General features: G+C 43.9%; 1 protein-coding gene across 2 annotated transcripts; it reads left to right on the top strand.

Moving 5' to 3' along the window:
• Positions 1-68356: 68356 nt before the first annotated feature.
• Positions 68357-287721, top strand: PAH (phenylalanine hydroxylase). Of its 2 annotated transcripts, XM_085653235.1 has the most exons (14): positions 68357-68557; positions 103640-103825; positions 105367-105483; positions 137752-137935; positions 208889-208977; positions 230704-230771; positions 236839-237035; positions 249733-249868; positions 254771-254840; positions 266242-266298; positions 274328-274423; positions 276217-276350; positions 279043-279158; positions 283015-287721. In XM_085653235.1, exons 1-14 carry the CDS (start codon positions 68528-68530, stop codon positions 283056-283058), a joined length of 1524 nt encoding a protein of 507 aa, XP_085509361.1. In that variant the 5' UTR covers positions 68357-68527; the 3' UTR covers positions 283059-287721. The 2 variants fall into 2 exon arrangements, with proteins under 2 accessions (XP_085509361.1, XP_085509362.1); XM_085653236.1 differs by lacking the exon at positions 103640-103825.
• Positions 287722-288358: the final 637 nt, after the last annotated feature.

Raw genomic sequence — 288358 nt, 5'->3', positions numbered from 1 at the left:
GAGATAAAAGGGGGGTCCCAAAACGCGTTTTTCCCATGCATTTTTCCATAGGACCTTTAGACAGGGCTACAGCCCGAACGGCTGAACAGAATTACTAGAAATTTGGCAGAGAGGTAGTCCTCAGGTCAAGGAAGTGCCTTTTGTAGGTTTGGTGTAAATCTGTTCAGTAGATTCTGAGAAAATAGCCTTTAAATCAATATATATATCTGAGCCAGCTTACGGTACGCTTACCGTAAGCTTACCGTACGCGTACGGTGGCGTGCGCGAGCGCGATTCTGATTGGCTGTTACATCTAAGTAAACATTCGAATCGGTCGAAACCAGGAAGCGGCGGCCGCCATTTTCTCTCTCGCACTCTGAGGGGGGGGCTGTAAACAAAGGCAAAAAACATATAAAGGGGCTGTTTAGACAGCGCCCATGCACATAGCCATGTTAGTTGAGTCCTCAAAGATCCCCCAAGGCCAAAAACGGTAAATTTTTATTTTTTGAAAATTTCGCCGATTACGCTTACCGTACGCGTACGGTGCGCTTACGCTAAAAATTTTAATAAAAAAAAAAACACTCTCTGTGGATGGCGTATTATTGTCATCACTTACAAATTAAATTTAACAGATTACCTATCACAAGGAAGCGCATAATATGTCCTCCATGTGCGCACGGTGCGCTACGCGCACCGCGTGCCCACCTTGCGTGTACGGCACTAACTGCGTAAAGTGGGCGTGCGGTGCGCGAAGCGCACCGCGTGCTCACTGTGCGCGCACGGTGCGCGAAGCGCACCGTGCGTGCACGGAACGAACTGCGTTAAGTGGGCGTGCATGCCACGAATGGCGTAAAGTAACTTAGCATTTAAAAAACCGTACAAATTCACTGAAAAAACCATAGGTTTCACACACGTTATAGTTAGGAATTAGCATTTAAAAAACCTTGCAAATTCACTGAAAAAACCATAGGTTTCACACATGTTATAGTTAGCGGAAATTTTACTGATAAAAAACCAATGAAATTCCCTCGTTATAGTTAGTGCAGGCAACTATAACTCACGCGACCGCAATCTTCTGCTGATGACATATGTGTCTTTATGAAAAAAAAATATTTGTAATATATGTATAGCTAAAAATGTATGGAAGAAGACATGGGCAAATAAGTGTCTAAATACAGTATTAGCATCAGCAGAGGATTGCGGTCGCGTGAGTTATAGTTGCCTGCACTAACTATAACGGGGGAATTTCATTGGTTTTTTATCAGTAAAATTTCCGCTAACTATAACATGTGTGAAACCTATGGTTTTTTCAGTGAATAACCATAGGTTTCACACATGTTATAGTTAGCGGAAATTTTACTGATAAAAAACCAATGAAATTCCCCCGTTATAGTTAGTGCAGGCAACTATAACTCACGCGACCGCAATCCTCTGCTGATGCTAATACTGTATTTAGACACTTATTTGCCCATGTCTTCTTCCATACATTTTTAGCTATACATATATTACAAATATTTTTTTTTCATAAAGACACATATGTCATCAGCAGAAGATTTCGGTCGCGTGAGTTATAGTTGCCTGCACTAACTATAACGGGGGAATTTCATTGGTTTTTTATCAGTAAAATTTCCGCTAACTATAACATGTGTGAAACCTATGGTTTTTTCAGTGAATTTGCAAGGTTTTTTAAATGCTAATTCCTAACTATAACGTGTGTGAAACCTATGGTTTTTTCAGTGAATTTGTACGTTTTTTTAAATGCTAAGTTACTTTACGCCATTCGTGGCGTGCGCGCCCACTTAACGCAGTTCGTTCCGTGCGCGCACAGTGAGCACGCGGTGCGCTTTGCGCACCGCGCGCACACTTTACGCAGTTAATGCCGTGCACGCACGGTGGGCACGCGGTACGCTATGCGCACCGCGTGCCCACGTTACGCTAGATGGGCCATGTACGCACGATGCGCTTCGCGCACCGTGCGCACATGGAGGACATATGATGCACTTCGTTTTGAAAGGTAATATTTAAATTTTTCGTATATTGTAAAAAAAATGCACAAATGGTGCCCTTCGGGCACCATTTGCACACGGGGTGGAGAGAGTGTGGATCATTTTTTTTTTTATTATTTTTTTTTTAAATATTTTAGTCTATCTCTAAAGTAATAAGCCATGCACAATTGGTGCCCTGCAGGCACCAATTGCACACGGGGAGGGGAGAGTATGGATACATTTTTTTTTTATTAAATTTTTTACGGTACGAGTACGGTAAGCGTAATCGGCGAAATTGCCGAAAAAATTAAAATTCCGTTTTTGGCCTTGGGGGATCTTTGGGGACTCCCTCAACATGGCTATGTGTGTGGGAGCTGTCTAAACAGCCCCTTTACATGTTTTTGGGCTTTATATTTTAAAAATCACTCTCAGTGCGAGAGAGAAAATGGCGGCCGCCGCTTCCTGGTTTCGGCCGATTCGAATGTTTACTAAGATCTAAGAGCCAATCAGAATCGCGCTCGCGCACGCCACCGTACGCGTACGGTAAGCGTACCGTAAGCGCACCGTAAGCTGGCTCAGATATATATATTGATTTAAAGGCTATTTTCTCAGAATCTACTGAACAGATTTACACCAAACCTACAAAAGGCACTTCCTTGACCTGAGGACTACCTCTCTGCCAAATTTCTAGTAATTCTGTTCAGCCGTTCGGGCTGTAGCCCTGTCTAAAGGTCCTATGGAAAAATGCATGGGAAAAACGCGTTTTGGGACCCCCCTTTTATCTCAGCCCCCGCTTGACGAATCCCCCCGAGACTTTCAGGGTAGGAGCGGAGCGTAGCGCCCCACCTATTTTGAAAAATTCGCGAGGATTCGTCGACCGGCGCCAAAGTTATTCAAAATAGAATGTTGCGGATTTCCTATGGAAACGTGGTCCTAACTATAACTACCTACTGGCGACCGCCAGTAGGTAATATATATATATATATATATATATATATATATATATATATATATATATATATATATATATATATATATATATATTTGTACTTACCACCAACAGCTCCGCATCAGCAGATCACCATTTAGTTTCCTAAAGATAAAAGGAAAAAAAGAGAACGTAATACTTTCAACAAATTTCAACTTGCGCAAAATCTTATTTACATAAGAGAGCAGCTATTCCATTGCTAAATCCAGGTAACAGCAATCGCTTAGTTAGTGAGTGGGAAACAGCATAGGTGGGAGGAGGGACTTAATGTTAAGTAGTAATCCTTTTTTTTGTGTTTTCAGATGCTCTAGAAGACCCTCGCTCGATATCTGTGAGGAAGAAGCATAGCAGTGGCAGTCTCTCTCTATCTTTCCCAAACCCCTTTCCCCCTCTCTATTGAAGGTGGACTGTAGTAGTTAGCTTGCAGTGGAGTTGGGGATTTGGGAATAGTTAATCTGCTCCTGTGGAAGCCAAGTTTCAGGTTCTTGGTACTTGACAACACTGAAGTACGTAGACAGCAAATTCAGTTCTGTTGGTTAGTATAATGGGTTGTGTGCGGATTTTAGCAGTTACTTGAGTGGTGTTAATACCGAGCCGGCAAGCCCTGCAGGTGTTGAATTGTGGAAACCCTTAATGTAAGTGAGCCAGTTGGTCTTAGTGATGATTTCCGGACTGCTCTTGACAAGGGTGTCCCTCATAGAGAAAGCCCGACGATAAGTAATGGTGGGATGTTTGGAGACCAATGGACCCAGGACAGAGTCACTAAGAATGATGCGCCATTGTCTGTTCACTATAGATCTAATGGCTCGCTCTTCCTTGCTATAGGTGATGATAAGGCGGCTTTCCACTGTCCCAGTGGCTGCAGTGTTGGAATTAGTTGAAACGTCGTTGGTTAAATCACTGTGTGTGCCTGTCAACAGCATCTCTCTAGGTATGGCATTGGCTCATTCTATGGCTACGTTAATAGATGTGTCAGCTGAAACGCGTCTCTCTTTGCTTCCCGGGCTGAGGAAGGCTGATGTAAATAATAAAGCTGCAAATCTTGTGGTGTGGGAGATGTTTCATTATTTATATATATATATTATCTACTGGCGGTCGCCAGTAGACAGTTATAGTTAGGACCGTGTTTCCATAGGAAATCCGCAACATTCTATTTGGAATAACTTTGGCGCCGACTGACGAATCCTCGCAAAATTTTCAAAATAGGTGGGGCGCTCCGCTCCTACCGTAAAAGATTCGGGGTGATTCGTCAAGCGGGGGCCGAGAAAAAAGGGGGGTCCCAAAACACGTTTTCCCCATGCATTTTTCCATAGGGACCTTTAGTCCAAGGTACAGCCCGAACGGCTGAACAGAATTACTTGAAATTTGGCAGAGAGGTAGTCCTCAGGTCATGGAAGTGCCTTTTGCAGGTCTGGTGTCAATCTGTTCAGTAGTTCCTGAGAAAATCCAAAGTAAAATCATATATATATGTGGGCGGAGCCTAACCACACATCTCATCCTGAGATCTGATTGGCTGTCAGCACTTCATCCAAGAAGTGTTGGCAGCCATCTTGGGACCAATATACATGATAGCACCTCATTAAAAAGCATTGCAGTTAATAGAAGGTTTTAAGACTTTAGTTGCATTATAAATCATTTGTTGATGGTACCATACTCATTTTAGGAAATGTGGTATGTTCTAAGGTGATTTCACCATGTGAAAAAGCCTTCTGCTGGGATATCATGATTGAGAGAAAAATATTTTCTCATGCTTTTCCCACAGAGGTTTGGAAGGTGATCTATAAGCTAAACTGAGAGCATATTTTCTGTAAATTCACATTATCTTTCTCAGTCATGTGAGAATGAAGTCTGACATTCTCAGTAAAACATGTACATCCAACAAGGGCAGAGACTGGCAGTTGATTACTTTGTGTTCTACTGCAGCTTCCCAGAGTGTTCCAAAGAACAACTAGAGCGCTAACAGTCCTACTTATGATAAACGTATGGCACACATGAAGCCATCTTGCTTGGATTAAAGTGGTAACTCTTAAAAAATTTAATTTAAAAAGGAACAAAATGAGGGGGTTCATTTTTCCAAAAAAAGTATGATTAGTGCTGCGGAAAGAAAAATTTGGGCACATTTTGAGGGACTTCTCAAATCCTCTTCTATTTCATTAAACAATTCTGACATGCAGACTGAAACATGCACTTTCAATACCAGCAGTTTTCCGTGGTGAGCAGTAGCTTTACTACAGTGATCTAATGAGCAAAAAGAGTGCTAACATTCTGAATTTATGGCAAATGTGTGACACATCTGAATGCCTTCTTGATGGAATCAAAGTAAAAAACTGAAAGTATTTCCTACTGAGGAGACTGGTCAAATCACTTAGTCTCCCCATGTCTACAACCAAAAAGAATTTGTTCTTGTGTGATGTAACCAATGCTCATGTAAAGCACTCCAATACCTGACAAGTCTGCACCATATAACACTGCAAAAACACAAAATAATAAGTGTTTTGCACACTTCTGTCATTGGGCTATATTTGGGCTACATCTGGGTGATTTTGGGCTACATTTGGGCTCTTTTGTCTCCGGTGGCCAGCACAACAGACTATGGAGGGCAGTGGAAAGGGGGGCAGGGGCAACAAACCAACAATACAGGACTTGCAAGAGAGGCTGTGGCAATGTAATAGACCATTGTGGGCAGAAGGAAGAGGCAATGGTAGTACAACCATACATGCCAACAGACCCGATTCAGCCAGGAAACGTCCAATGTTTTTAAGCTCAAATGGGCTTTATTTGATCTGTCTCCTGTCTACAATCAAAGCTTTATTTCGACACGTGATGTCAAAAAAGCACAAAATACATAAAAACAATTGCAAATTCATTTTTTAAGACATGTCGTAAGAAAAAGAATCAGGTTAGGTAATATACAATAAATATCTAAAAAATGTATTAAATTTTTCAGTTTTGGGAGTTAAGAAAGAAGGTTAAAAGAATTTAACTGGAGCTGATAAATCTCTGCCTAATTAACCATGCCCAACCTAAAAATTTGGCCACCCCGCAAACTAAAGTGGTGTTAGTAGAGGTTTTAAGGATTCTCATGGCATCAATGTGATCCCTTGTTCCCTTGATCCCTTGTTCCTAGGAGTAAACAAACAGGCCTAAGCCATTTCATCCTAGGTAATAAATAGGCTGGGCATGCAAAGAAAAAATGAGAAATATTTTCAGTGGCGCCAGAACAGAATGGACAATCTGGAAGAGTCTTGTGGGGCGGTTTCCACTTGCTAGTATGATCACGTAATGGGAGTGTCCCGAATCTAAACTGAATAAAAAGAGATCTATCCTTGGGCTTAGTGATAAAATCAAGGTAAGGTTCTAAAAGAAGAGTGGGTTTATGTTGGTAAAAAACCTCTGTCAACCTTCCAATATTGGGATCTCTTTGTTCCGAGGCGTCCACCCATTCCCAAAAGGCTCGTTTGACTTCCTCCTTTGATATTGGTGCCCCCACGGGCCGATCAGATGTAAGGCCAGTTGCGACCAAAAGTTTTTTGGTGTTTGTGAGCCGCTCGATTTTATGGGCTCCTTGCATATTCATAACCTCCCTAAGCCCGTCAGCATAGTTAGAGAGCTCAGGGGTGCGCCACAACCGCGCCCAATATAACAAAGGGCGAAGGGTGGCTAGATCTCTAATTGAACGCCTACCAAAGTCACTAAAGAGTGTTTGGTTGGGGTACCCCTGGGGAGAGATACAAGTTCTCTGAAGAACTTGTTTTCATTGGTCACAAGTGAATCAACACAGCTGAAGCCCCATAGTTCCGCACCATAAAGTGCACTACCCACCGCCTTTGCGGCATAGATGTTTAATACTGGGGCAATGGGTTTAGAGGTAGAGGCCCGGAATTCCTTTCCCAAGGCACCAGTTACCCGTTTGAGATTAAGTGCCATTTTATCTATGTGGGGCTGCCATCTGAGCCTGTCGGAGATTCTGATTCCCAAGTAATCAAACTCCCCGACACGCTCCAGTGGTTTCCCATCTAGGGTCAGAATAGATCCGGAGGATCTTGAAGGATTGAAATAGAGGAGTTTAGTTTTGGCAGTGTTGATGACGAGACCTCTCTGCTCGCAGAACAAAGAGAAGCGCTGTAAAAGCTTCTGTAGTCCGGACGGTGTTTTTGAAATTAAAAGAGTGTCGTCCGCAAAAAGAAGGGCGGGGACTTTGTCACTCCTGTCTACAATCTCCTCTTTTTCAATGTAACTCAAAGGGGAAAATCAATACCCCAGTTTTTTTTCAAAATCTCCCTCTTACCAAGTTCAAAATGTTCGCAAGTATGGTACATTGTATCATGGAAGGAAATGGGGTAGGGACATGGACTTGGATAACAGAGGACAGGAGGGACATGGAGAGGTGCACCAAACTGACCCTGCAGGGCAGGCATCAGGGTTTGCAGCAGCACAATACACCACACAGGGCATGCGGGACGGGAGTGCAGCACAACAATCCATAGAAAGCAGGAGGGAGGGGACAGGACCATGCACATGGACAACAGAGAACAGAGGGGCAAGCGGCAATGGTAGCTAGCTGACCATAATGGACAGACAGGAGAGAAAGCTGCAGCATAACAGACCATAAAGGGCAGGAGGGACGGATCAGGGGCATTTCAATGGAACAGACAAGCCAGGAGGGAGGGAGTAGGGGTCTGCACATGTAAACAGAGGGCTGGGGGCAAGGAGGCAGGGCAGGAGCAGCAAGATAGCCATGGAGGTCAGGCAGGATGGGCACTAGAAGCAAGACACACCATGAAGAGCAACAGGGAGACTGTGATGGCATACACACAGACCATGGAGGGAAGGTGGGAGGGGGTCAGGGGCAGCTAACTGACCACACAGGGAAGGTGGGAGGGGCCATGGCAGAACAGAAGACCATGAATGGCAAGTGGGAGGGTTAGTGGCAGCACAATGGCTATGATGGGCAAGAAGGAGGGTGCAGGGGCATGCACAAAGGACGATGGAGGATAGAAGGGAGGGTCAGGACCTGTGCACAGACAAGAAAGTTCAGGGGAAGGGGCCTCACAACAGACCACACGGGGCACTCAGGAGGAGCAGTTGCAGCACAACAGACCAGGGAGGGTAGAAGGGTGTGGCAGTACAATGGACCATGTGGACAGGAGGAAGAGGATAGGGGCATTGCATGTGGACAGGCAGGGTGGAGGTGGCAGGGACAGGTTACAGTCATCTGACAATGCTATTCAGGTGGGAGGGGAGTGGCAGCTCAACAGAACAAAGCAAAAACCAAAGGAAATGATGGACGGAGTGTTGAACATTGCAAGCACTCACCCCCAGTCAACTGATCTGGGTTTAATCCATCACCATTCTTTAGCCCACTCTGCCACCCCAGTTCAGACATGGCCATATGCAAATCAGTCTGACCCTGTGCCTCATGGGAACAGTCCGGCCCAAACTGCCAAGCCATGTCTTTCCTGGACCGGAAACAAGCTTCCTAGGACCGGTTTCTGGCATTTCAGCTCTCTTCAGCCAGGCTTGCTTGAATCCAGTGGCAAAGTGAGCAAGGGACTCACGTCTGAGCATACCCTGCCAACTTATGGCGAACAAAGCAAAAACCAAAGTAAATGATGGATGGAGTGTTGAACATTGCAAGCACTCACCCCCAGTCAACTGATCTGGGTTTAATCCATCACCATTCTTTAGCCCACTCTGCCACCCCAGTTCAGATATGGCCATATGCAAATCAGTCTGACCCTGTGCCTCATGGGAACAGTCCGGCCCAAACTGCCAAGCCATGTCTTTCCTGGACCGGAAACAAGCTTCCTAGGACCGGTTTTTGGCATTTCAGCTCTCTTCAGCCAGGCTTGCTTGAATCCAGTGGCAAAGTGAGCAAGGGACTCACGTCTGAGCATACCCTGCCAACTTATGGCGAACAAAGCAAAAACCAAAGGAAATGATGGACGGAGTGTTGAACATTGCAATAACTCACCCCCAGTCAACTGATCTGGGTTTAATCCATCACCATTCTTTAGCCCACTCTGCCACCCCAGTTCAGACATGGCCATATGCAAATCAGTCTGACCCTGTGCCTCATGGGAACAGTCCGGCCCAAACTGCCAAGCCATGTCTTTCCTGGACCGGAAACAAGCTTCCTAGGACCGGTTTCTGGCATTTCAGCCGTCTTCAGCCAGGCTTGCTGCTTGAATCCAGTGGCAAAGTGAGCAAGGGACTCACGTCTGAGCATACCCTGCCAACTTATGGCGAACAAAGCAAAAACCAAAGGAAATGATGGACGGAGTGTTGAACATTGCAAGCACTCACCCCCAGTCAACTGATCTGGGTTTAATCCATCACCATTCTTTAGCCCACTCTGCCACCCCAGTTCAGACATGGCCATATGCAAATCATCTGACCCTGTGCCTCATGGGAACAGTCCGGCCCAAACTGCCAAGCCATGTCTTTCCTGGACCGAAACAAGCTTCCTAGGACCGGTTTCTGGCATTTCAGCTCTCTTCAGCCAGGCTTGCTTGAATCCAGTGGCAAAGTGAGCAAGGGACTCACGTCTGAGCATACCCTGCCAACTTATGGCGAACAAAGCAAAAACCAAAGGAAATGATGGACGGAGTGTTGAACAGTGCAAGCACTCACCCCCAGTCAACTGATCTGGGTTTAATCCATCACCATTCTTTAGCCCACTCTGCCACCCCAGTTCAGACATGGCCATATGCAAACCAGTCTGACCCTGTGCCTCATGGGAACAGTCCGGCCCAAACTGCCATGCCATGTCTTTCCTGGACCGGAAACAAGCTTCCTAGGACCGGTTTCTGGCATTTCAGCTCTCTTCAGCCAGGCTTGCTTGAATCCAGTGGCAAAGTGAGCAAGGGACTCACGTCTGAGCATACCCTGCCAACTTATGGCGAACAAAGCAAAAACCAAAGGAAATGATGGACGGAGTGTTGAACATTGCAAGCACTCACCCCCAGTCAACTGAGCTGGGTTTAATCCATCACCATTCTTTAGCTCAACAGAACACTCAGGGTAGATAGGAGTGGCAGGTCCATGGAACATGGTGGGCAAAAAGGATGGAGCAGGGGCATGCACAAAGACATCGGAGGGCAGGGGGAAGGAGAATAGGGGCAGCAAGCTAAGCACAGAGTTTAAGCAGGAGGTCAATGATGGGACATAGAATTGGGCAATGGAGGGCAGGAGGAGTGGACTGGTACATCATACTAAATTGAGGGCAGTGGCAGCACATCAGACCATGCATGGCAGGAGGGAGGAGGCTAGTCCATGGATTCACACAACAGAGGATAGGGAGGAGGAGGCTGGGGCAGCAAGCTAACTGTTCAGAGAAGGCGGGTATTATGAACTTTATTGTTTTTAAAATGTGTGTCTGTGCGAACTACTTAAAATATGAACAAGTATGCAGCATAATCTCACTTTTATTCAGGAAGAAGAGGAAGTTTGTGACTGTGACTCCGGGCTCACTTGGCAGAAACACCCCCTGACCCTCCACCCCCTATCGCAAAATGAAATGCCTGTGAAAAGGGTAGGTGAACACAGTGTTATATAGAACATAGTCCTGAGAGCACGATTGAAAATGAAAACTAGATATAGTGTATGGTATAAACTATGCACCAAAAAGTGTGATATAAGATGAACCGGGCGTGAAATATAATATGCAATACATTGGGCGCAATGACAGATTCATTGGAGAGCGCGAGATAGCACAGGCACTAGCGCGTGCTATGCGATATGCGCCGTGTTGTGTAACCTAACTAGTCTCTAAAGTTGTAATATAAAATATGTGCTGGGGAGTGTAACGTTGCATATGCACTGTGAGAAAGATATGGATCCCAGATTGTAATATGTATGGCATAGCACTGTGCGTTATAACATAGGCATCGAGGAAGGCACGTTAGATGGGGCAATATAACCCGTGCGAAGACAAGTGTGGCATGACAAATTCACGGGGTGGTGTTACAGTGCACATGGGCTAGAGAGTGTCATAGCATATGCACTAGCTAGTGGAATACAACACAGAGGTGTGTGGCACTCAGCAGGCAATGGTGGGTGTAACACAGCATTGGGCTCTGCCAGGATCGCGCTGTGACTCTCAAGTTATGTTCGTCCCCTTTCCACAGAGTAAAATAAAAAGTATTACACATCCGGCAGTGGATGTGTGTTTTATTAATCGTGAGGGGGGTATCTTGCATAGTTTTGGTCGAATTTTTGTTGAATCCCCCTTGAATGGCTTGGTGTGCATGTGTATTAAATGTGCCCGTCAATAGCTACCCATGTTTGTATAAATAAACGACAAGGGTATCTACCGGGATTAGGCACGGTAGGGCATCAGGCATGTCAGAGCTTCACTAGTGGTGTAAATACATTCCACGTGGATTCATTGTATGCATAGTCGCCTTTTAATGAATATCACGCAAATCGTCATGGTGATAGGTACGTACGGTTTGTCCAGCATGTCCTAGGTGTGTCTATAAATATATATTTTTTTTAAATAATAAAAAACAGTGGCCGGCCCTGGGGATTGGGGTCAAACAAATATAATTAGGAGACAGGCCCTGGGGGATGGGGTCATCAGGGCCAATAAATTAGAATAAGAAGGGGAACCACACAGCCCCCCTTCTTAAAAAATTAAAATAAATAAAAGACTGGCATCGTGCCGGAGGCGATGCCCCCTCCTTGCAGCACTCTGCAAACGCGCCCACTGGCGAGTTGTAAGTTGGGGAATTAATTCCTCTTCAATACTGAGGGTCCCTGAGGGCCAACTAGCCCAACAGGCATCTCCAGTATGCGCCAGGGAGCTGCGCTGCAGACAGGTGTTCTGAGGCCAAGCCCCTTTTTACACCTCTCTGCAACGCAGCTCTGTGGCGCTTACTGGAGGTACCTAGTGGTCTAGTTTGACCCTAGGGACCCTTAGGATTCAAGGGGACTTAATCTCTCAACTTAGAACAGCCACAGGGCGCGTTTACACAGTGGTGAAGGGAGGGGACGGGGCCTGAGGTGACGTGTGCAAACACGCACTATGGCACGTTTTAAATTGGGGATATAATTTCCATTCAATACTGAGGGCCCCTGGGGGCTAACTAGCCCACCAAGTGCTTCCAGTAAGCGCCACTGAGCTGCATTGCAGAGAGGTGGTCCAGGCCGTGCCACTTTTTACACCTCTCTGCAACGCAGCTCTGTGGCACTTACTGGAGGTACCTAGTGGGCTAGTTGGACCCTAGGGACCCTCAGGATTCAAATGAACTTAATCTCCCAACTAAAAACGGACACAGGGCGTGTTTACACAGTGGTGAAGGGAGGGGACGGGGCCTGAGTTAACGTGTGCAAAAACGCCCTGTTTTAAGAGGTAGTTTTAATCCCCCTACCCTATTATATACTAGGGGCTTACAGAGGAGGTCATGCTAATCACAGGGGGACCCCAACGCATAATGTTCCCTAGTGTATGTAGGTGTTTTCACTGTATTCTAAGTATCTTTTAACATAGCACTGGCTTTAGGACTGGTTAGTCAGACTCAGTTACCACCAGTATCCGTCTGAAAAAGTTGAGGGTACAGGATGATTTTGTAACAAGGCTTCTTTCTGCTCTTCTTTTTGTTCTTTCTGCACGTTATCCTTCTTCCTGCACTTTCCTTCGTCTTTGAAGACTTCTGTTGCTTCTTTCTGCACTTCTTTTTTTTCTTTCTGTGCATTTTTTCTTCTTTCTTCACGTCCTATCTCTGTAGGCATAGTTAGAAATTAGCATTTAAAAAACCTTTGAAATTCACAGAAAAAACTTTAGGTTTCAGGCACGTTATAGTTAGGAATTAGCATTTAAAAAACCTCAGAAATTCACTGAATAAACCATAGGTTTCAGGGATTATAGTTAGCTGGACTTTTCACTTGTACAAAACCATTGAAATTCCCCCGTTATAGTTAGTTCAGCTAACTATAACTCGCGCGCCCGCAATGCACTGCTGATGACATCACATATTACATCACTCATGACATGGTCAGTGACATCACTCATGACATCACTCATGACATCTCAAATGACATCACTGATGACATCACTGATGACATCATCCTTGTGATAGAGTGGCAGACCTCCTCTCACCCTAATATAACCTTTGATACACACATTCAAAAATAGAGACTACAATTTTAAAAACAATGGACATACCAATACCAGTTACAACAACCTCATCAGTAATTCTAAGATCCACATACACATCCACTCATTCACCAACAGTCCTATACAGTCACTCATACATGTACTCACTCATCATATGTACTCATACACCTATACATCCTGTTACACAATGCCACTCATCCATAGAGTTACTCACACACATAGTCACTCATGCTAATAAAGAATCAAACATACATTTACTTGCATATACAGTTATACACACACCACCACACTTACTTCTACGGAAACTTACACATACTTAGTCTTTTAAACAATCACTTATAGTAACACATACTTATTCATACAGGAACTCTTTCAATCTCTCACTCTCACATATACTCACTTATATACACCAATAGTCACATATACTAGTTTAAAACATATGTAGTTACTCATAAAGACACTATTGAGACAGTCATTCACTCACTAACACACCCATGCACACACTCATCCACCCATACAGTCCTGCACACATGCTGTCTTCAACACATACAAACAGTGAGTCACTCATTCATGCAACTATGCACTACGTAATACCCCCACCGAACCATGCAGACACTCAGACTGATACTCAAAAAACCAACTAATAACCTATATAGACACCCATGTAGCTACTCACCAACCCATGCAGCCACTTATACACAAAGTGAGAGACTGATACAGATATTTACATATTTAAACATTACTCACTAAGCCATGTATTCACTATGATACACTTAATCAGTCAGTTACACAATCAATTTTTCAAAAACAAATCATCCATTTAGACACTTATATACCCATTTATTCTTCCATCGACCTTGAGATATACATATATAAAACATATTTAATTTTCAGAAAAACACACATTCACTGGATGATGTCATCAGTGATGTCATCAGTGATGTCATTTGAGATGTCATCAGTGATGTCATGAGTGATGCCACTGACCATGTCATGAGTGATGTAATATGTGACGTCATCAGCAGTGCATTGCGGGCGCGCGAGTTATAGTTAGCTGAACTAAGTACAACGGGGGAATTTCAATGGTTTTGTACAAGTGAAAAGTCCAGCTAACTATAACACCCCTGAAACCTATGTTTTTTTCAGTGTATATATATATATATATATATATATATATATATATATATATATATATATATATATATATATATATATATATATATTATCTACTGGCTGTCCCCAGTAGATAGTTATAGTTAGGACCGAGTTTCCATAGGAAATATCAAAATTCTATTTTGAATAACTTTGGCGCCGGTTGATGAATCCTCGCGAAATTTTCAAAACTAATGGGGCGCTCCGCTCCGCTCCGCTCCTTCACTGAAAGTCTCGGGGGGATTCGTCAAGCGGGGGCCGAGAAAAAGGGGGGGTCCCAAAACACGTTTTCCCCATGGATTTTTCCATAGGGACTTTAGTCGCAGCTACAGCCCGAACGGCTGAACAGAATTACGTGAAATTTGGCAGAGAGGTAGCCATAAGGTCAAAGAAGTGCCTTTTGCAGGTCTGGTGTAAATCTGTTCAGTATTTCCTGAGAAAATAGCATTTAAAAACATATATATATCTATACGCGCGCACCGTGCGCGCTGGGTGCGCGCACCCTGCCGTGCACGAGCGCAATTCTGATTGGTTGTTAGATCTTAGTAAACATTCGAATCGGTCGAAACCAAGAAGTGTCGGCCGCCATTTTGTCTCTCGCACTCTGAGGGGGTGAAAAACAAAGGTTGAGAACGTGAAAAGGGGGCAGGCTGGACAGTTCCTGACCCCCTTAAATTTTTCAGGGGGTCCCAGAAGGACCCCCAAGGGCCAAAAAAAGTTTGAATTTTTTTCGCGAAAAATCGCGGAGTGCGATTAACGTGCGCGCACGGTGGAAACGGAAAAAATTCTGCGAACGTTGCGCACGGTGCGCGCACGGTCCGAACTGCGTAAAGTGGGCGCGCAGTGCGCTAAGCGCACCGCGTGCCCACAGCGCGCGCACGGTGCGCGAAGCGCACGGTGCGCGCACGGTAACATTTTTTACAAAAAAAAATATATATTAATAACTTAGCATTTTAAACACCGTACAAATTCACTGAAAAAAAACACAGGTTTCACACACGTTATAGTTAGGAATTAGCATTTTAAAAACCTTGCAAATTCACTTAAAAAACCATAGGTTTCACACATGTTATAGTTAGCTGGACATTTCACTCGTGAAAAACCAATGAAATTCCCCCGTTATTGTTAGTGCAGGCAACTATAACTCACGCGACCGCAATCCTCTGCTGATGACATATGTGTCTTTCTGAAAAATAAATATTTGTAATATATGTATAGCTAAAGATTAATGGAAGAAGACATGGGTGAATAAGTGACTAAATACAGTGATGTAATATCATCAGCAGAGGATTGCGGTCGCGTGAGTTATAGTTGCCTGCACTAACTATAACGGGGGAATTTCATTGGTTTTTCACGAGTGAAATGTCCAGCTAACTATAACATGTGTGAAACCTTTGGTTTTTTAAGTGAATTTGCAAGGTTTTGCTAATTCCTAACTATAACGTGTGTGAAACCTGTGGTTTTTTCAGTGAATATATATATATATATATATATATATATATATATATATATATATATATATATATATATTACCTACTGGCGGGGGGATTCGTCAAGCGGGGGCTGAGAAAAAAGGGGGATCCCAAAACGCGTTTTTCCCATGCATTTTTCCATAGGACCTTTAGACACAGCTACAGCCCGAACGGCTGAACAGAGTTACTTGAAATTTGGCAGAGAGGTAGTCCTCAGGTCAAGGAAGTGCCTTTTGTAGGTCTGGTGTAAATCTGTTCAGTAGTTCCTGAGAAAATAGCATTTAAATCAATATATATATCTGTGGCAGCTTACGGTGCGCTTACCGTGCGCTTACGGTAAGCTTACCGTACGCGTACGGTGCCGTGCGCGAGCGCGAATCTGATTGGCTGTTAGATCTTAGTAAACATTCGAATCGGTCGAAACCAGGAAGCGGCGGCCGCCATTTTCTCTCTAGCACTCTGAGGGGGGCTGGAAAAACAAAGGCCAAAAACATGTAAAGGGGCTGTTTAGACAGCTCCTAACCACCTAGCCTTAATGAAGGTGTCCCCAAAGATCCCCCAAGGCCAAAAAGTCAATTATATATTTTTTTTAAAATTCGCCGATTACGCTTACCGTACGCGTACGGTAAAAAAATGTTTTAAAATAAAAAAATTACCATACTCTCCCCACCCCGTATGCAAATGGTGCCCGAAGTGCACCATTAGTGCATGGCTTATATTCAATTCTAAAAAATTAAATGATTACCTTTCACCATGAAGCGCATAATATGTCCTCCATGTGCGCACGGTGTGCGAAGCGCATCGTGCGTACATGGCCCATCTAGCGTAACGTGGGCACGGCACTAACTGCGTAAAGTGGGCGCGCGGTGCGCGAAGCGCACCGTGCGCGCACGGAACGAACTGCGTTAAGTGGGCGTGCATGCCACGAATGGCGTAAAGTAACTTAGCATTTAAAAAACCGTACAAATTCACTGAAAAGTCCATAGGTTTCACACACGTTATAGTTAGGAATTAGCATTTAAAAAACCTTGCAAATTCACTGAAAAAACCATAGGTTTCACACATGTTATAGTTAGCTGGACATTTTACTGATAAAAAACCATTGAAATTCCCCCGTTATAGTTAGTGCAGGCAACTATAACTCACGCGACCGCAATCCTCTGCTGATGACATATGTGTCTTTATGAAAAAAAAATATTTGTAATATATGTATAGCTAAAATTTAATGGAAGAAGACATGGGCAAATAAGTGTCTAAATACAGTATTAGCATCAGCAGAGGATTGCGGTCGCGTCAGTTATAGTTGCCTGCACTAACTATAACGGGGGAATTTCAATGGTTTTTTATCAGTAAAATGTCCAGCTAACTATAACATGTGTGAAACCTATGGTTTTTTCAGTGAATATATATATATATATATATATATATATCTTCTATAAGTCTGCCCGCTTCATCCATCTATCTGCTTGCATGTTGGCTGTCATTCACATTTGGCTTCCTCCTACCACTACCTACAGTGTGAGACACTCACCCCCAGTCACAGATCTGGGTTGAATCCATCATCATTCTTTAGTTTACTTTGCCATCCCAGTTCAGACACAGCTATATGCAAATCAGTCTAGACCCTGTGCCTTATGGGAACAGTCCAGCCCGCACTGCCAAGCCATGTCTTCCCTTGACCGGAAACAAGCATTCTGGGACCGGTTTCGGGCTAACAGCCCTCTTCAGCCAGGCTAGCTTGAATCCAAAGTGAGGAAGTGGCAAAGTGAGCAAGGGACCCACGTCTGGTCATACTCTGCCAACTTAGGGCAAACAAAGCAAACACAAGGAGATGATGGACGGAGTGCTGAAACTTTTCAAACACTCACCTCCAGTCACAGATCTGGGTTGAATCCATAATCATTCTTTAGCTCACTTTACCACCTCAGTTCAGACACAGATATATGCAAATCAGTCTTGACCCTGTGCCTCATGAGAACAGTCCAGCCCAAACTGCCAAGCCATGTCTTCCCTGGACCGGAACCAAGGGAACGGTTTCGGGCTAACAGCCTTTATCAGCCAGGCTAGCTTGAATCAAGTGACAAAGTGAGCAAGTGACCCACATCTTATAAGCATATCTCCCCACTGGGACAAGATAAGGAAATGGGGTTTAGTATGCCTGAACTCAGAATATAAAAATGCGCCTTTTAGTAAGGATGGTTTTTGTGTTCTGTTTTTGAAAATACCCCTTTTAGAAAGAAGGTATTTTCTTGCTTAGCCATTGTGTGTCCCTCTGCTGGGTTTGTGGCTTGACTGTCTGGCTTTGGAGTGACAGGGGCTGGGGATGTGCATTCTCTTCAAACAGCCACTGGGGGGGTTGGGAAGTGTCCTGACTTTTCTGGATGAGTGCGGGCTGGGTTGAATAGACCTGGGCTGCATTTAGAGCAGTGGGATGAGAATTCCTTACGCCTGATTGGGCCTGGTCTGCCTTGGACAATGCTGTCTCCACCTCCTACCAGGAAGCCAGGCCAGAGAGAACAGAGCTGGTTTGGGCTGGACGCAGGCACTCTCTGCCCAAAAGAACATAGAGAAACTGAGTATAAATATTGGGACCCAGATCCCAGAATTTTAGAGCTCACTGGAATCAAGGAACCTGCCAAGAAGAAGGGCTGGAAGAACTGCTAGGAGGAGTACTGCCCCTTTGCTGTAATGTTGCTTTGCTAGGTTGGCCTGCAGTTGCTGCTTCTGCCTTGGTCAGTGAAAGGACTGGACTGAACTTTCTCAACTTGTTACTGAGTATCTCCAAGGCCTTGAAGTAGAGCTTTCCTCCTGTTCTGAAGTGTCAGGGACCGCAAAGACTTCACTGACCCTTGGGTACCACCTCTGGAACTGTGGTTTTAGTTGCCACAGAGGGGGGAAAGCAACCGACTCCGTCGCTGGCTCTGTGTCCTGAAGGCACCGCAGAGGGCACCACCACATCTCACACCGCAACCTTGGTCTCACTGACGATGACAACTGCTGCCACTGCCACCGAGCTGCTGCATGCATCGTGACCTGTGGACACCACACTCTGCACCCCCTCGCTTCACTTCACTGCCCTGGTCTTACTGATGCAATCACTTCCCGCTGACTTCAACACCTGTGACTGCACTGTGGCTTGGGGTCACCGCTCGCAGGTCTCACGATGCACTGTCCCGTCCCACACCACCGTCTGGATCGACCAACGCCAGCTATCTGCAACCAGCTCTGTTACCTGCATCATGATCTCTCAGCACAACAACAAGCACTGCCTCACTCTGCACTGCAACACTGGTCTCATTGATGCCGCTGGATGACCATCACTGAGCCGTTGCCTGCACCGTGCCTTGAGAGCACCCCACGCCACACTGCTATGCTTGACACCGCAACCACGACGTTGCTGTGACTGGCCCACAGCAACGTGATTAGCCACATTGAAAAGCTACTGTTTACGCTGCTGCCGACACCACGAACAATGCGGACGGACGGAACTAGTGGATTCTGTTCTTTTCAGCACCACGGTAGCACCGGACGGAGCTACCGACTTCAAGGAACTGCATTTTAAGGGTATTCTTGCAAAGTGCATATTTTTTAAGTACTGTATGGTGGATTTTTATCATTTTGATCTTGTTTTGAAATAATAAAGTATTGGATATTTTTCTAAACTGGAGTGTTGTTCTTTTGTAGTGTTTTCACTGTGTTACTGTTGGTTGTGTGCAAATTCTTTACACACTGCCTCTGAGATAATCCTGACTGCTTGTGCCAAGCTACCAAGGGGGTGAGCAGGGGTTATTTTAGGAGTGTATCCCCCTTATCCTGACTAGAAGGAAGTGCCCCTTTTTGGACAATGGGGCAAACCCTTGCCAACTAGAGACTCCCATTTCTAACAACCACCATACCTACAATGAGTACTACCACCACCAATGGAACACTACCAAGCATTTGGAAAGCCATAAAATCTGGTTTTAATATGCAACCGCATGGAGACATCTTTTCAGCATGCTTGTGTTTGCATGTGTTGTTTCATTAAACCGAAGCCTAAAAGTTCTGCCATTGTTTTTTATTATTTTTCATTTGAGTCATGTTTTGAAAGTGAAGCCCAGATTTCAAATCAAAGACCATGATCCAACCTTTACTGGACTCACTCTCTTACCACATATCTTCATACAATTAACCTTTTTTATCCACACTGATGTGTGAGTAGAGTTAGTATTTCATCAATCAATATGAATTAACAGTGTAACCCATTTGGCTACACAATAAGGACCGGGAATCAGGAGCTATGGTTAAGAAGGTTTACTACAAATTCAAAATCAAGTTAAGATACAATACTCTAAACACCATGCTATAAAGCTACAGAATAAAAAAAGGCAAGCACAACCTGCAGACGAAATTGAGCTGGATCAATATTAGGCAAACAAGAAATTCAGTCAGTGCAATACAAAAGATCAAGAGGAGTATCCGATGCTCAGAGAAATGCTGCAAGTTGTGTTGTCTATACACGGATACATCTAAATCACCTAAAGTAGAGTTCCAGCTGAAGGGATGTTCTAAAAAATCTGAAGGATCTCAATAATCAGGAATTTCCATGAAGTAACTTAGACCTAGGCAAGGGTAAAATAAGTATGAACGATGTCAGCATTTCAGAAGCTTCCTTAAGTGTCTTCTTGGGTCATGCAAGTGAGTGTTAACCTAAGCCACACTCGGCAACGAATCAAAGCAAAGTGTAGAGGTCCAAAGCTCAGGAAAGCTGTGATAAGTGAACCTAAAGGGCTCTGGAAAGCATCTATAGGGCATCTGCAAAAGCATCTGAATCTCCAACGGTGTGAACACTGAGTTATAACACACAAAAGTTTACTTGGGCCCCTCTTTCACAAATGTCATCAGGGGTCTATTTTCTTTCTCCACTTCTCACATTGTAGACTGCAACAATTTCCAAATATCCCACACCAAACGTGGGAACAACATTGTCCTCTCATGCACATACCAGGTTGAAACACTGCTGAATAGGGTTTTCATTTAACCCTCTGGTCCTCCATGTTCTTTTCGTCAAGGTCATCTCAGGCTCTTTCACTCTCTATCTTTAGTGCATTAATGTATCTATTCTACAACTAACAATGCGTGTGAACACCTGCAAGAAATGCCACATTAGCAGAAAATAAAAACCAGCATTTATGTAGCATGAAGAACTATAGGCCTAAACTGTCAACTTAAGGTATTAGCAAGAGTGCACATTTAATATATGTGTGAACATTTCAACATCATTGTATATGAATGATCAGTGCATTAGGTTTAGGTTACATGAAGCATAGAGTAAATGCTTTTGACTATTCATGTGTAAGTATGGCTAAGAACTACATTTAAATGAAATATGTGAAATATTAGGGCACACATTACACAAACTCTTTAGCATTTCATGTGTAATCATATTTTACATATATGAGGATGATTTATATTTAAATATCTGCTCAGTAAATGTTATTCAGTATACGAAGGCACCCATTATAAAAAGTTGAATTTCATTTTTATAGTGAGTACATATCTACTAAGTACGGATGGTTTACTAATTTCTCATGCAATACGGTTAAAAACATAGTTTGAGTAAGTTCACTAATCCTACAGTAAATGCACTTTAGTAAAAATGGCAAATGCAACACTAATTGTAATATCTCTAGATCATATAAGAATTGAGAGCCAAATGCATATTCATGTCGTGGATCTGCTCTGAAGTTGTGAAGTATTTGTGATGTGTAAACAATGGGCAACGTTTGCTTTGCACACATCTTCCCTTTGATAGTGAATCAAGCCAACATATCAATATCTTATCGGATGGACAAATCATAATCTGGTTGTTTTCATATCTTTCTTCGGGAATCTTCTGGAAATTTCATGTCATCATAGAATTTGCTATGTCTGTCTTCTATTTCTATATCTGCTCACTTTTTCTTTATTCCTTCCTTCACTTGTGCACATTTGTGTCCCTCTCAGATTACAAACAAGAATAATCCACAAACAGCAATTATCACTAAGGGTTTCAAAATGCATACAACAATTCCCCTACCTAGGTTTCCAAACCATATGCCTATAGCAGAAAATGCATTTCCTATTGCTTCCCAAGTACCTGTTGCTGTCAACCCTTTCAAAAATTTATTTACCTCAGTAATGTTCTGTATGTATTTCTACAAGCCCTTACTCTCATCTGGGATGTAAGTGGTACATTGTTGAACTTTTAGCATTTGGAGACTCTGCCCTCTTTTGCAATAAAGACATCTAATTCAAGTCGATTCTGCAAAAACATAGATCTGATTGCAACCACTTCTGTATCTCCAACTAAAAATCCTCCGGTTCTACCAAAGGATAACTTATCAACTTCAGTAGAAACTTTCTAAACTTGTGTGAGTTGCATATAATTTCACCTGCATTAGGACCCCTTTTTGTCCTCACATGTTGTTCCCTCATTGAATCATCAAGTTGTCCCCCACGATAAATATTTGTAAAAACTATCCCATGTAACATGTTCCATGCCATTTCTTGGGTAACCTGTAAAATACTTTTTACCCATGATCTGCTCCATCTAGGTATAATCCCCATTTCCCACAAACTTCAAAAGTATAATCACATTCCCTATTACCTGTGAAATTTGTGTCAGTTGTGGATTTGCTAATGAATATAAATATTCTCCCTTAATGTTGCCAATCTAAAGCCAACACTGTCATACACTGCCATATTAACCACTAATCTAGGCTCACTGGCATCTTTAGCCCATTGTGGCACTTTTGAATGATTTGTTGCTTTAGCTAATATGTCTCTTCATATGTCTTCTTCTGAATATACAAATTTCGTTTCTACACCTGTTAAGTAACAAGTTATGTCTATGTGCATAAGCTATATCTAATGTCATGATGGGTCTAAAGTAATGTCCCACTATCTCAGAGTTTTTAGCATCAGGTTGTGGATTCAGGTGCTTCAGCACAGGAATATCTGAAAAAACGAGTTATGATTCAAGTAATAGTATTACCCTTGCCATACAATTACCTCAGTAATAAGCTGCAATTAGCTCCAAATGTCAAGGGTAGATGATGATATGTAATCCCCTCAGTAACTGATTCAGGCAATTGCATACCAACGGAGCAATCCCTAGCATTCACAGTGTTAACATATTCATAAAGCAATTTTAAGTAAATATTCAACTAATACTATCCTCCAGTGGCATTCTTTCTCATCTATGGCAGGAAACCTGTTGTAAGTAGGAAGTGGTGTTTGAGAAGCATGTGTAGACCTAAGCTTCTTTACCTGTGATGGATGGGACAAAATCAAAACTACAAGCAAAGCGATTAGTACTAATGTCAAAACAAACAAATACTCCTACACAGTGGGGCAGCCCTCAATCTGCTTGATCTCTCTGCAGGTTTTAACACTCTTAATTATGAGCTTCTGCTGCTGTATCGACTGACAGAAATTTGTGTCACCAGATCCCACCTGGGACCTGTTGAAGTCCTTCCTTTGAGGCCAAGAACAGTTGGTCTGGCTTGGTGAGTTCGTCTCGCATCCCACTCTTTCCCATGCTGAGTCCCTCAGAGGTCCTGGCTTAGTCCAACACTTTTTAATGTCTATATAACTCCCTAGGCCTACATAACAATAAGCTTTGGCTTTTCCTCAACCTCCTACATGCACAATACCCAAATTGTCATCTCCATGGTAAACCTGGGTGGTGAACTCCGCTCCATTTGTGAAGTTTGCAGAGTTTTTCGCATTTCGCCCTTTGCAGAGCTCGCAGAGTTCCGATAACCTGCATGTGGAAGAGCAGAGTGATTTCCTCACTCGAGCTCACCAATAGTAAGTTGCCAAGCATGAGCCAATTAAATCCATCACTAGACGACTTCCCAGCAGGTAAACTGCCGCTCAAGTTAAACTTCTACTCGAGCAGCTAAAAGATGAAGCACCCTCTTGCACTGTGCGAGAAGTAGATCACGCTGATTTTACAGCACAAGACAAACACCCGGCACTAAAAATCAGTACGAACGGTGTGAGGTAACCCACTCTGCTACTTGTGGAAGTCCGTGTAACTTTGTGGAGTTCCACGCGCCACACAGGCTCACTCCCTGGCCAAGGATGACTCAGGCATGAGCTCCAAATTCTGCCACTGTATGCAGGCAGTTAGCAAATGGATGGAAATGAACTGTTTAAAACTGAACGCAGGAAAGACAGAAGTGATGCTCTTTGGGGCTCAAACTTTCTTGTGGACCCCATCCTTTCTTGCCAGAGGATATGTGCCCTCTACCATTACCTGTCACGAAGACTCAGAAACTGGGTGTTCTGATCATCAATAAATTGAACTGTATAAACCATGTGAACTCAGTGTCCTCTTCTGCTCTTTTCACACTCAAAATGCTAATGAGGATTCTATCGTTCATTCCAACACACCTCCAAAAAGCTTTTAAGGCTAAATTGGATTACTGAAACATTTTACTTCTCACTGTGAATAAATACACCCTGAATAAACGGAAAATTCAGCTAAATGCCATTGCCAGACTCCTCCTAAAAATCCTTAAGTATCACTCAGTGTCCAAAGCTGTCAGGAATCTGCACTGGCTCCCGGTTAGACAGAGGATTACTTTTAAAGCACTTTGTATTGCTTACAAAGCACTTCACGGCTTAGCCCCTGGCTTTCTAGAACATCGTTTTTCTTGGTACACCCCAGATAGGATCCTACGCTCTGCCACTGCCCAATGTGCCATTGTCCCCAGGTTTAAACATTCTACCTGGGGTGGCAGGAGTTTATTCCTGGGAGCCACAAAAACTTGGAATGCTCTACAATTGCACATCAAAAGAACACCCAAATTTTGACTTTAAGGAAGCTCTTGAAGAACGATTCATGAGTGTTTGTGCTCTTTAAAAAACTTAACATGACATACCATAAGCACCTACGTCTACTAGTGTTTGGGTTAGGCCCCATGAGTTCTGCTGATCTCAGGCCTTTAAACTAGAAGATTGCAGCAGAGCCCTTTCAGTTAGTTTCTACTTGCACAGAGCAAAGCACATTTCAAATCTCTTTTCCAGTAAAATTGGTCCAATGATCTTCATGAGGCTTCTGTAGCCCTACTCAGTGTTCTTCTCAGGGGCAACTTCACGATGCTTTAGCAGACTCGGATCTTTGTACTCTTCTTTGTAGTATGGGCAAATATTTTATGTTTTGTCCTCTAATAAATCCTCAGTTCAAACTCACTAATGATCCATTCCATAATAAATCTATTTAGTGGCAATACAATTTCAAGACTGAGTTGAGCCACAAATTCCAGTTCAAGGAGACTCAATTGGTTGCAAATTGTTATGGCAAAAGGTACAACATGCTCCCTCCTGGTCATTGACATCTAGATATGTCCATTCAGATGAGGAATACCTCTGGCAAGGTATTCTAGCTCTCTTTGATCTCCATACAGTTGGCCCTTCTTCATCGCTGTCACTTAGGCCAGTTCCGTCAATATCTTCTGGGACAGTGTGTGGCACATGCACTTCAGGCAAACAGTATCTCTCTCTTTCCTGTCTTCTTGGTCACCGGTGTCTAGGTACAACACGCGTTACTAATGCACTAGACTTTGAGCAAGGGTCTGTATCTGGCTCAGTAAACACTGCAGGATGGGACCCTTCTGTACCTACTTCAACTGTTGACTCTGCCAGACCCACTCATCCCGAACAAGCACTATCCCAGTTTCTTGCTGATCCCAACACTTTGACTAACCTGCTCCCTCATTCTCACTGTAACTGCTGGCACATCAGGAACAAGTGGTGGTATCATCAAGGGGACAAGGGACTCTGCAAGTGTGAGCAGCTAGTACACAGTTAGGGAGACCTCTGCACTTCACAGATGTTATGGTGACCAGAATCACCTGGTAGGGGCCACACCACCTAGGCTCCAAGCACCAACTTGCATGTGTGCTTCCTCACAATTACCAGTCATCAGGACTGAGGTAATGGTGCTGCTCATGTTGAGGCAGGGCTGTAGCCTCTCCAAAATGGTGAGACACAGAACACACCACATCAGCCAGACCTTTGCAGTAATCAAGAATCATGTCACCATTAATGTTCACAGGCTCATTCAGAAACACAACTGGTAGTCTCATGGTCCTTCCCATGATGATTTCATGGTGGGACAATCCTTTCCTTCTATCAGGAGTACTGCGTAGACTCATCAACACAAGAGGCAATGCTTCAGGCCATTTCAGGGAAGATAAAACACACCTTAGCCAATCTGGAGTTAAAAGTGGCATTACTTGTTCTACAACTCAAGAAGCCTCTGGTTGGTAACTGCAGTGGAGTGACTGTTCGACTTGCAATGCTGCACACAACATCTTCAGGACCTCATTATTAAAATGAGTTACTCGGTATGACTCCAGAGAAGTCAGAAAACTGAACCGCAGAATTAACTCCCTCAACAACAATTTAGCCACTGTGGGACTATCATTTCTCCTGGTCGGGTAATCTTCAACCCAATACGAGGAAATACATACAGTCACCAGGAAATATCTCAACCCATTGCACAGAGGCATCTTGATAAAGTCCAGTTGCATTCTATTGAAGGGACCTTCTGATCGCCCTATGTGACTCAGTGTTACTGCTGTCTTTCTGCCTGCATTCTGCTGTTGGCACACAACACATTTTTGACACAATCTTTAAGCCATCAGTCTAAATCATGGGTTTAAACCATGTTCGCCTAAACTGGTGCACTATGGTGTCTCCCCCTGCATGTGCAGGTTCATGATAATGTCTCATTATTAGAGACAGCAAGCTATTTGGCAACACAGATCTTCCATCTCATTAAACCCAAATGTCATCCTCATTTCTTATGCCACAACCTGCTCTAACCCAGCTTTGCTGTTCTGCTTCTGACACTTCTTCCTGTAATCTCTTAACCTATTTCCAAGGATTAACTGCGGTCAACAACAGGTTGCAATTTGTGTCATCCAATTTCTCACTGTGATTCTCCTAGTTAAAGGTGCAAGCATTTAGAGAGTAATTTCTTGCTGTCTAATAAGTGTACCTATTGCCCACTGTCACACAGTCAATGACGTTTCGATGGGCGGCATATTTCACAACTGCAATCTGGGCTGGTAACTGGAAAGCCAGCACGAGGTTATGAACACTCTTGCCATTGCAAATGAGTGACCCCAAAGACGTCATAAGTCTGCTTTGGGACCATAACTGTCTAAAGTCGTGAACTACACCAAAGCCATACTGACTATCATTGAAAACTGCCACTCTTAGCTGGTCTGAAACACAGCATGCTCTAGTAACAGCAATTAAGTCAGCCACTTTTGCTGAAAATACTCCTTGAAGCCAGGAGGCTTCAACCACACCTGAGACAATACAGACTGCATAGTCAGCTCTCAGGTTTCCATTAGGTCTCGTATGCGGGAGCCATCAACAAACATGACATAATCGGATACCGGTAGTGACGCATCTTGTATGTCAGGTATACACTTGGTGCATAGTTCAGTAACATCAAAACAGTCATGCTCAACTTTACCTTCAACATTTTCATTCCCAGGGATGGGTAATAAGGTAGCATAATTTAGTATTGCACATCTCCTAAACATGACGTTGTGTAAACAAAATATGACTTGCTCATATTTGGTGAGCCAACTATTAGTTAAGTATTTGGTTCTGGTATGAGTTAAAAGGACTTCTACAGAGTGAGAGACAAAAACCGTCAATGGATGACCTATGACAATGCTCTTGTACTGCTCGATGCCAACACCTGCGGAGGCCACAGCTTTGAGAAAGCCGGGCAACATAGCAGCTACGGGATCAAGTGTGGCAGAAAAATTTGTTATGGGTCTGTGAACATTCCGGTGCATCTGGATTAGCACTGAGAGAGCGCAGCCCTCCCTTTCACTGCAAAACAAAGCAAAACCTTTTATTATAATCAGGCATTCTCAGTGCCAGGGCAAGGCAGAGACATTCTCTCAGCTCTGAGAAGGCACACATGCAGCTGTCATCCCATGGTTCCAGATCTGAGACATCTTCCTGTGTCAGCTTGAGTAAGGCTTGGTGTCAGTTTTGGCATTGTTAGTTTTGGCATCTTTGGCGTGGTATCCCCAGACATTGTTCCTCTGCATCCTGCATTTTATGACTATGGGCTGGATTTCGTTTTTGCTGGCTTAGATGCTTTGGGCACCTTGCCCCTGCTGATCAGTGTCAAAGTGCAAGTGCTCCCTGTGTAAATTGTAATTTTGATTAGTTATCCATGACTTTTTGCAAAAACAATGGTCCTTGATAAGGCTCAGTATAAATAGAAATAAATATAGAATGAAATATCTTCTATATAACCTCTGTCCAGCCGGACAGTGAGATTTAATCAGTGAATATGTACAAAGAATTTTAAGCGGCACATGAGTAAAGTGGGACACAGTCCTGTATCCTACACAAAAAAGTGAAAACAATGAACATAACAGGACAAACAGTCAGGCAAAACAAAGGAAGCTTGTTGGTAAATATTCAAGGTTAGACAAGCGTGATAAACAACCAAAACCGTTACACATTACATTTGAATACGTTTGTGTGCACGGTTTAAAAAGTCGATGACGTTTCGATCCCTTCTAAACAAATAATGGGATCATCATCGGGATAAAATTAAATAAATGCCTGAAAGACATACATCTACATAATCACATACATTATTGGGAATAAAGAGGAAAAAAAGGGTTTGAGAAATAAGTTAAAAGGAAGCAGAAAACTTTTTACGCAAAATGCCACGTACAAGACCCACACGAGACTAGAGATAGAACTGACGCGCTTAATGACTCTGCTAGTGGAACTAAAAGCAAGTAAATATGGTAAATAATCCATGTGAAAGATTCAATGAAAGTCACACACCTGTCAGTACAAAAGAAATCAGTATTGACAAGGCTGGGCTGCAGTGTGGGGATAGTAGGTTCAGCCTCGGTACTTAATTGCTACCGGAATTCACACGCTGCACTCATTCGAGCCATTGCGCGCCGCTGAGACGGTCATTGAGCCGCCCTGACACCCCAGCTTCTAGCACCGCGCGGTATTTACCGCTTCGAGGTAAGCACTGTAACAGCTCACTTAGGGGCATATGCATCAACATTAGCATTTGCGATTCCTTATTAGCGAAAAATAAGGAATCGCTAATAAGGAATAGCAAAAGGCTATGCATGTAGGAATCGCTATTCAAATAGCGATTCCTTAACATTCCTTATTACCGAATCGGTAATACCGAATCGGTAATAAGGAATACCTACCCATTCATTCCTATGGGCTTGGAGGCCCATAGGAATGAATGTAAAGCCATTCTGTATTAGCGATTCGGTATTACCGAATCGCTAATAGCTGGAGCACTTTCAAGGGTGCCAGGGTGTCAAAAGGACACCCTGTTGCACCCCTGAAAATGATATGTGCACATATGTTGCACACACACATGCTCTAAGGGCATGTGTGTGCGCAACATGACACTTTGAAAAATGCACAAAAGTGCATTTTTCAAAGTTTTTGCAAATTACCATGCAGTTCATCTTCATGGTAATTTGCTCCCCTTATTAGCGAAATCGCTAATTTTTTAACTTTGATGCATTGCATTTAAGGAATCTCACTTTGGGATTCCTTAAATGCAATCGCTATTTAAGGAATCGGTATTTAAGGAATCCCTATTTAAAGAATCGCTATTTAAGGATTCCTTAAATACCGATTTCTGCTTTTGGGTTGATGCATTGGGATTGGGTATTTTTTACTTAATACCGGGAGCTAATAAGGAATCGGTATTTTACCGACTGGATTTTGGCTTGATGCATAAGGGTGTTAGTGTTTACACAGCGGATAATTCTCTAGCAAAGAGTAATTTCTCCTTCCATTCTGTTTTTTCCCCCCGCTCCCTTCTACTGGTTTCCCAGACGGACAAGCTGCTTGTTGGCTTGGAATTCCTAAATGTCTCCCTCCGAATTTGCCGAAATAGACTCCTTGCTTCATAGCGCCGCCAAGTAATTAATTTACTAAGGTAAGCCCCCGCACACTCGCCGCCGCTTATTCCAATTTACCCGCTACCACAGCCCTAACTAACTCCCTTCTGACCCCCAGAGCATCGCACCCATCCCCATGGATTGCTCTCAGACCCCTTGCTTAGTAGCACTACCCGACCGCTGCCTAATTAAGATTCGCTCCTGCCGCCACAGCGAGAGCACGTTACATATTCCCTTAAAACGCGACCTAAAATCACGCCTTTCGTCTGTCTTAGAAACCTGCACTGTTACAGGCTTGTAGCACTGAACGCACGAGAAACTTTCGTTACTCTCTTATGAGGTAAGCTTCACACGTTGGCGTCCTCATTCACCTACTATCCCCACACCGGCACTCCTGCAGCTCAGCCTTGTCAATACTGATTTATTTTGTACTGACAGGTGTGTGACTTTCATTGAATCTTTCACATGGATTATTTACCATATTTACTCGACTGCTATTAGTTCCACTTGCACAGTCGTTAAGTGCGTCAGTTCCATCTCTAGTCTTGTGTGGGTCTTGTGCGTGGCATTTTGCGTAAAAAGGTTTCTGCTTCCTTTTAACTTATTTTTCAAACCCTTTTTTTCCTCTTTATTCCCAATAATGTATGTGATTATGGAGATGTATGTCTTTCAGGCATTTATTTAAGTTTATCCTGGTGATGATCCCATTATTTGTCTAGAAGGGATCGAAACGTTGTCGACTTTTTAAACCGTGCACACAAACTTATTCAAATGTAATGTGTAATGGTTTTGGTTGTTTATCACGCTTGTCTAACCTTGAATATTTACCAACAAGCTTCCTTCGTATTGCCTGACAGTTTGTCCTTTTATGTCCATCGTTTTCACTTTTTTGTGTAGGATAGAGGACTGTGTCCCACTTTATTCATGTGCCGCTTAAAATTCTTTGTAAATATTCACTGATTAAATCTCACTGTCCGGCTGGACAGTGGTTATATAGAAGATATTTCATTCTATATTTATTTCTATTTATACTGAGCCTTATCAAGGACCATTGTTTTTGTAAACTATCACTACCCAAGGTCCTTGATTACCTATTGGGTTCCCTTGTTTTGTATAAACATAGTTATCCATAATTGGCATAATTGATTTACTGGTATGTACCTAGTAAAGTGCACTAAGTGTGCCAGGGCCTGTAAATCAAATGCTACTAGTGGGCTTGCAGCACAGGTTGTGCCAACTACACGAGTAGCCCTGTAAAAGTGTCTCATTTCAAGTGCACTCTCTTGAAATGAATATGAATGTGGATTTCAATGGTGCAGTGCGCGGTTAATCTCAATCTTTTAAATAAAACTGTTTAAACCAGGCTAAATTGAGACTATTTAGCATGCTTCACAGTATCTGGAGGCTGCCAATACCCCATTGTGAATATTAAACTAGGGTTCAAGTAAACGTACTTGAGGAACTGTGTGCACAGCGGGGTGTGTTTAGAACAAAGTTTGTAACAATTTTTTCATGCTAACAAAAACAATTCTGGCTACGTAATCATTCAATTTTTCTTATTATTTGCACTGTTAGACATTTATGTAAGTGATTACATTAAATCATTCATTACATTTGAAATTCACTTCAATATATTCATGCAACTGCCAAAGTCTTACAAAATACAAAATACAAAATCATATGCTTGAAGAAAAACATTCTTCATAGACGTGACTCTGTCCTATTCGTGTGGTGCCCTATGTATTTCGGGACTCTTGGTCTCTTCTTCAGGGGCCTTTAAAACAAAGTTAAATGACAACCCCAAATGTCAGTACCTCTATTTACATATTATGAAACTACCAATAGCTTCCCCCAACCTCCCGGGTCAATTGTAAAACCAGGGTGCCTACTATGCCACATGGTAGAGTAACTTGCCCCTATGGTGTTCATACATCATGTCCTTATAACAATCACATCATCACAAATAGAAATACCAGAACATGCCAACAATCTGGCTTCCCATGCTCCTGCTTTGTGCAATCAACATTTGAAATCACTTCTCTTTAGTAACAAAAGTGTGCTTCCGACATGCGATCTGCAAAGTGGAATTAAACTAATTCAAAATTCTCACTGCCACAAACGGAGTTTCTTTCACAAGTCTACTCCACATAGAAAACTCGGTTGCTAGAATCTAAGACACACAAGTGTCACCAATATCAAGATATCCGTTCTGTTAAGCCCGCGTGTTAACGTTATGTGCACCCCATACTATCATGCCTGAAGCACTCACTAAAAGTTTGAAGAGTGAAGACACCAATGCTGGACCTGCAACAATGACAGACCGACATCTATTACACAAGGTTATTCTAAGCCACATTCAATCCTGCAATGTGACTGTCCGTCAGAACGAACCATGGCGGGTCCATTTTAGCTGTAAACCATACCAATTACGTACCCTGTTATACACGACAAGGTGTAATTGATACTCCAGCCCTCTTCTTGATCTGGACTTACTGCCGGCAATAGGCTGTTACTTCGAGCTGTGAATTTAAAGACGGACTAACTCCGCCCCCTTGTATACTCATTAATCAAACCTACAAAATTTACTGTGGCCATCGTATCACTGTGTTGTGCCTATATAACGTTCTTTAACAACAATATGTTCTCCAATATTTACCGAACTATGAGCTCAACATACTTAGCTATAGTGCGGTTCTACCACGGTCGGGCTATGTTCTAGGAAACCTTCACCATAGCGAGTTTCTATCACACTCTTCAAGATTACTATTCTCCCTCCAGTCGGACTGTTGCTACATCTGAACAAATAGCTCGTGTTTAAGGTGGCCATCTTAAAGTTGGGTGATACTACCCATCAGCACCTCTATTTTAACCTACGTGTGGAATGAAAGATTCTCCCCCGACCAACGGTCATTAGATACAACGTTTGAAATATACAACAATCATCTTGTACATATGAATGTTAATACTTCATAGTAACTAATACCATCTCTTGATAATGAAAACAAACAAATGCAGCAGTAGGTACAACAGTCATTCGATGCAAAATTTCAAATATACAGTGACATCTTTTACATGTAGATGTTAATCCTTCATAGTAACTGATAATATATGTTGCTAATGACAGCTTACGAATGCAGCAGGAGGAACATATATCATCAGTGTATATCATGCAGGAGCACAGGAAGCCAGATTGTTGGTGTGTGATGGCATTTTTATTTGTGATGATGTGATTGTTAAATCACATGATGCATGAACACCATTGGGGCGAGTTACCCTACCATGTGGCATAGGATGCACACTGGTTTTACAACTGACCCGGGAGGTTGGGGGAAGCTATTTGTAGTTTTATAATATGTAAATAGAGGTACTGACATTTGCGGTTGTCATTTAGTTTTGCTTAGGGGGCCCCTGAAGAAGGGACCAAGTGTCCCGAAATGCATAGGGCACCGCATGAATAGGACAGAGTCATGTCTAAGAAGAATGTGTTCTTCAAGCATATGATTTTGTATTTTGTAATACTTTGACAGTTGTATGCATATATTGAAGCAAATTTCAATGTAATGGACGATTTAATGTAATCATTTACATGAATGTCTAACAATGCAAATAATAATGAAAAATGTTATGATTACGTAGCCAGAATTGTTTTTGTTAGCATGAAATAATTGTTACAAACTTTGTTTTAAACACACCCTGCTGTGCACACAGTTTCTCAAGTACATGTTTACTTGAACACTAGTTAAGTGCAACCACTTGTAAGGCACCCCTCAGGTAGACCCAAGGTACCCCCATGGGCAGGGTGCTGGTTTGTTTAAATTGTCCTGATAGTGAAATACTGTGCATTTCATTTTACACTATTGAAAGGGTGTCTGTACCATAGGCTAACATGGGAGCTGCTTTGTAACATCTTACAAGTGTAAGTTTCTATTGGCACAAGATAGAGGAATGGAGTTTAGGCTCTCTGAACTCAGAACCTAATAACACATGTTTTAGTAAAGGTGGTTTTTAAATTGTATGTTTGAAAATTCCCGTTTTAGAAAGTGGGCATTTTCGTGTTTAACCATCCTTTGTACCTCTGCCTGTTTGTGTATCCAACATCTGGTTTGGGAGTGACGGGAGCTGGGGATGTGCATTCACTCTAGACAGTCACAAGGAGGGTTGAGGTGAGTGCTGCCTTTCCTGAGTGACTCATAGCTAAGCTGAATAGACCTTCCTTCATTTAGAGTGGTGGGAGGAGATTTCACTAGAACCTGAATAGGCTATGTCTACACTGCACAATGCAGTCTCCACCTTCTGTAGTGAATCTGAGACAGAGAGGACAGAACTGGTTTTTACTAAGCTCTGAGTCTCTTGCAACAAAGACTACATAGAGAAAATGGGGTGTAAATATTAGACCTAAAACCCCAGAACGTTTGATTACTTTTTGAATCAAGAGGAACATCTGCCAAGGAAGAAGAGTGGAAGAGCTGTGAGGCGGAGACTGCCCCTTTGCTGAGTTGGCCTGCAGTTGTTGCTTCTGTCAAGGAGAAGCCAAAGACTGAAACTTTACTGTGAACCTGCTTGTTAAGAATCTCCAAGGACTTCTGTGTGCTTGCCTTTTCTTCTGAAGTCTCAGGGTCACAAAAAGACTAGCTTCCCTGAACTCCACTGCTAGGCGTTCTGACCTGCCAGGAGGACCCTGTTCCAATTCTGGGCCTCTGGAGGTTGTTCCTGTTGCTGAGCTGAAAAAGCTTGAAGAAACTAAGGAAATTGACCCATCGCCCTTTGAACACCTGTATTTCTGATGTCTCACTGACAAGCGGGAAAAATTTCCATGCACTTCTGCTATGCAGCCAAAGAATCGACGCAGTGCCTGCAAGCAGCTGAAAAATCTGCTGCACGCCGAGTCCAGTGCACCGACCTCTAAAGTCCGAAATCACTGCACCAACTCCAATGCAGGCCCTGTGGTGCACTTGAAAGAATCGATGCCGCGCCTGTTTGCCAGAGAACCACTGAGCTTCACATGGAATCTGAAACAAAATCACAGCTGAATTCAGGACCACAGGACAACAAGGAACAACAATGGAGTTAATCGTTTGCAGGTCTTGGGCAATGCAATACTTACCGCTGGGTTTCTGTAAACCCATGATGGGTGTGTTACATGGATTCCATATAATCTCTTTCAGAATGCCTTGCTCAATCATTGAGTCAATCACAGGGGGTAATCCCAGCAATGGATGATGGGGTGAGATTACATTGTGGGATTCTTGAATACTCAGAATTAGGCTTCACGGTGATGCGGACTGCTTCAACACCCCTGATGAGACCAAGTCTTAACCTGGAAAGTCCCAGGCTTTAGGTAACACTGTGTCTCTCAGCTCTTGGGTAGATCGTCCTTTGTCACCTTTGGGTACAGTCCAATTTCTGATCTCTTTCTAACAAGTTTAAAGGCAATGTCCTCATCATGAGTCTTAAACTCTATCCCGTTTGGGGTACAGTAAATGGAACAATTCAGCTTGCACAAGAGATCTCGTCCAAGCAGATTGACAGGACTCAAATTATACAACACAAATCGGCAATTCTCTTCAAAGAACCCTACTTTGAAAGGTTCCGCTTCTGAAACTGGAGTAGTCATTTGCCTATTTGCAACTCCTACAACTTGGATTTTTTGCCCTGAGATGGGTAGGATGGGAACCTCTGCTGTTCTCACAGTAGAGCGGGTAGCACCACTGTCAATGAGGAATGAGACAGGATTTCCTTTCACATCACAGGAATGGACCCCTCTGTTCTACAGCTAAGTTTGCACCAAGTACCCAATCCTCCTCCTCCTCCTCTCTCAGGCCTCGTCATTGTGACAGGCCTGAGCTGTAATCATCTTCTGTTTGTAAAATAGAGCACTGTTAAGAGGTTCCCTGATTCACAAAAGGATTGGGGTTTACATTGGGAATTTGATTCACATTGTGTCTCTGGACATTTGCGTTTTGTTGTGGCATTGTGGCTTGTGGAATCTGCATCGCCTGAGCTTGGGGTACATTGGGAATATGAAGTCTCTGTACTTGCTGTGTCTGAACTATATTATTTCCTTTGGATTGCACAAATCCACCATTCTGAACCTGATTCCTATTAGCCACGTTACCAGTATTAATTTGACATTCGCGCTTCCAATGCCCAATGCAGATGTGGCAGGGATTTGTCTTCTTCAAAGTTGGCACATAAACACCTATACTCGGAGCAATTGGGACACCTCATCCTCTACCTTGCTGTTGAAACCCTTGCTACATTGCATCATTGGGTACTCCCTGCTGATACACTCATTTCATGGGACCAGCATTCCCAACAAACTGTTGATTCTGACCTCGCTGTGCAGCTTTTATGTGCTTTATCATTAATTTTTCCTTCAATTTCTTGTGTTTCATTTCTAATTCATCACTGCAATATTTGGCATATCTCTGTATCTCACAGGCTTACTCTGTGAACAAATCAAATACTGATGAATCATAGAACTAACCTCTGGATCCAATCCATACACAATTCTGTAAACAAAATGTCCCATATACTTTGCCTCACTGGTCTCTGTGACTCTCTGGACTCTAGGGTCATTCTGTCAAACTGGTCCACATCAATCTCTTCAGGAGAGATTTTTGATTACAGAAATATAATCACCTAAACATACTTTTTCATTACTAGTAGGGACAGAGCATATGATACAGGATGTTTTGTCTGCTCCACTTCAGGCCAATCCACAGCAGCTTTGCATTCAACTCACAAATCACCTGGAAGCGCAAAGTCAAACAAGGTGTCCAAACCTTTCCATAGACTTTTTATATTTTTATAAATTGATCCACCTGTCTGTTCTATTTCACTGGGTTCTCTCTCAATTTCAGAAAATCATTTGTGAATGACTCAAGATTAATCCTGCTCAACGGTATATGGACAAACCCTCCACCTACAACTTCTCTCATGTGAAGCATGTGTACATGCTTGTCTTCCTCCTCTGTTCCAGACGGAGGCATTTGTAACCTGACTTTCTTCTGTTCCTTTTTCTTTTACCAGCTCCCTTCCCATGTATCTAACTCTCTCCACTTTCGAACATAGGCAATTAGTTCTTTAATCTGTAATTTCATTCCTAATGGTCTCATGTTTGTGAAATCTCTGTCACTAGTGCTTAACCTGTAACTTGTTCGTAAGGCTTTACATTTCTGCAAATCAATTCCGTATCGATCAGCCAATTCAGATAATTTCTCATATGTCTGTCCTGCACATCTGGTAATATCTTTACAAAGAAACAACATCTTCCTGGTAAGCATTCAATTGCCACATGGCACGAGTTCTAATTATCATTTCTTCTAATTTTACTTTCAATTTAGCCACATCCCTTACCCTTTCTGGGACCTGAATATTCTCTCCACTAGTTCCAGGATTTCCTCTTAAAGTTGGAATGCCTATGCCTCTCAGCCATTCATCAAATTCTCGAGCAGTAAGACCTGGTTGGATTGTTCTGCTGGGGTATTAAGAATTATTTCTCCACTGTAGGTACCACTACTTATATTTAAAGGGAAGTTCAAAAGGGATGTCAGAAGTTGGCATTCCCATAGGCATCTCTGTCCTAGGGGTACTGTAATTCACATTTGGAAGCTCATGTGTTCTAGGCAGGAAAAAAGGTGATGATCTCTGAAAGAATCTTTTAGTTGGGTCAAGCTGTGTCTGATCTAATGTAGGGTCTACAGTTGCAGCACATGGAGTATTCCCTTTTGTCTGTGCCATAGGAGTCTCAGGAATCGGTCACATTGTCAAGCCCACTGAATTGCTAGCTACAGTGTTCGTGCCAGTAGAAACAGCCAAAATGTGTGTAGCATTTCCTACTGATCCAGGCTTATACAAATGAACTATTGGACCAATAGTGACAGGAACAGTCAATGCATCTGGAGCATTTAGGGCATGTGAAGTTGAAGGGGCTGTCATTACTGAATTCTCACCCATTAGATTTAGATACATAGTTACGGGTGCCATAGGCACATCAAAAGGTACATTACATAGGTACATTACTTGGTCCACCAGTCTTTGTTACATTGTATGGAGGTGGACGGTTTAACAATAATTCAGTTATAAAATCCTCATTTGAATTGCTGTCACCGCCCTCAGCTATATTCTCTGTGTCTTCTGTCTCTTTCTTCTTTTTTCCTATCCTTGCTTTTACCTTTCACTTCTTCCTCACTTGTTGGCGCAGGGCAGAGAAACGTATGATCAGACCATGGTCTCAGGTGACTGCTGAGAAACTACTCCATATACTGGCCGGGTCACGCCCCGTCTACACTAATGATATCTCTGTGGCATCGATGCGCTTTAAGGATTGGTTGGTGGCGGCGGTGGAGAGGGTAGCCCCTCAGAAGCTGCTTGGATCCAGGAGAACCAAACCAAGCGCACCTTGGTACAACATCGAGCTTAAGACCTTGAAGGCCACATGTAGAAGGGTGGAGCGGCTGTGGAGAAGGGACTACAGTGCTGAGGGCAAAGCACATTATAACTGCACCCTTGCAGCCTACAAGCATGCAATAGTGGCAGCCAAGAGTGCTTATTTTTCAACCAAAATTAGGGAGGCTGGCAACTCGGCCAAGGAGCTGTTTAGGACTATAACAGTTCTGGCTAAACCGACGCAGGATAACACCTACTGACCGGACCAAGAAACCTGCCAAAAGTTGGCGGTATATTTCCAAGAGAAGGTTCAGGTTATCTACGATGAGTTTAGTAGTATGTCCTCCAGCTCAGAGGGGGGAGAGCTAGGGCCGGAACCTGGCCCTAGGGACAACATGGGACTTAGTGAGTTTGCCCCAATTACGGTGGAGGAAACCCGTAGGTTGATCATTTCAACCAACTCAGGATCACCTCTAGATCCTTGTCCTCCATCAGTTTTTCACCTGGCTGCCGAGGTGATTGCGGAAGAGCTGTCCCAGGTAATTAACATAGCAATGCAATCCGGCTGCTACCCGTCTAGCTGGAAGAGGGCAATAATCAAACCTCTGCTAAAAAAAGCCACACTAGACCCCCTTGTCTTAAAAAACTATCGGCCAATTGCCGCCCTGCCCATGGGGGCCAAGATTCTGGAGAAAGAGCTAAACCGCGCCCTTACGGCATATTTGGTGGCCCACGATCTGCTTGACTCTTCTCAGCACGGTTTTCGTGCCCAGCACTCTACAGAGTCAGCACTGTTGATCGCAGCAGAAAATGTTCGCGCTATAGTAGACGGGGGAGGTCGGGCAGTCCTGGTGATGTTGGATCTCTTGGCTGCCTTCGATACCGTTAATCATAAGGTGTTGCTTCGAAGGCTCCAGGAGTTTGGGGTACAGGGAATGGCATTGGCCCTACTAGCTTCTTTCTTGGAGGGTAGAGACCACAGCTTGTCATGGGATGGTCTACAGTCGGACCCTTTTCACCTACCATGTGGAGTGCCACAGGGCTCCTCTTTATCTCCTACGCTTTTTAACATCTACGTAGCCCCTTTGGCCAAGCTCATTAGGGCTCAGGGCTTTACTATAATCTCCTATGCTGATGACTCCCAGCTTATAGTCTCTGCTGGTGAAGAAGCGAACGACACGGCTATTAAGTTCCATAGCTGTATGTCAGAAATTATGAGATGGATGCGAGAAAATTTCCTCAAAATTAATACGGAGGAACGGAGATAATAGAATTTGGCCCGGGAAGTCCCGTGTGGAATAGCTCCTGGTGGCCGGCCGAGGCTGGTGAATGTCCCTGTCCTGTGCTCAAGGTCAGAAACCTGGGAGTGGTGTTTGACAACCAGCTCAATTTCTCTGCGCATGTCAATAACCTTGCCTCTTCCTGCTCTTATTTAATCAGGATATTGCGGAAGATTTTCCCTTTTATCAATCCTGATCTTCACAGGAATGTGGTGGTGGCCTTAGTGCTGTCCAAAATGGACTACTGTAACGCATTATTGTTAGGATTAAACAAGACCTTGTTGAAGAGACTGCAGGTTCTGCAGAACGCGGCAGCCAGACTCTTGTTAGACGTCCCTAGGGATCAGTCTGTCGCTGAGGGAATTAAGGCATTGCACTGGCTCCCAGTCCAGCAGCGGATAGATTTCAAGGCGTTATGCCTAGTCCACAAGGCTCTGTTTGGGGGGGGAGCTAAGGAAGTTGAGAAGCTCTTTACTCCCTACCTCCCGGGTCGGACACTCAGGTCATCTACTCAAAGCCTGCTTAAACTAAACCGTGTCAAAAAAGCTAGATGGGGCGGCAGAGCTTTTTCGTTTCATGCGGCCAGCCGGTGGAATGAGCTCCCTCGCTTTGTTAAACTAACTGACAGTCATCAAGTTTTTAGAAAATTGATAAAAACACGGCTTTTTGATGTGACACGGTGTTAGACGGGGTGGTTTCTTTCTACGGACTAGCGCCAAGACGCCTCGGCATTTGTTCGCGCTTTATAAATGGTTATCCTATCCTATCCTATCCTATCCTATAATGTAGCTCTCTCAATTATGTCAGTTCGCCAGGATTTCTACTCTGCATCCCATCTTGCATCCACACAAGTGAGTATGGCTTTCTTAACCCTTCCATGAAATCTCTCTTTGTCTAAGATGGGCTATATGTTCCCAAGCATTAAGTGCTTCGTATTGTGTGGGTCTGGTGTGGTTTCATTTCATACAATATCTTCCTTAAAAGTTCAATGATTCTCAAATTAATTGTCTCATAATGAGGAACTTTCAATTGACTATCTTTCTCAGTGATCATGTCATTTAGCGAACCAAACACATGTGTGAAGACCTGTGTCTATCACCATAATATCACCTGGTATACCTTCGGGTGGTGCCTCTTCCCCCAGGCACAGTCACATCTCCCTTCATTAGGCTTTGTAATGCTTCAGCAAATTTCATCTTCAGTCAACAACATGCAGTATTCACAAATTACTTTTTTTTTAACCAGGAAATGATTTTCACCCACAATTCCCTGTTCACTGATTTCAACCAATACCAGTGCTGCTCTCTATGACTTATTCAACCAATACCAGCACACATTTACACCAACTGAGCTTTACCAACACAGCACACTGTGACGTCAATCTCCCTCCTTGCAGCAGCTCACCCTTCTTTACAATTTTTCATGAGCGTTTTCTCTAAGCAATTTACAAACAACAGAAGCTATCAATTTCAACAACTAACTTTGTCTGCTCTTCTAAAGAAACAGAAGATTTTCACACACAGAAGAAACAGTCCGGAGCAACACTTTCTGACTTATCATGATACTCACTTCAATTGAAACCTCATCCAGCAGGATCTCACTCGGATTGATACAGTTCGTCCCTGTGCACGGAGATCAACAATCCCAACCACATCTCACAATCACTCAAAGATAAAGTCCCTATCTCAATAATGCTGTTTATGATGTCTCACGATCAGCACCACACCATAACAGACAACTACACCCAGTGTCTTCTATGCTAAAACTTGACTTTCGTCTGTTTATTCCGCATCTTAGGCCATGACTGACCCGATAACGAATTCAACTTGTCTGCATTAAGCGCCACATTCACACATCAACTTAGTTTGTCTCTGCAGAACACCACAAAGTCACTGCAAAACACTTGCAATCCAAGCATAGCAATTACAATGCATAACCATATTAATACTCACACTAAACCGCTTCTACAATTCATTTCCAAATTGCCAGAGCTCCATCAATCCTTCAACTGAACCACAGGTCTTTGGGGTTTAGACTGGGCTTGGGCAATTTTTATATAGGACACTCAAACTCCCTCACGTCAGTGGATCAACCCTCTGACGTGCTACCAAATTGATACAGCATTTTCTGTGCTCACTTTCTTACCACATATCTTCATCTGATGAACCTTTCTTATCCACACTGAGAGGTGAGGAGAATTAGTATTTCATCAATCAATATCAATTAACCTTGCAACCCATTTGGCTACACAACGAGGACCATGAATCTATAGCTAAGGTTAAGAAGGTTTATTACAAATTTAAGATCAAGTTCAGATACACTACTCTTAACACCATGCAATAAAGGTACAGAATGACAACAGACAAGCACAACCTATGAAGGAAATTAAGGCGGACCAATATTGGGCAAAAAAGTACTCCAGTCACAGCGGTACAAAAGATCAAGAGGAGTATCTGATGCTCCGAGAAGAGTTGTACATTTTGTTGTCTATTTAAAGGGATAAATCTAAATCACATCAAGTAGAGTTCCAACTAAAGAGATGGTTCTAAAAATCAAAAAGATCTCAATAATCAGGAATTTGCATAAAGGAACTTAGACCTAGGCAAGGCAAAATAAGTAGGAAAGGTGTTAACATTTCAGAAGCTGTCAAGAGTCATCTTGGGTCATGCAAGTGAGTGTTAATCTAAGCCATACTTAGCAAAGAATCAAAGGAAGGACTAGTGGTCTACCCCTCTAAAAGTTCAGTGAAACTGTGGTGAAAGAACCTAAAGGGCTCTGGAAAGCATCTAAAGGGCATATACAAAGGCATCTGAATCTCCAACATTGTGAACACTAAGTTATAACACGCAAGAGTCTTCTTGGGCAACACCCCTTTACACACATCATCAGGGGGCTTCTGTATTTCTCCACTTCTCACGCTGCATTTCCAAATATCCCACACCAAACATGGGAACAGCATTGTCTTACAGCACACATACCAGGCTGAAAGATTGCTGAAAAAGCCTTTCAGTTAACGCTCTGGAGCTCCACATTCTCTTCGTCAAGGTCTTCTTCTCTAGCTCGTTCTCTGTCTCATAACAGTAATATACCTATTCTACAATTAACAACGAGTGTGAATACCTGCAAGAAATTTTAAATTAGCAGAAAATAAAAAACAGCATTTATGGAGCATGAAGAATATAGGACTAAATTGTCAACTTCAGGTATTAGCAAAAGTTCACATTTAATATAAGTATGCACATTTAAACACCAACGAATATGAATGATCAGTGCATTAGGTTCATGTCACTTGAAACATACAGTAAATCCATTTGAATAATCATGTGTAAGCATGGCTAAGACCTACATTTAAATGAATTATGTGAAACATTAGCGCCGACATTGCATAAATTCTTTATCGTTTCAGGTGTAATCACATTCTACATATATGACTATTAGGCCTGGGCATGAAATTCCACTCTGCTTGTGGAGTTTGTGGAGTTTTTCCCACTCCACGCTCCGTGCAGAACGCGGAGTTCTGAAAAACAATGTTAAATTGGGGAGCCCGAGCGAGAAAAATATTTCTCCACACCACCTCTTGGCGACATTTCTCAACGCTGGTGGTTACAGATGGCTACTACAGCTCACGTTGAGAAACCTTCTGTTTGCATCGAGTAGAACATCTATTCGAGCAACAGAAAGAAGCAGCTCCCTCTTGTGCTACACATGGTGCCGTTTGTGACACTTTTCCAATGCAGGACAAACACCCAGCGCTAAAAATCAGCACAAACTGTGTGACGTCAAGCACTCCACCACTTGCATAATTCAGCGTGGCACCGCAGAGTTTTTTGGTCACTTTGCCTCCCCCCAAGGCCTAATAAGGATGATTTCTATTTGATTATGTAATCAGTAAATGTTATTCAGTGTATTAAAGCTAGACCTCGGTGTGAAATTCCATTCAGCTCACGGAGTTTGCTGGTTTTTTCCCACTCCACACTCTATAAGGTGTGCATAGAGAGACCTTCCGTTCGCCTTGAGGAAACTGCTGCTTGAGTAAAGCATCTACTCGAGCGGCAGAAAGAAACTGTGCCCTCTTACTCTGCGCATGTTGCTGTTCGCACTGAACAAACCCCAAAAATCAATGAGAGTGGCGCAACGTAACGCACTCTGCCAGTTGCAGAACTCCACGTAGCGAGGTCGTCATCTGATCACTACTTAGAGTTCCGCATAGCGGAACTCCATGATCTCCGCCCAGGCCTAACTAAGGCACACATTATGAAAGTCGAATTATATCTTTCTAGTGAGTACATATCTACTAAGTATAGATGGTTTATTAATTACTGATGTCATATGGATAAAAACACATAGTTTGAGTACATTCATTAAATTACAGTAAATGCGCTTTATTAATAATCTCAAATGCAACACTGATTTTAATGTCATTACACCATATAAGAAACGAGTGCCTAATGCACATTCATGTCATGTATCTGTTATGAAGTTGTGACACATTTGTGACATGTAAAGGATGGGCAAAGTTTACCCTGCACCAATGGGCAGATGTTTAGTGTGAGAGGTATTGCAGGGAAGGCAAATGCTACCTTAGAGAAAGGATGTTGGGATAATGGTGTTGGGGAGTACACACTTGGGAATTTAGTATGTTTTGTTCCTTGGTCCAAGTAGTATATAAAGATGATGGCCAATAACGTAGGGTCAGAGTTCGGCGGATTAATTGATCCATCACAAAACGGTGATGGATATCCCATTCACCAAAATATAAATCCCATAATATCCCGTGGGATTTATATTTCGGCGGATGGGAAATCCGTTACCATTGTGACGGAGTAACCCGTCTGCTGCAATCAAAATCAGGCCCTTATTCTTTTAGACTCTCTTCTGTTTGCCTTTCTGCTGTTCAACATCTCAGAAAACTTGCATTGAGGCCCAACCTTTTCTCTGATGCTGTGTAAGGACTGACATAACCTTCCTCTTTTTGACTTGAGCGTCTCTGAAAGACATCTTTGTTTTTGTATGACACTTAAAACATTATTTACTCTTCTCTTGCTTAGACAGCAGCTACTTAAGTCGACTACCACCCTTCTGTTATTTTCTGTTTGTAAACATGAGGCCAGAGATGATACAGAGATCTCTGCCAAGCAAGTGAAGATCTCTAAATATGATATGCTGATAGTCTGTTTAACCTTAAATAACCCCAAAGTCTTCAGCAGGCAGAACATGGTTATCTAATAAGAAATACTCATTAGAATGCAACCTATAAAAACGTTTCAGTTTTTTGTTTTATTTATTATGCGTTTATCTATAACCAATAATGAGAATAAAATACAAGAATCGTGATTCATATAATAGAACAAGTGTTGGCAAAGCTGATATTTCTGATTTACATGTGCTATTGCATTCAAACTGCCGTTGTTGATTCCTCTGTTTCCATGCGTTAGTACACTAAAGGTAGATCTACTGGTTTTGCCAATTCCTGTTATTAGCTTGGATATACGAAGGAAATTTGAAGTTGTTTTGCAGCATTATTATTTATTTGCACTCTGGTCACATTAATTCCTCAGCTCCATGGCACCCAGGCATCCAGATAGCAACTTCTCCAGCAGGTAGGATTATGTGCACATGCAGTTCAACTGTACCAAAGTAAAGAAACTGACGTGAACAACTCCAAGTAATGGAATCAGAAATTGAAGTCGGGATGAGGAACAAGCCACAGGGTTTCCGCCTTTTTCTTCTGGATCCGAATGCCTGTGAGCCTGGCACAATTTTAAAAAGGTGAACTAGAATGCCATTAGTAGGTGATCCTACGCCAATCAAAACAAATTATCAACAGTGCACCTCCCACTGTCAATACAGTGTGAAGCAGTGGGGGCTTCTTATCATGGGCTTCACGGGACAGCCCTGCCTCCTAGGTTCTGCCCTATGCCTCTCCCGGCACTGCACATTATTTAATTTAACAGTGTTCATGAAAACACAACTTTCATGTTCTCATGAGCACTGCCAATGCACAGGTCAGCCTTCTTAGCCTCTTCTCCAGCATCCTGGAGACAGAAGGAGGAGGAGGGAGTTAAGGGCTAAAAACGCTGAGTGACGACCCATCTACAGAGTGTGACAGTGGATGTCTGGATTGTGAATTGAGGGGCATAGTTAAACTATGTTTTACTTACACAAGCACAATCCATTTTATTTAGCAGACATGCTGCACATGCCTCAGGCAGCAGAGTATGTCTGCTAAAATGTGGCTGTCAGGGTGCACATCAGTTCAGGCTCCCCAGTACTGTCTCAGCTCTGATAGGGCTGTACTTCCAGTCCTACCAAGGAGCTGGGAAAGAGATTGAAGTGTGTCTTCTCCTTTTCAAACCTGGCTTTACTGTTCTATCTGGCTTCTCACTGGAATCATGGCTTGCTGGTTCCAATGTTTAGAACCATATTGCTTTGCTGCTGCCATACGTCCTCCTCGTTGCCAGCGAAGGGTGCAAGGTAAGTAAAAAAAAATGTGGATTCTCTGTGCATGTTTGTATGTGTTTGTGGGCCTGTATTCGAGAGATTAGGAAGGACTGAGATTAATTCAAAGTGTGTTTGTTAATGTGTTTGAGAATGTCAATGAGAGTGAAAGTGAGTATCTGATGTTGAGAGTGAGCACGAATAAGTGAAAGTGAGTGTGAGGGAGTGAGTGAGTTAGGAATGTGGATGTGTTAGAAGGAGTGAGTGATTGGAGATTGAGAGAGAGTGGAAGCAAGTCAAGGGTCATCTTTCAGTGGTGCCGCTAGTGTAGTTGCACCAGGGTTCAGGGTCAGTGAGTGTAAAAGGGTGAGTGTGTGTGTTTGTAAGTGAGAGTGAAAGCAAGTGACTATGAATATGTTTGTGTGTGAGAAATAGTGAGTGGGAGTGAGTTTGAATGTGAATGGGTAAGTGAGAGAGTGTGTTAGAGTTAGTGAAGGGGAGGAGAGTGAAGGTGAGGTAGCAGGTGAGGAATTGTGAGCAAGTAAGGGTGTACTTGTTGGTGTGTTTTATGATTGTGAGTTTTACGTTGGCCATTCAGGAAATAATTATGGGCTTATGGCAGCACCCAAGGTAGCATATTGCCCCTGGCATACAGTGAATATTTCTTGCCGTATGGAAGGGCAACCATGACAAATTACAGGACCTGGCATACTAGAAGTAATTCTAGGCATAGGGGGTACCAGTGAAAAATGCCGGCACTTGCACACTGGGGGAAAGTCTTGGCACTGGGCACCCGTGGCAAAATTCTAGTGCTGAGAAACGTAATTCCTGACACAAGGGTGGGCACCCAAGATAAAATGCAGAACCTGAAACACTGGAAGTAATACAGGACATAAAGGGACACCAGTGGCAAAATGCTTGAGTCCATAGATTATGTTGTTTGTCTCAATGTCTCAAATAATAATAGTGGTTTTAATTTAAATTCATAGCTACCCCTGATGAAGGGCTGTCCAGCCCAAAATGCATTGGAGTGAAGTGAACATAGCTGCCCAAGATGAATTGTGTATACCCACGTGCTACAGAAAAAGGCCAGGATAGGCAGATCTGTAGCATTTGAAAAAATTGGGAAATATGCAGCCGTTTATATGAATTGAGAAAGCAATGAGAAATTGATGAGTTGGAATATAATATGGATCAATACGGATTAAAATGGATGATCAAACTGACAATGGAGTCTTTTGAATACTTCTTGAATTGGCTGTGCGACAGGTGGATAGAGCATAACGTTTCTCCACATATGTTGAAGTATTTCATTTCCACTGTTGGGGCAGGGCACGCCAACCGTCTGCACGCACACAGTGTTGCCTTAGAGCATTTAGTAAAAACAGATTACTAATTATAAAGGTGTGCATTGTGTCACCATACTGAAGGGAATTCTTTGCCTCAAAGAAGACAGCCATGGTATACTGGAGCTGAGGGGCGGGTTAGGGGAAGCAAACCATGATAAAATGCTGGCTCTGAAATACTGGAGGTCATTTTTGACATGTGGGCTACCCATGACATATGGAAAGAATATATTTAAAATTCTGGTCCTGCACTATTGTATGCAATTCTTGCCACAAGGGGGTACCCATAATAAAATGCAGACATTGGCCCAATGAAGGTAATTCTTAAAGTATGAGAAATTCCCATGGTAAATTTTGAAAGAAAATGGGGTGAACTCCTGGCAGGTATTACAACCCACCACTTTCACAGATGACCAGCCACTATTGATGTCAAGATGTTTTCAGTCCTCGGAAAGAGTTTTGAAATTTTTCAAATCCAAATCCTTTGAAATTAAATGGAAAAGTCATCATGGTGAAGAACACCCTTGTGGTTAGGAGCGCCCGCTTGCTATTCAGTGCATCCCCCTACTGACCAGTTTAACCTAGTTCACTTCAAATGCATTTCACAATATTTTAGCATTATGCGTTTTTGCACAATATACATACCAAACGTTGGCTTGGTTCTGGCTCAAAGACGCCCCTCAAATGCATTCTGGGTTTAACAGTTGGGTCTGGGGGACTTGAGACGGGTCTTCTATGTCTGTGTCGGTTTTTCTCATTGTTCTTATTCCACTAAGAGATTTTAAAATGTTCATTTTCTAGGAACAGAATTTTAAATGTATATTGTGGCAGTTAGTAACTCTGCACCGATATGAGTGCTCCTTGAATGAGTGCTGCTTTTTGGAATTCACAATCATTAGTAGTAGTAGGCTTGGAAAGCTGTACCAGTTGGCAATCAAACACCCAAAAGGTGATGGGATGAATGCTTACAATGGGTCTAACCAGCGGCTATCGATCAGGGTTGCACTCCAACCCATCTTCTTTTCACCGACTGTGCCAATTTAGACACAGGCCCACCTAATGCAAATCAGTACATTACCTATTCCTCCTGGAAACAGACCATGCCGAACCTTGGTAATCTCACCCCTCTGCCCTGCAGTCCACTGCATTTTTAGTTGGAAAATTTGTGACACACACCACTGAATCTCACTAATTAAGCTACACCCTTGAGCAGCCACGGCCCATATAGGGTGTGTTAGCGGGGCGGTGACGTGGGTCTGGGGAGTTGCAGGGTGGGTGGTTGTAAAATGCGGCATACGGCCACTCTGCCCCTCCCCCGCCCCACGTCACAGCACCGCTAACACGCCCTGTACGGGCCGTGGTTGCCCTCAAGCAAATCATTGCTCATAACTGATACTTTATAGAGGCAGCCATGTAGCTTAGTAAACACATATTTGTCTATTAAGCTAAGTTACATAAAGGCTGTAATATTTTTGTTGATTGCATTAACAAAACTCTAAATCCAAACTAATAATTAAGTTGCATTTATCTGAAGTAAGTATTCTTTATGTAGCAAAGTCTTCAGAGGTCAGCACAGCCTCTTAACTGGATCATGCACACTTTTGAATTGAATTATCTTGTTTTATGGTTCCATAAACACACTCCAGTACTATTACCATTGTCCTATAAGGAACTAAGTATTAATAATTAGAAAGCTGTCATTAATAGCTGAGTGCCCAGAAATGGAATCAAGCCAGAGCTACAGTGGTTGAACTCTGCATTTCCAGTCTCTGAAATTGACATACATGAGGCATATTATTTTGCATAAAAACCTTTGAATAACTTGGAGATTACTGGGTAGGTACATGTATCTCTATTTTTGAACCTGTCTAACAGGTTTGTTATGGAGGCCCACACAGAGAGTCTGGTAGTTTTCCAGGTATTTTATAAAAATAAATCTAAGCCCTTATTATAAAAATCTGTGCTTAGTGGCACCCCACATATGTGCATGTGACTGCCCTAAAATGGGCATTGCACGCTATAAAAGAGTCTAACCCTCCACTCTCCCGTAGTTTGTTGCAGACCGTACCCAATATTTGAGGGAGGCTTGAGAATCCACAAACCCATACTTGGTGCAATCACAGACTTTTGCGAAGCTGACAGGTGCCACTAATCCCAGAGACTCCCCCTAAAGGGAATGGTGGAGACGTCACTGGCACAGAGCTAGACTGCACTGCCAAGCGACAATACTGACTCTGTCTCAGATAAACCCTACTAAAGTCTGTGAAGACACATGGTCTGCCTAGTGAGATGCAATATGTAACAACACAGGGCAATCTTTATGTGCCTTTTTGTCTGATTCTGAAGTCCCCTCCTAAGTACTGAGGGAACCATTTTAGATCATCTGGGTGATGTTGTTCCCTTCTGCCCTCTTGATGAAAATGGGCCCACTGCATATTCCATGATGAAAAGGTGTGCAAGGGCAATTGTGAATACTCTGCATACAAAGGATGCATCTCTATACAAAGCACGTTTCTTTCCATTTTGAATGTACAAGCACTAAAGCAGCTCCCATACATTTGATATCACATCAACTAAAATGCTTCCCATGCTACACCAATGTCAAGAAGTATTGATAAAGCCAATTGGTCTAGCCTTTGAGCCCTATTGGCTTTATCAATGGTTTTTAGACTTTAGAGCACTGGCCTGTTTCCCTGGGGACCACTCACTAAGCACTCTCTCCCCAAAAACATCTGGGCGTGCTCTTGGAGCCAGGTGGATGTGTCCGCCCTTTCCGCCACACTCTCCGCATCCAGTCCGGATCTACACGGTCTGTCATCTTCCGCACAAGCCGACTCTATTAACTCCTGGCTCCTGTCAGGCTGCGACTCGGTCGCCCCCCTCATGCGGGTGTCCTCCAGACGTCTGAACGACGCAAACCGTTGGTTCAATGAGGAACTCAAAGCCCTTAAACTCATTGTGCGCCATGCCGAGCGGGCCTGGAGGCGAGACTACTGCCCTAACCTCAAAACCCAGTATACCACCCTCCTGTCCCAATACAAAAAATCTATTTTGGCTACAAAGACTGTCTACTTATCTTCAAAAATTCTGGCTGCCGAAAATCAGACCAGAGAAATTTTCTCCATTGTTCACGACCTTGCCTACTCCGACAGAGCCCCCCTTAAACCCTCTCCCTCCCAGGACTTATGCGACTCTCTTAACACTTATTTCCTGGATAAAATCTCAAACATCAAAGCAAACATCGCTCCCCCCTCCCCTTCCTTTGTCGACCCCCAGTGTCCGTCAGTCGGGGCACGCCTTGACTCCTTCCCCCTTTTGACAGAGGAGGCTTTTCTCTCCCTCCTCCCTATGGTCAAATCAGGCTCACCTCTGGACCCCTGCCCTGCCCACATCCTTAGGCACATCTACTCTGTTTGTGTGCAGCCCCCTCTCAAACTTCTCAACAGTTCACTGTCCCAGGGCATTGTTATTCAATCTCTAAAAACGGCCACCATTGTTCCTATCCTTAAAAAACCGGGCGCTGACCCCTCCGCTCTTGTCAACTACCGCTCCATCTCATTATTGCCCTTTCTGGGGAAGGTACTGGAGCGCCATATTACCAGAACGCTCAGTACCTTTGTGGAGGAGAACGGGATATTAGCCCTCCGCCAGGCTGGATTCCGCCCCGCACACTCCACGGAGTCCGTGGTGCTATCGGTCCTTGACAACCTCACAGAAGGCATGGACACCAACCACCCCCAGGCCTTGGTCCTCCTCGACCTCTCCGCCGCTTTTAACATGGTTGATTATTCCATCCTACTCTCTCGTGCCAGAGTGGCGGGGATTGGAGGCTCGGCCTTGGTCTGGCTGTCCTTCTTCCTGAGGGACTGCACCCAGGCAGTACGCCTGGGCGACTTCTCGGCGGACTTCCGGAAAGTACAATGCGGGGTCCCCCAGGGCTCCTCCCTCTCCCCCCTTTTATTTAATTTGTACATCGCCCTTCTCATTTTTGCCCTCCAGCAAATGGAGGTCTCCGTATACAACTACGCGGATGACCTGCAGCTTATTTTTACCTTGTCCCCATCCCCAGAGTCTATGGTGAAGTTCCAGTCTGTTATGATCTTTATCCGGGACTGGATGAATTACAACCACCTGAGGTTAAATCCAGACAAAACCGAGCTGGTTCTGACAGGTGGTTGCTCCAGTCCCTGGACCTCTCTCTTCTGGCCCCCTTCCCTAGGTTCCCCCCCTTCTTCTTCCTCCTCTGTGAGAACTCTGGGGATCAAGCTGAATGGCCAACTCACCCTGCACTCCCAGGTTAGTTCTGTGGTGTCCTCCTCCTTTCTTTCACTTCGCACCATCCGTAAAGTTTCCTGTTTCTTGTCTTTTTCTGCCCTAAAACTCATTGTCCTGGCGATGGTAATCTCCCGCATAGACTACGGCAACGCTCTATATTGTGGCATGCCCGCCTACAGTATGCGACGACTACAGCTGGTCCAAAACCAGGCCGCCCGCCTAGTCTACAACCTGGCCAAATTCCACCATGTCACGCCGCTTCTCAAGTCCTTGCACTGGCTCCCTATTCGAGAACGAGCCCAGTTCAAGATGGGATGTATCACCTTTCAGGCTCGGGTCGGCGCAGCCCCTGCCTTCATCTCCTCTGAAATCAAAGCCTATGCCCCCGTCAGGGAACTACGTTCATCCTCCCAACATCTATTGACAGTTCCCCGCTTTAGGCGCAAAAAGTGGGGGGGCACGAAATTCTCCACACTTGCCCCTGCCTTCTGGAACTCTCTTCCCGTCCACCTTAGATCTTCCACTCAATACTCGCATTTCCGAAAGGCGCTCAAAACCTTCCTTTTTTCAAAAGCCTTCTCATTATAACTATCATATTCTCCCCCTCCTCCCGGATCTCCTTATCCTCCCGGGTCCAGTACCTCAAAGCGCCATGAAACCGCCAGGTGTACGTGCGCTCTACAAATGTTTTAAACTCAAACTCAAACTCATACTCTATCCCCTAAAGTTAAAAGCTTAGGCTTCTGGTTAGAAGTACACGTTATCTATGCATCCACAAGCTGCCAAAGTTGCATCCACCTGCTTTGCAGTAATTATATGGCTGAGGAAAACTATCTGGATTATTCCCTACTCGACACCGAGAACTTGATTCAGGCACTCCTTCTCTCAAGAATGGACTACAGTAACGTTCTCTATCTGCTAGCTGACAAGCCTTGCATCCACCGCCTTCAGATCGTGCAGAATTCTGCTGCTAGACTTCTTGCTCGACTCCTGAGACATACTCCAGCCTCTCCTTTTCTCTGTGGATTGCATTGGCTGCCAATTGGAAAGGGAGTACAATTTAAAGCTCTTTGTTTCATGTTTAAAAGTAGGACTGGACTCGGCCCCAGATATGTACAAGTGATGGAGCAATGTTTCATAAAGAAGAAACTTGCTCGGATGCCATCCTCTCAAATAACGTATAACACTATAATCAACCTGTTTGTGAATACTAAAAATTGCATTACACACCTTAATCAGTATCTAGGGGACGCTTGCCTATGTGTATTACTAACCAGTAACCCGAGTGTCATTACAATGGCCGACAAAAAGCGTGAATTTCACTACTCATGCGTCTACTGCATCTAAGTAGTATGACGTTTTCTATGCTTGGAGGGAATCTTTTGCAGCTGCACAATAGCTTTTAAAATGGCCGCTTGAAACTCACGTTAATGCACATGTTGCTGCTTAAACTAAACTTACAAGTTCCACTAATTGCTAATGCGAAAGATTATTATAAGTAAATGGGATTAGAGTAGAGGTAGATGGTATACAGTGAATTCATTTATTTTTGTATTCTAACATGTCTTTCTCTGACTTTATTATGAGTTCGTATTTGGGCCTTGGAGGGTGACTGAAATCCCCACCCCACCTGATCTGTGCGCACGCTAACTAAACCCTGCCCGGAACTATGATGACACCATTGAAACCCAGCCAAGGTCAAGCTGGCAAGAAGCAAATGAGAACTTAATCCATTGACCCGGACAAGAGCAACATATATTACAAATTGTATAAATTGTATTAAGCATAATGTGAAATGCGGGTGGGAATAAAGCTTTGGGAAAATAAATTAAGGGGCGGAAACATAGAACAAAGAGCCTAAAGTAGAATATTACATTTAATATGGTGTGATGAACTCACCTCCTTGCCCTGTCCAATCAGAAATAGGGGAAAACACGATATTGAAACATTTGAGTGTGGTACACGAATACAGAATAGTATAATTGAGGTAGGTTAGTTAGTTTGATGTCTGGAATCTGACCCGACACGTATGCTGCCACAGACACTGTCCGAGACGCTGTCTCAGACCTTGCAGATGCCAGAGACACTGCTCGAGAGACCAAAATACTGATCGATAATCCAATCATCTAGAAGGGGAATCACAGAAGAAAGATCGAGGAGAGTAGTGCCAGAGAGGGGTGAGATGCTGGCGTTGCACTTAGAAGAGGTCACCTTCCCGGGTTCTGAACCTGTCCTGATCCCCTGTCTTCCACCTGTCCTGGTGGATTCCATCTGGCCCATCTTCAAGGAGTTGGGTTCATCTATTACCTTAGGTAAATATAATTCTGTGAAATCTGTCCTTGTACCTGCACTCTATTTTCTCCCTTTTCAGATACTGTCATCACCATATTTTAATAAGACTTATATTGAACTAAAACTTGAATTTCGTTCTTGAAAGAAGCCGATGTATACATGTATTTGATCTTTGACTCACAAAATTATTGATTAGATAAAGCTTTTGAAACTCATTGAGTCTGTGATTATTGGAGAAAGCGTAAATGTTATTTTTCTGCCTATACTACTAGCTACTAGAATCATTGACCAGAGGAAATTTATTGTCAAGGAGATTGGAATGGTAAGATTTGGGTAAAGATAACAAAATCTTGCAGGTAAAACAAAATTGACTCCGGCGGTATTACTAGCTTATTGTATGAATGGTTATGGGCCCAGGTGAGTATATAGTGTGTGTGTAACCCCAAGCTGGTAATCCGCTGGATCAGTTTTCCTTGGTAGCAGAGCTATGGTTAGAGTTCCAGTTAGTTAGCTAGAGAATTTTGTGGATTGAATTATTGATTTATGCATTAACACCATTATTCGTTTGTATTCTGTTCTATGTTGTCTGGAAATTCTCTGGAATATTGAATAGCGGTTGGCGAATGGAAGCCACACTGCAGTGAGGTTACTTGTCTGGATCAGGTAGGTGCTGAAAAGTTATGCAGGACTAGAAGCACTGATTTAGGGATTATTTTCTTTCGTATATAAGTGAGAGTAATTGGTAGCAAAAGAGTTCGCTGGTGAAACTTTGGTCTTATATCACCTAGAAAGTGTAATACTGAAGGAGTAGCAGGTTCTCTGATGCTTGAGTCAAGAGTAAGCAGAAAGGTTTTACTCGCAGTGTGTGAAGAGTAAGAGGAAAGGTTTTACTTGCAGCAAAAGAAATAAACTATTCTTTGAATTTAGAGGATCAGACAAAGTAGTGAATGTTTCTATGTTGTTAATTAATGAAAATTGCACGTAAATTGAATAAAATAAGTTTTCGCATTACCTTGTAAAGGAGGGGTCAGTTGCAAGTGCTGCACTGACGTCACAGAGGGCCGCGATGGGATTGGTTGGAACAGCGGGCGTGTGACTGACGCAAATAATTGTAAAGGAGGGGTCAGTAGGAAGGAGTGATACTGACGTCACTAAGTGCTGCGCTAGTATTGGCTAAACACGTAGCAGAACAGAATACGATTGGGGAGAAGAATAAGAAGCCGCCCTGGTATTGGTCATATGTTAAAGTAAAAGCGAACATTTGATTGAAAATAGAAGCATTAATAATATTTGATAGTGGGTCTTGCATGTGGAGACACGATCCTACTTTGATAGGGAATCGTCCAGATAGAAGGTACTTAGGATTTGCCCACAAACAGTACATAAAAGGAATATCTCGAAAAATGTACGGGGAGAATAAGAAAGTGTCATTTATGCAGAAAATTAAAAATTATTTTAAAAAGGATAAATCCATTAAAACTAGAGAAGGGATTCTTATCCCTCCCCCGAAAACGCCTGCATCCTACATGATGATAGAGAGAGGCTATCATATATTGTTAGAAAATTGGATAGAATATACAAAGGATGATGGAATACTAGCTTTTCCAAAGTTTGGAACCTTTATTGGAAGAATCCTACATAATTTACGCACACGAATAAACTAATTAGAACCCAGACCCAGATTAACACAGTATGAGAAGAATCAGAAGATGATTATTTAGAAGATATTTTAATGAAAAATCCTCCGCCTTATCAAGAAAGATCTAAACGCACTACCCTGAGCGCCCCAATTCTAGATATACCTTTAGTTCCACAGGTAGTATATAAAAAAACAATGGAGAGGGTATTACAAGAAAGAGAAAGGGAAGCGGTAACTAAGAACAGAAGTGAATTAATACAGAAAATTACTCAGTTAAACACGCATCCTGAAGCTTTGATTATACCAGTGACCATAGTTCCTTTTGTCCCATTGTATGGGGATAAATCAAATTGTCCTGAAACACCCGTCATGACTACACCCATCATTGAACCGAGAAAAGAGAAAATAATAATTGATGACCAAACTAGTGAACGTGAGTCAGTGATTTCATTAGTGGACTTACCGATAAGAGGGCAAATAAATGACACACCCAGAAGAGTTACACCAGGTTGCTCTAAAGAAGTACGACTAGACACATCCACAGGGATGAAGAGTGCCACTATAGTAACCCCAGAAGAAATAGAAAGATGGGCACAAGAAATAGAAAAACCAAACCCACCACCAAAAATATTAGACATTTTCAAATTAAAAGTTGAATTAGAAGAAATGATAACTGGAAATGTAGGGCTGGATAGGTTGAATACCTATAGTGAAGAAGAGTCACTAATTATTTGCAGAAGCATCACCAGAAATACAAAAATATTTCATGAAAAATTGAAAAATGTGGCCTCTGAAATGGGAATTGAAATAGGGAGATCCAAAGTGTTGCAGAAACCCTATAGAGTAGAATTTTCTGAAAGAGATTTGGAAAATATGAATATGTCTGGAAGAAAATTGCAGATAAAGGAGTTGATGACAATATTGCAAAAATGGGGAGAATTAGATAGATAGAAAGTTAGATGGACAAAGAAAAAGGAAGAAGCACAGACAAATCGATCAACGTCTGAATATTTGATGAAAGAAACAGAGAAGGCTGAAAGATTGTACCCAATGAGAGAGGTTCCAGGAGGGGAGGGGGATATGTACATGTCCCATGGACCCGACAGTATATTTTATCATTTACTAATGATTTACCTAAATTGGGAGAAAAGCCAAGGGAATGGTACAGGCAAGGTGAGAGGTTTGTGAAGGTCTCGAAGGTTTAGTTGAATGATTTGGATGGTTTATTTGACATAGTGTTGCCTGCTGATTTGTGAACCGAATGTAAAATTACAGTTGATTGGCCTAGTGATGAGTATCCGAGAGATGAGAAAACAGGAGCGCCGTCAGAGGAGGTTATGAAGAAATATAATCAAGTAGTCACTTTCTTAAAAGGGAAAATTCCCCCAAAAGAAACAGATTGGATAAAGATAGATAGAACAACTCAAGAAAAGGATGAGTCTGTACATGCTTACTATGAACGCCTTTTACAGGTATTCAAGCAGTATAGTGGATTTGAAAATATCGGAGACAAGGACATGACTCATTTTGTGTCTGGGTTAAGACAAGAAATATCCCAAATGATTAAGCAGCACAATTTGTGCCGGCAAGTGAAGCCCATAGATGAGATCCTAAAATAAGTAAAGTATTGTGGAGATGAAATTGACAATAGAAGAAAGAATTTAGAGGAGAAAGTGATGTGGGCTCAAGTGAAATTAGCAGAACAGCAAGAACTCCCGCTACAGAATCAGGCAGGAAATACAGGAGGGGGGCAAGGTCATGGTGAGAATAACGGGGGTAAACCAAAAGGGTGATTGAGCAGAGAGGGGCAAAGAAAAAGTTTCCCTGTCATGGGTGCAGAAAATTAGGGCATTGGAAAAACGAGTGAAAAAATATACAGAATAATAATGGCCCAAATCAAAATTTAAATCCACAGACACCGAATGAGGTGATAATGAATCAACCGCAGCAGTTTGTAAACCTACAGTCAATTACCACCTGCCGCTATGCCAAATTTTGTGAGTCAAGCTAAGTACAGTACAGACACAGGATTTCAAGAAGGAAGTGGTAAGAACATTTTTGTAACATCGCAGTTTCTTTTGCAGGATTCTTATTTTGATGACAGCACCTTATGACGGTGCCTGAGGGGGGAGGAAGAGGAGTGCATACTTGGCGCATCCTTGCCGGTAGATCAGTCAGGTCCATATATCGATGGTAAGGTGGAAGGAAATGACATTACCTTCTTGTTGGATACTGGTGCTACCCGTTCTACTGTAAGAACAGCAGGCATCCCAAACCTACCCCTCTCGGGAGAAGCGATCCAAGTAGTAGGCATCTCTAATAAAGAAATTAGGACACCAATTTCAAAACCAATGGAGGTATGTATTGGCAAATTCAAAGAGATGCATAGGTTTGTAGTGTGTGACTCCAGTCCTGTGAACTTATTATGCAGAGATCTATTGTGCAAGATGAATTGCACTGTAATTTGCACACTGGATGGTGTTGCTATTTAGACTCCAGACGAAGATGGAGTGTACAAAATCATGCTAGCAAAACAAGGAACAGAAGTAGATAAATTATATTCTGTAATGACCAAAGAAGATTTACCAAATGAGGTTAAAACAACAGTGAATCCTGAAGTGTGGCGTTTTACAGGAAAAGAGGTGGGATTAATGAAAAATGTAGATCCTGTAAAAGTGACTGTAAAAGAAGGTGCAGTTTATCCAAATACACGACAATACAAAATGAGTCCTGAAATAAAAACTGGTGTTTCCGCAGAAATTGATCGAATGGTCGAACAAGGCATTTTAAAAGAAATAATGAGTAGTCCTTGCAATACACCTATAATTGGCATCAGGAAACCTAATGGAAAGTATAGGGTAGTACAAGATTTATGAAAGATAAACAAGATTTTTGTGCCCTGTTGCCCTATAGTACCTAACCCTGCAGTGGATTTGTACCAGATACCATGGAAGGCAGGATGGTTTACCGTAATTGATTTGTGCCATGCCTTTTTCTCCATTCCATTGCATCCTGATAATCAGTTTTTATTTTCTTTCAAATTTGAGGATCGTATTTATGTTTGGAATCGCGTTCCTCAAGGGTATACTGAAAGTCCTTTGATTTTTAACCAAATATTGAAAAAGTGTTTCGAAACATTAGTGTTGCCTAGAGAGTTAGTCCTGGTACATTATATTGATGACCTGTTGGTCGCATCGAAAACAAGGAACAACTGTGTAACTGATTCCAGTGCTTTATTGAACCATCTGGCAAAAGGTGGACATAAAGTGTCCCCAGAGAAATTACAGTTTTGCCAAACAACAGTTAAATATTTGGGAAATCAGATACAACAAGGACTAAGAAAAGTGACCTCTGAGAGAATAAAAATAATAAGTCAAACGAAATTGCCACAATTCCCAAAAAGAAATAGGCATGTTTCTTGGGGTTGTAGGATATTGCCGACAATGGATTGTAGGGTTTCCCCTATTGGCAAAACCCCTAATACAAATGACAAAGAAGCGAGCAAAGAACCTAATAGAGTGGGGTGATCAAAGCATGGAAGCGTTTGTAAAATGACTAAAATGTTTGTGTGAAGCACCTGCTTTAGGTATGCCTGAGATAATTGTGCACTCTGAGTATTAACACAGAGACATGGTCTAAAGCGACGTCCGGTGGCATATTTTTCTGCTACCTTGGACCCTGTGGCATCTGCATTGCCTGGTTGCCTAAAGGCTGTGGCTGCAACGTGCATGAGTTTGGAGCAGAGTGAGTCCACTGTGATGGGACACCCTGTATAAGTGTACGTCCCACATGCAGTTGTAATTCTTTTAAAAAAAAACCAAACTCAGTATCTTACCCTAAGTAGAATGACAAAGTACGAAAGAATTATCTTAGGGGCTGAAAACTTGACCATAGTCAGATGTACTGTTCTTAACCCAGCTACCTTGTTACCAGATCCATACAATGAAGAAGTGAAGGATGAAGTCGAACATGAATGTCTTGATGTGACAGAACTCAGTACCAAACCCCGTCCTGACATACAGGAGAAACCCTTGGAGAATGCTGAACATGAGCTCTTTGTAGATGGCTCATGTATGCGCCATGAGAAAGGTGGACTAAGTGCTGCTTATACTGTGTGTACATTACCAGGAATAGTCGAAGCATCCTATTTACCAGGAGTCAAGTCTGAACAAGTAGCCGAATTGATAGCTTTAATTAAAGCGTGCAAAAATGGGAATAATTGGAGAGTAACCATTTAAACTGATAGTCAATATGGCTACGGAGTTGTGCATGACTTTGGCCAGCTTTGGATGCAGCGAGATTTCCTGACTTCTTCAGGGTCTCCCATTAAAAATAGACATTTTGTGAAAGAATTGCTTGAGGCAATATAATTGCCAAAAGAAGTGGCAGTGGTCAAGTGTGCTGCACATCAGTCAGGAAATGACCATGTGACGGCAGGTAACCGATATGCTGACCAGGTTGCCCAACACTGCGCAAAATTTAAAATAGCAGTGAACAAGAAAATTGAAACATGTGGATTCAGCTGCCAACTTATGTTACTTTCAGGATTAGAAACATGAAAAGAAGTAAGAGTATTACAAGATGAGGTGGAAGCAAGAGAAAGAGAAGAGTGGGAGAAAGTTGGTTGTTAGAGAAGGGCAGAAGATGGTGTATGGGTCTATTTGGATGGCAGACCAGTAATGCCAGACTGTATGCTTGCACCAATGGCTAGGATGTATGATGGAGACACCCACATAGGCAGAGATGCAATGATAAGACTTTTCAGACAAGATTGGTTTAATACAAAATTCAGGACTGTTGCAGAGAGTCTTTGCCAGAGATGCTTAACATGCCAACAAATGAATCCAGGCAAGGAAACCATAGTCAGTATGGGGAGAATTGGAAAGGCAGAAGGTCCAATTTGTAAGGTTTCAAATAGATTTCATTCAGTTGCCTGTTTGTCGAGGATTGAAATATGTAGTTGTCATAGTCTGTTTATTTTCAAAATGGGTGGAAGCATACCCAACCCAAAGAATCGACAGCCTGACGGTGGCCAAACTCCTATTGAGAGAACTTAATCCTCGATTCGGTTTTCCAGTAACTATTGAATCAGATAGAGGATCACATTTTAATAATGAAATAATTTGGTTAATTTGTGAAGCATTCAAAATTGAACAAAAGCTGCACCGCGCATACCGCCCAGAGGCTTCTGGAGTGGTAGAACAAGTAAATGGCACAATTAAGTCAAGATTGGGAAAAGTGTGTGCATACACACCACTGGACTGGCCTGATGCTTTACCTCTTGTTCAGATGGGACTCAGAAGTATTCCAGACAGGAATTCCGGATTGATTCCCCATGAAATACTCATGGGAAGAGCAATGAGACAAGCATGCATACCAGGACACAAGCTGTTGAATATATCTGATGATTTGGTGCTAGAGTATTGCAAAGAGTTGGCTGACCAAGTGTGTTCTATCTCTCACCAGGATGGAGAAGACGCAGTCGCCAGGCAGCTGAACCAAGCACATGATCTGAACCCCGGCGACTGGGTAGTTGTGAAGAATCGCACTCGAGAATCGTGCCTAGCACCAAGGTGGGAAAACCCACATCAGGTTATATTGGTTACACAACAGCAGTAAAATGTGTGGGCTTGCCTAATTGGATTCATGCAAGCCATACTAAAAGAGTACCAGCACCTGACGAAGACAGACCTTAACTGACCCAAACAGTTGGGAACGTTGAAGGTTGTACAGCTGAAGGATCCAAAGTAACAGATCCTGAAGTAGTTGATCAAGTACAACCGAGCACCAGTCAGGATGATTGGATTCCAATAGTAGAGATACCTGAAGTAATTGTGAGAACAAGAAATCAGAAAAAGAGTGAGGACCAGATAGGAGCAGAAGAACGTGCTCAGGAGAGTGAAAATCCAACAGTTAGGGAACCTGAGCAGGACCAGACAAAGAGAGAAAAATATACTCAGACAGAAGAAACTGAAACCACAGCTCCTGAGTCTGAGGAGGGACAGATAGGATTAGAAGAACGCGTTCAGGTGGCAGAAATCCAAAGTGCAGTAAGACCTGATCAGGACCAGACAGGAAAAGAGAACCAAGTTCAGGTTGAAGAAGAAGAAAGGCAAATTGAAATAAAACCTGAACAGGGTCAGATTAAGGAAGAAGAACGCATCCAGGCAGGTGACACTAAAGAAATAAGCCCTGGACAAGGTCAGATAGAGAGAGATTCCGAAAACAAAATTAACCAAGTTGTGCCACAAACTAATGAAAACAAAAGAACACTTGAAGAAAGTGAAAGTGCAGTGCAAGCCAAAAGAGTCCGAAAAGGCGATAATCGGCCTAGTGTTATCAAGAGAGTGAGATACCGCCTCAAAACAATAAATGAGGAACCGGATCAAGTAAACGAGGTATCCAGTCAGACTGAAAAATAAAATGAAAATTCCAAACGAAGAATCACAAGATTGAAATTATTGAACAATAAATTCAAAGGTCCTGAATGGACATATGTTATTATTGAAGACTTCAAGAATTTGGAAATAAATGAAGAAGATGATGAAGAACTAAATGCAGAGCAAATTGACGAAGAAGTGAGACCAACCTGAAAAGAGATTGTGTACCCAAAGATACCATCACAGATTAATATTTTAAAGTAAAGAAGAGAAATCTTCTTATTCAAAAGAAAATGGCTGACAATATAACTGCTTGAAAACCGAAACGAAATTGTGTAAAGCAATGTTGTAGAATATGGATATATAGCAAATTTTTAGTACTTGTAATTTGGTTAGCACTAACAGTTGCCATTCTTTATATAATAGATACAGTAGAAAAGAATAACACGCACACACATGAGAGAGTAGCTAACACTAAAAGAAATAGGGTAGCCTTAGAAGGAACAGATGAGAATAAGACAAGATGAGACAAAGTAGATTTAGAAGCACCAGATGAGTTAGACATATCACACACTGTGACAAATAATGACACTGCTTTAAATGTATTTACAAAATTACTAGTGCAATACGTGGACACTATGGAAGTTAGTGATTGTTATGTGTGTATGAAGTTACCGGCATCAGTAGCAGAAGGTGTAACATATCATCATATTCCATTAACATATGGCATTTCTTCTAGTGTGTTAGCAAGTTTATTTTATAGAACAGGAAAACTGCAATATTATTATTCTAATGTAGATGTGATTTTTTCCGAGGTTCCTATGCGAAAGAGCATAAACCCAGTTCTTAGTACTAGAGACTCACAGTTTATGGGAGAATATTTTCTGACAATGAAGACAATAGATATAGCTGAAGCACACAAACACAATTTAACATGTAGATTACATGAAGAAGAAAGGGTATTTTTGAACTTAGTTGAACAAAGGAGACAGGACTTCCAGAGAAAGGCTTCTGAACCGAAGCCACAGATACCTCAGTGGGCTGAGAAAGATGAAATTTATAAAACTGGCGAGACTCATGCTGCTATGTCCTTGGACTTTGAAAAGAAAGGGAAGATCTGCCTTCATAGATTAAAGACTGAATATAACAACGTGTTTAGTGTTTCCAGTGAATGCGAACATAATTTCTCAGTAATTGGGGAATAGGGACTAAAAGGTGGAACAGATTCAGTATTTCCTGGAATTTATTATGTATGTGGCAATAAAGCTTATTTCAGATTGCCTGATCATTGGTACGGGAGTTGCTATTTTGGAATAGAATTCCCAAAAGTATACCTTGTAAAAAGAATCACTGGAAGCAATGAAGACAATAACGGACTAACACGTATAAAAAGTGCTAGTTTTTCTGAAATATTAGGTAACATATTTGGTGCATTGATACCTTCAGTGGGAGTTCTTCTAAATTGACGAAAAATGTGTCAATTGTCTACAGTAGTTGATCGGTTATCCACTGACACTGCTGGAGGATTCTTGATGATCAACACAGAATTGGTTGCGATCAGATCTATGGTTTTGCAAAATCGACTTACTCTTGATATATTATTGGCAAATGAGGGCGGAGTCTGTAAAATGTTTAAAGCGCAACATTGTTGCACTTATATTCCTGATAAAAGTGTTGAAATTGGAGGATATATTAAGAATATTACGAAATTGGAAGAAGATTTGAAACCACTGGAAGTTGACAGTGTATGGAAGAAATTGACAAATAGCATTTCTACTATAGGTAGTTGGTTTTCAAATGTAGGTAAAGGAATCTTAGGTCAAATAATAATGCCACTAATGGGAATAACTTTATTAGTTTTAGCAATTATGTTTTGGCACAAATGTTGCAAGAAAAGACAGGAGTATGGATTGAGTGAAACGGGAAAGAAGAGAAAATACGGAGAAATACAACTGGAAGAAATGAAGGGAGATTTTTACAAAAGAATAAAGGGTTTACAGCATAAAAAGGAAAAAAGGAAGAATTGATAGAGTTGAAGAAGAAATACAAATGGAAAAGTGCTAAAGTTGGCATCTGAATTAGTAATAGAAAATTGGTGATGGCATAAAATGCCATCTGAGAGGGGATTGATAGAGCAAAGTTTCGTAAAGAAGAAACTTGCTTGGATGCAATCCTCTCAAATAACGTTCAACACTGCAATCAACCTGTTTGTGAATACTAATAATTCCATTACAAATGTTATACAGTATCTAGGGGACGCTTGCCTGTGTGTATTACTAACCAGTAACCCGAGCGTCATTAAAATGGCCGACAAAACGTGGGAATTTCACTAAGCATGCGTCTACTGCATCTACGTAGTATGACGTTTTCTATGCTTGGAGGGAATATTTTGCAGCTGCGCAATAGCTTTTAAAATGGCCGCTTGAAACGCACATGTTAATGCGCATGTTGCTGCTTAAACTAAACTTACAAGTTCTACTAATTGCTAATGCGAAAGATTATTAAAAGTAAATGGGATTAGAGTAGACATAGGTAGCATACAGTGAATTCATTTATTTTTGTATTCTAACATGTCTTTCTCTGACTTTATTATTAGTTTGTATTTGCGCCTTGGAGGGTGACTGAAATCCCTACCCCACCTGAAGTGTGCGTACACACACTAAACCCTGCCCGGAACTATGATGACACCATTGAAACCCAGCCAAGGTCAAGCTGGCAAGAAGCACATGAGAACTTAACCCATTGACCCGGACAGGAGCAATATATATTACAAATTGTATAAATTGTATTAAGAATAATGTGAAATGCGGGTGGGAATAAAGCTTTGGGAAAAACAATTAAGGGGCGGAAACATAGAACAAAGAGCCTAAAGTAAAATATTACATTTAATATGGTGTGATGAACTCACCTCCTTGCCCTGTCCAATCAGAAATAGGGGAAAACATGATATTGAAACATTTGGGGGTGGTAATAGGGGTGGGCGGAATTTGCGTAGTCGCGCTACGCATAGCTCCGCAAAACGGTACAAAATCTTCTCGAGCACGCAGAGTTCCGCGAACACGCGGAATTGCTTGTTCCACCCACTCGCAATGCTTTTTTCCTGTCCGCCAACACTGTTTGCATGCTCGGGGGGAAATATCTTGTGAACACGCATTTTGAAAGCGCGAACAAGCAAAACATTCCGCGAAGCCACAGATCACAGAATTTTTGGCAATTCCGTATTCTCAGCGGAATGCAAAATTACCCAAATTCCGCAAATTCTGTGAGCGGAACGAAATTTACCGCCCAGGCCTAGGTGGTACACGAACACAGAATAGTATGATTGAGGTAGGTTAGTTAGTTAGATGTCTGGAATCAGACCCGACACGTATGCTGCCACAGACGCTGTCCGAGACGCTGTCTCAGACCTTGCAGATGCCAGAGACCCTGCTCGAGAGACCGAAATACTGATCGATAATCCAATCATCTAGAAGGGGAATCGCGGAAGAAACATCGAGGCGAGTAGTGCCAGAATGGGGTGCGATGCTGGCGTTGCACTTAGAAGAGGTCACCTTCCCGGTTCTGAACCTGTCTTGATCCCCTGTCTTCCACCTGACCTGGTGGATTCCATCTGGCCCATCTTCAAGGAGTTGGGTTCATCTATCACCTTAGGTAAATATAATTCTGTGAAATCTGTCCTTGTACCTGCACTCTATGTTCTCCCTTTTCAGGTACTGTCATCACCATATTTTAATTAGGCCTGGTCGGTAAATTCCGTTCCGCTCGCGGAATTTGCGGAATTTCGGTAATTTCGCGTTCCGCGGAGAACGCGAAATTGCCCAAAATTCTGCTTTCCGCAACTTCGCGAAATTTTTTCTTGTTCGCGTTCTCAAAATGCGTGTTCGCGAGATATTTCTCCCCGAGCACGCAAACAGCAACTGTGAACAGGAAAAAAGCATCGCGAACAAGCAATTCCGCGTGTTCGCGGAATTTCTGCATGTTCGCGGAGATTTTTACCGTTTCGCGGAGATTTGCGTAATGCTTGAACTAAAACTTGAATTTCTTTCTCGAAAGAACCCGATGTATACATGTATTTGATCTTTGACTGACAAGATTATTGATTAGATAAAACTTTTAAAACTCATTGAGTCTGTGATTATTGGAGAAAACTTAAATGTTATTTTTCTGCCTATACTACTAGCTACTAGATTCATTGACCAGAGGAAATGTATTGTCAAGGAGATTGTAATGATAAGATTTGGGTAAAGATAACAAATTCTTGCAGGTAAAACAAAATTGACTCCGGCAGTATTACTAGCTGATTGTATGAATGGTTATGGGCTCACGTGAGTATAATAGTGTGTGTGTAACCCCAAGCTGGTAATCCACTGGATCACAGGGCCTGGTCTCCCCTTACCTACGCCCCCGGAAAGTGAGATTTGTTAGTCAGAATTTATATTGTGTGCTAGAATCCGCAGGACTCGGTCCAGTGGATGCTCATTTGCAGTGCAGTCCGTGCAGGTAAGAGAGGTGGGGCAGTGGGGCCAGGTGGGGGGGGATTCGGACGGACGATGACGAGGGAAATTAAATAAATAAGTAATTTTCCCACATCATTGTCCATGGAAATCCCCCCCACCTTCGACCTCACCACTCTTACCTGGATGGGCTGCGGCTGCTCATTTACATATCCAGGTCCTAAGCTTTGGAACGCCTTACCACACTCCCTAAGGCACTGCACCTCTCTAATGCTGTTCCGAAAATGTTCAAAAACATGGCTATTCTAAGTCCGGTGTCATCAGTAGCCTATGCCTATGCTTAGCACCAGGAAACCCGATCATTAGCCGCGCACTCTAGAAATGAAAAAAATGAATGCTGTACTGCAGCCCTGATGCTGTGCAGCAGGCTAAATAAGCAAATAGAGTATTAGAAGCAGTTGCTTTTTTTTCTTTTTATTTGCAGATCTAGGTTGGATCTGCAAATTTAAAAAACACAATGATCCAAAGGATTTTTTGAAGTCTGGGTGGGGGTGGAGCAACACAGAGGGCGCAGGTGGGGCAACACAGAGGGCATGAGTGGGTGAAACAAGAGGTGGGAAGGAGAAGCAATGGGGGGCAAAGAAGGAGGGCGCGAATAGGGAGCCAATACACAGGGCAGGGAGGAGAAGTAACAGGTGAGTCAGCAATTTGGACTGGGCACGGGAGAAGCCACAGTTGAACAAGCAATTGGGGAGGACACAATAGTGGTTGTAACATGGAAAGGGTAGGAGAGAAGCACATGGGCGACCTAAACCAACACGGAGTGCAAGGGGAGAGAAGTACACCATGAGGCAGACATCTGAGAAACACATGCCCGCTTATGAAATGCTTAACCCAAAAGAAAAATTAGTACTTGAAAAACAAGCAGTGAAAGAATAAAAGCCAGCCAATCAAAAGAGATTGGAAGGAAGCTATGATCCATGGGAGGAACAAACACAAGATTGACAAGCTGGGATGCGAATAAGAAGCAGCTAAGTGAGAATGACGGGAAAAGCAAGCAATGGTAAGCAACTAGAGGCCTCTAAGCCCCTGTATGTTTTTAGCAAGGCCATAATATGTTTTATAACAGGCAGTGCATGCGCTGTCTAGTAGGCACGACCTAAAAAGGATGGTTTGCATGTGGACGACAGTTTTAATGCTGTATTCGGTGTACTGGGAAAAAGACACTTTTTAAGTACTATCATTTCCAAGTTTGTTCCCTCGGGCAACTGTATTTATTTGAATAAATAAATAGGTTCTATTCAATTGTATTTTCAGCCACTATTTTCTTGCGTGACACGGGGCTGCCCTCATAGGAAGAGGCGGGAGGAATGTTGAAGGGCTTCACGTGCACTGCCCAGCAACAATACCTTTGCTTCCTATATGGTGGGACAGGGATGTCTTTCCTTCTTCCTATGAAACGTGATTCAGACATTCCATAATACCAGCCTGTTTTCCAGATCAATCCTTTAATTGTATGTGTATCTCGACTTTTTTTATCGTAAAAGACCACTTGTAATAACCTCAGCAAGTCACGTTATTTTATCACCCTAGGTAGGAAAGAGGACAAAATATACTTAACAAAAAAATGTGACTACCATAACTTAATACACATTGATACTATAGTGCGAAGACAAACACATACGTGCGACTGGTTTCAGCTACTGTACACAACAACAGCATGACCAAGATTGTCGATCAGTTTTCAGAGGATGTTAAAATGATAAATATTAAATTTGGAAAAACAATTAAACAAAATGTACCTTTCTGTTGTTTTACCTTAACTATTGGACTAATTCATTAAAAAAGAAACACTGGTATTAGAGGAGTACTGTAAACAAACGAGTTGTAGCTAAAGAATGGCATTCACTTTACTAGCCAACAAACACAAATGGTTGCCACATGTTTGTTCTGTCGTTTGTAAAGGATGAAAGGACCGCCCGCCGCCTGTGTGCAGTGTTGATGGGAAGCATGTGTGCTTCTCGTGACAGTGGGTGAAGGTGGAAAGGGGCGGCAGGGGGGAGAGGCAGGGGTGGTAGCCCATGTGATGACAACGCCCCTCTCCAGCCCAGTGGTGGTGCCAGTAACAGGAGGCAGGGGAGGGTGTTGTGGCTCACTGAATGAACTTTAAATACCCCTGCGTGAAGTGCAGCCCCAGGCAAACACACACTAGAGCAGGTCAGTTTCAGGCGGCCCTCTCACAACTCCAGACCCTCTGCAACGACCACCAGAGCCGGGAGCTTTCGACAGCTCGCGCCACAACTATCACCACTGACAGGACCTCTCATCAGCCGCCACCACAGCCAGGCTCTCTCACTGGCAACAGAATGGACGCTGACACTGCCAAAACATCCCAGGTAAGGTGCCCAGTATATGAGATTGGCTACTACAAATAGAACCCAGTCTGTCGGAGCTGCATGGAATTGTTTCAAGGAATGACACTTGTTTCAACTCATTCCTTGATCTCTGTATAATAAGTCACTTGACATGGAAACACTTTATGAAGTCTATGTTTGTGTATCTTTAGTGAACTGCAGTGAGACCACATTTATTCTCAAGTAAATGTACTAAATATTTCATTTTCAGTTAAAGAGAATAAGTACTTCTCCACTTCACTTTATTTCTTTTATAATGCCACTAAAATTCAAAGAAAGGTGTTTGCTGGGCACAAAGAAGCAACAACGTTATCTTTTTTGGAAAAGGTTTGGGGTAAAAAGTAAAAACCTTTAGATTTTAAGACTATGCTTTCCAGAAAAGAGGTCATTTAAATGTTCCTGTTTCCGTAGACGTGGATTGGACTTCCATTCCCGTAGTTCTTTCGCAATGGCAACATTTCACCACTCGGCCGCCGTTGCAAACTTGTAGAACTTTGGAATATATGATATATCATTCTTAAGCACATGAGCAAAAAAACTGCAGCTGAAACTGATCAGTGTTTGAAAATATGTGCTTGGATTTGGCAGAGAAAAAATGTAATCCATTCCCAAATAATGTATGGCCTTTTGTGGAAATGTGCTATTCATTTTCCGAAAATATCTCTTCTGTATGGATTTTCATCTCATCTCAAGATGATTTATACTTCTTTGTCTTCGAAGGGCGTCCAAACAGCCATTGTAGAGGTTTTGATCGAAACAGCACTTCTCAATTATAATGCTGGGCTCTGATTGGTGGCACCAAACCCCAGAGAAGACAGCTATGCCACTGGATGGTATAGATAAAGCAGTTTAAGAGAGTTCAAGCAGCTTCAAGTGCAGGTCCCGTGGTACCCCAGCTCTCCCTGGAGACCACACTCCCCTAAACTCTGTAGGCTCCTACTTTTTATTAATTTGCCCGGACAAACTTACGTTTTTATCCTAAATTTCCAACTTTGCTCACTAACAATGAAGACATCACATTTTCAGCCAGGGGCATCTATTTATATTGTGTCCCACTTTTTGAGTCAGGATATCTTCCCATTCCAATGAGACACAATAGCACGTATTCACTTATTTTTCATGCTGAGTGTTACCTTCTTGTATTATAGCCACTAAAGTGCACTAATACAGGCCGCTGTATTGGCTGAAGCTAATAAATCTTCCTAGCGTGTCCTACAGAAATCCCATGCAAGGTCTTCTGATCCCAATAGTTGACTTCCCATTGCACAAAGTGTAAAGGTTAGCTTTGTGAAGCTTGGGTGTGTAAGTCATCTGGGTGGGCTGGTGGCTAGCAAGCATCCAAGGGGCATAACTATCAAAATCCGTTATTGCGATTCTCAAATAGCGATTTTTTGAGAATCGCTATTTGAGAATCGCAAAACGGGATGTATTTAAAAATTCGCAAATATTTTGCGATTTCTTGTTATTCCTTAATTACGATTAGCAAATTGCGAAATCGCAATTAAGGAATACCTTCCCATTCATTCCTATGGGCCAGGAGGCCCATAGGAATGAATAGAAAGTCATTCTCAATTTGCGATTCGCAAATAGAGAATCGCAAATTATGAATAATTTCAAGGGTGCAAGGGTGTCATAAGAACACCCTGATGCACCCCTCAAATGAGCATGTGCGCGCATATGGTGCACATACATGCTCTAAGGGCATGTATGAGCGCCACATGGCACTTTGAAAAATGCCAAAAAGTGCATTTTTCAAAGAAATCGCAAATTACCACCAACTTCAAGTTGGTAGTAATTTGCGATTTCTTAAGGAGAAATCGCACAACTTGGGTGCTTGTTACATAGCATTTAAGGAATCGCAATTTGCGATTCCATAAATGCTTACGCAAAATTAAGGAATCGCAAAATTAGCAATTCCTTAATAATGCGATGCGAAAATGGCTCATACATCGCGTTTTGCGATTTTGTATTCACAAACGCTGTTTTTTTGTGAATCGCAGCGTTTGCAAATACAAAATCATTTGATACATATGCCCCCAAGTTTCTTGCACATAATTGAGCGCCAGATCCTACTTCAAGAAGGCAGAGGGTAGCTCCAAACAACTCCCTATTCTTTAGCTGCAAATAGCAGGAAGTAGGCGGTTGAAGATAGGAAGATGCCACAATCAAACCACTAGCACATTTCTAGGAGCCAACATTCAGTTTAGCTGTGACCAACACTGACCTAGATCCAGGACCTGCCACACCCACCTTTAACTTCTATTTTGTACCTCGAACCTGTTTATGGCTATTGAAAAACAAATACAGATGGAGTGTCCTTTGCTCTGAGGGGCATAACAGTCCTCAATTATAATGTGGACCATCAGGCAAAAATAAAAAAAAGTGGATCAAACACATATTTTAACATACTTTTTGTGAAATTTCTGCAAGTATTAATTTTTGGAACAGTTGAGTATATTTCAGGAAATATTTGTCAGTCATTCATTGGAATCTAAATTGTTGGACATTTTCTCAGACTGTAGTAACCCTAACGAGAAAGATTTCCATCTTTGACACTTGGCCATTTCCGAAGTAGTCCCGCCAACTGGGAACAAGGCAGGAATATGAATAATGCGCGCAGGGAGCCTACGAACCAGCAACTGGACAAGGGCAAATAGGGAAGGAGGCAAGATGTCAGAGACGTCCTAGGGGCAAGCAAAGCAGTTCACTGCCTCAAGCGCCCAGCCAAGGACTTTAAAGGCCCTCGGGCACCCACATGACTACAATTGACTCACTCATAATGGCGCACCATCAGGCCCCCCCAACTCCAATCAGATGTTCTGCAGGGGGAAAAAAACACTTACACACGAGAGCAGAGTGAGCTGGATGTTTAAATCATACACACCCAGTGTTGCACTTCTGCGTACACAGGGACCCATCCATGCCCAGTCTAATCCCCCCTCCCATTCTTTTTGGGATTTGGAGGTTGTTTTATCCATTCTACGGGAGAAGAGTTCCATCTGTCTCAAAGCTGTCTATTATATTTAAAGAAGGAAACATATTATGATATCTCTCAACTGCATCCATTTTTCATGCATCTAATTGCGCAATTTTTATCTTATATCAACTTAAACCTTTATTATGTTTTTTTAAAATCGTCATGCAGCCAGTAACAGGTAGAGTGAGTGAGAAAGGCCCTTCTTGGTTACGGGGTAGGAGGGGGCCGTCTCACCTATGATTTCAGCTAAAAAGCTAGTAAACCATGTATTTTCTAAAAACATTAGATGAACATTCATAGGTTTTACATCTTCTTATGAGGGTGAACTTATTAATTACTAATACTCCCTGGCTTTCCTCACTAATGAGGAGCATCATTTCAGTAGGACAACAAAACATGAACGTACCCATCAGAAAATGAAACTGACAGAAACTTGATTGTATAACCAGCATGCTGATATTTAATCCACTGGAGCTGTTCATTATACAGTGGGCCCTCTCCACCCCTCCAGAGAAAATATAAATCCTGTAGCATTTAATTTGTCTACAGTGTATGTCAGGAGATATAATTTCTATTATTGCCCTTCTTCAGTAATTAGTGCATCATCATCCAGGTAATAAAATATCAGAATTGCAGCTCTAAAACTAGAGTATTATCACATGCCATGCAAATCTAAACCTACGTGGGTATCTATTGTTCCACCATTCTCTCTACCATAAAAGTTACCGCCGATAGTCACCTTGCCATTTATGCCATTTTATGTCTTATACAAACCAGCTTTATATAAACAATACTAATCCTTACAGTGGGTGTTGGGTAATCCCATTGCTTATCATTGGTTGACTTGATTGTCAATCTCATTTGCTATCTTCTTATTTGATGACTTTCCTTCCTCTTGTGTTTGTCCTTTCCCGAAGAACAGTTCCTTCACCGTTAACTTGCATCCGTCCACTGCTTTCATTCAGCAAATTACTTTCTTTTTGGGCCTTCAATATGGCAGAGCATGTGTGTTTTGTGCCCTGGTCTTTGTGCTGCTTCCCGTCATATCCCCTCCCCCACAGCTAGTCCATTGCTTCCCTCTACCTGTCGCGCTTGATTTATTTTTATACACCCAGGCTCTTCCAATGCCGCCCCTGCTCATTTCCACTCGTCTGTACCACCGTTGCTCCTCCACCCTCCCTGCCTTGGATACTACTATAGCCCAAGCTTTGATGATTCTGTTATGCATGTCAGTGTTTGGGTTTCTCTATGGTGAGAGACATGCTTGATGGTAATGTTTAGAGCTTCAACCTATGATGATCAACCAGGAACAAAGGTGTAGATGGTTTTCTAAAGTTGCACTGTCCCCCTATCCACCCTCACACCTTTCAGGAGCATTTTGGAAACGTATTGTCTTGGTTTCCTAAAAGTGCTGGAAAAGCTTTCATTTGGAATTCTAGTCATATGTTCCTTCTACATTATTTTTCTACCTCATCAAATATTCATATAGTGATCTTAGCAACATTATGATAATTGAACATTGGCCAATGTGCATTTTTTTTCTTCTCAATTTGAGACTCTCTAACTAGTGATACAATAGCACCTCATTTCCCCTGATCCAAACCCTGACCATAGAGCTGCAGATTGTCTACTTATCCACCTGGCCTACAGTAAGGGGGAGTATAGCATTTATTGTGATATCTACAGGGAAGTGTGTACATGTAGATGAAAAATGAAGCATTACAAACCCATTTTGGAATTAAAGTAACATGAGTATAATGAGGTGGCAAGCTGTCTCTTTACCTCTACCGCCTCAAGCAGTGCCCATGGACGTCATTGGTTCTTCAGCAAAACAAGTCTTTGAGGAGACAGTATAAAGATCTGTTGCGATATAAAGATCTGTTGTGAGATTGGGTAAAATAAAAGCTTTTTGTATCATCCAACAAACACATTTCATTTCTATTCTGGGTTGAACCTGTTTAGCCAACCTCTATTCGAATGTGATGAACAAGAATGGTAGACTAGATTGTAGACAAAAGTTAACTAGTTCCTCATATTTAGCCTACGCCTTCCTAAGCAAGAGTGCCATACATCCCTGATTCAGTGACTTGGTCACCTATTTCTTTGCATGCCACTGGGCTGCTCTTTTCAGTGCGTCAACAGCTAATCTAGGGGTGATATCTTAAAATGACATAACAGGGAGTGAGTCCAAGCAAGAAGGCGACTAAAAACATTAAATATTGTGCTAAATTAGCAGTAGCACTCGGCATATACATATGTGCTTGCAGCTTATTCAGAGAGGATGTTTATGAATCTAGGTTAATTCCACAGATAAGAATAGTCATTAGAAGTCATTGAACTTAACCTTCCTAAACCACTAAAATGCTACTGACTCCCAGACTGTCAACACCAGGCACCGCCAGTTCAATTGTTACGTTTATACAAATCCCTGGCCCAGATTTAACCTTTACATACTTCTTCCCAAGTTTTTTGCTCAGTCTTGCTACTCATCTCCAGTTCCCTTTCTACTCATCTCCAGCTCTCACACCAAATTTGACTTTGAGAATTTGAGCAGTACTTTTAATCGAACAAAGATACTGCAGATATGAGCTCTACCAATGTCCTAGCAGCACTTATCCCCAAACACAATTCACCCTACCCTGCCTATTGAAAGTCATGCACTGAACCAGAATTTAATACGTCACCCCCCTCAATGTAGCATAAATATATTCCTTCAAGTAGATGAACATCTACCTGCCTATCCCCATGTGCATTCTATAGTAGGACCCCAGACCAAAATTAAAAATAAAGTTGCTGACCCCTTTCCCCTTTCTTCATAACCATCATACTTCGATAAGCTGCCCTTCTCATTAAAGATCTCCCCAGAGGAACAGGTTGAGCAATATACCCGTAACGTATACCAAATAATTGCCCCACTTAAACTACTGATGTAAACCAGGGAGAAGCACCAAAGATTGTTTTTATGGTAGTCAACAAAAACCAAGACATTTAAAGAAAAAGTCAACAAAGTCAACAGAACTGACTAAGAAACACCTAGCAACCAACAAAAAGGTTGTCAGATGATGGTCCAGTTCATAGCATCTCTTCTTCTCAAATAGAGTAAAAGGGGCCTACAGCTCTCATTAGACTGTAACACTAACCATGGATTCTTTAACCTCTATCCTAATGTGGACAATCTCCTTTTCACAAAAAAAAGACAATTAACACTTTACTCTACCATGATTACTGGTGTGAATTCAACAACCCACTTCGCTTCCATCTCCAGGCTGTATTTTGTAGTTATGCCTTTAAGATAGTAAACAAAATAGTATTTATGTTCCTATTTCTAGACCCTTGTCTCTTTTTATGTTCTTCACCACCCTACACTTCTCTTTTTCCCAAATCATCATTAGTGTCTACTCTGCATCTTGTTTCTTTGCTACAGGGAGTCCACCATGTTGCTGAGAGATTAGAAGCTAGGTTGAAGTGATGATTCCAAATCACACTTCCTCTTAACCATCTTCATTGCCACACCCTCAGTCTTATAATTCAAATATATCCATATCCTGAAAGGGTTTTATAGAAACAAAGAAGCTTGCTCAAATCAATAACAAAACAGCAACCAGAAACAATGTATATTAATGCCAATATGTCCCAAACAACGCTGGCCTGCAATAGTAGATGGTTATTATTAATAGCAACTTCTAGCAATCCGAAGCATATTGACTCACTATCTCAAACATTTAAAGCCTCTCACTAGCCTTCAGGTTCACAAAATAACTCCATGGCAAGCTACATCGTATTTGATTTGTTTTGATTGTGTCATTTATTCTGTTCAAAGCCCATACATATTCTACAAAGAAAAAACATATAATAATAAATAGTAAAACATTTATAATAAACATTAGAAAAAAAAAACATACAACTACAAATGAAAATAATAAGTGTTGGCACTATTTCATCATGATAAATATGCCAACAATTTATTGAGGTAATAATCGTAATATATAAAATCTTTTAAAATTGAGTTTCTTCTAAATTCTGAATGCAGTAACTTAATTTCTATTGCCCATTCTGCCACCGACCTCAACTTGCTTTTTTCAACTTACTGTTTTCCCCTGAATTTAGTCTTACTACCAGAGAATACCAGATGACCTGTGGTGCCTCTCATTACCTCTTTGTAGCATGGCTATAACATGTCTAAAATGCCCATTTGGGATTCAGGCATACACCAAAAACAAATTAAAAGAAAGTGAAGACAATTTGTCAAACTGTTAACAGAATAGTAGATCTTCCAACTGGGGACACAAGAAAATGAGACGTCCAATCTTATTCTGTCTGATATTGGGTACACAATGAATAAAGCAACAGTTGAGAATGGATATGATTTTCTATAGCATTATTGGTGGTGTTAGATGTAAGTGGATTACTCGTATGAGACATTCTTTATTGAACGACACTGGACTGGTTAGTGACGTGGGCATCATAGAAAGATTTCTATGTTCAAGCTTTAATTGCTATGGCCTTTTCATAATGGACTTATTAAACTCCAAACTTATTTCACAACTCACCAGGAGGCAATTAAACCCTTAGTCTCTGTGTTACAGAAGAGTAGGTCTTCACAATACTAATTGAACAATAATTTTAAAGTTTCAACCTTCCGTATAGGTTCAACTTCCATTTCTTAAAAAAGTGCCAGAAAAGCAATTGTTCTGATGCAACATACACAGGAAGTCTTTCTAGTGTTGGATGGGAATTGCATCAGGACACTGACCCCTGGAATGGATAGAAAAGGAATGGGCAATTTGGACAGAGACATGTCCAATGCCCCCTTTTCCTTGGGGTTGACACTTTTCCTTGCTTGTTTCACACCCAACCACAGTGCTTAATTCAGGGGCTGTAGAAAATGTCAATTTAGTGTGGACATAGAGAACCTATTAAAGTTCTTGAGAACATTCTGGACCTTTTTCACTGTCTAACTGTTCTTAGTGAGGATTTCAGTAAACAATTCTACAGATTAATACACTTAGGGCCTCATTACGGTGTCGGTCGGAAACTAAACGGAAACCTTGTCGGATTCGGTTCCAACCGACTCGGGGTCGGCAGCTCTGCCTGACCGATTATGATGCTTCCGAACACCAATCTGAAGGACTCCTATTGACTTCAATGGGAGCCTGTGTTCTGACCGACAACACAGGCTCCTATGGTGAAAATCTGTCTCTGTGTAAAACCTTGCATCCTGTCATGGGCATCCCATGGTGCCTGCGACACTGTGCCTGGTTTTACAGGGGAGTCCCTTGGGTACACCCTCAATCCCAAACCGGAGGACTCAGGATGAAGGGGGGCAAGCCTGGGGCCCCCAAAGTCAGTTTCTGACAGCCTTTTCGTGTCGGACAGACCGAGTCGGAAGGACTTTCGGAATCCAACATTGTAATCGGTTGGTTGGAAACATTGTCTGTTGAGCTGTACGAATCGGCTCCGACTGACTCGGATTCGCTAAATACTGGTCAGAACCGATTCAGAATGACCGAACGGTTTCCCTTCCAACAGCGAGCCTCGTAATCAGTCTGTCGGAATTGTTTCCGACCGAGTCGGGCGGATGGGTACCGACACAGTCTAGGGGAATCTGACTGTCGGTCGGAGGCTTTTCAACCGACATCGTAATCAGCCCCTGAGTGTCTGTTCAACATTCTTTATAGATTTTATTGGTGTCTTCAATTGGACATTGATAACCCATACTGATAGCAATTGAATGATTTAAATTGCCATGTTGTTAAAGGATCAGAGAAGTGTAACTGCAACAAATGAAGGATCAGAAACATATCTGGAAACGAAATGGATATTGGATAATTTTGAATATCACGCTCCCTATTATTTTTATCACATGGATCTGATTCATCATCAGTTACCTTTGAACGCATACTGTTGCACTAAGCTCGCTAACTCAGAAACAGGTGTGGCACTAAAGCCTGCTTACCTCTGAACCATTCCCGAAATTACAGCTAACACTTGCTTTATTCATGAATAGAATACCTGTATCACCTATCCTACTGTTATGTTTGCAGGAAAAAAGCAAATCATATCACTAATAATTGACTGCACAGGCGTGAAAATTCAACTAAAATTATTAGTTGCCCACCCTCCAAAACAGGCACTAGAAAATGGAAAGACAATCTGTGATGCATCCAACTTTACGAATTTAATATAAAGGTAAACAACTGTGTTTCCCAGCAGTAGTCTGCCTTTACCCGTCACTCTTGTTCTAGTCGGGTCCCTACATTTCCTGCTTTGCCTGATTGTACCCTTCTAACCACCTTCTCAAACAGACTCTGCTGTCAAAGCCATGGTGTGTGACAGCCAGACCTAAAATGGGTGAAACATTAAATTACATTTTAAAGTCAACCATGACAGGTCGTAAAATTAGGTGACAGATTGAAACACAAAATGAGAAAAAAATATGGATGCAATTGAAGCACTAAGACAGCGGATACAACTGTGATTAAACAGTAAAAAAACGAATGCCTATTTCTCTTAAGTGCATGCCCATAAAGTTGAAATATATAGTACTTTACACGTGACATAAAGCAACATACTAAGTAGTGCATAATGCCCTCAAATCTCAAACAAGTACCTAGTATTGTCCTCATATAAGGGTTGCTTGTTAGACCTGAAATCTTTGGTGTGCTCTTCCCCCAAACGTTTTGCCTTCATCACTCCTGTTTTGCTGAATTTGTTTTTGTTGGCTTTAATACTCTGTTCACGTTACCACTGCTAACCAGTGCTGAAGTGCATGTGCTCTCTCCTCCAAACATGGTACAATTGTCTTACTCTTATTTGGCACATTTAATTTACTTGTAAGTCCATACTAGATAACACTACATCTACCAGAGTTTGTAAATAAAATTCTAATAGTGGGCCTACAGAACTCATTGTGTCACTCACTAAAGCAGCCTTTTACAACATCTCAGCCCTGCCATTGCAGCCTGTGGTGCAGTTTTCAATTGCTATTTCAACATGAAATATTAAACCTTTGGCCAGGCCTTAACCTTCCTTTTTAGGTCGAGCATCAGAGACCTCTTGAATATACTTTAGTATATACTTATATGTGTATGTACTTTGTGGGCTCTGGAGATCAGACCTAGGACTTGTCTGCTTCCGCTTAGGGACTTTTCTTTCTGTTCAACTCCCTCTAGTTAACTATCTTGATAGAACACAACCAGTAGAGGTCAGCAAAATACCAGAATTGCTTTCTGCTTGTTCAACTGCCTCTATTTAGCTGTTTTGATAGAAAACGACCAGTAGAGGTCAGTAAAATACCAGAATCGTTTCTGGTTAGGGACTTTCTTTTTTTCCCTCCAACTGCCTCTATTTAACTTTCTCGATAGAAAATGACCAGCAGAGGTCAGTAAAATACCAGAATCACTTTAGCATTCTCTAGATTCCAGTCCATAGAAATTGTCTTCCATGAGCACCCGTAGACATTCATTTTTTTTTCAAATTTTGTATTTTCAGTGATATGACCACCGAAGGTCCTGATTTTATATTAAAACAGAGCTTTGGACTATACCATTTCCCGCTGAGAGGCAATATTTCTCTCCATGTGTTCCCATACCTGGCGTGTCACGCAGTTTGGTGCTTACTTTCCCTCCATGTTAAAGAACAGTAGATGTTTCAGCACCAGGCTAATGTGCTGCATAGCTAAATACATATAAGGTCCCAAAGGCGAGACAGATTTCATTCCAAATACTTGTTAATACTGATAGGTCACCCCTAAGGAAGGCCCTAAACACCCAGAGGGCAGGGTGCATTGTATTTAGAAAGTAGGACAGTTGTACTTACATTTTACATGTCCTTGCAATGAAAAACTTCTGAAATTGTTTGTTTCACTATTGTAGTGCCTACCTTGTCCATTGACTAATACTGGCTTAACTGATTACTCTTCATAAGTGATGACTTTAGACTAGGAGCAGGTAGAATAAAACCGTTTACACTCAAATGATTTGTAATTTAAAATCCCCTTTAATGGTGAAAATGGATTTTAGGTCACAATTCTGAAAATACTACTTTGGAAAGTTTTCATTTTCTTGTCGCAGTCATTTATGTGTTCTGCCAGTGTCCTAGGGCACATTACTGTGAACAGTTCTGCTGTTGGGGCTTGTGCATTTCTCTCAGACATTGACACTAAGGGGCTAAGGTGAGAAAAGGTTGGATAATCCTGGCAGGATGAATGGGGAAGTTCTTTACCCAACCCCACTTTCAAAGGGTTTTACCACATGCATACAGTACAAACAAATAAATGTAACACTAGTCCTGCCCTGCCTTTTGTTAACTGAAGGCAGTTTGGAGCCTTGACAAGGGAAGGGGAAGAACTTTGCAGAATCACATTTGGGGAGTCCTCCACTCCCCCACACATAGGCTAGCACCAAGTATAAATATTGGATCCCCAGATCTCTCATCAGAACATTCCTGGACCTGTGGAAGTTGCAGAAGAAGGACTACCCTGCTGCCAGAGGACTGCTCCACTGCTTGAAGAACTGCATTGCTGTCTGAGGAGGAAGACTGTCTCTCCCTGCCTTCAACCCAGGCTAACCAGAGTGACTCCTAGTGTCAGCTGACAGACCTCTTGTGTGTGCTACAGGGGCACAACAAGCTTCAGAAGACTCTTTGCAACTGCCCATCTGACGTGCTGTAACCAGATTTTCTTGAACCTGAGTTAATCCTGCAGGCCTCTGCTGGAGTGAGTCCTTGATCCCTGATAGGTGCATCCCCAGGCTCTGAACACTTGATGGCATGATAAATATTCTTTTTACACTCATATTAATAGTAATTTAAAATCATTTTTAATGAGAAAGTCAGATTTTAGGTCACAATTCTGAAAATGCCACTTTAGAAAGTTGCCATTTTATTTCTTGTTCCAGCCGTTTATGCCCTCTGCCAGTATCCTAAGGCACATGCCTGTGAAAAAGCTCTGCTGTTGGGGTTTTTGTATTTCTCTGAGACAGTGACATAAAGGGGGCTTAGGTGAGAACAGGATGGAACATCATGGCAGGATGACTGGGGAAGGGCTGCACCAGCCCCACTCACACTTCACAGGGTTTTACTTCATGCACGCAACACACACAAAGGAATGTAACACCAGCCCTGTTCAGGCAATTTGGAGCCTTTGTCAAGGTAAGAGAGAAGAACTTTGCAGAACCATCTGTGGGAAGTCCCCCCACACACAGGCTGCCACGAGGTATAAATATCGGAATCCCAGAGGCACTCATCAGAACACTCCTGGACCTGTGAAAGTTGCAGCAGAAGGACTGCCCTGCTGCCAGAGGACTGTCCTTGCTGTCTAAGGAGGAAGACTGGACCTTGTTGCCTTCTTCCGAGGTTAACCAGAGTGACTCCAAGTGTCAGTTAGCTGATCTGCTTTGTGTGCAACAGGAACACAATAAGCTCCAGAGGCCTCCCTCCATCTGCCCAGTTGATCTGCTGCAACTGAACCTGATTGGACCTGCCTAAACCCTGCTGGTCTCTGCTGGAGTGAGCCCCTTGTCCCCTAGCTAGGCCTCCCCAGGTTACGAACTTTTGGCTGGCATAAGAGTTAACTCCTCTTGAAAAAACATTTGAGTTCCTCATGACTGGGAATGGCCGGTTCTCGGCAAATGTCTTCCACCTGCAACAACCACCGTGAAGCTCCGGTGAGACTAGGTCTTTGTGTTGACAGACACCATCTGCAATGACCGGCAACACAAAACCCATCTGTGTGACGCCCGACCGGCTCTTTGCACAACAGCAACAACCATCCACAACGTTAAGCCTGCTCATCGCGTCCTCCTCCAGCATGAACGAAACTCTTCATGACAGACTCTGAAGGTAAGTTTCAGTGGGACTAACCTGGTCACTGGATCTGACCCACACTCATTCACAGTTGACGTGAACTTGCCCCTTGACAAGTTAAACAAGATGACTACGAGTGACGCTTCATGCTTTTTGGATAAGGGAAAATTACGTTGTATAGGTGGAGAGGATAATGGGAGGGGGCAGGAGGTACTATGATCCCTATGCAGAACCTGAGACTACTCTAAGGCATTTGACCAGCAGAACAAGGGTTAAACAAGAGAGCAATACAACAAAGGGAAATCAAGTTGTGATGTGGAAATGTGTGTAAGAAAAGTGGGATCATCTTCTAGTCATTTATACATATAATCAAAGAGGTTAGCTGTGAGATTTTTGTGGAATTTGAGCAGGTCTCCCTTAAGTTTGAGCTGATTTGAAGCATCTAGGAGAACACTGCAGCCAAGCAAGGCCTAATTATGTCAGGGGCACTATCTTCACCATTATTAAAGGAAAAGAGTATCTGAGTGTCATCCACATAAGATTTAATCTTGGCTCCAAATGATTCAAACATGAAGGCAAGAGGGGTAGGGTAAAATAGATATTAGACAAAGTGGGACTAATAGTGAAACCTTGAGGGACCCCAACTGTTATGGTCTTATTGCCTGATGCAGAAGGGGGAAATCTCTTGCTTTCTATTCCCTAGAAAAGAGTCCTTCCACTTTAATGCCAGCCCCTTTACTCTGATCTTCTGAAGGCGACACACGAGGATAGAGGGAGGTACAGTATCAAAGGTAGCTGATAGATCCTACAGATTCAGCATCACCTTGCCTCCTGTGTCCAAGTGAATTTGATTTGCTTGGATACCTCAAGCAGGGCCATTTCGGTACTCAGATTCTGCCTAAAACGTGACTGACTGGGGTATTATGGATCATTCGTCTCCAGGTAACAGGAGAGTTTCCTATTCACAAATTTCTCTAACAGCTTTGACCATGCTGGAAGTCAGGAAATAGGCCTATAATGGGCAGGTAAGTTGAGGCCTCACTGTTAAGCCCACCTCAAAGGTATTCCTTTCCCCATCTCACCTGTGGATTATATTCCTTTACCTTTCTCCCTAGTCCCTCTTCTTATTGAATTTCCCATGCCTCTCCTGACCATCTTCTGCAACATCTTAAAGAACGTCAACATCGTGATTCAATGTACAACCATTTCCCCCTGCTTATATGCAGACCCCTTCCATAGAAATTAAACTCCCCACCAATGTATCCCTTCCTTTTCTATTTCTAAACCTTAGGTGCCATGCCCAATAGTGCTCGCTCTTCATGCACCTCAATTATAAACCCTTTTCTTGTACTGTGCCCAACTGACTTGTAGCCATGTGTGTACTACCACACACTTACATTCTATGTTCTTGGCTTGACAGATTGCCAGTATATTCTGGAAGATTGATTTTATCTGTATTAGAAATGGGGGTCACTAGTTGGCAGAGGTAGGTACATTTGTCCAAATAGGGACCCTTGCTTCTAGTCAGGGTAAGGGGGATACACACTTTAGATGACCCTGCTCACCCCCTGGGTAGCTTGCCACAAGCAGACAGACTTATCCCAAAGGCAATGTGTAAAGTATTTGTACTCAAAACACACAGTAATACAGTTATAACACCACAAATGGACACCACACCAGTTTAGAAAAATAAAGTATCTTTATCTAAACTCAACAAGACCAAAACGACACAAATCCAGCATACAGGTAATGAAATACGACTTTAAATCAGGTATTGCAAAAAAAAGCAGGTAGAAAACAAATAGCTCCACCTGGGGCTATTGCGACGTCGTGACAGAATTAATTCCAAAGTACTGCTCCAAACGCAAGGAACGCAGCATTGGGCACGGAGTCACATGGACCCCCAAACAAACAGTACCTTGGAAGCAAAGTCTATGATGATGCACGGCATCGGTGAAGTGAGGCATTGGTGCCGAGGTAGAGGCCGGCTTCTTGGCTGCCACAGAGGAGGCAAGGCGTTGTGTCCGTGAGGAGGCGATGTGTCTAGTCCAGGACAGGGGAAGACGGTTGCGTTGGCTGTGAGGTGTTGGTTCCAGTGACGATGCGAAGTCGGCAAGTTCGTGGAGTCACCCTCAGCGATTATTGGTGCAGTAATAACAGGAGACAGTGCGAGCGCTGTCAACGGGCACGGCCGATAACTGCAGGGGTCGGTGGGCATCAGAGCTGCGGTGCAGGACAGGCGCTGCGTCGTTCACTTTACGAGTGGGGCCCTGGGCCCTGGTGCAGGTCGCGGCATCACAGCGGCGTCACTGATGGCATTGGAAACAGGTTTTCTTGCTTCTTTTAGGTTTTTTTCAGCTCCCAACAGCAGGAACGACCTTCCCAAAACTGGAATAGGCACCTCCTGGCAGGTCAGAACTCTCAGCATGAGGGTTTCAGGGAAGCTGGGGATGAATTCGTTGTGTCCCCGAGACTTTAGAATAGGAAACCAGCACACTTCAGGCCCTTGGAGATCTTCTTCAAGCAGGTTCAAATCAAAGTTCCAGTCTTTGTCCTCTCCTTGACAGAAACAGCAACTGCAGGCCAACTCCACACAGCACACAGCAAAGGGGCAGTACTCCGCCTCACAGCTCTTTAGCTTTTCTCCTTGGCAAAGGTTCCTTTTGAGTCCAGAAGTAATCTAAAGTTCAGGGGTTTTAGGTCTAATACTTATACCCCAAAATGTCTTTGTTCTCTTTGTGCAAGGGTCTCTGAGCCCAGTCCAAACCAACTCTGTCCTTACTGGTGTAGGTTGACCACAGGGGGTGGAGACAGCATTGTGCAAGGGAGACAGGCCCTATTCAGGTGCAAGGAAAAGCTCTGCCTACCACTCTAAATGCAGACCAGGCCTATTCAGGTGCTTGTGAAAACTCCTCCCATCACTCAGAATGCAGCCCTGGTCTATTCAGCCCAGCCCAGACTCATTCAGGAAAGGCAGGACACACATCAACCTCCCCACCCCCTTGGGCGCTGGCTGAGACAATAAGCATCCCCAGCCCCCGTCACTCCAAAACCACACAGTCAATACACAAACAGGTAAAGGCACACAGAATGGTTAAACAAGAAAATGCCTATTTTCTAAAAGTGGTATTTTCAAACACACAATTTAAAAACCATGTTTACTACAAGATGTGTTATTAAATTCTTTGTTTAGAGAGCCTAAACTTTATTTCTCCATCTTGTCCCAATTGGAATTTATATTTATAAGATGTTATAAATAAATTCCCATGCAATCCTGTGTGGCAAGTTAGCCTTTCAACAGTGAAAAACGAAATTGGCAGTATTTCACTATCAGGACGTGTTACACACATCAGTACATGTCCTATCTTTCACACACACTGCATCCTGCAGAGGGAGGTACCTTGGGCCTACCATAGGAGTGCCTTACATGTAAGAAAAGGGAAGGTTAGGGCCTGGCAAGTGGGTGCACTTGCAAGTCGACATGGCAGTTAACAACTGCGCACAGACAATGCAGTGGCAGGTCTGAGTTACCTTTTCAGAGCTACTCATGTGGGTGGTGCAATCAGTGCTGCAGGCCCACTAGTAGCATTTGATTTACATGCCCTGGCACACTTCAGTGCACTTTACTAGGGACTTACCGGTAAATCAAAAATGCCAATCAGGGAGAACCAATTGTAACAACAATTTACACAGAGAGCAAATGCACTTTAGCACTGATTAGCAGTGGTAAAGTGACCAGAGTCCTATAGCCAACAACAACAGGTCAGGAAAAAATTGCAGGAAGAAGCAAAACATGTGGGGATAACCCTGCAAAAAAGGACAAGTCCAACAATCTACCTGACTTGTTAGAAAGCCTTAAGTACATATCTTAACATTCAAGTCTGATTGTGTATGTACCTTCAATGTGTCCTTGAGACATATAATTGAATTGTGTTCTGACAATGGAGTTGAGTACAAATCCCTGCCGTAGTTTTCATACAAAGCTTGCTCCTTTGTATAGCAACCAAATTTTGCCTCCTTGTTTATTTTTGGCGAAAGTCCAGGAATCCAGAAACACTTAATTTGAGATGGAATATGAGAAAAGAAGAATTTATTATTTCCGACTACAAACAATTGCAAACAGAGAGCAAGTTCCTAAGCAAGTTTTGCCTTTTTGGACTATTTAGGCAATGTTTCCTTATTTTACCCTTGCAGACTTTTCTTCAAGTCTATTTTCCTATTCAAACAACTCTCGCAGGAGACAAATGTGTACAAATGAGGGAAGAGCATGTTTGCTTTGCCCATTCTGCAGGAGCCCAGATAGACAAGCCATATTTTTAAAGCAAGACAAAAATGTGTCTATAGAACTGTTGTACACATTGCACAACAGACTGGAGTTACACATTCCATATCTGTGATCAGACTAAAATTACTAGTGGTTTTTAATAATCATGCAGTTATTGTGTTTTCCCCTAGTTTATCAATATTGGACTGAATTTGCTAGGGACTATTGCATTCTGAAAACAGCATATCTGTTGTCAGATTCATTTTAAAGATTTTATTGTTATGTGTCCTACTTATTGTATTGTACTGTATTGAAATTGCATTTAAATAGCACTTACTACACCTGAGGAGGTGCTGAAGTGCACTCTACTTCGAAATTCAGAAGTTAATGGCTCATCCAGTGGTAATTGCTGTGTATTGGGATTAGTCTTGTTGCTTTCAAGGGAACTATTCCACCAATTACTCCAATTTCGTTGTGGTAGATTAAGTGTGTGTTCAAGTACTTGGTTGGTGGGATGAGTAGATAGGCTAGAGGGCTTAGTTATTGTTAGATTGCAAGCATATTTTTTCAAACAAGGAGAGACTGATCTATGGGTGAGGCCCGGGTAGTTTGCAGAAATACAATAATAGAGAGTAAGAAAGAAAGGCTTGCAAAAGGCTAGGCTACACTTAGAGAAGCTTAGGCATTTATGAGATGGAGTATGTGAAGAGAAAGGGTCATTTAATAGAAAGGAGGATAGGGAACATTTAGTTTTAAGTCAAGGAGCATTTTTTCATTCAGATATTATGAATATAATGGACGTCTTTTTGGACAGCATGCAATCTCCAGATCCAAAAACTGTAGAAGAAGGATACATGGTTTTCACATGTAGATGTGTGCCATCTGTTGTATCATCTATAGTGTTTCCTTTAGCTGTCTGTGGTATTGAAATGTTGTCCTTTGCTTATTTTCATCAATAGCAAAGGTTATTCCAATTAACTTTTACTATGTATTCTTGCTAATATGATTTGCTGTATTATGTGGTAAGTATGGATAGCTGGTCCTCTGGGTTTGGCAAGTAAGACTTGGAGGCATTTGTATCTATTGTTCCTTCATGGACGGATTCTCACATGATGTTAATAAGGAAATAATGTAAGGGAAATGTGCTGATTTGGTTCTTGCTTGATATTAGACTGTATGTACTGCATGGCATCTGTCTGTAGTCAGAAAGGATAGAAGTTGCGTTGGGCTTTGTCTTTGTGAACCAGATTACAAGCTACTCTGATGAATCTCATCAAGAACAATCAACTCTTAATCATTCTTATGAACTCCAAGTGATTCTTAGTGTTCCTAATCTTTGCAGTGAGGGAATTCAATAATTTGATGGTCTGAGATGCGTGTCCATATGTTTCTATTTGGAAGTGGACTTGCTGCGGAATTTGAAATTCTCTGCAGCCTTCTCATGGTAAAAAGTGGAATGACATGGACAGCCCGTTAGCAAATTCCTTTTTAGGGAGGAGGACTGATGAAGATGCTTGCATCTTTTGAGGAAATTGAGGATGGAGAAAGATGCATCAAAGTATTTTCATTGAGCAGAAAGTTGATCTAGATTGCTTGTCCACTTGAGAATTTATGGAGAGTGCAGAACCAAAAACAATCCAAGATTTTGTACCTCTTCCAATATTTTTTTATCTGAGGTGCAAGTTAATCCGACAAACGGTCATAAGTTTTCCATTGACCGCAAGTCAGTATGTCGATTTTTTTACTTAATTAAGGCAATTCCTCATCATCATCTGTGGTTATGAGGCACCTGTCGATTTTTGATGTTCCTTTGCCATGAGGGATTTTCCCTAGAGAAAGTTTTCTGTGTGTCATTTGCATAGCTGTAGCAGATGAGTTCACAATTGTTGATAAGGTTTAGTAGTGGTTTTATGTATATATTGAAAAGAAGAGGTAAGATGAAAGGTCCTTAATGATAGATGCTGTTTTATGCTGTAAGGATTTTATGAAAAGGGGTTATATGAATCAAATAGGTCAAGTTGTTTAGGTAAGAAGAAATCCAAGTAAGAACAATGCCATCTATAATGACATCTGTGAGTCTTAGACTTAAGATAGCATGGCATACTATGTCAAAAGGTAATGAAATTGCCAGAATAAGTAAAATAGCAATACTATTCTTGTTGACTTGTTTTTTCTAGGTCATCTCAAAATGTATTTAGGGCTGATTTGTTCCCTCTTCCTAGGTAGCCTCCTGTTTACCAATCTGAGAGTAGTTTATTTTCTTCAATGAATTCCAATATCTGGGAAAATACTACTCTCCCCAGATTAAATGAAAGGACCATCGGAGATTGGTCTGTAATTGTAATAGTCTTGTCAGTCCAAGTTCTTTTTCTTAATTAATGGGTATATGTATGATTCTTCAATCCCTTTTGGAAAAATCCTGTGTTTACTGAGTTATTGATAATATTTCTGACTGGGATAGCTGCTGATGTGGACAATGATGTGACAGTAGGCAGCTCCACTGCTATCTTTTGCCAGGTCGTCCAATTTTTTTAAAGGGTCAAATAGATAGAGAATGTTTTTCTGTTGTGATGGTCTTTCATTGTACACTGGGGTTCCGTTGTTGTTCTTGATTGCTCTTGATTGCTCTATATGAATCCAGTGTTTCCACTTTGGTTAAATAATGAGTTACTAACTTATTGCGGAAGTGCTGTGAAGGTAGTGTGGAGGTTTGACTGCTTTCTGGACAGTGAAATTCTGAAAGAATCTTGTTACGTTTTTTGGTTCAGCTTTTGGGATTGTCAAACCGACTTGAGGGTTTTTTTGTGCCTTTTTTCATATGATTTATACATGTTGTAGTGCCTATGTGGAAGCATTTTGTCTTGAGATTTCTTGGATTTTACAGTTTCTCCATTGAAGTGCTGAAATCTGTCCTTCTTTTTTTTTTTTTAACTCTTCACTCACCCCATGAACTTCTAATTAGGATTACTTTATCAAAGGCTGTGGTCATCTATTCATTGAGTTTCTCTTATCAGTTTATTTCCTCCAATTGTGTGTTTATGGTTTTGTGAGATTTCAATTTTTGTATATTTAATTTGTTACATCTTTTGTAGTTTGTTGAGGAATAGAGGGATTCAGTTGTTATTATATTTGGGATCTGATGTGATTGTCAGACCATGTGACTAGTAAATCTTGTTGAATTTTGTGAAGTCTGCTCTGAAGAAGATGGCATAAAACTCCTGACCTGCAATATGGGTTGGTCCAGAGAGAATCTGTAGTAAGTTGTGCATGTTAAACATATGGTTGAGCAATATTTACGTTATCAAACTAGAGGTTTAGGTCACAGAGTAAACAAAAATGTTGGTTGACAGATCTGATATTGCACCTAAAAAGCATCAATGAAAAGTTTTTAGTCTGGTGTGGGTCTATAAATCAATAAGAAGTTGCAAGTAAATGTAGTGCTGGTTTGTCATCTAGTAGAAAGGGCTACACAACCTTGTATTCTCAGATTTCCGTCTTGGTGACTGTCATAGTATCCTTAAGGACAGTATCTAGCGTACCTCTTTTCTTTCATTGTCCATTGTGTGACATGGCTCTAAATCCGGATTGAATAGCTTCAAGAAATATTGGAGCAATATCTTTTCATAATCATTTTGGTGAAGAATAATATGTTTGGTTCTATATTCGTCAGTAGATCAAAGATGCTGTTTTTGATCATTGATCAGGCATTCGTCAGCAAACCTTTTAGAAGAAGTAGCTTTTGTTTGCAGAAGGAAGGGTTTGTGACTGGGTTGCTGTTGGAGTCATCCACTGAGCTCTTCATTGATCTATCAATGTTGTTGGATGAGATTTGTTTATCATGCATATGAGAATGTGAGACAGGAGGTGGCACGGATAGATTGATAGTGTTAGGATTTTGGCTTCCCTTGTAATCATTGTCGTGCTGAACTAGGTTTATTAGAGAGCTGATGGGTCTTTCAGGGAGGGTAAGTATGATTCAAAGAGTCGTTGTGAAATTGGTGATCCTCTAAGATTGTGTTTTGGTGTCGTGTTGAGAATGAGATGAATGCTGTAGCATGAATAGCGTAAAATGAGTGATTGGTGATCATTGTATTGCGTAATTGTATTGATATACCACTTACTGATGAGGCCTCGAAGCAAAGTTTGCCGGGCAGCACGCTTCTCCAGAACCAACGGTTAATGGTTAGTCCAGATTTATTGGTTATTGGTATTATCATTCTGTGCTCAAGCAGACCATTCCCAGTGCATTTACTGCAGTTTCTTAGGGGGTAGATTAAATTAATAGGCGTTAAGTATGATCATCAGTGGGTGAAGTGTAGGGAAGTTCATGTGAATGGTTGATGAGGTTCATAGATGGAAAGGAGATGATTAGGTATTGTTAGATTGAAGCAGTATGACTTCTAAAGAAGGAGAGGTTGCGATCTTTGAAATTAGTTTTAGGCAAACTGAAGAAATACAATGAAAGAGATTAGGGCAAACATGCGTGTGAAGGCTGTGCTCAGAGAGAGCTAGCATTCAGAAAATAAAAGAAATATACAGGATCATTTGAGGGAAAAAAGGAGAGGCAACAATCAGTTGTTTAAAAAAAAAGTAGTGTTTCATGCAGGATTTTAGGAACATAGAGGATACTTTTTGAGATAGCATGCAATTTAAGGATGCAAAACTTTAGAAATAAACTGTATTGTTTTCATGTGAGCTAGTGCTATAACCAGGATACCACTACTGAGTTTCTTTAACGTTTGTTGAGAGGGAATGGTGTAAGAGAAAAGGGTGGTTGAGGGGCCTAATGATCTAATTTTAGTCCTCTAAATTCAGCAATTAGAGCACTTTTAGTGAAGGCAGGAAGAAAATATTATTAGATATCTATGTTTTTAATGGAATTAGGATATTACACATTGATTAGTTTTATAGGCACTAGAATGGTTTGATTTTACTATGCTGCATCATACGACTGGACATTGTGCAAGATTGGACTTAACCAGCCCTTCCAACTCTGTCCCTGTTTCCTTAAGGATTAACAAAAATACACGTAAAAAGTAAACAAGAATTTGATTTTCTTCGTTATAGTTATTCATGCCGTTTAATTTGCGAAGAAAAACCCTCCCTTAGAGTTTGCTATTGTGCTGCCAAATACCAAAGTTCCCAAACTCCAAGACTGCCTAGGCTGGATTCCACCTCAGGTATCTTTCTTCCACCACCCTGCACTTTCTGTCTATTTGCCTTACTCTTGCACTTTCTTTTTAGGTTAAGCTTACCAAACAGCTTGTTGCTGAATACTTATTGTCAGCTTACAAGATCATACAGTGGTCTTAAAGCACACCTGCTCCTTGCCATTATCATCACTCTGATTTGCTTGCTTCTAGTTTGATGGCTTGACTTGTCAATCTTGTGTCTGTCCTTCCCCTGGAGCAAAGCTTCTTTACATGTGTCCTCCCACTGCTTACTTCTGGGAACCATATATTTATTTTTGCTTAGACACCCCACAATATTATCTGGTGAGACAAACAATGCATTAAATGGAGAAGAGGAATTAGCCTTAAATTTAGGTGAATAGGAAATTGAATGAGACCTGGAGACTTGTGTCCCCTTTAGAGAAAAACACAATTCATCACAGAATATCTCCCTTGAAGACAAACATGCCACAGCAAGTATAATGAGTATCCATCTGCACAGCCTAATTATCATGTATAAGGCCACCTATATTCATTTGCCCATACAGGGCACAATTATGTTAAATATTAAATATCGATACAGGGACACTGAATTAATGAGATGTCATGAAACTGCTTAATAATTAGAGTATTTACCCCATAAAATATGTCTGTCATTGAGAAGTGTCCAACAAACATGCCGATTTTTGTATAAGTGTGAATTTATGTACATGAAGAATAGAACACAAGAATACCAAGATGGTCGCCATATATAATGAATTCTTGGGCTGTGATGTGAGGGCATATTTATGACACAATGGGGACATGTGCATGGGAACTCAGAGAAACCTTGACCAGCAAGATTATTAGATTGCAGATTTGAGCCATATATTTAAATTTGAAGAACTGACCAGACCCACTTTATAATCAAGCAGTTTTGAAGCTTTGAAGAAAAGAATTACTTAATAATAATTATGCATCGGTAGAAGCCATGATTAATTAATGGTACTGAAGAAGATTATGTTTTGTGATCGATAGATTATAATTTTGAAATGTTTCAAAATGGCTGTTGCCAGAAACGTACAAAGTGAGGTTAATGTTGCAATATTCCTTCTTTGATTTTTTAGTGTGAGTGCCTACCCAATGAAATGAAAGTATAATGCGATAATAGTTTGTTGAAAAAATTAACACGTTAAAATTGACAAAGGCGGCAAGTCAAAACGCGGATGTTGAGGAATCCATGAATAAAGTGATAAAGTGTCAAACGTATATGTTATGTGTGCTGCCCGTTTTCTTGAGGAGTGTGGATAATAAATACGTGACTCCACTATGGGAGTGGCACCCGTCCTTAAGAACAGGCGGCTTTAGTAGACTGGAGTGCATGATATATATATATGATGAGAGTAGTATGTTGTATGTTGTTATTAACGCTTGATATTACCACTCTTTATACGAGCATACGACACACTGATGGTCTAAAGGCGACTGAATTTTATCTAAATAGAAGATCTTTGAGGTTTTTTAAACAGAATGAAATGATTTTAGAGATGATGCGATGGTGTTTAACCAGAAATATATTTTTGTTTGGAGAAGAAATGTTCCAACAAGAACAGGGGAGGGCGATGGGCACCTGCTTCGCCCCCAGTTATGCCAGTTTACATCTTGGCTGGTGGTAGGAGCAGGTGCTCAGGGGCCCGTCATTGGAACATTGGAATGACAATATACTCTTATGGGTACGATTTATTGATGATGTTTTCGTGCTGTGGCAGGCCACGGAAGCATCAATTGAATTGTTTATTAATGAGATAAATTGAAATACACTAAATTTGAGATTCACTGGACAATATAGCAAATCCTGTATAGACTTTTTGGATGTAAGAGTAAAAGCAGCCAATGGGAAACTAGAAACAACTGTTTTTAGGAAACCCACCTCAGGGAATACGATTTTACATGCTGGGAGCGCTCATCCTGCCCCTTTAATTAGAAGTATCCCCTTTGGTGAGTTTTTTAGAGCTAGGAGGACATGTAGTAGCTTTGAAGAATATCTAAAGGTTGAAGAGGAAATGAGTCAAAGATTCTTACAAAGAGGTTACTCACAGGATGTGATAAAGGGGGCAGCCCTAAAGGCAAGAAAACTTGATAGGAAAAAAGTTTTATTTGAACCCTCAAAGTCAGAACAAAGGAAAAAGAGAAACTTCAAACAAGGATAAGGTGATTGCAGGTTCATTACAACATTCAATACAAATCACAAAGAAGTCAGAACTATTTTAAATAAACACTGGCATTTGGTGAAAAATGATGCAATACTTGGCCCAAAAATGAAAAAACATCCTGAGATCAGTTTTCGTAAGTCTAAATCATTAAAGGATCGTATTGTGAGCAGTGAATTTATTGAAAGTAAGAAATCAGGACCACCCACATGGTTGACACGGAAAATGGGTTTTAAGAAGTGTTTTAAATGTAAGGCGTGCCAGCATGGAGTGAACCGGACGCATTTTAAAACATCTTTTAATAAAACCATCAACATTAGAGGCTTTTTAACGTGTAGATCTAGTTTTGTGGTCTACGCCCTACAATGCCCCTGCCAAAAAATGTACATAGGGAGTACCACCTTACCAGTGTTCCAACGAGTTTTGCAACATAGAAGAGCAATTGTGAATAAAGATAGAATGTATACAATCGCAAGACACTTTGAAACATTCCATCAAAGTGATCCAATAGGCCTACAATACAGTTGTATTGCAGAGATCCCGAAGAAAAGACGGGGAGGGGATAGAGAGAGGGAACTCCGTAAACTAGAAACCTATTATATCTTGGAGTTCGACTGTAGGAACCACAAGGCTTGAATGTAGATGAAGACCTACATACTTGTCTGTATTAAGGAATGTTTAGGTTGCCAAAGAAATAGAATTTAGAAATGAAAACAGTCAAAGTAACTGAAAGAAGTAGGGAAGAGGGAAATAAAAGATAACAATGAGAAAACCCCTCCCGAAAAATATTGAAGTAAAAAGTTGCCGTACATTAAATGGACTATTTGTTTAAAGAGGAAATTAAATTGTTTTTAAATGTAAAGAGGGACTCAGATATTTTGCGGTAGTTGGGTTAGGAGCATATATATAATGAAAAAATCTTTTACATTTATAGGTTTAGAGAATATAACTTTCCCATAAAAGAATGTTTTGAAGTGATTTCTTATTTGAAAAAATAGAATTTTTCTATTTTTTAAGTAACGTAGGTATGTATTTTACATAAGCATTTTTTAATGTTATGCAGTACTGTATGTAAAAATCAATATTAATGTGGTAATTGTTTACGTTGATTTACTTGAAGCACTAGCACTTTATTGAGAGAGATCTGAACCAAGAGTATATGTTTACATTAAATAAGCACTAGCACTTTGTAAACAGATGAATAATTAAAATAGGAAATGGTATATATATGCACTTTAATGAAATAGCATGGTTCCCAACTAACAGTAGAAAGATGGGAGAAGAAAAACAAGAAATATAATAAAAAGCACTTGCTGTTTATCTTGTAAATATGATGAAAGATCAAATGTACTAATATTTGATTTTTACATAAAGTTATATGTGATTATTAAGTAATTACATGTAAAAACACTCATGATAAAATAATATGTGTCCATGATGTTGAAAATACTGTGTTAAAACAGTTTTTTAGAGTGACAATGGAGGAAACATGCAGAATGTAATGAAGTGAAAAACATTACAAAATGGTGGCAGCATTTCCCTACCTTTTACCATGTTGATGAAATTTGGTAGTCCCTCGTCTATGTTATGTGTGTCAAACGTTTTCTTTAAAAAAGAGAAACAAATGGTTGTTCACTATCGTGACTAAGGTGGCAAGAGGCCATCGAAACGCGTTGATGTGAACTCATCAATAAAGAAAGCCGTATAAAAAAAAACCTTGGAGTGCAGTGTGGTTGCTGTTGAGCTGTTCGCAACCCTATGCTGAATATATATATATTGTGATCAAGCTCCCTGCGTGGAGTGAAAAGCGTCATGGAGGACACTGGTCCTATGATTAATTGACATTTAAATTCTTTGGGAGAAATAAATACCTGCTTCATCCATTTTTTGCTGATTTTTTTCGGAGGAAAGAGGCCCGTACCTTTATGTTTCTGCTAAAGTGAAGAGCAGAGAAGGACTGTTTCTATCTATCTATCTATCTATCTATATATATATATATATATATATATATATATATATATATATATATATATATATATATCAACAAAAGGTTCCTTTTGGAAAAAAGGAAAGTCGACGCCTTGTCTGTTGCGCACAGTAGATTTATTGTCAGCACAAACGTTAGACGCGTTTCGCCTGTAAAACAGGCTTGTTCACTAACGATTCGCATAAAGTTATCGGCCATTTTTAAACAAAACAGTGATTACGTGATACGTGACGAACTACAAAATCATAAACAGTGAAAACAGACTGGTAGTTCTTTACGAAATTATCTCGTGTGTCGGCTCTCATGGTTACATTTATGGACAGTTAATGTATTATCCTGACAGTTTCATGCCACAAAAACACCTATAAATTATATAAGGTCATTAATGTACCAATTTCGAAATTTAAGGCATACAAATCACAATTTTAAATAAAATTGATGAAATTACAGGATTCGAACCATGGACAGTATATTGATATCATTGTAAGGACAGCCCCAGTGGGCTAAACCATTGCCACAATAGACTGATTGATATAAATGATTTCAAATAAACCACGGTTGCGAAAAGATCAAGCCCAAGTGGGCAGACTTGGCACTGTTCTGAAAACATGAGCAAATTCATTAAAACCACCTCTGATTTACATTAGTCTGTATAAAGTGCTTGTGCTAAAATTTAAATAGGTTTTAAAGTTCAACAGATTGAATCTTTACAATAAATTAAAAATCAGGCTAGGGAAAGAGGCGGGGATGAGTTTATAGGTGTGTGTGGAAGTCTTCTTCAATATTGAGACCTTCAGGAATTTTTGTATTGAGACGAATGATGTAACTTGACTCTAATTGTCTCAATCTTTTCACTCGATCACCTCCCCTTACGCTCATAGGAACTGCATCAATTACAGAGTACTCAAAACCCACAGTGTTTCTATTGTGGTATTGATCAAAGTGCCTTGCCACGGGGTAAGTTTTATCTCCATTCTTGATGGCCCTTAGGTGCTGAAGGATACGCTTGTGAACAGGCAGGATTGTGCTGCCCACGTACTGCAGGCCACATGGGCACCGCGGCACATAGACAGCAAAATCGGTCCTACAGGAGTATTGGCCCCTAATCTTATTTTCATGGGGCGATAGGCCTCCTGAAAAAGTAGATGTGTTCTTACCGTGGATACAGGCCTTACATTTTGCACATTTTACAAAACCATCCTTTCTTTTTAGCCAAGTTTTGGGTGCCTGCGCCTGTGTTGTTGGTAACATATTGGAGACCAATGATTGTTTCAGAGATTTGGTTTTCTGAAAGTTATTAGAGGTTTACGCCCCACTAGTTTCTTTAGTATAGGGTCATTTGCAATGATGTGCCAGTGCTTTTGTAGAATCTTACGCAAGCTGCCCTCTTGGATGTTATAATTAGTGATTAATCTACACTGGTCTTCATTCACAGTGGCTCGCATGTCTGGCTGCTGCTCCCGGCTAAAGAGTATTTCTTCCCTTGATTTCTTTTGTGCTTTCACAATTGCTGTATCAACCCATGCCCGGGGATATCCTCTTGCTGAAAAGCGTTCCCTCAAACATCCCAATTCTACATTTAAATCTTGAGTGTTGCTGCAGTTCCTCATAGCCCTAAGGCATTCGCCATAGGGAATGCTTCTCACCAAGTTCTTCGGGTGGAAGCTAGAGGCATGCAGCAAGGTGTTGCCATCTGTGGCTTTACGATAAAGTTTTGTCTCCAACTTGCCATTCGCAATAAAGACAGTCACGTCCAGGAAATTAACGCTGATCTTACTGATGTCATATGTTAATTTTAGGTTCAAATCATTAACCTGTAGACCATTAACAAAATTTCTGGCACTCTCTTGACATCCCTTCCAAACAACAAATAAATCGTCGATGTAACGACACCAAAAAATCACATTGTCTTGCCATTCTTTGGAAAACTGCGTTTGGACCACCTGCTCCTCCCACCAGCCCATATGCAAATTTGCATAGCTGGGGGCGAAGCAGGTGCCCATCGCAGTCCCGCATATCTGGTGAAACAATTCACCATTAAAAAGAAAATAGTTGTTACTTAGGCAAGTAGAGATCATTGTTAGCAGCATCTGGGTGTGGTGCCGTAGCTGTAATGGCCTTTCTCCGAAATAGTGTTTCACGGCATTGAGGCCGTCTACAAGCCTAATGCTCGTGTAGAGAGTTGTAGCATCAATTGTCATCAATAGGTAGTCTGGTTCCCACAGTATGTCATAGATTTTGCGCAGGAAGCCGCCCGTGTCCTGGATAAAGGACGGAAGCTTCTTCACCATGGGGGCTAAGAAGAAATCAACATACTTGGAGGTATTTTCAAGGGCACTGGCAATTGCCGAAATAATCGGCCTGCCAGGGGGGTTTTCCATGTTCTTATGCACTTTGGGTATTAGGTACAATACCGGTGTTGTTGGGTTATTGATTTTTAAAAATAACATTTCATCATTGCTGATCAAGCCATGCTTAAACCAATCCAACAATAGATCATTGTATTTTTCATGGCTGGCATTCATCGTACTTTTGCTAACTCTTACATAATTTGATTTATTGTTTAGTTGCTTGTACGCTTCTTTAAGGTATTGATCTTTTCCCCATAGGAACACATTGCCCCCTTTGTCCGCATCACGGACAATACATGCGTCGTTATTAGTTAGTCTTTTCACTAAAGCATGGTAGTCTTTGTCACGTTGGGTAAATGCATGTTTTACAAGAACACTAAAGCTTAAAAAATTCTTTGCAGTGGCACCTAAACGCCCGGCTGGGCAAAAGGATGGATCACTAGCGGAGGTATCCGCCAAATTAGCAGTGGATGATATGAATCTGATGATGGTAATGGCAGACTTGGGCAATAATACTGGTCAGGATGCACCTATAGCGCAAGAAGTGCCCAGTACACTGCAGCAGGCACTTAACCTAGCACATAATGAAAATCTGGACATTGAGCAAAGGGCACCTACTAGTTTTAAGCTAAAATCCAAACTCTGTAGATGTGTACAATGATCTAGTGGTCAATGATGTCAAAAACCTATGTTGCACATTAAAAGCAAAAAAACATGCATTTACCCAACGTGACAAAGAGTACCATGCTTTAGTGAAAAGACTAACTAATAATGACGCATGTATTGTCCGTGATGCGGACAAAGGGGGCAATGTGGTCCTATGGGGAAAAGATCAATACCTTAAAGAAGCGTACAAGCAACTAAACAATAAATCAAATTATGTAAGAGTTAGCAAAAGTACGATGAATGCCAGCCATGAAAAATACAATGATCTATTGTTGGATTGGTTTAAGCATGGCTTGATCAGCAATGATGAAATGTTATTTTTAGAAATCAATAACCCAACAACACCGGTATTGTACCTAATACCCAAAGTGCATAAGAACATGGAAAACCCCCCTGGCAGGCCGATTATTTCGGCAATTGCCAGTGCCCTTGAAAATACCTCCAAGTATGTTGATTTTTTCTTAGCCCCCATGGTGAAGAAGCTCCCGTCCTTTATCCAGGACACGGGGACTTCCTGCGCAAAATCTATGACATACCGTGGGAACCGGACTACCTATTGATGACAATTGATGCTACAACTCTCTACACGAGCATTAGGCTTGTAGACGGCCTCAATGCCGTGAAACACTATTTCGGAGAAAGGCCATTACAGCTATGGCACCACACCCAGATGCTGCTAACAATGATCTCTACTTGCCTAAGTAACAACTATTTTCTTTTTAATGGTGAATTGTTTCACCAGATATGTGGGACTGCGATGGGCACCTGCTTCGCCCCCAGCTATGCGAATTTGCATATGGGCTGGTGGGAGGAGCAGGTGGTCCAAACGCAATTTTCCAAAGAATGGCAAGACAATGTGATTTTTTGGTGTCGTTACATCGACGATTTATTTGTTGTTTGGAAGGGATGTCAAGAGAGTGCCAGAAATTTTGTTAATGGTCTACAGGTTAATGATTTGAACCTAAAATTAACATATGACATCAGTAAGATCAGCGTTAATTTCCTGGACGTGACTGTCTTTATTGCGAATGACAAGTTGGAGACAAAACTTTATCGTAAAGCCACAGATGGCAACACCTTGCTGCATGCCTCTAGCTTCCACCCGAAGAACTTGGTGAGAAGCATTCCCTATGGCGAATGCCTTAGGGCAATGAGGAACTGCAGCAACACTCAAGATTTAAATGTAGAATTGGGATGTTTGAGGGAACGCTTTTCAGCAAGAGGATATCCCCGGGCATGGGTTGATACAGCAATTGTGAAAGCACAAAAGAAATCAAGGGAAGAAATACTCTTTAGCCGGGAGCAGCAGCCAGACATGCGAGCCACTGTGAATGAAGACCAGTGTAGATTAATCACTAATTATAACATCCAGGAGGGCAGCTTGCGTAAGATTCTACAAAAGCATTGGCACATCATTGCAAATGACCCTATACTAAAGAAACTAGTGGGGCGTAAACCTCTAATAACTTTCAGAAAAGCCAAATCCCTGAAACAATCACTGGTCTCCAATATGTTACCAACAACACAGGCGCAGGCACCCAAAACTTGGCTAAAAAGAAAGGATGGTTTTGTAAAATGTGCAAAATGTAAGGCCTGTATCCACGGTAAGAACACATCTACTTTTTCAGGAGGCCTATCACCCCATGAAAATAAGATTAGGGGCCAATACTCCTGTAGGACCGATTTTGCTGTCTATGTGCTGCGGTGCCCATGTGGCCTGCAGTACGTGGGCAGCACAATCCTACCTGTTCACAAGCGTATCCTTCAGCACCTAAGGGCCATCAAGAATGGAGATAAAACTTACCCCGTGGCAAGGAACTTTGATCAATACCACAATAGAAACACTGTGGGTTTTGAGTACTCTGTAATTGATGCAGTTCCTATGAGCGTAAGGGGAGGTGATCGAGTGAAAAGATTGAGACAATTAGAGTCAAGTTACATCATTCGTCTCAATACAAAAATTCCTGAAGGTCTCAATATTGAAGAAGACTTCCACACACACCTATAAACTCATCCCCGCCTCTTTCCCTAGCCTGATTTTTAATTTATTGTAAAGATTCAATCTGTTGAACTTTAAAACCTATTTAAATTTTAGCACAAGCACTTTATACAGACTAATGTAAATCAGAGGTGGTTTTAATGAATTTGCTCATGTTTTCAGAACAGTGCCAAGTCTGCCCACTTGGGCTTGATCTTTTCGCAACCGTGGTTTATTTGAAATCATTTATATCAATCAGTCTATTGTGGAAATGGTTTAGCCCACTGGGGCTGTTCTTACAATGATATCAATATACTGTCCATGGTTCGAATCCTGTCATTTCATCAATTTTATTTAAAATTGTGATTTGTATGCCTTAAATTTCGAAATTGGTACATTAATGACCTTATATAATTTATAGGTGTTTTTGTGGCATGAAACTGTCAGGATAATACATTAACTGTCTATAAATGTAACCATGAGAGCCGACACACAAGATAATTTCGTAAAGAACTACCAGTCTGTTTTCACTGTTTATGATTTTGTAGTTCGTCACGTATCACGTAATCACTGTTTTGTTTAAAAATGGCCGATAACTTTATGCGAATCGTTAGTGAACAAGCCTGTTTTACAGGCGAAACGCGTCTAACGTTTGTGCTGACAATAAATCTACTGTGCGCAACAGACAAGGCGTCGACTTTCCTTTTTTCCAAAAGGAACCTTTTGTTGAGATTTTCGGGCCGGGCTTTGGCGGTCCGCTCGTCGACGCGCCCTCTGTTCTGGAGGTGGTGGGCATGCCGGAGCACCTGGGAAAGAAATATATATATATATATATATATATATATATATATATATATATATATATATATTATCTACTGGCGGTCGCCAGTAGATAGTTATAGTTAGGACCGTGTTTCCATAGGAAATCCGCAACATTCTATTTGGAATAACTTTGGTGCCGATTGACGAATCCTCGCGAAATTTTCAAAATAGGTGGGGCGCTCTGCTCCGCTCCTTCCCCGAAAGTCTCGGGGGGATTCGTCAAGCGGGGGCTGAGAAAAAGGGGGGGTCCCAAAACACGTTTTCCCCATGCATTTTTCCTAAGGACCTTTAGTCCAAGCTACAGCCCGAACGGCTGAACAGAATTACTTGAAATTTGGCAGAGAGGTAGTCCTCAGTTCAGGGATGTGCCTTTTGCAGGTCTGGTGTAAATCTGTTCATTAGTTCCTGAGAAAATTGCAGTTAAAAGCATATATATATATCTTTAAGCGCGCACCGTGCGTGTACGGTAAGCATACCGTACGCGCACGGTGACGTGCGCGAGCGCAATTCTGATTGGTTGTTAGATGTCAGTAAACATTCGAATTGGTCGAAATCAGGAAGTGTCGGCCGCCATTTTGTCTCTCGCAGTCTGAGGCAATGAAAAACAAAGGGGGAAAACGTGAGAAGGGGGCAGGATGGACAGGTCCTGACCCCCTAGCCTTTGTCAGGGGGTCACTGAAGGACCCCCAAGGGTAAAAAACAAATATTTTTTTTTGCGGAAAATTGCGGGGTGCGCGCACCGTATGCGCACAGCACGAACAACGCATCGTGGGCGCTTGGTGCGCGAAGCGCACCGTGCGCGTACGGTACGCGCACGGTGAAAAAATTTAAAAAATAAAATAAAAATACATAACTTAGCATTTAAAAAAACGTACAAATTCACTGAAAAAACCATAGGTTTCACACACGTTATAGTTAGGAATTAGAATTTAAAAAACCTTGCAAATTCACTTAAAAAACCATAGGTTTCACACATGTTATAGTTAGCTGGACATTTCACTCGTGAAAAACCATTGAAATTCCCCCGTTATAGTTAGTGCAGGCAACTATAACTCACGTGACCGCATCCTCTGCTGATGATGTCAGATATTACATCACTGATGACATATGTGTCTTTCTGAAAAAAAAATATTTGTAATATATGTATAGCTAAAAATTAATGGAAGATGACATGGGTAAATAAGTGTCTAAATACAGTGATGTAATATCTGACATCATCAGCAGAGGATTGCGGTCGCGTGAGTTATAGTTGCCTGCACTAACTATAACGGGGGAATTTCAATGGTTTTTCACGAGTGAAATGTCCAGCTAACTATAACATGTGTGAAACCTATGGTTTTTTAAGTAAATATATATATACACACTGTTTTATCTGAGGCCCAATTTTTGCCCCGCTCCTAAAATTCACATCTAGAGACGCCACTAAATCTGTGCCTATAAATGAAGCAGCTTTAAAATAGTCTAAAGTTATAGCACCTTTGATCAGATTCAGTTTTGGAAAGATAATTTATTTCTCTTCTTCTTTTGATTCTGACTAAAAGTCTTCACCGTCCAAAAGATTTTTAAGGAGTGATCTATCTGTATGTGAGACAGTACTGAATACATTTTTCAGGAGCAATCCAACTTGCTTTTAAGAAAGGAGTCCACAGTGCTGCAGTGTAGCAGATTGAATCCACTCAGACATGGTCTAGACTGTACAATACTGATGCTATGCTCTATGCTGGGTCTTTCAAAAGACCCATGATCCTGAGTCAGTGTCAGAGGCATCTTAGGTGGTCCTGACATTTGACATGTCGCTGCCCAAATTAAAAACACAACCAGGCTATAAAGTGTTCTACGGTGTTGGGAATCGTATCATTTTCCTATGTGCCTGTCAGCCTTAGACTTGAACCCCAAAGAAACAACTTATGGCTTTTTCACAACTTAAAGGCTTGTTTGCTTAGCTGCTAAAACTAAATATATTAAAACGTTCTTTCATAAAGATACTCATTTTATAATAGCAAGTTAAACGAATAGCAGGTTATGTTGAGTCTAACAGTTGTCCTGCATTCATGCACATGGCAATGTATTAACTCATCGGACTACATTACCAGCTTTCAGAGCTGGTTCATGCAGCAGATGTCCTAGTGGTAGTGCACCGGCTTCTGAGTTTAAATGATCAATACTTAGAGATGAAGAGATGAGCTGATTACAATGTAGACCAGTGGTTCTTAACATTTTGACTGCAATGGACCCCCCACACAGTCATTACTGGAATCTGAGGGGCACCAGTGAGTCATTACTGGAAGCTGGGGACACGACCTAGGTATTTTCGATGATTTGATTTACAAAACAAGCATTCATCAAATAAATGCACAAATGCTAAAATACTGTATTTAATTCACAAACAAATATAAAATATTTATGAAAGTATGGAGCTTTTATAAATTCAATTGAGGCCTCTCCTTGTCCATACAATATTCTGTTTGATGCACTTTCAAATTGATCTGACAATACTAACTTAATTTTTAGCTTCCGATTTCAAATTCCTTTACTAACTTTTTTAAAATTTCAATTTTACATTTTGCTTCTTTATTTATATACAATTCATTATTCTGATAATATAATTTCATTTCAAATAGTCGCGGACCCCATGAATAGGCTTCGTGCACCTCCAGGAGTCCCCAGATCACAGGTTAAGGACCACTGATGTAGACCATTGTCTCAAAGAGGATCTTGGATTTCTATTTTTGTAATGTGGGTGCTTGCTTGAATACCTTATCAAACGCAATTCGCTCTAAAAAAGGGCATGTTGCATGCAGTTGTATAAGGTTATAAAACATAACATTAGCATAAACATTTGGCTTTCTATTTAGATCAAACTTGACATGAATCTGGAAAGATCGCATGAGAAGGAGGCCGACGACGGATATCCGCTTTATGCAAAGGGAAACCGCTTCATTTCAAACTGGGGAATGGGCCAGAAGGGTCATTCTATCTGGGAAGGGGAGAAATCAGACAATGAAGACAAGATAGGCGATTTGGAAGATGCCGTCAATGCTGTGAGAATGATACTGGCAATTATGGTGTTCCTCTTGCATGCCATTAATTCCTCTATTATTAATTAATATTTACAAATTATTTGTTCTTGAAAACTCTAGATACTTCTTTTCTTTCTACTAAACCTCCATTTTTCTGACTGTCCTACTTTACAATGTCTATCAGTCACAGTTGTAGTTCAATATCCTGTTGTATGTTTGTTTATATTTAACTTTTCATTCTGTCATTGTGGTGATTGGATATGTTTTGTGATTGCCTCATCATGTCAATTTACATTAGAAATCTGAATGTTCTAAATGTTAAAGTACTGTTGAAGTTCCTTTGCAAAACACCAACAATAAGGAAGTGACATAGAATTAAGGCATAGCATGTATACAAAACCCACCTGAGGGTTTCAACCCAAAATAAATTTCCAGAAATGCATTTCTCATTTCAGTAAAGTAACTTGGTTGACACAGTTAAGTACTGAACACTGTGACGTATTAAAACACACCGTTATTGATTTTTATTGTTATGTGAGTGCGATATCCTCTGGATTCATGTTACTCTTACTTGTGAGCACTCATCTATATATTTATAGATTTACACTTAGTTAATTCCATGTTGTTCTTCATTCTTTTCACATCCGTGGTGTACCTTTTCTACTCAAGTTTCATAGGTGTTTCCGCTTTTGATTCTGAAATAGTTGCCACAGTTGCCCAGTCTTCTGGGCAGACACCATGTTTCTGCAGTATGCTTTCCCCATTCCTGTGGCCTAGGGGGGATGCCCTACGGTTACATGCATATATTTTTCCAGATATTCCATTTTTCCTTTGTTTTCTCCTAATTGCCGAGACTAAGTCATGTAGGACTTGACGTGGTTGGATTTCCTTATTCGTGATGCTTTGAGTTTGATTCAATTACCTAAAGAACCATTTTAGCTCACCTCTTGAGCCCTCATCTGCTTCCCCACACTGGCCTAACTTCAGAGTAAATCACTGTCGGCACTGTACAAGGGCGGATATGTAAAGTTCCAAAAGAACACAGAAGGATGCACTCAGCCACATGATATCGCTTCGCCAATGCGCGCGTGTGTAAATGTTGCAATGTATAAGGCTAGCACCAGAAGGAGGTTGTTGGGAGCATCAAAGCCAGAGGTGCAAGAGTGCCATTGAATTTCTGCTCACATATAAATGTTAGCAAAGTAACAGCAATATTAGTGTACCTGACTTTTGTGTTCCTTTGGATGCGTAGGATAACAGAGGTAAATCACAGCAGTACGTATATCATTTCACGGTACAGTCATGCCTTCTTTCCTACTATACGCTCGCTCATACTCTCTGACGGCTGCATTGCTCAGGCCTGAATATCACTGACTGTAACTAATCTGCATGCACTTTATCACTGATATGCAGAACACTTTACTCATAGTCACCTATCGCTTTTGCTACAGACTTTGCAGCACTTTTCTTCCGAAATGACGAAGCATGGACCCAACACAAAGGTCTTCACGAGGTGCCCACAGTTCATGCAGGGATGTCTAACCTGCCTCTCTTGTTTTCAGGAAACCAGGTACATCGAAGAAATCACCAAGAAGAACGGCACCAATAGCGCCTTATCCTTGATCTTCTCTTTGAAGGAGGAAGTTGGCGCTTTAGCCAAAGTGCTGCGTATATTTGAGGTAACTGACCCCATGTGTAGATGCTGATTCAAGCTGAATTACACTTTCCATAGTCATGTCATATCATTTGAACCATTGCCTCGCTTGTCTGAGTATATCAGCAAGGTTCTGAGAATAAACTATGACATTTGCACTTAAAGGTTCCTACTGCCTCGCTTAGGAATAAAATAATGTGTTATTTAAGAAGATATAAATGCTGTTTTAACAGCTTTCTTCATTTGGCAGACTGTAATTGCCTTTAGGAATAGCATGAAGAGAATGAGAAGGTATCCCTTTCTACCTTGTGTAAATATTTGTTTTTATATTTATTCAGTACTGAGAACTTCTCTATAAAATATTTTGTTGATTAATGATGCATTAGAACCCAAAACGGCTAGATGAATACATAAATCAAAATATTTTTGGGGTGGCATATGAAAATATGATTGACACAATAGATACCAAGCCTTGATCGCAAAAATATTAAAGGCTGACAGAAAGTCATTATATTGTGGTCGGACGTTTTGGTAACTTGTTGCTGCTCATTACTCTGTCAATACCTCAGACAATTATCTCTGTTGCAGACTAAGCAGGAGTCCATAAATATTGTCTTTGTACATCTCCAAGAAAGGATGAGGCCGAACTCATTTAGTTAGCTGTGCAAAATGTTCAAGTTCCACTCTTAAATTTAGGAATATTCTTGTTTGACTCAGTTTGCTAACTCGTAATTTTCCAAGGTGTCCAAATTAACCAAGCTGTATGAAAACTTTTGTGTATGATAACATTTCTTGGAAGAAAAGTCTCTGGCAAAATCGTTTTTGAGAGAGATTTTTCCCACTACACATTTTTTATACGTTTTTGTAACAAAACCTAGATTTAGAGGGAGGTTTCTCCTTCTGGTTGTTGTTTTTTATGCTTTGCATGCATCAGGAAGTTCATTAATATTGTGAAGATTAAAGAAAACGTGTAATGTTGCAGGGTTAGTCCTTGCAAATTTTCAACCTCTACTTTTAAGGCACATCTGAAAATGCAGTGACCAGCTGTGAACTCAGAGGTTATAAGATAGGGTTGAAGTGAGGTGGAGATTAAAGAACACGAAAATGCGCAATCCCATTTCTCATTCAATGAGTAAACATAAATAATCTGGATAAGAGGAAAATCTTAAAACTAAGAAATATGTGGGTTTAGAATTCTAATGTCATGGATTGAGGGTCGGAAGATGGGATATCTCCGGAACAGCAATATTTACACAGACGCCTATGTAATCACATTACTTCCATAGGAGGACACTTATGCACAATTTTATCAAGAGTACTTTTGTAAGGCTACTTTTAGCTAGGCGCTGTTTCTTCTTTCTAATTACGAGTAGCAAAGGTGCAGCCTCTTTCTAATTATGGGTGGCAATGTTACCACCTTATCCACTTAGGTGCCGATTCCGATCCGGGTCGGAAAGCACTCTGACCGAGCCGGATCCGGAGTGTTTTCCGACCGAGCCGGAGTCCTGCAGTCTGACCGAGCGAGTACGATGCGGCCGTATGCTGCCAGACTCGGTTTGGTCGGACTCCCATAGAAGTCAATGGGAGCCGGTCGTACGACGTGTACATGGGCTCCCATTGACTGAATGGGTACGTCTCGCGCAAGGATTGCCTGTGTTGGAGGGACCCTTGGGTCTCCCCCTGTGTCCAAGTCGTAGGGCTGTGGGTGACAGGGGTCCGACGCGGACCCCCAAAGGCAACCACCCGGATGTTTGGCGAGCCGGACACTCTGGCTCGCACAGGTTGTCCGATGCGTGCATCGTACTGGCTCGGTCGTAAATCGCATCCATTGCACGCCACGGTTGGCTTACGACCGAGACACACGGAGCAGCTCGGACCTGGAAACGACTCGGTCGGTGAATTTCACGTAGCTCGCATCGTACTTGCTCGCTCGTACAACTGTACGAGTCGGGCGGAAAACACGCGTACGGCTCATAGTTTTTCCGGCCGGACCGTGTTTGGTGCCCTTCTGACCCGAATCGGAATTGGCCCCTAAGTCTACTGATTTAAGGAACTGTGCCTCAGAAAAGGTGGCTGACATTTTTTAAGTTGCCTGACTTTGCCAAGGCTTACTTTCTCTGAATGGAGTGGATAATTGGCTGTTTTTCAGCTTCAAGGTGCCCAACATTTAAGGGCAAGGCATGCCGTATCTGGGAAACTGCTGCAAAGGTATACAAGGTATGGCGGGGATGATGAAGGCAAAAAGGGCTGGGATTAAAATTTGAGGGAGTCTGAGACTCTCAGGACAGTGTGTGTGGTGAGTTCCAGATCTTAAAAACATGATCATCTCAGAGAAGAGTTGGGCCCTCAGGGCAGAGATTGCTATAAATGGTCAGACTGGGGCAGATAATGTGCCTGAGTGGGGGCTCTGGCAGGGATAATTTCAAACAACACCAGCCCACCAGCTGCCTGTTATGGTCCATCTTGCAGCAGGATCGGCTTGCCACTGTTGTCAATAGTCACTGAAGCTGCCACTCTTTTTTCTTTTGAATTTGTCAAGTTTTTACATTTATGAAGTTTAAAAAAAAGATATTTTCGAAGTTTGGAATCAACAATCAGTTTTGTTCAATTAGCAACATTTGTCATAATTAGGATGGCGGTGAGTCAGACCGCCGGCCGCCATTATATCGAGCAGTATACCATCCGACAAAGAGTTGTCCCTATTGCAATGAGATCGCCAGCACTGTGGTAAAATAAGTGCTATTTTCTACTACGGCTTGTGCTGCAGCCCCGGAAAAGGGCCGCAGCACAAGCCGCAGTAGAAAATAGCACTTTGTGCACATCCATGCACCGAGTGCCAGGCACCATGTAGTGCTTGGCACATGGTGGGTGGATGTGTGGGGGGCCACTACATGTGTCCCCAGTGTCACTTAACAGTTGCCTACAGGGGATGGGCCCGATTTGAGGTCCCCAAAGTCCTTTTCCATTTGCCTTTTCATGGCAGTAGGACCGCCATGAAAAGGCAGTAGGAAAGGGACATCCTAATACCTAAGGTGGCGCCTGCACAGGCAGCACCTACATTGTAGAAATAGGATTCTATCCCGACGGGATCTTGGATGCTGTCGGAGGCAGCAGTCTTTCCCCTCGACCTCTGCGGTCAGACCGCATGTATTAAACTACGGCTGTCAGACCGATGGCCTTGGATGTCAGATAGACCGCCACCAACGAGCTGTCAGTGGCTGCCCGCCCGACATCATAATGAGGCCCTTTGTCTTGCAAGGAAACAAATGAACACCATTTTATTAGCAATGTCCTTTCTACCACCTGGTGTCGACTGTGCAAAATGTATACATCTTTGCACTCACCAGAAAACAAACTTACATATTCCCACTTCTTGTAATAAAAGGTATGCTTTATTTATTTGGCACATACTAGGTATGTTTTGAAACCTAACTTCAGTTTATGTTTAACTAGTGTTTACATTATAGAGCTTCTGGATGCATCCTTATTAATTAGACAGACATTCTAGAATGCTTGATGACGTCGGCTGGGGTTTTGAGATCGATTGTGACATCATACACTCGATGCCGTGTTTAAAATAGATGCAATATGTTTGGGGTTCTTCTGTGGTCTGAGCGCCATCTTGAAACAGTGGATACCTTGAAAAAAGTGCCATGTGTGAACAGTAAAACAAAACATTTTTATGATAAAGATTAAACCTGACTTCCCACTAAGATTGAGTTACGTTCATGAATTTAAGTGATGATTACGATATTACAATGCAATCAGCATCTGAAAGACGAACTTTTAACTATCACGAAGTGTCTGGTACATAGTATCCCCAGGGGCACCCCGCTGTCCCCCCTCCCCCATAGTAGGTTACCCAAATTACACACACAAGACAGTTGGTGTTGGGTAACAATGCTGCAGGTTTATTACATAATTCCAGAATATGTAATGGGTGGGTTATCTTACGGGCGATCCAAGGGCAGGCAACCAACTGGGTCGCCTGCCCGCCTGATGAGCCGGGCAGCGCGGGAGCGATGCCCGCTGATGCTGCCATCCATGTGATTCTTTCTACGATCACGTGCCGTTGGTAACTTCAACTCACGCCCCCCTATCGGGGCGGAGCGTCGCTTAGCAAGCCCCCGGTTGTTCAGGCCCACAACCGCCCGCAGGACTAGCGGGGCGCCGACAAGGCTTCCGGGACCTCCCCTGAGGCTCCTCGGTTTTGGCTCAGGCACCCCTTATGGTGCCGCGCAGAGGTACCCTTTGTACCGGCCAGCTTCCAGATCGCCCTGTAACTCCGCCACAGCCCTGGAGGCGGCTCACCGTCCAAGCCAGGGCCCCCCACCAAACCGCTATAGTCTTACCTGCAATCCTAACTAGGGCTTCCTGCAACTAGCTGGAAGGGAACCATCCTAGCAGAAAGAAGAGTTTGAAATTCTGCCACCTCCTGACAGTGTGACAGCGCTAGCGGGACTCAAACCCTGTGAGATCCCTTATATCCACAGGCCCAAGACTTACCAGTGAGCTATAGCTCCTGGTGTTATAGATGGCCCCATCTATGTCCCCAAAGCCCGAGACGCCATCCCAATAGGATAGGGTCTGCTGAAATAAAGGACCCGTTGGGCCTGGGAAGATGTGCCAAGAACTATTCGCCCCCCTGCGGGAAGTTTACACTAAGGGTGGGCGTAGTGGGCGTAGTGGGGCTACGTGAAGCAGCACGTAGTGTGCCCAAATCTACGCACACTACGTGCTTTGCGTAGCCCCACTACGCACCACCCGCCTCCCGCCCGCCCTCCTTTTAAATCAAACCCCCGCATTTACAATAAATACTAAATTAAAGAAACTTACCTGAAACGCGGCGTCTCCGGGGCTCCCTCTTCCATTTCAAACTTCTTCTGACAAATGCGCATGCACGGAAGCCCGCGCATGCGCATTTCTTGCCCTGGGTGTGCGTAGCGCTAGCCTGCTTCGCCTACTTCGAAAACTGCGAAGCAGGCAGCGCTACGTACACTACGTGGGCGAAGCGTAGTGTCTCGCCCAGGGTTAGTTTACACCTCTTCACAATTCTGGGCCGGCCCTTTTTGGCTATTAAGGCGAGAAGGGTTTTACTTAACCTTTGGCCAGTCCCCTCTGATTGCTAAACCTGGAGCACAGGAGTGCTCCTAGCTGCCCACGCGTGACCATGGGCAAGGGGCGACTCTTGCCCCTGCCCACCATCCCTTATTCCTTATGGGAGTTATGCCCCTACAGATCCCTCAGTGATGAAACCCCCTAGGCATACCAGCTTTGGAAATCTGTCTGGCATAAGCATTGCGCTAGGCATAACAGCTGCGGGAATCTGTCTGACTTAAGCATTGCGCGCTGTCTGTAAAGTTCAAGCATTGAGGGTTAACTAAGTCCTACTTCGCCCCTCCCATCATGCTCCCTAGTACTAGGGTGGCAGGGGGGGGTGCCACCCCCACAAACCCAGAGCATCCCCAGCGGAGCCAAATTCCTGCTCCGTTGAAGTAGAGATTTAATGCACCCTGGGCGTGACAAGTGTTCTATTGACATAATGTCCCCTTGTGTTTGCCCCGCTGACACCCCAGTTATTGGGACAGCAGCACCATATGTAGGCTGGCAGCACTCCCTGAGCACGGTAAAATTGTCCGTAAACCAGGATCCCAGTCTCCTGCAGCTGCAGTACGCGACCAGTGATTCCGTTGGGGGATATCCCCAACCGCAATGGTCCTCTAGACATGAAGAAACCCTATTTTACCTGGGCCTATCTCCAAATGATGGTGGTTTCACCCAGCTATGGAACCTATTTACTTGTTTTGCTATTCTGCCCCCCTATGGGTGGGCCTCAGAGTTAGGGCAACGCGCGTGCTCCCAGGGCACGGTGCTGCTGGAAAGCAGATATCTGATATCCACACGCTGATACTTTATCTGTTGCTAAATGCCCTACCGCTGGAAGCTTCCCAGGAACCTGAGACTTCATGGTCCCACCTAAATTGATCCCATCACCTGGGGGGAACCCAGTGGTGGCAGGACCTGCATGGTAACTCCATCCCAGCGTAGGTATCGCTTATTTGTGCCACCAAAGCAGGAAATGCCCCCTTAGTCTCATGTTCTACCCCTAGAGGATAACCTTGGGGGCAGACAAGTCTGTGGGAACCAACCGGACACTTTGGTACAAATACCGGCCCTATTCTGAATGTTGCAAATGCTGCATGGTCAATAATGCCCTGACGCCTTGGGGCTCTACGTGGTCTTTACCAAACTTTTGAACGACCGCACACTTGCTACATAACAACCACCCACAAGCTGCCCTGGCTAAAGCGCGGGTGGAAGGTCTTTATTGAAGCAACCCGAAATCTGTCTTCGATTGCAGGGGAATGCCCCCCAAAGTACATCTGTACCTATTCCTATATGGTTCCTTCAGCTACTCCTCCTGCAGGCCTAACTCTTGGTTATGGTGCCCAGCTCAGTATGTTGCAGGCTAATCGGCTTAACCATGAACTATCGGTCGATTTGAGACAGAGGTAAACCGCGGGTTGCAATCCGCTCGCGAGCAACCACTTGGTCAATCACACCGGTAACCTTGTGCCGTGATTATGGCCCTAGTGATGCGCTATGTGGTGACCACTTATTCTTTTGCCGCTATGTCAGTGCGTCCCCGTATTCAATGCGATTGGGGCACTGAGCTACACGCATATCTACACCCATCTAGTGGCTCAATCCAGACTTCCCTTAGCATTAGATAATAACTACCATTCTATCTCGGTTGCGTTGCCCTGCCCGACTAGGCACCCACCTGGGTGTCTAGGTTACAGTTAGATATGTGTGATTTCCCCCATATCAGTGACCGTTGAAGGCGGCCCACATAAGCATGTTGGCGGGGCAGAGTTGTGGGCTTAAGCATACCTCTTTTAGACTGTCGGCAGCGACCCGTGTTTAACTGTTACTTAACATGGCAATGACCGTTCTACGTTAGGACTATCCCCACTCTGGTCCGCCCTGCCCAAGGACTGATGCACTTGGGAGCGCAAGGCCGTAAGCAATGGGGGTGGGTGTCAAGGCAACAACAACAGTGACAAACGACCCAAGCCCCCTTTCAGCACAAGGTTGGAGGCGAGCGACACGTGGTCACGTGTGGTCAGGATCGGGCTGCGCGACCCTTGCTGTAATTAGCACTTTTATGTCGCGCGAACTCGACCCGAAGGTATGGCATCTCAGTGCATGAGCAACATATTTACACACATATTCGGTCACGGGAGTGAGATCCTGAGCCGCCAGGTCCGCGACCCTCGGGAACCCAGGCATACCAAGTCCAGCAGCTCGCATACATCTTCGGGCATGGCGATATTCATTGATTTACCCAGCGTCACAAAACCAGCGCAAACCCGATCCGAAGGTATAGGCACGCAGTACATGAGCACCGTATTTAAATACATAATCGGGCACGGGGAGATTAAGTGATCTGCCCGCAGACACAGCGCGACGGTATATGGAGCGCAGTCCATGCGCCCCGTATCTACATACATATTCCGGCACAGAAGTGGGATCATGAGCCGCCGAGATTCGCGACCCTCGGTGGCCCAAACAGACCAGGCCCCGCAGCACGCGTGCATATTCGCGACCCTCAGGGGTCCAGGTGGACCAGGCCCAGCAGCACGCCTGCATATCTGGGCATGGGGTGATCGGTGATTTGCCCGGAGGACATTGGGCACGTGGATAATAATTATCTGCCCCGAGTCACAGCGAGACCCGCCCGAAGGTGTTGGAGTGCAGTATATGAGCCCCGTATTTACATACCTATTCGGGCATGGTTGATTAGTGATTAGCTCAAAACGTCCTGCGCGCGAAATTATTAGAGCGCCGGACACAAGCACCGACCAAATAACCCATTCAGGTGCAGGGGGAGTCATACTGCCCGGAATCACCTAATGCACGCGAATGTGGGCACGAGCAAATTCTTGTGAGTAATACATGCACTTGTATCATGTGTCTGCATTATAGGAAGCCAGCCACTACATGTTGCATATTTATCTAGCGTGAACACGACCGGAAGGTACTGGAGCAAAATCTTGTGAACAATGCCTGCACTTGTATCAAGTATCTGCCTTATAGGAAGCCAGCACATACATGTTGCATATTTGTATAGCGCGAACTCGACGCCAAAGGTATTGCACCGCTTTAAATGAGCACCGTATTTACGTTACACATACAGGCAAGGGGAGCGTGAGGGATTCGTACCATAGAACACGAACCCCGTGCCAGGTCACGCGAGCACCGCACCAGATTAACCCTTGAGGTGCGGGGGGGGATTAGTAATACCCGTAATTGCGTGATGTGAACAGTGCATGTACTGGTATCATGTATCTGCCTTATAGGAAGCCTGCAATTACATGATGCATATTTATATAGCGCGAACTCGACCGGAAGGCATTGGAGCATTTTACATGAGCACCGTAATTACATTACATTTTCACGCAGGTGGGGGGCTTAAGAAATTCGTACCATATTACCCGCTCCCCGAACCGGATCACGCGAGTACCGCATCAGATTATCCATTGCGGTGCGGGGGGTTTATTAATGCCCGTAATCGCGTATGTGAACAATGCATGCAGTTGTATCATTTATCTGCCTTATAGGAAGCCAGCAATACATGTTGCATAATTATATAGCGCGAACGCGACCTGAAGGTGTTGGAGCGCTTTACATGAGCACCTTATTTACATTACACATTCAAGCACGGGGAGCTTACAAGATTCGTACCATACTACACGATCCCCGAGCCAGGTCCATTGCGCCTGCCGCACGCAGCCCACTGCATGCCCCCCCCGCCCTCAACGGCAGCGTAGCCGACGGGAGGGGGGGGGCGATAACCTTAACCAGGAAGCGCCACAGGTGTTGCACTGCCTGCGATCAGCGGGGACCCAGGCAGCTCCCAGCCTTGCAGTGCTGGTGTATTGGGGCCGTGAACCCACGCTAATCTCCTACCGGCTCCCACGGCACAGGGTATGCAGCTTCTTAGCCGGCCGCACCCCCCTTCCTTTACTTTGCTCGCGAGGCCGACCGCCATTGCGAAGTATGCCCTGCGGGCGAAAGGCCGACGGACACACGATCACTAAATGTGTGCTCTGCCGGACGGTAATTGATCACCTTACACCGCACTATAGCTCACCGCGTGCGACGCGTGAGCAGGGGGTGACTTAAACCGTGCCCACGAGACCCCCGAAACCTAGGATGCACGGGGGGGTAAAAGGTACGCCAACGGAAAACCGAATCAATGTAAATTGAACCTGCGACCATGCGAGCAAGCGTCCCAGGGCCGAGGACCCACGCACGCTCATGACAGCTCCCACCGTGCGCCAGCTGCGCGGCTTATTGGCCAGCCGCTCCCATACCAACTAACGTGCGCCAGGTCCACCGCCATCAAGCAATGCCCCCCAGGACCTTAATGGAGCTTTCAAGAATCAATGGGACTTAAACCGGTAACCTTGAGAGCAAAAGTCTCCGACCTTAACCGAATACGAACTATTCCCCCCTTACGGGTCTCAAGGCGCCGGGGGCCACTGTGGAAATGGAGGCCTTGTCCAAAGCCACATGGGGCTGAGGGTGTCACCGGGGCTCGAACCGTGAGCTTTGGGCTCCAAAGTCGGGTGCCAAGGCCGCCGCACCACACCGCTCAACATTAGGCCACAGTGACTGTCAGCATCACGCTGCGGCGACGCTTGGGCAGGGGATAGTTTAATTGAGCCCGCGAAACCCCCCCCCCCCGAGGCCCAGTTCAATGTGGCAGGGGTGGGACGAAGGGATGGCCCCGGCTGGCAAGAGTTCCATTCCCACATTCAAAACCGGGAATAAAACACACATATCACAGGCAAATTGGGGAGAGCACGCCTAGGGTTCCCGCCTAGCTCCAACCCGTGAAGATACATAGTTCAAATCCTGCCCTTCCCTGTGACAAGCTAACAGAAGGGTTCTTATTGTGCATGTTTATATAGCTCGAACGCAACCCGAAGGTATAGGTAATTTGCCCAGAATCACATCCTGCGGCCCGGCCTCGAGGCTCGAACCCTGGTCTTCTGCATCAGAAGCGGCAGCGCGGCTGACAGATCACATCCTCTCCCCTCATTGAGAACACATGTATATCACAGGAAGGTTAGGGAGAGCGCGCCTACTGTTCACGCCTAGCACCAAACCCGTGAAGACACATAGTTCAAATCCTGCCATTTTCTTTGACAAGATAACAGAAAGGGTCTTAATGCGCGTGTTTATATAGCGCAAAATCGACCCGAAGGTATTGGAGCGCTCTACCTATCACCGTATTTGCATCCCGTTCCGGCGCGGGGCGATTAAGTAATTTGCCCAGCATCACGTAATGTGTAAACGACCTCAAGACTCGAGCACTGGTTACCGGCACCCGAGGCGGCAGCGCAGCCGACGGAACACCACCTCTCGCCTCATTACGAATAGGTGCCAGTCTGGTCAGCTCCAGAGAAGCACCTCGGGCTGTCTAACGGAACGGCTTCATAATTGCAGTTGCCCTAAGTGTGCCTGCCTTCGCGTGTGTAGCACACAGCCACCTCCATGTTCCCGCATTCGATCTCGTGCATCGATTCCCCGGGAGGGGGGGGGGTGAAAGCTTCCCTTATGGTGACCCGGCCCCCAGGGCCCGCGCGCGCATCCCCGCACATTGGCGGCAGCAGAGGAGCAAGCGGCCCACACCGCAGCCTGCCCCCCCCTCCCCTCAGTGGCAGCGTAGCCGACAGGGGGGGCAATTGCCATCTACATCGCTCGGGCATGCGGGGGCGACCACGAGGGTGGCATCCCCTGAGACGGCCATGCTCACGGAGCAGCATCCCCCGCCCTCAGCCAGCCTGAGGGCCCCCCCCCTTACTCAGCGCTCATAGGGACCTTTCCCCCAGATCTACCCGCACCCCGGCAATGGGAATTGACACCCGTGGGCCTGCGAGTAGAATCGCAGACCTTAACCATTCATCCGCCGAGACTCTGGAAGTGCAGGCCCCGCTGCCTCGATTCCCCCCCCCCAGCCTCGCTCGAAGGGCGGGGGGGGCGAATGGACGGAAAAAACGGACGGTTGGCCCCATCAGGGAGCACACACCCGTGATTTCCTATCGAAACCAGGGGTGCGGGCATTGAAACCGCTACTTGTGCGGGGGGAGTTAAGGAACAGAGACTCCTGAAAATGCCAGGAATTGAACCCGGGACCTCGTCCACACGAAATATGTGCTCTACCACTGAGCTACCTCCCCACGGAACGCAGGGGCCCCGGCTACCAGGCCGGCCCCATCGAGGGGGGGTCTGCGCCCGCAAACCCAGGTAAGGCGCAGGGGGTGTGATATTAGAATTGCGCACAGCTCATGCCGCCCCACCTCGGCAGCGCCGGCCACGAGCCCGGCAACCACCCTATAGACAAATCGCCACCAAGCCTAAATCTTGCGCCCCCTCCGCCCGTGGCTATCCGAGCCACAGGGCCCTGTCAACCTGGTACTGTACAGGGACAGGGCCGGGGCGGATTGGGGGCAGCAAGACTCACCGTCACTCGACGAGGCAGGACAACGACCGATGCTGCTGGAGACGATGACCGATCCAAATGGCGAGGTGGGCGACAAAGAGGTCGCCAGGAGGGTGGGGGAAGGCTAAATAGCCTCCCCCTCACACCAGGGCCAGGAAGTGACACGCATTGCGCGTCACTTCCGGCCAGCCCGAGGTGGGGGCTCCGGTCTGCGTCCCTGCCCCCCCCCTTGTGGGAGGGGGTGGGGAGGGGTGACCGGTGCCCCGGGGGCACTACGGTGCCGACCGCCAATTGGCCCCCTGCGGGGGCCACGGTCAGCGGCATTGTTGCACACACGTGTAGTGATTTTGATGTACTTAAACTGGATTAAAAGCATCACAAACATGGATGAAGAATCGGAGGGATTGCTTCGTAGGAGTATGTAGTGTGCAGTGCAAGATGAACCCACTGTAGGTCTGGATTGAACAGATGCAACTGTGTACTAAATGACCGATGCAGTGGGGCGTGGCCAACTATCATGGCCGCGAAGACGTGACTTTGCTCGGCTCCACGGTAGAGCCCCACGAGAGAGCTGGACGGTAGGAATAGCCCCCCCCCACAGCGCGATCGGACTGCAGAGGTGCAAATGAGGGGCTGAGCCTGTGGCTCGGGGGAAGGAAAGCAGGCGAGACACCCAGGCTGGTCCCTCCGGGCAGTTCTGTGTACACCAGAACACTCCAGAGTCAATGTCCAACATAGAACTCTCACGGGGCTCTGGGATCGGGAATAGTCTTGCCCCAGTAGCGACCGGAAGATGATGTCCAACGGGACTCTGTGTACTCCTGAACTGTTCAAGTTTTTTGTTTGTTTAACTTTTTGGTTCATGTTCCACCTGAGGTGTTCAACTCGAAGGCAAGCTGGAGGTGGGGTGGGATGCTGTGGGAGGTTCCTGATGGAGCGCAGAACAGGGGATCTGGGTAGATGGGGGTTAAACTAATATCGTGGAAAGTTAGGGGCCTCAACTCCCCTAACAAAAGGCCAAGCTTATGGAAATTTTTGGCAGATCATTGGGCACAGGTGGTGGCCGTGCAGGAGACGCACCTCAAGAAGGGGGAGTAATTGAGGTTGAAGCAGAAGCACTATCCCATGAAATCTTGAGCAGCTAGCACCAGAAAACAGAATGGGGTTGCACTGTTGTTTCACTCCTCCTTACAGTTTCACCCAGAGACCTCCAAAAGTAACACAGAGGGGAGATTCCTCATGGTCAAGGGGATGAGGATCTGTCGCCCCTGCACGTTCGCCACAGTGTATGCAGTGTATGCACCTGAAACAGGACAGGCTGAGTTTATCTCTACCTTTCCCAAAACCGTGGCGGGATTTGCATTAGGGGAAATCATTGCAATGTCGTGTGGGATGCACAGCTAGACACCACACACCTACAGAGGGCTATAGGGGGAGTGTTTAGCAAAGCATTAAAAGTGTCCCTGCAACAAATGGGACTGCTGGATGTCTGGAGGCTACTTAACCCTACCACGCAGGACTATTCCTTTTTCTCACACGCCCACAGAACATGCTCGAGTATAGACCACACCTGCATTAGTCGATCACTCCTACATGCATGCACGGACTCCCTCTTCCTCCCCATTACTCTCTCAGACCATGCTCCGCTGATTTTATTATTAAATTGGCCAGCCCCGCGTTCCAAATTGAGTAGATGGTATTTCCCCAACGTACTGTGCAGGGACAGACTACACAGAGACGATATTTGTAAGTCAATTGGAGATTTCTTTTCGTTCAACGACCCCGTGGATACATCTCCAGCAAACAACTGGGATGCCTTCAAGGAATTCATAAGGGGACACTGCATTGCACTCGCCACCTCCCTGAAAAAACTCCAGATGACAGAAAGATTTGCATTGGAACAAGAGCTGCTTAAGGCAGAAAAAACACACAAAGACTCGCCTTCGGTCCCAACGCTTAGGAAAGTCACGGCCCTGAGGGGGTAACTGAACGCCATCTACACTAATAGAGCAGAAAAAACAATCTTGAGACTCCAGGCCTACGGGTATGAAGGGAAGTATAAGGTAGGCTCATTGCTGGCATGACAATTGAGGGCTAAACAAGAAAAGGAATATGTGAGGCAAATCATCGTTGGGAAAGGGGTCACTCATACAAGCGAGAAGGAGAAGGCAGGAGTGTTCCACGATTTTTATAGCACTCTGTACACGGCTGAACCACCCCTGGAGAGAGGCCAGATGCAATACATAGACTCCCTTGAGCTCCCTCAGGTATCGGCAGCAGCCAATGAGGATCTAGCCCGCCCCATATCCCAAGACAAAGTCCAGGCAGCAATTGACTGCCTCAAACAACATAATGCCCCGAGCCCAGATGGGTTTACGGCGCAGTGCTACCGAAGCTTTGCCGTCGAGCTGGCCGCCCAGTTTACTACGCTGTTTGATACCATTGCGTCAACCCAGGAGGTGTCCCCCTCCATGGGGTAAGCCCTGTTCTCGATAATACCGAAAGCAGGAAAGGATCCTCAGGAGTGCACCTCTTATAGACACCTATCGCTTAGTTAAACCTGGACGTGAAAATGTATTCCAAGATCTTGGCTACTAGACTGGAGAGAGTCCTACCCAATCTCATTCACCCCAACCAGTCGGGGTTTATCAAAGGGCTGCAGATCCACGACAACCTCCGCAGGGTGTTTCACCTTTTAAACAAGGTCCAGAAGAAATGGATTCCCACGGCCCTCCTGTCACTAGACATGGAGAAAGCCTTTGACCGAATTGATTGGGCCTTCCTTCAGCTCTTGCTGTGTCGATTTGGGTCTGTGAGACCTTCCTGGGGATGGTGAGGGCCAACTACAGTTCCCTGAGATACAGAGTTTTGGTAAATGGGGTGGTGTATTACTTTTTTTAACTTGTCTCGGGGCACTAGACAGGGCTGCCCCCTTTCCCCGATGCTCTTTGTCCTCAGTATCAAACCGGTCGCAGCAAAAGTAACAGCAAATCCGAGGATTGGTGGCATTAGGTTCGGGACCGATGAACACAAAACCTCATTGTTTGCAGACGACGTCCTCCTGCTGATAACCAATCTGGCTGCTTCCCTGATGGAGAAACAGCAGGAAATAGCTCAGTTTAAAAAGGTATCGGGGTTCAAGGTCAACCTCTCTAAGTCCTTCCTGTTGAATCTGATGCTGTACCCTGAGGTACAAAGAATTGTTGAGGAAGTCCCCCTTCCAGTGTGTGTGTAAGGCAATCACATACCTGGGCATCCAAATCACTTCCAAACTGAGCGATATATCTAGGGCCAACTTTCCCCCGCTACTTAGGCAACTTCAATCCGACTTCAATAGATGGAGTGCTGCATACCTCTCCTGGATAGGGTGAATCAACGCTGTAAAGATGAATGTGCTCCCCCGCCCTCTCTATCTCTTCCAGGGATTGCATATCCCATCTGAGAAGGGGTTATTCAAAGAGTTGAGATCCATGATCACCAAATGTATCTGGCAGGGCCAAAGGGCACGTATTCCCCACTGCCTCCAGACGAGGCCGAGATCGGAGGGGGTGCCTAGCTCTCCCGGACTTTCTGCTGTATTATAGAGCCACTCAGCTGCGGGTCGTGGGCAAATGGTCGCTGAGGGAATCGGAGAAGCTGTGGCTTCAAATGGATGGACAGGTGACGGGCAGAACCATTTGGGACTTACCCTGGAGACAGAGGACTGACAGGCTGGCTAACGCTTATCTGAGCACACCCACAGCAACTACCCTCCAAGTAAGGGACACAGTAAACAAGACCCTAACACTGACCACGTTCCCGTCCCTCTACACCTCCATCCACTTTAGCACCGCCTTCCCCCTTGCGCTTAGTGAGGGGCTTTTTGATAAATGGAGGGCAGTAGGGTGTCTCATGGTTTCGACCCTCTTCCTCAATGAGGAGGTAACAAACTTTTGCCGACTGCGTAACCCGCTTCCGCCTCCCACGCACTGAAGAATTCCATTATGTGCAGCTTGTACATTGGGTCCGGCAACCACAGATGCGACAGGCGGCCACTAGAGAATTGCTCCCGATAGAAAGATACGTCCAAACTGGCAACACAGCCAAGGGTTGCATCTCATCCCTATACACACTTCTGCTCTCACTCAGCCCGCGTCAGACACCGCGTCACAAAAGATTTTGGAAGGGTGTCCTGCCGCCCCCCCCCCCCCGAGAAGCAATGGAAGTCCCTCTGTAAAGATATCGCAAAACACAACCACTCCATTTTCATGAGGGAGGCCTGCTATAAAACTATGTATGACTGGTATCTTCACCCTCAAAAGCTCCATACAATTTTCCCTCACACTTCTGACCACTGCTGTTGGGGATGCGGCCTACTGGGGGATTTTAAACATATATGGTGGGACTGCCCTGTTATCCAACCCTTCTGGAAGGAAATCCTATCCCGAATCAAGCTAATTTTGGGATCTCCGATTGCAGACTCTATGGAACAAGTGTTCCTGGGTATCCGCAATTACAATCTCAAATACCAGACCCAAGGGGACTGCTCCATCATGTGGCTTTGTCTGGGAGCGGCCAAGATGGCTCTGGCAGGAGCATATATATATATATATCTTCCTGATATAGTGGATGCGGCTCTCCGTGAGGCTCTGTGGCTCACGGGCTTTACTCCCTCCCCCACGTGGTCCCTCTCGTGCAGGTCATGGGGGGACCCACTCCTCGACCCCACTCCCCACGCTAGAACTAAGGCTTCGGTGACTCCCTGGGAATGTTTGGTTCTTTCTTTTCTTAGTGTTATGGTTGTATTTCTTTATTTTCCTTTGCTAGTGTTCAAGTATATAGATACTAGGCTCTGGGGGCATGCACCCCTCTTGAAAGGAGGTTAACATCTCTGCATTTCTAGCCAGCACAAGGCTCCCCCTTAGTTGATGCCCGCAGGGGTAGTCCGGAACTTGTGATTAAACTGTACATATCCTATAGCTATCTAATGCATGGACAACTCTCCTGTGATGAAGAATTGAACACAATGTGGTTTATATAAACTGTTTGTAACCTTTGCAAAAAAAAATCAATAAACAGATTTTTGACATAAATGACAGAAGCAAAACGACGTGCACGGCCAACTTTTCCACAGCCTGATTAGCGCAAAAACATCTCCAGTAATAAGTAGGGAAAGGTAATTTGCACCAAATGGCCAAGCAAAACCTTTTTTGGGAGTACTCTGGTTAAGACCGGTGAAACATTGCTCAATCCCTTGTTCAAAAATATTCAGTCAGATGTAGCCATCAGTCTGATAACGTGCTCCTGCCACTTCCTTGCAGTGGTGAGAGGGCTGCCCAGATTCTATTCTTGCTATCACCATGGATAGAGTAAAATTGTGGCAAGGGTACTGGGCCTCTGCCAAAAGTAGGCCGGCAGAGCCCATAAACTCATTTCACAGAGACTACAAAGCAAACCACCACCAGAGGGAAGAAGGTTTGACTGCTAGGGTACTGGGTCAGATTCGAACCCATGATCTCCAGATCAGAGGCTTTGCCAACCTTTGCTACAAGCAGCCAATCACAGTCCCGTCCTTCCTACTTCGGGGCAATGGAGGCCAAAGTGGTGCACACAGCCCAGGGTGACAGACACAGTCATCTGCTTCGATTATGCAAGTTACTTGAGAAGGGAAAGATTGGTATTGTGCTAAAAAAAAGTGTAACCTCTGATCCTCACGTATTGCGACATCGTGACCTGAGTGAAGAATCAATTTCACCTCTGCAAAGTCCGCTACATAGCGTTCTCGTCTGCAAATCTGTGTTTGTTCTTCAAATAATACACAAGGTCGGCTTATAATGCCTGCGCGGAGTCACGTCCAGGCTTGAACTGGCCGACAGGGCAATCGGGTAGTACCAGACCAGCCGCTCTGAAAGGTCAGTGTGTTCTGTGGACTGTTGAGCCGATGTTTACTGTTGATTTCCTTCATTATAAAATAAGCATTGGCTGCAGCAAGCACAGTATCCATACCTTGCAAAACACGTATTCAGCATGACTTTATATGTTCCACACTGCCCCAATTTGCAAACATGGGCCCTTTTTTTTTTAGCTATTTAATTCACTAATGGGGTCAGTTGGTGCCCGGGCCTGTTTTCAGTTCTAGTCCTACCCTAGTCACATCTCCTTTTAATGAAGCAGAATTTCTTTGATAAATAATGGGCAACTTTTATCTGTGGTCAGAAATACTATTCACAAATACTGCCCCTCTTTTTTTTTCTCCTTTTTTTCTTTTATTTGGAGAGGGTATACAAGATAAGAAGAGTTGTTCATAGATACAAATAGAGTCCTTTCTAATATCTGGTTTCAAAATGTCGTACAATTCCATATATATACAACACCTAAAATCTACAAACAGTCCTTACAAGCAATATGAGACAAATAAAGCAATAAAAAAGAGAATAGAAAGTATAAGAGACAAGGGAGAAGGAAGAGTAATACCCTATTCAGTGACTTCTCCAACCTAGGCCAACCAATCCCTCCCTGCGTTGTACCTTGTAAGCCATTTGTTCATTTGATGCCAGATTTTTCTGCCTCTCCTGCTAGCAAGCCAGCCTTTACAATTATACAGTGATCTTTCAAGATTATACATGGATAACAAACGGTCCAGCCAGGCGTGATACCTAGGCGGGTTAGCATCCTTACATTGTGTAGCAATAAGTAGCCAAGCTACAGTGACTGTGATAAAAACAAACGTATTCTGCCTTACATCATGATATTCCTTCTCGTCGTATCCTAGTAGCATCAATGTAGGGGTTATACGAGCTATGCCCACTAGTGCTGCTAGTAGACAATTCTCTATTCCCTCTTTTAGTGGCCCTAGTCTCTCACACCCAAAAAACATATGTATTGTGTCCGCCGGTCCTTGATCGCATCGAGGACATTTGTCATCCCCTCTTTTACCTCAGTGAAAAAGCTTTGCAGGAGTAAAATAGAGATCGAAGATGGTCTAGTAATGTTGGGCTTTTAAATTGGCTGAAATAAATGTTCCCTTACCTAATGCAACTGACTGGTAAAGATCAGGTCAGGGTTTCCTAATTTGGTGGCCCATTTGGTTTCTACTGTTTCCAGATCATCGGGAAGTGTATCTATTAATATTTTATATCTATGTTTAATTCTTATCTGGGAGTGAGACATAGCCTCCATTAGGGGGATTGTAATTGTGGAGATCTTTTCCCTGCTTATTTGATTTAAAAAGCTGGTGATCTGCTTATACTTAAAATATGTCCCAACTATTATTCCATATCTTTGCTGCAGATCTATAAATGAGAGCCTCTGATCAGTTGAAAAAAGATCCCCAATCTTAGTGATACCCTTTTCCTCCCATTGCCTACCTAAATTATCATACATTGTTCCGGGAAATAGAGAAGATCGCCACAAGGGTGTGTATCTATCATACTTCTGAATTTGCATAAGTCCTACCATTTTGCTCCAAATTTTCCAGATTGCTATTATCACCTTAAACCACGTCTTCTTGTAATAACTGGCCTCCACTTGTCAAAGGATTACTCCCTGCACTGTCTTCTCTATGGCCAACTCATATATGGAGGGATGGCCATGTTCACTTCTTGGTTCCTGGTTGTCATATTTCAATTTCCTAATGAGACTACTAATGTCATCTGTTGAAAGAAAGTGGCGTAATAGTATAATCTAAGATTAGGGGCCGACCAGCCTCCGCGATCTTGTGGTAGAGTTAAAAATGTAAGGGATTGACAAATTTTCTTGTATCTCCAGATAAAGTTACTAAAAATGGAATCCAAGTTCTTTAAAAGTTAGTCTTCAATTTCTAATAGGATAGATCTAAACATATATAAGATCTTGGGAAAGATCCCCATTTTAAGTACATTATATCTTCCTATAACTGAAAGATGAAGTCTATCCATGTATCTTAGATCCGTTCTGATCTTGTTTATCATGGATGACAGATTTATTTTCCAAATGGAGTCTACATTGCTACTGATCTTTATCCCAAGGTAAACTACTACATCCTGCCTTTGGGGGTCATTACAGGGAGTTGTAGAGTTACCTATGATCTGCGTTTACCCCGTGTTCAATAGGTAGCCTGATTTCCAGCCATATTCGCTGGCCAATTTTTGTATTTGAATTATTGCTGTTTCTGGATCTGTTGTCACTACTGCTATATCGTCGGCGTAGGCCATTATGTTGGTTTCAAAACCGTTGCAACACACTGGTTTAATTATCTGATCTTGAAGAATTTGTTGGATGAATACAACAATATATATGGCAAATAAGATAGGAGAGCATGGACAGCCCTGTCTTGTCCCCCTGGCGACCTCGATACGACTTGACTCTTGGCCCATTATTTGTAGTGTCGCATAAGGTCTAAAATATATTGCCATTATAAAACCTGGAACAAACCCTTTCTGTGACATAATAGCCCATAGATAATGCCATGAGACTCGGTCGAATGCCTTCTCTGCGTCCAGGAGGAAAATAGCCATCCTCTCTCCTGTTACCTCAGTTATATCGAAAAAGGCTTTGGAGCTGGAGAACCAGGTTGGAGTTGGTGTGGGCTCAGCATCCTATGATTCTGGGCAAATCCATTAATCTCTCCAATGCCTACCAAAACTTAATGTGCCCTTGTGTAACATAACTGGTGCTCATGTAAAGTGCTCCAATACCTTCGGGTCAAGTTTGCGCTATATAAATCTGCAAAAACAACTAAGAGGTCAGTCCTGAAAATCACTCACAGTTTCAGGTTCTTGGCAGAAAGAGTGACTTCCTTGAAGAGCCAGGGGAAAGCTAGATCTTTTGACTGGCGGTAAATGTTTGATTTTCTCTGCATTCCGTCCATCATCTGTGTGTCTGTTGCTTTCTCACCCTATGTGCGCCTGGTATGACCAGACGTGGGTCCCGGGCTCATTGTGTCACTGGAATCAAGCTAGCCTGGCTGATATGGGGTGATGCCCCGAAACTTGTCCCAGGATGCTTGTTTCCGGTCCAGGGACAGCCTGGCTTGGCAGTTCAGGCTGGGCTGTTTCCATGAGGCACAGGGGCAAGACTGGTTTGCATGTGGCTGGGTCTAAACTTGGGTGGCATGGTGCGCAAGAGAACGATGGATTTAACCCAGATCTATTGACTGCGGTGAATTTATGATTTGCTCTGCATTCCGTCCATCATCTGTGTGTCTTTTGAGAAGTGAAAGGCCCTTTGGCAAGGTTCCTTGGTCACCTTTCTGTTGCTAATTGCTGTATAGTGTATTAAACTGGTACTAATGAGGTGAATGCGTTTTCCAGACAATGCTAGTATGTGCAAAAATTACAAAATAATAAAGTATTGCGATCACAAAATGTCGTGCCTCCACGCCGCATAATGTGCCTTCTCGCTGATAATTTAGCCAACCTTGCCACATAATGTGGTCCTCTTCCACCACTCAATCGCAGTGACTCTAATTATCAATAATCACCAAAGATAAATACGAATGATCAATTACAATAAAATCATCAGTAACACATACTGATCATTGGCCCGTTGACCTTATAAATCATACGACATTAGAAATGTTTTTGTGCACAGCATAGCTCCTTGTTTTCTTCTGTTTAGATAAAACTCTACCGGCGCAACATGTTTAGCGTCACATTGGTTACTTTTCTGAAGTAGTGTAAGCCTGGAGACTGGAACGGAGCAGAACAGAACAGCAGTAAAACTGGAAGCACACCACCCTTGTTTACACAATCACAGCTTGTGCTTCGGTATTAAATTATTTTTCGAAATGCGTGATCTTTTTTGTACCAAAACGTTCGCTCGATTCACTTGCGCAATGTTCCCCCATGAGTTCCAATTGTTGTAATTGAAAGTGCGTGTGCGCAGTTCAGCAACAGAGGGGCCGACGCGTGTGCAACCTATTAGGGGATAACAAACATCAGATGTTTCTCATTCTGCCTCTGTTTTGGAGCAACCATGTGAGAGTGCACGAAGCACGCAACACGTCTGATTATGGGCACACCTGGCAGCCCCCGTACACAGCCAATAGACTGAGGGCAATGCCTCCCGCCCCCAGACTGCACACGGTTCTTGCATAACATGTTAGAGGGAACTTGGAAATGGCGTAAACTCCTATTCCGGTCACCTACACGCCCCTTTTTGTCAACAGATCTCTACGCACGCGGCCTCTTTCTTCTGGGATTATTGATCAGGACTATTGTGAAATAAATCAATTCATTCTACGAAAGTAAAAAATAATGTTGAACTGGAGCTTGGGGACAATAAACACAACTTTGTGCTGCTGGCATCAAACCTGCTGGTGTGTGCCAGCACAGTCAACAGGTTAAGCCAAGGATGTCTTGTGCCTAGGGGCGTTACTTGGGTGGTGGTGGGAGGTGGGGTGCTTGGGGTGCTACCTGCCCGTACACGTATTTTATGGTAAATAGCTGAATACAGGTGCTTTCAGTCGGGAATGGTGAGAAGTGTCTGGCAGGTTCCAAAAGGAATGTTTGCATACACAGACTAAAACGCACACACTCTCTCCCTCTCTATTTTGGAAGTCTTAAAAAATGTTGGTAATTCTAGAACAGAGAGGTGGACCTCCTATTTCCTATTTGCGAAGCTATTTGCAAGTTCATGCATTGAATACCCCAGTGTTCCAAATGTTCATTAAAACACCATGATACCCTGTGGTGCCAGAGCAGAAGATAAGACGTTTAAATGCATACATTGAATGGATAAGATATATAATATGCGCATTCATGGTGGTCATAATTCATATATTCTGAATCAGAGCAACGAGTTTGGCCTCTACTCCTGAAGGTAACATGCTATTCCTCATGAAACATGCATGTATCATGCTGTTCCAGAACGCAGTTGATTAAACTGCTATGAAAGGTTGCTATCACTCAGCTGTTGGGTGCGTGCCTAGAGTAGCCCACCCAAATAAAAGCTGTAAATCTGATGGGCCATTGAAGGAAGCCAAAAGTACGTTTATAACAACCCACACACTTTTTGTGAAATTCAGAAGGGTGTAGAAGGACTCACTGAGAACTGGTGCACGACGCAGAGTAGGTTTCATATGGATAGGTTTTAAATATTGTCTCTAATTGAGTCTACCGAGGAAAGACCAACTCAGGTCACCATTTAAAAATACAAACTGGAGCAACCCATGAAAAACAGCAGACAGGTGGGAAATGCATGCTTGTCATTTCTGTATTTTGTGGATTATTGGAAACCTTTTCTGAGCTACTCATTGAAATGAGGCGCGAGAACCCCCGTTGGAAGGCTCCCCACCTGTAATGATGCCTTCATGACCATGTTTCCTGTTTTGCAAATTCATGTGATGTTTGGTTAAAAATCTGTTTATAGGATTTAATGAGAGAACTCCCAGACAATGTATTAATAAAGAGAACACATGACTGGCTGTGGCGTAAATTGGTTTGCACCAATCAAGCGCTGCAGGATTGAGCAATATCCTCGCCGTTGCACTCAACAGAATCCCCAAAGTACTATGTTACTGATAAAAGCTCTCTCACAAGTACGAGCAGCACACCATGTTGAAATAATAGACACATTATAGGCTGCCATTCACAAAAAAAGTAACAATGTGTAAAAAAGAAAAAAAACATGGCCCGAGGGCAGGGCAGAGGTCATTCATCTTCCACTCTTATGCACTGTTACAGTGAACTGGGCTGCAACCGGCGGCACCATATGCTAAATGTCAGCCACCATCCCACTCTCTTGGCCTCCACAACCAACTGAACCATGTCCTGTAAGGTCAACTATGGAGCTTATGAATGAATCAGACTTCCGCTCAGTTTCCCTGGACTGCAAGAGGACATTGTTACAGATTGTTGGGGACCTTAATTTCAGTTCCATTACAAAAGGACAGGTTATTTTCAGATGCATTGTTCTCGGGACAAGAACTACTTGGGATATGAAACAAAAGCCAAGGATGAATTTTACCAAACGATTTACAAAGCAATTGATGGTTTCTTCTGGTTCTTCCCCAGTTGATATTTGGATACTGGTAAAACCAGGTGCAAAGCTTCCTTGCTTCCTTTGATTTACACGGGTGTGTCCACAGGACCCATCACCCACAGCTTCATTGCTTCCTTTGATTTACACGGGTGTGTCCACAGGAACCATCACCCACAGCTTCATTGCTTCCTTTGATTGACACGGGTGTGTCCACAGGAACCATCACCCAACGCTTCATTGCTTCTTTTGATTTACACGGGTGTGTCCACAGGAACCATCACCCAAAGCTTCATTGCTTCCTTTGATTGACACGGGTGTGTCCACAGGAACCATCACCCAAAGCTTCATTGCTTCCTTTGATTGACACGGGTGTGTCCACAGGAACCATCACCCAAAGCTTCATTGCTTCCTTTGATTGACACGGGTGTGTCCACAGGAACCATCACCCACAGCTTCATTGCTTCCTTTGATTTACACGGGTGTGTCCACAGGAACCATCACCCGAAGCTTCATTGCTTCCTTTTATTGACACGGGTGTGTCCACAGGAACCATCACCCAACGCTTCATTGCATCCTTTGATTGACACGGGTGTGTCCACAGGAACCATCACCCGAAGCTTCATTGCTTCCTTTGATTGACATGGGTGTGTCCACAGGAACCATCACCCAACGCTTCATTGCTTCCTTTGATTGACACGGGTGTGTCCACAGGAACCATCACCCAACGCTTCATTGCTTCCTTTGATTGACACGGGTGTGTCCACAGGAACCATCACCCAAAGCTTCATTGCTTCCTTTGATTGACACGGGTGTGTCCACAGGAACCATCACCCAAAGCTTCATTCCTTCCTTTGATTGACACGGGTGTGTCCACAGGAACCATCACCCAAAGCGTCATTGCTTCCTTTGATTAACACGGGTGTGTCCACAGGGACCATCACCCAAAGCGTCATTGCTTCCTTTGATTGACACGGGTGTGTCCACAGGAACCATCACCCACAGCTTCATTGCGTCCTTTGATTGACACGGGTGTGTCCACAGTAACCATCACCCAAAGCGTCCTTGCTTCCTTTGATTTACACGGGTGTGTCCACAGGAACCATCACCCAAAGCTTCATTGCTTCCTTTGATTGACACGGGTGTGTCCACAGGAACCATCACCCAAAGCTTCATTGCTTCCTTTGATTGACAAGGGTGTGTCCACAGGAACCATCACCCAAAGCTTCATTGCTTCCTTTGATTGACACGGGTGTGTCCACAGGAACCATCACCCAAAGCTTCATTGCTTCCTTTGATTGACACGGGTGTGCCCACAGGAACCATCACCCAAAGCTTCATTGCTTCCTTTGATTGACACGGGTGTGTCCACAGGAACCATCACCCACAGCTTCATTGCTTCCTTTGATTTACACGGGTGTGTCCACAGGAACCATCACCCACAGCTTCATTGCGTCCTTTGATTAACACGGGTGTGTCCACAGGAACCATCACCCGAAGCTTCATTGCTTCCTTTGATTGACACGGGTGTGTCCACAGGAACCATCACCCAATGCTTCATTGCGTCCTTTGATTGACACGGGTGTGTCCACAGGAACCATCACCCGAAGCTTCATTGCTTCCTTTGATTGACACGGGTGTGTCCACAGGAACCATCACCCAATGCTTCATTGCGTCCTTTGATTGACACGGGTGTGTCCACAGGAACCATCATCACCATCATCCTTGAAGAATTAATCTCAAGCTGTAAACTATGCCCAGCTAAATTTTCCTCATGCAGGAGTAATCTCATGTTATTTTTGCCATTCTATGCTACAGTTGCTACGTAAAATTCCTGAAATGCCTGCAGTATGCTTTATTGCGTACTTTCAAGTGCATTTGGTTAAAAATCTTATTGGATCATGCGACATAACAGAACAGTAGCAGATGTTATTCATGACACTTTTGCAAATCTTTTCGTCATGAAATTCCATCCTAGCATCCAAAATGGCACGACGGTGCATTTCACACTTTAACATTATAACTCGAAATGCCAGATTTGAATTTTGGGTAATTTCACATAATTTCACAGAAATTTCGTGTCATTGTGCACACGGAAATTGCACAAGTGCACCCCTGCTAAAAACTCGGTCAGGGAAACCAAGCATTAAAATTCTACTATGATGACTGTGATTAGAAAAATGATGTTTCATCACGTGTAACAGAAGGGAGAAGAGACACTGAAACTTGTTTAAACTATGGTGGCGCAGCAGTTCCCTTTACAGTTCTGGAGGTCTGCCACCCAGGTGCCATGTTTAAAGTGCCCATTCACAAAACATTTTTGTTCAGAGAAAAGAAAACCCTAAAGTAGGAGTTTGCTTTCTCTGAACAAAAATAATATGGTACTGAAACACTGGAAACTTTCTCCCTGCACATAGGGAACATCCTGGAATTCCCTGTCTGTTTTAGTTATTCCTTGCATGGCTGCCACTGGGATGGTGAATGATTGGCAGTAGTCCTACCCTCGACAGGATGGGGCGATTGCCACTGCTATCCAGCAGCCCCATGGCGGATAGGTCACCAGGTCAAAGGTTTACACCTGTGGAGTCAGAGGAGGCCCTGCCAGTGTCCCCCAACTCTAAAGAGAGTGGAGGAACCATTCGTTTAGTGTGGCAGGAGCACAGCCAACATACCGCAGTGCTCCCGCCCTGCCAACCATTAAATGAGGGCCTCTGTCTCCCAATTGAAAAGATGTTATTAAATCCGCCAAGCACAGCTTATAGCTTTACACCTTTGGTTAGAGAGAAACAAATATTCTAATCAAGTCACATGAAGCTGTTTAACCCACAAACACAATCAGTCACGACATTCAAACACCAATGATGTTCATTGGAGGCCTGAATGAGGGACAGGGAGTAGAGATGTCGGAGGAAAGAGAATCAAAGAGAATTATGATGGTTATCAGTGAGAGGTGAACAGGGAATGGTGTCAATAATAAAAGGGAAGAGTGGACAAATAGGACCTGGAACATGAAGAGTAAAAGTGAGACGAAGGGATAAAAAGAATGAGTTATGAAGCATTAATGGGAATGATTGCAAGATAGAGGGAAAAGAGGAGGGTTGAGAGTTGGAAGCGAGAGAGGGAAAGATTAAAGGAGATGGGAGCCATTATTAGGAGGAAAGAGAGAATCCTAGACATATGCATACAGGTAAAGAATTAGGTACTAAGAGAGGGAGCAAGATCAAAACCGGTGGGGGTGATAGAGAAAGAGAGAAACAGATAAAAGAAAGCGAGTGAAACAATGGCGAGAAAGAAGATGTCAGAGGAAGATTTGTGCGGGCAGGAGAGCATATCGAGCACAGCCTTACAGCAACTACATTCTATGTTATTCTTCATTGAGCCTCTTACTTGGCCCGAAAACCACTAAATAAGCATAGGTTACATCACTCCTACTTGGGAGATGGAGTGTCATTGGGACCTCCATCTTTGGTTCAACGTCTTTTGAGTAGCTACATCTTACTAGAAAAGATTGTGGAAAGTATGTGTCAAACTAGGAACAATGACAAGGAAAGGTTAGTGATCTAACCATTATAAGTCACTAATGAAACCATTAACCAAAAGCAAAATCAATTACCTATATGACAAAAAGCTAAATTATGAATTACACCTTATTCTATATGAAAGTTGTCACGCTGAACACAAATCTTGTCCGTGCTCTGAATGTCAGAGAGGTTCAGTTTAAAAGATGGAGTTTCACATTTGGAAATGAAAGTCACACGCAATACATCACCCTTGATTTCTCTTTGGCAGTGTGAAATAATTTGCAAACCGTATCTAAAGCAGGCTGACTCCTGAACCCAGCCTTATTGCATCATCTTTCACTGCTAACAGCATTGAAGGAACATTATCTCATTGTACTCTGCTCCTCTCTTGCTGCAGCACTGCTAACACCATTGAAGGGACATTATCTAATTGTACTCTGCTCCTCTCTTGCTGCAGCACTGCTAACAGCATTGAAGGGACATTATCTTATTGTACTCTGCTCCTCTCTTGCTGCAGCACTGCTAACAAAATTGAAGGAACATTATCTCATTGTACTCTGCTCCTCTCTTGCTGCAGCACTGCTAACACCATTGAAGGAACATTATCTAATTGTACTCTGCTCCTCTCTTGCTGCAGCACTGCTAACACCATTGAAGGAACATTATCTAATTGTACTCTGCTCCTCTCTTGCTGCAGCACTGCTAACAGCATTGAAGGGACATGATCTCATTGTACTCTGCTCCTCTCTTGCTGCAGCACTGCTAACAGCATTGAAGGGACATTATCTCATTGTACTCTGCTCCTCTCTTGCTGTAGCACTGCTAACACCATTGAAGGAACATTATCTAATTGTACTCTGCTCCTCTCTTGCTGTAGCACTGCTAACACCATTGAAGGAACATTATCTAATTGTACTCTGCTCCTCTCTTGCTGTAGCACTGCTAACAGCATTGAAGGGACATGATCTCATTGTACTCTGCTCCTCTCTTGCTGCAGCACTGCTAACAGCATTGAAGGGACATTATCTCATTGTACTCTGCTCCTCTCTTGCTGCAGCACTGCTAACAGCATTGAAGGAACATTATCTCATTGTACTCTGCTCCTCTCTTGCTGCAGCACTGCTAACACCATTGAAGGGACATTATCTCATTGTACTCTGCTCCTCTCTTGCTGCAGCACTGCTAACAGCGTTGAAGGAACATTATCTCATTGTACTCTGCTCCTCTCTTGCTGTAGCACTGCTAACAGCGTTGAAGGGACATTATCTCGTTGTACTTTGCTCCTCTCTTGCTGCAGCACTGCTAACAGCATTGAAGGGACATTATCTCATTGTACACTGCTCCTCTCTTGCTGCAGCACTGCTAACAGCATTGAAGGGACATTATCTCATTGTACACTGCTCCTCTCTTGCTGCAGCACTGCTAACAGCGTTGAAGGAACATTATCTCATTGTACTCTGCTCCTCTCTTGCTGCAGCACTGCTAACACCGTTGAAGGAACATTATCTCATTGTACTCTGCTCCTCTCTTGCTGCAGCACTGCTAACAGCATTGAAGGAACATTATCTCATTGTACTCTGCTCCTCTCTTGCTGTAGCACTGCTAACACCATTGAAGGAACATTATCTAATTGTACTCTGCTCCTCTCTTGCTGCAGCACTGCTAACAGCATTGAAGGGACATGATCTCATTGTACTCTGCTCCTCTCTTGCTGCAGCACTGCTAACAGCATTGAAGGGACATTATCTCATTGTACTCTGCTCCTCTCTTGCTGCAGCACTGCTAACAGCATTGAAGGAACATTATCTCATTGTACTCTGCTCCTCTCTTGCTGCAGCACTGCTAACACCATTGAAGGGACATTATCTCATTGTACTCTGCTCCTCTCTTGCTGTAGCACTGCTAACAGCGTTGAAGGAACATTATCTCATTGTACTCTGCTCCTCTCTTGCTGTAGCACTGCTAACAGCGTTGAAGGGACATTATCTCGTTGTACTTTGCTCCTCTCTTGCTGCAGCACTGCTAACAGCATTGAAGGGACATTATCTCATTGTACACTGCTCCTCTCTTGCTGCAGCACTGCTAACAGCATTGAAGGGACATTATCTCATTGTACACTGCTCCTCTCTTGCTGCAGCACTGCTAACAGCGTTGAAGGAACATTATCTCATTGTACTCTGCTCCTCTCTTGCTGCAGCACTGCTAACACCGTTGAAGGAACATTATCTCATTGTACTCTGCTCCTCTCTTGCTGCAGCACTGCTAACAGCATTGAAGGGACATTATCTCATTGTACACTGCTCCTCTCTTGCTGCAGCACTGCTAACAGCATTGAAGGGACATTATCTCATTGTACACTGCTCCTCTCTTGCTGCAGCACTGCTAACAGCGTTGAAGGAACATTATCTCATTGTACTCTGCTCCTCTCTTGCTGCAGCACTGCTAACACCGTTGAAGGAACATTATCTCATTGTACTCTGCTCCTCTCTTGCTGCAGCACTGCTAACACCATTGAAGGTGGTGCAGATTGGGGTGTACAAATTCTTCCTACTTCCACGGATAGAGTAAATTCACAGATACACGCACATACACTCATCATACGCTTGGGCCCATTTTACTAACATACACTCAGATTACTCTATTAGCACTGAACCTGTGGAAAGAAACCTTCTAAACACCCTGCATCTACACACATGGTCGATAAGACCTAATTGTGATCGTCCTGAGTCATGATCTAAACAATCTATACAAAAATAATCAAATAGAGTACTCAATAATTGACAAGAAATAACCACCAACACTGTATTTAAAATGATGGTACTTTATCTAAAATTAGTCAAAGGGAAAATCAATCAATCAAAATAAATCATTATTCTGATAATTACCTATTCTAGCTAAATGTCAGAATGGGTCAGGACAGGTCTCTCAGTAAAAGTCTCCCGAGTCGCCGTCCTCACAGCATCGATCCTCACCAACGCAAGTTTGGGAAGAAGTGGCAAAGTGGCAAAAACCCTCTCTAGGCTAACAATATTTATAATAATTCTAACAATAGAAGGCAACATAAAATATTTTCGATATCCGCTGAACCGCTGAGCAGAGCGAGCAGGAAAGGATGTAGCATCGCTACATTTGGAAAATCTCCGCTCAGGAAAAATCACAAAAATAAAAAGACGGAAGTATAAACTCAAATTTGAAAAAGTATCTTTTAAAATGTTCTTCCTCAATATCTCAGCAAAGTCACCGCAGACTGGACAATGTTCATTGTATTTTATCCTTGTCCAAGGGCAACTGGCAATTCTCCCAGAACTGCTGTCCTCACGGAAGATTTTCTACCAGGCGAAGACTGTGGTCAGATGACTCTCGACCATGTTCAGCAAGGCCTTCTCATCACAAAATTCACTCGAATACAGGCTTTAAACGGTAGCCATTTTCCCACCAGGCCAAAATGTACCATCTTAATTAAAAGAGACAAAACAACGTTACCACAGCATAGTGATTAAACAGTGTTAACCCCACTAATACCCTTATGTGTATGTAATTATCTAGCCTTTGCAACACAAGAAAAGCATTAGTACATAACATTTAAAAAGCATTTTCGTGCTTTAAATAAACAGCACTCAGCAACACTTATTAATAAAACATGCACATTTATTAAATAGCAACGCAAAAGCATCCCCACGTATAATTTTCTCCTGTTAGTTTATATTGATTAGTCAGAACATTTACACAAAACAAATAATTAGTAATTATGAATTAATATTTTATTAATCAACAAATAGACAAACCAGAGCTTTTAAAAAACCCAATAGATTTTCAACAGAAAACTCTGCTCCAGCAAAGGAACATTATATCATTGTACTCTGCTCCTCTCTTGCTGCAGCACTGCTAACAGCATTGAAGGGATAATATCTCATTGTACTCTGCTCCTCTCTTGCTGTAGCACTGCTAACACCGTTGAAGGAACATTATCAAATTGTACTCTGCTCCTCTCTTGCTGCAGCACTGCTAACACCGTTGAAGGAACATTATCTAATTGTACTCTGCTCCTCTCTTGCTGTAGCACTGCTAACACCGTTGAAGGAACATTATCTAATTGTACTCTGCTCCTCTCTTGCTGCAGCACTGCTAACAGCATTGAAGGAACATTATCTCATTGTACTCTGCTCCTCTCTTGCTGCAGCACTGCTAACAGCATTGAAGGGACATTATCTCATTGTACTCTGCTCCTCTCTTGCTGCAGCACTGCTAACAGCATTGAAGGGACATGATCTCATTGTACTCTGCTCCTCTCTTGTTGCAGCACTGCTAACAGCATTGAAGGAACATTATCTCATTGTACTCTGCTCGTCTCTTGTTGCAGCACTGCTAACAGCATTGAAGGAACATTATCTCATTGTACTCTGCTCCTCTCTTGCTGCAGCACTGCTAACACCATTAAAGGGACATTATCTCATTGTACACTGCTCCTCTCTTGCTGCAGCACTGCTAACAGCATTGAAGGGACATTATCTCGTTGTACTCTGCTCCTCTCTTGCTGCAGCACTGCTAACACCATTGAAGGAACATTATCTCATTGTACTCTGCTCCTCTCTTGCTGCAGCACTGCTAACACCATTGAAGGAACATTATCTCATTGTACTCTGCTTCTCTCTTGCTGCAGCACTGCTAACAGCATTGAAGGGACATTATCTCATTGTACTCTGCTCCTCTCTTGCTGCAGCACTGCTAACACCATTGAAGGAACATTATCTCATTGTACTCTGCTCCTCTCTTGCTGCAGCACTGCTAACACCATTGAAGGGACATTATCTCATTGTACTCTGCTCCTCTCTTGCTGCAGCACTGCTAACACCATTGAAGGGACATTATCTCATTGTACTCTGCCCCTCTCTTGCTGCAGCACTGCTAACACCATTGAAGGGACATTATCTCATTGTACTCTGCTCCTCTCTTGCTGCAGCACTGCTAACGTCATTGAAGGAACATTATCTCATTGTACTCTGCTCCTGTCTTGCTGCAGCACTGCTAACAGCATTGAAGGAATATTATCTCAATGTACTCTGCTCCTCTCTTGCTGCAGCACTGCTAACACCATTGAAGGAACATTATCTCATTGTACTCTGCTCCTCTCTTGCTGCAGCACTGCTAACAGCATTGAAGGGACATTATCTCATTGTACTCTGCTCCTCTCTTGCTGTAGCACTGCTAACACCATTTAAGGGACATTATCTCATTGTACTCTGCTCCTCTCTTGCTGCAGCACTGCTAACAGCATTGAAGGGACATTATCTCATTGTACTCTGCTCCTCTCTTGCTGTAGGAGAAGGGCATCAGCCTGACACACATTGAATCAAGACCTTCTCGGCTGAACAAGGATGAATATCAGTTCTTCATCAATCTTGAGCAAAACGGCGACTCTGCTCTGAATGACATCGTCAGGTGTTTGAGGCAAGACATTGGTGCAACTGTCCATGAGCTGTCACGTGACAAGAAAAAGGATGCTGGTAAGGAATGGACACAATGTTCCAGCACTCTAATAGTGCATTCATTTTTATCTAACACCTATCATAAAATGCTGAGTAAAATATGTGACCACCATAGTGTTTAAGAGGCTGATTTTCCATGATTGACTCCTGTCTGGAGACATTTGTGGCACAATCTTTTCTTTGTAAATGTGTATAATTAGCAGCAATGCTTTGATGTAAGGAAACCACAACCAAATATGTGGAAACATGAGAGCATATCAAATACATACACACTATTTCGTGTTTAAGGGCTATTTTGCCGTTCAAACAGTTTAAAGTGAAATAGGAGACAGGTTTGATCGTCCATAAAGATATGTGTCCTGATAATTAAAGGGGACCGAAGTAATCCTTTCAGTTTTATCCTTCAGCATTATTTTACAGTATTAGATCATATATGTATTGTTAAAGAGGATGATGATATAGAATAAATAAGCTGTGCATTTTCATTTTCATCTTCTTGAAATATCGGAAAACTTCTTAGATATTTAAAAAACAACTCGTGTTTGTCCTGTTTTTTTATAGAGAGTTATTATATTTTAGAATGGCACTGAAGAATGAAAAACAATATTTACAACACACTTCTTTATATATCTTGCAACTTAGGACTAATAATGATCAAAAGGATTGATTGTCACATATAACCTATGTGTAAATAAGTAGCACATAACCCCGCTAATGTAAACAGACTACTCACTAGTCTTTAACCAGCCCCTTAAACGAACACATTATGTAACTCTAACAAAGAACAATCTGCCAGGCATCCTTTCCCTCTTGGCACTCATCAAGAACTCCCTCTCTAGGCCACACAACTTTAGCAGGAGCCCAAAATCTCGAAAGCAGCAGAATATGTTGAACAGCGTTTTATAACTTCCAACAAGGACATTTGTCTAGAACCTTAGATTTAGACATAACTTGAAACCAGCTTTGCACACAAAAAATCAGTAAGAGCAAAAGCAATTGCTTATCAACCAGCTATGTATTTCACATAGATAAACACAGTTTTTAAACTCATCTGGGTGCATGCGGCATTTTGTACATTCCAGTCATATTATACCCATCCTTTAGTTACTCTTACTAGTGATGATAAGGAATCCATACAGGCCTTGCCTTTCAGATATGTATGTTTCAGTGCTAAATGAGTGGGGTATTTTCATTAACTCCTTTCATACTGCTGCGATGTATACAAGTGCACGTGATCCATGTTCTTTTCAGTATAGTTGGAGCTTCAAACTAGCAAACAAATTCTATAAAACAAGTAAATCGACCAGCGGTCTGTTAGGGGTTGATGAAGTGGTGTAGCTTCATTTACTCCAGCTTGTCCTTTCTTTTGAACAACCTTGCCATCTTCATGAACTCCCTAATATTTGCAATATTAAAATCAAGGTGATAAAAACGTACACAAAGGGGTATATTCAGAAGAACGTGTTCTAAACATCACCAAAGAATGCTAATGCAACTTTACACATCACAGCCTATCGCGGGAAAATAACCCTGTGTCAACGTGGAATTCACAAAAAGGCGGTACCATGCGATAGTCTGCCGAAACCACAGCCAATGTCCGCGATACAACCACCTCGACGGAGATAAAAACACAAACCTCAACGCAAAAAAAGACGCGATGTGCCCAAGCGCAATAAGAAAACAGTGACAACCAGCGAGAGGCCAGCAATACCCACGCATAATGCGGGAAAAAGCACAAGAACAGCATACGGACAATGCCACTAAAAAACTACATCAACTGTAGAGTACCACGGATGCACCCTGACTGACTACAGAGGACAACATGAATCCCACAATCCCCACGGAGGAACACCCAGGAATACAGGGCCCGTGGAAGGGCAATGAGAAGAGGAAGAGGAAGACAGGGTACAGTCACCAGGAAAACCCGATCATCGCCACGGATGTGCCAGAACACCACCACCAACTGTACGTCACCTCCAACGTGTCATTGGCAACAAAGAGGCAAAGATGGCACACCACCTCAGACCATGTGAATGCCGTCGCATTGGTAGAGGAGGACAATGGAAGAGCACAAGAGGCTCTTGACTGATGTGAATGGCAAAACCAAGCAGAAACTCGCTGCCAACACGAAAGCAGCAATGCACCCCGGAGGAGGGGGGACAGCAGAACACCAGGAGCTGAATGACATGGAGAAGATGGTGGCCACAGTCACCAGTCGGGAAATGGTGACAGGAGTCGGGGATCCTGACACTGTCTAACATAACCCGACACCACATCAACAGGGTGTGCACCAACCAGGGAGTAGATGGACGGCGGGAGTTGGGCACAATGGCACACATGCACAATTAAGCAAAGCACACTGCACACCCACAAAGACTCAGGATCATGTCCCTGACCCCACGGGAACACTTTAGCACACACACAAACACCAAGTAGTTCCACGTACACCATGTGCCCAAAGGGGCACCCACCCAACACATCACCAAGCACAGAACCAACACATGCACACGTGCGAAACTCAGCAAACATGCATATACGTCAGCCACACTGACAATGCAAGAGACACCACATGACGAGTAGCTTGGCTGCAGTCCAATCACCATGACAATGTACACGGCACAACACTGAGGTGGCTGAGTGCGGACCATAACCGGAAAGGAGCAGGCCACACTTGGACACAACCACCTATACAAACAACTCCTGACGTCAACGACACATCTGCGGACAAACCATGCCCAAGAGTCACAACTCGACAAAGAGCACAAGTTACCCAAGTCTGCAACATCTCAGCACCGTGGAAGCACAGAACTGACAGGCACACCGCATGAAAGGGACCAGTGGGAGACAAATCAGAGCTGCAGGAGCTAATCACCCACCGTGCAGCATACGCACATAAGTATAAGTGCACCTCGACATTGACAACATCCCAGTACAAAGAACAACACCTCCACAACAGAACACAGGACACAACTGGTGCCGCAAATGTGCACAACATGGCAAATCACATCTGGCACAGCAGGAAACTGTGACATGACAATGTACAAGTACAAAAGAATCAAGAGAGAGTGGACCACTTGTCCTGTGTAGCCAGGGTCTTTTCATTAGTTGGTTCCTTCATAAAAGAACCCTCATAACTATACACAGGTACGATGGCAGCATGAACTGGGTTACCGCTCATGTGTAATAGTGCAGCATCATCATTGGGTCTTTTTTTGGATGTATGCTGACCTCCACCCGGAGGAAGACCTTCTGGTTAGACAGTAGCGTCCAGACATGAAGGATGAGGAAGGTGTGAGAAGGTTCGTATCAGGTGAGTTAAAAGCCTCTTAATCAATGCTTCATTTGTGACTTTATTCTGAGAATCTTGATCAGAGAGTGATAAAAAAGTTCAAGTGCGGGGTAAGATCGAGTTACTGGTCTACCGTACTTTTCAAGATGTAAGGGTCAACATGTTTCAGCCTTGTGTAATATTCTAAAGGCTTTCATCAGGACCGTTTCAGAAAGGAGGCGCATTAAGGCTCCTTAATGTGAAGAATTTCTCCACTGTGCAGCATACGCACATAAGTATAAGTGCACCTCGACATTGACAACATCCCAGTACAAAGAACAACACCTCCACAACAGAACACAGGACACAACTGGTGCCGCAAATGTGCACAACATGGCAAATCACATCTGGCACAGCAGGAAACTGTGACATGACAATGTACAAGTACAACCTGTAACCTGCAAATATGTTTTATTCACACATGCTGTGCTTTTGGACATTTTGTACTGTCCCATGATTGCCAGGGACAGCCACAATGTGACGTGCTCATGAGAAGAAATTGTCACTGATGGTCTTCCTACGGGCCAGATTGCCGCAGCTGCAGTGGGATGTGGGCCACCTGCCACATCGTCACCATCATCGTCCGGTACATCTGGAACTGGGATCCATGGAGCATTGGTGCATACACAGATGTTGTGCAACACACAACATGCAATGATCATCTTGCACACGATGTCCGGGCTGTACAGGAGCTTCCCATCTGTGCAGTCCAGGCACCTGAAACGTGACTTCAACACGCCAAATGTGCGTTCAGCAATGCCCCTGGTGCGTATGTGGGCCGCATCGTACTGCCTCTGGGTGGGTGTGTTCGGGTCTCGGAGGGGTGTCATCATCCAAGGGAGCGGAGTGCATATCCTTGATCACAGTGCAGGGAGAAAAGAGTCAATACTTGTTTCGGCAGGATGTGATGGCAGGCCCACTAATCCAGTGATTCCTGTGCTGGCTGTGTGTGGGGTGAGTGTAAGCCAGCCCTCAGGGAGTAGCTGATGCTGGCAACAACTCCAACAGTCATCAGGCACTCAGAAATGCAATGTCAGAGCAACAAGGGGGGGGTGACTTGAGTCGCGCAGGGTTAGTGGCCCCGGATGCACACTGGCCGACACGGGCCCACCACCACGGGCCGCTGACTTGCAGGAGACTAGGATAGGGTCATGAGGGCAGAGCAGGGTCTCGTATGTGTCATAGGTGGCTTCCGCGGAGTGTCTCGGGGGAAAATGGGAGACCTACCCCCAGGGCATGATGCAGAGGGCACATGCCAGCTGTGTGGCAACATGGGCGATTTGAATGCCACAGACTCATGCCAGACACCAAATCCGTACCTGCCCGTTGCTGATGACAACTTCCAGGCCACAGGCTCAGACACCAACGATGTTCCGCCGGAGGCTGACGGTCACTCACGGCGCACAGGGTTAGTGGCACCAGTGCTGTTAGGGGATGCCGTCTGCGATGAGGTGTGTCCAATGGTGTGGACTCCTCTACATCTTACCCAAGACACAGTCCCACATATGTGACCTACTGGACCGCAGCGTAGGCCTGAGCCCTCATCCACGTGTCGCTGGCTTGCGTTGAACTGGGTTAGTGGCACCACGCGTCGCTGGCTTGCGTTGAACAGGGTTAGTGGCACCACGTGCCGCTGGCTTGCGTTGAACAGGGTTAATGGCACCACGTGTCACAGGCCTGCAATATGAAATTATGCCTCACTGATCGAAAGGGAGTCTGGTGCTGTGGCCGCTGCCACGGACTTGGGGTCACTGCCATTCAGGACTGAGGACACAGTTCCACATGTGAGACCTACTGGGCTGAAGGGGATGCCGGTGGAGTATGTCAATGAGAAAGGAGTAATGTGGGCCAGCGTCGAGAGGGCCAGCGATGGTCTGCGTAGGCTGCAGAGGTCATGGGACTGGTGCTTGGAGCTTGCACCAGCACATAGTGGGTCCTCTTTGACACACAACGGTGTCGACAGGTGACCAGTGTGGCGTTGAAGCACTGGGGCGGGCAGGCCTTGTCTGAGTTTCAGCATCCTGGGTTGCAGCAGGCGCACAGGGTCGCAGGCCCCGTTCCTCACGGCGTCAGCCTCGTGGCGGACTGCGAGGCACCGCCCTGTCAGTGACGTTGGCCTTTCCGGGAGAGGACCACACTCTGCGCCACAGGGTTTTTGTCCACACCCCTGCGCAGCCCTTGCGTACTCAGGGCCAACCCACTATGCTCAGGCACACAGGGGGGGATGCAGCGAGCGACATTTCCGCTATCTAACCCACGGCCTGGGGTGACATGGTTGCATCCACTGTTCACTACTCTCCAGTCACCAGCAGTTGTGATCTGCATGGACATATCTGTGGTTTGCATTCCCATGTCTGTCCTGCACATCCACGCCTCACTTGTCATTGTGTACATTCCCATTCACGGCTCACTTGCATCGTTCGCACATGGCTGCATTCCGCAGTGCCACACGTTCAGCTGTTGTGTAGGTGCAGTGCTATGATATAGCTGTATTGTGTGCAGGGGTAGCCCAGGATCACCATGGAGTAGTATTGTTATGTCTGGTAGGTGGTCATGTTGATTGACATGTTGTATGTGGTTTGGTCAAGTGTGCATTCCCACATTTGTGCGTTGTGTGATGGTGGCTTTGAGGTGTGTGGTGTGTTGATATGACACTTACCAACGAGCAGTCTAGTTCCATATGTGCCATCCTGGAAGCGCTGGTTGATGAGGGACTGTCAGAAGATGTAGGATTCGTGCACACTGCCAGGGTAGTTTGCAACGCCATTGGTGAACATTCCCCGGTGGTCCACTATTGCCTGCACGTTGATGGAATGCATGTGCTTTCTGTTGCGGGAGTGGTGTGCAGTATCCGCAGGGGGCGCAGGTGGGACATGTGTCCAGTCTATTGCCCCCAACACTGCCGGGAATCTAGCTATGGCGTAGAAGCCTTGCTTGGTCTCCTGCTGTTCCTGTGCAGTGTGGGGGAAGTGAAGGTACTGGGGTATGAGCTGATGATGGCATCCAGGACAGGTGGGATGAACTTTGATAGGGCTGGCTGGGAGTCCCCTCCGACTCTGGCAGTTGTTGGTTGGAAGGTACCAGAGGCCAACAGGTGCAGCACAGCCAGCAGCTTTGTCTGCGGACGTATGTTGGTTGTCCGCTGTGTTGGGAGCGTCAACCTGTCGGCGATGTGTGTCATGATGTGAATGATGGTGGGCCTTTTAAACCTGTAGTGGGCAATGACTTCCTCGGGCGTTATGTCTGTGAGAGTGGTGCGATTTCGGTAGGTCCACTGTTTTACTCTGCGCTGCCTCTGTGGTGGTCCGGGGGGACGCGGGTCCGGGTCTGGGTCCTGGGGGTGGTGGCGGTGGGTGTTGGGGCCCTGTTGGGGCTCCGAGCTGCATGATGATTAGCTCCATGGCGTTGTTTGTTCTTCGGGTGTGGCTATGTGCGGGGCTCTGTTGCCTACTGCAGGTAGTCGTCTGGCTTTACACCTGAAGGAGGCAGATGTTAAATACCTGCTGCTACCGCGGCTTATCGCGTGGTTTTGACTTGCATCGCGGATCTGGCAGTTCGTTGTGAATGTGGTGTTGTGGTTTTTTCGTGTGTTTTTGCACGGCAACGCCTACTCTGGATCTCATTAGGGTTAGTTGGTGGTGTCCACCGTGGAGATACATTTCAGGGCAGTTATCACGGGAATACTGGCATTTTGTCTGCAGGTTGCACCAGCTTGTGAATGGGGTGTTAAATCTATCTCCACTTTTGATGCCTTAAGGTGGAGACAAATCAGAGATAAGTCCTTGTGAATATCCCCCAAAGTGTTTTATTTTGCTGAAAAGGTTTCAGGCAAAAACGTTTGAGATTTGAAAAAATACTCTCCCTAGCTGAAGTTGAGCAAAGTGTACTAACTTTCAGTCAATATTGTGAAGTGCAAAAGTTGTTCACTTCACCTAGTTATGTCAACAGAATTAAAACTTTGCTTCCTTCCTAATAGTTTTTTTGTGGGGGGGTCAGTGGGAGAAGTGGGGGCAGTGGGGGTCGGTGGGTGTTTCGGTTACTTATTTACTCATACATTGTCGCAACATTTCTGACAAGTTGTGAAATACAGTATGGATTGCTGTTCTAAAGGGTCTTTTTGGGGCTAATAGAATACAAAAGGTCCAGAACTTCCACAAACATCTATTAATTCTAGACCTACATGTTTAGTCTGAAAAGGAGAGAATATTGAGATATATTGGCTGTTTGGGGAACTAAGGGTTAAATATGGAAAATATATATGATTAGAAAATTATTAGTGCGTAGTGAGTAGCTGAATGACAGAAGATGTATTCTTGAAGCTAAACATGCAAAGTTTCACAACATTACTAGGGGTGGGCGGAATTTGCGAAATTCACTTTCGCAAATTTTCGCGAAAATGTTAAAAATCTCCGCAAACACGCGGAAATATCGCGAAGATGCGGAAGTATTTTTCCCTCCCGTTCGCGGTATTTTCTGCGTGGCCGCGGCTCGCCAACTTACCCATGCGGTTGCTCACGGGCGTGGCCATCTTGTTTTCACTTGTCTCGCGGTGCATGATCGCGAGAAGAAAGACGTGATCGCGCGACGAATGACATTACTGCGGGCGCGAACTGTCGCGAGACAGTGCAAATGGCTACCAACAATCCAACATCTCGTGGAGAACGCGACCGGATCGGGAAAACTTGTCGGCAAACGCGGGGATTCAGGTAAGGCGATCGCGCGCACGCGAGAATGTATTATTTTACAGCGCGAGCAAGCAAAAAATTTCCGGTAAAATGCGGATTGTGGAAATTTTGACATTTTCGCGCTCTCCGCGGAACGCGAAAATGTCAAATTATCGCAATTTCCACGAGCGGAACGGAATTTTAGCCCAGGCCTAAACATTACTAGAATACAAAATCTTGTGCGCAACAAAACCAAGATGGTCTGAATATCTCACAAGAAACATCTGTCAACCTGAAATATATGAAAACATTTGTTACGTGGCGGTAAACTGTTTAGATCGCATTGATAGCTTTCCCTTTGTGTTTATTTTATGCGCTGGATCTAATAAAACGATCTAATCTATGACACTGAGCAGTGTCTGGCAGAAGTCAACCTTACCTACCCTACCATTGAACTGCTACATGTGGTCCTTCTCGCAGTTTCCAGATGTATGTTTATGAGAGCCAAATGTAAACCAATCTAATATTATCAAATACATTAGCCCTGCCCAAGATGAGATGACAGCCTGGATTATCACTCTGCATGTCTCAGCACTCCAAATTTATTGCCTATTATCACCCACTGTTTCAAATATATCTACATATATGAAATATATAAATAATGTAATCGTGTATCATAGACCTCTAGATGGTTTAAGACTGACCAAAGTGAACTTTACGGGCAAATGTATAATAAAAGAAAATACTCTGTAAAAAAAAAAACTTGCTTTCAGATTGTGTCTGATGACGTTAGTTGTGGGATGTATTTAAACCATTTATACATGTATCATTTTCAAGATATACACCAGGGGCCGCATTATACATGCAGCGCATTTTTCTTCATTGCGCTGGGTGCACCTTTTAACAGGTGCACCCAGCGCAATGAAGGAAAATGTGCTGTATTATGATGAATATTTCAAAGAACAAGAGCGACCCATACGTCCTTGTAAGCTGGGTAAGCACTACTGCTAAAGAAACAATGTTCACAAAGAACTAATTTATCTAAACAATTCTAAATATGCAAAATAAAATGATTTGCTCAGACTTAATCTGAATCGCACTATTGATATCAAATACGACCTCTAGAGTCGGTCACGGTACACTTTACCTTAAATTGTGTCTAAAGAAGACCATCACAGCAGTTAGTCAACTTGTACTTACTTCAGCCGAAGTAGGTGACATTTATTTTTGCATTTACATGCATTTCAGGCATACTAAACTCGAATTTCTACCATGTTCCCTGAGTCAGTTAGGATTATAAGATGTAATAATCAAACTGCCCATTCTGGCCTATGGGGAACAGGTAGCCTTGCAATAATAAAAAGCGAAAATGGCTGTAATTAACTATTAGGACATGCCACACACACCAGGGCTTGTCCTACCTTATCCTTACAATGCACCCTGCCCTTGGACCTACCATAGGGGTGTCTGATATGAAGAAAAGGGAAGGTTTAAGGACTGGCAAGTGGGTGCACTTGCCCAGTCAGCATGGCAGTACCAGACTGCACACAGGCTCTGCATTGGCAGACCTGAGACACACTTTTACAGGCTGCTTCTGTGGGTGGCACAACCAGTACTGCAAGCCCACCGGCAGCATTTGGATTACCAGCCCTGTGCACTCCTGGTGCACTGTACTATGGTCTAACAGGTAAACCAAACCAGCCAATCATGGAATCACTAATCCACACATCAATTTACAATTGGTAGAGCATATGCACTTTAGCACTGATCAGCAGTGGTAAAGTGCCCAGAGTCATAAAACCAACAAAAACAGGTCAGAAAAAATACAGGAGGAAGGCAAAAAGTTCTGGGATGACCCTGCAAAAAGGGCCAAGTTCAACAGGCCCCAAAGCTGTCATTCAAAGAGCTCTCCTTAGCCTCTGGAAACTTCTTATGAGTCCCAGGGAAGTCTGAGGTTACAGGGTTAAGATTGAATGAATCAGAGCCAGTATCCTTTGGTGTTGGGGGGCTTAACACTACTATTAAACACAAAACTCACACCAAGTACAACCCAATAGCATTTGTCTCTCAGGGTAGCAACGTTGAGCAGCCTAAGGCTTACTCAGGGAGGTTGTGTGGGGTTAGAGACTCAGCCATCAACAAGTTAAACAACACAAGTTTATAATTGTGCAGGTGTTAGAAATGAGGTCTTTAGTTGGCAGTGTTTGCACCCTGTCAAGTAAGGACACTCAATCTAGTCAGGGTAAGGGGATTGATTACACAGCTAAGATAACCCCTGCTCACCCCCTTGGTAGCTTGGCACAAGCAGTCAGGCTTATCTCAAAGGCAATGTGCTAAGCATTTGTACATGCACACACAGTAACACAGTGAAAACACTGCAAAATTAGTCCACACCAGTTTAGGAAAATAGTCAATATTTATCTGAATAAAACAAGACCAAAACACCAAAGAGCCAACATACACAAGTAAAAACATCACTCTTCAAAGGTTCAATAAGTCTTACTCCAGAGGACTCAATGGATGCAGGTGTTTTAGTTTAAAGCACCTGGGATTTATCATAAACAAAGACGATTCGGTCGGCAGGGGAGGTGAGACACCAAAAAACACAGTAATGCGTTGGTTCCTTACTACACAGAGGAGGTGATGTATCAATTCCTTACTAACAGAGGTGGTGGTGCGTCGGTTCCTTACTGCTTGACAGACGAGGTGATGCGTTGATTTCTTGATGACAGGGGAGGTGCTGCGTCGATTCTTTGCTGACAGGGGAGGTGATGCGTTGAGTCCTGTCTGGTAGGGGACGTGAGGCGTCGGGGTTCGGACACACAGCCTCGATTCCTTACTGCAGTGGGGTGTTGATAAAAAATCAGCACCCAGGGACGATGCGTTGAAAATATGGACATGCTTCTGTCAATGCAGCCTCAGCAAAGCAGGCGATGTGTCGTTTCCACTGCCGCAAACAGGGGATGGGTTAGAGCCGGGGCGGGTGCCACAGACGTCGGTTACACGGGGCTCAGGACTCAGCTGTGGCGATTTTTCTGGTGCACTGCAATTGCAAGCTTCCCCCTGCGGTGAAGCCATGGGCAATGCACTTATCGGGACCCATGCTTCGGGGCAGGCAGTGGCGATGCATCAATCTTAGGCCGTAGTGCATCAATAAAACAGGCACTGGGAGTCGAAGCATGGATTTTCTTCTTAGATCACCGGATTCTCGGCAGAAGAGCCCAGGCACTGGTAGGTGAAGTATTTCATGGCCCTTAGACTTTTTAACAGGAGGTAAGCACACACAACACCTTGGAGAGCCTTGGAAAGCAGGATACAGAAATCTAAGTACAGTCTTTTCACTTCCAGGACAGAAGTAGCTAGCAGCAGGCCAATTCAGCAAAGAAAACAGCAAAGTGGCAGTCCCTCTTGACAGCTTCTCTGGCAAAATGTCACCAGTACAGAAGTGTTCTGATTTGAGAATGTCAGAGGTCCAATTCTTATACCTCTCTCTGCGTTTGAAGTAGGCAAACTTCAAAGGAAAGTGTTTGTAGTGCAAAAGACCCTGTCTTCCCCAGACCTGGCTCCAGAAACACTACGGATGGTGGAGGCAGCTTTGTGTGAGGACAATTGAATATAATGGGAAACCCAATCTACCCTTGAGGGCTTGGGCAAATCAAATGAACGGGTAAAAGGCGCCTTCAAGGGATTTATTTGAAATACTCTATTCTATTGCTTTTGATATATATTTTTAACTGCAAGAATTATTGATAAACTCGCCAGAGAGATATTATTCAAATGTATTTTAACTAAGAAATATTTTTGTTCCTTGTGAGGACATAAGAACCAATGAACCAATCACAAAACAATAAATATTCAAAACACGGGTATATATAGAAAAAGGTTTTATCTTTTGAAATTTATCAAGGGTACTACACAGTTATACAAACAATGTAACAAGAGGAAAATAAATACAATTGTATAATCCTTCAATGTCACTATTGTAAACACTTCTTCTCATGGTACATTATTTTCCAGAAGCGAGTGTGAATGTCGACGTTTCAGTCTCTATGCATTTGTCCATGAGTCCATCTTCAGGACTATCATAAATTTAACAGTTGACCCCTGAATGGTGTTTCCAAAGTTTTGTAGCGCAGCAAAAATTCCAACTGCAGACTGCCGAATTTTCACTGCCCTACAAAACTTAACAGAATAACCTTCTTCAATTGAGAAGTTGCTGGGGACTGGAAATTTAATTACACCACCCAAAAAGCACCAGAGTTCACTTACCTGTATCTTTTGACGATTATTCACCTTAAACAAGAGCTACAGAACGATGATCGATTTGACATATACGTATCAATTGTATTCTATAATTCTTGAATCTTTGGAAACACCATTCAGGGGTCAACTGTTAAATTTATGATAGCCCTGAAGATGGTCTCATGGACAAATGCATAGAGACTGAAACGTCGACAATCACACTCTCTTCTGGAAAATAATGTACAATGAGAAGAAGTGTTTACAATAGTGACATTGAAGGATTATACAATTGTATTTATTTTCCTCTTGTTACATTGTTTGTATAACTGTGTAGTACCCTTGATAAATTTCAAAAGATAAAACCTTTTTCTATATATACCCGTGTTTTGAATATTTATTGTTTTGTGATTGGTTCATTGGTTCTTATGTCCTCACAAGGAACAAAAATATTTCTTAGTTAAAATACATTTGAATAATATCTCTCTGGTGAGTTTATCAATAAGTCTTGCAGTTAAAAATATATATTAAAAGCAATAGAATAGAGTATTTCAAATAAATCCCTTGAAGGCGCCTTTTACCCAGTCATTTGTGTGAGGACAGGCATAGCTCTATTTAGGTGTCAGTGACAACTCCTCCCACCACTCTAGCTCAGGAAGATCCATCAGCCTAGTGATGACCCATCAGGATATGCAACGCACACCTCAGCTCCCTTTGTGTGACTGTCAAAAGTGAATGCACAAGAGCCCAACTATCATCCTAACCCAGACGTAGATTCTACAGACAGGTGGAGACACAGAATGGTTAAGCAAGAACATGCCTGCTTTCTAGAAGTGGCATTTTCAAACATGCAGTTTAAAAAACAACTTCACCAAAAAATGTTCTTTTAAATTGTGAGTTCAGAGACCCCAAACTCCAAATCTGCATCTGCTCTCAATGGGAAATTACACTTAAAAGATGTTTCAAGGCAATCCCAATGTTACCCTATGGAGGAGATAGTCCTTGCAATAGTGAAAATGGAATTAGAAGTATTTCACTATTAGGACTTGTAAAATACAACAGCACATGTCCTATATTTTAAATACATTGCACCCTGCCCAGTTGGCTGCCTTGAGACAACCTTAGGGGTGACTTACATGTAGCAAAAGGGAAGGTTTCGGCCCGACAAGTGGATGTACTTGCTAGGTCGAAATGGCAATTCAAAGCTGCACACACAGACACTGCAGTGGCAGGTCTGAGACATGTTTGCAAGGCTACTCATGTGGAAGGCACAATCAGTGCTACAGGCCTACTGGTAGCTTGATTTACATGCCCTGAGCACACCTGGTGCACTTTACTAGCGGCTTATTAGTACATCAAATATGCCAATCATGGATAAACCCATCACAAATACAATTTTTTTTTATAACCAACTTTATTGCAGGGTTTGTGGCAAAACCATTCATTATCACATACACGTAAAAATGAGCATATGGTTGAACACCAGGGCCTGGTAACAGCATGGCAGAGAAAACCAATTGCTTATATTGAAAGTCCATAATAGGAGCACCTTTTCCCCTATACCCATTCATGCTTATGCGGGCACCCGCGTGCAGTATAAATAGGCTTCTCCTGTTGTGCACACCAATCTACCCCCCCCCCGCACCAACACCGAATCATGGGTGGGGTGCCTGCAGTCTCTTTGTATGAGCTACCTCTGTCTTGGAAACCAAACAGGCGACCCCAAGGAAAATATGTTCAGCCCGTGCGACCCCCAGTTCTTCCACCAACCCCAGCAGCACATTATGGGAGATCAAGTCCAGAGAGCGTCCAAGAACCGCTGAGAGTTCTTGGCCCACCCCGGTAAAGAAGGGCCATAACGCTGGACAGTCCGATACAATATGAAAAAAGTCAGCTGCCAGAAGTACGGATCGCAAATCGCATACAAACAACCTGGGCGTTGGGTGACATTCGGTGCAGGCTGCGTGGGGTGAGATAAGTTGTGTGAAGATAATTTATTTGGATCATGTGCATACAGGAGGAGATCACCAATTCCTGGGGCACCATGCAGGCTTCCCTCCATCCATCATCATCAAGGTCACCAACCCATGATATCCACATCTTTCTGAGCCGGTTGAGGCAGTCTGGGGCATGGATAACTAGGGAATGGCAAATCAAAGAAATGGCTCTTTCCCCATGCGACCCAAAAAGATCTTAGCTTCAAAAGGGCTATATTCCGGAAGTGGGTGTCGGGGAGAAAGTGTGAACCCAAGGCATGTCACAGCTGAAGGAAGAATAAAAACTGCAAGTTGGCCAATGCGTATCGGTCCTTCATATCCTGAAAAGACATTAGATCCCCCCCTAGTATAGTTACCCCAAATAAGAAATATGAATTTGGTCCCATGGAGAAAAGCCCTCCAAAATAGAAAGTGGATGGAGCCATGTGCCCCGCCACAGAGGAGTCATCTCAGTCAGATGGCTGTCCCTGTGAGTAAGACGGAGGGCTGCTCTCCAGCAGGCAATAGAGACTTGCATGTGTAAGGGTAATGTTGGGGATAGACGAGTTTCATAAAGGAGGTCAACAAGACCATCACGACCCACCAGATGGAGTTCCAAGCAGAAGGTCGGATCATTCCAACCCCCAGTGAACCACGTATTAATCGGTACTAGGTGTGCTGCCAAATAGTAAAGGTATATATCTGACATTCCAAGCCTAACTTCAAAGAAGATCTGCACGTTGTTTGGAAAGCCACTCTCTGTCTACCACCTGCCCATGCAAAGTTTATAAACTTAGAAGTCAGTGAGTGTATATATTTGTGGGGAATGGGATAGGGATAATTTTACAGGATGTACAAATAGTAGGGGAAGACATACCATCTTAAGCAGGGTGATGCACCCCAAAGGATTGAGCGGGAGAGCTGCCCAATGATGCAAGTCTTGTTCAAGAGCCTGAGCAAGCCCCGAAAGCTAAGAGCCCAAGCCAGGTCAGGTAGGTGGGACATATGAATGCCCAAGGGCTTAAAGGAATTACACTGGGTGGGAATGTCCGGACAGCATAGCCCTCCCGCGTCTCCCCTCACCTCCACCAGATCAGATTTGCCCGCATTGATCTGAAGACTTGATGTATCACCATACAGACATCACAAATACAATATACACGGAGAGCATATGCACTTTAGCACTGGTTAGCAGTGGTAAAGTGCCCAGAGCCCAAAAGCCAACAAAAACAGGTCAGAAAAAGTAGGAGGAAGAAGGCAAAAAATTTTACTGGTAACCCTGCAAAAAGGGCCCGGTACAACAACAGACAATGGTTGTTCTTTGCAAAATAGTAAGTATTTTATCATAAACACACACAGTAATACAGTGCTTAAGATCCGGGCAGTAACAAACTGCACTGGCTAGTACTGCTTGATCTCATGATTATGAGGAAGGCAACCTATGCAGTTTCCAGAGGGCTGCCTCCTATAGTAGTCATGTGAAATGGTCTTGACCTGTACCTGGGGCCACTTTCAGGAAGGGTTTCATAGCAATAGAGTCTGTAGAAGGCTGCTGCCGAGGACGTCGGTCAATGAGTCTCAAGAATCCGTTCCCACTGGTATTAGTCTCTTCCCACCCCATTCCTAAGCTGTTCTGTATTTGCAAAGTCCTTAATCATTGTCCTCTTTACTGGTGCAGACTCCCCTGTGATCATTAGTTGGGTCACTTGGCTCAACGTGGTGTGCCCTGAATGGCTCACGATGTGCAAGGGGAAGTACCTAGGCTAGTCTGGTGCACAGTCAATTCCTACAGTACTAATGCAAAGTAAGAAGAGACAGCACCAGTCATGGAGGCTGCAGTGGATCTTTCGGCTTGGATTCTTCCTCAGGCCTAAACACAGACCCCACCACTCAAATAAGCTATGTGCTCTCCTATTGTCTTGGGGAGTATTTAGTGCTAGTCTATCATCCTGTTGGTTGAAATTGTTCCTGTTAGAAATGGGGATCTCTAGTTGGCAGCAGCTGGCGCCGAGGTCCAAATAGGGATCCTTCTTCCTAAGTCAGAGTAAGGGGGCCACACCCTTTGACAACCCCTGCTCAACCCTGTGGTAATGCTCTGGAATTCTCAACAGAGGCCTCACCTGCGAGTAGAATTCCCCTCAAATAGGAATCCGGGCAGCTGATGGGTGAAGTCTAATGTCCCTGAGACTTCAGCAGGAGGCAAGCTCAAATCAGGCCCATGGGTAGTTGCTTCAGCAAGATGGATGAAAGTTTCAAAGTACTTTCCCTCTAGTTACATGGACAGAGGTTCATCTTGACATTCAGAAGTAACACACCGTGTAGGGGTTTTAGCACAGATCTTTATACCCCAAAAGTCTTTGTTCTCAAAAAGTCACAAATCACTGAACCCACCCAGAACCAGTTTGGTGTCGCCCTGGAGCACTTTGTTTACAAGGCTGCATCCTGCCTTTCAGGAGGGGGTCTGCTATCAGACGCACAGTGGGAGGTGGAGCCATCATTCACCTTGCCAGGCACAGCCCTGCTCAGATGAAAGGGTCATCACTCCCCATACTCCAACTGTAGATCTCTCTATTCAATCCAGGTCGGGCTCAGCCTGCCCTGTCCCTCCAAAACCAGACAGCCAAGACACATAACAGCAGAGCACACTGGAAGGTTTAGGCAAGAACATACCCACTTTCGAAAAGTGGTATTTTCAACCACAGAATATGGAAATAATCTTCTCTACCACATGCACTTTCATATTCTGAGCTCAGGCATACCAAATTCGGCTTTCCTATCCGGTTCCTTGGGACAATTAGGATTATAGAAGGTAATGCAGTTAATTTACAATAGGGAGCATTCACGCTGTGGCACTGAATGGCAGTGGCACAGCGCCCAGAGCATCTAACACCAGCAAACACAGAGGAGACAAAAGCAAAAAATGGAAGGGAGACCCACGGCAATGGTGCCAGGTCTAACAGTTCCTATTTCTGTACTTTTGGTTTTTCTTTGCAGGACTCATGGGCTGCGGTCTGATATATAGTAATAAGTCACTGCTTGGCACGTTAGTTATTTTATGGAATTTGTAGCTCAATGGTTGCCATGCTTCCTCCAGCCCTCTGTGGCGTCACTTCATGATCTCTGGGACTAACGCTTGCAGATGTTGTGGAGGTCCTCCTCTGATGTGGCAGTGGGCATCTCCAGGTAATTACGCCTTGTCTCTTTCACCCCCCCTTCTTTTGAATAGCATCATCAATATGCAGGCACAAATTAAGTGTCCCTTCTGAGCAGTTGGTCAACCACCTGTTTCAAAACAAGGTCTAGCCAGCTCCTACAGGCAGCCTTAGGCAAAGCTCTCAGGTTTCTGGTCCCGAATCTGGCAAGGAGAGTTGGTGGTGGATACCTCAACCCTGGAGCACAGAAAGATTCTCAGTTGCTATTGGTGTGGATATCACAGTTTCCTTTGCACACTGGTTGGAAGTTTCTGTCCCATCTTTATACTAAAGTGCCAAACAGGAGTTGTGTATTACCAGAGTTCCGATCTGACACAGGCTCTGAGCAGCTCTACCATTTTTCTTTTTCCACTCAGACTGATATAGTCAAGGTCTTTGTTAGGAGGTGTAAGCAGGAAGGCTAGGTGCAGATGTGAGTCTCCAGGCAGGAGAACTCCGAATCAAAGTCACTGTAGCAAGTGGGGCTGAACACTTAACTACCCGTTAACGTTTGGGATGTAGCCCTTTATGAGAACAATGATATGGGAAAGATTGGGGTAATGCTCTAGCTTCAAAGAAAGGGTCCCTCTATTTCCTCTCCTTAACACTCAAAAATCTGACCCACTACAAATATCTTGCGGGGGATCTCAACTATTCAAATCTGCTGTCTGGGCTTCCTCCAATCCTCTATCTTAGGTACCACTTGAATGCAATCCCAGTGTTGCTATGGCCACCTGTGTCATGCATGCTCAATATACACATCCCCTAGACAAGCTACAAGCTGCATCCATGTCTCACATGGATGGGGGAAACCGACAATTCTATGGGGCTAGCAGACTAATTTGAAAAAGGTGTAACAGGTCAGTAGGCATCTCTCACCAACAGGTAAAAAGGCCTTCAGTACCACTATAAACAGTATTGCTGCCTCCACTGTTGGCCCTTTTCTGCCTGGCAAGCTGACATTAGTCACGCTCCGTAAAGATAGTGCGCATAGTGTGCCCCGCTCTGGGTCTCAAGCCATATCATAAAGTACCTCCAATGAACAGGCATGATCATTGTGAGTACTAATATAGAGGTCAAAAGGTGACAGCTTGCCATGGTGAATTGGAAAGCAGGGGTTCATGCTTCCCCAAGACAATAAGGGGACCATTCTCCAGCAGTGCTTGCTTTCATGAATGGCACAGTTCTCAAAAATAATCGAATTTAACCGAATTGTAAATGTGGCGTGTGTGCTACCTTGAACAGCCTTCTGCTTTTGCTGAATTTATATCAAATGTTTGTGAATATTTTAGATGATGGTATGTGTGTTGGAAACAACCATCTTTTGCATGGTATTCCCCCAAATCTTTGCCTTCACTACCCGATTTTCGGGTTGAAACAGTTTTGTTGGCTTTAGGACTCTGCACACTTTACTCCTGCTAACCAGTGGTTACGTGCTTGTGCTCTCCCCTTCCAAAACCTTATAAAATTTGCACATTCAATTTACTTATAAGTCCCTAGTAAATTGTACCACATGCGCACAGGGCCTGTAAATTAAATGCTACAAGTGGGCAGCAGCAATCATCGTGCTACCCACTAAAGTAGCACTGAAAAACATGTTCAGGCCTGCCAATTCAGGCTGAAGTACAGTTTTCAAACCACCATATCGATCTGGCAAAATAAACCTTTTGCCAGCCCCATACCTTCCTTATAAATACTTATATTTCATTCCTAAGGTAGGCCCTAAAGGTTCATAGGGCAGGGTGCATGGTATTTAAATAGTATGATATTTGTGCTTACGTTTTACATGTCTTGGTATTGAAACCCCTGCAAAGTCGTTTTTCACTGCATCAAGGCTAGCTCTCCCATTGACTGGGATTATATTTTAAAAGTGATAACTTCAGTTTGGGAAAAGCTAGAGAAATTCTTCCTTCACTCATATGAATTGCAATTTAAAAACTTTGTTAATGGTAAAGTTGGATTTAAAATTAATATACTGAAAATGTTAATTTTAGAAAGTTATCATTTTTCTGTTTATACCAAATGTGCCTTTCTGACAGTGTTCAGGATTATATGACAGTTAATGCCATTTCTGTGGTGAGATGTTTATTCCTTTGAGACAGAGGACAAAAGTGCCTTGGGTGTGGAGTAGGGTGTTCCTCTACTGAGCAAGACGGCCTAGGGGTTTGTACCCAGACCCTCCCTGAGCTTCAAACGCTAGCCTGAGGGCTGTACCCATGCCCCTTCTGACTTCTGAAGATTTCTGCCCTGTCACTGGCAGATGCTGCTCATACCTGAGCCTGCATGCTCTTTGTTTCACTGGTCAGGTTTGTTCCAGACCCAGAGGAAAGGGAAGAATTGACCAGAACTAGTTAGGTTTAGATAAAGGGGGTGTCCGCACTACAAAGTCTGGCAATGGGTATAAAAGTGACAACCACATAACCTCTCAGCAGAACTCTCCTGGACCTGAGAAGGTTCAGAAGGAGGACTGCCCTGTTTTCAGAAGAAACAAGCATTTGCATTGCAATCGGTCTCGCCTTTGGGACCTTATATGTATTTAACTATGCGGCACATTAGCCTGGATGCTGAAACATCTACTGTTCTTTAACATGGAGGGAAAGTAAGCACCAAACTGCGTGACACGCCAGGTATGGGAACACATGGAGAGAAATATTGCCTTTCAGTGGGAAATGGTATAGTCCAAAGCTCTGTTTTTAATAAAAAATCAGGGCCTTCGGTGGTCATATCATTGAAAATACAAGATTTGAAAAAAATAATATTGTCTACGGGTGCTCGTGGAAGACAATTTCTATGGACTGGAATCTAGAGAATTCTAAAGTGATTCTGGTATTTTACTGACCTCTGCTGGTCGTTTTCTATCAAGAAAGTTAAATAGAGGCAGTTGCCAGAAAAATTTAAAAAAGAAAGTCCCTTAGCAGAAAGCAATTCTGGTATTTTACTGACCTCTACTGGTCATTCTCTATCAAAACTGTTAAATAGAGGCAGTTGAACAAATAGGAAGCAATCCTGCTATTTTACTGACCTCTGCTGGTCATTTTCTATCAAGACAGTTAAATAGAGGCAGTTGAACAGAAAAAAATCCCTAAGCAGAAGCAGACAAGTCCTATGGCTGCACTCCAGACCCCACAAAGTACATACACATATAAGCATATACTAAAGTATACACACAAGAGGTCTCGAATGCTCGACCTAAAAAGATGGAACCTGCTTACCTTTAACTGACTCAGTTGGCTGACCTCCTGCTTCAGCTACTGGGACACCACAAGCTTCCAGAGGCCTTTCCTTCTTTCCAGCTGGTCAAAACCAACTAGCCTTGATCTGGGCCCTCATCTAGTCTGGCCTCTGTGGGAGCGAGTCAAGACCCCCAAGTGCTGTGCTCAAGGTCCTGGAATCTTGCAGTTAGAGTATATTTCTCCCTGCCTAATTGAAGGTTTCACTGGATTCAAATCAAAGCCAAAGCCCAGAGAGATATGCCATGCAATCCTGACTGAAAGCTTTACTGAATTTGATGCAAAGCAATGCAAATCCCCCAAATCTGCGCTGCCCCTTACTAATGGCTCCATCAGATCACATAGAACAACACAAATCTCTGCAGAGCCTCACTGCGCAGCTGAAAGCCTCATCGTATCCGACGACAAGCAATGCAGAGCTCCACAAAACATTGCACCCAGACCCTGCTCCTATGTTAGACAAAAATACCCTCAGTGGGATGAACTTGGTCCTGTGTATGGCCTGCACTCCATTGTGGTTGGTCTACAATTGTGACTTTGTTCTGTTCCTGCATGACCAGATACCAGCAGTTGGCAGTTCAGATCTCCAGTTCTACTGATTGGATTTTGTCGTTTTGGTTTCATTTTATTTAATAAAATAAACTCAATTTTTCTAAATTGGTTTGGGATTTCTTTTGTGTTTTCACTTTATTACTGTTTGAGTACTGCATGAATACTTTACACATTGCCTCTAAGTTAAGCCTGACTGCTTTTGTGCAAAGCTACCAGAGTTATGCACATGTTTATTTAGTGACTTTTTTGGTTCACCATAACAAAGATTGTGATTGTTATGTTTAATGGGATCTGACCCCCTTCAACCAATAATCCAATTTCTTACAGTGCAGAATGTAGAGTTGTACACTTTGGGCATGATTCCCAAAGGGCCCCCACACTCATGGTGGAGGCCATGCAGTCATGAGGAAGTCTCCGCATTCGGGGCGGAATTTTCGCTATGAGAATTCCCATTTCGGATATTTGTGCCCTGAATGCGGAGACTTCCCCATGACTGCTGGGCCTCTGCCTCGAGTGTGGGGGCTCTTGTGAATCAGACCCTCAGTGATTATGCTTACGGAGGGGCACCGGTGATGTGTAATTTATTTCGACTCGTTCACCTAAATGCTGAATTTTAAAAAAAACAATCTCAGTCTTCACAGGAGCCATGTTAAACTCAGACACTTCTATGATTGTTTGATGTGCAAACCCTGGCGGTTCCTGACAACAGAGAATTTGTTTCCATTGTAAAAGTGTCTTCACCTACGATGGAGAGCTAAGGCATTCTGTTGTCTACTCCACTGCTAAAGTTATTTCTCTTTTCAAAAAGCTTACATCAAAAACATTTTATTTTTGATTCTATAGTGTTTTTGTTATCAGATTTCACCCGCAACTTTATCTTCTATAGTCTCTGTTACAGTTACACACTCTATCAATCAATCAATCAATCAGGGAATTGTAAGCGCACTACTCACCCGTGAGGGTCTCAAGGCACTGAGGGGGGTGGGGAGGACTGCAGATTTGTTTAGCCAAAGAGCCAGGTCTTGAGGGTCTTCCTGAAGGTGTTCAGGGAGGGGGCGCATCTGATGTCTTCCGGTAGCTCATTCCAGTTCTTGGCTGCAATGTGAGAGAAGGATCTTCCGCCTGCTCTGGCTCTGTGGATGCGTGGGGTTTTGGCCAGTGCGGGGTTGGAAGATCGGAGGTTTCTTTTGGGTACGTGGAAGTTGATTCTGTTGTTGAGGTATTTTGGTCCGTTGTTGTGTAGGCATTTGTAGGAGTGAGTGAGGATTTTGAAAGTGACTATTTTCTTCACTGGGAGCCAGTGGAGATTTTGTAGGTGTTGACTGATGTTTTCGCATCGGGGGATGCCGAGGATGAGTCTGGCGGCGGTGTTCTGTATTGTCTGGAGTTTGCGGAGTAGGGACTTGTTGATGCTGGCGTAGAGTGCGTTTCCATAGTCCAGTCTGCTGGTGATAAGTGCGTGGGTGACTGTCTTCCTTGACTCAGGGTGGATCCACTTAAAGGTCTTATGGAGGATGCGGAGGGTGTTGAAGCAGCTGGATGTGACGGCGTTGGCCTGTCGGCTCATGGTGAGTGATGAGTCGATTACGATGCCGAGGTTCTTGGCATCTTCTGAAGGGGTAGGTGGGCTTCCAAGGGCAGTCAGCCACCAGGTGCTGTCCCATGCAGAAGGGGTGGTACCGAGGACGAGGACTTCTGTCTTCTCGGCATTGAGCTTCAAGCAGCTGTTGGTCATCCAGACTGCGGCGTCTTGCATTCCTTTCTGGAAGTTGAGTTTCGCAGTGGTGGGGTCTTTGGTTAGGGAGAGGATGCGCTGGCTGTCGTCGGCGTAGGATACGATGTTGAGGACGTGCTGTCGGACGATGGCTGCGAGGGGGGCCATGTAGATGTTGAAGAGGGTGGGACTCAGGGATGAACCATGTGGGACTCCGCAGGAGATTTTCGAGGAGTCGGAGAGGAAGGGTGGGAGTCTGATCCTTTGGCTTCTTCCGGTGAGGAATGATCAGATCCAGTCCAGGGCTGTTTCTTGTATGCCTGCGTCATGTAGTCTGGTGACTAGTGTGCAATGGGAGACGGTGTCGAAGGCTGCTGATAGGTCGAGTAGGATGAGGGCTACGGAGTGGCCTTGGTCCAGGAGGGTGCGGATCTCATCTGTGGCAGCGAGTAGGGCGGTTTCTGTGCTGTGGTTGCTTCGGAATCTGGATTGAGACGGGTTGAGGACGGCATTCTCTTCAATGAATCGTGTCCGTTTCTTGTTGACTGTTTTCTCTGCATATCTGGCTGCGAAGGAGAGGAGCGAGTTAGGCCGATAGTTCTTGAGGACGGTGGGGTCAGCTGTGGGCTTCTTGAGCAAAGGTCTGACTTCTGCGTGCTTCCAGTCATCTGGGAAGGTGCCTGTTTTGAAGGTGGTGTTGATGGTGCATTGTAGTTCGGGTGCGATGGCAGCCGCGGCTCTGTGGTAGATGTGAGGGGGGCAGGGGTCATGGGGTCCCCTGAGTGGATGCGTTTCATGGCAGAGGCGGTGTCTTCGGCCGTGATCGGTGTCCAGTTGAAGATGGTGGACTGGCTGGTGTTTCTGGGGGACGGGCCATCTGTGGCACCTGGTGGATGGTCGATGAAGTTGCGTAGAGGTTTTTGATCTTGAGGGGGAAATAGGTTCCAAGTTTGTCGCAGAGGCCTTGGGATGGGGTTATGTCTGTGGCTTCGCTGCGTGGGTTGGTGAATTCTTGAATGACACTTAAAAGTTCCTTGGAGTTGGTGGAGTTGGCCAGGATTTTGTTGTGGATGAAGTTCCTCTTGGTGGCTCTGATCGGCTTGTGGTAGTCTGTCATGGTGTCCTTGTAGGTGGTGTGGTTTTCGGTTGTCTTGGTGCTTCTCCAGTTCTTCTCCAGGCGTCTGCAGGTTGGTCTGGCTTCTTTGAGAGCGGTGGTGAACCAGGTGGCTTTCATGGGGCGTTGTCTGTCGGGGTTGCGTAGCAAGCTTGTCTGCACAGTCGGATATCCAGGCGTGGAGTTCTCTGGCTGCATTGTTTGCGACGGGTGCCCAAGTGTGGTTGTCTCGGGTGAGGGTGGAGTTAAGTTGATCGTCGGTAACCTTGCTCCATTTCCTTCGTGGTGGGCGTGGGGCTGGTTTGGGTGCCTTGGGTTTGTTGATGGCGAAATGTACGCAGTGGTGGTCAGTCCATGGCGGCTGCGTTGTGTGGCTGAATTGGATGCTGTTTCCTGCCGCGAAGATGGGGTCGAGGGTGTGTCCTGCTCTGTGGGTGGGTGTGTTGACGAGTTGTTTAAGTCCGATGCTGGCGAGGTTGTCACGAAGGATAGTGGAGTTGGGGTTGCTGGTGTTGTCGAGGTGGAAGTTCAGGTCTCCAATGAGTATGTAGTTTGTTGAGGCGATGGCGAGGGGTGCGATGAAGTCGGTGATGGTGGAGGCAAAGGGTGTTTGGGGGCCGGGAAGTCTGTAGATGAGGGTTCCTCAGAGTGTGGGTTTGGGGGTGGTCTGGATCTGGAAGTGCAGGTGTTCGGCAGAGGGGAAGGTTTCGCTGGAGGTGGTGAGGCAGAGGGTGCTCTTGTGGGCGATGGCGAGGTCCCCTCCTGGGTGGTTGGTGCGGTCTTTCCTCTGGATCTTGTATCCGTCTGGGATGGCGGTGCTGATGTCGGGCGGAGTATACGTTGGTCCAGGTCTCTGTGAAGGAGGCGATGTTGGGCGAGAGAGAGTCGAGTAGGTTCCAGATTTCCATGGCGTGTTTGTGTACGGAGCGTATGTTGAGGAGGATACATTTTAGGGTGTCGCTGGTGCTGGCATCAGCGGTGTTGGCGGCTGGTTACGGCGGTGAGGGTCTGGCGGCAGTGGAGGCAGGAGAATTGGCCGTGGGTCGTGTTTGGCGAGGCCTGTTGGCATTCTCTAAGTTTTCCAGGGTTGAGTGCAAGGAGGGTGGTGGTGTCGTAGCAATGGGTAGTGGGAGGTCCAGGGTTCCTGGCGCTGGCCGCGGTCGGGTTGTGGACGTGCGCAGACGGGCTTGCCTTTGGCGAGCCTTCGGTGCGCCAGTGGCGTGCCTGCTGCACTCATCCGGTACACGACCGCGCAGCAGCTGCCATTAAGTAGGGGAGGTGGGAGGGAGGAGAGGTGGAGCAGGAGAATTCCGGGGGGGAATTCCCGGGGGAGGGGCCGCAGGGGCAGCAGCAGCGAAAGGCAAAAGGAACAGGCGGGTACGAGAAAATAAAAACAGTGGTGGAATTAGAGCAAGACACAGATGGGCACAATAACCGTGGCACAACAGGGAAAAATTAAGAAAAAAACGGCTGAGAAAGGTTATAGTGGTTGCAGGCAGTCTGGTCCCAGTTGGAGTGGGCAGCAGGTGCAGGAGCGGACAGCAGCCTCGAACCCCCCAAGGAGGAGGTCGGGGTCTGGAAGCAAGAGACGGCAAAGCAGAGCTCTGGGGAGAGAGTGGCCCTAGACCGAGGGTCGGAGGTCTTACTACCGAGGGTCAGAGGTCTTACTCTATCCCTGATCCATCAATAGTGTCAAGATGAGTGAGTAGATCCTTCATGTGAAAGAGAGAGGAAAGGAGAGTGAAATAGAGGCACTCACCTTGTCACCACCCATAAGCATTTATAACTCTTTAGATTCCCCAACAACTGTGCATTCACTCATTCACTGATATACATTTATCCATCCATTGACTCACATGTTCATCCATCCATACACCCACACCAATGCATTTATATATCTTCATGTATCAGCCCTCACACCTACCCATCCATCCACCAATCTAACACACACACGCAAACACACACAGGCACACACACACTCAACCTTTCATGCACCAGTCCATGAAGCACTTGAATACAAAACACAAATATTCAATATCAGGACTTATCCAAATAATAACCCAAATTGAGTTATTATTTGGATGAGTCCTGATATTGAATATTTGTGGTTTTATTCATTGTATTTAATTGTTTATGTATCCCATGGACTGGTGTTTTGAAGCACTTGAAAAAGTGACTCAATTGACATGAAATGGCTGCATTTTGATATTTAGACATCCCTTAGGGATTTTTCAACATGTGAAAGGACCACAAGGTCTTTTTCATTTAATTCAGAGTAATCTAGTACTGTATATACTCTGTTAAAACTTGGAATGTGGACAAATGTGCAATAAATTAGACTTTTTACATAATGCAGGGATCAGTGTTTAGTAACAATATATATATATGTCAATTGCGGAGAAAGGTCTAATTTTCTAATAGAAGTTTGAATGAATGGTATGAGTTAGTGAATATGGTTTTAAGGAAAGTGAGTTTGATTATTAGTGAATGGGCTTTGTATGTGAGTATAAAAAGTTTGAGCTGACTGCACTTGTGAATGGGGAGCCAGTGAAGTTCCTGAGTTGTGGTGTTTTGTGGGTGAGGCCTGGGAAGTCGAGTATGACTCTTGCAGAAGTGTTCTGGATGGCCCAGAGACTGTGTAGGAGTTGTTTGAAGATTCCAGCATAGTGTTGCCGTAGTCCAGCCTGCTGGTGATGTGTGTTTGTGTGACGATCTGTCAGGTGTTCTGAGGCAACCATTTGAATATTTTTTGCACCATGTGTAGAATGTGGAATCAGGAGGTGCACACTGCATTGACTTGAGCTGTCATGTTGAGCTTGTCGTCTAGGAGGATCCTTAGATTCCTTGCACGGTCTGTGGGTGTGGATGTTGGTCCTAGCTCCAATGGCCACCAGGTGGAGTCCCATGGGGAGATAGATCTTGTTATTGGAGACCAGAACTTCCATCTTGTCGGAGCTGAGCTGCAGTCTGCTACCATAGCCATGTATTTTGGAGAAGTTGTTATGGCGTGTTTGTTTTGTTTGTCAGGGAAAGGAGGAGTTAGGTGTTGTTGATGTAGGAGATGATGGTGATGTCTTGTGATTGGACATAAACATTTAATCACAGCCAATATTACCCAATACAGCCCTAATATAACATAACCACAGAAATTTGGGGGGGATTCCATATGAAGGATGTCCATTTAAATAGATCTGGTCAACTCAGTATATTGATTCAACAAGATAGAGACCCACAGCTGCAGGGGGCACATTTAATAAAGTAATTGTGGTAATGCACTGCTTATTCACAGCAAACACAGGGGAAGAGGGACCTAAACCTAGTATTCGATGCAAAAACCTTTTTTCCTGAATTTAGCTGGAATTAATACCAGTGTAGACCCACAACCCACCACCACATGTTTGCATTATCAAGTCTCAGGATAGATAGAACATACATTCACCCATTCCTTCTAGCAAAACTCATGGTCCACAATTTAAGTTGGCATCAAAGATAGCCCAAAAAAAGGAAAGGATGCTGCTTGTTTGAGAGATGTCATTAAAACAACAAGAGAGGGAGGGAATTTGTCTGAGGAACACTCTTAATCCCCCAAGCAATATACTCAAAAACAACAGAAGAGTGTGCCTCTTTATTAAACATATGAATAGAGCACAAGTGAAGAAGCCCTCACTCACCAACCTGGTTGGTGACATGCTTCATCATCGGTCCCCACCAGGAGAGGCCGAATGCCACCCTGGGGTGCTTTGACGCCAGAATTACTACGGAGCTGGTTTTTTGTGTGTTCGGTGAAAGTGAAGGTGAGTTAAAAATGTCTAGATTGTGTCACAAACAAATTTTATTAATAGCCAATCAGACATGTATAAAAACAAAGTGTTGGATTCAGTAGCTAGATGCATTGTCCAGCCCTATCCACTAGTGTTTGGTCAACATGTTTCTGCTTATGTATAATCATTAAAGAGGCATTCTTGAGGACCTGAAAAAGGTGAACCTTGGCGGTGTGGGCGCGCTAAGGCCCACCCTAACCATAGGTTATAAATGTGAAAAATTATTCAAACAAAAATTGTTTTAATCGGCCTCGTAATGAGAAGAGCCACGTTCACTAGGATCTCGTGTTTGAGAGAAACCGAGTTTATTCTAAATAGAGTTGTTGGTTAACAGACATAGGCAAACAAATGAAAAGAAGAAAAGAACAACCAGCAATTAGGCGTTGTATTCATCAGTTTGTCATAAAAGTACGTACAGACACTTGTGCTCATAGTAATGCACTTGAACTGTAACATTAGCCAGACGTGCTGCTGTGAGGAAACGAGTGCACTCAGTTAGAACGTGATGGAACAAAGATTAAAAACAAAAGGGGGTGTTACGTCCCGTATGCCCAATGTGGTGTTTGCCGATAGCAATTAGCTAGGTGGAATATAAATGCTATATAAATCCAGAAACTGTGTGGCTGGGCACGAATAGTATATAACGGCAAAAGATTTCTTACTTGGAGTGTAACCATTAATTACACCATGGGTCTCGGGAGGGGGTTGGTAGCACAGTGGCACACCCTGTAATCACAAAAGAAAAACGAAAAAAGGGGAAAAGGGAAAAAGGAGATGGGGGAAGGGGTAGGGTGGCGAGGGGGGAAGAAGAGGGTTAATCACTGTGCGGGTAAATGGCGTGGGTTACTTATCTCCTGTCGTACCTGTAGAACTCACGCCTTCGCTGCTAGGCACTCGCCCACTTTCACCGAACACTCAAAAAAACAGCTCAGCAGTAATTCTAGCGTCAAAGCACACCAGGGTGACATTCGGCCTTTCCTGGTGGGGCCCGATGATGAAGCATGTCACCAACCAGGTTGGTGAGTGAGGGCTTTATTAAGAACCTATTTGGTTTCTTCACTTGTGCTCTATTCATATGTTTAATAAAGAGGCACACTCTTCTGTTGTGTTTGGGAGATGTGCTATTTACCCTGATGCACTTGGTTTTCAGGTGTTTTGGATCCACCAACATAATTTAAAATGTAGCCACATTCGTTTTTTAAAGCTAAACACTATATAAATTCAAAAAACGTGGTCACCAAACGCTGCAGCCCTACTTAAGTTATTGGCATCAATACTGTGTCAACTGCATTAAGGAGACGGGAAATACTAGACATTTCAATCAGTTGTGTATCGGCGCACACCAATGAGCTTCCTCTCTAAATCATGACTGTACAGTGAAACAAGCATTGGCAAAGCCAATAGGTCTCACCTATGTGAGATCTATTTGTTTTGTCAATTAACTTTTTAGATGCTGCTGTGCAACCTGGCTTACAGTTAAGGAAAAAAAAACGCTATGACGCGGCTAGAATTGACTGCATCATAACACATTTTTTATATCCATGTTGCAAAGTAGCCATGCAGATGTGCAATATGCTAAAAAAAAGCATGGGGTAACAACATGAGGGAGGTGTGGTAGGAGCAGCAATGCTGGGAGGGGGAAAACAGCACAAGGGACCAGGGGGAGTGAGCAGCAATTATGAAAAACAGGAAGAGGGGAGTATGGGGAACAGGAGTGGGAGGGGGAAGAAGAAAGTAACTTAATCACAGTGCAAGCAGCAGATGAGCACTTATTAAGTTGAATAAATCTGTGCTTGGCCCATGCTCCACTGAAAGGAATGGAAATGACGCTTGGCCTGCATTGGCCAATTAGGAGTCAGCAAAGAAGAGAGACAACAAAACAGATGAATGGCAAGCCTTTTATTGTACACAATACTCTTGCATGCAAGAGCACATGCAGCACATGCACTGTCGCAGGTTCAACCTTAAAAGAAAAGGACACAACATGCTCCCTAGCCTTACTCTGAGGGATAACATAAATATAGTGTTTACATTTAGTACATTCTCCCTTACTCCTATAGAAGACTCACATTCACTAAACACATTCACTAAACGGAGTTCCTTCCTACCCACCCGCTGTTTATATCAGCAGGATTAAATGGGGTCCATAAATTCCCCCCCCCCTTTTCTTGATCTTAACATGTGAAGCAATTAGCAGGTAGAAGTTGAGACATTGTTCCTTTATTCTTAATTCTTGACAGAAATTCAGCTGAACCTTAATAAGAGTCTTGTACTATTTACCCAGTTCTGCAGTATATTTAAAATTATTCTTCCCAAGCGTTTAAAGATGGATCTAAAAAGGAATATTGCTTAATTAAAGTAATTATTCTCCTGATCACCACTCTTGTAGGTTGGAATAATTATAGAATGTGGCCAAGTATAGGGAAATTCCTCAGAATTGCAGGCCACATTAAATAAATACCTTAGTAAAAAATGGTGCCCAAAGGTCAGGTTCTGTTTATTCAAATCAATTAACTTTATTTGTATGATTAAGAAAAAAAATACAAAAAATAATTTAATTCATGTAATTAAAATACTGTGGTACAATTTCTATCACCTCTATCAGCTAAAACATGAAATCATCGTGACATATTATACTACCACTTCCACAAACTTTTTTAGTACACATTATTAAAAAATTACACAAATCATTTGCAATTCATGGATCTAAAATAGATCTGCTCTGAATCCAATTCTAGCATGTGTATCAAGACACAGATAACACAAAAACTGTTGATTCCCAGAAAGTGCATAGACTATATAAAGTACTATGCGAATTGCTACATCTCAGACCACAGCCATATTTCGCTGTTGCACACTTTCGATTCATAGTTAAAGATAAAACAAAGCCATAGGGCCTGTCTTATTATGAAGCAGATAAACCACAATGCAGTTGTTCCAAATATTGAATACATTACAGGCCCTTGAGTACTCAAAGTGCAAACCTAATTGCTACTTCCAAAACTACCCTATGATTTTATATTGGTCACCAGACAAGCAGGATCATATACTTTCAACTTTGTGCCAGCAACAATAAGCAATTAAATGTAGCATTTTATGAGTAAGAATAAAATGCTCCGCTCTAGTTCATCACTGCAAACTGGGTTTGTAAGCAATAGTACCCCATTTGGACCTGGTCTCATAAGCTTCAATCAATCAATCAAACATTTGTGAAGCACACTACTCACCCGTGAGGGTCTCAAGGCGCTGGGGGGGGGGGGGGGTGCTGCTACTGCTCGAACAGCCAGGTCTTGAGAAGTCTCCTGAAGGTCAGCAGGTCCTGGGTCTGTCACAAGTGGGTGGGGAGGGTGTTCCATGTCTTGGCTGCGAGCTGGGAGAATGATCAGCCGGAAGTTGTTCAGTGGATGCGTGGAACGGTGGCAAGGGCAAAGTCAGCGGAGCGATGCTGGCGGTTCGGGGCGTAGAAGGTTAGTCGTTTGTTGAGGTATGTTGGTCCGGCGTTGTGGAGTGCTTTGTGGGTGTGGGTAAGGAGCTTGAAGGTGATCCTCTTGTTGACGGGGAGCCAGTGCAGGTCTCTCAGGTGAGCAGTGATGTGGCTGTGGCGGGGGATGTCGAGGATGAGGCGCGAGGAGGCGTTCTGTATGCGTTGGAGTCTTTTCTGGAGCTTGGCCGTGATTCCCGCATGGAGGGCATTGCTGTAGCCATACCCTCGTCAGCAGCCTGCTGCTGACGAGGGTATGGGTGACCATCTTTCTGGTTCCGGTGGGGATCCTTCTGTAGATTTTGCAAAGCATGCGTAGGGTGTTGAAGCAGGAGGAGGAGGAGAAAGCGTTGACTTGCTGGGTCATTGATAGCGATGAGTCCAAGATGAACCCCAGGTTGCGTGCGTGGTTGGTGGGAGTGGGAGCATCTCCCAGTGTGGCCGGCAGGAGTCATCCCAGGCAGAGGGGGTGGAGCCAAGGATGAGGACCTCCGTCTTGTCAGAGTTCAGCTTCAGGAGGCTGTTCTTCATCCATTCGGAGGCGGGCTTCATTCCTTTGTGGAGGTTAGTTTTGGCGGTGGCGGGGTTTTTGGTGAGGGAGAGGATCAGCTGGGTGTTGTTGGCGTACGAGATGATGTTGAGGTCGTGTGATCGGACGTTGTTGGCGAGCAGTGCCATGTAGACGTTAAACAGGGTCGGCTGAGTGATGATCCGTGTGGGATGCCGCAGGTGATCTTGGTGGCTTCGGATCGGAATGGAGGGAGGCGGACTCTCTGGGTTCTGCCATTGAGGAAGGAGGTGATCCAGTCCAGGGCCTTGTCTCGGATCCCTGCGTTGTGAAGGCGTATGCGTAGGGTGTGGTAGCAGACGGTGTTGAAGGCGGCCGAGAGGTCTAGGAGGATGAGGGCCGCGGTTTCGCCGTTGTCTAGCAGGGTCCTGATGTTGTTGGTGGCGGCGATGAGGGCGGTTTCGGTGCTGTGGCTGCTGCGGAGTCCGGATTGGGACGAGTCCACGGTGTTGTTCTCTTTGAGGAAGCGGGTAAGTTGCTTGTTAGCAATCTTCTCAATTACTTTTGCCTGGAATGGGAGCAGGGATATGGCCCAGAAGTTCTTGAGGTCCTTTGGATCAGCCTTGGGTTTCTTGAGTAGGGTGTTGATCTCGGCGTGTTTCCAGCTCTCCTATAAGGTGGCGGTTTCGAAGGAGCTGTTGATGATCTTCCGGAGTTGGGGTGCGATGATGGAGCTCACTTTATTGAAGCTGGAAGCTTCACTGGTCTCAATTGAATTCCAGGCATCACAGATATGAATCTGTATATATTTGTCGACCTCTGGACAAACAGGTTTGAAAGCAACTTCCATACAGTAGCTTAGGTATAGAATACTAAAAAGTTACACCATTCTACTTCATGTACAAACGTCATCTAAGGTACATTCCTCCCCATAATCTGCTACTGGCTTCCAAAATGGTCTGAAATCCCCGGCCCTGGAAGCTTCCAATATCCCACCTCATGCTTTAGTCCTAGCTTTATTCTTTGCTTCTTGGGTGACCTGTCTGTTTATGCACCGTTTACCTGTTGGCTAAGACCCTAACAGCCCTGGAGGTGGTTTTATTCACTTCCCATAGCTCCCTGCTTGCTCTTCGGTAGTCAGCAGCAAATCATGCCTGGATTTGATTTCGATTACCATTATTAATTTAGCAATACCTTCATTCATTGTTTGAAACTCATTCAGATCCGTGGTGTTTGAAGAGGTACAATTTAAGAAATTTAAACTGGACTGTACGTTCTTTTTGACAACTAGATTTTTGCAACATGGCAAGCTGCAACGTTGTTTCACTGCCATTTTTTGCTTCCTGTCTAGGACCTATTAACATTTGTGAAGCAGTTAATGAGTGTACTGGAGGGTGCACGGTGCACAGGGATGTCTATAGGATTGTGGCCACTACCACGCCCCTTGATCACTTCGTATGACTAAATGAACTCAATGAAATGGGCTCTATCCAACAAATAATCTCTAATGCTCTGGTGGCATTTCCTCCGCAGGTTCATGTTGTTACCTGCCGGGGGCCAGTGATATATGAGTTGCAACATGTGGCATAAGTGTCTAGGAAATCCAGCAAAGTTTATCCCATCCGCTCCTTCAACCCAGATGTCCTAGTTTCATTTGAGGCAATATCTGCACCAATACCTGATGAATGTGGGGTAGGCCAGCCCAATGTAGCATTAAAGTCTCCTACAATCCATATTTCAAAAGTGGGGCTATTGGAAACATGCGACAACTCATCTATAAACTCAGATAATGCGACCAAGTGTGGAGACAAGATGGTCTCAAAATAATGAATGTACTAGTTAACTAGTACAAAAGTAAACCTGAGTCAATCTGAATTCTGTTTCCTTGCAGTTGATTGTTAATAGAGTACACAAGCATGATATTCTAGTAGATATGAAGGCTATTATACCACAATAAGGGCACCCTCTATTAGAAACAAAAGAGGTACTAAAATAGTGCAGTGTCCAGCTAGTTGGTATGGGTAGATTAACCAACTTTCCTGTAAACAAATCTTGTCATAAATTACAATAAAAGTGTTCTAATCAAAGTCACTGAATGTAACTTTCAGACCAGTGAAGTTCCAAGAATAGTCAAGGTTGCAGGAGAACATTTACTCTTTACACTGGAAGGGGCCCAGCAATCGATTGAAATCCACAACATGTATCTGATGAGGAAAGAGAACACATGTATTATTTTTGCAATGACTAAGCAGGAAAATAGACCCAAAATCTTGAAGGCTGTATATAGGGATCTCTTACTTGCCTGCTTTCAGTCAGTCATTAGCACCTAGTGATAAAAGGGCATTAAACCTATTTTTACACGAAAACCCCAAGTTATGTGTTAGCTAACCTCTCCCTCATTATGCTCTTATTGCAAAAGAGATTGCCACTTGGAATCTCAGCAGGTTAGAGGTTGCAACCATAGCCTCCTTTGCTAAAAGAATTTGCTGCCTCTTGTGCATCTTGACCCTGTCTTGATCTGCCAACAGTTGCACTGGTTGTTCAAATATGGACTTATAGCCCACTGCCAAGGTCTATTGCAGTTGTTAACCTGCAGCTTGGGCCTATAACGAGGGAGAGCACCATTAACAACCAATATACCTGGAGGCAGACGCACTATAAGGCTATTAGAACATTCCACCCACTGAGGGTAGAATGTTCTACATTAAAAAGAAAGAAACAAAGAGAAACATTGGAATGTTTGAGCAGCCATTATTAGTCCTGAGCCACTTCATTGACTTCAATGGAGCTGCCAACAATTCAATGTACCAATATAGCCTTCTAGCCCGCTGCCGAGGGCTATACCAGTTGTTAAAGGCCCTGACTTCGAGTTAGAGGCCAGAGGTAGAAGGCCTATAAAGCCACTAGAACATTCCACCCACTGAGGGTAAAATATTTTACATTATAAAGGGAGAAACAGAAAGACCAACATTGGAATGTTGGGGCAGAAGTCTTATACCAGCCATCATAAGCCCAGAGCTACTCCACTGCCTTCAACGGATGTGCCAACAATCTAATAATAAAGTTGTCTGGCATGAGTCTATAAAAGAAAACAACTGGAACAACCCTTATCTGACTGGGCTTCCATAGGTATCACAGGAGCAGGAAATGTAACAACTACACCGTCTCCAGCATATAATTTGGGTTCCGGATCTACCCATCTTATATGCTGCACCATGTGTATATTGCTTAGGTCAATATTCTTGCCGCAAGTAGTGTAGCATAGTCATTGCAGAGCCCCATTCAACGTAGAGGATTTGCCCACGATTTGGTTGACTTCAAGTTCAGGCCTGTTAGTCAAGGTGAATCAGGCGCACAATGCCCATTGGGCTAAAAGGTCTTCAGCCCCCCCACGTCATATGTCTCATCCCGGGCTGCTGCAGCTCGAGCTGCTGTGGGCTAAGCCTGAGCAGTGTCTGGAGCCTTATCTCCGGAACGCCCGTGTTTTTCACAGGTCTTTAAAGACCATTTGCATATTTACATACCTTTGTAAACTGGTTACTAAGGCTTAGTTTTTTTTCTGGTTCCAGTACCCACTGGGCACCCACTCTGCCTATTCCTTACATTTGTATTTTACATTTACTGTCGTAGTGTGAGAATGCATTGCATGAAAAGGAATATAAAATAGGGTTGCCAAAAGTAAAATGCCAGCCATGTGTTATTTAAAGAGCCCGCAAAGACCTCCTCTTGACACTAAATAGGGTTATAAAAAAAGTATGTATTCAGTTATAATGTGACTTTTCTGTCTTTGTTCCCTTTAATTACCAGTCATGGATCATTCAGGCAGCCCTATAACACAATTAAAAGTGTTTTCTATTTAGATTTGCTGCTCGAATTTAGGTGACTGCTTATTTTTGTACAGTCTGGGACATCAAAATAATGAGCTGACAACCCTAATCATAAGACTGGAAGTTTGTTGCAGGATCAGCACATTATTTATTTCCTCCACCTTCAATCCCTGATTATTGCCATAATAACAATTGTTGAACTTATATATGAAACCTTATGCCGCCATCAATAACATGCTGAGTTACTTCAAGTGTCTGGGAATGCACCATGCATTGAGTCAACTCACTCCTCATTCTTGCCCTTCACTTTCACGCTCACCCTACACTCACAGCGATCACAATGTACTCACACTGATCACCATGCACTCACACCATTCACCCGTGCTCCCTGCACTCACAGTGATCACTCAGCACTCACAATGCACTTGCGCTGTTCACCCTGTACCTCACCCTCAGTCACATGAGCACGCTACTCACCCTGCACTCATGTGACACATCACTCACCTGTCCGCCTCACTGCTCAATCTGCAATCTCACTCAAACAAATCAATCACTAACCATGTATTCATTCCTCCCACTCTGCACTTACATCCGCACCCAAATTCATATGGTCGCCTCACTCACCCTGCAGTCACTCCTCTTACCCTACTCTCACACTGTCGCATTACTCACCGTACACTCACAGGGGCACTCCTGCCACCCACACAGCGTAGAGGGTTAATGTGCCTGCTACAAAGAATGTGTACCATGCAGATCAAAGAACTGAGTGTGAGTGAACTAGGAGTAGCGCTATAATAAAATGAAACGTTTGCCCGAAAAGGGCTATAGAGAGATGTGGGTGAATGGTAGTGAGGGAATTCCCTGAGAAGGAGGAAATTGGGGAGGGGTGCCAAAAAAGACTGTTGCACTGTGTGCAACCAGTGCTAGGGCCAGCCCTGCTGGGAGTGTTAGCCTCTCCCCCCCCCAAAATTTGCATCTATTTGCGCACTTGAGGTGAATACATAAGGTGTGTGAGAGACAGTAGCGGCTCCCGGAGGTGACGCATTTGGCGATGCAACGCACTCAACGAAATTCGTTTTATTTATTTATTTGTATACTTACCTCCGTTCGGCCTTAATCCGGAGTTTACTACCCTCCACCCTGCCCCTCCCCCGCCCTGCCTCACCGCACAGCAGCACTCCCACCAGGAGCCGCTACTGGGGAGAGAGCGTGCATTACCCATAGGTCTTACGCTTGCCCCTCACACTCCTAAACGCACCTTAGATTGGATTTTAGAGCCTGCTTTTGGTGAATAGCGCCAATGGGTATGATTGTGTATGGGCCCTGCCAAGACCAGGGCTGCTCTTGGATTGGCAGCAATTCTTTATTAAAATGTTTGTGTCAAATGATCTCTTCTCGCTAGTAACTGGATAAAGTAGCCGCATATCACCTCTTCAGATCATCGAGTCTATTCAGTTTTTTCCCCAATTGAAAATGATAATGAGAAAATCTGGGGTCCTCGGAGGTCCAAGGCATCATCAGTGTCAACATCCATATCTCTAGGGCCTGAAATGGCCCGCCTGAGGATGTGTCATTCTTATGCCAAAGATGGGGCGAGATCTTTCAATGAATTTTCAGCGACTACTTTTGGTTTTAGCGGACCACCCCTACCTTGCTACACCACTGGATGGCCCACGTGTGAGGGAAAAGAGGATTTTGTATTTATTTTTTATATACGTGCAGGGTCTTATGTATCAATAGTAAGCCGGTAGAGTGACGCCGGGGCCTGTGGTGTGAGTGTCTACAGAGTCCAAAGCATAGCAGCTTTTTTACTCCAGGCTACGAGACTGGGGGCCATTGTCCTTGCTTGTTTTAAGGCCCAGAAAGCCCTTGCTAAGCCACTGGTACGGAGTAACACCAGAGAAAGTATTACCAGCAGACGTGTTCGACATTATTTCCTTAACGTCACCTCTGGAGCCAGGTTTAGACTCTTCATGTATGTCACGGTGGGGCGAGCACAACGGGATTATCAAACCCCGTCGTCTCAAGTTTGTAATTCCCTTTTATGTTATTTCTAAAAGTCATGTCAATTTGCAAATGGATGAAAACAGAAAAGAAAATCTTAAAGTATCTCAAGACAAATCCGTAATCAATCTGATTAAAGTCACAAAAGAGGGAGGAGGTAACCGAGCAGGAGGGCATGTAAACTCAGGATGCTTTCATCTCGGGTCAAGGAAACGACCATACCACCCGCAGGAGAGACGGCGCCACGGAGACCCCCTTTAGCCAACGCGTGACGTGGGAGCGGTATCCTCAAGGTGTATGCTTTCTGCTCACCTGGAACACGATGCACAGGCAAACACAACTCAAGCGTTGGTTACAGTGAGGTTTTCTATAAAGCGGCCATGATGTAATGCTACCATGCACGCATGCACTCACATAGAGCAATAACATCGCGTTCTCGCTGCCTGTATATGATTACAGGGACGGCTATTTTGAAATAAACAATTGTGTAGAAGCTAAAATGAACAATGATAACATTTCATAACATTTCTTAATAGAAGTGAAGACACCGAGGCCACTTCTCGTGTCCTCGGGCCGCCGTTTGCTGACGTGAGGCGTGAGCTGGAGAGAGAGCCGAACTTTAGACCTTTAAACGCCCTCTCCCAAACATTCCCCATCACATCCACATCAAATAACGCACCGTGACTGACAGCAGACGCCTGTCTGAGGTCAGGCGCTCATTTCGCCTTAAAGCAGATGACAAAATTCTAATCACCTCGACTTAGTAACAAATAAAACTAAGTCGCTCGTGGACTTATGGGGAACTAGCACAGCAGGAAGCGCGGGCCACTCACAGGAAATGCGCATTCCTGGCACGCTAAGAAACAGACGAACGTAAGAAGTCTGCTTCGGAATCGATCCCAGGCAACAGATGCCCAAAATATGCATCGGTGTAAGGTTCCCCTCACCAGCCTGACCCTGCTTTCAAGCTTCTCTCACTACACGAAGGAGGAGGACATAAATGCTCAGGTCAGAATTAGTAGAATTTGTTGACAGATATATCATTTAGATTGAGACTACATGCACGTATGGTTGCTTTAAAAAAAACATTTAATTTAAAGACTTTTTGAAACCATCTTTTCCAACAGAACGTTCCAAAGTTCTGCCCGGAATAGTACTGTCTGCAGTCTGCATAGAAAGACTCGCATTTATGTGCCCGATAATCAACAGCTAAATCAGGCGAGTTTTCAAAGTGCCCACAGCTAGGGAGTGGCAGAGGACAACACGAGTTCTGTGAACACTGAGGTTGGGAGGGAATACATGCCCTCCAGAGTCCGAGGATGGATAAAGGCCTCTTGGAATTCGTTCAGCTATTTTGCCTAGGGTCAGCCATATCTTAGAAACAATGGCTGCCCAAATATACACGCTGTATCACCGACAACACTTTCGAAAACCCTGCATCAGTTGGGCATTGGGTTGAACGCAATCAAACTCTCTACCGTGCAGGACTGTGCAGTCTACGTCTGACAGGCAGAGCTTGGAGAAATCACTTACCAGTTGCAGTCACACTTGTCTCCAGCCCTTGTTCGGCTCACTCCGCAGTCGGCTTCGGCGGACATCTCAGGCTATACTCCAAATCTGTGTCTCCTGCACTAGCCTCATTCCATGGCGTACAGACGGAAGATAGTCCTTAGCCTGGCGTGTTCTGGGTCTGTTACATCTTTTACTTTTCAGACAACATTCCGCTTGGCCATCATCCATGAATGAACTCTCTGAAAGCAAGCCCGATCATAAGTGTAGGAAAGTGGGTTATTATTTGGGGTAGGAAAGAGTCCACTTCAAATGATAAGGCCACCACCAGCTAGATGTCACGCAAACTCAATGAAATAAACACATGCTCAATCCCTGGTAACCTGACACAAAGCAGTCAGGCTTAAATCAAAGGCAATAGCAATGGGTAAAGTACGTAAACAGTGCACACACAGAACAGAATGAAATTCCACTGTAAATTTAAAAGAAAGAGAAACATTGTGTAATTAAAGTCCATGATGGCAGAGTTCCAATAAAGGGAACTGGAGATATGAATTTTTAAAGATTTAAGTGAAAATAGTGCCAAAAGCACAGAGTGCCAATGATAGTCTACAGGAGCTGTAGACCGGGGCCATAGGCATGATTTGAGACTGCCCGCAATGAAGCCTTGGTCGGATACACCAAGTGGTTTGATACTGGTGAAAGAATGGAAGTCAAAAAGGTTGAAAAAGTTTCAAAGTCCTAATCCAAAAAGGGACTTGGCTATTTTTGTGAAGAAAAAGCTGTCTCCCACTATCCCCCTCTATCAGTCAGGTTTTAGGTCACAGTCGTGGACCTTGGATAACATCCTTGCGTTAGCTCATTTATCAACCCAGGCGATGAAGAAGAAAAGTCCTCTATTGTTTTGCTGTTTCATCGATTACAGTACAGCTTTCAACAAAGTTAATTGCAGAAGGCTATGGTGGAAATTAGGCAACTGAGGAATTCCACCTAAACGCCTGAACACAATTAGATCCTTATATGAGGATAGTAGGATACCTGGGTGCGGGTTAAAACAAGTGCCTATACAGTGACCCCCAAAATTGCCACAAACAGCCGGCTCAAACAGGTCTGTGTGTTGGCACCCATCCTCTTCAATTTGTACACCGCAGACCTGGGGGCTGCACTGCAAGGCGCCAATCTAGTAGCGCCTAGGCTGGGAAGTGTGAGGTACTGCAATATGCTGATGATACAGCAATAAGGGATCACACCAAAGTGGGCCTAAAGAGAGCCCTACATGCATTGGATTGCTTTAATAAGGATAACTTCCTGACAGTCAACCAGGGGAAGACCGAGGTAATCATCTTCGGGAGATACCACCTTGAAAGGAAAGCAGAATTGCTCCTGAGCGATTTGCAAATTGGCACAGTGGCTTCCTACAACAATCTTGGGGTCTGGCTCTCAGAACGGGCCAAGGCGAACATTAATTTCAAACATTTGACCTCCAAGGCCAACAATGTCTAAAACAGGGGTCTCCAACCTTTTCTGTAGTGGGAGCTACTTCTGATCAGTGAAAATCATCATGAGCTACTAAATGCTGAGCAACTCGCGAATTGTTCCCAGAGTGCCCCCACTCCCAGCTTCATTGACTAAAGGGCCTCTATAAGATGGAGCTACCCATTTAGTATATGCAATGCACATCTTAAAACCAGAAAACCAATCCCAGTCTCCCTCTTCAACAAATTGTGTGATCATGGCCTCTGCAATCACCAGCTAAGCACACTACAATCATAAGAAATTATACAGAACCTGCAGAGCTGAAAACCATAAAGTGAACATCTGTCTCTCATACCTGGTCATCTACTACACTGCTCCGTCCCATACCACAGTAAAGGCACCTCTGTGGTCATCACGCATGACAAGGAAACACTTTCACATAGAACCACAAAACAATGACAACACCATACCAACCACACACCCTACATGGCACAGCTTGCTGGCCATGTATGTAAGTACCTCGGTGCCCCACAGCTCTTAATATAAATGCTGCGATACAACTATTTTATTACATCGTGCCTTCTTTTTCTTTATTACACATAACGGTAACTTGAAATGCTTGAGTTCAGGGTGTGCACTGTACAAAATTCTCCCTTAACAGACTATAAAGCTGTTACACATGACCTGCCTCTTAGTACATTAATATAGCATTGTCATAAAGGACGGTGGCAGTCCATGACTGTTTCATCTTTAAAAATATCACTTTTAAAAATGCTTTTTAATGCAGTGGTGTAATTTGATGCTCCGATGAAATGCTTCACCATGTTGGAGAAATAAAAGTTGGTAATCTTTTAATTTAAAAGATACTATTTTTGTATGACTTTTGTGTCATTATTTTCAATATTTTCATACCTGTGCTCGTCAAAGGAAGGGGTCATACACCTAACTTGGTTCGTGTCTCAGCTTTCCCAGTTCATTGACGGCAGAAAAATATAGCCACTACAGGGGTTGGGTACTTTTTTCAAATGGCACACATTTAAAGTGAAGTTTTGAACCTTATGGTTCATTGTGCCATAAAATTTGCACTTCATTTTAAATTTCTCCCATTATTTCATTAAATTAAAGAGGGATTTTGTTTTAAAATAAGGGACCTCTTCCAAGTTGTCCCTAGGCACAAACAGAAGCCAGGAAATTATTATATACTTCACTCATCATTTCATTTAATTTTATTGAAAAGAAATGTAAAATGATGTTCCTGGGTCCGGTTTGTGGCCAGGAACAACTTTACAGCTGTCAAGTTTTCAGGTTGCCTAAGTTTGAAATTTAAGCAATAATATCCGTAAACAAATATATACCACAAATTACCCACTTCTGAGACACGAAAAGTTCAGGAAAAGCTCTGAAACTGATGTGAAACCCCTGAAATGGAAGGTCACGAACCACAGTGTCTGACCTTAAAACAGAGCAGGCCTCGAAATATTAAAAAAAGTATTACCTAATTTACAGTTCAAATAACTTCAATTATATGCTCTCCCTTTAAAGAGGAAAGTATATTTTTTATATAGTTTCAAAATAAGGTAGTTTGGTATTAGACTTAAACTCACTGCACAAAATGAATGGTTTTGTGAACATTAGTAGAAGGTGACACTGTCTAAAAAAAAATAGGATAAATGAAGGTTGATATGCATACTTTACTTTATATTTATTAAATAGTAACCATTTTTTCAGCCCAAGACGTTTCAAATGAAGGTTCAAATTGGACAAACACTCACTACCACATTGACAGGTCATTTGTTTTATCTGTGAGTGAGCTTTTCTTAAGTATACAATGTTTAGTTTATAAATACAGATGCCTCTGTGAAATACTACACAGCGACCTCAGGCCAAGCATAAATCAAAAACGATTACACATGTAGGCTGCACCTCATGGCCAAGGTTTTTCAAACTACTGACGACTTGTTGTGAACTAAACATATGACTTCCCGATTTGGTTCTGAACAAAGTGCACCCAGGTAATTATTTGTAGACTTACCATAACCTGGCCTTACATACAACAGGGGCAGCGGCTCTCTGTCTGAAGGTGGTATCATGTCAAGGACACTGCTGGCTGCAGGCATCACTCGTCTCTCAGTCAATGCTGGTGCTCTGCTGCTGGCGTCACGCTAGGCAAAGATGCACGGACGTCTCAATTGATTGGGCCTGGGGCTCCGGAGAGTGCACACTGCATGCTGCCTGCCAGTGCAGAGGAGTCATTTAAACTGCAGCAGCACTCTTTTAAAGACAGCTCAGCGCTGCTGGTAACAACGTTATTATACAACGGGTGTGTGCCCCAGCCTCTCCAAAATGTATGCCTGTCAGGAGAGGGCCCCTGATCTATACGATCTTGGGGCGACAGTCTGCCTTACGCACCCTCCACCTCCCACATGACTCATGGGCTCAGGTCAGTGTTCCTCCTCTTTTCACGGGGGGGGGGGCAATCACTGTCTGCCAGAGCTTGGGGTGGATTAAAAAGTAAAACATGCATCTTCCGACACCTAGTCCATACAGCCCCAAAGAGTACGACTTCCTCTGTCCCACGTGGTGAAAAGCTGCTACTTGAACTTGAGCATAGCAGCGGCTGGCACTTGGAACAGCAAATTTAAGCTGCAGTTGCCATTGTCTACTATACTCCAAAACACTCTGCGCGCCTTGCCAGAAATAAAAGGCAAAGCACCGCCCCTCTGATCCATGTGTGGGCACTGCTGGGTGATGGTCATGCTGTGACAGGCCACGTGGTATCAAGGAGGCCACAGCAGGGCTGAGCGTGTCTCCGTTTGATTGAATCACGCAGCCAGTCCCAAGGCCACAACGATGTACACATTGTAATACGCATTTTAAGTCTCGAGGATAGGCAATCTGACATCACCTGCTTCTCCCCGACCTAGATACCTTTATGGCCAATGGCAGCGGTGTGACATCAGACGTAACACTGGCAAGAACAGATAAGAGGCCAATAGGCCTAAAAATAGGCCTAAAAATAAACATAATGACAATGATAGGATACAAAAGTGAGCATTGACCGAGAGCTACTGGCAGGTTGTTGGCGAGCTACCGGTAGCTCGCGATCGACCGGTTGGAGACCCCTGGTCTAAAACAACTGAGGCAACATCGGCCAAGTCCTTCGGCTGAACCAATACTGACTGTTCTAAAAGCAAAACTGCTTCCAGCTATCAGTTACAGCCACTTGGCCTTCCCTGGGTCGTTGGATGTCTTTTTAAATTTAGCCCAAGCCAAAGCATACAAATCAGTACTCCTTTTCCCGAGGACAGCCAGGAAATCCAGGCTGAGGTTGGAGCTTGGCCTCAGGAGGCCGGATCTAACGTGCCAGGGGGACCTTATAAAGCTATACCTAAGGATCTTGAGGGCTCCAGAAGACTCCTTAAGATATCAACTGAGATCCACCTTTGAGGAGGCGGGCTTAGTCTGGCATGCCAGCCTTGGCTGCGCTATTAACAAACTGAAGATAGAGGCAGCAAGCCTACGGCTTTTTGAAATTCCACTCAATGCCTGGAAAAAAGCAATAAATAAATAAGTTTGTGAAACATCCTTTGCTTATGACATTAAAGCCCTTCGTTCAAGTTCTAACCCAATGCTCCCTAAGCAAGGCCCTGACACCGCAAACCCGAAGTAAAATACTTTTAATGAGACTTACAATGTTATATATCGCTGATTCTAATCCAGCATGGACACGCAAGGGGGGAAATACAGAATGTAGGCTGTGCTCCTTCCCGAAGGAATCCTGGCTGCACCTCCAGTGCTGCAGCCCCAAACTGAATAATGAACATCGGCGCCTCCTTCATCCGATCTGTATTGCCAATGGGGCAAAGACCTGCAGAGAAGCCTCAGCCTTATGCTTTTACAACTCAAAGACAATGACTTAAGCAAGAGTGGGGAAATTTAAGCACAACTGACACGCCAAATCCTTCTGAAGCAAGCAGACTGGTCCCTGACAGGCACTGAGGAGTGCCGCCCTTTTAATCAGAATTATCAAGTTCAAGTATTTAAAAAAAATTCTAATAATGTGCTTTTTATCAAAAATGAATTTCGAATAACACTGGGGACTGCACAACGTGTCTAAGGGCATACGGCTGACCACAACGCCAGGACATGGATGGGAGGGGAGGGTGCAGGTAGCAGGGGGGAGAAACTGTCTAGATCAATCATGATCCTTTTAACTGCGTTTTTGTTTTTACTGTAATGATTTTAATTAACCGAAAGGTTAATAAAATTCAATTCAATAAAAAAAAAGCTGTCTCCCTGTGGGGCAAACATGAAACTGTAGCTGTGGCTGTGGAACTGCTGGCTGGACACCTGCTGCATGTTGGCCCTGCTAGGGCTCTGGAGTTTTTGAGGTTTTGCTTGAAATAGTTTCACAGTCCCAAACTAGAAAGGAACTTTGCAGTTTTTTCAGAAATGGTGGAGGCTGGAGCCTATCCAGGGGATGAATCTGAAATGTAATCTTATGCCTTGGAACTGCCTGTTGTGTACTTTTCACGGTAGATCCCCTTGGCTCTGGGGCATTTTTTTTCAAAAGTTTTCAATCTTTTTCATGGTGCCCAAGCACCCACAGGAGTATACCTCTGAGCGCCTGGGACCTCAGGGCAGGGTGGGTGGGTGGGGGTCGGGGTCAAGGGGGAGTGACCTAATCTAGGACACCCCCGCGCCGCACGGCCACCAGCTGCTGCGTGTGCCTCCTCGCTGCCCCTGCTACCGCCGTGTGACCACGCCCCCTGCCACCGAGCGGCGTGGTCTCCTACGCGATAGCGCTGTGCTCCTGCACCTTGGTCTCCTGTTGTGTGCCCCCTGACTGCTGAGTTTCTCTGTGTGCAATTGTGGTATTTACTTTGTTAATTTGTTCTGTATTCGTTGTTCGCCGGTCCCCCTGTCTCTCGTTGTCCTCCCTGCCCGCTTCCCGCCACCGCTGCTAACCACGCCCCTTTTTCTTCTGTAACCTCCCCGCTCCCGCCTCCCAGCTGCTCCGCCCTCCCTCGCACTTGGCCATATATGGCGACCGTGCGACGCAGGTGAGTGTGACCTAATCTAGGACACCCCCGCGCCGCACGGCCACCAGCTGCTGCGTGTGCCTCCTCGCTGCCCCTGCTACCGCCGTGTGACCACGCCCCCTGCCACCGAGCGGCGTGGTCTCCTACGCGATAGCGCTGTGCTCCTGCACCTTGGTCTCCTGTTGTGTGCCCCCTGACTGCTGAGTTTCTCTGTGTGCAATTGTGGTATTTACTTTGTTAATTTGTTCTGTATTCGTTGTTCGCCGGTCCCCCTGTCTCTCGTTGTCCTCCCTGCCCGCTTCCCGCCACCGCCGCTAACCACGCCCCTTTTTCTTCTGTAACCTCCCCGCTCCCGCCTCCCAGCTGCTCCGCCCTCCCTCGCACTTCGCCATATATGGCGACCGTGCGAACGCGCAGCGGTCACGCGCAGCGAGCGTGCCGATTGTGCGCCGAAGGCGCGCCAAAGGTAAGCCCGTCTGCGCCCGTCCGCGACTGGACCGCGCCCAGTGCCAGGACCCCTGGCCCCCACCGACGGAAGACGTCCCGACTGTCCTACAACGCCACCGAACTCATCGCTCTCAACACCGGCGGGATCCCTGGATGCTACCGTGCCACCCCGAGGCGCACCCACGGTCCCTTCAGCTGCCACGCCTGCAAGTTCACCTGCATCCGGACCTGCCCCACACCTGCAACCACCAAGCCGAACACCAGCAGCAACCACCTCAAGTGCATCCTGCTCAACACCCGCTCCGTCCACAGGCACGCCGTCGAACTTTGGAACCTCTTCGACACCACATCTCCTGACGTCGCCTTCCTCACGGAAACCTGGATGAACGCCTCTTCAGCACCCGACATCGCCATCGCCATCCCAGAGGGCTACAAGATCACCCGGAGGGACCGCTCCGCCAACCAGTTGGGAGGAGGCATCGCCATCATCCACAGGGACACCATCCACATCACGACCAACATCGACGACACCCTGACAACCGCCGAACACCTACACTTCCAGATCCGTACTGACCCGAAGACCACCCTCAGAGGCACCCTGATCTACCGACCCCCGGGACCACGCACACAATTCAGCGAGGACATCGCCGACTTCGTCAGCCCGCATGCCCTCCCCTCCGCTGACTACATCCTCCTGGGGGACATCAACTTCCACCTGGAGAACAACAACGACCGCAACACCATCACCCTGCTCGACAACCTCGCCAACCTCGGACTCAAGCAGCTGGTGTCCACCCCCACCCACCTCACCGGACACACACTCGACGCCGTCTTCTCGTGCAGCAAAGACATCGCCTTCAGCCACGCCACTAGACTCCACTGGACGGACCACAGCTGCATCCACTTCAACTTCAGAAGAACGACGATCCACCACCACCAGCAACCGGTTGCCCGAAGAAGCTGGAACAAGATCACAGCTGACCAACTCGCCGCTTCCCTGAGCCAGCACCCTCCCGCCAGCTCAGCAAACCCCAGCCAGGCCGCCGACAACCTCACGAAGTGGATCAGCAACTGCGCGGACGAACTCGCCCCTCTGAGGACACCGCCTAGCAGACCCGGCAGCAAGAAGGCCCCTTGGTTCACCGACGAACTCAAGAGCTCCAAGAAGAACTGCCGAGCCCTCGAGAAAGCCTGGAGAGGGGAACCAACACCAGACAACATTACCGCCCTCAAGCTTGCCACCCGGAAGCACCACCAACTGATCCGCGCCACTAAGAAAACTGCATTCAAGGACCGGCTGGACAACAACGCACACAACTGCAAGGAACTCTTCAACATCGTCAAAGAGCTCTCCAACCCCAACGCCGGAAACAACGACATCACCCCATCGCAAGACCTCTGCAACTCCCTCGCCTCCTACTTCCACAACAAGATCATACACAACAGCTTCAGCACACAACCGACGCCCGCCACGACCGAACCACCGCCCCCCACCACCACCCTCTGCGCCTGGACTCCGATCAGCACGGAAGACACCGTCCGCATGATGAACTCCATCCACTCCGGATCTCCAACCGACCCCTGCCCTCACCACGTCTTCAACAAGGCCGACGCTGTCATCGCACCCCACCTGCGGAACATCATCAACACCTCCTTCGACACCGCCACCTTCTCGGAGAGCTGGAAGCACGCCGAACTCAGCGCTCTACTCAAGAAACCTACAGCGGACCCCACCGAACTCAAGAATTACCGCCCCATCTCGCTCCTCCCGTTCCCAGCCAAAGTCATCGAGAAGACCGTCAACAAGCAGCTGCCCGCCTTCCTCGAGACGAATGGATCCCTCGACCCCTCATAGTCGGGCTTCCGAGCTAACCACAGCACCGAGACCGCACTCATCGCTGCTACCGATGACATCCGAGCCCTGATGGACAACGGAGAAACAGCGGCCCTCATCCTCCTAGACCTCTCCGCGGCATTCGACACTGTCTGCCACCGCACCCTTGTGCAACGCCTCAACAACGTCGGAATCCAGGAGAAAGCACTGGATTGGATCAGCTCCTTCCTCAATGGAAGAACACAGAGAGTCCGCCTACCACCGTACAAGTCAGAGGCCACAGAAGTCATCTGCGGCGTCCCTCAAGGATCCTCGCTGAGCCCCACCCTCTTCAACGTCTACATGAGCCCCCTCGCGGCCATCACACGCCAACACAACCTGAACATCATCTCCTACGCTGACGACACCCAGCTGATCCTCTCCCTGACCAACGACCCCGCCGCAGCCAGAGCCAACCTTCACGAAGGAATGAAAGACGTAGCCGAGTGGATGACGACCAGCCGCCTGAAACTGAACTCAGACAAGATGGAGGTCCTCATCCTGGGCTCCTCACCCTCCGCCTGGGATGACTCCTGGTGGCCCCCCGCCCTGGGCTGCGCACCCAAACCGACAGACCACGCACGCAACCTGGGCTTCATCTTGGACTCCTCCCTCACCATGACCAGACAAGTCAACGCCGTCTCCTCGTCATGCTTCAACATCCTGCGCATGCTACGGAAGATCTTCTGGTGGATCCCCACCGAGACCAGGAAGACGGTCACCCAGGCCCTCGTCACCAGCCGACTGGACTACGGCAACGCCCTCTACGCCGGAACCACCGCCAAGCTCCAGAAGAGACTCCAGCAGATCCAGAACGCCTCAGCCAGACTCATCCTCGACATCCCACGACATAGCCACATCTCCGGACATCTGAGAGACCTACATTGGCTTCCCGTCAACAAAAGAATCACCTTCCGCCTCCTCACCCACGCACACAAAGCCCTACACGATCAAGGCCCCAGCTACCTCAACAACCGCATCAACTTCTACGCTCCCAAACGACATCTCCGATCAGCCAGCCACGCCCTCGCCGCCGTCCCCCGCATCCGAAGAACGACAACGGGAGGAAGATCCTTCTCCTACCTGGCTGCCAAGACCTGGAACTCCCTACCGACCGACTTGCGCCTGACCCAAGACCACCTCTCCTTCAGGAAGAAGCTCAAGACCTGGCTATTCGAGCAGTAGCAGCACTCCCCCCCCCCGAGCACCTTGAGACCCTCCAGGTAAGTAGTGCGCTATATAAATGCCTATGATTGATTGATTGATTGATTGAGTTAAGGGGGGGAGGCACTGAGACAATCTCAGGGTGCCAGACAGAGGCCTCCAGCAGAGTGCAGTCCAAGTTCCAATTGCCACAGGTCAGCTGGTGTAGGAAGGTGGATATCTGACTATGGTTACCCCCAATTTTTTGCCTAGTGTCTAGCTGGTTTTTCGACTTAGTTGGCCTGAGATCCTGCCATTTAGGATCTCAGCCTATCTGCTCTCTCTTAAAAATGGACTCCATGTACCCTAGGTGCATAACCAATTGGAATTGGATCACCCTGTGAGCCCCTGTACCAGTGTACACTAGGTACCCAGGGCATCGGTGTATCCAAGGCCTACCAGGGGCTGAAGCATGTATTGTGCCACCCCTGGCCTGGCCTAGCAATTTGACACAACTGGCTGATCACTCAGCTGGGGTAAGTTGGTGTAACCACCTCTTACTTAGGTGTAGTATACCTATACCTAACCTTAAATGCGACACATGTTAACCTATAAGTCACTCCTATAGCAGGCCTTAACAATCCTGAAGGCAGAGTGCTTGGTTCCATGTGAGATGGTGCTCTGGCATGAGCTGAGCCTGTCTACAGTGGTCGGAACAACTTCCTTCTACCGTTTCCAGATATCGCCATACAATATACTCTTAAGTGCATTATGAACCTCGCGGTTAAATGCTATCTTTGGTTTGGCTTTATCAAAACATGTCGAGTAAGGTGTCATACGAATTGGAATACTAACCCCTCGCCAATTCTGGCGACGGGGTTAGCATTCCACCCTTCTAGAGGGACACGACATGTACAGTACCTGAAACCCGGGTAAAATCAGACAGAGCCTCAGCTCCACAAAATGGACGCTGCCACCACAGACACAAGTCTGCCCTCCTGCTGCTGGGAGTCCTTCCAGGTTGGGAGACATGGACAAAGGGTTTCCTGCCAGAAGAGGTGCGAGCACTCGACGTCTGCTTTGCCGCTGCCTCCTGCCGGAGCCCAAGCCCGAGCCCAGAGACCAACAAGACCGGGACCTCCAGACCTCTCACAGCCCGATCCACAGTCCCTGCAAAGAAGGAACCCGTGGAGGCACCGAGACACGTGGAGCCAGCCATCTTGGAAGACACTCGACAAGCTGCAAGCGCGACAACAGAGGCTCCCTCCAAGTTGTGCTTTGGGTCCTGAGAAGCCCAACACCCGAGCAGCATCTGCACCAAAGGTGAGCCCTCCAGCATCTCCACGATCTGCGTGGGGCCCCTCTGCACTTTGCAACTCGACGCGCCTAACCGGACCCTGGCCCGTTGGCTAGTAGCCATCTTGGCAACGAACTTTGAAAACTACAACACTGGTCTGGTTGCTCCAGACTGGCCCCTGCTTCCCTCAAAAGGAGCAGCCCCTCTGACCTTGCTGGTCAGAGTTACAAGCTTTCTTCAATTCATGTGACTCCTGCTTTTGCCAAGGCTTGTTTGCTTCTTTCAAGTCGCCGACACCGCCGACAGCGAGAGCCTGCGTGGGACAGTTAGTGAACCGACTCCTGGGCGTCGTCGACCTTCAGAGACCACGTGGCTGCAGAGACAAGCTACACCTCTTCACCTGTTTGCACCCAACATCGCCTGGTACCTACCTGGTGCCACGCTGGTCACTGGCTAGTGACTGTGAACACTGTCCCCTCTGCTTACAGGTCTTCTACAACTCCGATCCACCCTTGGATCCACCGCATCTCTTCTGGACCGACCGCCTGCAGCATCTTTGTCACCAGGCTCCATTGAACAGATAGACGAAACCCGACGCACTTCGAGACCTATGCACCCGCTTCCTGTGGGTGAGGTAAAGCTGGCACTCCGGTGCCCAAGTGTAGAGAAACATCTCTAGTGTCTGTGTTTAAAGTCTTAAGTTCGTAGTCCATCCAGAAGACCCTTCTAGCAGTAACTTTTGAACTTTTACGCACCCGTTGAAAACCTATGGGAGCCCGCGTGTAACTTTCATCACTGCACACACGACTTGTGGACCTCCTGGTCACTAACTGAAGTTAGCTCCTTGTAGGCCCAGCGATTCTAGAGGCCCTAGGCCTTTTCCCTTTCCTGTTCGTGGTACTTATACCACTATTTTAGTATATGGTTTGAGTGGCCACCAGTGCCCATCCATATAAAAGTGCAACTTCTGTATATCGTAATACTTTCTTGTTTAACGATTTGTGCTCCTGTGCTCATAAAGAGTCTAGGGGATACTTTGAGTAATAAATACATATATATTTTGAATATATATCTGTGTGGTGTCCTTTCATTGGTATAAAGGGGGGTTACATATGGTAAAACAGCCTGCTTAACACGCTTTAACGAGTTTAGCCTCAAAGACTGCTTAGCCTACGCTACCACTAGGGCAGCTAGTCCGAAAAGGTTGACTTACAACCACACCATAAGGGTTGCTTGGCATGGTACAAGGTGGTCACTTTAACTAGTGAACATCATATACCAGGCCAACTTCGCACATTGGTGAGCAGCGGTCGGATTTGAGCTTGCTGTGTTTTACCATTGTAATCTCGTTGTTACCAATTGAAAGATCACATAGGTACCTGTAGGTACATATAAAACAAGATTAGTTATATACTTAAGTTCTACTAAACTTAGTTGTTGTAGAGAAAAGGGAGTAGCACACCCTGACTACAACTACTAGATAGGTTTAGTAGGAAAACCCCAAGTGTAGGTAGTTGCAACACATCCACCCACACTTAAGAGCAATGGCTGGGGCAGAGGGGTCCAATGTACCCATCTCTGTCGAGAGTGACCCCCAGAGGGCACCAACCATCTTTGCTACCCTAAACCAGAATGAGCTCAGGCAGTTGGCAAATATCAGGGGCCTTAAACAGCCCAGGAACCCTACCTCTGCTGAACTCAGAGAACTCTTACAAGCTGATGAAGATCAGAGAGCTCTCAAGAAAGCCTCTCAGTTAGACCCCTCAGGGACTGGAACAGGAGGCCGTCCTTCTGAAGATGCCACTGAAGTACCCCTTTCCAACAGTCGCCCCTTAGTTGAGAATCAGACAACAGATGATGAGGATCAGCATAGGGACAGGGATGACAAAGGGGGTGAGTCTGATAGTAGCAGCAGTTCTGATGGGAGAAATAGCCCAGTGCCAGGTGCTATACCTGGCTCAGCTAACTTAAGACTACTTGGGACTGACAATGGGTTCCCCCCATTGAATTTCCCTAGTGGGCTTAACCAGGGGTTTGCGAGACAGAGGAATCACTCAGGTGACTATAATGGCTCTCATGCCTCTAGAGGCTCTCAAGGTCACTCCAGAAGAAGGATGACCAGCCCTCAGAGGAGGGAGCATGAGGCCAGAATGCAGGATGCTCAGCTGAGGACCAGGAAACAGGAGCTAGAAGTAGCCCTGATGGAAGAGAAACTGAACAAGGCTAGGCAACCTAGAGAGAGTGGGTCTATACCCACTGGTGGCAGCATTTTCCCTAGGGACAAAGATAGGGTCTTTGATAATAGGAACCTGTCCAAGGTTGTGCCCCCCTACAAAAGTGGGGATGATATCCACAAGTGGATGACTGCTCTTGAGAGAGCCTGCAAAGTGCAGCAGGTTCCTGAAGACCAGTGGGCAGCAATCTTATGGCTCTCCTTTGAAGGTAGAGGCAGAGATAGACTCCTCACTGTTAGAGAGGAGGATGTCAGAACTACAGAGCCCTGAAGAGTGTCCTTGTTGATGGGTTAGGCTTAACCACTGAGCAGTACAGGTTAATGTTCAGAGATACCCAGAAGGCACAGACTCAGGACTGGTCTGAATATGTTGAATGTGCCACTAAGGCTTTGGAGGGTTGGTTGCTGGGAAGTAAGGTTTCAGATTATACAGGATTGTACAATTTGATGATGAGAGAACAGATTTTAAGTAACTGTCAAAACCAGCTCCTCCATCAACACCTGGTAGACTCAGATTTGACCTCTCCCCAAGAATTGGGGAAGAGGGCAGATAAATGGGTCAGGACCAGGATCAGGCCTAAAAATCAGGGTGGTGACCAAAAGAAAGAGACCACCAAACCTCAAGAGAAGGGTGGGGATAAAACAAAAGAGAAATCTTCCTCAGGGCCCCAAAACTCCACACAGGGTGGTGGGTCCCAAGCTCCCTCCTCTACCACAGGTAAAAAGCCTTACTGCCATGAATGTAAAATTCCTGGGCATTGGAAAACTGACAGCAGTTGCCCAAAGGCTAAAAACAAAACTGTTCCTCCAATTACTCCTGTCACACCACCTATTACTGTCAGCAGTAATCCCCCAGGTGGTGGGAGTGCCCCCAGAAATTTGGGTGGGTTTACTTGGGGAACACAGGGGGACCCTGGCTTAGCCAATTCACCTACAGCAACTACTCTTGTCTGTGATAGTGGCATGGGGTTTGCCAACTTCACTGCCTGTCCCAACACTTTGGGTAGGTACAGACAGGAGCCCTACATCAATGGTACAAAAGCTGAGGCCTACAGAGACACTGGAGCTAGCATCACTATGGTGGCCCATTGGCTAGTTCCCTCTGAGCAGCTTTTGCCTGGTTTCTCCTACCAGGTAACTAACATTGATGGCAAACAGAACAGTCATCCCATGGCAGAGGTATGTCTCAGCTGGGGAGGTGTCACTGGCCCTAAAAGGGTGGCAGTGTCCCCAACCTTGCCTGTAGACTGCTTACTGGGGAATGACTTAGAACTCTCAGCTTGGGCTGGAGTTGAACAAGACACCCATTCTAAAATGGTAGGCCTTTCACAAAAGGGCAGTGGGGTTGTGCCAGCCACAACCCCTGTCCAAGTAGATTTCCTCCCTGAAAAGGTTGGAAGGGCAGTGGTAGCCACAGCCCAGGCAAAGACAGACTTCCCTGTAGGAACTGGCAGAGCTGTGACAGTCACAGCTCAAACCCAAACTGAGTGCCCCCCTGAAAAGGTTGGCAGGACTGTAATGGTCTCAGTCCATACTCAGACTGACATAGGTGCAGTGAAGCCTGAAACTATGGATCACTCCACACAAACAGAGAGTAGTGGGGAGGAAGAAAAGTCTCCCTCTCCCCAGACATTAGGAAAAGGTCAGCCTCCCCAGGGATCTGACCACACCCCTTGTGAAGGGACTGCCCCAGAGGTAGCCAGGCCTGGCCTGACAGAGCCTCTGATGTCAGTGGACCTTTCCAAGGTGGGACCCAGTCTGGTGCAGGTAGCCTGCCTCTCTCTACCCTGCCTCAGTAAGCCCAGGGCTGCAGAGGTCAGGGAGGCCAGTGGACCCCAAGAGGGCCCCTGTCCACAAGAACCCCCCCATCAAAAGAATGAGGATTGCCTGGCTAGTAGCCCTAGCCAGGTGATGGTTAAACACATTCCTGAGGGATCCCCTTTACAGGTAGTTAGGGACCTCCCCCAGAGGGATTCTGTTGGGCACAGGCAGACATGGGACCTTAGGGCCCCAAACCTGACCTGTCCCTCCAGTAAGCCCTCAAAAGGGACCCAGCCTCCAGCTTTAGGTAGCCAGAGGCTGACCCTGAGAGCACACTGCAACTCAGTGAAAGAAAGAAAGGCATCCATGGTGGAGGATGATTGGAGGAAGCTGAGGCCTCACTTTGAGGACACTCACTTCAGTACTCCATCTCAACACCAGCCTTTTACTTTGCCAAGACACGCCAAAGGTAGATATTCCCTATGGTGGAGACCCTCTGATACCCTTAGGGTGAGGGATTGCTTAGTGGACCATGAGACAGGGGGTAACCATGCCAGTGCTGGTTCTTCCTTATATGGCCACTTAGGCAATATAGGCTTACCTGGTCAAGGTCAGCCTTATCTCCCTTCGTTTGGGGGGGGTTGTGTAGGAAGGTGGATATCTGAGTATGGTTACCCCCAATTTTTTGCCTAGTGTCTAGCTGGTTTTTCGACTTAGTTGGCCTGAGATCCTGCCATTCAGGATCTCAGCCTATCTGCTCTCTCTTAAAAATGGACTCCATGTACCCTAGGTGCATAACCAATTGGAATTGGATCACCCTGTGAGCCCCTGTACCAGTTTACACTAGGTACCCAGGGCATTGGTGTATCCAAGGCCTACCAGGGGCTGAAGCATGTATTGTGCCACCCCTGGCCTGGCCTAGCAATTTGACACAACTGGCTGATCACTCAGCTGGGGTAAGTTGGTGTAACCACCTCTTACTTAGGTGTAGTATACCTATACCTAACCTTAAATGGGACACATGTTAACCTATAAGTCACTCCTATGGCAGGCCTTAACAATCCTGAAGGCAGAGTGCTTGGTTCCATGTGAGATGGTGCTCTGGCATGAGCTGAGCCTGTCTGCAGTGGTCGGAACAACTTCCTTCTACCGTTTCCATATATCGCCATACCATATACTCTTAAGTGCATTATGAACCTCGCTATCTTTGGTTTGGCTTTATCAAAACATGTCGAGTAAGGTGTCATACGAATTGGAATACTAACCCCTCGCCAATTCTGGTGACGGGGTTAGCTTTCCACCCTTCTAGAGGGACACGACATGTACAGTACCTGAAACCCGGGTAAAATCAGACAGAGCCTCAGCTCCACAAAATGGACGCTGCCACCACAGACACAAGTCTGCCCTCCTGCTGCTGGGAGTCCTTCCAGCTTGGGAGACGTGGACAAAGGGTTTCCTGCCAGGGGAGGTGCGAGCACCACCCCAGACAGGATTTTGTGTATTGGTCAGGAAGGGCTTGAATGGAATCAGACATGCCTGAGGCTCACAAGGAGCCTCGGTGCATATGCCAGTTCAAACCGGTCCTGGGGCACACCAGCCCCGGACCTGGGGCGAGCTGGACAAAGGATTGGGGGTGTAACCACCCCCCTTCCTGGTCCCACCCTTAGGGAGGGATCTAGCAGGTAGTCCGGCCCCTAGAATCCGTATAAAGGTAGGAGCTGTGTCCTAAGACTTGAGACATCCTGGAATCAACTTACTACAAAGAAGAAGACGGGAACTTCGACGCTCTGCTGCACAGAGGACTGAAGGAAATCTCCCCTATGGTCAGGGAGTGACCATCTTGCTAACGCAAGCACCATCCAGCAACTCGACGTCTGCTTTGCCGCCGCCTCCTGCCGGAGCCCAAGCCCAAAGACTGACAAGACCTGGACCTCTAGACCTCTCACAGCCCGACCCATAGTCCCTGCAAAGAAGGAATCCGTGGAGGCACCGAGACACGTGGAGCCAGCCATCTTGGAAGACACTCGACAAGCTGCAAGCGCGACAACAGAGGCTCCCTCCAAGTTGTGCTTTGGGTCCTGAGAAGCCCAACACCCGAGCAGCATCTGCACCAAAGGTGAGCCCTCCAGCATCTCCACGATCTGCGTGGGGCCCCTCTGCACTTTGCAACTTGACGCGCCTAACCGGACCCTGGCCTGTTGGCTAGTGGCCATCTTGGCGACGAACTTTGAAAACTACGATGCTGGTCTGGTTGCTCCAGACTGGCCCCTACTTCCCTCAAAAGGAGCAGCCCCTCTGACCTTGCTGGTCAGAGTTACAAGCTTTCTTTATTCCTGTGACTCCTGCTTTTGCCAAGGCTTGTTTGCTTCTTTCAAGTCGCCGACACCGCCGACAGCGAGAGCCTGCGTGGGACAGCTCGTGAACCGACTCCTGGACGTCGTCAACCTTCAGGGACCACGGGGCTGCAGAGACAAGCTACACCTCTTCACCTGTTTGCACCCGACATCGCCTGGTACCTACCTGGTGCCACGCTGGTCACTGGCTAGTGACTGTGAACACTGTCCCCTCTGCTTACAGGTCTTCTACAACTCCGATCCACCCTTGGATCCACCGCATCTCTTCTGGACCGACCGCCTGCAGCATCTTTGTCACCAGGCTCCATTGAACAGATAGACGAAACCCGACGCACTTCGAGACCTATGCACCTGCTTCCTGTGGGTGAGGTAAAGCTGGCACTCCGGTGCCCAAGTGTAGAGAAACATCTCTAGTGCCTATGTTTAAAGTCTTAAGTTCGTAGTCCATCCAGAAGACCCTTCTAGCAGTAACTTTTGAACTTTTACGCACCCATTGAAAACCTATGGGAGCCCGCGTGTAACTTTCATCACTGCACACACGACCCGTGGACCTCCTGGTCACTAACTGAAGTTATCTCCTTGTAGGCCCAGCGATTCTAGAGGCCCTAGGCCTTTTCCCTTTCCTGTTCGTGGTACTTATACCACTATTTTAGTATATGGTTTGAGTGGCCACCAGGGCCCATCCATAAAAAAGTGCAACTTCTGTATATTGTAATACTTTCTTGTTTAACGATTTGTGCTCCTGTGCTCATAAAGAGTCTAGGGGATTTTTTGAGTAATAAATACATATATATTTTGAATATATATCTGTGTGGTGTCCTTTCATTGGTATAAAGGGGGGTTACATATGGTAAAACAGCCTGCTTAACACGCTTTAACGAGTTTAGCCTCAAAGACTGCTTAGCCTACGCTACCACTAGGGCAGCTAGTCCGAAAAGGTTGACTTACAACCACACCATAAGGGTTGCTTGGCATGGTACAAGGTGGTCACTTTAACTAGTGAACATCATATACCAGGCCAACTTCTCACAGCTGGGAATTGTAAGTAAAAGCGCTCTCGCAGTTTTATGTGTCACTGTACTTACACAGGAAGTTAGCCAGCTGACCCTTGAAGTGCACTTCTTTGGCCTGGGTGCAAGGGGGAGCAGGTCCAGTTGATCAGAGCTCCTCAAAGGTCACAGACAGCAGGTCCAGTACTCTTCTCTTCTTCCACAGGTCCAGAGAGTGTTCTGAGGAAGTCTGGGTGAGGGTCCAGATTTGCAGGATTTATTAGCGTATAGATAGGGAGGACTGCTGGGCACTTCCTAACCAGAGGGGTAAAATTTCCAGTGGGCAACGCTACCCACTATTTCCCCAGTTTCTGTATATCCTACTGTAGACAATCCCACTGTGCTCCTCACCCTCAAAATCCAAGATGGAGAAACCCATCACCCCTTGTTCAGAGTCTTTGTGCCCACTCACAGGTGTGGACACTGTAACGAGTAGTGCCTTCTTCTGTGACCACATGAAATTGGTTATGGGGTAGCTTTCCTCCCACAGCCTGACTTGAGAGAAAAGCTGGGGCTTCCCAAGCGCGTGTGACAGGGCAGGCCCCTTTGAAGCTAATGAGGTTCCTGGGCCAACCCCAGCTGGTCTTGCTGCGAGGGGAAGAAAGAACATACCCACTTCTAGGCTGTTGTCTATTCTCTGGGAGCAGTTTTCACAACTCTTTCAGGCCTCATTCTAGGCAGGAAGGTTCCCAGAGAGCTAATGCAAAATGACAGGAGAAGAGTGGCTGCAGTCTTCTCGAATGTGAGATCTCTTCATACCAATAGGAAGTAGAGCCTGGTGTTGGAACGAAATATAAGGCTACAGAAGCCATGCAGCCTCAGCATCCGAGGTTAGAACTCCATGGTGCTATCAGGGATGGAAAGAAGAAATAAAGGCAGGCTGCACTGGGGCATTGTCTGGTAACCAACACCAGGCGCTGACACAGCCTTTGAATAATTAAGTGATGCAATGTAAAATACCAAGGAAGCCACTTGTGTTGTTCTGCCGTTCCCACACACACCTATATTTAGTTCAGTTTAAACGACAGAAGTATTAATAGGAAATCATCATAATAACAACTAGAGTTATATAAACTGAGAAATAATGCATTTATTATATATTCTTCTACATACTAACCTTCTTGTGAAACCATACATCACTAAGGCAGTATCGACCTATTTAGCATACTCAACTTGCAAAAAAAGCAGTTTTAGATGCAGTCGTTTTATTAACGTGTGTTATGTACGATCAAACATAAAATACAACTACCTTCTGAAATATAGTGCAGATGGAATCAATAGCTTAGGCTAAATGTACATATAGAATGAATATCTCCTCCGCTGGGCAGTCATTTCTCCTAGTGTCATTATAAAGGGTTCATTTAAACGCCAAGTGTCTGCGACGCCTTCCTTTTGCTTTTTGGGGGTGATGAGCCTGGTAGAGATTTCAATTATGCAACTGCTGGCAGCAGATTTATGGGGCCACGTTCCTCTCAGTAGACACCACGGAGCCAAGAGACAGACTAATTAAATATTATTCTATTTCAGAAAAGAACACCACAAAAATGTTTAATTTCTGTGACTGGGCTTGGGCCCAGGCTCCACGGGGTCACAAGGGCCCTGGGCGCGGGGCAGACTCTCTCTGTTAGGGAACAAGGCGGGCCGGGCCATGAACTGCAATATATTGAATAGCCCCGTCTCTGACCCTGGCACCGTGGCCTATGTTCAGTCTGTGCACTTCCTCCTCAGAGCTTCTGTGCCTCTGCCCCACATTTTAATACATTATTTGCCTTCTACTTGGCATCTGACCCTCTGCTAATTCGGCTCCATCGTGGGTGTCCAGTGCAAGTCATAAATACCACCCTTTCACTTAGAGACAATAAATCAATATTTATTGCTGCGCACAGGGCTTGACCCTCCCCCCCTCCCCCCGCCCCCACCACCCTGTCTTCACCGGGTCGCCCTTGACCGGGTTTGTTTCTGTTTTATGATTTGTATTGGCGAGAGTTGCAGTGCGCACTGTCCTCGTGCATGACAACTCGAGTTCATAGTGAGCAGTTTGCAAATGAAATATGAGGCAACATTTAACATCTAGATTACATGCACAGCAGCACTCTGGACGGCCCTGTCAAGGAACACGGGGGTCCTAAGATGCACTTTCCAAAATATAATGTTTGCATTTTAAACAGAAGGCTATCAAGCTATCCTGGCTGAAGAGGGGTGAAACCCCGAAACCGGTCCTAGGATGCTTGTTTCCAGTCCAGGGAGGACCTGGCTTGGCAGTTCGGGCTGGACTGTGCCCATGAGGCACAGGGTCAAGCCTGATTTGCATATGGCTGTGTTCAAACTGGAATGGCATGGTGAGCAAAAAAAACGATGGATTTAGGCCCAGATCTCTGTACTGGGGTGAATGTATGACATTGTTCTGCATTCTGTCCATCAACTGTTCTTTTTGCATTTGACATTGGGGCCAGCATAGTCCAACTGTCCAGAGGTAAGTCATGGGAGGGTCTTTTAGCAATCCCTGCCTGCACGGCAGAATTCACTGCACGTTTTATCAATGCCAATCGCTAAGGCATCCAGAAATGTATGTTTTTACTCTATCTAGTTACGTAGCAAGCGGGAGCGGTGCACCCAGGGCGGCATGAGTTTTGGGAGTGGCAGAGTCCCCCCCCTTACCTGCAACTGTCACGGGCGGCAAACACAGGGTGACCAGCACCCCCCGCTCTTACCTGCGGCCACGCCGGGGAGGCAAATGCAGGGATCACCACAGGCTGCAAAAGGTCTAGCTACGCCACTGTATTTATCACGAGATTTTATTCCAGTGGTGGATCAGGTCCTGCGAGGACATCAGAAACAAATAAAAAGGCAGCACCGAATATAATCAAAATAAGCACAGTATCATACAGTTCATACAAATTTCTGTTGAAAAGCAGACAGGCAAGGGTGCACACTTTTCCACCTTACGATTAAAAATACCCAGTATGGTGCCTGAATTATCATTGGGCAGGTCAGAAATAGTGGATTCAAATTGTGCGCAGACTGTTTGTGACCTGCGCACCTTTTAGTGAAGCGATCTGACGTACGAATCAATCACATCCAAAATGTATGGTTATCAAGAGTCGCAAAACCTCCTGCCTCACGAATAATAAGGAGGCAAGTTGCATTTTGCCAACTTCAACAAATGACTGTGAAAGCAGGAATGGAGCCCTGAGAGACACAAGACCTCTGCCCTCCATTCGCAATCTCACAATGTCCGTGGGGCATATTAACAAGGGCTTTATCTCCGCATTTTTGGCTTTAAAAGCCAAAGAAGCGGAGATAAAAATATCGCTCTTCAGGGTGCTAACATGCAAAATCGCATGTTAGCACCCTTTTTCACTACGCTTCCCTTTGCATCTCTAATGAGATGCAAAGTGGGCGTTCCAGAGCAAAATAATAGGAGAAATGTCGCTAAGCGACACTTCTCCTATCATCAAGCCCCACGCTATGAAGCATAGCGTCAGGAAAAGTAGCGATAACCCCTGTTATCGCTACTTTCCTTACGCCTGCTTCAGGACTGACTTAGCCATGATATCCTATGGAAGGTGTATATCATGGCTAAGTTTGTGAGTCCCTATCAGCAAGCTAATGCCACATTGCGTGAGATTATCGCTGCGTTTCCAGCGATAATCTCACGTTAGGCAGTTAGCGTGATGATTTTTATCGCTGAGGAGATAAGCGTTGCTAATAGCACGCTATCTCAGCGATAAAAATCCACGTTACCTGGCGATAATTATCCTCACGCTAAGAGCGCTGAGCGATAATTATCGCCGGGTGTTGCTGATATGCCCCTCAGACCCCTGGACTCCACAATGCTCTAGCCTCATAAATCTGAAACAAAATAGCCCTCCCACGACCACTAAAGTTCCTGCTACAACGTATTGCTCTAGTGTTCAGTCTGCACCATGTGCCTGCTCCTCCCAGCGCCCCACTCACACTCATACTCACACCACAAAACGTTTTGAAAACTACCCACAGAGCTCCAGACACAACCACAGAGCTCCAAAGACAATAGTTGTTGGGTACATGACAAACTGCCTGGACTACGTACTCGCACGAGTACCTAGCATTTAATATACTTTCTTAAAAATTGTAATATACAATTTTCTTCTGGCAGTCATCAATGAATGACTACAGAAGAGTCGGTCTTTCTGGTCCCTCAACCTTCATCTGCACAACCAACTGCTTTCACATTTGGAGGACGTTGTCCCTGGCCTAGATAATTAAAGGTACACAGGAAACACACTACTAATACCTTACACAAAGGCACCAATACCATAGGGAATGAGATTTCCGAGGTGTGGAATAACAGTATGATTGCCAGTAATCCCCTAAGAAATTTGGAATAACCTTGGGATTTGAGGTTTCCACACCTATTCCCACAGGTTTTCCTTGTTCCCGGGGACTTTGCCCCTCACACATTTCAAGAGGCTTGACCTGCCAAAATGAGCATGGGCAAAGTAATGTGGTAATGCATTTTAAATACACAACCTCTAATTCAAATGCAGGTGGAAACAACTGTTTCTTACCGCATTGCAACCACCCTGTAAAAAGGGGCTATCAACTGAAGGCAAAACCCACTGGAACGCCTTCCCACTGCAACTAAGACCTAAAGGAGACGTATTAAGGTTTTACAGGTGAGGTGAAGAACCATTTCCTGCTTGGTGTTTTAAGGCTTTTGGAGGCCAACTGCAAAGGTGAGTCTATCAAACCTCACATGAAGGGCATACCAGACTATTCAATGACAAGTCACTCACCTAACATTGGCCAGCTTCCCTCAGTGCATAACCCGACTAGATGATGGCCGGACCGGACCTACTTTCCTTATTAAAGTCTCTGCAACCTGTACAAATTCATACACTGTAGATGCCACAGGATTGGCCAATCATTGCTCCAATCAGCGCCAGAGAAGATGCCAAGACCTGTCACCCAACAATGGATTATCTATTTTCCTTTTTAGGTTTGGCTTGACACCACAGCTGATTTATTGATGCCAATTCCTTAATAGAACATCGGGTGAACTTTGCCTCCTCCCAGATTAATATTTCTCTCTTATCTCATGATATTGGCTGCTTAGTGTATCATTCCACCTTTTTAACGAGCGCTTACATTACAATGGTTAACCTCTATATGACAAATGTACACGTATTCATCACACTCTTTGGCATGTTCAAGCTTTTATCCTACACACGAATTTTACACATAAAGAAATCTTTTTTTTCAATTTTTTCACTGAAGCAATCATTAGATCTGGCTTAACAGTGCAGCTATCTGCAAGATGGGCACCGGCTCCACCCAGGGCAGTAGTTCTCTCTTGCTTCATGTTATTAGCTGCTGTGTGTATCATTCCACCTTCTATAGCGTGATTGCACTGCAATGCATGGGAGTCACATTAACAGTGCTAAGACATACTGACTCATCACAGATTAAATGATTTATCTCATAGATGTATTGCATACACAAAGCCATAGTTTTTTGTGTGTTATTCACTGTAGCAGGCTTTTATTATTATTATTATTATTATTATTATTATTATTATTATGATGATTTTTAGTCAAGACTCAAAATGCAAGACCTGATGGTTTTCCGAGTGATTTTGTCAGCTCTCCAGTTCGAACCTGACCTTACCAAGCGCCCATCTGGAATGTCCCTTTTCATTGACAGAAACCTGACATTAAAATTTATGAAGTCTCGTGCGATCAACAAGAAAGGTGCAATTTCACAAGATGTTGGGAGTGCCTCATGGAGGCAAAACATCTGATCGCCAGGCTGGCCGCTGCTGCTTTTCTGCCCATTTAGTGGCTCTATTTAATACTGCCACCGGGGAACTACTATTGTTCAGCACACCCAGCGGCAGGTCGAAACGACTCAGCTGATGTTGCTTAAAACACCCATAGGCTCCTTCTCTTTCTGCTGCTGAGTCGGTACTAGCAAATACTGGCAAACCCAATGGGCATGGCCTAAAGTAGTAACTTAAAATGCAAACCTGGCCGACTAGCTTTGCCAAAGCTTGTTTTTAATTTCTGATCTTAACAAAGCTATTTGTGGTGATTGCAGAGTGGCAAAAAGCAGTCAATGGAACAATAAAACAGCAAGTATGCGCTGGCTCAACCCTGCCAAGTACCACTCATCAGGGGTTAAACTAACACATTTTACTGCTGGTGTGCGCATCACCACACTAAAACGGATGAGTCATGCATTATACCGCCCTGGGAAAACCCCAGAAGGCATGCTTGGCATATATGCATTTAATCAGGCAGTGCACGGGTAGAGTGCACTGTGCTGCCCAGAAAAGAGCCTGCTGTATCACAAAATATACAGAATATCTATTTGTGTGTTACCCTAAACATCATTCATGATCCAAACTATTGTTATACTGCCACATGGCTGGAATTCAATCAAGACCTCTGAGTCTTTGGGTGTGCCAAGTGACCTCTCACTGAACTATGTTCAAAAACAATGTACAAATTCAGGCCCAGTACTGCCCATATGTGGATCCAAGGGGCTGTGTCTTTCCTGTGTTGTTGTGCTGCAGCAGACACGACCCCACTGTGAGCACCAGGCAGTATCTGATTGGCTACCTGGCTGAAGCAATCACTAAGGTGTCAACTTTGTTTTTTATAATAAGATTTTGACGCATGACGAAAATTGCGGATCACCACACTGAAATACGTTAGTCTAGCGCCTGATGAGTGGCACTTGGCAGGGCTGCACAGGGGGCAGACGCAAATTACAGTGTTCTTTAAGTTTAGGTGCTTCTGTGTCTGATCACCAGTATTTTATATTTCTGGCATTATGTTTTCCAGGTTTCAAACTTCTATTGTGTACCTCGTTTCTCTGAGGTTTGCAAATTGTGTGTGTGCCAGACCCGTGAAAATAAATGATTATCCAGTACATCTATTTTTTATACCGTACAGTGCTGAACCTGGATAGACAGTAGTAAATATAAAGGGTCAACCCATATGAAGTCACTGGGACTGCGGTCTATGGTGTTCAACACTCTCTACGACCGTTTGTTACCGCCGAGGAGTTTTGAATCCCTCTCTCTCTGACGACCTTCGGACGTCTTAGAGGCCTGTCCTCCGACAGACATGGTGCCCACCCTCCCTTTGTGTTTATCCCAGTCCTGATGAAGACCCCACGTCGTAAGGTTGCATCCAACACCTACAACACTCAAGGGGTCGAAACGTCGACTCAACGTCTTTGGCCAATATCGTCAACAGTACATGATGCACTGTGATTGTTTCTATATGGCATTACTGAGAATTGTCGATATTGTGATTTTGATTGAATCTGTGTTCTAAATACGGCAGAGACTTATGTATGCCGTCCAATTTGAGTGCAATTTAGTAATTTTACAACTGTGTTCACTTCCTTCCAAATTCCGCACTATTTCACTCACTCCCCCATCCTTTCCTTGGGCACGTGTTTTTACTTCTTCAAATTGTTGCTTAAATTTGTTGATTTCATTTGAAACACCTTAACATGTTCGATGTGATTAAATGGCATTCGAACTCTTTTGAGTTGTTCGTCTAATTGTGTCCCTTTAATGTTTTGCTTTGAATGAACTGTGTGCTGGGACCACTTTTCTCTATACTGAACCTGGATAGACTTCATCAAAATTAAAAGTTGCCCCATATATGTTTTGTCCTTGTGCAACCTTTTTGCCCGGCTGCACAATCCACACTTGTAATTGGCAAAATGTGTACTTTGCAAGGAGGTGCAGAAGCTAGCATTTTGAATCATGGTGCTTTAACTATGAACGACATGGATTATCATTATATTTCGAACATGAATACGAGGAGATATCAGCAGCCTACAGTAGCTTTCAAGGTCCCCAGGTTTTCCAGACTTATTAGGTGGAATTATCTAGTGACTACCTTTACATATAGCACCCTATTATAAAAGAACAATTTGATTTTTTCTCGTAGATGTGACACTAATAGTCAAATCTGCCTTTTTATTCCAACACCACTTGCATGTTGGGACTGAGGTGACCGTGTAATGAAGAGAAAAAAACACAATTGCATGTCCTACAATGCAAAGCCCTGTTGGAAGAAAAAAAAGAGAAGAAGGAGTGTGAGTCACATGAAGTGAGGCTTTGAGGCCAGGCTAAACAAAGACTGCTTTTGCTGGTTTCATCGTGTGCAGGATTATTGCATAACTTGCATCACATGTTTCTCCTGTATGTGTTTGTAGTTCTTATATAGCAGTTGTGATTCTTGGCACTTGAGTGACATTTCAGCTGATGGTATTCACTTTGAGACTGAAGGTTCTGACATTCTTTTACGAGAAGGGAGCGGAGTAGTTTGAACCACTGTTGTCAAGACTTGTCCATAATCTGGGCCTTGCAGGATAAAATCCTGGGAGGACCTTCCCTGCCTTTCAACAATCTGAACTCAGGAAAACGATTGCTACTTTACTGTAGCATTTATATAGGGATTCATTCTATTAGTCATACATTGAGCACTGCCACTGAGGAACGGATGGTTCAGCCTTGAGAATTCAGTTAACATCATGCATTCTGGGAATTGTAGTTTTGGCTTGTTTCACAAGGCTTGTTACAGTTATGAGATAAGCATGGTTTTGCTGATGTTAATTGTGCAGGTCATACATATTCAGAAACATACTAATTTGAACAATTAGCAATATTTGATATTCTGTTTGCACGTGTGTTTGTGTTATAGGGGACTGACAAACCAATGACATAACTGCCAAGTGGCTCTGTGTCTTACGTGACTAACACCTTTAGCCAAATCTGGATTAGTTTTAATCAAAGATCACTTTGCATTCTGAACCACCGTCATATGACCATTTCTAGATCATTACATTGCACCAAAGGGGATAGTTTGCGATCTATATCTTATTGTGTGGCCATACCTGCTTTACTCCACTCAGGATGAAGTGTCACTCATAATGTCATGCACAAGGCATTAAAATGTACACATTAGCCACCCAAAACAGGGAAATGCCACACGTAGGCAAACTGAAATCTTGGCAGCTATTCGGGCTTAGCTCGTAGATGAACCCAGCCTGCCTGTGGGTGAGAAGGTTCATAACCGGCCCCACATTACCGTTATATTTCATGGCTGGTAATTCAGCTGTTATTTGCTATGTCCCTGTTCAAATGGAAGTCTAACATTTTGCAGTTTTTATCTAATTAAATTATTCGAAGCAAAAATAAGCGAGGTTAACGATTTCTAAATGAATGGGATTCAAACATTTAGCAGAGGCTATTTCTAAAATTGAATAATATGGCTGTGCTGCCACCTTGTGTCGGAGATTTATATCTACAACACATTGTTTTGGGAAACTGGACATTTTAAATTAACAATTAAAATAAACCTTTCTCCGTTACTACTATATTGATGTTTTATTGAGAACAAAATAAACCTCTGAACTCCAAGTTATTTCCATACTTCTGAATCCGCAGAGGTGCCGTGTTATTATCGACCGTTTGTGGACGGTAAAAACCTCAAATAAAAAGAAGAATTACAAAGTGCAAACTGTTATACTGTTATTTGGGCGCGGAAGCTTTGTGTGTGTGGTGTAGTGACTTGTACCAGAAAAAATAAATAAAGTTGAAAAAGATGGATGCTACCAAAGAAGAGGATTTAGCACTGAATGTGTGATCACTCATAAACAATCTCCTCCGCGAGCGCCTCCGTGTTACACCTTTACAAACGTACCTAGGCTCGGCGTTTTAAGAGCTGTAATTTAGTATGGCATCTTTGGGGCCTATTCATGAATGCATTTCGGAGTAGGTAACGTAAAGTAGCTCTCTCGTGACATGTGGGTCATGCTACATGCTTCAGGGCACCAGGTGTTAGGGGCTCCGATGTATTTTTCTGATTGTTTCATGCCAAATGCTGTTTCAGGAGATTGGGGGCATACCATGTTTGCAGTGTGGCAGTGGTTGTACCATTATCTTGGAAATATTTACTTTGTGCATTAAATGCAGGGCTTTAAGTGGGATGAAAAAACTGGGGGGGGGGGGGGCTCTCAAAGGGGCGTGGCCAATGTAATCAAGGGCGTGGCTTAAAACACCTTAAGCTAAAAATCTGTGCTTCACATGGTGTGCCCCCCGACTTGAATTTTGCTGTTTCTGTCATTGCATGCAGATATATAACAAGTAACATCATGCCTACAAGTCAGGACTATTTGCTTTGTCAATGGTTGTTGGTTGCATAAGATAAGTACAGTAGCGGTCCGTGGAGTGAGTTTGGTGAGGCAGTGAGGCGGGGCGGGGGAGGGGAAATGTAAACACCGGAATATGGATGAACGGAGGTAGTACACATTTAAATAAATAAAACGAATTTAGTTGCCCGCGCTGCATCGCATTTTGCAATGCAGCACGCGCAAAGGAATTCGTTTTATGTATTTAAATGTGTACTTACCTCCGTTCATCCATATTCCGGTGTTTACATTTCCCCACCCTGCCCCTCCCCCGCCCCGCCTCACTGCTCCACCAAACTCCCTCCACGGACCGCTACTGGATATATAAGCAGCAACTATGGCTTGTTTATAATAATTGAAAAAGCTTCCGCTCACAGCCCTGGTGACACCACGACAATGTTTCTGCTCCTGCGTTTCAAACGGAGAAGGGAAATCCAGAGAGAAATTTATTCTCTTTAAAGGATTTCCCTTCCCCTACAACGTTCCTCTGGCATGACGTCATGCCGTAACTTCTCCACTGGTGAGAAGTGAGCAGTGTGAGCAGCGCACATGATGCGCCTGCTGTCACTGCAGTCCAGAAAAAAACCGACCACCTGTGCCCGGGCACAAAACAGAGCCCGATAGAGACCCGTTTCGAGGCCCCTTTAAAAAACTGCCGGGGCTCAGACCCGGTGAGACCCGGCACACTTAAAGCCCTAAAAGTGACCAACAACACAAATCCCAGAATTAAGTCATTAGTTTTCCTTTGCCACTTTCTGTAATTTTTACGGCTTTAAAGCTGCATGTTCACGACAATCTTTCTCCTTTGTTGTGACAGTCTAAAACGGTTCAAGCAGAACGAGGCTCGTGATATGTCGATACTTTATGCCAAGCACTCATGGCAGTTTGGTCACATAAAGTAACAAAGGGGCATATCATCAAGGCGGCGCTATGAAATTATCGCCGCTTTGCGTCCGTTTTCGGACAAAAAGCGGTGATAATTTCATCACCTTATCAGCGTGTTTTGCTGACTTAGCGCCCGTTACAACAACGCTCAGCTTTGCATCGCTAATGAGATGCAAAGTGGGCATTCCTTCCGAAAATAACTGGAGAAATTTGCTAACCGACATTTCTCCAATTATCAATCGGCACGCTAACAAGCATAGCGATAAGAAAAGTAGCGCTAACCGCGGTTACCGCTACTTTCCTTACGCCTGCTTTTAGTTTGACTTAGCCATGATATCCAATGGAAGGTGGATATCATGGTTAAGCATGCCGTGCTCTATCAACAACGTAGCGTCAAACGTTGTGCGATTATCGCTGGAATCCCAGCGATAATTGCACATTTGGCAGCTAACTCGGGTATTTTTATCGCTCTGGAGATAAGCGTCGCTGATAGCGCGCTATCTCCGCGATAAAAACAAGCGATAGCCGGCGATAATTATCCTAGCGCTAAGTGCGCTTAGCGATAATTATCGCCGGTAGTTGATGATATGCCCCAAAGTGTCTTTTTCTATGTAAATATGTGCGTGGGGTTTCAGGAGTGATTCGATTATCGTTTCCACCAGCGCCCACGTTGAAATGCTTCACCTGGACAACAATCAGGAATTATTTTTGTGCATGTTGTGTCTTGTTGTAAACAAGTGTCAGTAGTCAAATGTAGCTTTGCATCAGGAGAAACAAAGCTGCACCTTCCCTGTCACTCCTGAGGAGGGCAAAGGGATACTCAGAGGAAGTGTATACTTTCTCAAATTCAGAAATATATGCAGATGTATCAAGCAGTCACTATTTTAATTGCAAACTATACAAGTGGGTGGCTCTTTAGAATTAAACAATAAAGGCAATTACTACCCAACACATTTGAACCAATTGTATCCAGCTTCGACAGATGCAGAATTACAGTAAAGCGCACACAGATTCTAGATTTTGGTGGGTCACAGCAGCTATTTTTAGGATTGACATATGTGACACACATGTTATAACGCCATTCTATAGTTAATGCATTCATCTAATGAGCTACTCTACATACAAACCAAACACGTAGATTGCATACAATTCTATGAAGCAGATTTAGTAACCCCTTGAGATATTGTCTAGTGATTCACACCTGGGTTCAGAGATTACACATACATCCTTAAACATATGAATTTACTACCTGAGCTATCATAACGGTTTCAAAGCCTGAGACTTGCAGGGTACACATACCCGTCTACAGTAGGTTCTTTACCCCCCTAAGCTTCATGAAAGTCACAACCACTTTACACAACAGTTCTTCTCGTTGTCAATTTCTATCAGCGTAAACTTGGTAAAAATAAGGCATAACTGGGAAATCACAGTCTGGTTGCATTGAGTCTGCTGCTCCCCTCAAAACATTGCCCTACCGAATACCACCCCATTCCTGTCACCGCCCAAAATGTCTGTTACCAGAGTAGAGAGTGGATACATGTGGGAAAGTAAGAAGGATAGAGGAAGAAGGGAAAGAAAAAAGAAAGAAAGGGAGGATCAAAAGATGGAATACAATTGTAAATGCCCACCTCCCCAGAAGTAGTGTCTCTTTGAACTTACCTGCATCTGCAGGTGCATATAGTGTCAGGAGGCAGGGAGAGCTCAGAGTGTGATGGCTTCAGAAAAGAGGAGAATACTTTTCTGAAAGAGAGGTATGTGTTGTGTTCTGGGTTGGAAGCAGTCCCTATCAGACTCGTCGGATCAGGAGAGGAAGAATGGAAAAATGCCATTTCGGGCATGGTTTGTGACTGACTCCTGCACTGCAACACTGATAAAAGTTGTAAATGTTGAACAAAAAACAAACAAACCCACAGATATCCAGACTTATATACTGTGAAGTATTACTGCTAGCTTAAACATTATATATGATTTTGAAAGCTTCCTCGTTGATGTGTACTGACAGTGTTCCCAATCAAAGCTGGTATAGATATGGTGACTCTGCCCTTGTTTCTTGCAGTGCCATGGTTCCCCAGGAAGATTCAGGAGCTCGACAGATTCGCCAATCAGATCCTCAGCTATGGATCAGAACTGGACTCGGACCATCCTGTAAGAATGATCATTTATCAGAATGCATAGCTTGCTGGTCCCTTCCAGATCACTAATGTTCATTATGTAGGCAGCTTACAGTGTTGTTGATTTGTATTGCCTCTCTTTCTTTAGAGAAACAATTAGAGTTTCATGACATGTCACTAAAGATGTTCATATGTGTGACAACTACTGCAGGAGGGGGCGGTGGTTCTGATCTTCTGAACATGTAGGCATGAAGGCCCGGCTTGATACAAGTCAGCATTCTTCACGGATGTGGATGGAGTACACGAGTCAAAATGTCCATACCTCCCATCCCCTGTTGTTTGATGAATGAGCTCACTTTCTCTGGGGATATCCATCAGGTTGTCTGCCTTTCACTGCTATCTAGTTTTATAGTTAGTTGCTTTAAGAAGGACTTTTGCTTGTTTTGTGGACTTGGTAGAGGCTATCATTTGACTTGCCCAAACCTCTTCGTTGACAGTTCCTGGATCCATTGACAGTATGAAGAGCCAGGACCATATAAAAGACGCGTCAGCATGCAGGATGTAACCACTGCTTGGCGTGCATCTTGCCCATTCTGTTTAGTATTTCATTTGTCGACTTCATTAATATGACAGGCGGCTACAGAAGTCGACATCCAAGGATAAGATGTTTTTCTGATCGCTTTATGAAACTGCTCTTTACTTATACTGATTACACTCTCCTCTTGCTCACTGTTCTGTGCTTGTCGTAGGTTTATGCACACTGAAGTAGTCAGGACGCACTGAGGGCATTCAGAATAGAAGTCCTGGAAGTTAATCTCGTTTCCACCAATATTCTATTAAAAAAGCATTTAAACAGATGCTAATAGGATAATACATTCCTAAAGGCTGATAACAAACATAGGGGCATATCAGCCGGCGTTAACATTATTGCCGCTTTTGCGTCCGTTTTCGGGCAAAAAGCGGCGATAATGTTAATGCCCTATCAGCGTGGACACGCTAACGCGTGAATCCATGCCTTAGCGCCCATAATCTTATCGCCTCGCCTCGCTAATGAGATGCGAGATAGGCATTCCCGTGTGAACTACAGCAATATTAATCGCTAACAGGCATTCTCCCTATCATCAATCAAATCGCTAACCGGCCTAGCGACATTTAAACTAGCGCTAACCGGCTATATCGCAGGTTTCTTACGCCTGCTAATTTTCTGACTTGGCTATGTTTATAATGGGAGGTGGATTATTATGCTGAGTCCACATCTCCCTATCAGCAATGTTTTTGTCTAACTCTTTTTTTAATCGCAGATAATCCTGCGATATTGCCCCTTATCGCCGATATTGCCTGGATTTCTATCGCCTCGGTGATGCGCGTTGCTGATTGTGCACTCACCGAGCGATAGAATCCGGCGATAGGCGGCATTAATTTTCTACGCGCTAAACACGGCCAGCGATAATTTGCGCTGGCCCTTGTTATTATGCCCCATTCTATTTTGGGCATATACTTATTTTGCACAATGTGGGTCCTTTTTATGCTCAAAATTTGACTTATGGGAAAGAAAATAGTGGGATTTATCTCTATATCTTGTTATTAATAATTTGGGAGTAAGATCATGTGTAAGAGGCAAGTACAGTGAGTGAGAAATTCATTTTTATTTGAGGAGTTAAACAGTTGTGCTCCAAAATATTTGTGTTGATTTTATCTTGGTTTAATTATTGATTGGCACATCCTTGTTAACATTATGCAGGCTCAAAACAGCTAAAAACTGCAGTCACATTAACAGCCAAAATCACCCATCAACAATTGATTCCTTTAGGATATTTTGTGCAATTTCGCAGTCCTTAATCAAGTGGACCTGATTAACTTCGACCATTCAGTAAAAAAAATTGTTTGATTCATATAAAATGTGTTCTCGAGCACTGGATACAATATCCTTGAATGGAGGTGTTTAAAACAAAATAATTTGGCAATGCCATATAACGAAGTCTACAGTTGTTTAAAAAAATATATCCATCTAGGCAGAAACACCAGCATCTCACACAATTCCAGAAATAACTAGACAGAACTAGATTGCTTAGGCTTTTGTTGACACTAGTTGTGACTAGATGCTACTGTCACAAATAAATATATACATTCACAACCATACTTTGTGGGTGAGTAAATATAGGGTCACCAGATTTTCAAAGACAGGGACAGGCCCTAGAAATAGGACTATATGTTGCCACTCATAGACGCTGCTGGACTACAGTGACCAGAGAAGAAAGACTACTCGGACATCCCACGGTTCTACAATGCTACATGTAAAACGGACACTCAGAGGTCCTTTGCTCAAGTTTTCCCTAGTCCACGGAAGAGAGAAAGGAGATTGGAAGATGTCCCACGTCACAGTGTTGGTACACTCTGTTTTCCTTTGCATCCTGGTAATTGCAGTCTTTCATTTACATTGATAAAGTAGAGAGCGCCAAAAACACAAAACATTATATAACCCAGGCTGAAGAAGCAAACATATGAGTTTCTGTGGAGTGCCGTGACAGGGAGATGCACATAAATCTGAAATGAGAATTATTTTCATTCCCTACTCATGTAACTAAAAGAAAACATTCAGGGCTCTTTTTTACATAATAATGCAGCTATTTGAATCGTGCAAACCTTGCTTAAATGCATATAACCTAAAACACACAAAAAGATAGGTATTCATGTAAATAACATGTCTCATTACCCCCCATTACTTATGCCAGTGCGAAGCTCAGAGAAAAACTCCTGAGCTTGGGTTTTGGCTGAGGGCCCCCACCTCCGCACCTTCACCCCTCTTTAATACCTGCTCTGCTCAATGTAAGATACCTCATTGCGTTAGAAGTTCACTTCTGTCGGTCGTGTGATTGCTCACGAGGATGGGTGGAAATGTTAAGGTGCAAACCAAGTAAAATGTTATGGATGCTCACTTGTCCACCGACCCTTTCTTGCGCAATCAGACAATAGAGTTAATGCTGCTGACGCACTGCATGTCTCAAAGGTACAGAAAGACCTAGGGGCATATCTACAATGACGGCGATAAATAAACGCAAAGCGTGCTTAGCGCTTTGTTATTTATCGCCGTCTATCTCTGGAATTTCTCTCCGTGGTAATGCGTTATTAACAACGCGTTACTCCAGAGCGATAAAAATTCCAGAGATAGCGGGGAAATCGCTGTTTTGCAGGGAACATCGCTGGTTTTCCAGCGATGTTCCCTGCAAAACGGCGATAACCTTGGTGATACGACCCACAGGGTTGTATCAGCATAATCCACCCCAATGTTAGGGATAGGTAAGTCTGCTTTTTAGCAGACATTAGTTTTTGGAGAAAACAGCGATTTTCTCCAAAAACTAACGTGTGCTAAAATGCTGAGGCAGCCTTGTAAATATCGCGATGTGAACATCAGCGATATTTACAAGGTTATCCTGCCCAGTGACGCCCACTTTGCATCTCAGTAGAGATGCAAAGGGAGGCGTTGGTTAAAAGGGTGCTAACATGCACTAATGCATTAGCACCCTCTTGTTAATAGGGCGATAGTTTTATCTCCGCTTTTTTGGCTTTAAGGGGCATATTATCAAGACAGGCGATAAAATTATCGCCGCTTTAGCGGCAGAAAACTGCCGCTAAAACGGCGATAATGAACTTGATAATATGCTCTATGGAATTCCAATTGAAGCTCAGGTTAGATGTCCTTCACATTTAACATGGGCTTCAATTGAATGATATCGATCTAGTGCCTTATCTGGGTACCTGATCTCAGTACCAGTAAACTCTGTTTGGCTGACACTCTTAATTTTGCTATAATGCTTCATCAATGCCTGCGTTTTACAGTCCTCTACTTTCAGTTATCACATAGATGTTACAATCTTTCTTGGTGTTTTAGTTCAGGACACTATCCTTTTAATCTGGTACTGACATTTTCAATCTACAAGAAGGGTAACCAAGACAGAGAAATGTCATCCTTTGCATGCTACTATGACCCCGCCTAGGCAGGTCCCCTAGGTTGAATAAACAAAATAAATTCATAACGTAAGTGATCAAGTAACTTTCCATTTGGCATAGATATAAGGGACCACTATCCAAAAATAGAAAATTGGCGTTTGTACAGGGATAAAGAAAATTTGTTTTCGGAAATTCAAAATAATATTTAAAACTGAGACAATTGTGTTATTTAATTTTCTCTTGTATCCTGTTTCTGAATGCTGAACTTTGTATGTGTCTCCTATATCTTTTCAATCATTTTATATTTTTTTGGTAATGTAATTTAATAAGGACACATTCATTAATTAAGGTTAAAAACATTGATACCTAGGCAATATGAAATATTTTTTTGCAAGACTCAATCTGGCTATGCACATTATACGTACACAATCATATACAGTTCTTTGCTCTAATAAGTATACACAAAACCATAGTTCGTTTCTTTTTCAGAAAAGCTTGACAAGAGCAATCAAAGATGTTGAGAAAAAGCAATGATGTACACAGAGAGAAATTCGTGTTCGTGATCTAGGGTTCAGCTCTCCACCAGAAGAGCAGCAGTGTTTTAGATTCCCTGGCATTCCATGTATTACAATAGCGACTGTGCCTAATGTTAGCAAGACTATACATGTCCTGCCGTGGGCGATAAAATAACTTTGAAGCGGTGTTGTGATGCAGCTTGCTATTTGCCTAATGTAAAATAAATCAACAAATGTATTTAGCATAGTGAGAATTCCCAATCCAAGGATTGACCAACGATTTATTCTAAGGCAATATTACATTTTAGAAGCTGATATCTGTAGCATTTCCAAACAGAAGACAAATCTTTACCAATTGCCAAATTCCTAAAGAACTACAGTTCAATCCTGCTTTTCAAGAAGTGCTCAGTCTAAAAAGGTGAAATTTGTAAGGAAGACTCAAAGAGCATTTCAGTTCTGGTCAATGTACTATAAATAGGGTGGGAAAAAGGGCGCGGGCATAGCTCTGGTACACACAACCTTTCTCTATGCTCTTTTATTATTCCATCACCTATTATGTCCCTACCATCTTAATTTAGGGGAGTGAGTGTGGAGAGATCTCTACAACAAAACGTGAAGGCATAAAAGTGGTTAATTAAGAAGGTAGAAGCAGGACGGTTAGAACAAACGCCGTGGTCTATTTTTTTAAGTTAATCTGTCATTGGATGTTAGTAGAAAGTAACTGCAAAGTCTTTATCCTGGTTCTACAAGCAGTATCCCCCTTAAAGGGGAGGCACTGCCACTGACATAATGGAAACTTGCAAACAAAGTTAAAGGAGTTGCAAAAAATATTTGTATTAAATGCTCTCCGAGTGTAGAAAGGGCTGATCATGCACCACCTTCCTGTCTCTGATAGGGCACTCAAAAGCCCATGAAAGCAGGGTTTTAGTTGGTGCTTAACACTGGAATGCAGCTTTTATCTGTTGTAAACCAACTAAAAAGAATTACAAACTATGGTGGAGTTGCTCCCCTGTTTGACTAGTCAGTTGCAATTGATACAGTCCTCATTCAACACCTACTTATGGACTCTGCAATTTTAATATCAAGGAAAAGTAGTGATGGGATCTCACAATTTCTTTCATGTTACTATTATAATACCTTTAATATAGTTGCTAATTAGCTCTTGAGGGCACATTAGCAAAGCCCCCCAAAAAAGATGACGACCCTGCAGGTAAATGATCAAGCTCCTGATCAGTTTCTAGACTGCGTGAATTGATGTAAAGATGTTCTTCATACCTTCCTTCCTTTTATATGAGTCTATCCTAATCTTTTGGAAGCACTGATGTGAACATCACAAGACTAACTACTTCTTTGTGCCTCAATATACTTTGCTCTCAAGCAATATTTTTCGAAGAATCGGACAGGCTTCTCCACACCAGATGCTCTTTGTTGTGTGACACTTTATACTAAAATCAAACTCCATTTATACTCTGATTTGCTTTAGCAGAATCAAATGAAATGCATCATAAATAGGTTCAGAGCATTTGTAATATGTACAATTGTAACATATGCACCTCATACTCTTGCATCAGGATGTATGAATTGTGGCATTGCCCTACTCTCTGGCCTCCCAGATTCCACACTGTCACCCTTTAGGCTCATCCTACAAGCAGCATCATATCTCATCCATGGCCCGAACAAATATGATCTCATCACCCCCATCTTGAATAAGAGAAAGAGATTGCAGCCCAACTTTTCTCAAAGCCACATTGTTTTGATATATAATTTTGTACTTTGCTTTCATCTGGCTTTGAAGCTACCTCTCAGCAGACAGAACTGGTTCGAGTGCCAAAGTTCAGTCTAGGAGCTGCAGCCAAAGTCTGCAATACAGTCCTGCCACGTTTTCCAGGTCCATGTGTGATATAGCAATAACAGAGGTTATCGCTACTTTGCTTGTGACTCTGCAGGTTAGAGTGCCCATTGATAATTGGAGAAATGTTGCTTAACGAGATTTCTCCAGTTATGTCAGGGCAGGAACGCCCACTGTGCATCTCATTAGAGATGCAAAGATGGGCGTACAGAATACAGGCGCTAATGCAAGGTTTCACGCGATAGCGTGACCTTGCTGATTATGCGATAAAATTGTCGCCGCTTTTCGTCCGATAATTTTTTATCGCCTTGTTGATGATATGCCCCTCACTTCTTTCCCTCAGAACCTTAATCTCTATGGTGCCATCATTCAGAAAGGAGTAGCTGCTGCACTGAAGGAGTTTTACTCTCCCCGAACTGCAGCATAACTCACCCTTCCATCTATACACAGAATTAAGTAGGCCACCTGAAATTACATTGACTTTACATGCAGCTGCTACACACTCCACTGCTCGACTCTCTTCCAGAGGAATTATATTTACAGAGTTCACAGAGAATCTCAGGTCCCACCATGATGCCTGATAGGCCAGGCTGAAAAGTGTTCCTGTCAAGATCAAGCCTTTCATTGATGACTTTGGCACCCTTCAATCCTTTGCAGAATAAAATGCAAAATGCCCAAATAATTGCACAGAATTATCGGAAATTAGGCAAAGTGCTGTTCTGGCAATTTTTTCACCGCAAATTCACACTCGCATCTATTTTGGACACTTTGATGCATTTTGCTAAAAAAATGCACAGAAATCGAGCCTGAGGCAAACAGCACTTGCATCTCATCGTTTGCATTGTTCCCATACCCCTGAAATAGGATTTTTTTAAATCTAAAAGACATCTCATTTAAGCAATGTGACATAACGGTATAATCTTTAGCATGTCGCTAAATACGTGTAACATGAAATGCCAGAAATTACCCGAGATTTTACTGGGAAAAGCAACATTTACCCCTGACCTAATCGGGTTGCAGCACAAAAACAGCAATTTAAAAGTACTTGAGGATGAACATCACACCCTAGACACTCTAGACTCCTTCCTCCTTATCGTCTTGGATCTGTTGACAGTGTTCGACACCGTAAATAGCGCCACTCTCCTTAGAATTCTTAGGGAGAGAATGGGATTGGGGCAAGTAGTTCTCACATGGCTTTCATTGTACCAAGATAACCTGTGTCAACATGTAAAACTGGCTAACGCTCTCTCTAAGCCTTCTGCACTCCAAAAGATGTTCCACATTATCTCTTCCACTTGCCAATCGTTATATGGAGCCACTTGCTTCCGCCTTTAAACATTGCCTACCATTTGTATATCATAGACACTCAGCCCTGTTTGAAACGTTTCTCCACCAGAATCACTGAAATTGCACCTCAAGTTCTACCTGACCTCCAGTCCTGGAAGATGCCCCGGTTATTTACTGGTAATCTTCATTACTCCAAGTATAGTCTTCCTCACCACATGAGTAACAAAGTGAACTTCAGCTCCACACCAGAACCCTCCAAAGCAAAAAGTAAGCCTCCGATGCCTCTCATCCCTTCCCAAGATGGCCGACCCATATCACCCTTGACCTCTATAAGAGGCGGGCCGGCCCAACCCATCAGCCTGAAACTACCAAGCTCAACCATGAAGCTGACAGCCAGACCGGGAGGGAAGGATGGGAACTCATGTGGCGAGGAAGACTATACTCGGAGTAATGAAGATTACCGGTAAGTAACAAGGGCATTACTTCCTCTGTTAGTCTTCCTCGCCACATGAATAACGAAGTGAGCACATACCCAAGCCAAACGGCTACAAGGAAACTCACAAGAAACCAACGGACCAGGAAGGGATGCCAACGAAGCAGAGCAAACCCCAAAAAGCACAGATGAGTGGAAGGAACCACCCAAGAGAGAGGCACCCACGAGCAGGAAGAACCAGCCCGGGACAGGGAGACACTGGGAGGGCCAAAAACCCGGACCCCTGAGACCCATAGGCCAGCCAGAAAGCAAGCCCGAACCAACGACAGAAGGCAGACAGAAAAGGCACAGGTCGAAACTTCACGGAGCCAAAAGCATCAACCAACAGGCCCCAGAACAGAAAGTAGTAAGCTGGCCCAAACATACGAAGACAGTCCAACGAACAGCCAACAGCAAGAGGGAAGCCAAAGCCCAGACATCGGAACCAAAGAAACAGAGGGCACCCCCACAACAGCGACACAACAAGATGCCACAGCCGGAAAGAGACGCCGTCCTCCCGAAACACAGCCACACCGGTCGGCGGACCACCAACAACGAGAGAGCCGAACCACCCCAAACCAACTACCAGAGGGGAAGGAGGGAACAAAACCCATCAGGCCTGAAGGCAACCGAGGACTGAAGCAGAAGAACCAGACAAGCAGGAGCTGCAACAATGGAAAAAGGTGTAGAAATGAACCCAGCACCCCAACCGAACAACAAAAAGAAGGGCTCCAAAAACCCCACCAGCCAGGAGAGAAACAGGGGGGACACGGACTCCAGTCGCACAAAGGACCCCCATGAAGGCAGCACGACACTAATGATAGAACCCAGGTAGGCACAAGGCAAGACAGACAGGAGGCTGCAGTAAACGACTCCGAAGCGAGCCGGCCACCAAGGGAACCCAACCGGCCAACAGTTTAAGCGGAAAGGCCACAAGGCCGCCCACGGAGGCCGAAGAGCGGAAAGGACCAGGCCCAAGGCCGAGTCACCTGAAAAAATGCGAACGCTCAACAGGGGCCACCACACAAAAGAAAGCATAAAGAACCCAGTAGTAAGGGGAACGCAGCCCTAATGAGTGAGACAGCACCGCACAGGGGCCAACCAAACCATCCCCGCAACGATCCAAATGCAGCAAAAGAGCCGCCGAAGCGAGCACCCAGGTGGCCATTCATACACCCAAGAACCAGGCCCGACTCAGCCGAACAACGGAGAGCCGACAGGAACAGAAGCGTATATGGAGGTAAGGCCACAGGCAGAAACACACCAAAGGACAGAAGGACAGAAGGCAAAACGAACCTGAGCAACGTCAACACCACCAGGGAGCAAACCCGAGCCAGCAGGATCCAGTACCCCAAAACCAGGGACAAAGAAGAAGAGGAGACAAAATCCGCACAGGAAGCGCAGGGCCCTGCCCGGGGAAGTAGAACCGGGAAATCCCAGCACCCCCGGACAATAAAAAGCCCTGCATGAACAAACACCACCATGCGCTATGGAGAAAGTAGTGGCAGTATACAAACCCATGTCCCATGTGAGCCTGTGCCCCCAGAAGCACAACACAGACCCCGCAGCAGCAGAAACCAAGGGAGAGCACCCAGGAGAGCACCACCAACTGGTCAAAAGCCATGTCCTGGCCAAACAATCCGAGAACCCACTTACGGAAAGGGACCAGAGGAAAGCGCTCGTCCGGGAGCCCGGACGAGAAGGTTGACCAAGAAAACACCGGGGATGCAGACCGAAACCGGAACAAAAAGTGACCCAGTCAAGGACAGAAACAGTGCCAAAAGGCCAAAGGGGCAAACCCCGCAACCCCCCAGAGAACGAGGCAGGGAAACAATTGCTCGAAACAGCAACAAGAAGCCCCCGCAGGGCAGGGACAAACCCCCAACAAGGCAAGGAACGGCCAACAGAAGCCAGTTGGGAAACCCACCAACAGGTGGACCAACCGACCAGTACAGACCGGGAACCCAAGCACGCCCCACAGGACGCCAAAGGCCACCATCACCCAGGGAGACCACTGGCCGCACCGGTAGACAGGGCGGGAATGGAGCCACCGGGGAAGGAGAAGGGACACCCATGGGAAGCCGGGAAGGAACTGAAACCAAGGAAGGCCCAAAGGCACTGAGACCAACTGGACGGGGAGGACCCCCAACGGACCGACCGGGCAAGCATCGCCTTCAACAAGGCACAAAGACACCCAAAACACTCCCCGTGGAAGGCCCCTACCAAGGTAGACAACCCCGACATGAACAGCCAGGGGGGCACACGAAACTAGCCGAAGGGGGACAGGCACAAGGAGGAAGGCAACCAATACCCCACCTGAAACTGGAACAGGCCCACCAGAACAGGCCAAAACGCACACCTCAGCAGAGGCGTGTGTTGAACCCCTGGCCCTACCAAGCTGCCACCACCCAAAGGCAGTTGAACAACCAAAGAGCCACAGCCATACAGACACGAGCAGGGGAGCCCAACAGCCGAAAACATGTGACACCCGGCGCGGCCTGGCAGTGGGCAGGACCCATGGAACCGAGACAGAGGCCACCCAGGATGGGAGGATAGGCAACAGAAGTCCCCCAACAGAGCCCCAACCTCCAGGAAGCCAGGAGAAGCAGGACCAGGAAGGGGGCGCAGGAACCACACGCTGAGCCAGAGAGCCAGTGGAGGAGGGGGTACCATGGCCCTGAACCGGAAAGAGCAAGCCCCCCAGGAGCAGAAGTAAAAGTCCACACGGCGACTACCGAAACAGCCCAGAGAAGGACGGACAGGCGCCAACAGCCGCCCGTGCCCAACAGACACGCAGCAACCCACAGCCCCCAGAATCCCCAGGTGGTCGGCCCACCAGGCACCAACCAGGCCAGATCCTGCACCAAAATGGAGAGCATCTAGTATATATTTGAAGAAAAAGGCGTAGAGGGATAAATCTCTTATTTATTTATGCACAAGAAACAAGAAATTTCCTCGGCAATATATTTTCTTTTTTGTCAAACCTTTCGAAAATTAAATTTCAGAAGCGGATAACTCTTCGTATACATCAGCGTACTTAACTCATAATATATCCAATTACAAATACAACAAAATTCATCACACAACAATCACAATTTACAAATTCATACAACATATGTACATCTTATATACACCACAACATACAAAAATCTCATATGTACAAAAAATTCCAAAAAAGAGTTTTTTGAAAAAATTCCCCTAACTATTATTACACCTATGTACACTTCTTATTCACAGTTGTATATTTAGGGCACTGCATGGGCAAATAAGGGATAGATATATCAGAATAGCCACTTATGTTTGATGTGTATTATTTTTGTAGATAGACTGTTTCCCCGTCCTGACAAAACCAAATAATTGGAGGCTGAAACGCGAACGCGTCGACATACTGATTATCGAGGAGTCCACAGATTGGGGTGACTCAGAAATTAGTTTTTTGGCGCATTTCAAATAACAGGATAGGAGTAACACCTTGGACGCCAAGAGGACTACCTCTAAATGTACAACTGTGAATAAGAAGTGTACATAGGTGTAATAATAGTTAGGGGAATTTTGTTGTATTTGTAATTGGATATATTATGAGTTAAGTACGCTGATGTATACAAAGAGTTATCCGCTTCTGAAATTTAATTTTCGAAAGGTTTGACAAAAAAGAAAATATATTGCCGAGGAAATTTATTGTTTCTTGTGCATAAATAAATAAGAGATTTATCCCTCTACGCCATTTTCTTCATATGTACTAGATGTGTCTATACCCAGGCTTGGGAGGGTGATTTGGGTATACCCCATAGTGCTTTGTTTCCAAAATGGAGAGCAGGCGGGAACAGGATTATACAGGATGGAAGGACCACAAGCCCAAAAGCCCGGAAGAGGAGAAAGAGGCAGGGACAAACACAGTGAACAAAACGAAGTCCAGAATCTGCGATACACCCTAAAATTACAGTCAAACACCCAGACATAAACACACAAACCATAGGGCAAATGGTTGACGTACTTGCCTCCAACAGTATGGACATGAATGGCAAACTACACAGCCCCAATGGAACCCGTCTAGGCCACCATAGAAGAAAGGAAGATGGAGAAAACACCCAGAACTGCCCAATGCTGTGTCTTGAAGAGTACGGCACAGTGCACATACAGCACCTTGACGCCGCTTAAAAAACCCACTAATGTGCACAATAAAAAACAGGCAATAATGACCAGCCGGGAAGACCTACAAAGAATGGACGCAACAAAAGTAGCACGCAGAGGAACTACTCATAGAAGGCACAAAGCCGCAAATCACCCCTAACACACTGCGCAATGAAGCAGGTCGTGAATACAAGTGCAAACAATGACTTATCAGCACCCAGACCGGAAAATACACCACCATCATCCAAAGACAGCTGCTAGGTAAACATAGACTTACCGCCGTAACTAGCAACACCGGGGTACCACCACCCAAAAAACAACGACATGGTAGAGCCTGAAACGCGACAGCAACAGAAGAGACGAGCAGACTCGATAGCTCCCAACAGCACCTGCACACAAACACAGCAAGCTGTAAACCAGGGTAACAGTCGTGCTGCATGAGCATAACGCTTGCGCAAGACCCATCAGACAAACAACACACAATGAAAGCTATGCGTTGGTAAGGTGGCCGCACAACAATACAGTATGTACTGAAGGGTTGCAGAAAGAATCCCCACTAAGGACTGGCGCTCACAGAAAGGATATAATCCCATACACAAGTCGCACGCCGGCGACCTGAGGAACGGGAGAGTCTGAGGTTACCAACGGGACAGAGAGAGAATCGGAGGCGCGGGAAGCCGGATGAGTCCAGCCCCGCACCTCGTAAGCTGGACCAGGAATGCAGCCACCGGAGACACTAGTAGCAGAGGACCGAGGAACAAGTCAGCGCCAGGCCCGGAAAGTGCACCCATCTCGGCACAAAACTGGTAAGCCCTTTGAGCCCTGAGGAGCACGAACGCACAACCCAAAGATAGCGGGTCATTGCTGCAGCCCGTGTTGCAAGCCTGCTCGGGACTGAGCACCACAGTGAGCGGGAGAACCTGAAAGAAGCAATGACACCACAGGAAAACGCGGGCGCGGCGGGAGACCGTAGAACGGTCCACCGGGACCCCCCTGCCCAACACCCTAGAACCTAGGCCTTAAAAAGGCAGCATTGCTGCCCCCCTATAAATAGGCGTAAGGAAAGTACACCTGAAACAGCCAGAAATGTGCGAGAGTGAGAAATAGCACACAACGTTTAGCCCTTTGTTTCCCCTCGTTAACAGGCACCACTCACGCCGGGTCACCCCCCACCCCAGTGCAGTAAACTGGAGACACGGGGACAAAAAAACGCCCCGCTCGCAAGCACAGATTGTCAGACAATATATCCACAAACAAACAGGAGAAACCCACGGGAGGCTCGGGCAAAAATAATGTACCAAAACCATTGCCCATACGGGCGGGGGACTGAAGGAGCCACAAGGCAGAGCCCCAGACCACCCCGGCCGCTCCCCTGTAAACCCTTGGCTCGCTAAGGCAGAGCCTAACCGGCACTGCAGGATACCGGGGGAAGGAAGGGGGGAGGGTCCTAGATCCCACAGGCCCGCTATAGCAGGACCACCAACCCTGGACCCATGTTCCCACTACAGAAGAAACCACTTACCTAAAAGCGCATCTGGAGAGTCATTGTGCGCAGAACCAAAAAAACAGGCTGATGGGTTGGACTGGCCCGCCATTATAGAGGTCAAGGGTGATATGGGTCGGCCTTCTTGGGAAGGGATGGGAGGCCAACTTTTTGCTTTGGAGGGTTCTGGTGTGGAGCTGAAGCTCACTTTGTTACTCTTGTGGCGAGGAAGACTAACGAGGATGTAATGATGCACCGCCTCATATTCAACCAACCTAAAAGAGAGGCCCTTCAGATCACCAGGCCAAGCTCTGCCTCCTTGGTTCAGGCCTGGCTCAGTGCATGATCAGTACTGAAGTGCCACCCCTTCATTGTGGAATGTGTGAAATCACTTGGCTTCTTCCTGGACAAGTGCATCAACCTGCAAGCATACAGACCCTCCTTGGCTAAAAGGGGTACAACATCAGCTCAGGCTCCTTGAGGTATTAAACCCTTCATCCCAGAAAATCATTTCAAATAAGTGACTCAAGCTCTTGTGCTATTGAGGGCAAACTATGGAAACTCACTACCTGCAAGAATGTCTAAACTGCATGTAGCAACACACTCTGTAGTTATGGTATGCACTGCCACAAAAAGTGTGATCACAACTTCCAAATTTTACTTACTCTCAACTGACTGCTGATTGAGGCAAGAAGTTTTATAAGCTAGCCTTCATTAAGCACAAGCCACTTCACTCAGTCTTCGCCTCCACCCCCTATCTAGCCCAGATACTAGCTAGCTTAGCAGAAAATAAATGTTCCAAAATTTGTTTTATGTGATTACTTTAACTCTTTTAGTCTGAATTGTGCTCTTTCTAAGTCAACTGGTTTGAATGCAAATATTTGATACATGCACATTGAAGCGACAGTGGCTCAAATCATTTGATTCAAATGTTCATTTGGTTGAAATGTTTTATTCAGTAAAAAGGGGGATTACTCCCCTTTTCTGTTTCTTTTACATCATACTCTCCATCTTCTGTCTCTTTTCCTTGCCAAGTACCCTACTCTTGTTTCTCCTTTTCGTTGTTGATGGCGGTGCATTTCCCTGTGGCCACCACATAGTCTGTACACCACATTTACTCCTTCCTATCCCCTCGTCGTTAACAGTATTACATCTCTTTCTTCTTCTCTAACCATGCACCCCTTTCTTCCTTTCTTTTCCTTTTTTTATTTTTTTATTTTTTTTATTTGAAGTTCCACATGTACAGATATACAAAAACAAAAAATTCATACAGTACATTTGACTTTTCCAACAGCGACTAAAGGAAAAGGAAAAAACTAATCAGAAAAGTAATCAATTAATGGTTGCCAAATAGCCATACCAAATTTCTTTTTACGCGGTTTTTTCAGCAAGTACATACTAATTTCTAGATTATAAAGATTAAATAATTTGGCGCGCCATAAATCGAAGCTCGGGGCCTCAGGTTGTAACCAGGCAGTAGCAATAGAAAGTCGCGTTACAGCCGCAATAATGAACATAAAATATCGGAATTTACAGAAAGGTTGTACCCCAAATGAAACCTCATCAATCCCTAATAAAATCTACTTGAGGAAACAGCTATTGGTTTACCTAAAATGTGAAACAAAAAACTTTCAATTTGATTAAAAAGAAGACGTAGAGAGGGGCAAGAAAAAAAAATGTGTACTATATCAGCATTGCCAGCTTGACAACGGAAACATTCCCCAGATTTTGAAGCATGTGAGGAATTGCCCCATTTCATAATAACCGCAGGAGTGTAGTATAAATTAAATACAGTTTTAAAGTGCTGGGTTTTTAACAAAGCAGAATAAAAAACCTTATGAGCAATGCTGATAGAATCTTTAATATGAATAGAAGAAGATGAAAGCCGAGTCCTCCACTTCGCATTTGTTTTATCGAGATCATCTAATCTAGAATCCAATAATATATGGTAGATAGGGCCTATTCGTAATTGAGAGCTTACAGCGTCTATAATACGGATAGAAACAAGGTGAGAAGTGTATTTCTGCAAAAAATCCCGAATCTGAAGGAATTTAAAAAATTGAGTGTTAACTAAATCAAATTTCTTTTTAAGCTCATCAAAAGAGAGAAAGACACCCTCTGTGGAAACGAAAGCCCCTAGCCGCATTATCCCTTTGATGTGCCATTGGCGTGCTATTGAATCAAAAAAAATTGGAGGTAACAAATGAGGTGCAGCGAGAGGAGAATAGAATGTATATTTTGGGAATATGAAACATCTTTTTAAGGCTTTTCCAAACAGAAAAGGCAGAGGCAATAATTTTGAAACGAGTACGTTTGTAATAACTGCCATCTTTTTCAGTTTGCAGGCAATTCTTAGCGAAACAACCAAGAGCCATCTGATAGATAGAGGGGGCTTCAGCGGGATTACCAACTTCTTCCCCTGTAAGAAGGATACGCATCTTCAAAAGTAAACATGACATTTGATATAACGCAAAATCAGGGATAGCCCATCCACCACGAGCAAATGGTAGCGCCATCAAACGAGAGGCTCTACAAATCTTTCCAGGAGCCCACAAGTATTTTTCACATATTGTCTGAAGCTGGCGAATCTGAGGCTTTTTGACTAATAAGGGGACAGCACGAGAGAAGTAAAGAACTCTTGGTAAAATAACCATTTTTAGCAGGTTAGATCTGCTCACAAGAGTAAGATGAAGACTCTGCCAAGAGTCCAAGGTGGACTTAGTTTTATCCAAAATATCCTTCCTTTCTTTTCCAATCTGTTTCTTTTTTTGCACCTATGTCCCTTTCTCACTTTTTACTTTTTCAACCATTGCTTTCGATTTGGTTAGAACTGCATTTAACTAGAACCAAATAATTTGAACTAGTCATGGGATGCCCAATGTCCATTTTGAAATTTGTTGAAAAAACATATGGCTAGAATTGTAATGTATGCCACTTTCAGCAGTAATGGTAGTTCACAAATGTGCAGCAATACGTAAATAGATTCTTACTTTATTGCAATGAACTGTATTGCTAATTACAAAATTCACAGGCAATGATATTCCAGAGGAAAGAGTACTGAAAAAGTAGTGAATAAGTGACATTAGCCCTGCTGTCTCTGGCATTAGACTTCATCATAGTTAACACACAAAAAAGGGGGTGGGGGAGAAGGTTCATGGAAAAGTTACAATGTGTTGAGGTACATCCTCCCAGTGTCAACATGTAACAACAAAATACCAGGCAAAGGCCAAGAAAAATGGATTTCCTTTTGAGAGAAAACAACTAATTGGTTCTCTCCCATCAATTCATCAAGACCTTACAATAGGGTCTCAGTAACTTTGTTAGCCTGTATTACGCATGATGATGTCACAACTCAGATGTAATAAATTATTACAGTAGACTATCAGTACCATTTCCTATTACAGGTGATTAGTGAAGTCACAACCAGACTGTAATAAGGAAAAAAGGTATAGGACCTTCTTACGAGAACTGGGGTCCTGGGACAGCCGTACTTGCGGCGCAGTCCAACTGCCACCATTTGGCAGTCCGACTGCCATATTACGATGGTTATGGTGGGACCGCCAGCAGCCCAACTGAAGACCAACACCAGGCTCCTAGATGCCGGCGGGACAGTGGTGGGGAAGGTAGCGGTCTGCCCCGGCATTAGTGATCTGGGCACCACCACGCAGATTGCAACCTCCCTTTCCTACAAGCACTTCATTGCGTACCACCAAGAAATGTTTGGTGGAAAGGCATGTAAAGGGGTCCCCATTAAGGCTGCTGACCAATTCTCCCCATGGGGGTGCATGGAGGAGCACAAGATGTGCCCCTCCAAAAGCGAACAGTCGTGCATGCACTGTGTGACATGCACAAAATGGTTCATGCCACTTTGTGCACAGACGAACTCTAGGCGCTGTGACTGCGGGAGTATGCTTCTAAGGCTCTCCTGTGGGCCAAACATACCACCGCCGTTGCACTGCCAGCCCTGGATTACACTTGTAATCAAGGGGTCAAGGGACCGTGGGCTTGTCAGTGTTCCTTGGACCCCCTGCGTTGGCATTCCGATGGGAAGGCTGACAAACTTTATAATCGGGTCCACAGTCTTTTATGCAGATATGGGTCTTTTTTAATGTTTATCTAATGTTTATTCGCTTACATTTTGCACTCTGAAAAAGCATAATTTTTTGGTATGTGCACATGCATTCAGTTGGTATACAAAACAACATGGTAACGGTTGCATAGTGATTAGACAGCGACATTGTGATTGTTACCAGGGCCGGCTTTAGGGCTGGTGGTGCCCGGTGCAACAATGTTTGTTGATGCCCCCCAATGACCACCTCCACCACGGATTCCCTCACCACCACTCTTTGACAGTGCCCAAGTCTCCATAACCACTGTCTCTCAGATGCATATATAGCAATCCCTGTCAGAGGCATATATAGCGCCACTCATACCAGTGTAGGGTGTCAAAACACTTTGTATCACATATACATTACACAGAGACAATCAATCATACGTGTGTAACTCAGCATATAGTAAATGTTCCATAAGAAAGAGGACTACAAGGTGTAGGAGTCACATGCCATCAATACTAGTAGGCAGTATAGTTTAATAGTGTTTGGTCTAGAGAAGAACAAACTCAGAATTTAAAAAGGAACACCATAGTTGGGTGTTCTCTTTAATAATGAGAACAGATTTCTGCCCAAATGAATCCTTTTTCCAACATTAATCTTTGCTCAAATCTATACTTTGCAGCATGCATGCAGTTCTTTGATACATGTTAATAGTTCAGTACAATTACAAAGCCTACAATGTAAATTGGTTAATGGGTTACTTCTCTTAAAAGGGACATCAATTTGTTACTTGCAATTTATAAACTCATCCTATATTAGGATTTTAATTTATAAATTGCAAGTAACAAAATGATGTCTCTTTTAAAAGCAGTAACCCACTGACCTATTTACATTCTATGCACTTTGTAATCTGCTCAGTATTTGTTTTCTGCAACAGGCGCGTTAACCCTCTGCACTGCTTTATAGTGATTCAAAACCCGATTTAAACAAAACTCTGATCTATTTTCAAGACGAACATTAATCACAGGATTTAGCCTGACACGTTTTTGTTGCCGGAAATTGCTGGAGGAAACGAACGCGGCAGCCGGTGCTTAAAATAATAATAAACTTGCAAACACGGCACCCCCCGGAAGCCAGCACCCGGTGCGGTGGCACCGGTCGCACCGTCCTAGTGCCGGCCCTGTTTATTAAAATGACTGCGTTTGTCTTTTGCTAGGCAAAAGGACAGGTTAGTGGGTTCATAGATCCGGGGATGTACTTTGGGTGCCGTGGATATGCGGTTGTAACAATATTGATATATAATATTGACCATGTGCAATAGGAATTTGTGAGGCCAAATTTAGCATCTACCTCACCGTGTCTCTGCTAGGTGTAAGCAGAGGCAGGATACTTCAGTTAATCTCTGCTCCCTTGGGTTAGGTCACTGCCATTGCCTGAATTCTGGAAACCGTTTTATTTCATGTTATAAATGTCTGATTAAGTTGTGCCGGAGAGTTGCTGAGTCCAACTTTGCCTGCACAACATCCAGACTCTTTGGAATTATTTTTCAATCGATCCACGTGGCAATGGGTAGCCCACACGTCCTTTTCATGTGCCTTGGCACACATGAAGAGCAAAGAAAATGGAAGCAATTATTTTAATTGAGGCGGAAAGATTGCACATAATTGTCTATTCACTCTCACTTGCCTAATCTGAAAACCTTTAGATAGCACGTAACACGATTGCGGTTATTTAACACAATATGCCCTGGAAAACAGAACAAAATGAGATGCAATTAGCTGCACTGGCAGGGCCCTGAGAGGCTCCCCCTCTCTGTATAAAGCAATGGAGGCCTTTATGAGGGGTTGGACAGTGAAGGGCAGGGTGGAGGAAAGACGTTTCTCTCGAGTTTGGGGCCAGATAGTGTAGGCAGAGTCAAAATGATAAATGTCTATTCAACCCAAGATGTCCTAAATCTGTAATATATTAATCTTGTCTTTAAAAAAAATCCTTTGATTTCTTTATTTAAAACCCACTTTATTTAAATGCTCAATCTGATTGCACAGTTTGAGCATAAGGAATGACTTTAAGAGCAGAATTAGTGCATTTCTATCTGCAGCGAGAAAGGTCGGATTTTGGCATCGGTGTATAATGAAGAGTCATATTGAAACATTCCACAGGCTTGAAATCGTCTTCAGTGATATTTCCCATTGCTACATTACTACCCTGGTTTATCTTCTCTTGCTATATGCCACAGTCTGCTCTATAAACGTTTTGAGGAAGATCTGTTGTAGTCACAGACCCTGTCCTGATGGTTCAGCTTTGCCCGATAGCCCCGAATATAACCAGGGCTTCTCCTGCAGACATTTGAATGCCATTTCTGTACAAGTGATATAGAGGACGTGATAAACGAGTGTGTTCTGTAATTGTGCAATCACACACAAACCATGTGCCCTTCTGTAAGGTACAATAGCTATTTCTTCACATTCACCAGAATAAGAATACATCACACATCGTGATAGCCAGCAGCCAAGGCCTCAAGAGTGCCCCCAGTGTCCAGTTGTCATCTGTATTCAGGGGCTAAGGTCGGTTGAGGAGCCAAGTAGTTTGTATTTTTTTAATTTTTCTATTTCACCAGCCTCGTGAAGTGCGAAGCTGTTAAGGTTTTAAAAATAAACAGTCACTGTCAAAGCCAACAATTCTGGCTTGTATTTTGAGTACTGATTAAAACATGAACAAGCCTGCTGTTATGAAAAAAGAACACAATAACTGGCTACTTTCTCAATAGAATGGACGCATTTTTGCTGTAAATTAGTGTGTGATGCCTGATGAGACGGTGTACTTTTTAGATTTTAAATAGTCGCTCATACATTGTGTTGCAGGCACTCCAGAGGAGATTGAATGATGCAGGGAACAGCCAACAGCATGAGATGAGACTGGCATACTCCTTTGGGTGGAGCTAAGGCCACTGCATGCATGTTTTAAGGAACGGCCATAAAATGGGCTGTTCAGACAGCTGCGCTAGAAAACCAGACCTAAAAAAAGTGAAAACGAAGAAAAAAGTTGCAATTCTTACAAAAAATTATGTTACAAATTTTCTCTCAATTGCATTTTTATTTGTTTGCTATTCAAGGTACGATTTAATGATGAGATATCATTCCTTAGATAGCCCTTTATTAGGTGAATGCACAACGCCTCTACTTGAGGACTAAATTACTATCATTAATACTACTGTCACATAAAGCCCTATTGTGCCCTTACTTAAAGATGTGTGCCATGGATCTTGGCTCCTGTCCTGTCCTGCCTGTGCAAAAACTAAGGGGCATATCAGCAACACCCGGCGATAATTATCGCTCAGCGCTCTTAGCGTGAGGATAATTATCGCCGGGTAACGTGGACTTTTATCGCTGAGATAGCGTGCTATTAGCAACGCTTATCTCCTCTGCAATAAAAATCCTCACGCTAACTGCCTAACGTGAGATTATCGCTGGAAACCCAGGGATAATCTCAGGTAGTGTGGCGTTAGCTTGCTGATAGGCACTCACAAACTTAGCCATGATATCCACCTTCCATAGGATATCATGGCTAAGTCAGTCCTGAAGCAGGCGTAAGGAAAGTAGCGATAACAGGGGTTATCGCTACTTTTCCTGCCACTATGCTTCATAGCGTGGGGCTTGATGATAGGAGAAATGTCGCTTAGCGACATTTCTCCTGTCATGTTAGGTCAGGTACGCTCACTTTGCATCTCATTAGCGATGCAAAGCTGGGCGTTAGGAATCCCCACGCTAAAGCAAGGTCTCACGCGTTAGCGTGGCCTTGCTAATTAGGCGATACAATTAGCGCCGCTTTTCGGCCGAAAACGGACGCAAATCCGGCGATAATTTTTTATCGCCAGCTTGTAAATATGCCCCTAAAAGTCTCCTGTAATCGTAAATTCAATGGCAATTGATTGAATGTTCCAATTGAATGACTCCCGTAAAATGCAGATAAGTGGGATTGGAAACGGTACACGACAACCAATTCATTTGTTTATTTATTTAACAGGGTTTTACCGATTCTGTTTACCGAGCTCGGCGAAAGGAATTTGCTGATATCGCATTCAACTATAAGCAGTGAGTATGAGCACTAACAGAGCGCGGCAGAGCGTCTTGGTTCCAGAGGGTGCACGTCACATGACGTGGCACGCCGACGCCGTGCTAGCGGCGTTCGAGTGTTTTGTATGTGGTGGGTGTGCGTGCCTCTGTGCGGCGCTTGCAAGGCCTGCTGTTGGGAGCATTCACCACCAAACAAAGCTTAATTGCGCAGAGCCCACCTTTGAATCGGCGCTTTGTTGTCTAATTGCGCAGTATTATCAGATGCGACTACAAAGCCTGCAAACTGAATAACGTCGCCCTGATATTCTTCAGTATAAACACCGGAGCAAGGGGGTACAATTTACATTAAAGTGGAGAGAACACACATTATTCCAATTATGAATCTATTCTGCCACTGATACTGCCTAATGTTCCACTTTTATCATCACTGCTCCAGCTGCATCATCCGAATTTAATTTTCAATTTCAGCAGGCGATTGTGATTAAAGTAAACGAATTAAGGCCCATATGTACTAACACAGTTTCCCATAGCCAGAAAATGGATACAACCTTTGGATACACCCGGGCCTAAACCTCTGCATTTATGGATCCGTAAAGAAGGACAGCAAGATCTCAGTGGGTTACTGCCCGGCCTTTCACTGTGCATGTTGCAGTTTTTCAGAAGCTAAACATAGTTTCCCCCCATCCATCTTTTACTACTGTACATATATTGCTAATCGTTTCTCCTACCTTGTTCTAGCCCTGACAGTCCATTCCCAATGCAATCACAGTCGTTGACCACACTTCCTTTCTCTGACCATTTTTAATGTGCTATTTACATATTTCGTTTGTAGCATCATTCTTTAACATGTACCACATCTGCCCTTTTGCACCCCAAGATGCTGTACTCAATTACATATTTGACCACATGCTTTGAATACTGCACTTCAAGTATCTATTGTCTTAATTTGACTTTACATGTTTCCCTTCTCATAAACTCTTGATTTCCCCACTAACTTAATGTTTGCAATTGCTGCCTGCAGACGGCAGGTGGGTGGGTGTGGTGCTGATGGTGTTCGAGGACACAGAGAGGGAAAGGTCAGCAGTGTGTGGTGATTGTGTGACGTGCGGCAGGAGTGTGTTTCGCCAATGATGGTTACTCTTGATATGAGTTATAGAAACTGTGGCTTGGACAACTATGTCAAAGCCTGCTGAAAGATCAAAGAGACAGAGACTTGAAAAGAGAAATTGTGGTGGGCGGAGGCACTGTGGTAAAAGTAAAACCAACGCCAAGACTTACTGATGAGCAGTGAAACCTCATTTTCAAGAAGCTGTTTTGTTTGTTGGACTTGGGATGCTGAGTCAGTCTTGTGGTATCAGTATAATAAGGGTGAGGTATCGATATAGTGGGATGATGGGTAGAATATACTTGGGAGGTTCATAGGTTATGGAATGCTGTAGTTTCCCTGGACTGTTGCCATTCAGTTGTGGCAGTTGAATTACTGTGCATGCGGAGGGTCGGTCCTATTCTGCTCCCGTTTCTGTGATAGCTGTGTTAGCTTTGAGCATCTATGCGCTTTCAAGCCTGATGAAATCAAACCTTCACCCATTATGTGTTTTACAGGTATTGATGTTCAGTTGCCTTCTGTGACTTTTCAGTATCTCTATTTCCTTTCTCATTACTCCACTCTCAATCAAGTCAGCATCTTTTTGTCCCACCGCTTCTCTTTGCACCAGCTAACAAATATTTGCTTTTTTCTCCTTAGTTGTTTCCCTTTTGGTGTTTAATTATCTGCATCTTGACATTCACTATGAACTCAGTTAAAATAATGTCTTCTCTGTAATACCCTCATTCTCTTATAGTTCACAATTTTCTGATCCCTCGCCATGCTTTATTTTTCAACTTGGTGTTACATGTTTGTAGACCACTGTTCTGTTGATCTTTTAAAGCCTCTATTTTAATTTAGCTATATATATTAAATGAGAAAACAGTCCATGGAGGCAAATTTATAAGGGGTTGGACAGTGAAGGGCAGGGTGGAGGAAAGACGTTTATCTAGGGTCTGTGGCCAGATAGTGTAGGCAAAGCCAGTATGATAAATGTCTATTTCACCCCAGATTTACTAAATCTATAATATACTAATCTTGTCTTTAAAAACAATGGATTAAAAGGTTGGTCTACTGTATGCACAAAGGACAGCCTATTTGGTTATGGATTTTGGGCAATCTTTACATCATCAATGTGCTACTATTATGCTTTCTCATTGTCCCTTTTATGTGATCTTACATCAATGAACAGCTTATCTTGACTCCAAAGGTAGTAAGCCTTTCAAGGACTGGCCATTGTAGCAAATGGAGGGCAAACAATCCATGTAGTGCATGTTTTATTCTGTCCTTTTTTTCCTTTCCCAGGGCAATCCTTTCTGTTTGCTCTAACAATCATAAAATAAGTTTAGCTTATTTGCGCAAAAAGTTTCAACTTGTGAATATAGAACATATTCAGTATTTTGTATCTGAATATCAGTGTTGCATGTTCACTTCAGAAAGGTGATTGGTCTCCCAAAGTAAGCCGCTTTTTAGGGTTCATTTCACACTTGTTGACATGTTATGTCAATGATAGCCTACCTTTACACCAAAAGGTAATGCTTGCCTACGCCTGTAGCCATTGATCCCAATGACATCTATTACTTTTGACCCAATTGATGGTTACTCCTTGGTCCGTTCATGGCCGTGAACTCATCATGGATATCTTTGTGAAAGGTCTGTGATAGGTTACATTTAGCAGGCATCGGCTTTGCCACAACATCAAATTTGTGACTATCACAACCCCACAGTGAAGGCATATGACAGTCAATGAAATGCAGTTTGAATATTGATAGGTCACATTTTAATGAGTTTGAACAGTAAATGTGGCAAAACTGAACGCCCCAGCGGGATTATATTTCATTCCCTGTGTTCTGCTTTAAGCAGGTTGTTAGCAGCCTTCCTGCAGAAGAAGGCCTATTTTGACTGCCTTTACACTCCCCATGAGGCCCATCACTAATACTAGTGGCATGTTACCTCGCCCGGGAAAACTCTTCACTATGCCTCCCATCTGCCTTTGAGACTTGAGGCACAATGTCAGATGGACAAGACTTAAAAGATTGGGATATGAGCTGCAGAGACCTCCATGTAAAGTGAACATTTAGTGGAAGACACCTGATCTAAATCCTGCATAATAATGCTTTGATTACTCACTCGTGCCTCCTATCAGACAGAAAATCTAAATAGCTCCTGTAAATGTAACAAAAGATTGTAGCATCTTGTTTTGCCCTATGGACACTAATATCACACTGGTCAATATGCAGCTCCTGTGACTCATCCCCAAGTAGCATAATATTAATTATGCGTAAGTGTATTCAGGTCTACTGCATGTTTCAGATCCTCTTCAAAGGCCTTAGTTAATAAGATCACACCAAACAGTCCAAGTTGTTATTTTTCTACAAACATTGCTTGGCTTCTGCCCAACGGTGTGAACTAGGTTGGGTAATAGACCACTCAGACTGAGAAGGCAAATGACTGCATGTAGAACCAACAGCCCGAAAGTAGATGGTTATATCCTGCCAGATGAAGCTCTTGATGTGGAAACGCAATCAGATGGAGCTAAACAGAGATCTGCCATAACAACTAGGCAACAATCTATCAAGCTGTCTAGCTATTCTAGGAGTAGCACACTCAAGGGTAAGTTTTTGTTAATCCAAGTCAGCAGACTAAAAAGAGTAAGTGCAGGAGAACCAAGTGCACCAGCAGGTGGAGAGCGCTCCAAGAGTAGATATGTACAGTATTAACCACTGCTGTCATCCAAGTAAAGAAACCATCCTCAACTACAAACAGATCCGAATATGTCCACACGTCCACAACAAGGACAATTAAAGGAATTTATGACATGCAGATTTAGGCCTAATGTCATCAAAGCTTTAAAAGAAAAAGATAAACTGTGTCACTAATAAGTGAAACTGGGACAGAACCCCAAACTATCAAATCAGACAAGCCTCAGGGGTTTTCCATTGGTGGACGGCTAGTGACATAGGCAAAAGGATGGGGGTCTGGCACTGAATTATCCAGGGTCAGGATGGGAGGTCACTTTGTCACAGAATTCAATTGTGGCAGCTACTGGGCTTATTTAAGTAGCGCTTAAGGAGTCTCAGAGACATATGTTTAGGCTCAACCAGTCTGCCCCCCCTCCTCCAACCCCTACCCGCCTCCAACAAAAGAGAGCGGGAAGGGTGCCCGGGAAGTTCTTCCACCAGCACTGAGAAAGGGCCTGTTGGAAATGGCCCTTTTTGCAGGGTTATCCCCAAACATTTTGCTTCTTCCTCCTTTGTTTTTTCTGACCCGTGATTGTTGGCTATAGGACTCTGGGCACTTCACCACTGCTGATCAGTGGCAAAGGGCAGGTGCTCTCTGTAAATTGTTATTATGATTGGTTATCCATGATTGGCATATTTGTTTTACCAGTAGGTCCCTAATAAAGTGCACTGAGTGTGCCAGGGCTGGTGATTCAAATGTTACTAGTGGGCCTGCAGCACTGATTGTGCCACCCACATGAGTAGCCCTAAACTGGTGTCTCAGGCCTGACACCGCAGTGCCTGTGTGCAGTTGCTAACTGCCATGTTGACTGGGCAAGTGCACCCACTTGCCAGTCCCTAAACCTTCCCTTTTCTAAATATTAGTCGCCCCTATGGTAGGCCCAAGGGCAGGGTGCATTGTAGGTAAAAGGTAGGACATGCCCTGATGTGTGTGGCATGTCCTGACAGTGAATTACCGCCATTTTCGTTTTTCACTATTGCAAGGCTACCTGTTCCCCATAGGCCAGAATGGGCAGTTTGATTATAACATCTAATAATCCTAACTGACCCAGGGAACATGGTAGAAATTCGAGTTTAGTATGCCTGAACTCAGAATGATAAAATACATCTTTCAGTGAAGTTGGTTTTAACATTCTGTGTTTGAAAAATACCACTTTTAGAAAGTAGGTATTTTCTTGCCTAACTAGCCAAGCCTGCCTCTGCTAGGTTGTGTATTCCTTGTCTGGAGTGTGAGAGACGGGCTGGGGGAATTCCAGGAGACAGGGCAAGTCAGCACAAGGCTGAATAGAGATCTCCCTGTAGAGTGGTGGGAGGAGATGCACCTGGGGCCTGAACAGGGCTGTGCCTGCCTTCCACAATGCTGGCTCCACCTCCTGTGGTGCGTCTGATGTCCCTGGCCTACTCTTTGTTTTTCGATGCTGCAGCTGTTTTTGGAGCTCTTATTGCAGATACAGGTACTTTGGGCAAAACGTGACGCCTCTGTGGATTATTTTGATACAAGTTCTGGAACCCTTTTTAAAGTCATGTTTTTAAACTGTGTATGTTGGATTTTTATCGTTTTGGTCTTTTTTAGTCTAGATAAAAATACTTTATTTTTCTAAAATGGTGTGGAGTCCATTTGTGGTGTTTTTACTGTGTTACTGTGAGTGTTGGTACAAATACTTTACACATTGCCTTTGATAAGCCTGTCTGCTTGTGCCAAGCTCCCAAGGGGGTGAGCAGCGGTTATCCTAAGAGTGTATCCCCCTTACCCTGACTAGAAGCAAGGGTCCCTGTTTGGACATTGATACCTACCTCTGCCAACTAGAGACCCCCCAGATCTAACAGGACCCTGGAAAGGTGTAACTGCAGACAACAGACATTGAATGGGACATAAAATATGCTGCCCTTACGATTTACATTACTGCTAATTATGCTGTCAGAAATACTTCCTCAGAAAAGGCAGTGTCTATATCTATTTCCGAGCCAAACCTTGGGATCATGTGCAGTGCTGGCAGGGCTTAGGACTTCTTTTTCCCAGATACTAAATATTTTCCACGCTCTTGCCTCTGTAATTCCCACATGTATTGTCACTTTCCTTACACAGTGAGTGATGCTGGAGCAGAGAGACTGAGCATGCATTTTTATTGGAGCGCATCTTCTTGGACGATAAACTAGGGACGTTTGGAACAGAAAATTGTGTTCTTAAAAAATGGTTTAAAACAGACAGCTTGCTTTTCGTATCTCGAATGTTTCCTTCTTGTTTTATTTCGATCCTTAGTGGACTGCCGATCCCGCGCGTGGAGTACACCGAGGACGAGAAGAAAACATGGGGCACTGTGTTCAGGGAGCTGAAGACACTCTATCCAACACACGCCTGCTACGAACATAACCACGTGTTTCCTCTCTTGGAGAAATACTGTGGATATAATGAGAATAATATCCCACAGCTCGAGGACGTTTCAAATTTTCTGCAAAGTAAGTTACCCTGTTAAGGAAAAGATGTAAATTGAAAGAATATTTTATTTATTTATTTCTTAGTGAAAATCTCAATAAAAAACTTTGGGAATAAAAAGAAAGAATATGTGTTTCTCACTCAAGAGCAAAGTTAAAATGTATCTGCTTTTCTAGAATTCAACCATAAAGTATATGTTGAAAAAGTTGTTGCAATAATAAGTATACCCAGATAAAAGACTTCTTCCATTCTTGTCTTGTAGCTGCCTGGCTAGCCTTGACCAATTAATTTGCGTTTTGAAGATTAGTTCTCTGCCAAACCAACAGCGTCAGAAAAGTAATCAATTTTGAGTCTAAATATGCAGAAATCGTTTTCAGGCAAAAATATAATTAAGACTAGAAACATTTATTTTTTAAAGGGGAGAAATCATGGGCATTCTAGGCACATAAATGTATGCTTAATATGTTCCTGCACTTGGCTAATATTTGGTACTTTTTGTGTTGATTTGGTATTTTTCTTCTTAAATGGTAGATTAGAATTACAATTTTATAAATCTGTTTTGTGGTGTTTCAATGAGACAAGTCTAACTAGGACTCAATGACTGTGTTGGAGCGGCCACCAGCCGCTCCAACACAGCCATGTGCTTATATCTGGTATGGGGTTTTTGTTTCAGGCCATGTGTCCACTCACAGGAAACTGCAATTCATCATTCAATTGTGTTTTGTTATAGAAAGCTTGCTTTTTGGCTTTTTTCTTTTCCACTCTGGAAGAATTAGTCAGGTTTCTCAAGTGAAATGAAAAACATTCTTGTACAACAGTGAGAACATCTTAACAGGAAAATGTTCCACCCACAAAAATTATCTTCAATAAAAGAAAGGAAGCCTTTGTAGTTGAACAGCCATTTGATAAACAGCCATCTGGTTAATTTGAGAGAGCAGGAAATAGACAGGAAAGAGCAATGTAACAACAATCACCAATCTTTGAAGCATACACAGGCTGGGATTTAAAAGAAATAAAACATAGGAAAAAAATCAAGATACATTTAAATTACTGTTTTTATATATTAGGACGAGGCCAGTGCAGTGCACAATAACTTCAAAGAGAGTTAGACTAGTGTGACACTCCAACAAGGGTACAAAGAACATTGAAGCGCCAGCCAGAAGCAGAGCCCCTTAAACCTACCTGAGAAAAACCGGGATGGTGATTCAACAGCAGGGAATAGTAAGGAGGAGGGAAAAAGCATGAAAGAATTCCCATTATTTACGAAAAAGGCATTTCAGGTGGCCCCTCCCCAACTCAATGCCCAACCACCACTACAGCCTGAGGGGGCAGTCGGGATAGAATACACCTTCAACAGCTCGCATCAGGCCGCATCCCCACCTACATCTACATCGGCACTTGTAACGGCACAGGTTGATCCCTCATCCATCTTTATAGCACAAGAACTAAACCAAAGTTGCACGACCCAGGTAACATCTCCCTCCTCCGGGGCTACGCCTCTACTCCATAGTGGATGTAACAGGATCACTATCAGGGGTCCAGGAACAGCAACAGATCCTGCTCTAGCTGTCGGATGGCAATAACATGGGACCACCGGGTCAGCCCCAGGGGGGGTCAGAAAGGGACAGAGAAAAGACAACTTATGGTTTCAGAATCTTTAGAAGCCTTAATGGATGGTTCATCTGATGCAGCCCTTACAAAACAGATGGATATCATGATCTTGCTAAATCTGATTCTTGAGGAGATAAGAGAAATGAAGAGGTCTCAAGAAAATGAAATAGCCTCTCTCCATCAGCGCCTCGGCAAAATGGAAGAATCAGTGGCTTGCCTCCCAGTAAAAATTCAAGAAGCCGAATCAAGGATTGCCCAGCTAGTGGACCAAATGAGTTCCATGCTCTCGAAAGTAAACAAAGTCACCAAGGACAAGAACATTTTAGAGAACAAACTTGAAGAGCTTGAAAATCACTTGCGGCGTATTTGTGAATAGTGAGGGTTCCCGAGAGGAGTGTGGGCGCCCAGATGTTGCAATGGGTGGAATCCTTTATTAAGCAAAGGGTATTGCCTGAGTATAACGGGGATCTTATGATCACAAGGGCTGACTGAATTCCATTTCATCTGCTGGCTAACTCTAACAGTCCATGTACCATCTTATGCAACTTCGCTGACTATCGTATTAAGGAAAGGATTTTGGCAAAGGCCATACAACAAAGACAATTCCCGATTAATGAAACTTCGAACTACCAAATATTTTCTGACATGTCAGCGGCTGCTGCTCGTAGGCGCAAAGAGTTTGCTAAACTGCTCTTTCTCTTTAAAGCTCAAGGCGCTCAGGCATCTATAGCCCAGCAATCCAAGCTACTTATTCTTGTGAGGGGGACATTTCATATGTTCTCTAATCTAGAAGATGCCCAGGGTCTACTCAAGGAGATCTCAGCTTCTAAGTGAATTGATAGGCTGGATAATGTTTATTTCATTGCATCCTAGTTCACTATTGCCAGGGGGAGGTGGGTCATTGAGGGTGTAGGTTCATGGCACCCAAAAGAGAAGTTGGGGGTTAGATGTGGTCAGTGTGGTGGTCCACATTTCTAGAGGGGTGTGATGTGGAGGGAGGGGGTGGCTTCAAAAAAGGTGTAGCAGTAAAATGAGCAGTAGCAGGAGCAGTGGGGGAAACATCATCAGCATTGTGGGATTGTTTGTTTACTATTTGAAACTTTGTAGAAATGACAAATAAGTGCTGTATTGTTTCAGACAAAGTTAATGGGATACTAAACAAACAAAAGTATGGAGGTCTAATTTGTTGGCTAGCTTCCTTTTCACCCCAGGTAATATTTCTTCAAGAAACTCACTTAAAAACCAACTCCCCAAAGCTATTTCTCCCAAGAGTTATTTTTGCATGCTTTTTTTGCTTTGGCTGGGTTGGCGAAAAGAGGAGTAGCTATCTATTTTTGTAGAGGTCTTCCCTGGGAATTTGGTCATGTCCAGAGAGACCCCTTTGGAAGGTGGATCTGGATTGAGGACAAACTGAGCGGAATGATACTAAACTTTGTAAATTATTACGGCACAGTAGTAGACGATATCACAGCTATACTTAAAATTAGTGAGCCATTAAGGGGGCACTGGTAAAGATAATTTTGGGTGGCGATTTTTAATTTCATTCAAGATTTAAAAAAAGACACCTCTAATACAAACAAGAAAGAGTTGAAGCCCTAAACCAAAAAAGACTTAGGTGTTTTATGACAGGAACATATCCTGCTAGACCCCTGGCGCCAGTCTAATCCAACTGATTCTAAATTTACATGTTATTCTTGCCAATTTCATATGGTCTCCCGCATCGATTTTTTAAAAATATCACGATCTCTGAAACATACAGGTATTACATTTAAGGGCAAACTTATTTTTGGACACTCCCTCGTAAAGTTCGAGTTGGAGATTGAGGAGGGAAGGAGGACAAGATCCAGGTGGCAGATGGATCATCTCCTCCTGCAGGATCCTCATTGGGTTGCCGATATAAAAGATTGGATATTAGAATACTTTAAGATAAATGAAAACACGGCAGATGTTTGCTCTGTTTGGAGGGTTTAAAGCAGCCTTACGTGGGCAGATGATTGCTTTTTCAGCCGCCCAGTCTAAAAAAAGATTGCTAAACTCCAGCAGGCTGTGGATAGTGCTATGTGCCTGAACAAAAGCCCCGTCTCAGAGAGCGGGGGATGCCGGAGGTCAGCTTGAAAGGGCGAAGCAGGCATTGAAGGAGTTTTTTTAAATTGAAGAAATAAATAGTTCTAGAACGTACCATGTTAGAAATGGGGGTCTCTAGTTGGCAAGGGCTTGCACCTTTGTCCAAATATAGACCCATCTTCCTTGTCAGAGTAAGGGAGTTACACTCCTAAAATAACCCCTGCTCACCCCCTTGGTAGCTTGGCACGAGCAGTCAGGCTTATCTTAGAGGCAGTGTGTAAAGCATTTGCACGTAACCCACAACAATACAGTGTAAGCACTACAAAAGGACACCACACCAGTTTAGAAAAATATCCAATATTTGTACATACTTAAGACAAGACCAAAATGGATAAAAATCCACAATACAGTACTTAAAAATCATCAGTTATCAAAATAACCTTGTAAAACAGTTCCTTGGTGTCGATACCTCCATGCAGGGCTATCATGGCGTCGTGAGCAAACAAATCCAAACAGCTCTGGCTGACCGCGGCGTCGCGAGCCAGCTACGGCGTCGGGAAAACCCGCAAACAGTACCTTTCAGAAATGCAGGGCGTCGATGACCTCTCATTGAGCTTCCGAACATACGGCGTCCGTTCTGGAGGTCCGTGCAGGAGTCGTCAGGGGCCTCGAAGTCACACGCATTGCAGATCGAACTCCTCTTTGCTGAAGTCAGGAGCGCTGGCGTCAGCAGGCGTTGGGTGCTGCGGTGCAAAGTGCAGCGGTGCGGCCTGCGGTGCCCTCAGGTCACGGTGCGAGCAGCGGCTCGGAAGCGGCATCAGATGGCAGCGCCGGTGAGACCAGGGTTGCGGTGTGAGATGAAAGCGGTGCTCATCATGGTGCTGACAGGTCACGGTGCAAGCAGCGGCGTCGCCGTTGCTGGAGCGCTGTCGTCAGCTGACGAACTGGAGTTGATGACACCGGCATCGGTAGGCCAAGGCTGCGGTGTGGGATGAGGGCGGTGCGTCATGTAACTTTACGAGCGGTGCCCTTGAACCACGGTGCAAGCAGTGGCGTCGATTCCGGCATGGAGCGGCGTCATCATGGATACCAAGGCAGCGTTGTGAAGTGAGGCGGTGCGGAGTGCGGTGCCCACAGATCGCGGTGCGAGCAGTGGCTCAGTGGCGGTGTCAGCAGGCGTCATCTGTGAGACCAGGGTTGTGGCGGTGCCCTCTGCGGTGCCTTCAGGACACGGAGTCGGCAGCGGCGCCAGAGTCGGCAGCGGCGTCGTAGATGGCGTCGAGCTTGAAGTCTTTGCTGTTTCTGAGACTTCTTGAACAGGGGGCAAGCTCTACCTCAAGCCCTTGGAGAAACTCACAAAAGTAGATTGCAGAAAGTTCAGTCCAGTCCTTTCACTGCCCAAGACAGAACCAGCCAGTGCAGGCCAACACAGCAAAGCACGCAGCAACGTGGTAGTTCCTACTCACAGCTTCTCCAGCTCTTCTTCTCAGTCTTCTTGATCCAAAAGAGTACTGAAATCTTGGGGTCTGGGTCCCAATATTTATACTAGCAAATAATTTGAGGGTCCTGTACCTAGTTCAAACCAGTTCTGGGTGCATTCTGCCAGTGTGCACCTTCTTCCTTTGTCAGTGTGGACCAGGGTCCTCAGACGCACCACAGGAGGTGGAGCCAGCATTGTGGAAGGCAGGCACAGCCCTATTCAGACCCAGGTGCTACTCCTCCCACCCATCTACATGATATGATATGAGATTGTATTTATAGAGCGCTGCTGTCACTCCGCAAGGAGTATCTTGGCGCTATTGTCAAACGTGGATGAGGGAACCCAGAGTGGTGAACTGTTGAGAAAGGTTTTAAATCAGAGCAAAACAGCAGACCTCCGAGATGCCATAGATCTAGGTTTTAAGTTCTTTCCTGAAAGTGAGTTCCGAGTTGCTAAGTTTGATCTGAGCTGGGAGTTTATTCCAGGCTCTGGCACCCAAGATGCAGATAGATCTATTCAGCCCTGTGCTGACTCACCCTGTCTCCTGGAGTCTCCCCCAGCCCCTGTCACTCACAAACCAAGACAGACAATACACAAGCTAGCAGAGGCAGGCTGGATGGTTAGGTAAGAAAATACCTACTTTCTAAAAGTGGTATTTTCAAACACAGAATGTTAAAACCATCTTAACTAAAATATGTATTTTATCATTCTGAGTTCAGGCATGTTAAACTCAAATTTTTACCATGTTCTCTGGGTCAGTTAGGATTATAGGATGTTATATTCAAGCTGCCCATTCTGGCCTATGGGGAACAGGTAGCCTTGCAATAGTGAAAAACGAAGTAGGCTGTAATTCAGTATCAGGACATGCCACACATTCCAGGGCATGTCCTACCTTTCACATACAATGCACCATGCCCACAGGGGTACCTTGGGCCTACCTTAGGGGTAACTAACATGTAGAAAAGGAAAGACTTAGGGACTGGCAAGTGGGTGCACTTGCCAAGTCGACATGGCATCCCCAGGCTGCACACAGGCTCTGCAATGGCAGACCAGAGTTACACTTTACAGGCTGTTTGCATGGGTGGCACAATCCAGTGCTGCAGCCAACCAACAGCATTTGATTTATGGGCCCTGGCACACGCAGTGCACTTTACTAGGGACTGACATAAATCATATAGGCCAATCATGGAAACACCAATCCATAACACATGTTATACGGAGAGCATATGCACTTTAGCACTGATTAGCAGTGGTAAAGTGCCCAGAGTCCTAAAACCAACACAAACAGGTCAGGAAAAAATAGGAGGAAGAAGCAAAAAGTTTAGGGATAACCCTGCAAAAAGGGCCATCTCCAACGTACCAGTATACGAGTATATGAGGATAGCCAAATGGTTAGTAAAATGCTAGCTGGGGCAACAAAAACTAAACAGGAAGCAGCCCTGATTTCTGAAATTAATGATCCTAAGACCAGAGACACTATAACGGATAAAGACGGCATAGCCCGAGTCTTTATGGAGCACTATTCACAGTTATATGCCACTAGATACGAGGTAGGATTGGACCAAATCCAAAAATATTTTGAGGGGGTAAATCTTCCCACTTTGTCAGAGGCGCTAGTGGAACAAATCCATCTCAACATTTCAGAAACAGAAGTTTTAAATGTGGTGAAATCTATTGCAGGGGCAAAAGCCTGTGGAGCTGATGGGCTACCAATCGAATTTTATAAAACTTTTTCCAAGAAACTGACTTCCTTCTTGGTGAAGCTGTTTAACACTATTAAATCGGGAGGTTGTGCTCCCCCTAGTTTCAAAGAATCCATAATTGTTAGCTTTGTTAAGAAGGGAAAAAACCATAAGGGTGTCAATTGATACAGACCGATCGGTCTCCTCAATGATGACTTTAAAATTTTAATGAAAGTCTGGGCCCAACGCTTTACCCCCATAGCCCAGGAACTAATTCATAGTGATCAGTCCGGGTTTGTTGCCGGGAGGTCCATGTCTTCCAATACTGGGTTTTTAATCCAGGCTTTCGATTATTCTATGAATAATGAAATTCCAACCCTTATTATGATGGTCGACACCGAAAAGGCGTTCGAACTGGTTAATTGGGATACACTTTTTTTTGGATTGGATAAATTTGGTATCCCTACCCAAGTAACAAATATTTTAGGAACATCTATCAGGGTGCCCAGGCCTGGGTGGTGATAAATGCCAATCAAATAGGGACAGTTAATATAAGTCGTGTGACCTGACAAGGTTGCCCGATGTCCCCCATTTTGTTCACCTTCTTCATCGAGCCCCTGGCCATTAGAATTTGCAGAAATCTATAAATTAAAGCTCCAATAAAAGGGATGGCGAAACTAAAACTTTTCTCCAAAAAGAGAGAGGGACCCAGCAACGAAGGGGAAGGGTTCCAACAAACACCAAAGTCATAAAGAGTGTCCCCTTTGGGTAAATATTAAACACACAAATCACTATACCTCACACACCATTATTACACCAGTCATCTGAAAAGTGAACAAGGAGGAAATGTGACCAAATAAAAAAGTTTGTTTAAAGATTTTTTTTTTTTTTTTTAACAAATTTTATTGACAATATATATAAAATACATAAATTCACTGATAGACTTGAGATAAAAATAATAAAAACATAGTAATAAACAAATATACAGGACAAGCTAAACAATTGGGAACACAAAAAGGAAGAAATGATTCCTATTAACAAGGAGACAATACGTCAGTAAGTACAGATCAGTTTATGAGTCATGGAGCTGTTGTTCCAATTATTCCTTGTACTATGATTGCCTTCACAAGCTTGACGTAGTTTCCTTTTCTAAAAAAACTAAAACTTTTCACAGATGATATCATTTTATATTTGAGCCCCGATAATCTGAATCTGGATCAGGCTTTAAAAGAATTTACCAAATTCGAATTAATAGGGGTGTACAAAATAAATCAAAATAAAACTGAGATTTTAACATATTGGGGTTGATTCCGATCCTGAATTTTTTTTCCCCGTACGACTCGTATCCGTATTTTTTTATGTACGAATCGTACAAGTCCCGTACAAACGGCGAAGTACGATTCATACGTGAAAAATACAATCAAATCGCCTCGGGAAAAGTCTACGAGACGTCCCCGGACAGTTTTACATACAAATCGTAAAACGGAAGTCCAAGCGCGCAAGTACGATCCATACCGCGCGTCCGAAAACACAAGCGCATGGAAAAGGCTCCGTATGGAGCGAACTTTGTACGAGCCCTACCCCGAGTACACTTGTGCCCGGGGTACGAGTCGTACGGCCCCCCAGCCTGCCACCCCTCCCGCGTACATCCGCACCATACCCCCCACCCCCCCTATGTATGGACCGTACCCCCCACCCCCCTATGTATGCACCGTACCCCCCGCCCTCCCTATGTACGGACCGAACCCCCACCCGCGTATGTACGCACCGTACCCCAGGTGTACCCCCCACCCGCGCATGTATGCACCATACCCCAGGTGTACCCCCCACCCGCGTATGTACGCACCGTACCCCAGGCATACCCCCCACCACGTATGTACACACCGTACCCCAGGCGTACCCCCCACCCGCGTATGTATGCACCGTACCCCAGGCGTACCCCAATCCTCGCGTATGTACGGACCGTACGGTGCGTACATACACGGGTGGGGGGTACAGTCCGTACATACCAGGGGTGGAGGGTACGGTCCGTACATATGCAATGGCGTGTACGTCGCGTAGCGGGCCCCCTTTTCCTCGTGCATCGCTGCGTACTTAGCTTTTCCGGCACTTTTTGGCTCCCGGAAAAATATAGCCATGCGGAGTGCTATGGGTACGAATCGTACTTGCTGGTCCGTAAAACGCTGCCTGACTCCGTGCGGACGTCGCGTACGCGCTGTCCAGGATCGGAATTGTATGTATTTTTTAGCCGTACGGTGTTTTTTACGATTCGTACGGAAATGGTATTTCTGTACAAATTGTACTTGCTGGTTTGTACGGTGGAATTCCCGGGTACGAGTCATACGAAGAAAACGCTCCGTACGACCATTTGTACCCGGGTTTTACAGGATCGGAATCGGCACCTGAATGTTGATTGTAATTTTCTACTCCACAATTTAAAATCCCAGGCTTTGAAAGCAGAACCAATATGATATCTGGGTATATATGTCTCTAACCACTATGAACAGTTATTCAGTTTAAATTATTCAGCAATGCAAAATAAAAACCCTACTCGATAATTGGTCTCTTTTACCTCTAACTCTAATAGAACGTGTAGCGCTCATAAAAATGTCTATTCTTCCTCTATTAATATTCCTCTTTATAGATATCCCCCTGAAGATCAATTCCAACAATTTTTAAGAGATGGAGTCAATATTCAGGGAATTTGTCTGGAGTAGGAAGGCTTCCAGGGTTAAGCTAACTATACTGCAGCTGGAAACTAATCAGGGTGGTCTAGCACTACCAAAAATACAAACTTATTATGCGGATTTTGGATCTTACAGCACGTTTACTGGAATCAAATGGGTTATGAGATAATTTATTTCTTGATATAATGGTTCAGGAGTCAGGCTCGCAAATCCCGATATTTTTAAAAACATCCAAATTAGCGAAAAAGACCCGATACAAGACGGTACAAGACTTTTCCTACAGATTACAGTCCTTTTTTAAACAAGCCGGTTCCACAGGATTTAACTATTTAAAGCTAGAGGAATGTAAAATTCTCGGTCTTCAAGTACATTCCAGTCGGCTTAAAAGATGGAAGGACTGTTGTTTTAAGGAATTGGGTGACTTCGTAATTAATAAGAAAGTAATCTGTGAAGAGGTTCAGAATAGATATGGCAACCAAAATAAGCCTGTTTTTTAGAGTATCTGCAGATCGTAAATTTTATAAGTAGGTATAATCTATTGTACAGCGGTGCTCCAACAAAGCATGTAAATGCTCTATATAGAGCTAAACTAAAGGGGGTTGGAAATTGGTATTCTCAGTTGAGAAAGTGTAATGAGCTCCCCCTTGTAGAAGAATTCCTGGAAAAAGTAACCCGGGAAACTAATTGTTCCTTCTTTTGCCAGGAATGGCACTCCATAGCCCAGTTAGGAAGTAAGGCACTAAGAGTTGCCAACTTTAAAAGGATGGCTTTTTTATCTCGGTGGCTGGCATACTACACCCCAAAAACTCTTAATAAACGTTATCCGAAAGTGGAAAACAGATGTTTCCGATGTCAGGCAGAAGGTGAAGGAGATTGGCTCCACACATTTTTTACGTGACCAAAACTTGAACTATTCTGGGCCAAGATCTTCTCGGCAGTAAGCCGGCAATAAAGATTAGTCTTGACCCCGAGGCAGAGGTAGCTCTCTTTGGCATTTCTAGAGCAAGGCCTGACTTGACCAAAGCCGATTAGCTCTTTAGTTGCTCGCTCTCTAATTCTCCAAAACTGAAGGTCTGAAGATGTACCTTCCTATTCTAAATGGCTAAATAAAATGCAACAAACCATGAGGTTTGAAGAAGCTTATGCCAAGAGGGTTGGCGCAACAAGAATATTTAAAACTGTTTGGAAGTTTTTTGAAAATTGTGAAACAATCGTGGAAATATAAAGTTTTTTAGACATATGCATTGAAGTGTTGGGCAGCACTTTAGCACATTGCACCTATTTCTGGTATATACTCGAGGAAAGGCACAATGGCACTTTAATATTACAGTTCCTTTTTCAGATACAATGTCCACATTACTTGGATCAGGTTTTATATGGCTATTTCTTTTTAACAGTGCTCTATAATCAAGGGTATGAGAGATTGTGAGTTTAATTATTTGGGTTTCTTTAATGATTATAGGTAAACGCTAAGGCCTTTGCACAATGTCAGTAAATCTACCATGTGTCACTTTAGTATGCAGCACTCTAGGACTTTATAAATTTAAGGAGTAAGATCAAGTTTTTAAGACCCAGCCAGACTTCTGTGGCATTTTTAATGATTCGGCGTCTTGGCTTCAGTATTTAATCTAGGTTGGTTCCATCTGAAAAATGAACAAGAAATTTTTATTGTAAAATGTTTGTTTTAATTCCTGATGACCTCTGGTATCACAATGTATGTATTGCCCTTATGCTCTCCTCAATAAAAAAATGTATAAAAAAAATAAAGTTAAGAGCGGTGCGTCGGTAGGGTTCGGGTGGATGTGAATTTCGACAGACAACGACGAGAGAAAATTAACTATTTATTTAATTTCCTTTCGTGGTCGTCTGTCGAATTTCCCCCTTCTACCCAGCCTCACCTCCCCACCACTCTTACCTGCACGGACCGCAGTTGGAGGCCACACAAACCATTCTGTTGAACACAGGACAGGAGACATTGGTAGAGATCATGGTGCGGAACAGAACAGATCACACAAAACTTGACAGTAGGGGATTCGGGGAAACAGAAATAGGGTGAAGGAAGAGAACACACAGGGGCTTTGCAGGAAGGGACACAGAAGGCCCATGAAACAAACTTAGAGATATAGGAGAAGCAACTATGACTCTTCACAAGAACTACATTAGCAAAGCAAGATTGTCAGAAGCTGCTAGTAAGGTGCAGTGAAAAGAGGGCAGGGTCTGCTCAGAGGACTACATAGAAATGCATGGTTCTCAGCGTCGGCTGGTAGGGGGCATTGAAGAGACATGATGGCTAGCATAAGTGCAGCCGGTGCAGGGATGTGAGGGGCCTACTGCACCCCTAGTATTGTTTTCTTTTTCTGTCCAACCTGCTGACAGAGGCCCATATTCCTCATTTGGGGCCAGTGGCACTCTTGCTATGCACTGAGTGTGCTGATGGGAGTGGTCAATAGGGAGGGAGGGAGGCAGTTGATCTATTAGAGGCCAGGGAAGGGGAGAGGTTTCTGGCAGGGAAACCAGGGATGGAGAGAGGCTTTTGGCAGGAAGTGTGACGTTTCCAAGAGACGAGTCTCAGTAGAAAAAAGGTTTCCAGCTTTCCTCTTTTGAGTCCTTTAGGTAAGCCATATACTCTGGGAGATGTATAAGTAAACTACGAACACTTCAGTGTACTTTCCCTTGATTGCATTTGTTATAGGATAACGTAGTCCCATGACATTATACATGTTTTGTTTGAAAAAACCTTCATTTCATTTCTCACATGCTTTGGTTCTGTCTGTTGTTTTCCTTTCTACTTTCTGGCAAAAGCAAAGACTCCTTTATTCAGAGGACGTACACTTTCTATATTTGTGAAAAGATTCTATTTTTTCTCAAATATTTTTTGTTTGTGACAGGGCTTGTCTCAATTTACATCCACACTAACGCCTCTTAACAAATATAAATTATTTTATGGAATATTTGAGTGAAATTCAGAGGACTAAAAGCCTTGAGATCCTGAAAAGAGGATTATTGCTTTCTAAGTAAAAGGGACAATCATGAAATTTACAAATTGCATTTAATGGCTCCTCTTGGTCATAATTAAACAATTTGTAGGATAAGATGGAAATAGCGTTGAAGCTATTTGACCCTTATTTTTAAAGGTACATACAGGTATCAGTTCACAAAAACAAGAATTCTAATATATTCTTTTTCCTTTTAATAGCATGCACTGGCTTCCGTCTGCGTCCTGTTGCTGGCCTGCTGTCATCGCGGGATTTCTTGGCTGGTTTGGCATTCCGCGTGTTCCATTCCACACAATACATTCGACACGGATCTACGCCAATGTACACGCCAGAGCCGTAAGTGGCTAAGTGGTTAAAATCTTCCTGTTTTGCCTACTAAGATGTCAGTGTGATATTCCTCGACAAGGTTATTTGCCATCATTCTAATAATCCCTACTTTACAGAACATTATGTAGGGTACCATTTGGAGAGGAATCTTAGTTTGGATTTAGAAGCGGAAGAAAAGTAGGCAATTGGGCATTCGTCCCTTTGAGAAGTGACACTGACAAACGTGTGACATAATGTCATGCCTGTGCTGATATGTGGTAAAGGTTACCTGCCGAGACCAAGAGTAAAGGGAAGTGTGGGTAAAGTAATGTAACCGCAGTCATTCCAATAAAGATTGTAAAATTGAGACAGATTTTACTAAGCCACATCCAGTACAGTGCTGGGACCAAAGTGGTTTACTGTATTATTTAGAAAGACATAAAGCACAACACATTTGGGGCATATTCATTAAGTTGTCACGGAATGCAGCGCAGCAACAAATATTTCTTTAGTGCATTGTGTACAAGGGAGAGAGCAGAACAGTACCATATCTACTAAGAATGGGCTGTTTCTCTCTCCCCGTGTACTGGTGCACTTTTGGCTGCCTTGCACTAATGCACATTTGCCTGATGTGAAGCATGGGTTTTGTACTGGAAAGGTAACCTTGAAGTACAAAATACTATGCTTAGACATAGTTTCCCACTGTTCCCACTTTGTATGTGTGCTATACAGGGCAGAAAACTTACACATTTGGAAAAGTCCTGCCTACCTTTTTATGCAAAGTTAGGACTTTGCATAAAAAATCATGGGTGGTTGCATATGAATACCCACGTACCACAGAAGAAATGCCCCGTTGACGCAAAGTTATACAAAGTAGCACAAAGTGCTCATTTGCGTTGCTTTATGGCTACTTTCCAATGCAAATCAGGATTTGCGTTGAAATGTAAATGTCAATACAACACCTTGCACAGTTAGATTCACCTTTGTGTTTATACAGCTGCCCCTTTCTTTCTCCTTTCCAAAAGGACGCGAGCAGCGGGCGCGCCACTGGTGCGCCAAAGGCAAGCCCGTCTGCGCCCGCCTGTGCTTGTCCGTCGCCAGATGCCAGACCCGCTGCCTGTTCCATTAGAGGCAGGGCTCTTTATCCTCGGGATGATCTTCTCGCTATTAAAAATAGTCTGAGGCCTTGCAGCCACCCCCCCTGTTTTCCAGTGAAGGGTCCGTTTTGTTGTTTAAATTGTGGTTTTAATTCTTTGGCAGCCGTCGCATCCCTTTGCCGCCCTCCCAGCTCCAGTCCTGGGATTAAACTTTTTAGCCTGAACTGTCGCTCTTTAGCCAAACATTTTGCAGATGTTTATGATCTGCTACAGAACGAAGACACGGATGTCCTCTTTCTAACCGAAACGTGGTTGTCAGCCGACATGGTGGCTGAACCAGGCCTAGCGCTTCCCACGGGTTTTAGAATTTTGACTCTTAATAGAGAGTCTAGGGGGGGTGGGATAGCAGTTGTCTTTAAATATTGCTACCCATGCACCTTTGTAAAGGAGCCCCTGGTTGGGTGCGAATCCGCGCATTTTAGGCTCACCTTCAACGCTAGCTATACCATGTCTGGCTTACTGATCTATCGCCCACCAGGGCCCTCCAATGAGTTTAGGGCGGCACTTATTGAGGCTGTGTGCCCCTTAGCCATGAACGCAGCTAACTTTAGCATTCTGGGTGATCTGAATTTGCATTTGGATAATTCCCAGGATACTGATATGGGTAACTTCCTAGCTGATCTTGCGGCATGTCAGTTATCTCAACTGGTGCAGGGCCCTATGCACTCTGCGGGTCATTTCTTGGATCTGGTTTTTTTCCAACCTTTCGCTCCTGACTGTTCACACTCCTATGCCAATGTGCTTGTCTGATCATTATTTAATCACTATGACACTCTTGGGGGTAGAGCCTGGGAGGAGCGTGCCGCAGAAGTCTGTACTTAGACGCCCCTGGCATAAACTCGACATGACTCAATTTCTTGGCCTCCTTTCTACGACCATACCCGGCACTGCAGATGGTCCAAACATGGCCGATGGATTCTCCGTGCTCTGGACGCTCTCATCCGATAAAGTGGTGTAAAAGTCGCACTACCAAATCCAACTCTTGGTACAATGCGAAGCTTACATCTTTGCAGAAGGTGTGCAAAAGGCTGTAGAGAGCTTGGAGAAGGGACTATGACCCTCATTTGAAGGGGTGTTATCAGGCAGCCATTAAGAATTACCATAGGGCTATTCAGACTGAACGGGCATCCTACTATGTGGATGAGATCAAGAGCAGCAATAACCCCTCCTAAAGTATCTTTTCGATGCTGAAAGCTCTCAAATCATCAACAGCCCAAAATATGACCGTAATATCGTCAGATAAGCAATGTAAGGCTCTTGCCTCCTTCTTTGTCGAGAAGGTGGAAAAGATCTATAAGTCCTTCCCACAGATTGCGTTATGTTCTGATCAGGTGCCTAGACCTACCTCTTTGCATACTTTGGCTGCTTTCCCGCCAATCTCACAGGAGGAGTTGTCTGTGCTCTGTAGCAAGATTAAATCTGGTTATCCCACTGATCCACTGAAGCCGGACCAATTTATGAAGATCTTACCCGTGCTTCTTACTCCCTTGAGCCAGGTGATCAATTTGTTCTTTCCCTGCGGTGGTTGTCCCCAGCTCATGGAAACAAGCCAGGGTGGTCCCCCTGCTAAAAAAACAAATTTGATGCAGCAAACCAGAGAGTTTCCGTCCAATCTCCCTCCTGCCCTGGGTCTCTAAGATCTCGGAGGCCTATATCAATTCTATTGTGACGGGTTATCTGGAGGACAGTAATGTACTGGACCCCTCTCAGAATGGTTTTTGCTCTGGTCACAGCACGGAATCTGCCTTCCTAGCTGTGACCGAACACCTGAGGGGAGCCTTAGACGAGGGTTGTACTTCAGCACTGATCCTATGGGATCTGAGTGCCGCGTTTAACACTGTGTCTCACCAGATCCTGCTGACACGGCTGGAGGAGGTGGGTATCACAGGATCTGCCTTGGACTGGTTTGCCTCTTTTCTTACGGAGAGGTCCTTCCAGGTAGCCGCCTCCCTTTGCCTCTAAGATCTACACTATCAAATAGGGGGTGCCGCAGGGCTCAGCCTTGAGCCCAACCCTCTTTAATCTCTATGTCCAACCGCTAGATATGGTGGCAAAGAGCAGAGGGCTCATGGCAGTGTCCTATGAGGATGATACTCAGTTGGTAGTCACACTCTCGGACGATCTAACCCGGGACGCATCTAAGTTTAGTAGTGATCTTGAGGCTATTGCAGAGTGGATGACTGCCAACTGTCTCCAGCTCAATGCCAGCAAGTCCGAGGTTTTGCTGGTAGGAAAGACACTGAGCTGTGGAGTGAGCACTGGTGGCAGGCCACTTTGGGGTGTGTACCCACCACCAATCTGGGTGTCTGCGTAGATGCTGCTCTCAGTTTCCAAACACAAACCAAGAAGGTGGCAGGGACCTGTTTCGGGATCTTGCGAGGGCTAAAACCTCTCCTGGGGTTTTTGAACCCCTCCATTAGGCAGATTATTGTCCAGGCTTCTATATTGTCGAGATTGGACTATGCCAGCTCACTTGGGTCTAATAAAACTGAAATCTCGTGACTGCGAAGGGTTCAGAATGTTGCGGCAAGAACTCTTCTTTGCTTACCCAAGACTTGCTCTGCATCTAGTGCCGTTCGTCGGCTTCATTGGTTGCCTGTGGCTAAACGTATAGGGGCATATTTACAATAACTGGCGCATCCCTGCATATCAGCAGGGATGCGCCAGTTATTGTGCGCCACAGCTCTGCCACCGTTGATGCGCCGCATTTACAATGCAGCGCACCATGGGGCAAAAACGGCAAAGATGCGTGACGCATCTGTGCCGTAAAAGTGGCGCATTAATGGAGCAATCCTCTGGGGGGCCCTATCTTGTTAATGCTGCGTCAATCCTTACGCCTGCTTCAGGCAGGCGCAGGGTTTTGACGCAGCATGGGCCTAAAAGTGACTGAGTGAAATCTTGTAGATTTCACTCAGCCACTTTTAGGGGGCGTTCCTGCGCAGGAACGCCCCCCCTGCACAGGAACGCCTACATGTGGCGCAGGGTTTTACAATGTGACGCATCTCCTAGATGCGTCGCGTTGTAAGTACCCCGCACCATGGCGCAGGATTTGCGCCGCCGCTGCGTGACAAAAGTGACGCAACAGTGGCGTAAATTAGGCGCACGGGGCTTGTAAATCTGCCCCATAGAGTTTAAGTCTCTTTGTATCTCCTTCAAGAACATGAACTCTTCCTCCCCAGCTATCCTGGCCAACCTGCTTGTACCATACACTCCTCTCCGCCAACTTCGGTCGATGGGACAACATCTGGCTGTTGTCCCTCGGGTGAGGAGGGTTCGCGCTGGGGGGGGGGGGCGCTCTTTTTGCACTTTAGTTGCCAAACTTTCCCATCTCCATCCGTAATTTGAAGAGTTATCTGGCATTTCGGAAAGCACTTAAAACATACCTCTTCCCTCTGTTGTAGGCCCCTTCTGTTGGTAGAGGCATCGCAGTTTTCTGCTGTCAGCGCTGGGACGCCCCTCTGCTGGGACAGCTGTGCGCTTCATAAACTGTATAACATAACATAACATAACAAAAACTTCACAGGAATTCTACTGGTTCTTACATGTTCACTATTACACAAGCAGTATTCATAATGTGCATTGATTTAAATTGCTGCCATCCTTTAATGTATATATTTTTTATGTTCTTGTCCATTAAACATTTCACATGAGCAAAGTCGTCAGGCCTTTTTTTTTAAAAATGCACTGCAAATCTGCCAATTTATGGCTAGCCTACAACACTTCTTTGTGATTTTTTTTGTTACAATGATATAACGTTTGTTTGTGCTCTCTCCAGTGACATCTGCCATGAGTTGCTTGGACACGTCCCTTTGTTTGCTGACCGCAGCTTTGCTCAGTTTTCACAGGTAAAAAATAGTAGCGGATTGTGGGTCATTCGGTCTTGTACCTTTGGATAATCAATCACTGTGTCATGAAACTTTGTTGGCAAAATACTAGAGGAGACCACTCTATAACATTATTCTGGGCATTTGCATGCAAAGCACCCACAGAAGTCAAAATAACAAACGGCCAAAGTTCTGAAGGGCGCTTATGCGTGCACAGTGCAGTTACAGGGATGGCTGTCAGGTTGCCTAAAACTCACACACACACACACACACACACACACAAACACACATTCACACGCACTCGCATTCGAACTCCCACACCCACACTCACTCATTCTATCTCGATCTCTCTCGTCAGATGTGGGACCTGACCACACTGTACAAAGGACAAAATATACATGGCAGTGCGAGACCTCCTTCAGATGCAAGCCCCCAAATGCTCCTTCAGCTCTGAACAAAGCAGAAAAGTATTTAAAGAAACAAGACCTTTGCTCCTCTTCATTTTGCGTGGAGAAATCTTGCCATCGGTTTCTTGAGAAAATATACTCTGAGGAGTTGGCTTTATCTAGAGTTTGGTGCAAGGTATTCCTCCAGAACGTGTCTGATATTCTGCCTGTTGCACTACAAGTGCCATTGGCTATAATGTAATGAACTTGCAACACAGCTGACGGGACATCATCTATGTGATGGAGTATTCGGTCCACCAGTCCTTCAGCAAAGACCTTGTCGGTGTTAGTTACTTCATTATTTTTCAACAAAGTCGACCAAAATGTAAAGTAAAACAACATAGATAATCTCCTTTAATTTTGAACAAAAAGCATGGCAAACAATAAAACCTTTGTAGTAACTCTGTGGGGATCAGCCCTGTTTCAAATCTCATCTCCGGATTTGCACATATCCCTTTCTACTCAGGCCCCAATATGCAATATCCCAACCCTCATGAATGAGTGCACCTCTCGGGTCCTCAGTGAAGCCCATTTAGCAGCGCACTCTGCCTCCTGTCACTCAGACACTGCTTCTGTACTCAGTGAGTTGCGTCTGCCTAGGAGGCAAGTCTCACTGCACTAAGTTCCCTTGTCCCGTTGTCCAGCTAGTTATTAAGGCTTCTTTCATTGGCAGGCGATAAGGCTGTTTGCAATGCAAACACAGGGCCACGTCTGGATAGCACTGAGGCTAGCAAGTCTGGCCCAAAATAGATCGGTTTCTTGAATGAATCTTACATTCTGAATTGACAGCCCGGACTCAACACTACGCGCTAAGGAGTGGGCGGCCTCGGAGGCTTCTGCTGGTCCGCTGGGCTCTGTAACTCGCTGGAAACTATTGCAAACAACTGTCGCTGGTCAACAACTACTGCTGCTATATTGTGTTGCTAATTTTGCTACTGCTACTATTATCGACCGGATCGCGGTCTTTTATTGTTGGTTATTTTTTTAAACTGTTGCTTTCATTCCGCATACCCCCACTATAAAACAAAGCTCACCAACCTGCTGCTTAGAGCGGGGCCTCATCCTTCACCACATCTTTCAGCGCCATCTTGGATTGGGCTGGATCCAGTTGATGTGGGCGCCATTTTGGGGTGCGCGCGCTGATGCTCGCTGAGGGGGGGCATAAAAACAGGCCAATGCAAGCGCGCAGCGCGCGCGCGCAGCGGGCGCGCCGATGGCGCGCCAGAGGCAAGCCCGTCTGCGCCCGTCCGCGCCCCGGACGAGTACCGGACAACGGATGTACCCTATGCCCCCAATAAGGTACGCCAGGTCTACTCTAGGAAACAGCTGCTACAGATTGGTGGGAAGGCATACAGCGGGACTGAGGCTGACACCATCCGGGACTATGCTATTGCCCCGGGGTGTAAAGCAATGAGTCCGCGCCCTAACATGTGCGGATACCTGAATTGTGGGTTAATAAATAGTAGGTCGTTAGTAAAACATCACTTTGAAATAGCGCTCCTAATCGAAGATATGAAGCTGGATGCATTATTTCTCACCGAGACCTGGATCAGAGCAGATTCAGTTGTGGAGATAGGTCTCGCCTGCCCAGACGGTTTTAAAATCATACACTTACCTAGGGAGGAGGGCATAGGAGGTGGGGTGGGGTTGATTTTTAGGGAAAACCTCCACTTTACTCAGCTACATGTAGACAAAATAGAGGGAATTGAACTGATGGGATTCGCGCTTCAGGAAGCTAGAGGTCATCTCCTCTCAGGCTTGCTGTGTTATCGCCCTCCGGGGAGTAACACTGCACTACAGCCCCTCTTAAATACCATCACTAACCTATCCCTATCTCACTCCAATATGGTCATCTTGGGAGATTTTAATTGGTGGGAGAATGCGAGCTCAAAAAATCAACTCAGAGACTTGACAGATACCTGCCAATCTCTCGGTCTACAACAACTAGTTACCTCCCCGACTCACCAGGGAGGACATATCCTCGACCTTTTATTCGCAAATGGTTCAAGGGTTGAACTCCTAAATATTTCTCCCCAAATGTGGACGGACCACTATCTAATATTCTTCACAGTACGGTCAGCTACTCCCACCGCTCAATCCAACACCGCTGTGCAGTATCGGAAAGGGAGAAAATGGTCCAATTTAACAAGGACAGGCGCTCTCCTGCCGACGCCCTCGGTGAGCCTCTTTCAGAGCTTAGGTACAGTGGAGGACAATTATAACATCTACCGGCAGTACGTCACAGCTGCATTAGACGAAGTGCTCCCTATAAAAATAATCCAAATTAGAAACAAAATTTCAGCGCCTTGGTACACAGAAGATCTGAGGCAGCTCAGACTTCAATGCAAGAAGGCAGAAAGAACATGGAGAAAGAGCTATCTGGATAAGGATAGGGCAACTTTTAAGTTAACCTTGAGGAGGTACAAGTCGTGCATCTTGGAAAGCAAGGCCAATTTCTATGCTCAATCCATCCTGCAAGCCCCAAATAGAATTATGGAGCTCTTCAGAATTGCTAGAACCATCTCTGCCCCATCCTGTCTGGAGAATAGAGTCGAAGCCTCACAAAATCTGTGCGACGAGATTGCCACTTATTTTAAAGACAAAGTGGCTAAGATTGTCGTCCGCTTTAAGGACAACGAGGCGACAACCCAGAACCCGGGTAACAAGACATCTAAGGGGACCACGGACCACCAACATTCCTTGGCTTCCTTTCCGGTTATGTCGGCCTCTATTTTCGACTCCCTGGTCAGTGGCATCTCCTCCGGTTCACCCCTCGACCCTCTTCCCCAGAAAGTGTGGAAGACCTATGGTCATCTCACATTTCCCTGGTTGCGCCTGATCTGCAACCAATCATTGGAAACAGGATTGGTTCCGGATAGCTGGAAGCAGGCTGTGGTGGCCCCTCTTATTAAGAAGCCCTCGTTAGATCCAACTAACCCGGCTAACTTTCGGCCCATCTCCCTCCTTCCCTTCCCAATTAAGATCTTGGAAAGGGTCGTGAGCAGATCTCTTTCGGAATTTCTGGAAGAGTATCAGCTACTGGATAGGGACCAGTTTGGTTTTCGCCCTGGTCATGGGACGGAGTCGGCCCTGGTCACAATGCTGGACAACATACGAATGCGGGCTGACACCGGGAGCACTGCGGTTTTAGTGCTCCTGGATATGTCAGCCGCATTCGACACAGTGAGTCACACTATCCTGCTGGCAAGACTGAGGGATCTGGGTGTAAGGGGCCGAGCACTGCAGTGGCTCCGCTCTTATCTGACAGGGAGGCAGCAGGTGGTGACACTGGGGTCGTTTACCTCCGAGAAATCCGACGTGGCCTATGGAGTGCCACAGGGTTCCAGCATCAGCCCCATTCTCTTTAATATTTACCTGCAACCACTGTTTGCAATTATTAAAGCGTTTGGGGTTGAGCTGGTAAACTACGCAGATGACACACAATTGGTATTTTCGATGGAGGGAAAACAGGAGGTATCTCTGGAGCAATTTCAAAACTGCATGAGCCTGACAACAGACTGGCTGCGAAGTAACTCCCTGCAGTTTAACGGTGATAAGACCGAGGTGTTGTTCTACTCACCACGAAACCAGATCCATCATCTGCAGTCGGAGTTTAGGCTTGCTCCAGATGAGGCTCCACTGGTTCCATCAAATACCATTCGTAATCTAGGCGTCCTGTTCGATAACGATCTGCAATTGAACTCGCGAACAAGACTGCCAGTGTGTGCTTCGGACTAATACGGGTACTTCGTAGGATTCTTCCATTCTTGCCAGGGAATTTGCGCGCACTGATTGTAAGGAGCACAGTACTCAGCAGAATGGATTACTGTAACTCTCTGTATCTGGGCGCCCCCCAGTATATTCTGCTGGGATTACAGAGAGTACAGTCGGCTGCAGCAAAGTTGGCGCTAAATCGTAGACGCGACGCCTCTTCCACTCAGGCGCTGCGCGAGCTCCACTGGCTGCCAGTCAGAGAAAGGATCCTTTTTAAATCTCTCTGTCTGATTCATAAAGTAGCACATGGGATGGGTCCAATTCCCCTGCAGGAGAGATTCTCACGCTATCTCCCCCCGAGACAGCTGCGTTCCTCTAACGCTAATTTGCTGTCACAACCCAGATTTAAACGTGTCAGGCTGGGGGGGAGGGCATTCAGCGTGGCTGGTGCTCGGATATGGAACGAGCTTCCTTCGAGGATCAGGCAGCTAGACTCCTTAATGGAATTCAGAAAGAGTCTTAAGACCTGGCTCTTTCCAGTAGCCTGATTGCCTATGTCGCTGCCTATTCCTCTCAGCTTAATTTCATCAATTGTTTTGTCAAGCGCCGGGATACCCGTAGGGTGATTGTGCGCTATATAAGAGCATATACAATACAATCTTTGTCATCCTGCAGTCTAAATTTCACGTCACAAACGGACATGGGAATGTATATTTCATTTAAAAAAAACTAATTGGTAAAGTTTTTAGGATCATTTTCTGAAGGACGACAAACAGTCGACATGAGTTTGAGGAGAATTTTCTAAATAGCTGTAACAAGCGTTGACGCTTTGCAGCTTGATGCCCGAGGAGACATTGCCTAACACCTAGAAACAAGACACTTATAATGTTGGGATTCATATCTGCAGCCAGCAAGTTACCTACATAACACTACACAACCGGCAATTATTGGCACCCAATGTACACTTTTATATTTTTGTGAGATTAAAGGATAAATTATTCTGGAATTACTTGTAACTAGAACAGACCCAATCACTGGGTGTTTGTTGCATATATTATTGTATTTCATATGCTGTGCTCACTATGAGAGCTCCTACCATCTAGTATTAGTTTTTGAATATTATAACTTCTATTTCTTTGAAGAATTCTTTTAGGTGTGAATGTATGCAAATTGCTCGTTACTACATCACAGAACTTTTTTTAAGTTTCGCTATATTTTACCATGCAGAGATCTCCGACCCGACTGTGGTGTCTCCATATGATAAAGTATAGAGAAAATGTAAAAAGATTATAAATATTGTTATGATACATAAGAATTTAAATTCATTAAATAAATATTTATATAATTGAAGTATAATACATTAAAATTATTTTTTCTGAAGTATAAATTAAAAAATACATTCACAACTAACATAAATAATGTTTTTATTATGAATTAATGATTAAAGTGATATATAATTTATTACAAGTAATGTATTTATATATAAAAATTATTTGTTGTTACTCAAATGTTGAATGCAAACAAGGTTATTACAATATTTTATAAATCAATAAAAAATATGTACTATTGTTATAAATTATTTGTAACATTAAATTACATTGATTCATTTTTTAAACTATTTTAAATAATGTATTTCATTTAACAATATTTCCTGAAGGGTTTTGTTTATATGTCCCGAACGTAATTATTTTCTAAGGGAAGAGGTTGCAGTTGCAGTGGCTGGCCATGTGTGGTGCCAGAATTACTTCAGCTCTGAGATGGTGAACTTTACTAGTGTTTTAGGTCACGGTTTCACAGTAGTAGCTAGAAGCGCAGTTTGTGAGTAGCTAGGTGCTTACTCTTTAGTGGGTCGGTTGACGTCCCCTCTAAACTCCTCCCTGACCCTTCCTGACTCTTGCTAAACCTCTCCTTAAACTACTCTTAACCCCTCCCTTTTATTTGTAAGTGTAGTCCATTTTCCAGCCAGTCCCCTATGCCCCTCCTACACTTACCACTAAAACGAATACTTACATGTGCAGACTCTGCAGTTGTGGTGGGGATCTCTGCACATGTAGTAAATGGAGAGGTGTAAACTATGCACCTAGATTTGTGACTAGGACTGCAAAACATAATACACAACGCACTTTGTGAATAGGCCTCACAGACTTCAGATAGGTTTAGCTTCTGGAGGACTATATGGTACTTCTATGAGAAGCAAGGTGTTCCACTACCACAACATGGTATGCAGTAAAATAGAAGTGTAGTAGTAGTATTTATTTATTTGTTGATTACTTAAAATCATTACAATCAGCAGAGTACACATACAAAATAAAATTAGATTAAGAATATAACATTCAAACAGCAAATAAAAAATTCATCTTCCCTTCATAATTGTTTTGCGGCTACAGTGTACAATTATATCCAAGCAAGATCAACAACTAAGCTTCAACATAGTTTGTTTGGCTGCAAATGATCAGCAAGCAAAAATAAAGTGCTTTGTGCTAGCAGCTATAGTTTACAGTATACACTACATTTCTCTAAGAAAAACTTTAAAACAATGGGAGCTGAAAAAATAAAAATGCCCTTAATAAAATTACATTTAGAGCAACATTAGCAATAAAGTGCAATTGTGCTAGTAAACTTTTAGCAGCGGAAACTAAAGTGCCTTGTGCTAGCAACTAAAGTTGTCAATATACCATTTATTACTTTTAAAAACTTTAAAACAGTGAGAGATGCATAAGAAAGAACCAACCATAGTAAACTTGCATTTGGAACGACATTAGCAATAAAGTGCGTTTGTGCTAATAGACTTTAGCAACAAAAATAAAATGCTTTGTGCTGGCGACTTTAGTTTACAATATACCATACATCGTTCTAGAGAGTGCTTTATAACAATGTAAGTGGGAACAAAAGAGAAGAAGTTGTAGTAAAATACAATTGTTCAAACCTCGAAGATGATGTGCGTTTCCGCTAAGCAGACTTTAACTGTTTTAATTTAAAGGATGCCAGCACTACCCTAAAAACATTTAATAGCGATATAACAAACAGCAACAGTACACTTGGGCTAGTAATCGAAATAAAGTACCATTCTACTAGCAAACCTTAGCAACTATGGTTTAAAGTAGTCCATGCATAACCCTAAAAATACATTGCAGCATTATAAATAATTTTCATGTCGTAAATATCTTCACTTCAATTGTCAATATTACAAACTTTCTTTTCAAATATAAAAATAAACTTAACAAAGCGGGAAATAAGACGGGCGGTGGCACCATTTAGACATAAGATGATGGCATTTCTACAAGATCTTACCACCAATTCATTAAAAATAGACTTTAATATAGTTTTCCGCTCTTCTAACAATTTGGGGCATAAAGTTACTATATGCACTAAGGTTTCCTCACAAGAACCACATTACCTACACAATTTAGAAGGCCACTTGTTTTCCCATTTTGGTATTCCATCTTTAGTCGGATATCTCCCGAACCGTAGTAACATAAATGTATTCTTAATTGAGGGTTTTAAATGAAACAGCAAATATGGTTGGGGAGCCAATTTACCAAAAGAATTTGCAATTGACCATAAGTGGTTTTTTCCCTAAGTTCATCTTTATCTATTATAGTCGACAATAAAATAGCTGATTGGCTAATTGATTTTTTATAAACAAAATAGAAGTGTGTTGTGCTTACTGCAAAAAAATGTATCTGTTCACAAAATTGTCCAACTACGCTTTGCACTTACAAAAGTCAGAGCTGGAATAAGCTTCCATAAAAGTGCATTCTGAAGCATATATACAAAACAGAGAATATTCTTACATTTTTAAATCCATGCTAAAAAGACTGTATGGAAGGAATGAAAAGAAGTATTCCACCAAGAGTTATCCAAGCTCCTTGTTGTGTCAAGAGTTTGAAGCATCAGCTGCATCTGCGTCTTGGGCCTGGACAGCCAGAAGAAAATGAGTCTCGTTCTTGTAGCCGTTCCTGTAGCCATGGTTCTTCCTGCCTACACCCGATTAAATATATGTTGGTCAGCAGTTGTCTCCAAAGAAATGACAACAGAAGGAAATATAAGCTTCAAGGCATAAAGAACTTTCAGGAAGCAGGGCTCAATGTTTCTTAAGTAGTGATGCATGGGAGAATAGCACACTCAGCTCTGAGGCAGAGCAGAATATGGCTGGAAAGAACAACTACAAATTCTGGACAACCCAAAGAAAAAACTTGAGTAAAATCTAAAGAAAAAAAGAGTGGGGTCAAAAATCAGAAGCAAGGGGCATGGTAATCAACAAAAGATACATCAGAAGGTGGATGGTGAATCTCACATTAAGTCCAGCTACTTTATGCGAGAGAACAGTTTGTGACCACACCAGAAATCGGATGACACCATTTTGCTTATGGATGAATACAATTAACGAATCTGTCTGTTCAGTGTATGTGTACAGGAACTGAGATTCCCCACTGCCCCACTGAGGCCATGTCCTGGCCAGTACTGCAACCACATTGTGAAAATCAAAACAACTGTTTATTGCTTGAACCCAACCATAAACTTAAGCAACTCAATTTCAAAGGTATATATCGCATGTCTGATGGTTAATTGTATTCTTAATCTGAAATTGTGAAACAAAGTATACACTTGCAACCATTTCTCAAGCACATGGATTGGCATAGCCAAGAGATTTCGCCTTTTAGGCCCTTATAAGTGGTTAGCCATGCAGCACATTATCCTGGGTGCTGTACCACCAAGGATTGTGATTAAGGAATACATGCTTGCCTCAGGAAACATATATAAACTTTACATTACAAGGCTTTTTAATGCGAGTCAACCGCACCATAACATTTTGTGTGTGACTGCATCACTAGAGTATTGAACAGCCTATGACAAAAAAGCAGTAAAGTTCTTTCCAATGGCAGATAAATCACATCTCTACTCCCCCATGCCTCTATTCACCATCACCCTTCTCCAGAGTTTTCTATTGAAAATACTGCTGGCACCATCTGTTGACCAGCAAGCCCACAGCCTTGCTCTCTGTCCCAGCTCCCTGGGTATTGGAGCACTGGACATAGCAACAGTAGCAAAATGCTCCCATTTGTCAGGTAGAGGGGAAATATGAATAAACAGTTATGGCATTGGCATCACTTATTCTCCGCGCACCTAAAAACTAAAAAAATAACCTGACTTTCTGCAATGTAACTGACGTTTTTGTAAAGCACTCCAATACCTTCAGGTCAGACAAGTTTGTGCATTATAAAAATGCCCCCCTAAATGATTCTGACCTTGTGTAATGTAACTAGCACTCATGTAAAGCGCTCCAACACCTTGGGGTTGCTCCAATTCACATTTTGTAATAAAATATGTCTTGCAGTCCCTGGGAACTACTGTGAATGTGCTTTGAAATTAGAGCTGTGAGAGGAGGAAGACAACAGAAAGAGGCAGCAGGACGGACATGCAGCGACATGATGTGGGAGGGAAAAATGCTTCTCCCATTTGTCAGGTAGAGGGGAAATATTGAACAAACAGGGGCGGCATCGGCTTCACTTAATCTCCGTGCATTTAATAACAAAAAAAATTAGCCTGACCATGTGTAATGTAACTGCTATTTTTGTAAAACGCTTCAATACCTTTTTTTCAGTCGAGTTCGCTCTCTATAAAAAAGCCCCCCAAATTAATCTGACATTGAGTAACGTAACTAGCACTCATGTAAAGCACTCCAGCACCTCTGGGTCGCTTGAGTTCACAATATATAAACAAGCATCAGAGAAAATGCAACTGGAGTTGCCCAAGCCTTACCCTTAACTGTGATGCTATGTTGGACTGCTGAAAGTCCGGTGACCAAGGCTTGCTAAAGCAACAATCAGCGAAGCGTAAGGGGTTTAGCGTAAATCCTAGCAGTTTGAAGACAGCATAAATTAAAGATGTGATTTTGAAAACAGCGTCTGACATTTCATCGTGGTATTTGAATGGTACGGGGACGGGTGCCGAAGCTAAACCACTGAAGATGGGCAAACAGCAACACAAGCATGAATCAAAGAAAAAATAGTGCCCTAAATCAACACATAAGCACAGAAGCGTAATGCTAACAGTAATTGTTTGGTGCTCTGTGGTAGGCAACCAAACACAAAAATGAGGGACAAAGAGGAAGGATTAACCACTAGCAAGTAAGCATTTTTGAATGCCAACCAAATGGGCAAATAAAAAAGCAATGGGTGGGCTGTAAGCCCACAGAGTGAATATAGCTTGTTTCGAATAGAGTGCTCATGCGCTGCCTAGGCTCAACCTAAACAAAGGGGGCATCAATGGCATTTTAGGAAGTATTCGAGTAACGTGCATATAATCAAGGCCACAACATGATCCTCTATTCAAACTGCTAATGGAAAAAATACTTACATGTTACATTTGGTTTAAAGTTTGCTGTGCTTTTGTTTTACATGTGCCCACCAACCTCCTTGGATGTGGTAAAGTATAGAATGTTTACATCATTACATTAATCTCTTCATGATTGATAGGCCCTTATGCACAGACATACCTCCTCATGGGGAAAACACCATAAAGTCTGTGTCCTGGTCATTGTGGGTTTCTAGGAAATCATATGTTGCACTCTCCAAATAGAAAACATTCTTCCAAGAAAAAGCAATTTGTAAAATCTCAAACCCAACCCTAGGGCAGAGGATAGTGCACAAAATGTGATCTACAACACTACAAGCTCAAATGGACTGTTATAAGTAAGTAACATTTACCTTTTTCACAAGTTTGCTTCTTCTAAAGGGCTAAATAATAATGGTCTAGCATGTGTCTTATTTTTTTCACCAGCAAGCCAGGCATAGATGCATTTTAGAGGGATTACTCCCCGTTTCTCTTTCTTGCAAGAAATTTAGCAGGGCTTGGTTTCACTTTCGCATCCACCCTTAACATAATATGCTGAGCTATGCTACCTTCTAAAAATATCTCATGAATTAATGCCACATAACAGGTATCTCAGCAAGACATTTTATTCTTATCGGGGATTAATGTGAAGCATCGTTAAAGGTTTTGTTGACTTCAAAGTAGATGACCTATTTTGGTTTCTCCTAATCTAATAGGAAAAGCACACTACCCAAGAGAGTCCATCAAATTTCTCTAAGTTTAACCATTGCCTCTTAAAAATATGATGCTTTTGGGATTATTGTCCACTGGTTTGGGGATATTCACTAAGCCTTTCTGTTTATTAGAAATTATACCATTGTTGAAAACCGGTTATTTACTGTTTTTTTCTCAATTAGCATTTAATACTATTATACTGATTTTTGCAGGAAATTGGACTTGCATCCCTTGGTGCCCCAGATGAGTACATTGAGAAACTTGCCACGGTAACGTATAATATCTATTCAAAATTAAAACTGTGCATTAATACTGAGGATGAGATAAGCTTTTTCCAAGTTGTGACACCTTGTAAAGTGGTTTACATAATACAGACAGTATAATGGAACTCATATACTGTAAGATTGCTTTGATGCTATGGGATGTCATTCAAAATATAAATGCACATATATGTGCCTGAGAGACGAAAGAGATTTGGAGAAATATATTTGATCAAATTTGTCCTGCTCTGAAAGTGAAAAGGCAGGAGTTTCAAATAATTGAATCTAAAATACATTGTGGCTGGAGACTGGAAGCAGAAAATATGTACTTGCCTTTGGAGTGTTTCTGATTTGCTAATATTTTACATAGCGTTTTGGAATTCTGAGTATTTAAATAGAGAAGGATATTTCTCCACCAATCAGCATTCTGAGAACAGAGGTATAGAAGTGGGAAGCTGCTACCGTATAATCTGAGGAGGGCAGAATCATCAGAGAGCATATAAAACATAACAGATGATGATGATGAAATAACTTTTAAGACCAATGCAAATTCTAAATACAGATTTTTCATATACCAAGTGGCTTTGTGTCCACTTCAAAGGATGACAATGCATAAGTAGATATTTGCACTTTCTCTAGACATTGTTTTGACTACCTCACAAGAGGTAAGCATTACAAATAGTTTCCAAAGTATCTTTGTATGGAAGTACACGCTGCCATACACCAGCTAGAAAAAAAGAAATATTCATGGAACATAAGATTTTACTCTGAAATGTTTACCATAAATCTTTCAGTATGGTGTACCTTTTTATGTTTTTTGTATAACAAAATCTTTAAAAGATATAAGCTTATAGAAAGTTAGCCTGAAAAAGAAGGTCCCAGTTACATTGTTCATCTCCAGACAGTCCTTTTATTAAATCTGGACATATAGATTAAATCTGGCCAACGCATGTTTCCCAACTTCATGCGGTTTGCTTCTAGAGGATTTAGAGCCCACTGATATGATCAATGGGTTAGCTAAGTACATAAATGTGTTCTCCTCTGTATGGCCTTGTATGTTAAACAGCCACTATTACATTTAATCCTAGCCCCTAGTGGGAGTCAGTTAATTCTCATAGGATTGATGAAAAATTGTAATTTGTTTAATAAGAGATTTGTATTGCTTCTGTATGGAGCAATGCTCTGAATGGTTGTTCCAAAATGGACAGAAGGGCGAGTTTCATACTAACATATAGCATTAAATTCTGGATTTGCAGTTTGGATAATTATGCATAATTTCACACGCATAAATACGTGAAAACAAAATACGCAAATTTGGCACACCCCTAGTTTCTAGCTACTGGTTGTCTGTGAACCCAGGAAACTGTACTTTTCCGAATAGTTGACAAAAGTTTGAATTCTGCAGTCATTCATCAATGTAGATCACTCATGGTTTTCCCAAATAAATTATTCATTAAAATCAAAAACGAATGAATGTAAGTAGGAAAAATAGGAATAGGTGACAATGTTTTCAACTGTAAATTTTTGTCCACTTTGCCTATCTACAAAAGTAGTCTAACTTTTCTGGTTACAGGGATATATAGTTATTGTTGGTTGTTCAAACCGAGAGCCAAACCACTGAGCTGCAGCTCATAATGATTTTTCATTTTGTCCTGACCATGCATCAATGCATTAGGTAAAATGGAATGAAAGAAAAATGGGCATCAAGGAAAGCTATACAATTTTGAAATGATGCCATAAATATAAGTTCAGGAATAGTGATTACTTGTACAACTCAGACTATCCGATCATGATTTATATCATGTGATTCTGAGTCAGAGAGCTTTTTGCTAAATGTGTTCTGTGCTGCACACTGACTTAAAGTTGCAAACCAAAAAATGGACTGATGTTCAATAGATTTTAAAATATTCCACACTTCTCCCTTTAACAATCCTAGCCCATGTGTGTGTGTAGTCCACGTCTCAGAACTTAAAAGAATGAAAAAACACACTGCTGCAATATCTAGATTTTTGATATGATTTAGATTGATTATTTGGATACAAGTAATGGTGGACATTAGGCCCAGTGTCCAATGCCACCCAGGGAAATCTACCCACCACAGGCATTTCTGCAAACTAGACAAACAGGGGACTTGAAGGTGGTGTGGCTTATGTGAATCTTACCACTTTTTCACTCAGACTGCCCTGCATCAATCAACATTTGGATAAAATTGAAGATTTTTCTCACATTTATGTGAGGGAAAGTTTGGCATCTGTGAAAATCGATGAAAGCCCTACAAGTCAGCATTTATACACTTTTCTAGATAAAAAGAAACACGTATATGGGTATCCTACCACTCTTCACAAGAAAGGCCTCAAAATGCAACATGGATAAAACAATGTTTTTTCCTTGGAATTTCACACTTTCTGGCAATGTGGGTTGTTGTACTGTCTGAACCCAGGGTCAGTCAGAACCCATGCAACCCTACCAGCCCTAGACATTGCTGCAAAAAGCTAGACAATCTGGAGAGTACAGGGTTGTGTGGCCTACATGGATCCCACCGCCTTCTCTTACTCAGAATGCCTTTCAAACATCAAACTTTGGCTGAAAATATAGATTTGACTCATATTCATAAGAGGGAAGATTCAGTAATTTGCAAACATCGACAAACGCTTGATTAAAACGGTACCCCACTTGCGTGGGTGAGCCTCTTGACAGGTTCCAGGATGTTGTGGCTTATGTGAATCCCATTACATAGTCTTAGCTATATAATCCAATCCACCGCCAAAAATATTTCTAAATGAATCTAATTTCCTCTCTGTTTTCATGGCCCATTTTGGTAGGCACCCATGGAATGGCTTAAAAGGTCTCATTAGGATTAAGCTAGAATGGGGCCAAGATATTCCCCCACACTCTATCTGAAGTAAACATTGACTGCACCTGTTTTCAGTGTCAGATCTTTCCTTTTCCACACAAAAAGCACACCCATACATAGGTATAATTTTATTCGGAAGTGTGAGCAGGATGAATGTTGTATTATTCGTCATTGCCAGGCAACATGAGGCTTAGAGCAGAGATACAGAAACACCATTAGTAGTGTACTCAGAAAGTTTTCCCACTCCATGAGTGCATGTTGTTTCATTATCTTGATTATATTTCGGAGAAGTTCTATAGACATATTGTGCCAGGCTTCATCATCAGATGTTCCCATCTAGCAAAGTGAACTTTTTTACAGTGGTGTGTGGCATTGTACAGTGTATAATTGCCACTAGTGTGAAGTAAATACAGGCAGACTAGAAAGTGTGAATGGTGAGATTTGTGTTTGTTGTATGACCAACATAAGTAGTGGTGAGTGTACTAATCTGTGTGTCATTCTTACCTTGATCTTCTGCCTTCTACCTACATAAGAGTTCTCTTGCTTAACCAGTCTTGGTGACTATTTATGCCACGCACTTAGACATAACTAATAACTAATATTATGCAGGTGGGCAGGTGAACCTTTACTAACGCCTCCCCTTGGCAGCCTCGTTAGGCTCAGGAGGTCATCTTTCTAGTGCCATTAGTGCACTCCTCAAACTGTACTTGTGAGAAGCACACTTCTGGGAGGAATTAGGCTCCTGAGTGGCAATGTGACTGCCAGAAATCCTGTCTACTTTTTTCCAAAATCCAGCTCTGTCCACTGCTAATTAGTACGTTGAAGGGTGTCCAAACATGCATTTTGAGAAGGATTTAGGATCTTAGTTAGACTTTGATGGACAGGGTACTTTATCAAAAGATATTCCAGCTCAGTTGAAACAATTTGAAATGCTGCATAGGCAAGTTAATATGTGCCATATAAGATACTTATCCATGCACAGCCAATTGAAGTCACATATTAACTCTTGAACTTACTACTCCACTTCAATAAGCTTCTCAGAAGGATATCTTTGAGTAGTAAAAATTAATGCAATTTGCATTGCACATGCCTGACTCAGATGGACAATGGGGACAGTAGTAATGAGTCTCCTGCCAGATTTGTCACTTAGTACATGCTCTACATTTGTGATAATGTTGACTCTTCTTCTCTGCTACAAAGTGTCAATCTTCAGCCTTACAACTCGCTCCACAATTGATGGAGTGGAGGCTGCTGCTTTTCTAGCAGTGATAATAATAATAATGGCCAACTCAAAGTCAAGGAAGGACATCAGTCTTCTAGTGGTCGTGTGATGATAGTTAACATATGCAGTGGATGATACCAAATGGATCAGGTGGGTAGCCAACTTCTAATGCCATGTTTGACTTTTACAAATTGCATTATACGTTTAGTCAGTTTTATCATCGCCACACATGTACTTGTTATAATCAAGCATACAGTTGGGCTTATGCACGTCTGCCAGCTGACCCAAAACTGTGACTGGAGAAGTGCTCTAATCATGAATTGCAATGAGCACATGTATTTACCGCCAGTCAGAGAATTATCAGAGTTAGCAGTTCTTTGCAGCGCAAGGCTCTACCTTTTCAAAGGTTTTATACAAACAGGCTCTCGAGGGATTCCTTTGGGGGTGACTTTGGATTGTATCTCACACCACATCACCAATGTTGTAGAGATCACTGAATAGCTATATTTCTGTATAAAAACTGTTTGCATAAGGTTTCTGCCATTTATTAAACAGTGATTGAACAGGATCTCACACAATCTTTCCGCTAGGTGCGAAGGAGGAAGGGCAAACAGCAGGATTCATACTAGAATCTTTTCTGGTACACACTCTCAGGCTCAATGCATAACCAGTCAAACTCTTGACATCATATAAATCTTGATGCTGTACTGAGCTCCTGTACTTGGAATATACTGTGTGAACCACAGTTGCTCTTTGTAAAGAATCAAAGACTCATCAACCTTTATGTTCTACCATGAAATATAAATCTCAGGAAACTTTGTAGAAAAGTGTTCAACATCAGGTCGAATTATGAACAACCTTTTACGATCTGGATGCTTCTTTGGCAGTACTGTGGAATTAACACTGAAATGCATCACATGTCACAGAATCCAAAAATGATCTCTTTTCTTGACAGATAGGAAACTGTTTGTGCTCAAATAGTGCATGAAGACCATTAAGACTTGGAAATATTTCCATGTACAATGTAAGGCCAAAATATTTCTCAACTCCTCAAATGAAGTGGGAGACAGCAGATGTGTCTTTGAATGAGGCACAAAAGTGCCTTGATTCTCCCCAAAAACTGTATGGAACTCAGAAGTGCTTACTGCACAGTTTCCTCAAGGAACATGTCATTTGCAAAACGTTGCAAGTAGTCAATGGGAAAGCAATTTGCACACCTGAGATTACACCTAGCATCTCCAGTTTAAGCACGAATCATAGGCTGGGATTTAATTAGGGGTTGCCTGGTGAGCTTTACTCACGTGGTACCTGTATGCACTCTGGATTGTGCTACTGTCTCTCAATGGCACAGGTTGCACTTGTGAAGGGACTTCAAAACTGCCTTGCATGGCCATGTTCTTCAGAATCACTTGAAGAGGAGTCATCATCTGATAGGAACTCCACCAACTGAGAAAAACCTTCCAGATTTAGGTACATAATGCTCTCTCTCAGATGAAGGCTCATTATCAGCCACAGCCTCAAAGCGCTCCCTTATATGACCAATGATAGGTAGGATGCAGAGGGTCTGTTAGAAATGTGCTTGCATGAGTATGCCGATAAGTGTGTGTGATGTTAATAGACAATCAGAATGCAATGCAGTGCAAGTGAGAGTGAGCTATAAGTGTTAAAAAAAATCACAAAATGGAAACAGAGACATAAATTCACTGTAAACAGACAATTTTAATTGAAATATTGAAATCCAAACTACTCCAGAAGGAAATCATTTGCAAACTAGGAAGAAGAAACTACATGGGAAGCTCATGAAAATAATATTACTTCAACGTGCAACACACACATTAATAAAGCAAACTGAAATGCAATTACAATAGCAGCAAACCAAAACTGTACATTTGATGATTGTGATCATAGTGCAAATATCAATTAGGCCACAGACTCCAGGTGCTTTCAAAATGGAATTCCAATGCATGGGAGGTGACACAGATTTTTCAGCAGAAAAATTCAGTTGCAAATGTTAGAGAAAAGTGTGCAACGAGGGAATTTGGCCTCTAGTGATATGTAGCATAATGAGAAAATTGCATGTGATACTTTGCATGAGAATCATTGCATTTTTATTTGTAATATTCTTAGTTACGCAAACTGTAATCGGTTGCAAAATGTGCACTCATTAATTTAGCAGCCTGCACTTTTGTAAATTTGCTGCTGCGCAGCTTGCATCCAATTTCTGTGGATCAATAATAATCAGGGCCTTAGCAAGTGAAAGAATTTGTGCCTCACTGATTGCTCAATTGTAGGTTGTCACTTTTCGTCTTTGTGTGGATTGGATATTTTTGTGGGAGTGGCGCAGCTGCAATCTCTGAATATGAATCATTTAAGGAGGACCAAGAATGGAAAGATGAGACTCTTGCCTTTCCAATGGTGTCTGTCTTTTTATTCTATGTGCCTGCAGGACAACACAATTCCCTCAGGTGCAAAATACAGAAAACAACATTTCATCCACCATTTTCCCTTCCCTGGGAAGTCAAATCCAGGAGGGCTGGTCCCTGATTGCTCCCCATGGATGGGAAATAGTCCAAATTAAAAATTTCCCCCAAAGGGGTTGGCCTCTATGCCAGAGGACACCACCCCCTAAAAAAACGTCCCCAAGCAGGTGCCACTCTTAACTTCAAAGTCGGTCAGGGGTGCCACATATTCCCTGGGTGCAAGCAAGCAACACATCAACAAAATGGCAGCCACCATTTGTCCCTCTCAAGAGGGATGATCTGGGATGACCAGGGCCTGATCGGTCCCCCTGGTAAGGGAATTTATTTTTATTTAAATTGCCCCACAAGAGGAATCAGCTCCATGCCCCAAAAAATACACCAGTGGTGGCTAGTAGAGGATGCATGATTGGGGATCACAGATCGACATCATGTCCTCTGCACTCAAGGAGATAATGCATGTTGTGCACTAGATTAGACTCATTCTCAGCTCAATCTATTTGTTTCTAATTTGTAGATGGTTACATAAAAATCAAATAAAATCAAAGTGTGATGAAGATAGTTAAGAGCAAGCTATCAGGATTGATATAGATAGATACAGGTAGATAGCTAGCTAGATAGATAGATAGATAGATAGATAGATAGATAGATAGATAGATAGATAGATAGATAGATAGATAGATAGATAGATAGATAGATAGATAGATAGATAGATAGATAGATAGATAGATAGATAGATAGATAGATAGATAGATAGATAGATAGATAGATAGATAGATAGATAGAGGTAGATAGCTAGCTAGCTAGCTAGCTAGCTAGCTAGCTAGATAGATAGATAGATAGATAGATAGATAGATAGATAGATAGATAGATAGATAGATAGATAGATAGATAGATAGATAGATAGATAGATAGATAGATAGATAGATAGATAGATAGATAGATAGATAGATAGATAGATAGATAGATAGATAGATAGATAGATAGATAGATAGATAGATAGATTTATAGATAGATAGATAACAGGTTACTGGGTGATGTGGTGCACCACTGCCATCAAAGGGTTATTGTCACATTATGAACCTAGTGACTGAAGGTTTGTAATTGTCATCAGAACCCCAAGATATCACTATTGACCCATTTAAACATGGTACCCGTTGTGTATTTTTTATATTGCATGTTTATTATAGGGCATTTAGCTAGAAAAAAATCTGTTTCCTTCACAGTGCAGCTAACAATGGGATCTAATTGGAAATAGATATATTAACAAAACATTGGGCAATGGTGGGTATCAAGGAATTTAGGGGAGGAATATATATATATATATGTATATACATGCACCAATTCTGCACATGGAGCAATTGTATATAAAAAGTATATTCAAGTGCAAATTGTGTTAAACGTTTTACTAGCTGCAAATTGTCAAAGGCCTTGTCTAGCCTCTCAACATGATAACCTTCTTGCATTGTGTTTCTTGCAATTTAGGTTTATTGGTTTACTGTGGAATTTGGGCTCTGCAAGCAAGACGATAAGATCAAAGCATATGGTGCAGGTCTACTGTCTTCATTTGGTGAACTACAGGTTACATTTATTTTCATTCTCTTTCTTTTAAATACACTACTGCACAGGGGTCCCTTTATGAAATAGTAAATATGTTTGCTTATGTTTATAGCTTCTTTTTGAAAATGTATAATGTTAACACTAAAGCAGATTCTATTTCTGTGGTTTCCTCTCTTACCATGAATATTTAGGGAGAGACATTTTAAATTTGCATCATCTGCATAGTTGTCCACTGAGAAGATGCTCAACCACTCATGGCCGCTCCCATGAAACATATGAATATATCTTTCAGCATAATCTTTGCTTGATAGAAACAAACATACTGGCCAGGATGTACCATTGCATTGATAGCAAAACGTGGTTGCAAATGGAGACCACTGGACTAGGACAATTGGTTTGCCCATGTAGCCATTGGCTCTATATCCCTTTCAGTGACAGGAATGCTCTTGATCACATGTGACTGTCCAGCAAAAATTGAGTGCACTTCAGTGCCATGACTTGTGCACCATTAATTTCGATTTTTCTTTTTTCTTTTTATACATCACCTAAAATTGCTTCCCTTGCCTTTTTCTAAAGTGTTCAAAACTCCCCATGTAGTATTATTAGGATGCTCGTTTCCCACTCATTTCATCTGCAGTGCATCACACCTCACACAGCCACTGCTTCAAAATGAGGTGGCCATTTAGGAATTTTATTGTCCATAGTGTATCATTGTATTACTGGTCAAAAGTCACCCCTATTTAGGAACAACATGTCTATCATCTTTGGTTGGTACCATTCCAAGATTGTCACCCACTTACTTATTTTGCATTGTGGGCCACATTTATGCTGCAAGTTTTTTTTTCTACTTTTACTCTTTTAATTATATTACACGTGCTTGCTGTTTCTGTGTGTGTTTAACTGTAGTAGCGTGTATGGGCGAATGCAAGGAGTCAGTGAGTGGGAGAATTGATGTACAAGTGCCAAGATGTGTGACTGAGTGCATGTAATACGAGGTAATTGAGTGCAGCGGCGGATGGTACTATTAGCAGGGAAGGGTGTGGCCGGGGCACAAACACACACATAGGCACTCACTCACACTCTTGCATTCCCACATATCTATTCACAACACTCACTTCCATGTATTCTTGCTGGCTGGCACACACCGAACATTAAAAACAAAATCATACCTGCGCAGCTCTGGCTTGGAGATTCCACGAGGGGTGGGACTGCTGCCTTCCCTTAGGTCAGCCAATGAGGGAAGGCAGCAGTCCCAAGCCTCTGAGGGCCCAGGAAGGTTGGGACTGCTGCCTTCCCTCATTGACTGACCTTAGCCAATGAGGGAAGGCAGCAGACATTCACTTGTCACAGAGTGGGATGGGGTCAATAAGACTGCAGACTCTCAACACTGGACACTTCAGGGCTTAGACCTGAAGCGCCCAGGTCCGAGGCAATCGGTGATGCTCACCCTCATCATGAAGGGAGATTCTCGAGGTGCTTTGCCAGGCAGAAGATGTCACGTCCAGAGGAACTGCGACTTCTTCAGCCTTGCAAATTTCAGCTCAGGCAGCCAAGAGCCTGTGCATGTTTAGCTCCTGGCTGTCTGACCTGAAAATAAAGAGTGTCTGTCAGCCTGACCTTTACTCAGCCTGATAGACATTCTTTTTGTGGCCAACAGGTGAGGGGCTTGGCCCCTCAGCCCATTAGGATGGACCGCCACTGAGTGAGAGCCTAAACTCACCAATGGCTGAAGAGGCCCTTTCAATTTGACCTGTTGAAATTGCTAATACATGATTTATCCTTAGTTGCTGATGTCTTCCGTTTTTTCTTTGCAGTACTGCTTGACAGACAAGCCAGAGATCCACCCCTTTGAGCCAGCAAAGACTGCAGTCCAGAAATATCCGATCACAGAGTTCCAGCCTGTTTACTATGTTGCTGAGAGTTTTGAAGACGCAAAAGAGAAAGTGATGTAATACAGCTCTGCTTTTGTGTTCATTTTGGCTTTTATAGAGCTGTTGACCTATTATTTTTGGTAATATTAAGATACATTAAAAATGAGCTACCCTGTTCTAGGATTTAATGCAGTTATTGTGGCAGCAGAACGGCTTAATGTACAGCAGACACCTCTCAATAAAACAGAATGATTTAAATGCCACGAATACAGAGACCTGCAAATGCCAACTTTCTTAGATTTACTTAGTTATTTATTCAGTCTTTTATAGAGCACAAATTACACTTGGGGGCAGCAGAGCACTTTACATGGTAAACATACAAATAAGCAACAAAAAAAAGCAGGTTACATGGAGTAGGTTAGGTCTGTTCCAGAAGCATTGTCACTTTTTCAGCAGAATGCAGCACTTGGGGGAGATGTGGTTGATTGACTGTACATCAAACAAACATCATACAGTTATAAGCATTAATGTATCATTAAACAAGATTAATGCTTTTCATTGTTGAACATATGTTTTCTATTGTAGAATTACCAATCCGGTTCTATTTTAATGGATGTTTAGAAGAAGTGTTGCGCATCAAGATTATCTGAACATAGGGTTGATCTATGTGGCGACCAATATACAAATGTTAAAAACAAGATATTTTTTCTTTGATGTAGCAAGACAAGCTTATCACATTATATAATGTTGCTAGAGTGCCCTTCTTTTATGGCCAAAGTGTATTTTCCTAGTAGGTGGATTGTGGCTACTTCAGCTTAATATTAGTCAACTTTTTTGTAAAATGACTGTAATAATTAAGTTTAAAATGTATTATCCTCTTATATGTTTCCTCTCTGCCGCACTCCTCTCTCCATCTCTCTTTTTTCTCCCTCTCTAAATTCACCGTCTTTGTAGAGATGGTCAAGTTGCACAAACACACATGTTGGTGTCTGTATACATGCATTCAAATGTAGTAATTAAATACATATGGTATATATTAGTACGTATGTTATATATTGGTATACATATATGTGCACCAAGATATTTGCATATTCATACATATGTATGTATACCATTTAAACAACAGATACCATAAAAACAAAATGAGAATGACATCAGGCAAACACATTACGTGTGCAGGCCGATCACCAGATAGAGATATAGGGGTCCATTAGGATGTAGGGCGGATAGTCAACGCCCGCATGGCGGTGGCGATCCACCTTACATCCTTCCCCGCCCACCACCCATTTCCCCCCCACCACCCATTTCCCGGAAAGACCGTCCGCCGGTTTTCCGCCGGTCGACTAGTCGACCGGGCAGAAAAGGTGCTCAATATGGTCTGCATGACACCGCCATCCATATTTGGATGCAGGCGGAGACGTGCCTTTCTGTGGCGGCATTGCTGTCGGGAGCCTGTTGCGGGTCCCCAGGGTAGGGGGTGGTGGGGGATGCACATGGGGGTACCTATGGTACCCTCCTGCACTGTCATGGACATGGTGGCAGGCACCTCGTGTGCCTGTCACCTTGTGCATGACAATACACACAGTGCATTCCCAGCATTGTGGCGGGCGGTGCTGTGAGCACCGCCCGCCACAATACTGGGAATGGAGGATGCCACGGTGGCGGTGGCATCCTAATTGCATGCGCGGGACCGCCGCACCACTGGTGGCCGGTCCCAGCACCGCTAGGTTGACGGGCGGACTAAAGTCCGCCCGCCATCCCAATGGGCCCCATAATATGGATACTGAGTCTCCCCACCTTCCTGTCTACAAGTCAAGGAGCATCTCAATTTTTAGTGTTAGCTCAACTTGGAAGAGTTTCCAACCATTTATTATGAATCACCATACCATTTTCTATATTGTTTTTTTATATCACTGTCTTATTACACACTCACTATTAGCATAGATGGATGTTATCCACAGTACCAAGAGGCATAATGTAGAACGAGTCTCTCGACCTCTAGAAAGCTCTGTGTTTTTAGTCATACTATGGGGTTGCCTATTGTCAACTTTAGGTAATTCTAACCCTTGAATCCCTCACCCTCCCCATACCTATGGGGTCAAACCAGAGGCGTTACACAAACCGCAACAATATAAATACTCAAAGGTGAGGTTAGACACATTAGTGTCAGAGGAAAAGATGGGTGAGAGTCAGTGCCTTTTAAAAAACACTGACATCGTGGTGGTCCATTCCCCACATGAATTAGGTATTCACCAGCAAGGGTTCCCCTTTTGTATTGGCTTCCCTAATATGAGTTTATGCTTTTCACCTTTACTTTTGCCTGTAGTGCTGAAGAACTTTGTGAATTTTCATGCAGCCCAATAATGGACAAATATGTATTTCTATAAGTCGAAATAAATGGACACACGTATGTCTCAGGCTGCCAGTAATCATCCTGTCCGTGCTTGACATACATGGAAGAGCACGTAGATGAGGTGCCGTGTGCTCACCCTTATTGTCACACATTTCAATAAGCCAATTTGAAATATATATTTTTCTTGAAGGTTAGCACGTGATTCAGTGGTACAACAAATTCACTGTTCTTATAAACATGCATTGACAATGACAATATTTCTGGCTGTAATATCCTGTTTCATGGAAAATGCATGTTTGCCTGCATTAGCAAATTAAAGTCAGACGGATTAGTTCGCAGATTCTTGAGTTATTTGAAAACAGGATGATATTAAAGAAAAAAGCATATTTAAATGTAATGATTTTTTTCTGATCTAGGAAATATGCTGCTACCATCCCGCGACCTTTCTCTGCTCGTTACAACCCTTATACACAAAATATTGAGATGCTCGACAATGTGCAGCAGCTGAAGAACCTCGCAGACAGCATCAGTTGTGAGTACTCACGGCCTTGTGTATTTACCCTACTGGAGTACAAAGAGAGATCTTGTTAGATATAAGTGGGTGTCTCATCACCTCACCTCACACAGTATGAAAGTGAGTGTTGTTGCAGCCTCTTTAGCTTCCATTCTGTTGCGGACTTTATCAACATGCTGTCTAAATCATATATTCATTTATTTAATGAGTAGAAGACCTCATTGTCACATGACATTTGCTCCTCTAAGAGATGACTTAACTTTAATTTGCCATTTTGTTTTTTAAATGAATTTGAAAAACTCCACCTGAACTAAACATTTAACAGAAAAGCATCATTGTCAAAGGAAAATAGCCTTAGTGAGTTGGACTGACAATTAATATAGACATTGGATAGAGTACCTGACAAGAGAAGTTAAATATCACAACTGCACTGATTGAGAGCAGGCCTGAGTCATGAGGTCTCTGGCAAAATCCATCATCCATGCAGAATAATGGCTGGGACCCTCATTTGCAGTGTTGATTAATTTCAAGGGTGATATCTTGATGCAGGGGGTAAAATAAAAGCATGAATACCCTTTATTTTCACTTGGCTATTAATTCCAGCTATGTTTTACAAGTAATCATCACAATGTCTGTTAGACCCCTCCTATTTTTCTGAATTCATTTTGTTGACCATAGGACTCTGTGCACTTTGCCACTACTAACAAGTGGTAACTTCATTGTGCCCACTCCATAAAACATGTCAAAATACAGCTGATTGGCATATTACATTTACTTGTAAGTCCCTATTAAAGTGGTATACCATACACGCAGGGTCGATAAATGGCATGCTACAAGTGGGCCTGCTGCATGGATTATGCCACCCACTTAAGTAGCCCCTTTAAACATGTCCCAGGTCTGACATTGCAGCTTGAATGCAGTTTTAAACCGCCATTTCGACTTGGCATGATAACCTCCTTGCCAATCCAAAAACTCCCTTTCCCCTTATTATTACATATACGTCATCCCTAAAGTAGGCCCTAGACAGCCCATTGGACAAGGTTAACTGTAATTAAAAGTTGGACATGATCTTTTTTAAGTTTTGCATTTCCTGCCAGTGAAAAACTCACAAACCACTGTTCACCACTGTGAGGCCTACCTTACACATAGGATAGCATCGAGTTACCTATTACATTTAATGAGTGCAAACTTTTGTTTGGGAACAGGTGGAAAGGTCAAGTTTGGTATTTGAGTAATTATAATTTAAAATCCTCTTTAATGGCAAAGTTGAAATTTAGGTCACAGTTCTGAAAACTTAACTTTTACAAATTTGGCATTTCCCTTTCCTAAACATATTGTGCCTGTAGCCTGTTCAAGGGTCACATAAGTAGGCATGAGTGGCAGTTATCCGTTGTTTATTCCTCCCTGACAGTCACATGATAGAGTGACTGTGTACTATGTATGCCTGAATGGGCCATCTCAGGCAGGATGGGGGGGAGTTGTGCACAGCCCCACTTGAACTTCAATAGGCTGTGTCCTGCGTTCACACAAAGAACTTCACACCTGCCTTATATGCCTGTACAAACTGGTGTCAGGGAAAGGAGGCAGGACATTTCAGGCACTTCTGTGAGCATGAGCCTCCAGAAGTTTCTCAGATTTCAAGAAGACACTAGGTTTAAAAATGGTACCCTCAGACCCATTCTTCAGTTCACTCCTGGACATGTGAAAGACTCTGAGACGACTGCCTGCTGCTGTGGCCTGCTGTGTACTTCAGAGGGACTGCTTTGCTGAACCAAGAAGGACTACACTGCTGCCTGAAGCCTCAGAGGTATACCCTGCTTCTTGAGCCGTGCTCTTATCCTTGACCCCAAGACTTCCAGATGTGACTCTAAAGGCAGTTGGCTGGCCTCCTGATCGGAGCCTCAGGGAGAGAGAAGGCTCCAACCATCTTGAACCCGCACCTGAGTGAGTTCTGACTCTCAAAGTGGTGCCAGCCCCATCCTGGACACTTGGAAATGGTGTGAAAGATGCCCAGATAGCCCAAATCCCACATTTGGGACATAAGCAGTTTTGGACAAAATATACTCTGAGAACCTAGAGGAGACTGGGACAACCCAAGGTGTATCTTCGGTCTGCATGACATCACGGCAGCTCCTACCATGTTCTTTTACGCAGCAGCAAATCCTGTTCTGAGACACCTCGCAGAAGGGGTATCTGGCCTCATGTAGCTCTTATCAGCTACAGCCAGCAGCTTCACCCCTCTGGAGATTTTCAACTTCCAAAAAAGACTACATCCCAACAAATTAATCTTCACAGCAACTTCGTCCAGCGGCTTCCCGACGATGATAATCTTCCTCAGACACCGCAGGCTGTCTTGCCCTGCTGAACTTTGCCTTCTCAACCATTTTGTACTGAAATTTCTTGTAAATCCGAAGAAAAGCAGAGACCGGGCCTAATCCACTTTGGTTATTCAAACCACGCTCCATGATGGTCAGCCATAACTTTTGACTTTTCCCCAGTCTTGCGTGACTAGATGTCTGCAGTTGACAGTTGGATGTTTTAGGTGCTAATTTTTACTAAAAACTTTAAAAATTCAAAGCTCTGGTTTTACTGATAGGATTTTTGTTGTTTTGGTGTCAAATCATTTATTAAAAGTTACTAAATTGGTTTCGGGTTTTACTTCTATGGTGTTTTCACTTTATTACTGTTTTTGTGCTGCATCAACACTGTACACATTGCCTATAGGTTAAGCCTGACTAATTTTGTGCCACGCTGCCTGAGGGTTAAGCATAGGTTAATTTAGTGATTTTTTGTGCTTCACCCAGACAAGGATTGTGGCTGTTGCTTGATTACAGTTCACCCCCTCAGCCAACAGCGCAATTTCTCACAATGTCCATATGTCACCCTACCATACTATCAGCACTTACACAGTAAGTGGTCAAATAGATCCGTTTAGAGGCACTTCTACATCCCAAGACAATAGCACACCACTAAAAAGTTATGTCTGTTCAGAAAATTTGACATTGGTACTAAATTCTGACCTCCACCACATTCTTAAGAGCAGCCATGGTCGACTGATGCAGTGAGGAATGAGGTAGGCTCTATCTTTCTCGAGGTTAATTATGAGGCTCACTTTACTCAAAGGACGTTTGATTTTGGAATGCCAGGTCAGAGCAGGTGCAAGGTGCCTTCATTACAGTTATTTTGGGGTGAAGGTGTATACTTTGTTGAGGGCCTTCCATAATTTGCCCCACAACATCCCAAAAGGGTTTCACATCCAGGTGGTGCCTCAATTGAGATTCCACATAGTGCCAGAGACAAAGATGTTTTAAGCAAGTTATTATAATCCCCAATTGTGCATGTTATGCCAAATTTTGAGTAAGAAAACTCAGAATGGTGCGGGAATAACACACCTGGTAAATACAGCATCCTACAATATTAGTAATCCAGGCTACAGTACAGCCACACATATATAGGGGAACCTCTTAAAGAGTCCCTTATGAGTTTCCCCTATAAATGTGTATATGTCTGGATACAGCTGTATAGCATTATGGCCAGACAACACTTCTCGTGGCAGTAGGCTGATCAGATCGCCCCATGCACCCGAACACCAGTTTTCCATTACTGGACTTTGCTTTTACATAACATTGATCTCAGGGGTGGTGCTCCAAATGGATCAGTTACATTGACTCAAGACTGCAACTCCCAGAAAGCACTCATATGTAAAATTAAAATTCAGAAAAAGAAAATTGGTGTACCAGTGACATGAAGCCATCTGGTCACCCGACTCTGGAAAATGATCGCTCAATTAAAGATGTTTGCATTCTGTAGTAGAACATGGTTTCAGTGCAGTGTTGGAAACTCACATTATCATTTTTATCATTTTTGTGTTCAGGTGAAATTGGAACTCTCTGTAATGCCCTTCGGAAACTTGAATGAAAGTTAACTAAAGAAGGCAGATACAACAGACCCTGTTGAAGCAAATGTGACATTTCCAGCTGCATCCAGCCATTTCATACATTATATGTTGTATATGCAAAGTGCAAATAATGAACTGTAAATATGATCATATATATTTGTACATGGATATATTTATCAGCGTTTTCTATTTGTCTAATGCTTTGGTTCTTATGGAAGCTTTATGCATGTCAAAGAGTGGTCTGAATATATGTTTGGAGGAATCTTTTCAATGAACAGTTCTAGCTTGCTCAGTTATAGAAATACAGAGCTATTTCTTCTCCTTTGAGTAACCATTCTAAAACCATTATTTAGCCTTTCATTTGTAAATGTGCGGTAGCGCCTTGAATGAAAAATTGCATTAACGAATCCTGTAATTGTGGTATTACCTCTAGTATAGCTCTAAATAGAGAGTAACTTGCAGATTTCCGTTTTCAGTAGTGTGGAGTTCGCACAATCTTTTGTTTTATCACATAGAGTGTACTCTGTATCTTAAACCAACCTATACATCAACTAGATATTTTCATTTTACATTGTCAATAGTTGTCCATTGCATGTTCTGCCAAAGGCTATTTTGTGAGTATTTAGTGCATTACTCTTATCACAAAGGCAAAACTATACTATTACATAGTATACAAAAAGTGTGAGAAAGCAGACTGCTCCCTGATGTGATGTAAATGTAAGTTCAAATAAGTTTCATGATGTGTCTTATTGCCCACATTTTGGAAACATGTACTGAAACAAATGCAATTAGTTATTTAATTGTACTACTAATAATGAGTGTGATAGCTGTAATTAACTATTACCGGATTAAAATATTGTAAGCAAAATAGAAGATTGGCCAAAAGGATTTGAATAGTGGCTACAAAGATGATTGAGGGTCGCTTAAAAATAAAAGTTAACAAAAATTGGGTTGTATGTTCTGAAGCAATTGTTGAAATGCTGGATTTTGGTTCTTCTTTTACAGTAATTAGAACTTCCTGTGGGAGTATTCACTTAATTTTGAAAACAGTTAAGAACATACTTATTCTTCTCCTAAGGGCACTTAGCGTGAGGGCTCCATCAGAGGGGGAAATTACAATTAAAAATACACAAGAGCCAAACACAGGAAAAAAGGAGGAGCATCACAAGCGAACACGACATAAGAAGAGGGGAAACGTGAGACAATTGGTAGTGGATACAATCTAGAGGACATCAAACAGTTTACAATATAGTAGAGATCGGACACTAATAAGAAGACAGAAATTATGTGCTGAGAAATTAATAAGAGGAAATAAACAACAAAATGAATGAGAACGAGGGGGCATAATTAAGAAAGGAGCAGGAATGCTAATTGAAAAACGTTCGACAGCATACACGAGGAAATATGATATTAGAGGAAAAAGCATACAAATTAACTCAATCTTTAACGAGAGGGTGGACATTTTGGTATTTGTGGAGCAATAACCTTGCTGAGTGTGAGATTTGACATACGAAATAGTGGAGGTGAAATCAATGCAAGGTTCTTATATTATTATGACGGAGATCTGGACTCTTTGTAGGGCCAGATGATGGACCGAATACTAAGGGGCACTTGATTAGTGGGGCAGTATAGTAAAGGAATTGCAAATCCGCCCAGATAAGCATAGGTTTTTAGTTGGAGATACCACTGAAGGAGTGGGTTAGAAGACTAACATGCTCATTTTAAAATTAATTAAAAATAGTTGGAGATAGTTTGCAATCTAATTATTATCGATACAGTGCTTTATGCAACCAAACATAGGTTTACCAAAGATCACCGAGTAGCAACAAAGGACCGGGAGAGAAAAGGAGGGGACCAAAAAGAGTTAATGAGCAAAGACTGCTGTGGGGACAGTGATCTACCTAAAAAGTGTCTCGCTGAACAAAGTATAGCTCATTGCTGGTGTCTGACCAGCAGGTGTAGTTGGAGAGTGCATAGGGATAAAGAAGGATAGACAGGACTGGGCAAGTGGAAAGGGGAGAGAAAAGGAGACAGATGTCAAGATGATGAATGACAATGAGAAAAGCCAAGGTTTGACTCAGATGGAGATTATGGTACATTGTTGAACCATTTAAGGCCATGTTGAAGCAAGTCTGGGGGAGGCAGGTGTCTTTCCCTCACCACAATTTCTAAGATTGAACATCTCGTGAAGGCAATAATGATAAATGCATTTACCTACCTACTGGCACAGAGCTAAAATCGAACTGGAGAGAACAAATGCACGTGTGTTGCATCCATTACACTTAAAAGCTCTGCAGAAAATAAGAGAGAAGTGAGGAGGCAGGGAGGAAAAAGAGACAGGATTGAGGAAAAAAAGGATTGAGAAAGAGAGGAGTGGCAATATGTCTTACATGTCACTTGTATTCAGTTGTGAGTCAATTCACTCCTTCTCAATTAAGTTTAAAAGTGAAGAAAATCAATATAGATTGATAGGTCCAAATTATTATTTTATTTGTTCAAATGAAAGACTTCTGTTTCAGATAATACAATAATTCAGGATTGTATTTTTCAAATAAGGCGTCTTTGAACATTAAGGTATATAACTGACCTAACACATATGTCACATTTTGTTACACCTGCCCTTCTGAAGCATGATCAAACCAGCCCAATTATGGGAATGATATAATTAATCCTCCTTCAAAGCCTGAAAGCATGTACTAACAGCACCTGATTCTATAAACATATCTACAAATGCTATATTGTCACTAAGGTTGCCTATTCTTTGAATTCAACAAGGTCCTCGTATGTTAAAATAATACTCTCACCGAGTGCCTTCATTACTGTTACACCTGAGTAAATACTAATCCTTTCCCTTATGTGAATAATGGGAATGTTTCTCTTTTTCTTTTTCTTTCTTCCCCCTCACTTTCCTTGAGCACTTTATCTCTATTTTGTTTCTGTATATCACGGTTGCTTTATTCACACACCACCGGGTGACATTGGATAATTTTAAAGATCCTAATCCATCTAATATCGTTTCATAAATATCTTCTTTCAGCCGTGAGAAAGCCCTGGCCTGATACTGAGTCATAAGGGTGAAACACGTGTCGGCTGTTTACTTCTGCTTCAAATGTGCCTGTTCGCCTTATTTGAAAAATACAATCCTGAATGATTGGATTATCTGAAACAGAAGTCTTTTGTTTGAACAAATAAAATATTAATTTGGACCTATCAATCTATATTGATTTTCTTCACTTTTAAACTTAATTGAGAAGGAGTGAATTGACTCACAACTGAATGCATGTACTTTTTTGAGACCCTAGAGGTCCAGTGTCTTGAGTCATCCTCCACAAGGAATAAGTCACATATAAATTGGGCAATCCTCTCCAGAATTGGGATCCCTGGACCTTGGTATTTCTGCATTAATTACATGTCACTTGTGTTTCCCTTAACACTAAATTATACCTCTTCGAAGCACTACTGGGAACTGGAGGGGCAAGGAAGAAGGATAGATTTGAGGGAGGGAACAAGACATAATTATCTGATGCACCTAAACTCATTTTATTTAGCAAAGTGGTATGGAATTAGGAATCAGTTGTGTCCTAAATGTAAGTTGTGAATTCAAGATCTTATGGAGATTTCGCCAATAAGAGATCAAATAAATACGTTATTCTGTCAATCAAGAGATCAGAAAGTGATGCCTAATGGTGGAATGTGTTTTGCTTTTGACATCTCCACCCTAATCTGCCATGATCGGTCATGCCTTATCTAAATTACTGAATCCAGGCAATTCACTCTTTTCAAGAGCTTGGGGTTTGGGAGCAAGGACTGGTCATCTTCTGCTGATTGGTTGTATGCTGAGCAGGACAAGTCAAGATCTATCCAACCACAGAAGGAAACTGTCAGGTGCAGCAAGTAGCAGTGGTGAGCCTCCTTGAGTGGCATCATTGCTCAAGAAGGGAGGTTCATAGAAGGGACAATTGTCTGTTCAAAAAGCACAGAGGTAGTGCGGTTATGAAGTGGCTGGGCGTTGTCTAATCTTCATAGACAATGGACTATTGTACAGAAAACCTGCAATCATGAACCCATCCCAAGGCGATGTTGGTAGCCTCACAGTGCCTGGATAAGGGGATGAAAAGTAAGCGTGGACCCTTGCTGAGAGGAGATTATAGTAAAAAAGACTACTAGTTCCTGGTGTTGTTAAGCTAATCGAACAGGGCCCTTGCCAAGATGAGTGAAGTCTTCTGTTTATACATTAGGAGAAGATGTGGGGCATTTAAAAAGAGACATAAAAGCAGGAAATATTATCAGCACATGCAAACAATTACAAAAATCTTGAGAGTATATAGTCAAGGTTGTAAAAACTACTCCTGATAATCAATATAATCTGAATGTTCACCTCAGAATATCAAAAAGTGAAATTACTCTACAAACCTATGGAGAGTCTGTATGCTGCATATGTGTGACAATTAGATATATTTGCATGCACTATTAATTATATAGTCATATTACCACATTTCGGAGAATAAAACAAAGTCATTATATATTTGCTGGATGGTTTATTGAGTGTTATGTATTATACTGAAGTAAGCAATGTAAATGGAACCAACATGTGGAAACAGCAGAACTGGGCTGAATGGAGTGTAAATGTTTCATTTATTTGTTAATATATTTTCAATAAAGACGTGTATGAATAGTTCGAAACTCTTTTGTATTAATTTTAAAACTGTTTTTACAGCATATGTCTTTCATTTCACTTCACCTTAAAACTATGTAGTTGAGTATCCTGTGCATGTTCTCTCGATAAAATGTAGTTTAATTTTAAGTCTTAACATATTTTATTTTGTATTGATCAAATGCAAAATAAGTTAATTATTTAGGACACTCTTCAGAAGATCCTTGTGTGAGGATTAAATGGTTGATTGTTAAAAAGGAGTGACCCTTAAGTGCCGTGCGGATACGTTATGTTTAAACTCCCTGTGGTGGGTTATTTAGGTCCAGGGACATGTTTTTGAGGATGCCAGCAGAGCAAACATACATGAGGGTGAGGTTGCAGAATCTGCAGTTGAGAGGAGAGTTTATATGTAGCACAAGCAGCTCTGAAAAATCAGCGGGAGCAGCACTGTGAATTGCGCAACAGTGTCGGCCATTCGAGTTTATTTTGCTACCATTTGAGTGGAAAATCTACTCAAGCAAATCTACTCGAGAGGCAGCTCTCTGACCGCAACCAATCACGACTGCCCACAAATGCTCGTGTTACAAAACCGTACTAGGGGATGCCAAATCTTGCTTGCGCTTGCTAGCTCCCATTTACTGAAGCCTCGTGGGAAAAAAACTTTTG

This window comes from Triturus cristatus, chromosome 4_1 (genome assembly GCF_964204655.1).
Source record: "Triturus cristatus chromosome 4_1, aTriCri1.1, whole genome shotgun sequence".
NCBI lineage: Eukaryota > Metazoa > Chordata > Amphibia > Caudata > Salamandridae > Triturus > Triturus cristatus.
Note: the sequence above shows the minus strand (reverse complement) of the source record. Positions and strands in the feature narration are given on the sequence as shown.

Excerpts from the sequence above, each read along its gene's own strand:
- PAH (XM_085653235.1), top strand. The coding sequence starts at position 68,528 with ATGGACGCTGACACTGCCAAAACATCCCAG. Across the intron at positions 68,558-103,639 it reads ACACTGCCAAAACATCCCAG|ATCAAACTTGACATGAATCT; the intron begins GTAAGGTGCCCA and ends CTTTCTATTTAG. Across the intron at positions 105,484-137,751 it reads AAGTGCTGCGTATATTTGAG|GAGAAGGGCATCAGCCTGAC; the intron begins GTAACTGACCCC and ends CTCTTGCTGTAG.